Raw genomic sequence first — 279,528 nt, 5'->3', positions numbered from 1 at the left:
TGTCCTCGATTGGCAGCATTTATCAAAGTTGTGTATAAAGAGCCGAGTCGAAGTGTGTATGCGTGCAAAAACGACGTCCTCGGTTGGTCGATAAAACCACACGTTCAGCGGGGGTCCTCGTTTGCACTTAAAAACCGCCTACTCGGATACACCCTCCCCGATCTTTTTCGTATTTAACGAATAAGCATGAAACAAATAAAGGAAATGCTTAAAACATATTTACATACGATGTTAACTGATTTCATTTCATTTTTATCAGTTAAATGTATATGAAAGTTCATCAGTTAATGTATAGGAATAAATAATTGTTCCTATTAGAAATATTATCACATCCATATTTTAGTAACTTTTTTGATATGTAAGAAATGCATCGAAACGTTTTCACGCAATATTAGGAGAAATTTATGATTTTCTTTACTTTTATTTCACTGAAAGTGTTTGCATGTTTATAACGAAGAACATGTTAATGAAAAATAATACCGTTATCTAGTCATTATTAATTAAAATGTAGTCATTTTAAGTTAAATTGCTATCTTAAAAAGCTCTCCTTTTTTAAATTATTTTTTTCTGTAAAATTAAAATGATTTTAACGTGAATTACCTTTTAAAATAACAGCTTTTTAAAAATTCGCCTTACACGTATTTTAATGTTTACACGCGTTTTGAAGAAAACCATTTCCTTACTTTTCTTGTATGATAAGATTTCTTTTAATAAATTGTAATAAAATTATTTTTATTTTGTTGATAAAATAATCTAGTGATTACATTAGAAGCTTTTAAAAATTTATATCTGACATTTTCTTAGGACTAAAATATTATTTAAGTCTCTATTATTAATTAGAACTTATTAATACTATACGTTCGAAAAAAAAATAAAATTAAATATATTTTGTAATTAAATTTAATATTCGAAATAAACTGTTTTAAATAAAAAAACGATTAAACTTTTTGCTTTTTAAATGGATTCTAATTGAGATTAAGCTGGAAATCAGTTTTAGATATTTTCTTCAAACTAGAACTTTATTATAATAAAGAACTTAGCGAAAAACTTTCGTACACACAGCCTACAATTCATGCAGCCAGGCGCGGACCTACAATACACACAGCCAATCGTGGACCTACAATACACACAGTTAATCGAGGACCTACAATACACACAGCTAATCGAGGACCTACAATACACACAGCTAATCGAGGACCTACAATACACACAGCTAATCGAGGACCTACAATACACACAGCTAACCGAGGACCTACAATACACACAGCCAATCGCGGACCTTAATTACACGCGGCTAATTGAGCTTTTTTAAGGGATAATGAGGAGCTAATTTTATTAAAATTAGTGACTAATCATCCATATGATATTGACTTATATTTTAAGGCTTTGTTAGTGCAATTTTTTTCATCAGACTTTAATTTAAATTAATTTTAAAATTGCAAACTAACTGAAAATGCTCTAATATTTACTAATGTTCGGCATGAAAATTTTTATCTTTAGGTCATTCAGAGTGTTTTGTAAATACCACCCTTAACAGTGGCGTACGGAAGGGAGGGGTTTAGGGGTTTAAACACCCCCCTTGAGCTCAGATAAAATGGCAAAAATAAAAAATTCAGTAGAAATTATGCGTGCTATTATTTTTTAAGACTATATATTTTTATTTGCTATATGCCTACTTTTTTTTTCTCACGGTATTTCTCAGAATACTGAAAAAAACATTTACTATAATAGAGTTGTACTTTTGAAACCAAATTCACGTGATACTGTTACGGACTGGTTCCTTTCTGTCCTGCCAGTATAGTTTTCGAAACTAGCTGTCATTCGCGAGGTCTTTACGCGATGATTCTGGAATCCTAGACGTTCTGTCGTCTTAGAGACAATTCGAGAATTTTGGAGATGCGGTGAAAAATTATATAAAAAGGGGAACGGAGTACAGTGGAGTTAGTTAATCAGACTAAGAGTTATCTCTGCCGCTTGTCTTTCGGAGCTTGTCGCTAAATCTGTTTTGTTTCAGATCGAACAGATTTTATATATATATATATATATATCTGTTGGTTGGACGGTATTTCTATGAAGGTTACATAACTTAAATTAGGAATAATATTCTTAATTTTTTTTTTCTTTTTATTTTAACCATCGATGAACAGCCGACCCAATATAGGGTATACGACTACCATCTCCATATCCTTCCAATTTTTGACCCAACCCAGAAGACTAAGGAACTCATGGATCAAGTACTGGGAGAAATTTTACTTCGTGGAGGGTTTTTTGATGTAACTAGCCCGCTTTTGCGTTAGATCTTGAGGAAAACCACGAAAACCTCTCGCAGTTAGACTAACTGCAAGGGGCCTTTAACCCATGATCCGTCTACTACTGAGGATATTAACTCAGCTCTGAGATCGGTGCGAGCCGGGTGCAAAATTCGTATCTACCAGGCATTGCCGGCATTCGAACCTGATTCACCTCATTGGGTGGCAATCGTTCTATCCCCTGACCACAACTGCTCTCCTAATTTTATTATCCTTTTGCTACCACTCAGTAAAGTCTTTCTCAATTATCATTTTTAAAGAGGCATGAATGCATCTGCTATGCTAATCTGGCCTACGTCCTTAGAAATCTGAAAATTGGTTCTAAAATTTTTAAAATTTATGCATGAAATTAAGTATTCTTAATAATCAAATAGAGCAAAATTAAATAGAACAAAAATACTTAGCAAAGGTTCTCTAATTATTTTTTGTAAATAATTAGAAAGGTAAAGATGTGAGTTCTCGAATGATCGTTTAAAAAGATTGCTACCGGTTTTTAATTTTCTGAAGACCCTGGTCACCTTACGTAACGCCGCAGTGCAGTGATTCACATATCTCTGCAAAAAATGCGGTTTGTGTGGATAATATATAAATAATTTCTTTCCTGAGATATAATTTAAGTTTTAAAATTACCATAATCTCTTGAATTTCATAATTTCATAGAATGAGGCAAAGATATATATATTTATATTATTATGTCACAGATGATAAGACTTTACTTATTCTTTACAAAATATATTTGTACAATTATACTGCAAATAACATAATATAAAATTACAAGGAGCTAGAGAAAAAAATTTTCAGTCTTTATGTCCTATTTTACTTTCATAATTTAACATTAACCAAAAATAACTTTGCAGTGTAAGACAATTGAAATCAGCGATGGTCACAGTATAATATGAATGGCTTCCCATTTTTTCATCAGAAACTTTCCATCTCGAATTTACTGAACATAAAATAAAATAAAAATTTAATTCAAATTCCATAAGTCCAATTCTATAATTCCATAATAACTGAATGATCTTTTATATCCCTGAATGATCTATTAAACATTTAGTTTTATCTAATACATAACAAGCGAGAGCATGAGACCAATATATTTTAGTTGTAAATATTTTACGTTTCTAAAAAATATTGCTCGTTAACAAAAAATTACTACACATGAGATTTTCTACCTACGCATGATATACTTATCTTTTTCTTTCAATTTTATCGATCGTTTTAAGATTTTTAGTTGATGAGCTTATCTCTTCATTAAAAACTATCAATTTTATAAAAGAATATTCTTATGCTAGATATCAAACGCGTTTTTCTAAGAACTACGTTTTTAAAGTTTACAAGCACACTTTATTCTTTTGGATTATTTTACTGCTTATGTACATTGTTTGCATTATTAAAAATATTGGGTTTTAATTTTACAATCGAATAGTACACTTATCTGCCATGCGCTACAATGGTAATTATTTAAATAATATATTTGATCGTTTTATTCGATTTTGACGATTTCAGGAGTTGAATAAAAGTGCTTAAATTCTGCCTTACAACGTTATATAGCAGTTAAAAATGTTAAAATATTTCTTAAATAATAATTTAAGAAACATTCAATAAAATATCTATGATGAAAATATGGTTCCTAATTGCCTGTGTTTAAATCTAGATAACTTTGTTTTCATACTTGAGATAGTATGTTTTCATTAATTATCACAGAAATAATAATATATATAAATTGTTTATATTAGTTGAACATTTTTCTGAGGAAAAATGTTTACAATCCTCCTTGAAGGGGGGCGGGAAGCAACGGGGGTAGTGATTGTTTGCAAAGAGAAACGTAACCATTCTATGCCTCGAAGCTAAAAGGGGAGAAGAGTGATAAAAACTGGTTCTTCACTGTCCATATACTCCGTCTGCACAAATGACACTTTAAAAAGCTTTTTTTTTTTTTTTTTTTTAAATCCAAGCCTTTCAAAATTAACATAAGAATTGGTATTACACACAAAGTGAATAAAATATTTCTCATGTTGCAATCATAATCAGTATTTTTCTTTTTTTAATTTTTAATGCTTTGATGATGTATAACTGAGTTATTCTCTAATTTCGGCGATAAGTTTTTGACGTGGGAAGTATATTTATAAAAATTAATCGCAAATAATTCATTTTTTTCCCCTTCAAATTTCCTAAAAATTAGGAACTATGACAATTCAATTTTTAGTAACTTTCTTAAATACCCGTATTTGTCAATAAATACGATTTTCTAGCATTTAAGCACTAATGGAAAATAAAATATCAAAGGCAACTGTTCTTCATAAATTTAATTGAAATTTCAAATACGATAAATTAATTACTTTAGATATTTACTAAAAACATTAAAAGAAATGAAAATAAATTTGTATAAAATGTATTAAAAATGAACTTTGGAAATTAAAGAAGATATTTATCTAAATCACATATTTGTTGTGCTAAGAGATTTTTATCTAAAAATCCAATTGACTCGTATCTAATTCTTAGACACATGCATTCCGGAGACCATTGCGTGAAGGCAGCTCTCACGAGTCATGTCAATAACGTTAACTGTTATATCCTTCCATCCTTTTATTTCTATTAAATTGTTATGTTGTTAAATTATCGTCATTATTTACTCCTATGCTGCACTATCTCCCACAAATACAGATTAACCGATTTTAAAATCCCCTCTTTCTGAAATGTATAGGATTTACAAATATATTTTCATTATTTTATACAAAGTCTAAAATCAATATTTTATATAATTACAAAAATACTGTATTTCGTAAACCTCGAATAACTCTCTATTATTAGATAACTGGCATCATCAGAAACACTAAGAAACTAGCAATGAAGTTTCTGAAAAAACATTCAAAAATTTACCTTTTTAAAAAAATTATTGTTAGAAAATCTCAGAGAGGGAAAACGTGGGTCATGACAGTGGATTGCAATGTTATTCCGAGTTATCCTGGTGTACCTCAACCTTCCAAAAAATTAATTACTACTGTTTTTAATCATTATACTTAAAAAGTGAGAAATGAAAGTTAGATATGGACTGGGCTACAAATAGATTTTGAATAGAAACACACTAATTTACTAAGAATATTACTTTCCTCTTAGGATATCTTGAAATTACGAAGCAAAGACAGATTTATTTCGTCAATTGATAACATTTTTCAACATTATTATAGGATCACTTAATACATTTGCGTCTTTTTGCTAAAGTTGAAAATTCATTTTAAATCAGAGTTAGCAAAAGAAGAACTAAGGAACTCATGGATCAAGTATTGGGAGAAATTTGACTTCGTGGGGGACTTTTTGATGAAACTATATTTGCGTTACATGAAGAAGAATATCAAGAAAAACTCCCACTGTAAGCCTGATTGAAGAGGGACATTAACCAATGATTTGTCTATCACCGAGGATATTTTACCTCAACACTGTGGTCAGCGCGAGCCGGGTGCAAAATTCGAATCAACCAGCCATTGCCGGAATTTGAAACTGGTTCGCCTCATTGGGAGGCAAGTGCTCTATCCCCTGTCCCACAACTGATCTCCTAATTTTATTATCCTTTTGCTACCACTCAGCAAAGTCTTTCTCTACGATCGTTTTTAAGTAGGCATGAATGCATCTGCTATGCTAAGCTGGCCTGCACTCTCAGAAAACTAAAAACTGGTTCTTAAATTTCAAAATTAATACATAAAATTAAATATGCGGAGAATAGAAGTACTTCGCAGAGATTCTCTAATATTTTTTTTAAATAATTAAAAAGCTAATGAGGTGAGTTCTCGAATGCTCTTTTAAAAATGTTGCTACCAGTTTTTAGTTTTCTGAGGACCCTGGTTACCTCACGCAACGCGGCAGTGCAGTGGTCCACATGTCTCAGCAAAAAATGTGGTTTATGTAGATACTGTATGAATAATTTCCTTTCTACGATGTAGCTTGAGTTTTAAAATTGCCACAAGCGCTTGAATTCCGTAGAATGAGGCAAGAAAAAAGTTATATTATTATTATGTCACAGATGATAAGGCTTTACTTCTCCGTTACAAAATATATCTGTACAATTATACTAAAAATAACATAATATAAAATTACAAAGGACTGCGGAAAAAAATTTCAGTCTTTATGTTCCATTCTACTTTAATAATTTAACATAACCGAGAATAACTTTGCACAGTCAGAAAATTGAAATCAACGATAATCATCATATAATATGATTGGACTCCCATTTTTTATCAGAAACTTTCCATCTAGAATTTAATGAACATAAAATAAAAACAATTTGACTCAAATTCCATAATTCCAATTCTATGAATCAATAATTACTGAGTGATCCTTTATATCCTTGAATGACCTATTGAATACTTAGTTTTATCTAATACATAAAAAGTGAAAGCATGAAACCAATATATTTTAGTGGTAAATATTTTATGTTTCAAAAAAATATTGACAAAAAATTAATCACAATCTTCAATTAACACTAGATTGCCTAAGGAAGTCATTTTGACTGCTTTTAATTTCAATTCGAAAAACAATGACGTATAAAATGACACAATTTCTAAGAATTTTGTGACTTTTTGAACAACATATAAATTTTTTTATTGTTAATATTTACTAATAACTCGTTTCATAATTGTAAATAATATAAAAAATGTTAAAAATTAATTTTAAACAAATTTATTGACGCATTCACAATTTAGTCATTTTGACTGCTTTTCGGCAATATAGGTACATACTAATTTTCCGTCTTTCTAGTGTTAATAACAATCTTTAACAAAAAATTACTACACATGAAATTTTCGACCTACGAATGATATGCTCTTTTTTTTTTAAACTTTTTTAATAGTTTTAAGATGTTTAGTTGGTGAGCTTATCTCTTCATTAAAAACTATCAATTTGATGAGAGATGTTCTATGTTACTCTTATGTTAGATGCTATAATATTCTAATTCAAACGCGTTTTTCTAAGAGCTATCTTTTTAAAGTTTTCAAGCATGTTTTTAAATAAGTCATGAACTAGCTACATTGTCCATAATAAATTCGCACATTACGTATCTTTTTTTAAAAAAATAATAAAGTAAATAATTCTTTTTATTACTTTTTTATAACGCATTGCTTCGTTTCATTAGGAAAAAGCCGAACATTTATGTACTAAAGCGAGTACACTATTTCGATATTTAACCTTAAAACAGAAAATTAAAAATTCTCTTTTAATATAATTTTTTTAATTTTATTTTTATTACAAAAATTTAAACGCATCATATAATTCGCGACATAGAAGAAGTAAGAACCACTGATACTATCTCTTATATAGTTTTCAAATAAAACAAAATTCTTTGTACAAGTTAAAGAATTTTTCATTACTTATTTTGCGACCATTTAAAAACCATTTTTATTCAATCATTCCATGTCAACAACTACGTGTTTACTTAATTAAGCAACTATCGTAGTTATTTAATTAATTTATTCACTCTTTTTGTTTGATTCTTTTAATTTTCAAAACAACTCTGAAGAGTTGGGTTAAAAAGTGTTTAATTTAAATACTTCATAAAGCAGAAGAATGAGTAAAACAACTTATAAAAATTAAAATATATCATAAAAACTAGATGAGAAACATTCAAGTAATTTTCTCTAAAGAAATCATGTTTTATTAATACCCAAGTACAGATCTCGACAGTTTTCAGTTTATCTCTTTTTATTAGATATAATATTATCATTTTGATAATAATGCATTTCAAACAAACTCTACGTATTCCATGCATATTTTACCAAATAAAAATGTTTAGCGGGTAGTAAAAGGGTATCCTCTTTTCTCTATTATTTTATTCTCAGATTATTTACAATGACGCGGAAGTAACACTCCCTCCTCTTCCTAGTTGAGGGGAGAGTAAAACTGGTTCTTGACTCCCGACCCCCTAAGAATTGTTTCCAAACAAATGCCAAGAAGGCTTTTGGAGACCAGTTTTTTAATGCTTTTATAATTTATAATATTATTTTTATATTATTAGTTTATTTTATTATTAATATTTCATTATTTTCAGTTTATTTGACATTATTATTTTTTTATATTATTATTTTTATTTTCGTCTCAATGCTTTAACATGAAAAGCATACTTATTAAAGTTAATTTTTAATATTTTTTTTTTCAAATTTTGTGAAAAACTTTAAAATTAAAATCTAATTTAATTTACTTTTTAATTCAAATATATGACACAAAATAAGATTCATCGAACATTTAGGTACTCATAATTACTTGAAATTATCTTCGAATGAAGATTTTTATGAATGTGTGTAAAAACTTTTCGAATAGCTTAAAAACTTCTCGAGATATAACAAGACACGTAAAAAAAAAATTAACGTTAAAGATTGCATTCCTACTTAAACTATGAGGGCCATATTTTCCATAGTGGCTACAAGGTGACCAGTGTCCTCAAAAAAACTAAACTGGTAGAAAATTTTTTTAAAAGAACATTCTAAAATTTATCCTTTTACCTTTTCAATTGTTTCAAAAATATATACATCTTTTTCAGACACTCTCGACGAGGGGCTTCTGTTCTCAGATTATTTAATTGCAAAGGTTAATCATTGGGTTTTCAAATGCACATTTTTTAAAATTTTAGCAAAAGTTTTATTTAGTTTTCTGAGGACGCTGGTCAGCTAAGAATACCCTCCATATCTTCAGAAATTCATCAGAAATCCAAATCCGATTTAAGAAAGGGTATACTTATTCAGAGAAAGTAAGTTTTTGTATCTAATTTCAAAACTTAAAATATAGTCTATGCTTAACTAGCTCTCAATACTGAATAATCCTAGCACATAAAATTGTAACCACTAGCCCGAAGTTATTCATTGAATTCGCAATTTCATTTTGCGCAATGTGCGCTTGAAGTTATCACAGGATTGCAAGAGTCTGGAAAATTTCACAAAGTGAAAGAAAATATTAAACGAAACAAAATTTTTCATTTTAATAAAATAAAAAAAATAGTCGTAAATCAAATATGTATGTTAAAATTGTTAAAATCTTATTTTGAAAGTGGAATTGAAATTGGTGAAATTTTAAACAACAGCATTTTTTAAATATTTCTGGACCATAGTCATCCTGCCGTAACAACACGGTTTACGAAGGTTAATAAAAAATTGCTACTAAGGAGAAATTTAAATTCAACAATATTACAGAGCCAGTTTTCTGATTTTTTTTATCCTTGTGGAATACTTCATTATTTATTAACTTTATTTACATTATTAAAAATCTTGGATTTTAGATTTACATTAAATTAGGGTGATGTAATGTTGCGATGTTAGTGTGATGCGTTAAAAAATAATTTTGTAAGAAAATTTCTTCGTTAATTAGTCGACTGTTTTATATTTGTCTGAACATTTTATACACAATAAAATTTTAAAAGCTAAGCTCGTTTGAAAAGAAAGTCTGCTTCAGAGATGTCTGCTCCGAATTTCTTCATTTTAAAGACCTTAAAATTAAAACCTGACACTAAACAGACACTTGAGATAAAAAATTGGGTAATTTTCCTAAAATACGCCTATTTAAAAATTATAAATAAATAAATTTGAAAAATTACTAACCCGATCTTACTTTACTTATGGATTGATCCATTACGACCTTATGGATTGATACATTATTTCATCGACATCCTCTTATCTTAAATGAAAAATAAGCAATATAAAATTCATTTGTAATTTTCTTTTCCTTACACATTATTGGAACATTTTATATTTTTTATCGACAATATAGTACATCCATTCTTCATACAATTTAATGTACTTTAATAGAGTGATAAATCACGTTTTGAAAGAGTTACGGTCAGAAGACTTCATAAAAATAAAAACAATAACTCATTTTGAAATTATACAAAGTAATTCAAAACTAGAAGAAATAATAACCTGGTTGGTTAACTCTAATTGGAAATACAATCCTAACTAGATACTTCTTAGAGTCTGACGCAGGTACTGCGTCAACAGTCACGCGCAAGGGCTGTTCGAAATGAAATTAAACTATGATTCTATCATTGGAAGAGAAAATATGGACTCATTTTGGATGAAGTTTGAAAATGCTAAGCTTAAATTAAATTATCATTTTCCTGTTTAAGATTTTATCCGAAGTTTCATATTTAAGGGGCCATTCTTACTGCATGCGAATATCCTATTGTAACAAGTAAGAAGTTTTTCTTGAAGCAGTTTCTAATAATTTTCACATGCACGATGAGAAACCAAATGCTAAGGAAATGGGCATTAAGTCGTGCTCAGAATCTGATGATGAGACAAGCAATGGCATGTCTTTCTGCATATGCGTTGGCATGTCTTCTAGGTTCTAAGCAGTGCTCACGTTACGAAACTTACGGTAATTCCATCACTACTCAGAAAAATCATTGCTTGTTTAAAGCAAGATCTTTGGTTTGGTTTGAATTTCTGTTGGATTCCTACTTTATTATCAATATTATTATACCTCTGACAATCGTTGCCGCTTGGGTCGCGATGTAGCATCTGCGTCAGCCCCTAGAAACCTTCTAGCAATGGATTTGTGTTTTCGACACCGCGTATTTGATTTCAAACTGTTAAATGTACAGTGTCACGTACTATTATGCATTCACAATATTTCATGAGGCTAAAAACCAGTATGATAGTTAGATTACGTATGGTCACATTAGTTTATGTAGAGAGCGAACGAAAATTTAAGTCCTATGATGTTAATTTCCTTTTCTGCATAGTATGCCATATCTCATGAACTATTTAATATCTTTGCACACTATTACTGACGGTCAAATATTGCTTAAATCATGAGGTATACAAATTTGTACATCATTTTCAAGGTACGTTGTTGTTATTCGTAAAATACGAAATTTTGAGTGAAATCGGCTGAATCGTTTTTGAGTGATAAAAAATTGCTTTCCTAAATTTCCTTTCTCTGCTAAAACTAAAAGATGCCAAAATTTCTATCATACAAGTAAGACTCAGGAGGATTTTCACAAAAAACGCAAATTTCGAAAAATTTCTTCAAAAAATTTTAATAAGATAAATGGGGTGAACAAATTTAATGTTTAGTACACGAATTCTTCGCATAGTTTTATATAAAAAAAAGTGCAGTTAGTTATGATTTTTGCAAATTGAATCAAGGAATTCAATAATTTGAGTTCAAAAGTTTATAAAAATTATATTTTAAATACTATTTCCCCGACTGTAAATCTTGTTATGTACAGTTAGAAATGATTTTATTTAATATAGCTAAATTAACACAGTTAAATTATTCCGATTTATTTACTAATGTAGCAAGACTTATTTTAAGAGACATATTTAAAGAATAAAAAAAACTCAATTAGTTAAAAAAAAATTTTAAAAAATTCTTAAAAACCTAACAAATACCTGAAGTTACCCCACAAAATCTTAGTAAATGGGTTTTTTCTGGAATACAAATCCATTTTTTTTTCAAACTATGTTTGAAAGCCAAGTGACTTTTTAAATAACATTTTTTTTATTTTTTTTTTTTACTTTTCTTATTTCCGTTTTAGACAGTATAACTTTGCATATCAGCCATAGTCCATAGTAGCCCAGTAAAAGCTGTTTTTTCTCTTTTCTTCTTCTTCTTTTTTTTTTTTTTTTTTTAAATTTTTTTTTTTACAAAAAAGTGTTACATTGTTGTTGCTCTGCTACACACATTTGTAGCAATAAAACATGTACAAGCCATATTTTTGCTGATTTTTGAAAACGTAGAATAGCTATAAGCATCAAAGCTACTTGATAGCTATAAGCATCAAAGAAGTTTAACTTTAAAGTAAGACTTCTACTAATATTTTAATATGCGTGAAGTATAGTATTTGTTAACAATTAAGGAATGCAAGAATTATTTTCTGAAATATTGAATTTAAGAAACACCGCAAAAATATTATGAGAATGTTGCTCTAATATTATTATTATTTTTTGATTTAACGTTCTAACTTGCCTTTTTTTAATCTAAAAATTATTTTCAACTTATGAATAACGAAACAATAAACTATGCGTACTTCTTATAAGAAAAAAAATAAAAAATAAAGTGTTTTTCTATCAACTTAATGTCAAAGTATTTACGCATATTTACAATTCTTAATAATTTATCGCATAATTGGTTTTTCTGTTATTTCCAGCCTGTGTTAATACAATATAATAATAGTTTCTAATTTTATCGTAATCATTTTCCCCCAATCTTTTTAACATACAAAAAATTTTAGTCTGGAGATTTCCTAAAATATATGTTGAAGCATTACAACTTATACTAAATACTGTAAAATAATTTTTTAATCGTAATATTTATTCTTGAAACTACTATTTTTATTCATTCCAGTTAAACTGTTAAGAATTAAAACTTCCTAAATCATGAACATGATTATATAAAAACGACTAGTTTTTAAACAAGGAAACTTTCATGTGAAACGCGAAAATTTTTTAGAAACAACGTGTAAACTTCCACAATAGTTTGAAACTTATTTGAATTGTAACTCACTGAAATTTTAATCGCTCCCACGAGGATAGCATTTGTACCCTGAAGGACTTCCGTAAATAAAGTTCAAAATATTTCTATGGTCTTTCCTTTTATTTTACTTAATATGATTTTTTATTAGACGTTCGGTGCAGCGTAACCCCTTTCAGCTTTTTCTCATCAAGCTTTAAATTCAGCCAGCTAAAATGTGATCCACAATACTTAAAGTTATGTTTCTTTAATTCTTAAAAAGAATTTATTTATTCTGCTACAATGCAGTTCAAGAATGGCAAGCCTATTGGGGAAAAGTGTCACAATCTGTAGGGGAAAAGATTATGCGTGACACAATTTTCAGAATTATTAAAATGTGAAAAATAATTATATACTCAGATCAGTCGCGTCTAAATACTTTCAAATCAAATAATTTACATTTAATTTGACTAAACATTTCAATTCGAAGAAAAGTATGCAAATCTAAATGAGCTTCGTTATTTATACTCCGTACTTTTAAAATTATATCTTGTAGAATTATCTATGATTTCTTTTTCAAAGCTTAAGAATCTGCTAAAATTATTATTGTTATTTTTTTAAAAATTATTACTTCAATTTTCAAATTAATTATAAGTTCAAAGATCCAATTTTTTTTTAATTAAATCTACTGTTACTGATATTTTCAGAGGCATTGGTCAATATTTAACCACTCAAATATATTTCTTGAAAAATACAAATTTATGCCCCCTGAAAATGCACATGCTGCCCCTGCATTTTTTTTTCTTTTTGTAGTTCCTTCAACTTCAATGCGAGCATATGTAAAATGAATACATAAGTAAATCAATAAAAAAATTTATTATAAATAAAAAAATTTTAAATAAATAAATAATAAAAAGAATTGCAAGGAGCATGTTAGCACCTATTATTTCTTGCGTTGTGAAAAACTTGTGCTTAACCAATTCAATGAGAGCAGTATTCTGCCTTACATTAATATCCTATCTAGATTGATTTAATAAGTTTACAAATTTTTAGTATAGAATGAAGTAAAAATGACAACTTTTTGCTTAATTATGTTGACTGAGTTTGAGCGTTCCTAATTGTAGTTTCAACAATTCAATTTTAAGTCATTTCAATAATTAAATTTATTTTTGAAGAAGTTAAATTGGCATTTTATTAATGTATTTTTGAAGTTGGAATTTAAATGTCTACTTGTTACATGAGCTGGAATTTGTTGTTTCTTTTCTTATTTTTGTTCTCATTGCTGTGTTAAAGTAATGCATTCGAGTAAACAAATATAAGTGTAAAGAGTGATTTTCCTAATTTTCCATCAAATAAGAAAATACATGTTTATTCACACGGTTTTAAGTAATATGAAAGTCTCTCGAAAAGGAATTTCCAAAGGGTACAGTACATGTGTTCTATTTCTACAAAAAGAGCTGGAATGCAGAAAGCGCGGGAATTTCTCCGAATCATCTTTTCAGGAATTAGGTAGGGTCCATCCATGTCCATCCGGCACCAACCTTTCTTTGCCCCAAAGCATGGGGGAGGGGAGACTTCCCTCTCTTTTCAAAATGAACCGTCAAAGAGAAGGGTCAAGCTGATAAATAATATAAGGACAGTGACCTTTCTGTCATAAATGCAAACAGTAAACACTTTCCCTTACACTGAATATTCTAATTGTTAATGAATAATGCTTCGACACCTTTAAAATTATAAATAAAAATGCCAGTATTTATCAATGTTTCGATTTTTTATTATAATTTATTTTATTATTATTAAAATTCTAGAAGCGCCAAACTTCCCAACTATTTCTACAATTTTTTAAATATCCGAGACCCTTTCAAAGATAATTTTTAAGCGAAACTATTATGTTTTTCTAGTTATCATTATTAGTTATTTTTTATCTAGTTACTTTTTCTATACTGCGCACTAGAATAATTTTAAAAAATACTAGTTAAAAATGAAAAACGTCCTCATCTATATTTTGTAGACTTATATAAGACAGTGAGAGAAATGGCTAACTATAAAGCATAAGAAATAAAAAAAAAACAATTAAAAATTGCAATTATAGGGAGACAACAGGAGGCTAGGCAAGGAAAGGAAAAGGAAACGTTGCTTTAGTTATCTTATTTCCTAAAATATCTTTTTTTTCTTTTACTTATATCTTATCTTATCTTATATATAGTGTTTTATTTATAAGGATATCAAATTTTTTTCACAGTGAAATAAAATATAGACCCTTACGAAGTAATTAAAAAAAAATTTCCACTATATGCAAGGCAATGCACAAAATGAAATTTAGTATTTTTTTTTCTCTAAATTTGAATTCTCGAATGAAAAGTCTTAAAACTTTCATTTTATTTTGAATAAAAATCATTTTTAATTAAAATAATTCAACATTTCTAAAAAAAAAAGTTGCAAATAATCCCACAGAAATTTATCCCTACAACCAAACTTTAGAGCATGTATAAAGGCATGAATTTCGTGTTCTTAGGAAGCAAAACTTCAAATAATAATGTTTTTACATTCCAATAATCAGGAACTATTTAGCAGCTACTGTTAAAAAAGTAGAAACGTTTATATAATGTAAAGCATGTGAAGAAAATTTGAAAATCCTAATACATCAATTAAAATGCTAAAACTTTTCCCCCAACGAAATTATCACATTTTAAGCTACAATAAGATAACCAGGTCTTTCTTTTGAGCCGGACTTATTTATTTCATACTTTTTTCATTATTTTGTATTAATTTAGGACAAAATAAATTATTATAATATCGTGCCTTTTAATAATTTTTGGAAATAAAAAAACAACATGAAACACCAGTTGTATTGAATTAAAGTCATTAGATCTAAGCTAAACAGTTAGCCATCGTAGAACTTTTTTTTACTTTACAGAATTAATAATCCATACATTTTTGAACATGAATAAAAAAAAAATGTCAGGCCACATTTTTTGGATTTTATATTTTTAACCAAATATAAATCCGATAAACTGACTTTTTTTTAGTAACTATTAAACTGTTTTTTACACTTAAAAAATACCAAAATATATTTTTGATCGTAATTAAAGCGTTAAAAATATATATACATAAGAGACACCGATGATCCATCTGGATCAAAGGGTTAAGAAATAATTATTTCTTAACCCTTTGATGCAGTTGGAAACAATTATATTAAGGAACAATTATATTGAAAAACAATTATTTCAAAGGGTTAAAACATCTTCCTTACATCGGAAAGGTTCTGGGTTCGAATACCGGACAAGGCAAGGATGTTTTTTTCATTTTCTGTGCTATCTGTCCTTACTATGGGAGCAACATTGGCTCACCTAATATGGTGCATTGGAGGAAAAAAATAATAAATATCTCAATCAACGCTTCTGTTTTGGATGTTCAACATTTTGTTACTCTACGTTTTGCTCTCAAAAACTATACGACTTAGAAGCGTGAAAGTTTAGCGATTTTTGTAGTGAACGGTAAGGTGTTTTTAGAATGACGCTTAGAATTTAGATCTATGGGTATTTAGAATGACGTAAATTTTGTGTTTCATAATTTTTGACTTATAATTGTGTATAAGAAAGGGGTAGGTTGTCTTGCTAACTGCGACAATATTATTCCAAGAAAAAAAAATTAGATAACAAAAGAAGCTAATAAACAAATCAACTCCATTATACCAAATGATGCAGAATAGTCCAGCACAACAATCAGTTTTTGCGGCTAGTTAATATATTCCCACTTTGATTTTTGGATATTATTAAACTCCTTTTTTACATTAGTCAGACTCAGATTTTAATATCTCAGAATGCTCTCAGCAGAAGAAAAGAAAATGTAATGTTTTTTATTAGTCTTTAACATTGTTAAGATTTTATTCTTTAGCATGCTTTTGTTTCACGAGTATGAGTATGAGTATCTTCCTTTTAATATTCTTTTGTTATGCTGGCATTCCTAAATGAAATTCTTGAATGAATTTAGTATTAACAAAATTTATTGTTTTATTTCATATTTTTATTTTAATTTATTTAATATTAATCCTTCAATCTTTTTCATTTAATATTTGTTCGCATACTATTGCTAAAAAAACCTGGAAACCTGAAGTGGTAAGATCTTGCTGCAATGTAATAAATAGCTAAAATTTTAAATTTTCGTGTTCGTCGGGAGTTTTTTGCTATCTATATATTACACTGACTAATAAGATGAAAATAATTATAGTTACATGATGATTATTAAAATAATTTTTAAATTTTGGATAATTTAATAATACAATTTCAGAAATGTTTACAAAAAATTGGTATGTGATTCTCTAAAGTTGAAAAACAACAAACTATTGAACTATCAAATTAGTTATATCTTCTATTATATTGTTTTTAATCCCTTAAGGATGTAAATCGCGTGATTCTTTCTTCACTACCCACGGTATCAAAATTTTCTCTCTCTAGTAGCCCAAAATCACAAAGGATGGGTTTTTTATACGTTAGACTCTTATTACATATTGTATTCATATGTATACATACTCTTTAGTGCGTATACTCTTGGAGTATTTCGGGCTGCAAAAGTTCTTTCTCATTCTGAATTCGGTTAATAATCAATATTTAGATTAAAAATTATATTGTCTCATGTGAAAAAATCTCAAAAGTTCCTAGGTATGTGTACGATGTATATTAACAATATTGATTTCTAATGATCCTTGATTCCCTAATACAACACCATTTAATATCTTTCAGTCGAAAGTTATTCAACAAGAGGCATTTTGTATTAGTAAGTGAGTGATCAATAAGAACAAATAAACTAATTACTATAATTTAGGAATATAGGAAATGAATTAATGAATGATTAGAAGGACCGGTAAATTTGCAATACGGCTATAAATCTGTGACGAAATCAATGTATTTCTGAATTGGAGAGGGGTCAGTGGCTCGTACTGGGCAAGGGAGTGAATCTGTGATTGAACTAATCAAAGAATATGCAATCAGTTTAAATTTGAATCAATTTTAAAATAAATAAATAGAAAGACTTAATGTAAATCTTCGAACGAATTTGGGAGGCCGCAAATTTTCTCGAACCTATTTTTATAACTAATTCCGCTAAATGAATTCACTAAGTTTAGTCGCAATGAACTTAGATAATAGTTAAAAACTAACTAGAATGTTCTAATCACATTGCTAGAAAGTTGTAATTTAATCGCTGAGTCAACCGTTAATGAATGTAGTTTTTAAAATAAATTGAAATAACTGGATCATCTATGAAAAATTTCAATTTTTGGTTTAAATTCATTATGGATGAATACATCATAAATATTAATTAAATGCTGATTTCGACTTAAATTTCTAAATCAGAATCTAAATTGTTCTAACTCAAGCATGATAAAAAGAAGTAAATTTAGTGTTTCCCGTAAAGTATATTTAGCTAATTATGAGATCTACTGAAATTTTCTTAATAGTGTCCCTCCGAAATACCTTGTTAGCCAACTCAATGCACGTTGCTGAAATATCTGATTTTAGAATTGTTATATATTAGTCTGAATTTACTTCAAATTTTTTTAAACAATTCTTAGAAAATTCGAAAATATGCCTGAAAATATCATTTATTTATATTTAGTTTTTTAACTTCTGGTTCATTCGTTCAACATTGATTTTCATTGCTTTTAAAACGTACATTTATTTTTTAAAAGGGATCTATACAATAGGTTTTCGAAGCGGATTCTGTGCGAGAGTATTTAAAAGAAACCCCTCTTGACTAGCCAGATGGTATAATCTATTTGTCCACCTGTTGTTGGAAATATGTTGTATTCGTTTCGGGATTCAGAGCAGAAAAATAACACAGTTAATGACTAATCACAGAGAAAGGAATTTTTAAAAAAAATCATTTTTTTATTTAATCTGAGAATTTTTGGCTCTCATACAGCATTTGTTCGGTTAGAATAGCACTGTGATTGATCGCATTAAATTTGTTCCTGTATTTTTAAAACATGCATTTTTAAAGTCCTCAGTTACCGGCGTGTATTGCAGGAGTCCGCGGTTGCCGGGGTGTATAGTAGAAGTCCGCGGTTGCCGGGGTGTATAGTAGAAATACACAGTTGAATGAATGTATAAGTAGTTTTTGTTCATTGCTCTTCTTATTAGAAATAATTTCGCTGTTCTATATGTTTGCAGTAACACCTTGGTTGCTGATTTACAAAAATCTTAGATTTTAAGAGGTTTACATTCACATATTTAGCTTTCGGAAAAGAAACTAATAGAATATTTAAGAGTTTCCTTGATTTTGATACTTTAAGCATTCCCCTTTCTTCATTCGCTACTTTGCAGTTGAAAAAAACTTTAGTTATGGACATGTTATAAGTTTCATCAATAAAAAATTTAACACACTTCTTAACTAAATATTTAAAAAAATGACAAGCATAAACAAATTTTAAAAAAATTAACAAATTAAATAAACAAATTTTAAAAAAACTATAAATCATGAGAACAAAATATCCGTGATGCGCAAGGAACTCCAGTTTTATAGGAATGGTACTGTCATTGTAGTCTGCATTGCGCACACCGACCGCCTTTACTTCCCAAATAAGTTTATTTTTATTGATCTGAATCTGGATGAGCTTTAATGTGCGACCGAGTTTAGTGCCCTAACATAAGGAAAATAATGAAAAAGTATGGTATTTGAGAATTGAAGGGATGTATCTTAAATTTTAAGAAAATTTAATTTTTAAAAGCTATAAAATAGAGTCTATTTTGCCATATAGTTATTAATTTTCATTCGAGTTGTCATATTTCTAGGACCAAAAAGTTTTTAAAAAAATTCAGCATCTAAACACGAAATATATATATTTTTTTGCAATAACATTCAAATAAAATGTAAAACACAAAGTATAAGCATCTCCTAACTAAATGATTTAAAATTTAAATGACTTGGAACAGAGTAATTCTGTGAAAATGCATGCTATGCGACTTTTTCTACTGAAGGTCCTCGATTAGCTGTGTAAAGTGTGTATGTTGTGTATGGAAGTCCTCGCTTACCTTGCAAAATTGCCTACTTCGAAAAAATAAAAATATTTCAAATTTGAGCATAAAACTATTATCAACCATGTATTAGAATATATATACCCAAATTTTATCAAAATACACCCATTATTAACGGAGGTCCTCGGTCGCGGGTACCGGCACACACGTCCCCGGTTGCAGGCTCTTGCGTACCTGTGTGTGTGTGTGTGTGTGTGTGTGTGTGTGTGTGTGTGTGTGTGTGTGTGTGTGTGTGTGTGTGTGTGTGTGTGTGTGTGTGTGTGTGTGTGTGTGTGTGTGTGTGTGTGTGTGTGTGTGTGTGTGTGTGTGTGTGTGTGTGTGTGTGTGTGTGTGTGTGTGTGTGTGTGTGTGTGTGTGTGTGTGTGTGTGTGTGTGTGTGTGTGTGTGTGTGTGTGTGTGTGTGTGTGTGTGTGTGTGTGTGTGTGTGTGTGTGTGTGTGTGTGTGTGTGTGTGTGTGTGTGTGTGTGTGTGTGTGTGTGTGTGTGTGTGTGTGTGTGTGTGTGTGTGTGTGTGTGTGTGTGTGTGTGTGTGTGTGTGTGTGTGTGTGTGTGTGTGTGTGTGTGTGTGTGTGTGTGTGTGTGTGTGTGTGTGTGTGTGTGTGTGTGTGTGTGTGTGTGTGTGTGTGTGTGTGTGTGTGTGTGTGTGTGTGTGTGTGTGTGTGTGTGTGTGTGTGTGTGTGTGTGTGTGTGTGTGTGTGTGTGTGTGTGTGTGTGTGTGTGTGTGTGTGTGTGTGTGTGTGTGTGTGTGTGTGTGTGTGTGTGTGTGTGTGTGTGTGTGTGTGTGTGTGTGTGTGTGTGTGTGTGTGTGTGTGTGTGTGTGTGTGTGTGTGTGTGTGTTGGCCCTATAAAACGGGCTGACGTGTGTGTGGATTCGTGGCCATAGGATGGCGCCACTGAAAAACAAGAAACGCACACTCTGCCTTAAATTTGCTCGGTTTCACCAAGCAGGCTTTCCCGTGCGGCAAGTTGCATTAGAAACAACAACAACACAGTCAGTTATTGTGGCTTGTGTAAGCATGTTAATCGATCGTTCCACAGGGGATTGTGAGGAAGACATTTCCACTGTCCACTTCCCTCATCTTGCTATTTAGTTACTGGTAATGAATCAAGGTTTCTAGTTTTAAGAAGGACAGTGAATTCTGTAGTAAAACGACCTTATAATACAAAAAAAAATCTGATACTATGCCAAACTTTATAATTCCTTTAAGAATTTTTCTTACTATTCCTGTAACCATTACTACTGCAGAGCGTTCAATTTCAAAATCAAAACTGATAAAAACATGTGTGAGATCAATGATGACTAACGTCCGCCTATCATCTTTGGCACTCATTTTTATTGAGAATTATTTATCAACTTCTTTACTATCTATCTACTTTTATTATAATTATCTATCTACTTTTTTTCTGTTTTAATAGACAATTCTGCTACTCAGAAAGCTAGAAAAACTGTATTAAAACTAACTTATCCATATTTATAAGCAATATTAAAAAAAAAATTTCTTTCAATTTTTTTTCTTCTTTAAATGTTTTATTCTCAAAATGAGGAATTAGTTAATAAATTAGGAAACGAAATAAGATCGTTAAACGAGAAGATAATTTTTGAAAAAAAATCTGATTGAAATAAAAAATTTTATGATTAATATTCATGCATATATTTAAATAAAACCTGATTTTGATAAACTCCGATAAAATGCCTCAATGTAATATTTCGCCCACAGCCGCTAAAACACTAAGCAGGCCCCTGATGGAGATTTTTATGAGATATTACAAAACAGAGTGACATCAAAATCACATTATTACCAAATTGAGACAATTCAAAACGGCCACACCTGCGACTATGTGACCATTTTTGACTTTTTTTATGATGTCACTGTGACAATCTGAATTATCTGGGAAACTTTCGACCACTCTTCTGATCAAATAATTAAGACCACATTTCCCAGATTGCGGCTTTATTTTAAGGGTGCAAAATTTTCAAATCCCTCAACAACAACAAAAGTATGCTTATTCAGACATTGTACTGGTTTGCGTCTGATTTCATAATTTAAAATATCATCTGCACTAACTAATTAGTATATTTGAAACCATCTCAATGAACCATTAAGATTGAAGCCTAGTGCATGAAAATTCAATCATTAGGGGATCAAAAGTTATTTAGAGTGTTTCGTTTATTTTTTGTTTGCACTGTTCATTAATGGTAATCATTACTAAACCCCTTGTATTCATTAGTTGAGGCTTTTCCTTCATTTTCTAAAAAAGATTTCTTTTTTCAAGTTTTAAAGATTAATTTCTTTTCCAGAAAATAATAAATTCCAGAATTACACATTGATTTTAGAGAAAAATATAACGGATTGTTGAGCTTTTAAAAAATTAGAAAGGAAAGTATATAAAGTACTAAATGTGCTGATTCCATAACAATTTAATTTTTGTATGAAGTTGAAATATTTTACATTTCACTTTATTGATATTGTTTCGAAACTTCTTTCACAATAAACCATATCAACAAAACACAGAAATAACTTAAACTACTGATTCGATTTAATTTGCATAGAATACTAGATTTATTGAAAATGTAATTTATTGAGAAAAAAAAGTTTAGTTTTTTTTTTTTTTTTTTTTTTTTTTTTTGCAATTTTATTATTATGTTAATTTAATAAGCAACAAAATGAAAAAAAATTCTACAATGCAAAGATGCTTTAACATAACAAGAGATAAAAATCCCTTGAACTAACTGCTTCATTTTATTTATTTACTTATTCATTCATTTATTCATTTTTTCCTCCTTTATTAGATACAGTCTTGTTTTGGACCCATGAGACAAAATAAAATTATACTATAAACTGATTATTGAAATTTTATTAGAATTTAATATTAGATCAATGCTATATTTTTTTATTCATTTAATAACCCCGGTGAACTTTGCTGCAACAGATCTACCGGGTGTTCCGCTATCACCTCCCTTACTATGATTTTTTTAATCCATATGAAAGATGAAGTAAAAAATATATAAACATTAGAAGTCGCTATTTAATGCTCGAAAAATGTATACAGAGAACGATGATAACGATGCACCTTGTATATTAATTTTGAACAGAATAAAATTCCTACGTCTGTATTTTTTGTCTTCCTTATTTCCTAATGTACTAATACAAGAGAAATTAAATTAACGATTTTAAGCGTGACTGTATAGCTCAAAAATTTTTGCTAATTGTTTAATTATACCTAAAAGAAAAAATGTTGCTAGAAAGTAAAATAGCTGATTTATTCACTTTCCTTGTTTATTTATTTATTTTTTTCCAATGAAACTGAAAGAGCGATAAATGTTTGAAAGTCTTATTTGGCAGCAAGGACTGAAAAGAAATCCAAAAAACTATGTACAGTTCATAAAATAAGAGAGTCAACACCCTGAATAACTTTTTATCTAATGATCGGATTTTCACGGACTATAACTCTATAGGTCGCAGACCTTACATTTAATAATAAATATGCTAATTAATGCATACTTTAATTTTTTGGAATCATTTTTGATGGATTTGGAGTCTTGAACCTCAAAGTAAAGGAGGGGATAGGTATTCGAGTACTATTTCATTTCTACTTTGTATTTTCTCGTTTAAAATTACTTATTTTAAAGTTATGTAAATTTGTATACTCACAATTTAAAAGTATTTCGGCCATTATTAAATATAATAATGAATGCACTGAATAATTATTAGAACTTACTTTTAGCATGGAATTATTATAGAATAAACGAATTTTATAATTGTTTGCAAACATTTTTGGTTGGCTTAAAATGTTCCCGAGGTATAGTTTAGTACGCAAAATGTGAAATTAACATTAAAGGTACAAACTTTTCACTGCTCTCCTGCTTCAAATATCGGGGCCATCTTTTCAGATTACGGCTACCCCCTCTATTGTGATTAGTCGAAAAAAAGGTATGTTTATATAAGAAAAATGCGTTTTCCTGCCTGATGTCATAAACTCAAAATATCATCTAAACTAATTAATTTGCATATTTAAGATTAGGCCCTCGAACCACTAGACTTATGTCCCCTCGTACACAGAAATCCGATCATTAGATCAAAAGTTATTCAGAGTGTTCACTTTTTTTTATTTTATGCTCAATACATATTAAAAACCATTACATTCGAAATAAAATTGATTTTTTTTGTACTCTTTTTCTTGTAATATTTTTTTAATTACTTATTTATATTTCTCCCTCCCTTTAAATTTCTATTTAAAAAGCGGAAACGAGGTCAATGGAATTAATGTTTTATCTGTTTTCCTTTCTAAGAAATATCTCTAAAAATAATACAACTCTCCCATTAGAAATGTTTACTTCGATAATCTTTCTCCAGAATAACAGGGGATTTTGGGAAAGTGAACAATCCGTGATTAAGCTTCTTATATACATTGTATCAACCACTCCTATACTTACAAATATTGATTATTTTTTCTTTCGTACATACGTTTTGAAGTAAAAGGATGTAGAACATTCTCAGAAAGGGAAAAATAGATAAAATAAGACATGACAGTTGCCATTTCATTTTATTCATCTTATCACTAAGGTCTAATGCAATGTAAAAGCTGCCTTTGAATTTGTCTTTAATGATATGATTAAGAAAAAAGAAGAATCGTTTTAAAATTAACGGGAAATATTCTCAGGAATGAAAAAAAAAGTTGCATTTTTATAAGTATTGTCTTATAAGTAGATGTTAAATCAAAAATAAAGGCTGGTTCGAAGCATATTGCGGCAAAGCAAAAATGGGGGGGGGGGTATACTTTCCCTGAAAGTTTTAATATTCTGAAATTGCTTCTTCTTATTTGGTAAAATTATTGTTCTGAAATAATCTTATTGAAATAATTACATCGTAATTTATTTTTCATATAAATGTCTAGAAGTGAGGGGATATAAAACATTCTAAGAAAAAAAAATAGATAAAAGAAATCATTCTAATTGTTGTTGCATCTAATTCATCTTGTAATTAAGAACAAATCCAATGCAAATATTGCCGTCGTATTTAAACTAGGTGATAAAATGAATACAAAAAGTAAATATCTTTTCAAAATACATGAAAAATGTGTTCAAGAATGAACAAATTATTATTATTATTAGTAGTAGTAGTAGTAATAGTATAAAATATAATTTTATTAGTTGAAGCTAAATGGAGAAATCATGAATGAATGATCAATTGCTGTAAGTGCTGAAAAATGGAAGTTTTCCACGATAATGGAAATTTAAATATTTGTAAATTGTTGCTTCAGTTTTGTTAAAAATATTTTTTGAATTAAAATTGATATTTATTATGTCAGTATCTTCCATAAATTTCAAAAGAATTTAAAGAGAGAAAGAAGGGGAAAAAATTCAAATGAATTTGAACATTTTTTTTAATAACGTACACAAATTGCTTCCGTTAGGTTTTTTTTTCCTTCTTAATTTTATTTATTTATTTATTTTTGAGAATAGCTATCTCGATATTATGGTCATACTTATTCAAATAAAGTACTTTAATGAATTAAAAAAATTATTTTAATAACTATTGCAAAACTTTTCTTAAAAGTTCAGTACTTTTGCTTCATTTCTCATATTGCTTTTGTGAAGATAGTTTCTACATTTATTCTGTTTATAATTAAAAATATTTGAATTCAGTGAACCATAATAAACTAAATTCAACTTGAATTGTCAGTTTTGCCAACCGCGCACTTGTATATTTATAGCAAAACTGGCGCTATTTACATTTAGGTTGAGCCTTGGTCTAAAATGGTTAGGTTGAGAAATAAGCCAAATCATGTGAATTAATTTAAATTCATAACGTAATATATAACTAGGAATGTGAGAATTACGTTACTCTCTCAGAATAAATTATTTAATGGTTAAGTGCAAATTTTATTTTATAAAAGATACCAACATCAAAAATTGCGTAACTCTTTCTCATAAATTAATTGTAGAATCAGAATAATAATTTTATTCATAGATTTATTTACTGAAAAAGCTTTATTAACTTGCATTTTAATTTTTTTTTAAATTTCCTTCTTTTTCAATTTTAATTTTTTTTTACAAAAAAAGTATATTATCTATGGTTTTAGTAAGAAAGTACTAAAAATTATTTGTCATGCTGGTGTAATGATAAAATCTTCCTATAATTTATTTTTCACAGCTTAACTATAGTATTTTCTCCGCCTTTCATTTTCGTGATGATTCTCTTTATGAAGTGCATTTTTTTAAAGGAATGTTTAAAGCTTATACAGCTACTTTTTTTTAAATTTAGATAAGCTATTGGTGCCCTTTTACCGTTTCTTTTTTTAATTAGCCACCCAAGTTCGTATCAATCAAACATTTGCGATAGGAACAGAAGTAAAAATCATCAGAATCTCCTACTTCCAACAAAACCAACCACAACGTCTACATGTTTGGCTCCTGCGTCAGTGTCTGAAGTTTGGTTACAATGAGAAATTAGATTTCTATGCAATTCATTATTGTTTACTTCTAGATTAAGAATAATCTGACTGAAGCGGCAATTACATCAATGAATTAGCTCTCTAAATTTTTCCTAGCTTTTCCTTTCATTCGACGATTGATAACATTCTCAAGAATGTTGTTGCGGATGTTTTTCCCATATGGAGAGCAATGAACTTGCTTCCGGAGGTTTTTATTAGAGATATCAGTTTATATTAGGGACTGCTTATTATAAAAATACAAATTTCTTTAAATTCCTGTTTGAAAATTTTTCATTTGAAATAGGTTTCTTTTAGATGGCATCACCGGAATATTCTAGAAATTTTATTTTTTTCATTTGAATTTTTTCTGCACGTCCGCCAAAACACGCCACGCATGCGCTTTTTCGCCGTTTCTGGTTTTAGCAGAGACGTTGCAGTATTTCTGTGGTTATAATACCAAAAAAATTTTTTAGTTTTTCTATCTATTTTATTGGTGTTATTTACAAATCCAGACATAATAATGGCTCTTCCAAGGTGCTACTTTGACATGACTGCCGACGGTGAACCTGTTGGAAGAATAGTTTTTGAAGTAAGATTTTTGTAATGTTTAATCAATTTTGCATTTAAGCTTACTAATTAATTATTTATTATTAATTCAATCGAATTCTTTTTCTTTAAATTCGACTTTTTAAAAAAAAATTTAGCTGAAGAGCTAACCTTTGTCAAATTTTGGTTGAGTATTAACAAATATTTTCTTTAATAATTGCTACCGGTGTACAACATGAAATTTAGGGCGAGGCTTAGATTCTTCTAAGTGATTATAATCCATGTATCACAAAATTATTTTAATGATAAAATATGATTTCTGCGAGTGTATGTGTGTGATTTTGTTAATTAATATGAGAATTAACTTGAGTAGTGTTTAATATTTCATATCTAATCACAAATAAACCTATTTATTATGGATTTCACTTAATCCCAGTTCATAATTTGCATAGTTATTGCAATGTACATAAATTCTTATACGAAGTTATACATTCATGTGCATATCTGCCAACTCTATTTAATTTTCCAAGTAGAATACTGGGTTTATCCAAGTTTTCCTGGTTTAATTATAAATTCTCCCGATTTCTGTAAATTTTTGAAAATCACTTAAAATTCCCAAAATTGGAAAAAAAATCCATACCTTAAAAGGTTTCTTCTCCGTTTATAGCTATTTTTAAATAATTATTAATACTAAATAATGAAATAAGCTTTATATATAGTTGCCAGTTTGAAAGAATTTCTTTTTAAATATTCTTCAATTTTCATTTTTTTATTAATATTTTATTCAAAACTTTTGTTTTTTAAATGAGTTTAAAAATATGTTGTAACTATCTAAAATGATTGGATGAAAAGCTATTACTCATCAAAATTGTAAATAAACACAGTAAAAAAAGATTATATTGAAGGTATTTTCATGCTGTTCATTTATGAAAAATATTGTTGTCATTTTAAATTTATAGTTTTAAATGTAATGTACATTGCATATTTCACTGGTTATATAAATCTCTGAAGTATCTTAGATTCTATTAAGAATAGTTAGTTTAAAATTTATATTTCGTAAAATCTATTTGATTTTTCTTACTTACATACAGTTATGCATTTATACATATATTTATATAGATATTTACATAAATATATATATACGTACAAAGCAGGGTTGGCAGGTTTTTGACATGTGACAGTTTTTGACAGTTTAAACCATGGTTTAAACCGTCACGTCAAAAACCTCACTGTCGAAAATGTCAAAAACCTATATTCATATGTGAAATTTAATTAATACATAAAATTTATATATTTTTTATAAAGGATAGTGTTTCTAAATATGTTCTAGAAAAAATAAATTTTAAATTTTGAAGAAACACTTATATTTTGAATAGTAACCAAAATCTTGTACTTTTGAAAGCTCACATCTTTTGTAATATTATGTATTCATTTTCATGTGTTATTGAAAATCTGCAGTGATATTATTAAGAAATTTATTTATAACCAAATTTAGTGTATAGTATAGATTATACTAAAAATTAGACATTTTTAAAGATAAACATTAGCAGTTTTGTACATTAGACATCTTTTAAAGAAAAATCTTTTTAATATTCTTTTAAATCTTCTTAATAATCTTTTTAACATAAGACAATACAAATTTAAGTGCTTTCTGTTAAATACACAGAGTAGTTAGTGTCGATTTACAGTATATTCAGCCTATTCATTTACTATGCTGAAAATTTAGTTTATCCAAATACTTGTGAATTTCATTTTGCTGAATACTATATACATAGTTTTGTTGAATATCTAAATATTCAGCTGTTGAATAATTACTTCTTACTTTCAAGATATGCATTATTTGTATTCTTAATACAAGTGGGGGAAAAAATTGTTTTAAAATGATAAGTGTAATAATTATATATAAATATAATAAACAATATGAATTATATTTATCATTATTCACAAATATAACTACTTTTAAATTCAAATTAACATACTGGATAATAAAGATATTCGGTATAACATTAAAAAAATTTTTCATACACTTGTATCAAGTTTGTATTTATACAACATAACTTGTAAGTTCCTTATAAATATTAGTTATATGTTCCTTATATGTCAAAAATGCATAGTAATAAACTTTTAATTTTCTTAAGTATCAAGAAAAAAATTTTTTTTTTCAAAATATAAATATTTAAAAAAATTTTGTGCAAAATTTTTCTGCACATGCATTTGAATAGAAATTTCTGAGATTCTAAATCTGTTATTTTACCTTAATTTTAATTAAAAAATATTTTAAAACCTGCTGATTACCTATAGTATAATTAAATTTCAATATAATGCATGGCAACTGTTGGTAGTTTTGAAGTTTATATATTTTTTTGGCAAACTTTAGTTTTTGACATTTTTGACGGTTTAAACCAGTATTATACCCTTGTCGTGTCAAAAACCACTTTTTGACGTCAAAAACCCAACCCTGGTACAAAGTGGTAAATAATATTTTTCCTATTCATGAAATTGAATTAACAAACTTTTTTCTACGAATATCTAAAACAAATAGACGTGGCATTAATTCTAAATTATCACCAGGTAGTGTTTCTAAATCAGGATCATCTATCATGTGCAATCTCCAAGATTCTAAACTCACAAACTTTTCTGTAAAAAAAAAAATAATAATAATTTTTAAAAACTTAAAATTGTTGGTTTTGGAGTGGTTATGAGTTGGTCTTCTTTTGACTTGGTCTTCTGCATTTTTTTTTTTTTTTTTCAGTCCACTCTTTTGAAATTGCCTAGATTTAGCGATTAATTTTATTCAGATTATGATACGGAAGTATTCCCAATCATTATTTATAACCTATTTAGATAAATAATGGTCTTTTTTCTTGTCCAAATTTTCAATGTGAACTTTTGTATTAAATATTACTGAATAGTTAGCATGAAATTTCTGTTTCATAAAATCTACAGCATTTTTTTCTCTTTTATATTCACAGTTGTGCATGTATATTTGTGCAAAAAATATCATGAATAACATTTCTTCTATTTATGGATATTTACTTAGCAATCTTTGTCTTGCAAATATCAAAGAAGAGGACAAGACTTTCGGCATTGATTCTGATGGATCACCAGTCGCAACTCATTCAGTTAAACAATGATCTTATTTTATTTCTTGTTCGAATATTTCAGTTTGAAGATGTGAATTGTCAAGGCTATGAAATTTTTTTTGTGTGTTTTTCAGGTAAAATTTTAATTTTGGTGTCAACTCTAGGTAGAGAAGGCAAAGTAAAATCCAGTCGTAATTTTTATTTGTAATGACAATTTTTGAAAATATTTTCTTATTTTCCATATTTTTGTGTTGATTTGTTAACATAATTTTAAATTTTTCACAAATTATGTCTAAATTTTCACAAAATAGGTACCTACAGACCTTTGATATAGTCTTGTATAAAATAAATGTTGTTTTTGTAAAACTATATTTTTTATTCGAGTAAAGTCTTAGTTTTTGATGAATAATTTTCATAAACTTTTATATTTCTTTTTCATCCTATTTTTTATCCAAATTTCAATTTATTATGTTAAGAACAGTGCCTTTGCAAGAAATCCTAAAAAAATGTGCATTGTACAAATGTCTTAGCATTGAGCCAATGGAGGCAATGCATGTTTAAGAACACTAAAATTTTAAGTCTATTGCTATTATTTTTTTTTTTTTTTTTTGTAAAATGAATTATATTTTAACCCAACTCAAAGAAATAATTATCATTGAACTAACAATGCTAGTTCAATTATGCTAGTCTAGCATAACATTTGGCTCAAAGAAAACATTTTATTATAAAGAATTATGTAAGATTTTCACTCAAATTTATTAATGAAGTAAGGTATTGAAATGTTAAAAAGATCACATATTAAATCTTCTAGATACCTGTTCTTTATATTTAAGAAAAATTAAAGATTTTGTTAATTTTTTTTTTTTTTTAGTAAAATCGTGATTTCATTTTAAGTGTTCACTTTTCAGAGCATCTTATTCTTGTATAAGAGGCTGCTGCTGCAAATAAGTAAACCTCCAAAAAAAAAATAGTATACAAGTACTGTATGAAAATCCTCTAAAATTGGAATAATGTACTTTGATAAATTTACTTAGAGTTAACACTAAATTGCGAGAATTAATAAGATTTGACTGTGTAAATTAAAATAAAATGTGTGTTTTAGTATTTAATAATTTTGTATTTATTGACAATTTAGGTTCAATTGGAACTTTTTGGTTTTATTTCAAATGTACAGCTGATGGGACAAATTTTTCTATTGCAGCTTCTAATTGTTTTGCAACCTCAGCATTTTGTTTCCTGCTCAACACCCAACAAGAGATGTAATCATTTTGTCCACACTTTGTTTTTGTTTGTTTTTTTATATTTCAGTAGAAATAACTTTTTTGAGCATCATATTTAATAAGTATCCATTTTGAAATTTTTGATAAAATCAAAAGTTTTGATTTGTTTTGCTTTATGTAATTGGTGGGATGGTAGTGTTGAGAATTTCGTTCTTTTTTCTAATGAAGACTTAACTGTAATTTTCTTGCATAAAAATTTAGGAAATCTAAATATTTTTCATATAAATGCATTTGCTGCACTTGTTGAGTAAACTTTTCTTGCTTAAACTATTTTCATCTTGCCAATAAATTCAATTTAATCTCAATGCTTTTTATTTTTAAAATTTTTTTTTAATGTTTTGTTTTTCCAAAAGATTTTCAAAAGTCTAGGAAAACCAGTCTGAACGCCACCATCCTTTCTTTGTACAATCTTTTTGCAATGAAGTATTGTCTGTATTTGAAGAGAACTCTGTTATTAATTTTCAGTTATAACAGGAAAACTACACTCTAGAATTTAATAATTCTTTTCATTTATTCCGCTAGCAAAATAGCTGTAGATGCCACTGAACTTTTGTAAGATTCATCTAATTTACCTCCTTATAAAATTTTTATCTTAGAAAAAAAATTATTTTTGTATAGCTTAGAAAGAAAAAAAACCTTTATTTATCATAACTAGAAAGAATTAAATCGATTTGCAACTGCGACAATTACTTGCTCAGTTCTTGACAATAACAGACAGTAGGTATCGATTCATTTTACATTGCATGTTATTTTATAAACTTGTTCTGTATACTACTTTAGGAAACAGGTATGGTGCATGTCTACCGCCGATGTTAATTGCTTCAGTGCCTGCTAGTGTTTTAAGAAATCAGTTAGAAATCTCAAATTTTTTATTAAAAAATTAAAAAAAAAAAAACATTGTAAATATGGCATAATATTTTTCTGTGTGCCTAAAAAAATAAGCCAAAACTAATGTTCAACAGGTTATGAAGAGTTGGCAATTCTTTATTGTGCTTACTATAGCAACCCATACTGTAGATATCTACCAAATCTAAACCTATATTAGTTATTTAAACATGTATCATGAGTATGGAACACAATCTGTTTGCTCAATAAATACTTAAATAATGTACCATTAATTTGCATTTTTTCTCTTTGATTTAATATTGTTACCTTTTGCTTACTTACAGCTACGATCAGATGTAGTTCCCAAAACAGCAGGTATGTGAAAATTTGTTTCTAATTTTTGTGTTAACTTTTTATCTCTTAACTCTGTTTGTATTTTATTTAACATTGCAACTAAACTAATCTGTTTCATTAATATGTTTAAATTTAATAATCACATTGTTACCAATTTTAAGTTGTCACCTGATTTTTTTTTAAAAAGAATTCTGAATTTAATAATCAACGTAGTGTACTATTTGCAGACAAAAATGTAAATTAAGACCTGTCTTAACATCAGTGATCAAGTGTACTTTCAAAGTTCTTCTCCATTTGTAAATTCTGGGTATCTTTAAAAAAAAGAAGAAAAAATTAGCACATCATTTTTCTTTCTAAGTATAATTTCTAACCCTTGAAAATTGAAGAAGTTTTAAAGTCCTAAAATTGTATGAATCATCAGTTTTTTTTTGTTTTTTTTTGTCATTGCAAACCAGGATAATTTTTATTTATTACATAACTGCACAAAAATAGAAAAGTTCATTGTAGCTATATAATTTTAAAGTCATAAGTGCTGCCAATTTGTGAAACAGTAAAAAATGCAACGAAATGTATTTTTTGTAATGACTTGTTGATATTGAAAAAAAATATGAATGAGGAGAGGTAGTGAGAGTTACTATGTTAATAATTAATCTAATAGCAAAATTTAATGTTTTCTGAATCGAAGTTTTAATTAATTTTTTTATAATTGTGTTATGTTATCTTTCAGTTATGTATGTTTCAATTTATTTAGATTCAATATTTTTTTCATTTATCATTTTAATTTTTTTATTTCATTTTATTATATATCAGAGGTGGCCAACCTGCGGATCGCGAGCCACATGCGGCTCTTTGAAGGATTATTTGTGGCTCTCGATAGATGTACCCGAGCTCCCTTTTAATTTTTGTGCTATTATATTTTTAAAAATTATTATCGTTCTGTATGTGTTTCAAAATGTCTTTTAAATTACTGCGCACAAATATGAAAGACTAAGTGCAACATTGCTCTATTCAAGGTGAGTTTTCCATTTCCAATATAATTATGACACAAAAAGCATCTGGAGAATTAGAATTAATAGAGATGCAAGAAGATCAAGCTCTACAATTAAAATATAAGTCGACGTCGATTACTGAATTTTAGAAATTTGTACCAGAATCGAAGTATCCTGAATTAAAAAAAGCTGATTGTAGAATTACTTCAATGTTCGAAACAACGTACTTATGTTAATCATTTTATTTCACTTTAAAATTCATGAAATCTAAAAACCGATCAGTATTAACTAACCAGCATCTCAAAGAATTACTGAGAAGTGCTGACACCAATTATTCATCAAATTTTAAAGAATTATCAAGAGAAGTAAAATAAATGTGTTTAATTTTTAATATTTAAATTCAATACACATATTTTGTACTTTTACTTATATGTTCTCAATAAATATAATTCATGTAAAAAAAAAAAATTCATACCTTTTAAATATGTATTTAATTGAGACTCGCGAAAAATTTCAAATTTTGAAAAATGCCTAGACTATCAAAGAGCTTGGCCACCCCTATTATATATATTCATTTCATTTTATTATTTATATATATATATATATATTTTCATTTTCATTTTTACTAACTGTACCAGAGAAGATTTAAAAAGATTAGTTTTGTATATCATTTAAATTAGTAAAAAATATCTAAATACAACCTACATGTTTAAAATTACAGCTTTCTGTTAATGCTGGCCTCTAACATTTCATTTTTTAATTAATTAAGTATACTCTCAAAATATACTTTCAATATTTGAATTGCCTCAGAAAGGTTTCATCATAAACATCAACTATAATGCAAGGCTGGAATGTTGATGACCCAAAAATACTTTTAAAAAATTAATAGATAATGTTTAAATTGTATTGATCATTACTTTTACCCATCACATAGTAGTTTCATCTTTTTAAAAAGTTATGCCGATTCATAATCTTTTGTTTCAATTGTCAATGTTTCTTTTATAATACATTTATTTCTGAAATGTTTAATAAAAAGAAGGTAATTATTCTTGTGATTTCTTTTTTCATTAAACAAAATTCATCGATTTTGAAATTTTACTAATTGCTTAGCTATTTCTATTTTATATGCAATTTATTCATTAAATTAATATTGTCTTGCAAAATTCCCGTTAATGAGTTTAGTGTGAGTGTGAAAAGGGAGATATGTTAATTGTTTACTTTTATATATATTGATAAGTCTAAAAAAAATTTAGCTTTTAAAACAGACCTGTAAATAATTATTTTAAACTTAATCAATTCTACCTGTTAAATTTTACGATCCTTTACTTTAAACTTGTGATGTATATTCTTAGTATTTTATTCTCTTTTATAGAAAACTTCAGAGCTTTATGTACTGGAGAGAAGGGTTTTGGATATAAGGGAAGCATTTTCCACAGGGTTATTCCTAATTTTATGTGCCAAGCTGGTGATTTCACTAATCATAACGGCACTGGAGGACGTTCCATTTATGGTGATAGGTTTGAAGATGAAAACTTCACACTGAAGCATACAGGCCCTGGTAATATACAGTTTTTGAGATACTATGTTTAACAATAAAAATAAAGCACAAATTTTTGCTTTATTCATATTATTTACCTTTTTGTATCAGGATTCCCATGGTACTTGAAAGTCTTTGAATTTTGTTGGAAAAATCAGAGCTATGATATAGCCAAGTTTTGATTATTTTGCAATAATAAATAAATAATATTTATGTTTTTTTTTTAACAAATTAATATTGCTATTCGGATGCCGAATATTCGGTAAATGGTCGATTTTTTGGGCCCAATAATTGGTGTTCAGCTGATATGCAGTTTCTTCGAATTTTAAATATAGTCAGTGTGTTACTTCATTATTATGGTGAATTAAAGTTGTTATCCTTAATACTTAACTATTTGTTCTTTTAATTTTTTACTAAGGATCTATAATTTTTTTTATCGTTTATGCTCATAATTTTACATTTAATATTTATCTCTAATTTATCTCTTCCGTGAATTATGAAATCAAACATCTTGATTCCTATGAAAGTGATTGGGGAATCATGTGTCAAAGATCTCATTATAGTCATTTGTAAAAAACTCGTTAAGGTATGCATCGAAATAACATTAAGAAGTTATTTCTGAATCACGCAAAATGATACATATTTAAGTGTGTTGTACATCATGCTTTGCAATTCTCATTCAAGTGATTTACAAAATACGCATCCAAACTAGTATAAGTAATTAAGAATTATCTATCTTGATTCCTATCAAAATAATTAATAGAATTATCCCTAATTGCAATTTTCTTCAAAAAAAAAAATGCTTTGAAAAAAATTTTAAGTGCTTAAAAGGTACTTATTTTTGTTGAAGAATTTGGCTACTCACCCTGTATATGTATCTCAGATTAAATTCTATCTCATTTAAGTACTATCATGGTGGTAAGGAGTACTTAATAAACTTATGTTTTTGTTATGTTAATGTTTTGTACTAAACAGAGTAGTGCCCTTTTTAATTAAAAAAATTATGTTTGTGTACAATTTCTAAATCAGTCTGATATGTGAAGGCAAAAAAAAAAAAAAAATATTATTGATAAAGACATTTTTATTTAAGCATTTATTGAATGCTACTTTAAATTGTTCAAATGAGCTCTTCTGAAAATAGAAAAAGACTTAAAACTATCATATTTGGGGGGAAATATTGTTCTGAAATTCATGTGTGTCTTACATAGTTAAAAACTTCATTGTATTTTAGTGTTTTAAATTTTTGCTAAATTATTAAATAGAATTGAATGTTAAATGTTTAAGATTATCATGTTTAGAATTTATTTCTGTAGAAAAAAAAAGTTAGAAAAATATGTTAGTCATTTTAAATGTACAGAAGAACCCCACACATTTGAACCATTATTAGTTTTTAAAAAAATTATGTAAAGGATCCTTATTAAACTTTTCAAAAAATAACTATGAGAAAAACAGCCACTCAGTTAATAATACAATAGAAAGACTGAATCTGTATTTTAATTGTGGTGATAACCCTCTAAAATCTAACGATAAAATAAATTCATATTATACAATAGAAAGACTAAATCTGTATTTTAATTGTGGTGATAACCCTCTAAAACCTAACTGTAAAATAAATTCATATTATACAATAGAAAGACTAAATCTGTATTTTAATTGCCGTGATAACCCTATAAAATAAATTCATATTATCTTTTTGAATACTAAAAGATGCAATTCAGATATCATGTAAAGCATTACATAGTTTAACACATATTGGCACTGTAATATAATAATAAAAAATATCACAAAAAACCTAATGTATGGCAGTATAACAGAATAAAAAGACAAAACTTTGATTTGCCTGCAAAAATTGCATGATACATTAATTACAATCAAAAATTATAGATACTCTGAATTTTCAGTAATTTGAAAAAACAATTTTAATTGTACAGATTAACGAGATTATGCTATATTTCTTAAATTGTTAGAAGTATAAATTCTCAGGTTTTTACTTTAAATTACTAAACATTCTCAAAAATAAAATAAATTTAGAAATGTTGATATCATATTTGCGAAAGAAAACAATTCCACCGTGTAATACAGTAGGGAACCGATTATCCGGAACGATCGGGACCATCGCTATTCCGGATGACTGATTTTCCCGGTTTTCTGAATCGCTACAAAAAGCCGTTTTTTTTTTTATTGTTAAACCCAACTAAAAAAATAAATAAATAAATTTTGGAAATAATCTTAAAAAGAAGAAAAAACGAATTAATACACTAATGATTATTTCTAAAATGATGGTAATTACCTTACCATCATTTACATCTTTCAAAAAAGAAAGAAAAATCCTAAAATCTTATGAGGAAAAAAAAAAAATTTTTTTTAAATGTTGGGAAAATTTATTGAATTTCGATCCGGTTTTTTTTGTTTTCCGGTTTTCTGATTTCCGGATAACAGGTTCTGTACTGTATTACATTTTTTATATTTTATTCTTGTATATTGTATTATTTCATTTTGTTCATGTAATTATTTTAATTAAATAAAAACAATTTTAGGAATCTTATCCATGGCAAATGCTGGTCCAAACACTAATGGGTCCCAGTTTTTCATCACAACAGTAAAAACTGCCTGGTAAGAAAATCTATCTTGTATGAATAAATTTTGTTTTTCTTGCTACTAAGCAAAAATTCTTATTTAATATTAAAAAAGATTACCTCTAAGTTTTTTATTGCTTTTTATTAAGTTTCTTAAATGTTTTAATAAACTGTTCAAATAGTTTTTGTATTATATGTTTAATTAAGCAAGTTCACATTCTTATAAAAATATAAACTTAGAAGGAAATATTGTTTTACAGATTTTTGTTAATACAGTAGGGAACCGATTATTGGGACCATCGCTATTCCGGATAACTGATTTTTCCGGTTTTCTGAATCGCTACAAAAAGCCGTTTTTTTATTGTTAAACCCAACTAAAAAAAATATATTTGGAAATAATCTTAAAAAGAAGAAAAAACAATGAAGTAATACACTAATGATTATTTCCAAAATGATGGTAAGGTAAACATCTTTCAAAAAAGAAAGAAGAATTCTAAAATCTTATGAGGAAAAAAACATTTCTTTTTAAAAAATGGAGGGAAAATTTATCGAATTTTGTTCCGGTTCTTTGGTTTTCTGATTTCCGGATAACGGGTTCTGTACTGTACTTTCTTATGTTAAGCACAATATAATCCAGCTGTATATTGCATTACCATTTTCAGTAATATTTGTAACATCACTCTATTTATAATAAGTATGTATGAAAATGTTAAGGATTTCAATTTATTACTTATATATTTTTTCCGAAGGCTTTTTTTGATTTGTATGGCAGAAGTAATGTAGTTCTGAATATAAGCCTGTCCATTTATAAGCTGAGAGTAACCCATGTATGAACTGACATTTAAAATAATTGATTAACAGTTTGGTTTAACTTTCAACTTCCCTTTTGAACTTACTAGCTATTTTAGTATATTTGTTTACCTTTATATTGTAGTATTATATAGTATATTTGTTTGCCAAAATAAAAACCTTTTGAATGTCCCACTGATATATTGTTGCCAACATCTGCGTTCCCCTACCATCTTCTCCTACCTGTCTGGATTGATGTCATCCATGTAGCGGAAAGAAGCATAAAAATGAGTGAAAATGTTATGTGCATTTTATCTCTGAATAAGCTTACATTACTGCTCTAAACATTTTACTTAAAAATGAGATATAAGGCAGGTTGTGCACACCTACTTTATATTTATTATTGTATAAACCAGCATATATTTTTTTTTAATTTAGAAGCTATTTGATGATATAAAACTAGTTGAATTTGTTTTCCCTCATACTTTGCTTACAATCTGAGATTTTTAGATACTTTTCAATGCAAACATATAATATATACTTTTATCAAAATCTCCTCTGTCCGTTCGATTTTCGATGTCTGGAAGTCTAATACAATTTTAAATGTTTGTTTAAATTATGAGTAATACTGTAAAATTTTCTGCGAAAAGTGTTCGCCTGTTTGTGTATATTATGCATATCTGCTTGCAATCGTGCTTAAGAAATTAGAGTGCTCTCTATCTTCCCATCATTTAGTATTATTGCTTTCAAACTGTTAAAAAATTTTCAATGATTAGTGTAGAACTTTGAAATTTTTGGTGCATATTCTAAAGAACATGAATTACTTAATACCTTGAACCTAAATTTATCTAATCGTCTAAATATGTCACTTTTTTTTTTAATAATTAACTTAAAGATTTGAAATTGTTTCTGGACTATATATATTCATGTAAAATATTATGGATAGTTTAAGTAATATTTTTTTCTATTGCAAAATTTAATTTGAATTTTTTTGGCTTTTTTGAAATTTTTCTTTGAGTGTTTTTAAATATTTGATAAATAAAAAACTATATGTAATAAGCTATGCGATTTATCGTATTAATTTTACAGAATTATTATTTTTTTTTACATATTTTAAGTATTAAAAGAGAAAAAATAAACTAAACAATTTTTAGATTAGATATTCTATGCAAGTTTTAATGTTAAAAAGCTTAATGGGCATACTGAAAATAAAATTAATATTTAAAAAGGGCTTTTTTTGTAAAAATGCTTATCAGTGTTTATTTTCTTTCATAAGTTTTAATTAACCCTTTCGCACCTAACGGGACACATACGTCCCAAGCAAATTTCAAAAAAATCTTTTGGGACAAAAATGCTTTTCTGTCTAATGGGAGTCTTTCCCACCAGTCCTGCCAATTTTTTTGAAGGTATTTTCATTCACAGAACATACTACTACTGTACATAATGCTACTGTACATAATGCTGCCCTACTCATAGTTTATGCTACCAAAATTGTACTGTTGTAAAAAAAAACTTTGCGAAAGGTTTAAAAGAAGAAAAAAAGTAAGTTCAGGCTAACCGAGAGTAAGTCGTGAAGTTTCAATTGCTGAAAAGAATACTTCAAAATATTAGAATGCAAACAAATTATTAGAAGAGAACTCAGTTATCTTCTCCTATGTTATCTCATAATTCATTTTCATTTGTATATTTTAAAATTTCCTTTTCAGTATTTGAAACTTCGTGTCTTACTCTAGGTTTGTCTGAACTCATTTTTTCTACACTTTAAATTTTAAATTAGTAATGAAGTAAAAAGAGAATTTGCGAAGTAAATTTTTTTGCTGTTTGGCGTCCTCTTAAATTTTTTCCAAACTTATTTTTATTTTTTTAATTTTAAATGTGTTCTCTCTTTTGTTATTTTTTATTTCTCATACTCATGGTGGTTTCTTTTTTTTGTAGGTTAGATGGAAAACATGTTGTCTTTGGACAAGTAGTAGAAGGTATGGATGTTGTAAAAAAAATTGAAGGCTATGGAAGCCAAAGCGGCAAAACCACCAAGACAATCGCTATTGCTGATTCAAATCAACTGTAGGCCCTTTCTGGCCTTTAAACTGACGGCAACTTTCATTCCATGTTTTCTCTTGCAACATGATTTAATTAAGTACGGATTTAAAAATTGTATAATTTTTTGCTACTTATTTCTTTTTTAATTTATATAAGTACAATGTGGATTTTTTTTACTTAGAAAAGTTCATGTTAGTCATACCTTATGAGGAACTAACATACTGGATATTCTAGTATATTTCCTTAACTTGTTTGTATGATCTGATCTTCTAATATGTATTCTCTGCATTTTTAGCTGGTCTGTAACTTTTGCCTTTTAATTTTCCCCCATCTCTAGAGTAGCATTCTTGTGACCTTAAATAAAGACATTTAATGTTCCGTGTAGTGTCATTACCTAACATTAACAATAAATTTACTAACTGTTGAGTTAGTTCATAATTGCATAAGTTAAGGTAGAATTATATAATTAATAACATTTTATAATTATAGTTCCTTTTTTTATGAATATACAATGATGCCATATATTCCAATATACCTGTGTTTATCACGATATTTAAAGATTCAAGAAATATATGAAAATCTCGCGTCAAATAAATTTATTGAAAGAAAAATTTCCAAGATGCTATATATTTTTTTAACATGAAAAACAAATTCTGCTAGTGGGGCTTATACAGTTCATTAAACCTCCTACAATTGTTTGTTCTATTTCTTTTATTAAAACCTTGATAGTTTTAGAAGAAAATATAAAAAAAGGAATAATGATCTAGCAATTGAAGCTAACATTATATCTCATCAGAAAGAAGTTTAAAATGTAAACATTTTTCGCAGTTGTATGAAAATTTATTTAAGTATTAAGTATATTGCATGAAAATTCACTTTTGATGACCCTTTAATAATGCATGTAACTCTGACTGATGTTGCATTCTGGAAGAAGGGTTTTATTCAATAGAATTTCAAATATGCAGTCTGATACATTCATAAATGCATCAGGAATGAAATTCGTAATTTAAACAATTTGATAATTTTGATTTAAAAACCATAGTGCTGGTGTAATGCGGAACAAAATATCTCAACTATCTGGTACATGGTGGGCGGGGTGCACAACCAGAACTAATTTCTGTTATGCAACATTTTTTCAACTAGATGAAGGGGTGGGGGAACCTATTTCTGAAAACTGAATCTTTATTTAGGGTACCCACAGTGCTAAAAAGTTCTAAAAAAACAACTTAATTTTTATTTTGGAAAATAGGCAGCATTAATTAATTTTGTTTCAAGTTCTTTTAAAGGTCCTTAATGTCAAGTATCACTAGTTTGAACAATTTTTGTAGTCTTACAAAAATATTTAAAACAAATTTTGAAAGACAAAAAAAGGGTATTTGTGAGGGGGACTCGGGGATGAGATTTTTTAGTGGATTTCCGCTTTTTCTCTTTTGTCTTTCGAATTTCAGCCTTTTTATCAAAAGCTGTGATTCTCTAAAAGTTTCAGGCTTTATATAAATATTCCTCCATTTCTGGAAATTCAGTCGGTGAAATGAAATTCTATTTATTTCAGATTTTCAAAGATATACAGAAAATTCAAACTATGTCGTAGCTGCCAGCCCTTCCACAGTTTTATTTATTTTAGCTATTTTACGCGCAGAAAATAAGATTTTCCGTGTTTTTACCCTCCCGTAAGATAGCTCATGTTTTCTTTACTCAGGCATCGCTGCTTCCTGTTGGCTAGCTCGAAGGCAAACGAAATTATTAAAAAGTAGCGGTAGATTTGCGGTGAAAATATTTATTCATTCAATTAATCTTGTAAATTTTTATTTATTGTGTCTGAACAAAAACAATACAAACAAGCCTTTTAGAAATCCCAAGTCCAGAATCTGCTAATATCTCAATTCTTATTCGCGTGATTTAAATATCGTACATTGCGATTCTTTTTTATGAGATTTAAAAATCCAATATCGTGATTTGTATTACGCTTTTTTAAAACCCTATGTAACGATTCGTATTCACACAAGTTTAAAATCCAATGTCGTGGTTCGCTTATGCGACTGTAATATCAAACATAGATTTTCGAAGTATAAAGATTTCAATAATATATATAGCTTTTTTTTTTGTTTGGTACCTAAAGTTTAGTTTACTAACCAAAGTGTTACTTTTTTATTTAACTGTAAAATTCATGCATGATATTTATTATGTACCTATGTTGAATTAAATACCGAATTTGAATTGTGTAGATGATAACAGTATATTTCTCAGGGATGATATTTTTTCGCTTTTGTCTCTTAAATTTCGACCTTTTTATCAAAAACTCAGATTCTCTAAAAGTTTCGGGCTTTTTTATATAAATATTACGCTATTTCTGGAAATTCAGTTATTGAAATAAAATAATTATATTTATTTCCGATTTTCAAAGATGAACTGAAAATTCTATCTACGTAGCTGCCAACTCTTTCGCATTTTTACTTATTTAAGATATTTTCTCCGCTTATACATGCAGAAAATAAGATTTTCCATTTCAACTTAAAAATTATGCATCGTGATTCGTATTTACGCTATCTAAATATTATGCATCGTGATTTGTATTTCCGCATTTTTGAAATCCAATATTGAGTTTCCTAACGTGATTTAAAAGCTACATATCGGGATTCATATTCTCTCAATTTAAAATCAAATATTGCAATACTTATTCACACGATTTTAAAATCATGCTTGTGATTCATATTCATACAATTTTAAAATTAATCACCGGGATTTATAATTACATGGTTTAGAAAAAGTAATATGCACGGTTTGACAATTATATCTCAAAACTTGTCTCTGACAAACTGCTTGTTTACTGCATAGTTCTTCACCATCTTTCGTTTTTATATCTATCTATAATAGATTATAAAATTTTGTTATTGCAGAATAAAAAATATTACGAATTATTTTGTACAAAATAGACTTTCAATTTGAGGAGAAAATTGAGATCTTTGTAACACCGAAATTGTGATTTTTAAATTTCTTAGTTTGAACCAAGTGTGTTTCAATATGCGGAGTTAAATCAAAAATCATAACAGAAAATTAATAAAGAAGTGGAAAATTTGGCTCTTGTATAATAATAAACCTGTATTTTCAGGTTAAATTTTTTCTGTTATCCCGTCTTATCTGCAGTCTAGTCTATTTGTTTTAAAACTCTGGCATGAATCTAATTTTATTGCTGTTGTCGTCAGCCATTAAAGCAGAGGAGGTGTGATTGTTCTTGTTTTCCAGTGGTGCCATCTATATTCAAGAATTCGACTTCTGTCTCCCCCATTTATAGGACGGACCCATTCATTCATCCACAGATCAGGGCTCGAAAAACCGCCCGTCCTCGGCAGTCAAAAATTCCCCGCGGACAACGAATTTCTCGAATCCGACGTCCGCGCGGACGGCCATTTTCCCGTTAATGTTCGTGATACATTTTCAGTTTTTGTTATCTTACAAGAGTCTAGTAGCTCCTCACTTCTAAAATGACCCACAATACAGCAACATACTGCGCATGGTGGAATTGATGTTTTCTCTGTCTGGTCTCAGCGGTTGAAAGGGGCTTTTCAGCAATGAACTTCCAAAAAAACACATTACGTACTGGTCTTAAACAAAAAGCGTTAAACGTAATTATGAACATCTACCTAAATGGAAAACCCATTTCATATTTCTGTGCAGAAGCCTGTAAATCATTGACTGATTGGGGAACTGGCAAACGTCATATTTGATTCATTTGAAAAACGCAGTACCCTGGGATAAATCGACATTCTAGATAACTTGACCTTTAAATTATTTCATAAAAGAAATACTAGGTTCCTATTAGTAACCTAGTATTTATTTTATTGCTGTATAATGTAATCCTAGTAACTACTAATTCAGTGTGCAATTTATATAAATGTTTGCAATAAATAAGAGAAAATTAAATTTTTATTTATTTAGAGGCTACGGGTTAGTTGTTGAACAAGCCGTCCTTGGGGACGGATAAAATTTTTGAGTTTCTTCGAGCCCTGCCACAGATCATAATTTTAACCTGAACCAGAGAACGATCAATCTCCAATTCAGTACCCCCAAAAGGTATTGATTTCGTAATGGGAACATAGAGGACTCTGTGACCCGACAGATTTAACATGCACCAGTCACCATTTACTACACGTCTTTGGCCAGCTGGATTCGAACTGCCGTTCTCACAAATGTTAGTCCAGTACCCTGCCAACCAGGCTATCACAGCCAATTTTAATTTATTAATCAGAATATGTTGCTTTTATACAAATTAAAATATGTTTGAAATACTTCTCTTAATAACTTAAATGAAACTATATTTTTGAGTCGAATCATTTTAATAATTTTTTTTTTTTTTTTGCTTAAATTAAAAGAGCACACAAACTTTCTTCGCAACAACAGTGCTTCAAAAATGTTGAGTTTTTCTTTCTTTCAATATATCCTGATTAATATAAAATATTTAATCATACTTATGTTCCCTGCCAATCAGTTTTAACAATTTTTATTAGAAATATTTCTTTGACCTTATAAATAAAACGATTTTTAACTCCTGTCTAAAGTAAAAGAAAACGATATGTATAAGCTGTGTAAGTATAGAACAAAAACAAGTTTAAAAAATTTGATCCTCATTTTACAATATTTTAAAAATAAAGAATGTTGCCTGGGCAGAATCATAGAGACATCTCCTAAAGTGATGTTAAGTTTCTGGTTCATATTTTCGAACAAAATGCATAGCCACATTATTTTAATGATATTTACTTTCTGCAGTGGCCAGGTAAGTAATTTTTTTTTTTTTTTTTAATTTAACCTGTTAACCGGGAATAAACTTTTGTTCAACTCGTTTCACAATCGAAACTTTTCATAAGTAATATCACGTTGATGAAAAATTTCGCCATACACATTTAACAGGTTAATGTTATATTTTGCTTCCCCAAACCTTTCTAATTAATCATAATTGTTCTTAAAGATAAACTTTTATAAAAAGAGTTAATTATATCTACTGTAAAACAAATCATTAACCCTGCCATACGACCCTCCAGGGTTAATAATGAAGTTTATAAACTTTTGTTTGTGATAGTTCGATACTATGTTTAAAAAATAATGATTTCTAATTACAATGCCGAGTAAAGTAACATCTTTACTACATATCAAAATTGCTCCTCCAAATAACCGAATTTTGATATCGTCAAAGGCAATACCGCAGATTAAATCCCAGATTATTTTAATTGATAATTTTACATTCCACTTAAACCATACTCCTTTTTATTTAATTAGTGTGATTTGTAAATAAACGAATCATTTTTCGGCTATGTTAGATAAATATGCATAATGGCTTTTAGTGTGCAAAAGAAAAATCAGTTTTTTTTTGGGGGGGGGGGGATTAAAATCACTCATTAATTCGTTGAAAGCTGCATATCACATACTAACTGAACACAGTATTAAAATATGACTAATTCATAAATATGGTAAGCAACTAAAAACCGACTATCGGATATGTGAGATCTAAAACTAGGTGCTTTCCATTAGGGGGACCTGAAAGTAATGTCGTTTCGACGCATTAAATATTCGTTAGTCTTAAAAACCAATTCATTTTCGATCCGACATTGAAAAGTTATTGCAAACAAGGGTGAATACATTATTGATTAAAAATAAAATCTTAATATCAAATGGCATTACTTTCCGGTCCCCCTAATATTAAGGGTAATTTTCAAAGCTCTTGCCTAGGGATGTAAAAAGCCTCAGTTTAAGTGCCTTAAACTCAAAGTAAAGTAATTATTTTAAACTGTGTAGACTATTTTGCCGTAAAGAATGCTCTGGCTGAATTTGGACAAAAGATCGCAGCAGTTAAAAAAATATATTCAATAAAAAGCATTATTTCATTTAAAAGATACTGGGTCTTTAAAAATATAGGCTTAAATCAAAATTTATGGTATTATAGTTGCATGACTTATGTTTCATAGAACACTGCGCTATTTATAAACTTCCTGTTATTGCTCTCAAAGAGTTCGTTACTATTTTAGCGCTGGAGAAATTAGCTACTCCTGTTATCTTATTTTCTCTGTTACCCAACTCGCAAGTAATGAAAAAGACATTCGAAGTTAATCAAAACTTTTTTTTTTTCTTAATGTACGCATTAAAGTTAAATACGCAAGAATTTAGTTAATTATTTAAGTTTCAATTTTAGTAAAATGTTCTGAAATGTGCATGTTGTTAATAATTTCGAGTAACATTGCGCTCATTTGATATGTTTATCGAACTCTCTAGCAAGGGCGCCGGCGGAATAATATATAAGGGGGTGCAACCTCTAACAAACTACCCTTCCCCCGAAAAAAAATTAAAATATTCTGCTATTACATTTTGTTTTGTTATTACATATACTTTCATCTGTTCATTTTTTCAAGATACATTTCTTTATTGTTAGCAAGATATTTAAAAAAAAGTACGAATTTCTTGTACTTGCAAATTTTGCCCAGAGGCGCTGGCATAGCTACTGACTTTGAAAAGCAAATAACTACAAACAGTAGTTTCGTATACTAACGTGTTTGTGCAAGCTTAACATTGGTAATTATTGTGCTCAGGGCCGGCTTATGCATGTCGCGGCCCCTAGGCAATGCTCGTCTCGGCCCCCCCCCCCCACCGTCTTCTAACTTCCTAATATATTTTTTCGCTAACACAACACTTTATTCATAATTACGCTGTTTTTTACTACATAGGTATATTATCACATTATTCAATAAAAATATTGAATCAAACGAAAAGAATATAAGTAATTAATATATGCATTTAAAAAAAATCATACAATAAGCTTAAATATTAACTCTTCTAACTTTTTTTGTTACAAAATCGTTCAAGACATCCTGAAAGTTAACCTTTCCCAATATATCATTTTCAATTGCCATTATGGCCAATGAATTTAAAAGGTTTTGAGACATAGTTGAACGAAGACAGTTTTTAATTAATTTCAATTTGGAAAATTTTCGCTCACCAGTGGCGTTTGTAATCATTAGACTTCTATATATTTGCAAAGCTGTCATTACATTCGGGAAAGTTGATTGTGCCATGTTACCAATAGTCAGTTTGTAAGACTCTACGGCAGGCACATTTTTTTTTCCGGCGTCTTCTAATTGTAAGATGAAGTATTTATACTGCACCATTTCGTCTATAAACTCAGGCTCAATGTCCTCGAAATAATGTTCCTTAAACTTTGTGCAAGCCTGTCTAATTTCAGCGTCGGATTTTGACACAATACAACGTATGTATTTAGCGGATCGGGGAATTCCCCAGTCTTGCGACGAAAGAACCAGTACTGCCAACCTTATTTTTACATACTCTTTGGTAGCTTGGCCATAGAATATACGTACCTATGGTAGGTACCAGAACAGTAAGTGTGCATTCACAACGAAGAATCTTGCGCGTTTTTCAAGCGTGTTGTGTTAAAAAAGCTGCTCTTGCTGTATAGTCATCTGATTGGGTCGGCGTTAAAATTGCCGCGATAAAATTGCTTGCGATTATATTACTGCGTTATATATGAACTAACTACCATAATAATAATATCTAATTTGGAATGCGTTCAGAAATGTACTAAAATAGCGTCGATGTAATGTACAGAGCAAGACAATCGTCATTGAAATTTCGAATTAATTTTTACTGCTTAAGAAACATTGTCAATATTTTTCTCTGTAGCACAGGGCCCCTGAACGTGGCGGGGCCCCTAGGTAGTTGCCTACAGTGCCTAATGGATAAAACGGCCCTGATTGTGCTGATGAAGTTTTACAGTTGCGAGAAGTCAGTTTGTGTTATACACCTTTGTTAAACTGAATAAATAATAGAAAATAAAATATTATTTACATTTTATTAAATGAAATTTAAAAATGTAGCTAGGATATCTGCCAAGTTTGTGAATGCTCAGTGTGCATAAAAAAAGAATCAAAGATGACTCAGAATTCATTGAAAAAGTTATAAACAGATTTGGACAGCAAACAGGACGATTCCAATTCTTGTTTGATTAAAGAATTTTTTAATTGTTATGTATCAATAATTACTTAATTATTTGTTTTTCCATAAAAATATGTTTAATAAAAAAATTTTATAACAAAATTTTTCTGTATCGCTTTAATTGTTTAAAAAAAAAACCGGGGGGGGGGTGCAAGTGCACCCCCTTGCTCTCTAGTAAGAAATATGTGAGTCATCGAAGTTTATTTTATCATGTGCACATCGATGTAAACAGCGTAGTATCATTCTCATTTATATGAATTTCTCCACTTATTTTAATGAAATATGCACTAATTTGCATACAGTTAATTATTTCGATTAACAGTACTTATTGTTATGAAACATTAAGTTTAGTACAAATTATCAAATATTATTCATTTCTTAATCTAATAATTTTAAAAATAATATTTGATGAAAAGTTTTTATTATTATGAAATGCATTCAGAGTTAGAATTGAAAAAAAAAAAAAAAAAAGCTAGTTAAAAGATATAATAGCGAAAATTCTCTTACACTTTGCATTGTTCTGGACAAGTAGGTTTTAAATTGAGAATTAAAAAACTATAGCTCTTCATATTTTTCTCAGTTAGAATTACAATTTTTTGCAAATTGGACACGCTATTTAAAATCTAAGCTTATGCGTTACATTTAATTCAAAATAAAATAGTATATTTACTATTTTTAAACTAATTTTCGAAAAAAAAATTATGTCCTTTAACAAAAATATTTTTTTCAAATAATGACATTTCTTTAGTAAATTTGTTTTTTCTCAAAACACTTGTATTTAAATTTTTCCACTACATCAATTCACTAAGTTGCAGGTAGCATAAACTACATTTTCTTGTTCTCAAAAATATCGTAATTGTTTTTATTCGTTGTTAAACTTACTATAAATACAATCGAAGCATGCATTTCAAATGAAAGGAAATTAGATTTTTAAAAAAATTGAAGGTTTAAAACAACATGCTCTGAAAAACTATTATTTAAAATAAACTTACTTAAGCGGAAATCGTTATTTTCAATTCAATAAAAAAGAACAAATTATGCCAATAAAATAATCAAATCGTGTATTTCAGCTGACAGGAAATCGGGTTTAAAAAATCTTATTTGTAATTTTAAAACTAATTGTTCTCAAAAACAATTGCTTATATTTTTCTCGCTTGATCAATTTTGGTGAAAAAGTGAATGATGAATATGTAAAATTTCAACTATTTGTTCCTTATAATGTTTTTAAAATGGCATTATTTCGAAAGACATCCATCATCAAGCTGGAAAAAAATACATTTTTGACCTTGATGTTTTTTCTTAGGAATCATTATAATTTTCTGCTCATTTTTCTTATTGTGTACTAATGAAGAGCTTATTACAGGGTAATAATAACACCCCGCCCTTTCTAGAATTTCAAAGAGTAAAATAAAGGATTGTCGAAATTTTCTCCCATTTAATTAAAACTGCCCCACTTATTTTTACCATATCGTAAACAACGAAAATTGATACAATTTTTATCTTTAAAACTAGGCGCACTTTAATCGCCCACTTTAAAATTTAAAAAATAAAACATATCGCTTAGTTTTGGAGGTCACATTTCTTATGTCTCTTCTTAAATAAATTCTAATTGGTTCGATATTTTCTGCTGTGCAAAAAGTTAAGCAGCTTCTAGGAACAGCATGGGTATAAGAAATATTGGTAATTACTGTAAAATGTTTTTAGGATCAATTATTTATCATTCGGATTCGAAATCTCCCTGATATAAATACTTAAAATTATGGGAACACTTTAACTATTAACTGCATTTAAATATCGTTTTAAAATATAAGATAAATCTTATTTATTTATTCCGTTTTTAGTTACTTGTTTTGCGAGTAACACACTGTACTTGGTAGCTTCGAAAAGCAAAAGTTTGTTTTCCATTAAGTTCGAAAAAAAAGTGGGTTTTGTTTAACATTTTTACAAGGACGATTAACATTTTATGTCAATCAAATTTTATACGAACTATTAATGTAAAATAATTTATATTCGAGGAGGAATTTTAAAATCTCTTTTGTTATTAAAAATCATGAAAAAATTTATGAAAGGAAGAATAAAAGTTTTGGGGCAAACGATTTTATAAATGACGTGCCGTTTTAAAAATCGTTTGATCTTTTAAAAAAAAAAATCTGTTCAAAATATAACACACGCGAACTAATTAAACTTTCATTGATAAATTTGTATCATTTTTATTTCCCAGACTGGAAAGTTGAGATTGTTTAGTCAATATTTTCTAAGAGTTGTGATTGTTCTATTTTTTCTCATCGTAGGCCATCTGTAGTTTCACTAACTGATAACTCAATTGTTCCAGTATTTACTTGAATACCTAAACATACGGTAAAATTTAATATCAACAAACATCACTTTCAGAAATGAAATATTTCATCTGAAAGTGTACAATTTAATAATAAAAAGTACTGAATTATCGTGATAATACATTATCTTATTCAGATATTTCGATCTAATGGTTAATTTATAATTTTGTTTCCCCACTAATATCTTTTAAATGGTTTTCAGTCATAACTTTCCATATATTTTTATTTTTTTAACAACTTTTTAAAGACATTTGTAACTGATGAATTAATTTTAGATAAAATATGCATTTGCTTGTAATGTTATCGTTTTTTTTTTTTTTTTTTTTTACTTTAAACCGAGTCCCGCAGTGTACTGATCGTTAAGACACGGTTCCCAGTAGAACACCGAAGTCAAGCATCACTGTCTGCGGTCAGTGTGTCGGTGGGTGACCACTTGGATCAGTCTACGTAGGGACTGAGGGTGTGCGGTATTGGTCCTCGTTAAACTGTTCTACCGTAAAGTGCTCGACTTCGCGTGCAGGTCTTTGGGCTACCGAAGCGGGGGTGCCATCCCCTCTGCAGAGGATCAAAATTGTGATGGCATGTCTTCGGATCATCCTCAGGGATTTTTCCCAGACCGTCACCAATAGCCCATTGTGCAGCTCTAGTGCGACGTAAACGAACTATAACAACTTTAAACCGAATTCATAAGTTATAGTTGCATTTTGCCGATTATATCTACTTTCATTATTACTAAAGAAACACTTCCGTGCAAAAAAAATGTGTTAGCTTATATTAGTCATATTAGCTTTATTATAATAAATTTTGCAGTGCTACGCTTTAGTATTATTATAATAATGGACTGTGGTAGCCCAAAATCGGACTCCTGTCCGGAGGGGCCTGGGTTCAATCCTAGACTCCGCTAAGACCCACCGAATACATGCGATACGTTCTCGTAAAATCTGTGGAATAGAAGAATCCGGAGAAAGTTTCCTTCCCCTTCAGATGTATGTCTGAATTGAGCATTCAGTTTTTTTACGAAAGTTGAAATTATTCACTTAAAATGCATGCACTGTAAAGAATTCTGTCTGTGCTCCCACTTTCTGCGTCCACCATTTATTTGAGTCAATTTTGATTGGTAAATGGTATGAAAGATCTCGTATAATTCTATTAAGATCTGTTACTGGACATTAATGATTTTTTTTTAGTTATCATTTTTTCAAATAATATTTAAAATTGCAGGTATATTGTTATAACAAATGTTGTGAGTTCACTCACCAATTAACATTTTTCATTTACCAAACAAGCTGAATATTAAATACAATTTGTGCGTGAACCTGATCGTTAAGTTGCTTTTGATTTTGATTGTTTTATAAATTCTGAATTTATAAAACGATCAAAATTAAAAACGTAATAATAGCAGAGTAAAGTAAGAAAAATAAATATGACAGGTTTTGGATAGTTTAACCTTTAAATGTACAAACCTTTAAATTTGGGATACAAAATTATTTTACAGGAAAACAATACCTTTTTGACTTTTATTAGTCTTTTGCTGATGGCAGCTAAAAAAATATGGAAATTAATGTGAAAAAACTGGATCCTACCATGTGGTTCTCCGGCTAATAAAAATATACTTATGTACCAACAACAATGATAAACTGCAATACCATCATTAGATTCGTATAAATATATAAGTTATTTTATATCTGAAATAACAGTTTGTTGTTAAACTTAGGAAAATAATTTTAATTCAAAAAGTGTTCTTAGCAAATAATAGTGAAACGCAGTTAGGAGAAAAATTATGCAATTTTGAACAAACCATTCTATTACAGGGTGCGTAGCGTTTTTTTAAAAAGTGCTTAAAGGTGCTTTTGTCATTGGGTGTTTTTAAAAAGTGCTTAATTTTCCCTTTTTCAAAATGAGATTTTTCCTTTTCTATGTTGAGTTTCGCTTCGAATTATGCAAAAAGACACAGTTCACATTGTTCTATTCAACGTTTTCACAATTAATTCAACCCCAATCTATTTCGACGTTTTGTCAGTCCGTAGCATATGAAAACGCCATTCGTTTTACGTGATACAAAATTTCATGTTTTTTGACAATTTTCAAAAACAATGCCAAAAGATTTTTTTTTTTGACATGACGGGTAAAACAAGATAAAACCGTTAATTGTCAAAAACTTTCCAACCCTGCCTAATCATGATATTTTTTTAAAGTGCTTAAAATATTTTTTGAGTGCTTGAAAAGTGCTTATTTTTTGTTGAATAATTTGGTTACGCACATAAATGACGATAATATGGCATACTGAATACTAATGGGTAATTTTAAGGCTTTACCTATTTGACAAAATGGACCATATATTCAACAAAAATGAAACATTTTATTAAATTTGATTCCATCTAAGCTAAGCGTGATTTACAAATATTCAAAAAATCCAACAAAAAAAAAAAAAAAAAGAAATGCAATTGTTTCCTTAATCGTGAAGGGGGAAGGACTTAAGCACCCGGTTTTGTCCTAAAATATTTGTACCCAAACTATCGAAAACGCGACGCGTTCCTGAAAACAATATTTAGAATAATTTGTCCAAATAACAAAAAGCATAAAAAAACTGCAATAATCAGAATAAAATACTTTGGATTTTTATCATGGATCGTAGAACGTTCTTTTAAGAATTCTGCGATTGGAACCCTGATTCACCAAAATTCGCAAAAGAGTTATTCTTAGATAAGATGGCAATTTTTCTTTCATCACGACTAATTGCCCGAACATGTTAACTGGGATAAGAGTTTTCCCAAAAGATTAAGAATTCGATAATACATATAACATTATTAACAGATATAAAAATAAATTGAAATCGTGTGATAGCTACTAAGGGACATTAGCTTCAACGGTAGCACTTGGCAATTTTTCGAAGTTAATTAATTTTTCATTCTTCGGAATATAATTTATTGTGTATCAAAAGAAATTACATTCCTATTGGATACCTGCAAGTGACGTCGTCATGGCATTTGTCAAATCAGAAGCCAATGATGTTTGATGCAAACGCGTGACGTCGCTTGCAGGCTTCTGATTTAAATCACATGGCTAGACATAATCACTTTATTTCTCGAGTTCCAAGTACCGAAATGTGTTTTTCTTTTAATTGATTTTCACTTTTGCTTAAAAGATATCAAATAACATGCATAAACAGAAAATGTAATAGCTTCAGGAATGCGGATTAAAAAAGCACTATAGGAGAGAGGCAGAACAATATTTCATCAATATACTCGAACGAGATATCTCTGTCTGATAATTGGAATCATTTTTTTTTTCTATTCAGAGAATTAAAGATAATATTTGCTTAATGGTCAATAGTAATTTTTTAGGGAAACCGACTTAGTTGACTCCTTCGTGTTAACGAGAAAAATCGATTTTAAAAATTTGGAAAATTATACTTTTCTTAGGAAAGGAGAGTCGTTTGGTGCCTTGAATTATTCGAATGCTTAATTTAGGTTGTTTTAAATCAAAATTATCTATAATTTCTATTTATTTTCTTCTTTTTATGGCCATACAGCCAGCTGTGTGCCTTCTTTTGCTAAACAATATTATTCCAAACCTTTCTGTTTCTGTTCAAGAATTTTTTTGAGCTACCTGTGACAAAACTCCTCTAGCACTAATTTTCTTTCTGCAATAATATATTTCAATAAAACAAACATATACACCGAAGAGCCATTACATTATGACCACCCTGCTAATAACATGTAGGACCACCTTTAGCCCTCAAAACTGCTAGCACCCGCCGTGGCATTGATACCACAAGGTGCTGATAGGTAGTCTGAGGTATCTGGTACCAAGCGCTCACCAACTAGTCCTGCAATTCCCTCACATTGCGAGGGGGTAGCGTGGCAGCACGAATTTGGTTTTCCAAGTAAGACCACAAATGCTCTATTGGATTAAGGTCAGGTGAATTTGGGGGCCAAGACATGACTTGAAATTCACTGGAATGTTCCTCGAACCAATCCATGACGATTCGACCCTTATGACATGGTGCATTAATCCTGTTGGTAAACACCATCCCCCGCAGGAAAAACTGTTGCCATGAATGGGTGAACCTGGTCTGCAACTATGTTCAAATAGCTTACAGACGTCAGGGATTGTTCTATGAGGATTATGGGTCCTAATGTGTCCCATGAAAACATTGTTCCTGAGCGAGAAACCATGAAAACCTGGGCGAGCCCATTGTTATAGATGGAGGGTGGTCATAATGTAATGGCTCTTCGGTGTATGTTACTAATTTAAAATAACAAATACGATGCGTTTACGAAAAAAAGAAGAAAAAAAACTGTATATTATTTTTAATTGAACATGTAATAATGTATTATTCTAATATTATGGGTGATATTCTCGCATTGAGAGGGGGGGTGCACAAATTATTTACTTCTTCGCATTTTGTAAATAATCATCACAGTAAAAAAAAAAAAAAAAAATTAAAAATCATAAAATCCGCGCAGTCGCAATTGCCGAAAAAAAAAGATCGACGACGACTCATGTAAATCGGACTCCTCAAACAAGTTTTTCGTTTCGAGATTATTTTGTTGTAATAGATAATATCGTATAATAAAATATGGGATTTAAAAAATATGGAAAAATCAATAGCATTAACTGCCAAAAATTCGATGGAATTATTGCTTTAAAAAAATAGTGCATGGAGTCCCTCCGCGCGGAAGAAGTTAAACTTCGCAACGTTAATTGTAGAAGAATCAGCAGTCGTAGAAGGATCACTAGTTCTATTCAACGACTCTTTTTCCTGCTCCGCTCGCTTCCGCGCTCTGTAATCACGGTAATATTGTGCATTTTTCCCTCGTGGATCTCTTGAACCAGTGCTTGTGGTTGCCTCATCGTCTCGCCCTGGAAAATGTATTTGTATTAATAATGTATGTGAATGCGTCATAATGTAATTGCAGAAGAGAAAACCTAACAATCAATTGATATTCACATGAGACGTACCTTGACATAACCTTAAACAGGGTTGCCACTCAAATCTGAAAAAAAAATTCCCTGTGTTTTCCCTGTCCATATTATGCACAATATATTAAGAGAAAACAACAATTACTGGGCTCTTGTGTGACCTATTGTTGGGCTAACTATATTTACTAATTTTAATTGCTGGAAAAACAGCTGAACATACTTAAATAATGCTATAATAAATGAAATAGTTTAGTATAGCTGAAATATCACGGTTAAATTACCATAGATTACGCTTTGAGTGATTACCATTTTTTAAAAGACAAAAATAAGAAACTAAATTCCCTTTTTTTTCCCAGTCTGTAAAGAAAAAATCAAAATTCCCTGCATTTTCCCTGTTCTCCCTGTGGAGTGGCAACCCTGCCTTAAATCCGTCGCATTGTCCGTGGGATTGTTTTCACTCATTTTTTACAATTGTTATCCACTAAATTTGAAAATAAAAAATACTGCCCTAGTAAATTATATGCGTATCAAAACAAACTAAAAAAATATTTATAGAAAAAAAATACTTTTATTTTATGCTAGTGAGAACCAAAACAATATGGAAATGAATGAGGGAAAACTGGATTCTACCACGTGATTTCCCGGCCAATAAAAATGTACCGTTAAACGTTTAACACAACCTTGTTGGAAATCGCATAAGAAGTATAACTTCAAAAAATAAATACTCAAATGCATGATTCGAATTTTCTATATTGTTCGAAATATATCGGGATGTTTAAAAATCACGTGAAAATCAATAACTGCCGAAAATACAATCGAAACATTGCATCGATTTATGATACTTTCGGCGTAAATTGAGCGCGTCAGAAAGTGATTATCTAAATACATGATCCAAATATTACGTGTAAAATTCTGTAAAAAAGAAAAGTAAAATTTTTTACTTTAAAAAAAAAATTTTTTTTCTGCAAGAACTCTGGAAAGTTCTGCGACAATGTCACTGTGATTCTGCCTTGGGGCTATCGTTATCTAGTAAGTTTTTAATCACCCTATATTTTCTGAAAAATTTGCTTTATCTCGCTTTCCTCTGTGGTTTTATTCAATATAACCAGTTACTATGATAACGTGACATTGTAATCTCAATTTTCAAGGCAGTCTTAGGCGAAAATCTACCATGCTAACACTACAAATGATGATTTTGAAAAATTTATTAATATTTCCGGAAAATATTTCTTTTTTCTCAAATTCAACTCCGTTCTAATCTATTAATGCGTCACATCCGTTAGAATTTTATTTAAGAACCATAACGATAACTATTCTCTGATTTTAAAACAGCTTTGACATATTCGATAAGGTCCGTAATTATCGCTGAGTTTAACAAATGATAAGGCCACCCTCGAAATTTGAGTGTGACCTTTACTTTCGACGCAGCTTTTCTCTATGAAGAAAATTTCAACTTTTGATGTAGAGATAGATGAACATAAGAGCTTTGATATTGACCTCTCTCGACTGCTACTCTCGACTTTTGATCTGGCATTCAATTTTTATGTAGCGTTTAAATTTTGATGACGCAAAAACTAATAACTTTCTTGTTATTTTTTTTTTTTTTTTTGTTAATTTACGTCGCACTAGAGCTGCACAATGGGCTATTGGCGACGGTCTGGGAAACACCCCTGAGGATAATCCGAAGACATGCCATCACAATTTTGATCCTCTGCGGAGGGGATGGCACCCCCGCTTCGGTAGCCCGACGACCTGCACGCGAGGTCGAGCACTTTACGGTAGAACAGTTTAACGAGGACCAATACCGCACACCCTCGGTCCCTACGCAGACTGATCAAAGTGGTCACCCACCCGCACACTGACCGCAGTCAGTGATGCTTGACTTCGGTGATCTGCTGGGAACCGTGTCTTAACGATCAGTCCACTACGGGACTCGTTATTTTTGAAAAATTATCTTAACTTTAGTACATCTTAAATCTTAACATTTGCATAACAGGCTATTTACATACGTTCGCCAGTTTTGTTAAGTCCAAATTAACATTTCTTCTAAGATTGTTAACGTTATGTTTTTAACAATCATAAATATATAATCACAAAAATTAGCGTGTTTTTTAATTCGTAGTCTAGGATTCGATAAATTAGTTGCAGATAACACTGATTTACGTTTAACTTACTATGGTTAAAATAAGAAGTAAAAGTTTGTGCGTCGAAGAATTATTTCAAAATGTTCTTGAGCTGAATATCGTGAGTTCGATACCCACTGGCCGGAGGATCCCCGCGTACAAAATGGTAACTGGCGCATGCTAAATCTGTCGGGGTCACAAAGTCCCCCAAGCTCCCATAACAAGTTAATATCTTTGGGTGTACTTTATCGGAGATTGATCGTGCTCTGGTTCAAGTCTTAATTACGATCTGCTACGGATAGCTTGGCAGGAAGGGCATTGAGTCCACGTCCGAGTGGTCGTGAGTTCGATACCCGCTGGTCGAAGAATCCCGTGCACAAAATGGTAACTACTGCACGCTAAATCTGTCGAGGTCACAAAGGCCTTCCAATTTATTTTATGTTATTTATTTTTCAATATCGAAAATATCAAGTCAGTAAATACAATCAACAAATTAGTTGGTAGAATGAGACAAAATAAATTTTGAACTTAAACTTCACGGAAACCTTTTATGCACACATTCTATATGCAATCAGTAGAAAACACTTGATTCCTCACTTTACCGGATTACCCTAATCTGGCAATCTGTTATGCAGTTAATCTGCAGTTTAACTAGGTTATGAGCCTAAATGGCTTTAGCGATTTGAAATGCGCCATTTCTTGTTTCCGTAGCAGTAGTCGACCTCGGGCAAAAGTAGTTATTTCTATAGACAAACTATAAGGCTCCTATAAGAAGTATAAGCTCCAGGTGTAAATAAACAAATTAACCAGCCATAGCCGTGATTATCTGAGCTATGTCTATGGTACTGACGTCAAATTTCTTAAGATTTTTTATTTAAATTAAAGATATTTTGTATTAAAAAAATATCTCCTTTACTCGAGACTTAAAGTAGGACATATTGATAAATCATACATTATCAGTTTTTCTGATAAGTACTATTTTGCATGTTTTGTTTCATTTCCCACACGAAGATAAAAATCAGAGTAGTATTCATAAAAGTTAAAGTACACCCGTTTTTTTTCTCAGACTCGTAACCATGGGTTGGCAGGAGTTGGCACGTTCTTTGCTAACCTGCGCTATTCTGCTGGGAACTCCAAGTCTCGGCCTTCGTGTGACCAGCGTAAATTGCCAGGAACCAGAAGACAAGAATCTTAGTGTGCACAATTTCACCCTTCCTGATGTTCTAGGAACAAGAAATGTGAGTTTGTCCGACTTCAAGGGCAAGACACTTTTGATTGCCAATGTGGCGACCTACTGAGCCCTAACTTGGCACTACCATCAACTGAATGCACTTAAAACATCCTACAGCAAGTTCTGGCTTCCCTTCGAAGTTCTGGGGTTCCCTTGCAATAATTTTGGTCAGGTAATTACTTTCACAATTCTTTGTGTTCTATTCAGACGATTATAACAACTCGTTACGTTTTGAGATAAACAAAATCTTAGCAGTGACTTCATGTGTGTGTGTGTAAGATAAAATATGTAAGATAAATATGCTATGTATACGATAAAATATGGGGATTGATTAGTTCAGCAGATGGTATGTTTTGGCCGATATTAATATTACGTCCTGAAAATATATCTTAGCTTCTAGCAATGTTTTGATAACTTAGATTTGAATTCTGTCTGGTTGTGTGATTCGTATATACCGTCCCTGCCAAATTATTAGACGCACTATAAGATTCTCTGTAAAATATTCATTCTCAGGTGATACTATACAGCTTTATTGCTTTTACGCGACTGAAACCAGTTTGCACTTGTTTACATTCGTGTATCAATGGGTAACATTATAATGCAATACGTTAAAAATAAATACAAAATAGGAAGTATATAAAAAATTTCCTGAATAAAAACCCATTACATGTATGTTTAAATATAAAAGTATTGTGCTTGCAAAATATGTAATTATTAAAAAAACTGCAGTGCGTCTAATAATTTCGTCTAACTATTATAATATACTAATATAATACCTGTTATAACAAATATTCTATATTCATATAATATGTCATCTAATTTATCTAATCGTCGAATTTATATTATATATCGTCTAATTTAACCCATTGATGCACGAACGTAAACAAGTGCAAACCGGTTTCAGCTGTGTAAAAACAATAAAGCTGTATAGTATGACCTGATGATTAAGATTTTACATTAAATTTTATAGTGCGTCTGATAATTTTGAAATACTTCCAGAATGAATCAACTACAATCTTGATATAAAATTTACCCCTAAGGTAGAACTAAGCATGGGAAGTTTTAGGGAATTTTGTTGCAAATTTGACCTTGGTTTCTCCAATTGGGTCAAAAACTGCGAGAATATGCAGTGTAGCGTTATTTCGTCGATTCCACTACTTGTATAGGCTGGTCATCGATGTTAATAAAATAAAAAAATATTTATGAAGTTATTGCATTCAGAAGAGGTAAGCATTCAAACTCTGAAATCTGTTTTTCTAGAAATCTCATCAATATCCCCGACAATTACTTTTGTTCCAATGATCAAATTTTCATGCACTAAGTGCCAATTTTTAATAATTCAAGAGGTTGACTTCAAAGATGCTAATTAATTAATTTATTAACTATTAATTAAGTTATGGAATCAGACACAACATATTTTCTCTGAAAAAGTTTACTTTTTTTGACAGATTTATATTTTAGACTGTTAAGACTTAGAACAGAATTTTGAGAATATGGTCCCAGTGAGCCGCGATGCCTCAGGGGATAGAGCGTTCGCCTCCCAATGAGGTGAACCGGGTTCGAATCCCACCGATGGCTGGTTAATACGAATTCCGCATCCGACTTGCACGGACCACAATGATGACGCAAAATATCCTCAGTGGTAAACGGATCGTGGGTTGGAGTCCCTTTGCCGTCAAGCTAACCTAGGGAGGTTCTCGTGGTCTTCCTCTCTATGTAACGCAAATGTGGGTGAATTCCCTGAAAAAGTCCTCCATGAAGGGAAATTTCTCCCAATACTTGATCCAGGAGTTCCCTTGTCTTCTGGATTTGGCATTTTTAAGCAATTCGAAATTTTTTTTCCACGGAATTATAAAATACGTTTATTTAAAGATAATTCCATTTTAAAAAAAATAATTTTTAATGATTATTTTTTATTTTACTTAATAATGGTAGATTTGGTTTAAAAAAAAAAAGAAGAGGTTTGATATGTAAGGTATAGAAACTTTCACACAATTTAAGAGGAGACAGTCAGAAAGTTCTTGAGTTATAAAATTTTAAGAAAAAAGCATATTTTTAAATTTGCATTTCTCAAAAATTATTTTACTGATTTCCTGCAAATTTTGGAATTGGCCATTGAAACTTTATGCTGCTCAAAACATGGGTAGAAGTTTTCAAAATTTTTTCGAACATTTATTAATAAAATTATGAAAAATAATAAATAGATAAGTATTAAAGATTATTTTTACGATAAATTATCTTTGAATAAACGAGTTTTATAATTATGTGCAAACATTTTACGATCCGCGTAAAAAGTTCTCGAGATATGGCAGTACGCAAAAAAAAAGAAAGAAATCAAATAAACATTAAAGAGTCCCGAATTTCTAACTCATTTCTAGATAAAATATTTTAATGGTCAAAAATCAAATTCCTGTCAGCAGAGAAAAAAATATTATTCAAAGACACAAAGTTTCTGGGTCTAATTCCGTAACTTATAGTTTGTCTATGGTAAGAACTCCCCCAGCCACAAAGTCTGAGGCTGAACAAGAATGGCGCATTTTAGGGGATCCTGTCTTAAACCACTACCTCTCATCCCTGCTTGAAATAGTTATACCTCGTTACCATAGTCACCGCCACGGATCCAGACGAATGTCTAGGGGAGTTCTTACTCTAGGCAAACCATGATTAAGAATTAACATTCATTTAGCGTATTTGATGTCAAATCTTTGACCCATTCAAAGTAACGCTTAGTCCCTAAAAATCCGATTATTAGAATATAAGTTATTCAGGGAGATTTTTATTTCTTGCTCACTGTACAAAATAGATCTGTGACAAATAAAGCAATCACAGAGATAGTGGATATTATGGTAAGTGGATGTTTATTCCAATATCATTTTGTTTCGATATTGTGGGCAATAAATGGACCTTATTGCCTTTCCATTGCTTTGATAGATTCTTCATCGATAGTAAAAAATAAAGAGTATTTCAGAAATTATTGGAACCACGACTATCGTCTGCTGCTGTTGGCACCTCTCAAACATTTTATTGAGTTTCATACATTCATTAAAAACGTAATACTCTTAAATAATAAATTCATTAACAATAATTCATTAGGAAATCATTTTATCAAAATGTTCCCTTAACCCTTATGTGTTTATACATCTGTTTCAATTTTTCAATGATGTAACATTCTGGAAAGCTGATTTCATGAGCTATTTTTCTTATTTATTATTTTATCTGATTTCAAATTGCATTGGCATGATAAGAATTTCTTATAAGATCTAAAAGCAAATTTAAACAGCGTATAAATTTAGCTATCTTTATATTTCTATCTGTTTGCAAACAGATCAGTAGTAGAAAAACTAGTCGTATCTCTTTTTTTGCACTAAATCTAAAAGAACCAGTAAAAAATAAAAATTCAACCAAAAATATCTAACTTAACATGATCTGAATGTTATTATTAATTTTAGTTTATTTCTTATCTTTTATTTTATTATTAGCCTTAGAAAAGCATAGGTAAATGTTGACAATTCGTAAGAACCTATAGAACATGCTTATAATGTGACGCATATTTCTCAGTGCACAATAAAAAGAAAATAAATGAGAAAAAAAATCGATTAATTTAAAAAAATAAATAGAAAAAACTAAAAAGTTTTCGGAATAATTTGTGCGGTATGATAAACAAATCACGACGAGTTCAATTATTTATTTATTTAATTTTTTTACTGATGAAATTTGTGGTCGCACACACAAATTGCGACTGTGTTACTTAAAAATAGCCAAAAGACTCTATTTAAAGCCATTGATTAATAAACAATTTCTTTAAAGTATAGAAATTTAAAAAAAAAAAGGAATTTTAATTGATTAAAAAATATTTTTTTTATTTTATTAACTTCATTCGAAGAAAATACTAAATTGCATGAAACCCCTTCGGTATAATTAAAATTAGTTCTTAGCTTTCGAAAGTAGTTTTATATTACTTAACATATTACTAATTATTACTTATTATCATTAACTAATGCAGCAATTCTAACCCTCTTATTACAACTGGTAATTGTTAAAAAAAAACTAAGAATTAATAAATTAATTTCCATGCAAGCATCAGCAAGCCTTACCGGACATCCCAGCAACTCATTACATAACAATACCTGATTTAAGGTTTCACAATAAAAAAATTAAAAAAACCACTTTCATTTATTATTGCAAACCACTTTCGCCAATAAAGATGGGGAAAAAAACACCGCCTAAGGCAACCCTGCTTTTATCACGTGCTCAAAACACTTCTTTTTTTCGTGCTTTGTTTGGGTTTCTTTCTACCAGTTCCTTAACTTCAGACTTCTCATATAGCATTCAGCACTGCTGTTGCTCGGATACTCCGCTGCCATGGCGTGGCACGAGTTGGCGTGTTCTCTATTGACTTGTGCCGTTCTGTTGATGTCTCCAGTACAGTCGATTCGTGTACCTAATCGTACATGTAAACCACCGACAAATAATACTGTCAATATCTATAACTATACGCTTCCTGATATTCTGCAAACTAGAAATATCAGTTTGTCGGAGTTCAGGGGCAAGCATGTGTTAATTGTCAATGTAGCAACCTACTGAGGGTTCACATGGCACTATCACCAATTGAATGCACTAAAACCTCGCTTTAACAACCACTCAAACTTTGATGTTCTGGGATTTCCTTGTAATCAATTTGCGCAGGTATGTTTATTTTATTTCCACCAGAAAACTTAACTAAACTTTTTTTTTCACAATTCATACACTATCGGAAATAAAAACAGCTTCATTTCGTTGGTAATTATTAAACTTTAAAAAAAAAATGTAAAAATCTATCTACAATTTTATGGGGAAAAAATTCGAGTTTTTAAAATTTAATCGAAATAAAGTGAAAAACTAAATCTACCTCAGGGATAAAAAGCATTTGTAGTTTGATTTTATGTTATCAAAGTATTTAAATTTGAAAGACAGGATTTTACAGCTTTTTTATGCTTAAATTAACTTTGTTTCTGGTATAGTAAAATTTTCGTGGTTTCTCATTTCTACTAACGAGAATTCGTTTTAGTAGAATATTTCTAAGATTTTGGTGAGATTCGATCCACGAAGGTGAGGTGTTTCTTAAGAGGGTTTATCTGCTAAATGCTCATGATTGAGAGGTTTCTTGGAGAACTCTTCTCATTTTATTTGCATATTCGTTTTTATTTTTATTCATTCTCTTAAATTTGCGTCAGGTATAGTTTCTATAAGCATGTTTAATTGGATGTTTTTTTCATTCACTGTTCAGGTCCCGCAGTGGACTGATCGTTAAGACACGGCTCCCAGCAGATCACCGAAGTCAAGCATCACTCGCTACGGTCAGTGTGCGAGTGGGTGACCACTTGGATCAGTTTGCGTAGGGACCGAGGGTGTGCGGTATTGATCCTCGTTAAACTGTTCTACCGTAAAGTGCTCGATCTCGCGTGCAGGTCGTCGGGCTACCGAAGCGGGGGTGCCATCTCCACTGCAGAGGATCAAAATTGTGATGGCATGTCTTCGGATCATCCTCAGGGGTGTTTCCCAGACCGTCGCCAATCGCCCATTGTGCAGCTCTAGTGCGACGTAAATTAACTACAACAACAACATTCATTGTTCAGTCTAATAAAAATAGTTATTTTGTTTGTAGACATCTATAAAAGGTAGTTATTTCTTTGTAATTCACCCTAAATGTGTAAGATTTAACAAATTTTATGAAATATATTAATTGAAGTAAAAGTAGAATAATTTGAAACTTATTTATTACTTCATGAAACAAAATTCCTTCCCCCCCCCCCCCAAAGCCTTTTTTAAGACCGTTACTTTTTAAGTGTTCTATTAAAAGAGATTTTTTCTTCATGACGTAACCTCTCATTCCGTTGGATAAATTTTCGCAATAACGTCCCGGTAAATGTCATTAGGCAATAATTGGAATATTGCAATTCCAATAAACTAGTATTTCCTTCTGGGAACAAATGTAGTTTTTTTTAAAATTAAATATTATGTTTGGTTTTATATCGGTCTATTTATATAGATCTTTCGAATCTGAAATCGAACGAATATTTCTGAAAAATATTTTATCAAGATATCTTTTATAACTTAATTCCCATTATATTTTGATCTTTCATTTTAGCTATAAAGTTTTATTGCTTCGATGTTTTTATTTATTGTTGCTATTAAACTTCCAAAATACCATGTTTCTTTGGGGCTTTTTAATGGGTTGTTACAAAATAAATATGTAAGCTATTACAAATGAGTCATAAAAAATATTGAATCAAATGTTCGAAAGTACTTATCATTAATTTGTAATTATAAGTAAAGTTTAATGGAAAAGGTTTTGGCTTAAGACATTGATATAACAAGATTTTTTCCCAAATTTACTATAAAACTAATTGCTTGCAGATAATTGTTGGATTCAGCGATGAAATTCCTTTTAAAAATACCAGTTCTGCTTGAAATAGAAAATTTTAATACTTGTGTTCTAGGAGGAAGGGTACAAAACTCAGCTCTCTCACCAGCAAACTAAGTTTTAAAAAAAAATTTTTTAATGTGTAACATATTTTTTTCCTTATCCATTCACACACGACCATTAAATCTTAACTGACAAATTCGAATATTACTTAGGCACCAATAACTTAATTTAATTAAATGCAGTACGTAACACTTAATGCTTTTGCTTTGTTTGACACTAAAAGAGGTAATAAGTAATAATTAATAACTAAGTAATGAGAGGTGATAAGTAAATAAGAGGTAATAACTAAGTAATTATATGAAAATGTAGTATTTTTACATTGTAACAATACTATCGCAACTGAGTTGGAAAATATTTTGTATAAAATAAAAAAGTTAGTTTTCGAAACATTTTCAACTTTTTATCACTAACACAAAATCGTTTGTTGATGACGAAAAGCGAAAGATGTTATTTCTCCGTATTTCTCTAAGATTTAAAACCAATTCAATTTTTTTTATCTAATTGCGAACGGAACTCAGAACATCTTGCAGCGAGCTCCAAAAACTCCGAGTCAGACCCGTTTTGTTTCCGTTCTTACGAATCTAGAAAGATACTAGAAGAATAAGGTTGACTTCAAGATTTTCATTAAATCAATTGTAAAGGTTTGAAGCAATTTTTCAGTATGTGAATTTAATTTTTGGAAAATTAGAAAGAGATTTGTACAAAAATAACAAAAATACCAATTGGTTAAATAAAGTATGGTTAACTAACTTAGTACCGCATATAAATAACATGAAAATTTTTATCTTAATTATGCAAAAATAACAAAAATACCAATTGGTTAAATAAAGTATGGTTAACTTAGTACCGCATGTAAATAACATGAAAATTTTTATCTTATTTATGCTTATTAACCCTTAGTTGTTATGAACAACCACACCAAGTATAATTGGATACCTGCAAGTGACGTCATTGTATGCAAATCGTGATATTTGTTGATTCAGACGCCCAAAAGGTTCGACACACACGCGTGACGTTGCTTACAGCAGGTATCCAATTAAATCTGATTTGAATCGCATGGTTTGGCATAATCACAGTTGCAATTACTCAATTATGATAAGTTATAATATCAATCATAATTATATAATTAGTTACAATGAAACCGATTGAAAGTATGACAGCAATGATCGTGATAAAAACAATAAAATGATTACATGGTTTAAATGCATGTTTTGTGTCTTTTTTATTTACTGTAATGATTCCCAAAATGTTGGCCCTTTGCAATTTCATATCAAAGAGAAATTTTTCAGCAGTCGTTAAATATCGTCTGAAAATGTGTCATGGAAGAAATACGATTAAGCTGCATTCAGATATTCGAATTCTATCCGTTGTATTTAACTCGCATTCAATTTCAAGAACATTTCTTTGCATTTTTCATCCACCTACGTTTTAATTACATTCGAATTCTTTGAAGAAGGTTTATGATTTGAATAAATATGAGAACCCCCGACTAGCGAAATAGTCTGGTCTGATAAATTGCTTCTAAACGAAATTTTAATATGCGTTTTTCTGGAGGGCACCGAGATCTCGGCAATAATAGAGGAAATTCTCATTTCATCAAAAGCATTAAAAAAAAATTCGTAACTAATTAAGTTATTGTACGTATAGTTATAATACAAATTACTGCAATACAGAAAATAAATTGTTCACCAGATGTATTTTGTAAGATACTTATAACTTGGAAAGTTTTTTAAGAACGTGATTTTTGCTTAGACTTGCTTTGACACTTTTTGAAGTTCTGTTAAGTTTATTTAAAAGCTAATTAGTGGATACTTAAAGTAGTTGAAAAATAGTTATAAACTTGGTTTTCAAATTAATGTCAATTTGACATGATTTTTCACCATGTTTCAATAATTAATTTTTTTCTTCATGAAACCTTATTAAAATTTAGATTTGCTCTGTATAATCATATACATATCAACCCTCTGCTAAATTTTATTTCAATACATTAAATGAGGAAAAAGTGTACTGAAAGTGTCTTTTGTCTGGATAATACAAGTGAAAAAAAAATGACTATATTTGCGTTGAAACTATTATTTTTTTAACAATTAAATTCAAGTAATCTATCAATTAAATAAATTGTTCTTCATCAAATTATTTATAATTTATTTTTGCAGTTTTATAATTTATTTATACGTTTGTTTTGGTACCATTTAAATTTACTTGCGAGAAATGTAGTGTTTTCCCCTAACTGGAAACTTAATTATATCAGTGGTTCCCAAAATGTGCTCCGTGGAAAGTTCACATATATTCCGGTAGCTAGAACTTTTTTATAACCAGAAATATTATCAATAAACTTTAATTGTTTCGGTTGTTAAAATGGAATTATATAAAATGGTAATTAAATTAGGAGCAAAATTTAGGAAAAGAGTTTTTTCTCTAACTAGTATAAACTGTGAAAAGCATATGCATTTGTAAAAAGAAAATGTCCATAAGTATTTCTAATCAAGCTTTTCACTTTAAAATAAAAAAATCCAAATTCAAAAATTAAAAATCTTTTTCTCTGATCTTTTTTTAATCTTTTTTAAAATTCTATTCTCAACCTTTATATCAATGAAAAACCATAATTCAGCTTATTTTATTCCTTTGCATACACCAAGAACAAACTCATAATTAAAATATTTTATTTCTTACTTTAAATATTTACAAACTAATTAGCAATAGTAGTTTTTTTTCTTTGTTAGTATATTCTCAACTGCTAATAAACACTTTTTTTTCTTTTAAAAAGAAAAGAAGAAAGAAAAAGGAAAAAGTTAAAGTTTTGTGAGCTCGAGCACTCAGATTTCCATGGCCGATAAACTTTCTCTCTCTTCCATAGCCGATAAAATTAATCTCTGATAACTATTCTCAACCTTTTTATCAATGGAAAGCTATGATTCAGCTTATTTTATTCATTTATAGCTTATTTTATTAATTTATAGCTTTTTTTATTCCATTGCGCACACCAAGAACAAACTCATAATTAAAATATTTTATTTCTTTAAATATTTACAAAATAATTTATAGTAGTTTTTTCTTAGTATATTCTCAACTGCTAATGAGTAATTTTTTTTTTTTTGGAAGTTAAGGTTCTGCGAAAAGGAGCTGGAGCATATATGGTTCCATGGCCGATAAAATTTGAGAAACACTAGTTGAAGATAACATTGTTAATAATGTTTACAACGTAGGAGTTTCCTGATCCGTAAAAGTACATCCCAAGCGGAAGGAAATAGTCTCCATCAGCATCCTTTGTAATTTAGGATGTTTGTATTGAAATACGCCCAATAATAAAAGAAACACTATGAATAAAAGTCCGTTCTCGATAGTTGAACAGAAAGATACAAAAAAAGAAATTTAAAGCTATTGGCACCATAAATTCAAACAATGTGATCGAATTTCTGAAAAGAAAATTTAACTGAAATTTTATTAGTGATGTAGGACTAAAATATGCTGTTTTTTAACATTCAAAATTACTTAAAATTGACTCAAATTGACTTAAAAGAAACAATGAAAATTGTGCAGGTTAATTGAGGCTATTGTAGTGACTTGAGACTTGTAGTGAAATATATATATACAGTCAGACCCCGATTTAACGATCCCCTATTTAACGAATTTCGCGATTGAACGAAATTTTTTTCAACCCCAGCAAAAACAGAGTCAAAAAACCCTAATTAACGAATAATTAACCCCGAATTAACGAATTATTTCAGCATCCGGAAAAAATATTTTTCATTAATTTTGATCAGAAAAATACTGCATTTTTTTGTAATTGGCAGATTCTAAAGGGAAAAAATCTTTCCTGGGAGGAATAAAATAGAAAAAGTGCAGGTGGGCAGAGTCAATAAGACATTAACTTGCAAGGTCATTTTCCGGGGGTTTGTCACGTGGACTATGAGTCAAACAGGAAATTCCTTTTTTATCTTAGATAGTCGTTTATAACTAGTAATTTTTAATAATACATATGTACAAAAAACCATTTTTTTAACCCCGATTTTACGAAAAACCCCGATTTAACGAATAAAATTTCCGGTCCCGATGAATTCGTTAAATCGGGGTCCGACTGTATATATAAAAAACTGAAATGCGTAAGTTTTTCGCAAACAAGATAATTTTGTTTAACAACGAATACAGATGAAAAGAAAGAGAAGAACCATGCTAAAACTGAGATTAAAACGCAGTAATAGTCTTAAAATAACTTCAGCAAAAATTAAACAAATTTTAATTTAACGGAATGTGATATTTCAAAACTACTTAGTAATGTGAAATCAAGTTTGATGAATATGGTTCTGCAGCTGATATTATCAATTTTTAAAAAATTCTTTGTCGCCCATATAAATTAATATTTTCCATAAATGCATGGTGTCCTCAAATCGTAATATTTTTCGAGGATGTTCAGCTGATTTGTCCTCAAATCATGGTTTATATACCTGGTCACTTTATTGAGTAGTGTAGAAAAAGTTTTAAAAATACTTACCCCCATAAAACTAGGTTCAATTAAACACATTTCAATGAATAAAATGAAGCAAAAAAATACTGTACAAAAATATTAATTAGTTAATAAATAAAGAAATCCCATACATATTGTTCTCCGTAGGTTAACATGGTGGAAATGGAACCTCTTTTCTGTTTGAAAAGGTTCTATTTAAATTTTGATACTTGTTTTTTACTGAGATTCATAACATTTGTTTTCTTTGAAATTTTTCAGCAAGAGCCTGGTGGTAACGGGGAGGAAATTATGAATGGTATCACTTATGTGAGACCTGGCAAAGGATTCAAACCAAACTTTCCAATATTCCAAAAAATCGACGTAAATGGCGAGAATGAACACCCACTTTTCACATTCCTTAAGGTAATATAATATATTATGAAATATTATTATTCATTACTACTAAATATTATTTTTCCCACAGATTTATTGATGAAATTATTTGTTCAAATATTTTTTTAGGCTATATGTATAGTTTTTCAAAATAAACGTTACACTCAGAGAAACTTTTGATGCAAAGATCGAAGTTTTAAGTCTGCAACCTTTTTGATTTGAATGGCAAGGACCGATCAAGACGAATTGCTGCCCAATGCCCACCAAATTTTCTGGGCCCCTTACAAATTATTTTGAAATTAAATTACTGAAGAGTAGTCCTAACAATGAAAAAGAATCTATTGAACTGCATGATTCAAGAGAAACATTCTACGAAATTTTGGAAGCAGACAATTGAAGCTTATTTTTCTAAGATAAAATTTACGCATCTATGATGACCGCAAACAATTGAAATCAGTGATTTTTGCTTTAAGTCACTGATTAGCTGAATTATTTTTTATTCGAACTTGATTAGTGCATTACTTTCGAATACGATTAGTGTAATGTTCACGTGAGTTTAGTTGCATCACGATATAAAGAAAATTTGAAATTAAAAAATGCTCATTTTGAGAAAAAACTTTCTTCCAGTATTATTGAGGACTTTGAACTAATTTTTGAGACCCCTCAGAATTTGTGGGCCCTAGGCCCATGCCTAGGCGATAATCAGGCCCTGTTGAATGGCCTAATGAAGTGCTAAGTAATTGGTGCTGACGATAATTTAAATTAAGGAATCTAACGCAGAAAGATTAGGGGTGATTTAGTCTATAGAAATAGGCTATTTTCAGGTAGTGACAACAAGAAAAAAACACTTGTCAGAATTTTTTTATTTTTTTGTTAAAAGTTACGGGAGACGGTACTAGACAAGGAAAACATAGCAGTCACGCTCAATAGTAAAAAATACAAAAATTATAAGTTTTTTTTAAAAATTTTTATTATTAAAGTGAGGGAATGATTACATGGTGACGGAGTGATTTTAGTTATAAAACATGTTTAAAATATTAGTTTTAATAAAAAAAAATATATATATATAGCAGGTGTTAATTTCTAAGGATGAAAGTTGAGCAAGGAAAGTATTGGTATTTCAGTGAGAAATGTTTTTGTATTCGAAGGTGGTACGAATTACAATAGAAGGATTGAGATTTCATAGGTTTAAAAAAATTAATAAAAAATATTTATAAATAATACTTCAAACTCATGAGATATTGAAATAAAGACATCTTCAAACTTTATACTAAGCAAGCAACTTATTAATTCTTTTACAGAAAAAAATTTAAATCATTTACATCATTTTAGCCTATTTGCAGAGAATTTCCAATAGATCTAAGATTGCTTCAGTTTAGTCAGGAGACTGATGGTCGTTTTTTTTTCTTTTAAATTTATTAAAGTTTATTTCACTATCTCTGTAAGCAATTTCCTGAACTAATACCTTAATCAGTCATGCGTAGAGCAAAATTAGCACATATGAAGAAGACAAATATTATTCCCAAAAATAATATTAAAAACACATTATTTTAATTAAAATTTCTATACGCTTTAAATAAATGGAATAGAGGACGCCTTGGGATAAAATTATGTGAAAGGCTGGGGCCCACCTGGAGCTATAGCACCAATGAGAAAGGAAAGAAACACACACACATACATGCCACTCTAGATCATTTTCTCCCTAATGCTATATTTGTCTTTTGACGAAACAAAATTAACAACAAACTTCAATTAATTAAATTTTTACTTGAGGTGGTTGTCTTCCCTGCTTTTGATTAAATCCTATCAATATCCCTAAAATTAAAAATAATAATGTATCGAAAATGAAAGTTGGTATGTTTAATTTAATGCGAAATAAACAAACGGAATATGATTTTTTAGCAGGGGAGAGTGGGGTCAATTGTAACAGGGTACGATTGTAACAGAGCTAAAAATTTCGAGTGTCTGGTTCTAGATTTGGTTCCCAAGTGGCGCATAAGGTGTATTTAATAAATCTACATGTACACCCCTGCTGGCAACCATTTTTATGTACTTTTGAAAGAGTTACATCACAAAAGATATTTTCACGCTACGTAAGTACTTTTTTTTTTTGGTTTAGAATATATTGTAACAAAGTGATTTTGTTAAAACAAATAAAAATTATTAGCCGAATATGTTAGTGGACACCTTAATTAACATTTCTATAAAAAAAATATTAGTTTTGTTAATTAACTAGCATTGTTTTTAACAAATGAAGCTGGAATGGCGTCTGGGGGACGATTGTAACAACAAGTAAAGGGACGATTGTAACAGCTGAAAATAAATAATCTTATGTTTACAAACCATTACTTAACTCTTTAAGAACTACCAATAGTTTCCTATATCATTTATATTATGTTGCATGTGCATTATTTTATTTGTCACCTTTCACAGCATAAATTAAAATTTTCAACCCCTTAAAGTTTAAAGTTTAACCATTTTGGTCTCTGCCCATTATTATTTTTACTCCTAAAATATCACTACTATTTTGATCAATAAAAAATATATCACAACTATGATAATACGTATAATTAACTATGTTTTAGTTGAATTTATGAACTGTTACAATTGACCCCGTTAGTGGGGACAATTGTAACAAGTGCATGACTGTCAAAAATTGTTAATAACTAATATAATAACATTTAAAATAAGGTATTCATTTATTTTTCCAGTAGAGGATAGTCTACTTTACTCGTCTGTCAATTAATACTAATAATATATTGGATTTTTTGTAAGTTAAAAATAGTTAAGTTAAAAATGGTACAATTGACCCCATTCTCCCCTACTTAAAAATCAACTAACAAAAAGGATAGGTGACCTAGCAATATCTTTTTTAAGACACTGGGTATGAAATATTTTATGCTTTTATCGAAAGTTTTTTTTTTAAAACGTTGGAAGGCGGATTACAGAGATAAAAATTTTTTAAAACTCTTTCCTTTTTATTTCAGTGGATGAAGGCAATATTTGATTTCGATCTCAATCCTACCTCGTGATTTGTTTTCTTAATAACACAACATAAAAGTTGTCTTTTGTTCCCCATATAATAAGGTCCTGATTGAATTGTTCTGTGGTTTATTCTCTTGCAACAACAAAAGCTTTTTTGTGTAACCGTTCTGGCTTGATTAGTAGCTTCCCTTAACCCTGAACTAATTTTGAATCGGAAAAAGGAAACTATATGTGCACTTTCATCAGAATTTTAACATAAATTCCTTATTTACTACGTATATTGAAATCTAAGCGCTTAATTTAATCAAATCTTGCGATATTTTTCACCCAGCAGATCAGGTGCTATTTAGCCAGTTCACAGTATTAGTTTAAAATCAGTTGAATTATATTAAATAGTTATTTTAATTTATTAGGATTAAGCCCCTCTAGTATATGCAAAATGTATTTTTTTTGTTAAAAAATTATATTTAGAAGTTCATAAAATAAGGGCTCACAAGGAGGTACAAAAGGGCAAATCACTATATGGCCGTTTTGGCGGCTCTATTTTAAATATTTTTGATGATTTTTATAATTTTTTGGAATTGTAAAAGTTTAAAATAGTTTTTATTCCTTCAGGGTGATGATACTGTAATCGTAAAATTAAAATTATGTAAATTGTGTACGATATTTTGAAAAACAGTACTAATGTCGCCTAACTAGACACCCGCTCCTTTTAAGTTTGGTGTCATTTGTTGGGTTTCTCAAAATATCAAATACGACTGTTTTTATTTTAATTATTATCGACATTTTTTAGCTCAATTTTAAACAACTTGATCCTCATTCTTATGTAACAATTACAGCGCCACCTGTAAACCAAAAAGCAAAATCCTGCCAGATTGAGATTATATTTTTCCACCAAAATATCCGGAATTGTTAACAATATATGAAATGATTATATTTTATACTTTTAATTAGTATCATTGGGGATTTGTTAGTATTAGTTAAAAGTAATTTCTTGATGTAACAAGTAGATTAATATCTTGTTTTCTTTAATAAGAATGGTATAATTTTTATTAATTCCCATGGACTTATTAATATTAATCTGATTCATCGCGATAATAAACCAGCATGGATGTGTTGGGCACTGTCAGATTATCATATGAACTGGTATTCCCTTACTAATGCGTTTTTTTAATTGGATGATAATAAATAAAAGTAAAATTTGGATTTCATAAGTGAATTATTTATTCAATCAAATAATTCATTTATTCAATTTAGAAAAAGTTATTTTTCTTTAATTGTCAACTCTGTAATATTTCTTAATATTTCACTAAAAAAGGTAATTTATCGTAACTTTATTTCTTAAGGACAAAATAAAAAGCTTATTGTGAAACAATGACACAAATGTCTCTTTTCAATATAAAATTTTAACAGCTATGTAAAACAACTCAACTTTACATAGCGTCATAAATCTCTTTTCAAAGTATGTTTCAAATTTTTGATTTGTCTCACTTCCAAAGTTTTTAAAGCATAATTTATGAATTGGTGACTTGTCTTTGTTCGCATTTGCAGCTTGCCATCGTTTTACAAAAAATCTTTTCAATTGTTTTTTTATGGTGACTGTTATGTTATGAAACTTTCATGGTATTATTGATTGTTTCTGTGAAAGAATATTAATTTTAAAAATACGAGTACAATACTGAAATATTTACGACAATGTTTCATATGATGCAATTCTCCATTGTTAATATTTAAGACATACATTGGGGATAGAAGATCATTCTAATTTTTCATTTAAATTACTGTGAAACCTTATTATTTTATCCTGAATAAATAGTTTCACCTTGTGTTATCAGTTATTAAAAATGTTTTTGCGTTGCGTATTTAGTGGTTTGGCGAGTTCGTAACAAAGAACGTTTGGGGGAAAGGACGTGACAAGCATGTTAAGAAACATGCTCGTCAATGTTTTTTTTTTTGCCTAATTTTTCTTTGGGTGTTCTTGTGTTGCGAAACCATGAGCATTCTTCTAAATTTGTCTTAAATTACCTTGAAGATAATTTTCACACAGCTATCGGCTATTAAAAGAAAGCAAAACAGAGTTTTTTATGCATTTTTTTTTTAAATTTTTCTTTTTTTTCGTGATTGCTTTTTTATCAATCTATTTCCAAAAACATGTTATAGATTTTAACTACATCTATTAACATTAAAAATATTTGTTGCGTTACGTGTATTATATTCTTTTTCTTATTTTTATTTTATATTATATTTGATTTTAATATTATTTTAGAGTATTTTATATTAATCAGTCATTCAAGAATTCTCTATGAAAATCTTTTTTGAGAATACGCTACTTTAAAAATGAATTTCAGTCTTAATTTCCGAAGCTTGTGTATCTGCCGCGTTCTCTAAACAATAAAACAAACACCTTAAAATACAAGAATGCTTTATGCAATTCCATATAACTATAATTTTCAGCTTTTGTTCTTTTTTTCCCCGTCGAAACGAAACTTCCATGTGTAGTGTGCAACAAACGTTTCAAGTAAAAATGTACAAATCCTGCTTTTTTTTTATATTTGGCATTATAAAATACATTGTAAGAAATAATCCAATTTTAAAAATGGTTAAATTTTATTTTTCGAAAAACAAAACTCTTTGACTACTTGCGCAAATGCCCCATTATGGCTCTTTGGAGAGTCTTTCCATCTCTATCATCCTCCTTCTCTGAAATTAAAATACACCCTCCCGGGTAAAATAAGTAACTATTTTACCTATTAAGAATAAAAGTTTTTATTTAGATGTCTTTAGTTTTTCAATACATTTTTTTAAAGTTCGAAACAAACTCTGTATAAATCTTGTATTTTCATTTCAGTCCCTCTGTCCACCAACAAGAGATGATTTCTCTGATCAGAAGAAGTTGTTCTACACACCTATAAAAGTACGTGACATTAGATGGAATTTTGAGAAGTTTTTGGTTAACGAACACGGTTTTCCAGTGAAACGATATGATCCATCAACGCCACCAGATGACATAGCCACAGACATCGAAGCTTTGCTAGCAAGTCGTCGTCAATAGCAACTTTAGCTTCAGACGGCTTTAAACTAAAAAAGCCAGTCCATTGTTTTAATTTTTTTTTTTAAAAAAAACTTTTATTCAGTATTAATCTCTTATACAGTACCTTCTACAAAATGTTTCACGACAAGGAATTTTATTTCAGCATATTAGCTTTGAGAAAAAAAGCTTTTTTAGACTGAATTTGTGTAGTACTCATTTGCCGAAGCTGAATCAGCCATAACTATGAAGGCAAACCTTAAACCTTAGGTGGTTTGTTCGGATGTGTGTTCAAAATCTTTCATGGTCTTAAAGTGCATTCAGCCATGTAAAGACTGCGGGCATTTTGGTTCAATTCAGTTAGAGAAATGAGTAGCACGATCAAGTTTTAAAATTGTATGTTAACCTTGAAATAAAAATATTTTTCACCGAAAATTGTTTCTCATTGCATTAAATTAACTGTGAAATCAGTAAAATAAGAGTTTCATTCTAATTTGTAGTTTATGTAGTAGATTTTTGTTAAATTTTTCTAAGTTTGTAAAAATATTTTTTCTTATTCTACATAATCGGCAACAGTGACACTTAAATTTATATTTCCAAACTTTTGGTGGCATCACTTTTACTGTTGAATCAATATAGCATATTCTGTACTTCTTATTGCAGAGGTTTATAAGAGCTTTACGTTTTTAGAATACTACAGAAGCACTTCTTAACTTTTAAATCTGTTTACATAAAATGCTAAGTTCTAACCTGACTCATCATTACTAATTCTCCCACTTCCCAAGAAGTTAGAAAGCTAATAATTATTTAATAGATAAATAAAAACTTGATTTTCATTTCTGTATTTTGTAATTATCGCGATAATTAGAGTGATTGGCAATAATAACGCTTTTATCAAGATAAAAGTTAAAAGTTCGGACATTGCATTCTTTATAAAATAAAAAGATCTTAAGTTTCATTTCGTAGTTATCTAAGTAATTATTCAAATTTAAAATTATGCCAAATAAAACTTTACCACAAAAATAGGAATTCTAAATTTCAACCCAGATAGAGGGAGGAACTAAAGTTTAATTTCGATATTTTGTAACTTTTGAGGTAATTAGTCTTATGGATATTAATGCTAAATAAGTTTTTACTAAGATAAATCTTAAATTTGGTTCATTTGCTCTTTATAATATAAATGGAAAAAAGTTTCATCTTGATATTTTGTAATTATCGGGTAACTAGCTGAAATCCCCCTAATTGGATGCCTGCAAGTGACGTCATCGTGGATAACTCGGGGGCATTTGTCGATTCAAAAGACAATGAAGTTCGACACACACCCGTGCCGTCGCTTAAAGGTATCCATTTAAATCGCATGGAGGGGCATAGTTACTTCTCGAGTTGCAATTACTCGATTGACAGTGATGTGAAGTAACAATTTCACTCAAACTTTAATCATATGTTGTCTCAAACTTTAATCATGTGTTCCATTTCAAATTACTAGAATTTTTTTAAAAAACCAGTTTGATATTTGGAAGTAAATACTCCGGCTGAGAGTAAAGCTAAATAACCCGTTCCCTTCAATTACTACCAAGTAATGGGTGCAGCATACCAGATTCAATCTCTTAAGGGATTACCGTTATCGGTAAATATTTAAAATTAATCTTTGAAAACACAGTGTTAGGGATTCCATTCTGTTTTTTGTTGAAGGGCACGTTGTGAAACAATGGCAAGATCTTTTTATGTATTCAGATTCTTAAAATTTTAAAACAGCAGAGAAAACTGTTTTTATTGAAATTACATTTCATTCCGATTTTCATGAGAATTGTTTATTGAAAAGAAGTGCAAAATAATACAACGTGATTATCGCAAAATATATTTTTAATAAATATGTAAAACTGTCCGTAAAGGGAAGTCTAAAGTCTCGGTCAATGATACGAAACTTGAACCTTATGGGTGGGGTAAGGACAACTTCAAAATCTCAAATAGGAACCTCTATTTTCTATTGCAGATTCGGATTTTCCAGAAAGAAATATCCAAATTTGATTTAAAGATCTGTTTATCTCGATCCTCACTCCCTAAGTCGTCTCCATCTCCCAGGATTCACTAAAGCCTCGGGGAATGTGAGGGCAAGTTTGGGGGAATAAGATAGGTTTTCAAAATATCTATCACGTGTTGTTTTTAATTTTTTTGATCCGACATGTACTTCTCGAGATAAATCTATTTTACATAATCTATATTCCATTTTCATTCTGCGATCAAAGTGCGCTGTGAATCAAAATGCAAGAACCTGTCATTCAAATAGGAGGTACTTTTTTACGGAAAATACGTATCTGCAATATAAAATAGTGTTTTCTGTTTAAGATATTGAAGTAGCTTTTAAAGGTTACTATCTCCAAGGTCTGCAGTCGAGCTTCGAGTTTGGTATGGGACAGTTCGAATACTAAGGAAGCATATTTTTTTAAATTTTGGACTCCCCCTGCCCTCTTATCTGCAAATTAAGGAAGTGGCAAACGCCCTTTCAAGCTTACGAAAGAAAATCGCTATCCCCTCCAGTTTTTGTCTCAATTATGATTTTTACTGTGGTAATATAATTTAAATTTAGTACTTAATTCAAATAAAATATGTAACTTAGCATTAAGCAAAGTTTGCGTTTTAATTCATTTTATAAAATTGTGTGTGGAGTTTTCAAAACTTTGCAATCTGAACGTGTTCAAAACTTTTGCAATCTGAAACTCTCCAAAGAATTTTTTTTCTCCCGAAGTTCAACTTCTATTCCATTATTTAAAAATTTTTCCATGTGTAATTTTTTGCTACATTTTAATTAGCTTTTTAAGGAAACATTGAAAAAAGGTTTTTTAAGCCTTACTTAAGTATTTTATTTTATTTTATAACCGGTGTTGAACAGCCGACTCAATTCTTAGTTTACGACTTTCAATGTTGAACTCCAATGTTTTGATGGAACTAACCCGTATTTCTGTTAAATGGAAAGGAAAATCACTAAAATCACCCATGGTTAGCCCGACGGCAAGAGCATTCAAACCCATTATCTGTCTACCACTGAGGATATTTTACGTCAGCACTGTGGTTGGTGTGAGCCGGGTGCAAAATTCGTATCAACCAGCCACCGCTGGGATTCGAACCTTCACACATTCTTGAATCCGAGAAATTGGACAGATTTCTCTGTCCAAGAAATTGGATGATTCGTTGACACTATCCAAGTTCTTGAATGTCGCTGATTCGTTGAAAGAAAAACTTGCGCATGCGCATTGTTCATATTCAACATTTTAAAATAATACTTACATAAGTTTAAAATTACTAAATAAATTCAAATAAAATCATAAAAACACAAATAAACCGCAACAGATCAATTTATTTGAACTAAAATATATGAAAACAGACAAGAAGATGACATAATTTGCTGCCTGACTGTTGACGTCACAAAACCTATGACGCTGATTGGTTAAGGGGGAAAAACTTGGATGGTAAGTAGAACATGCTCTACTATCGTCCGAGATGTTGGACCAAGTTCTTGGATGTTTGTTTACACGATCAAAGCTGAAAGCAAAACAAATTTCCATCAATATCAATCTCTGTCCAAGAAATTGGATCGTCTAAACAGGCCTTAAGTATTGCTCATACCCCTCCTCTTTGTCATTCAAAATCACCCCCCCCCCCAGTTGAGTGCTCGTGTAATATTTAGATGGCAGCTAAAATTCGATGCACCATTTAAAATATTTACTCGGATTTAGATTTTTGGTCTATTGTATATTTCTCGAGATATTTGAGCATTTTTATGTTTTTCGAAGACCTATAAAATTAATTTAACCTAGGCTTAAAATTTGTGACATGATCGCCTTGCTATTGAGCGCAGAAAACAAAGAAGAAAAGAAAATAATCCCAAATTTATTACATTTTTATCTGGGATTTTAAGAAGAAACACATTCTTTATAATGAATATTTGTAATTCGAAAGACTGTTCAGACACAATTTAAAACGAATAAAATTTTTGAAATTTGTATTTGGCAATCGAAATGGGCTTCAGGCGTAGTGCGACTTGTGGCGTAGAGCAAAACTCTCTACCTATGCAACACTTTACATGCTTTCCCCATTAGCCTGTGGAGAGTCATAGAGAAAGGAAGTAAGTTAGTTTCTCTCTTAATTTTCATATAAATTAAAATCTTTTAAGTTGGAAAACTGTATGGAACTGAAAACTACATTAAACACAGTTCTAAAGAAGAGCATCACAGAAATTTTAAAAAATATTTTCATTAAATTAAAAGGAAAAATATTAAGAAAAGAAACCGATCTCTCCCCAGATGGCGTATTCGAGCGTTGCGATCGCCAATAACATATATCAACCATTTTTTAATTCTTTAATCTCTTCCACTTGTGCCAAAATTTCAAAAGTTGTTTGATAATCTAATAAATATTCTAGAACTCATTCTTTTCAAATATGTCAAATAACGGTTGAAACTAATTTGCAATAAAAAAGAAGCATTTTCGTTACAAATGAAATTAATTTCAATAAGTACATAAAAATTATAAGAATATTAAACTTAACTAGCCGATTCGAAAACTAGCCGATTCCTCTGAAGTAATTGTTTTACACCAATTAGAAAATTAATTTCGAGTTAAAATATGATGTAAGTTTCATATTCACATTTTGAATACTGTGAAACAAAAACATTATATCATAAAGTTTTTGACAGAAAGAAAAAGTGATTATGAAAGTTCTTGCAACAAGTGGGAAAAAATATGTTAAAAAAAATTTATGCAAGTCTTATAAGTACTTTTAAATCATTAAATGATTAAGATATTCCCTAAAAGTGATAATTATGAGATTATTTTGTTAAATAATTAATTAACCATAAAATTTTGTTATTTTTTTAAAATAAAAGCTTTTTTTACGCTTTCGATAAAGGACATTTACATTAAAATTTAATTTCTTATCCTTTTTTTTCCAATTAAGAAAAATCTTGTTTGCAAAATTTAATTATTGTTATTTTTTGATATTTAAGGAAAAAAAATGATAATAAGTTTGCCGTAATTTTTATTACCACAGAACAACTCTCGTAAACATTTACATATTTTGTGGATTTACATCGTTTTACTATCCCCCCCCCCCGGTTTTTTTCTCCTCCACTGATTACATTATTACACTATGCTTCGAGTAATATATACTATATGCTTCAAGTAACTATAAATAGTGTGTCTAATTGAAGAACTGCTCCTTCAAAATGAGTTTGGGGGCGTCTGATGCTATTGAAACAAGAAGTGGCTCATTTTAGAGAGAGGAGCTCCTAATACTTCACTCGTCGTTCCCCTCAAAACTAGTCCTAACTGTTTATCCCACTTCCCTTGTTAAAGTAGACTATGAGTGCCTATGGCGAGAGTAGTTCTTTAAATAGGCTATTCTTCTGTACGTCATTGGTTTGGGGTCAGTATAAAAATGGCCCACCTATTTCCCTTCGATTATTAACGAGAACTCTGAAAGGGCACTTTCACCATGGAAACTTTTATGAAGAAGTAGCCATTGGCTTTGATAAATGTGTAAGATGTGTATTTGACATTTCGGTTTTTATCTTTAAAATTTTAAGCATTCACACTTATTTTAAGGATTGCTGATGTTATCTGAGCTCTGTTATGTTTAAGTTAAAAGTTACAAGAAAAAACTTATTTATAATGCATTAGTAGATCGAGCACACCAAGAGTTAACTCTTTTGGCATCTTTCTAAAAAGTAGGGCTCTTCAAAATGGCCATTTTTCGCCAAATTCGCCCCTTTTTTTTAAACAAAAAATGTAAAATTTTTTCTAGGATGAATTTCTTTTTCCTAAAATTTTTGGGTGAGAAAAAATCAAAAAATGGAGTCGACAGATAAATAGTTCAATTTTGGAAATATTTTTTCTTTTATCAGAACTACAGCCATTTGCCAGCACGGACAGTTTTCCACATTTTTTCCCACGATATTTTCGCATATTTTTCGGTAAAGGCCACTCATTGTATTCTAAAACTCAGCTAATACAAATCTGGCCATGCGAATACAAACCTGATTGGTGAAATACTTTATACTTCTCTAAATTCACCCCCGCGACTTTTTTGTTACAGTGAGAATAACTCTTAAAGTTCACGAACTCCATGGCACTGTTACACTGTTAGCGACATAAGTGATGAAATCTATGACAAAAGACTTCAACTTCTATTTAGATTTTGAAGTCATTAATTTTATGTGGGCAGAAACGTACAGCTAAAAGCTGGCAGAAATGCATTTATTTTGCTGCAAACGTTTTATTTATTTTTAATATTAGATAAAAACGTAAAGATGTAATAGAGTTAAAATATTATTTTTTTGAGAGCAGTTATTTCTTTTTATCCTAAAGCGCGTGAAATAAAATATAGATTTGGTGGATATTAAGAACAATTCAAGATGGTTTATGTTATGAAAGGCATTTTAGTGGAATGGTGAGTTATTCGATGTGTGTTGCTAGTAATAAATTAATTGGGACATATTTTTACCTAATTGTGATATTTATTAGGCCCTAATATTTTGTACATCAAACTAAAATGCTGCATTTTCCCTCATTTACCATTACCGTAACATAAATTCTATCAAGCGATTTTGTTTGAAATTTTTTCACAATCTGTCGCTGTTTTTTAAAATTTGACTGTATAGATTTTTGCTTTAAACAATTCCGTTTTGTAACTCTTTTTAATAAATGATAAAGAGTCTTAATTTTGTTGTAGGTTATAAATCATACAGATTTAATTTTAATTATCTTTTTTATGTAGTACATTGCAGGAAAAACTTAAAAAATGACTCTTGAAGTTATTCCAAACTTCTGAACTACATTTTGTTAAAAATTTGAATTTACAAGCCATTGAATTTTTTGTTAAGTTCTGAAACATTTACATAGTTACATTCTTTTTAATTTTTCCTGGTGTAAAAATTTGGAAAGAGTAGAAACTAGCCCATACACATTTTCACTAATGTGTTCACACAATTATATTAGATTTAAAAACATATTTTAAAATTTACATATTTAAAATTTTATTAAGTGCAATATTTCATTAAGTCAAAAAGTTCATTAAGTTTGATTTTAATATTGAAGATTTTATTTAGAGTATTGCCAAAAGTATTATTCAATGTTTAAATTGACTAATAAATAATCATAATGAAAAGAGATGAAAATCATAAAAGTGATTGCATTTTATATTTATTTTATTATTTATTAAGTTAAATGGGAAAAGTGAAAGGAAATCTGTTATTGCAGGGGTCTGCCCAGGCCGAATTTACTACCGTTTAGCGGTACCTTCACAAATTCAATTTTAGATAAAACGGCAGTTTCACAAATTCAACTTTAGGAAAAACGGGAGTTTCACAAAATGCTTTTTCTTAAAATTTTACTTTTGTATCCCTTAAGAAACAATAAATCTATATTTTTACCATGTTTTTCAATTGATTTTTTAATATAATTTTTAATTTTTCACAAATTATGTCTAAATTTTCACAAAATAGGTACCTTTCAGAAAAACCTAGACAGACCCCTGTATTGGTTTGTTGAGATGAGGTTTGTTTAAAGCACTTAATTGTTAAAGAATGAAGTGTAAAAATGCATTCTTTTAATTATTTTTTCTTAATCTTTTTTTTTTTTTAACTTAGTGAATGTAATCCATTCATTGAATTGTGTAACTTGATTGTTTTTTATATTTTCTATTATTTATGATTAACGAACAGGTAAGGAATAAAAAGACTGAAATTGTTTTAAAAACATTGAGGCATGTGGTAGTTTATTCAGAAAGTTCATTGTGGTTGGTGATATGAGTTTAAAGTTTGAATAATGAGATACAGTTTGTACTCGATGATTTAAAGACTTTATTTGCTTCAAAATTAAAAGTCTATATGTTTTGAACTCTAATAAATAGACATTTTTTTGGAGACTCTGTTGGCATGATTTTGAGAATGGATACCTATTATCTTTATATTTTCCAAATAAATGCAGCTTTTAAATCATCAGCATATAAGACATCATTCTGCTTTAAAGTTCAACTTATACTGAATGAGATTTGTTCACGATAGAATAGAAATCTAGCATTTATTACTGTGGAAATCTAGTTAAGCTTAGTTCTGTACTGGTGAGAAATTTTCATTTTAAAAATACTAGCCTGACTAAAGTTTTTGTTTGCCACTAATTTGAATTTAACAAATATATGAACATTTTTTAAAATGTAAACAAGTGTATCGTGAAGTTTTTTGGTGACTGAAACTGAGTACTGACTGAATGTACGTCTTAAAAATTTAAACACATTTATTATATTATTAAATCAGAATGAGGTGGTCATAAACGTAAATGTTTCCAAAAAGAGTGGTTTCATAGAGGACTGGACTCAGCATTTTTTGTTAAGAATAAAATATTGTTGATTTCAAAATGCATCCATGTTTTTGGATTTAAAGCACCAAATGTTTAATTTAAAACATAACATTTTAAAAGATTGAACTTACTCTCCAGCTTTTGATTGTCAACGGAAAGTGAAAATTTCGTATCTTTTGATGAAGGAGATTTATTCAAAGAGATAGATTAAAAATATAAATTCTAATTTCTTTTACTAAGCACTACATATTTTTTTAACCTATATATTGCATTGAGAGAATTTAATTTATTTATTTAATATTTAAAATCAATTTGGAAAAAAAAATTGATCTTGATTGGTCTACTTTGTTTGTAAAATAGTTTCCATCTGAAACTGTTTTTATTAAATATCAGAATATATTTAATTTTAAACAATCTTAAAACTGACTTTTTTTTTTTTGTAGTGATTCAGCAATGAAACAATTTCTGTTGCACTTGGATGAAACTAATGCTTTTAAAAAGAAATTTATCATAGAAGATCTCGACGAAACACATCTTTTTATTGCTGCCGAGATGTTAGAGGTTCTTCAAACACGCATTGATGACTTAATGGATCAGATATCCTTCCCATTAGCTGAAAAATAAATTTGCTTTATTTATCTGAATCGACTTTCCCATTGGCTAAAACTGTACCAATTTTGCTAAGTTTATTTACTGTATTCTCGTAAATCACTTTAATAATTTCATCATGGCTGATAAGCGTGAATCGAGCAGGGTGAAGGAGTCGAACCAAAGAAAAGTCATGGATGAAGCTTCCCGCAGAAGGCGGATCAAAAAAGCTCTAGAAGTCTTGGAGCAGGACAATTTTCATGATGATCCACATGCTAATTTGGTTATGCATAAGAATGCACCAAAATTTGAAGAAACTATTGAGAGTAAGAAAAGGAGGAAACTAAAAACTGAACCTTTTAAACAAAGATTCAGAAAAAATTTCACTGCTCTCTTAGAAGATGAAGTTCAGTTCTTTACGAAAGACAAGACTAATTATTTGACTGCTAAAGTTCCTTCCTCCAAATATCCAGAGAGACATTTTTGTGCTGTTTGTGGATTTGAATCTGCTTATACTTGTGTTCAATGTGGTACTAAATTTTGTAGCGTCAGATGTCATGGTGTTCATCAAGATACTAGATGTTTGAAGTGGACAACATAATTTCTTGTAGTGTATTTCTATGTATTTTTTCTTTCATTAAATTGTTCTTTAATATCTGTTTTTGCAATTTACATTTTAAGCTTCAAATTACACTAAACTCTAAAACATAATTGCTTGGAACTGAGGGAAAATTCTATATTATTTTAATATTAATATAATTTTTTTATTGCTAAATGAAATTTTTAACTAGACTTAATTCTACACAAAATACATCTTTTGGTTGGTTATCAGTATTTAATTTAAGAGAAGTCTTAATGTAGCACACTTTTTGTTTTCTATTTGCATATCTAGACATACCGTAATAGACAATACTTCATTTGCTTTATAATTAAAAGAAAGTGTTAAGTTTTTATCAAATAATATCCTTAAAAGCATCTAACTTTTTTATGCTGTTATTATCCCCATCTTCTAGGTCTGAATTTTCATTGTTACTGTCCTCTTCATTACATTTATATTACTCATATATCAAATTCACTATAGTATTCAGTTGAATAGCAGATATTTTATCAATGCTCTAACTTTTTTTTTTAAATACAATAATTAGAAAAAAAACATCACCTCTTACACATTTTCTATCCTTAATAACTAGCCATTTTTGAGTAAGGCAGGTTACAGCTCATATAAGTCAGTTTTATATACTACAGGATTTCCAGGTCTTACAAAATTTTCCTTTTTCTATTAAAAAAAGTCCAAGATACTGAATTATAAAAGAACGTAAATTTTTTATTGATGTCAAAACTTCTGCAATCTGGTAAATTTTTTTCTTCTTCTTGAAATCAATATTTGTGTATAGTTTACATGATGAAAAGAAACATTAGATTTTCAGTATAAAATACTTGGGTGTCAAGTACTATTTTTTTAGAAAAAGGTTCAGCTTCTAGTAGTCGTTCTTTCAAAGCTCTACTTTTTTAAGACTTGTGAGTACAATGTAAATTTTGTCAGATGTCTTGAATCTTGTTCTCTGAATGATAGCCTTTTTTATTTGAATGTCAATAATTATTTTACTTTTGAAGTAAAATCTGTTCATCTAGTACAGTAAATGTTGAAAACACACGTCCTGTTTTTTTGTAGAGGGGGAGAGTACAATAATTTAAAAAATAAAAGTTTAAAATAGTGCCTTTTAAAAATTTTATTATTCAGAAACTATTTCACCAATTTCATTCAAGTTTTGCATTTCCCTGTTTAAAATTACACTGTTCAAAATGGTGTAAGAATTTGTATACCTTTCAATTTCGACCATTACTAAAATTTTTTTTACCTGGTTTAATTATATTTAAATAAAAGAATTTTTTAGCTGTGTGATCCAAAGATATGGCCTTGCAAAATGTGAAACTAATATTAAGGGGACCAGACTTTAAACTGTTCTCCTGACTTAACTACTGATGTCAGTTTTCGAATTGCAGCTAATTGCCAAAAAGCAGTATGCTTATTCAGTGAAAGTATGTTTTTGTGTCTGATTCTGTAACTCAATTTATAATTAATAGATGGCGCTAAGTAATTAATATAGTTGAAGTCATCCCTATGAACCATCTAGATTGGCACTTAATTCATGAAAATCCAATTATTAGAAGAAAAGTTATTTAGCGTGTTATTTTTTCTGTTCCCACCATAATGGGTATGAAACATTCAGTTGAATGTGCATAACAAAGATATTTTGATTATCTTAAATGTCAAAAGAGTGAAGAGATGAAAGAAAGATCAACTAATAGTAGAAAACTATTAATTGAGGAAGTTTATTTCCTCCAAGCTAAAAGAAGCTATATTTTAAAGAGGTAAAAAATGTGTTTAGGAAAATGAAAACTTTTGAGTAATTATGAAATGAATTTTAAGAAGTATCTTTTTTTAAAATGCCTAATAGTTCTTACATCTTAAAAACTAAACAGCAGATATAGCGAAATCGTATGCTTTCTTATACGGGTTGGAATAATTTTTAATAGAATAATGAAATAAAACATTCACTGAAATAAATTTGTATTGTAATGACTAAGTATGCATCGTTTTAGACGAACATTCTTTTTTTGACCCAATATGTGAGTAGCTTCCTTAAAAAAAAAAATGTTTCCTTTTAAAAAGCGAGTTCCATAATTAGGATTTATTTTAAAGCTACAACTCTGTCTATCATAAGATATAAATATTTATATTTGGCTACACAAAAATACCAGCTTGGTATGAATAAAAGAAAAAAAGATATACTTCCACTTTTTTTAACAAAGGTATTTTTCATATAAAAATTACAATGTGGCTAGACTTGAATGGTTTAAAGTGATTGACTAAATAATTTTCATTTATACACCATACATACATGTGAAAGTGCAAAATAATGAATAAAAATATATTTAGATTATCATGATCGGAAAGATATTTTAGTTTTCCGATTTTTCTCAGTCTTTGTTCTCATTTAAAGCGCCCAAGAATATAATGAAAAATAAAAATACACGATTTTGTATGTTAAATACACAGTATTTTTAAGAATACTGCAAGTTAAAATTGTTCCTGGGTCCCACGGACAACTTGCGATCTCAATGAAAGAAATAATTATTTAACAAAAATAAAGGTAACTGAAAAGAACACTTATAAAATAGCTTATTTTGTTGCTGCTTTCAAAATAATTTGGAAACACTAATTGATCCACACAATTAATGCAAGAATATTTCTTTATTTACTTGGGTCTTTTGACTTTGCTGTCTACAGTCCCATATGATATATATATATATCTTTATATATATTATATACAGAAATGCACATAGTTGTGACAACTAGGCCTATACATGTCTACAATATTCAAAGGCCTATTTAATTGCAACAACAATGGAAAAACACGATTACAGGAATTAGTAATATATAAATTCATTCATATAATTTTCTATAAATCAAAATTGATATTTGTTTTGATTAATTACATACTCTACAAAAGGCAATGTTCCTTTACAAATAATTAGTTAATTTTAGCTATTCTGAAGGAATGCGACGTTCTCTTTATGTTGCTGCTCTCACGGATGAAAGACTGCGTGTATTGTGAATCATCATCACTCACTACATCTTCAAAACTCATGTTTGCAAAGGCATTGGTGCTGCTCAATCGTTCCTTAGCTTCCTTCTTTTTGGTATGTTTTGACTTTTTAATAGGCTTCAGCTGGGTGTAGTGTTTGGAAGATACTACATTCACGTTTTCATCATGATTAAATGTGAATGCACTATCATTATCATCATCAATCAACTCTTTGTATTTTGTCTTGTCCACAGACGATGTAAATTTGGATTCTTCACAGGATTCAGTGCTGTAGGATCTCAAATTACCATTGTCAATGATGCTTTTACTAGAAGATGAACTCGGAAGGGGTTCAGAGGGAAGGCTAGCAACTCTAGCAGAAAGTTTAGGTTTAGGAGCAATAATAGGAGGAGGTTTTTTGTGTGAAGCTAAAGCTGGAGCAACAGCACTAAAAGGAACAGCTCCAAATAAATCTTGATTTGATTTGCGACGGATAATACTGCTATTGGAGGAAGGAGGAGGTATAGGAGCTGGGGAACTTTGGGGTTGAGTCGTAGCAGCTACTTGTTTTTGGTAAGTTATGACTATATTACTGACTTGACCAGGTGCAGCTACAGGCTGGCATGTCATAGGCGTGGGTAATTTTGGGGTAGTTTTAAAATCTTGAGAAAGTTCTGAAAATGGGGCAGAACCAAATAAATCAGTAGACAAAGTAGGGGAGATGGAAGTCATTACTGGAGAGCCTCTATCACTTACTGTGTATTTAATACTAGGTAAACTTTTTCTAGTGGAAGTATCCACACTTGGTACAATATCTGGTAAAAATATAGCTTGAGCACTTCCAAAGCTATCAGAGCTACGAGGAATGCTAGAGCTTTCTGGTTTGTCTTTCTTCTTTTTTAATGAATTTTTAAAGCTTTCTTTTTGTCCCTTGAATGGTATTTTAAAAGGAGCTTGGGCGAAAACATCTATCTCTTTGTCTTCAGACAGAAGAGGAGTTTTAGCAGGGTTAGAATATCCAGCTAGTCGTTTGAAAGGGGCTGCACCAAATACATCAAGGCTTCGTGTTACTTCTACAGGTGATTCTGGTGGAGTGACTATAGTCGTAGGAGAAACAACTAGGGAAGATGTGTTACTACTTTTTCTGTTTTCATTTAAGAGACATTCATTTTGATTATCATCTTCCGATGATTCATCATCCAACAAAGGCCGTCCACTTTCAGTATGGTCGGTAAAAACACCTGGTATACTTTCTTTAATAACTGGGGACTTCTTAGATCTTTCAACGGAAAATTCCACCGGTAGATCAGGAGGAAGACTATTCCTGACATTGTCCGATGGTTTCTCATCAGATAATACAGAAGAGGAACCTTCATCTTCACCACTAGAATCTACTCGTTCTCTTAAGTCACTAGCTGAGCCTATGGAATCGCTATCTTCCTGCACTGGAGGAAATTCCAGAGAACTATTACCACTGCACATTTCTGGGCCAGGAACTTTTTCACAGGAGCTATTTACATTACTGTTCTCAAGAGGAGATTTCATTTCAAAGTCATCATTTAGAAGCTTTTCATATTTAGAGCGATCTTCAGCTGGAGTTCGTGTAAAGGATGAAGAAAAGATATCCATTCCAGAACGACCGCTGTGAACACTCTGACTGCCTTCATGAGAGGCACTGGAATTCTCACTACTATGTCTGTGCCTCACTTGTAATGCCATTTCAGATTCTTCAGAATAAAGTGGAGCGTAACTTGTTATATCACGATTTGGCATACCTGAAAGGAGCAAGTTTTCAGTTTATTTAAAAAACACCGGGCAACAAATTTCTTCGTCAATTTGTAACCACAAAGAATTAAAAATATTACCATACCTGTCATTTCTAGAATAATTAAAAAAATTACAAATAAAATTTTTTACCTTATTACATTGATTTTCAATTTTATTTATTTAAAAATAATTCAGAAAAAGAACATATTAACATATTTTCATTAACTATACAATAAAAATTTTGAAAAATGTTGTTTTAAAAAAATAATTATTCAAATTAAAATTATTTCCTTTTTCTTTAAAACTCAAGAAATGTTTTCTAAATTAGTTTATACAAAATAAGAGTAGAATGTTCAATCTAGTGTGATCAAAATATTAATTTTGAAAATTACCAGAAAGCAAACTATAGTAATTTGGATAAAAAAAATTTAGATTCTAAAAAATAGTAATGTTTTAAAAATAATTATCAATAAAATTGAAAAGCTCAGAGTAAATAGAAATTCACTCAAAATAAATATTTTAACTGAGTTTTCAAAGTTTGTACGCAGTTGCCAAAGAGTTAAGAATTTTAAACATAATTTATTTGATAAAAATATTGAAATTTTAACAATTAAGGAAGTATTTCAATTCATTTTATTTCAAAGTAGGAAAAAAAAATATTACTGTGACGCTTATCGTCACTCAAAATTAAAATCAAGAGAAAGGGCTAAGATTAGATTTCTAGAACATTTCAGAGTCTTCGATCAAATAAAACTACTGTGGGAAATCTCCATCTGCAAATAGTAAGTTAAATACGGATAAAGTAATTCAAATAAACGATTAGGTTTAAATCTTACAATGTCACCCCCATCATGTGATTGACCCATCATGGGACAAACTCGAAAACAACAATGACTTTTGAACTTGACCTTTCCTCAGATTTGTAACTTTTTATCACCCAAAAAATACGATATAAAAGCAGCCGAAGGAAAGGGTTGAAAAACTATCACGAAATGCAATCAAAAGCAATCAGCCTAAGTGACAAAAGGCCGAACCATGACTAAACTTGGTAAGTCTCTCTCCATCTATTCTAAAAAAGCACGTAAGAATTAATGTATAAATAAGTTGAATTAATTGTATATCCTTATATTAATGTTATTTCTTAAATTGTTTAAATAATAAAATGTTACTAGTTAAAAGTAAGACTTCTATTTATCCTTTATTTAAAATTATTCAAAAACGCCACAAGATTTAAAAGTATTCAAAAACGCCACATTACATAAAAATATAGAGACAAAATTCATTACTTTTAAAATCTACATTGCATTAAAAGAGCCTTCCTTTTTAAGCTTATAAAACATTATTAATAACTAAATGTATGAACCCTAAATCCAGAATTTTTTATAAATATACAGGGTGTTCCAAAAGTACGTAAACATTCAAATATCTCAAGAACACATGAAATAAATAGCTAATAATAATAACAAAAAAGTTTCTAAAAGATGCAACAACAAATAGAGGTTTTTTGACCTCAAGAGAGGCACATATTGAAAAATTTAGTTTGTATTCATTAAATGCATGTCTTGAAAATATTTTACATGCGTGTCTTTCGATCCTTGATTCAAAACATGTTTCTGAAGATATTTGACTGTTTTTCATGCTGTAGACTTATACATATTGTTATGCAGTTTAGTCCTACTGAAGTGCTATATAATTAAATAAATAGCACTTAACAAGGAACATGCATTTTTGAGTACAATCAATTTTGACTGCTATGTTTTATGACAAATTACTTGGAGTGTTAAATTTTAATGTTTGACGTTTGCCACAGACATCTAGCATTATATAAAAAAACTCTTAAAGTGAGATAAAAAGTGAAAATTTTTAAATAACTGATTATATATTTGACATATTTAGGATCATTTTCTTGTGTTCAAACATAAACTGATGTTCTTGCATTAAATAAGACATTTTAGATGCTTTTGTGGTGATATACCACAACAATTTGAGAGCTAATATTTTTTTTAGTACATGAAAATGTTTAATTTTTGTACATTTTAGAGCATTAAAGACTCAACTTATATGATGAATAGATCAATTGTAACAATAACATTGTGATAAGTCACACTTTTTCAAAGGTGACACTTTTCTATCAAACTGTATATTAGTACAGTTTACAAATAGGTACTTTCACAAGTTTCTGGAATTTCCACAAGAACACAACACACTCATAATGTTGCATTAACCATAAACACTCTATTGAACATTTTAAAATTGTGGCTTAATCTTACATTGCTTTCAGACCTACAATTAATTATCAAGTTAAGCAGAAATGACAGATATGGAAATGTATTGAATTGAACAAAATAAAGTGATCTTAGAATAAAATGTTTCACAGTTATTCTTTTGATATTACACTTCTTTACTTCAGAATAATTTCCTTCTGGAAACTTCTGTATTTTACACCCTATTCAACACCTAATTTGTTAAACAAAATAAAAATCAACAGTAATACATAAAAACAGTATACTTAGATCTAAAATGTTATGGCAAACCATTAACTAATAGTAATAGAAATAAATTAAAAATAAACTAGTAAGTGCTACAGATATAAATAATAACAAGAAGAGTATACAAAATCTAAGAGAAACAACTTCATAAATCAATACATGCTGTATAAAACATAGAAGTAAAACAACTCTAAAGAGAAAGATATAACATTGCCTACACAATATTCACAATCACGACTTCTTTTTGGCCTTTGTTTGCAATTAGTTAGGGTTAGGGTGAGTGTTAATTGAAGGAAAAAAATAATGCAACATTTGAAGTTTGGATAGAAAGAGGAAATGAGGTTAAAATGAGTAGAGTTAATTCCATGAAGTGGACACACCTAGGGAAGGTGCAGTGTCAGCAACACAGTAAGAGAGATGCCTTATGAATACCGTGTGGCAGAAGAGTCGTTTTTAGCATTCTTACCGGAGGATGCGAGGGGCAGTTGATTGGGTCGGGTTGGGCATGTTCCTTTATTCGATTTTAGAGGACCTGCAAGATATAAATTAAAAAGAAATACAGTTTTAAATTATAATTTAGTGTGTGGTAAAATTAGAATCCTTATTTTATACAATGAAAAAAAACTAGAATTCGTAAAAAATATTTAGGAAATTGAGAATAGAAGATTAGAGCCCTATCACATTTTTAAAGAACTAAATGTAATAAATTTTTATAAAATTTAAAGAATAAAGTGGGCTGGTCATGTAATATGATTGATTGAATGTAGAAGTTTTATGCTGCACCAAACAGTTTGTTGAGTCAGATCTAATGGTAAATTGTTCACAACAATTTTGACATAAAATAAATGTAACTAATAAAATTGTTTATCACAAGACACATATTTTTAAAAGTTAATAAAAATTGATAAAAATCGTAACTCTATAAAATACACAGAAAAAGTAGAACGGTACACAGGTAAGAAATAAGAGTGAATAAAATAAGATAAAATAGTTACACACAATGTAAAATACCAATAGCTCGCAGAAATGCGAAAATGTTAGGATGATGAATTTCACCTAATAAATCTTTCCTACATAAAATAGTGCTATTAAAAAAAGGTAAGACGATGTTAGTTAAAACAAGGACAAATGGTTAAAATGTGATGAACTCTAAGTAAAACATTACAAGTGTTGCATTTGGGAGGAGTTTCTCCAAACAACAGATGAAGATGTGTGAGTCGAGTGGGTCATGTAATATGTATGACAGAAGATAGTATTATATATAGATATATATTAAAAAAAAATATAGAAAAACTTATGGGTACTTGGCCCAAGAAGCAGACCTATGCATAGATGAACAGTCTCTCTTGAAAATGACAAGGCTATTTTAAAGACCAAAATTGAAAGACTCTTCCTGACAAAAGAATATCCTCCCCGGAAACTAAATGAGAAAGCCGGTGAAGCAGGAACAAAAAAGGCTCAAGATGCAACTTGCAAAAACTTAAACAAATTGGCATTTTTATTAATAAATAAATGGCTATACAATGAATTTTCATACCTGCCAACTTTTACGCATTTGGCGTAAAGTTTTATTTCGATATTTAAAGTGGTAGTAAAATGTATGCTTTCTATAAATTCCTACCATTTAAAAACTTAATTTAAAACCTTTTTGACCACCACTATTTTTAAAACATTTAAGCATATGTATTGATATAAAATACTGTCGTGATTGTCCACGTAAGCTTTATCCAAAAACAGCATATGTTTCGGCCCAGAATTGTAATTTAAATTCGAATTTACTACCACTGGGGAAAACCTTCCTCGAAAGGATTAAAAGTTGGCAGGTATGCATTTTTAATATTCCTAAGAAAGAAAAACAAAAATATATTTATAATGTTTATAAAAAATTATGAATAGTTACCACTTAAATTGAAAGGGGCAGCACCAAATGGATCAGAATCAGTTAAATCTGTAGCACTCATGACTAGACTCTCTCGACTTTTAACATTGGAAATACCTGAAAAAAAGAAAGAATAAAATACTAGTTTAAGTTCTCATTCAAAGAAAGATCTCAATTTTCATTAAATCAGGCTCTCCGATTTAAAACAAAAACAGATCATATTTCATAAGACAGTTTCATCCTTTCCTGAGTGTAACAATAGCCATTTGAAAGATAATTAATTACAGTAAATAAAACCAAACCAATAAACTGAAAGATAATAAGTTAATTTATTTAATGAAAAACGAGATCTCCAACTTTTTTACCTAAAGGATTACTTTGACTCTCTCACTAAGGGCTACAATATAGTGAGGTAAAAATGTTGATTACAAATGAAGGGTCTTCCCCACAAGCTTTAGAAATGTAAGAAAAACTGCCCACTTTTTATTGTTCTGGCTCTAATTAGAATATTTTCCAAAGAATCTTGACAATCTCCAATTAAATAAACTACAGATATTGGGTTAATTTTATCAAAGGGGAGGGAATAAACTTTTGGACTTAAACATCAATTTTTAATCCACTGACGGTTCTGCACATAAAAAGTCGTATTTTAACAGTTTTCTACGCATAGCAAAATCGAGTTTTTCCATGTTAATAGGAAGGGGAATAGTGTATAGGGGAGAAACATTTTCCCAATTTTGCCCATTTTCTAAACCGCCAGTGGGTTAAAAGATTTCCATTTTTTCTAACTATTTTCACAGTGAGCTATTTTTTGAAACTACTAGTACTTTACTAGTACTATTTTCTATTAGTACTATTTTCTTACTAGTACTTTTTTCAGTAACACGGCCAAAAATTTATAAGTATTTTAATTTAAACTATAAAAATTTGCCTATCTCTGCATATTTTAGCATTTAGTAACATGACTAAAATCTGGTACACATTTCACGCTAAATAAAGTTAAGTTATCTATGATTAAGGAGTTAAATTTTTACTGCAGGTTTAAGTAACTCAACTGAGTAAATTTGTCCTCTACACTAACTAAATATTTCTTATTATAAGAAAAGATACAATATATGAATGTTAAGGCAAATATAGTAAAACTGGATAAATGTATATTATGGTAGACCATTTATTTGCAAGTAATTGTAGTTTTGGGTTTGAATTACCGAAGCAACGATTATATACATTTTCTACACTTACTACTTTGAGATCCCCTACGAATTTTATCAAACTCTTGACCAAAAGCCTGATCTTCTGCTAAATTGCCACCAGGAGCATTATTAATGAATGGATTCCATTGTGATAGGTCACTAAGATTCTTTTGATGAGCTGCAGCTGAAGTTGGGACTTCATTATTAGGAAGTACAGCATGGTTTTGAGATGTTTCATAAGGTGTTAAAAATTGAGTTATTTCTTTTGCAACATTCCTATAAAAAGAGGGAAAAAATATGTCATGTACAATATAAGGATTGTAGTTATTAAGAGCAATATTCATGGGTATATATTTAAAATTTTTAACTTGATCTAAGACATGCAATATTTTAGAGTTTAAAAACATGGAATAAAACTTCTATGATATTACTTCACTATCTCTAATAATTGAAATTTTAAATGGAATGTATGAAAATATACAATTGCATAAAAATCAAATCATTATTTTTGTTCAGATGAGAAAGAAGTAAATCTTTTACTTGTTAGTGTCAAAACAAATTGCTCATACACATAAAAGACCAGGTTTCATACATCATTTAATTGAGTTATACAAAAAGGTGTGATTAAAAATTCAACATGAACTACTAAAAAAAGCAATGCTTTATTCCTTTTAACTGAATGACCATTCATGACACATAAACACACCTTTTCATCAGTTGTTTTTTCCAGCAGAAAACCAGCGTTATTTTTTGTTATTCGATGAGAAAGTTGTTATTGAAGAGTTTTCATTTGAATTCCCATAATGCATAATGCTCAATAGCTTAAAAAGGATAAGAGAGAAGAAAAAAAATGTTAAAACTTTCAGATTGCTTGTTTTTTAATAAAACTATGCGTTTTTTGAATAAATTGTTGAAACTATATTGTCAAATATGGCTAACCTAATATCAAGATGATATATAAAGTGTAATTAGTGTAAAGTCTGAGTATATACATCAAGATAATTCCCTGGTACTCTTTTGAGTAACAGCCAAAGTAACTATTTCATAACAGACAATGATATATATAGTGAGGCTTTCAGGAGAACTTCTCCAGACACCCGTCTCGCGTCGTGGCTGGTACTATGGTTACGAGGAAAGGTCACTTCAAATAAGGGTGGGAGATGAATAGTTTTGTCTTAATCTTAGCGTTGGTCGTCGTGAGTAAGCCAATCGACACATTCTTTCTTCCATTTCACCCCCATTATATTGTGCTCTCGCTTGTTACCATAGCAGCAGACAGCCCCAGACTTTCAGTCTGGAGGAGTTCTCCCCAAAGCCGCACTACACCTACTAGTTGAAATAGACATTAATGTTTGATAAATAAAATTTGGAGCTCTAAAGATCTAATGCTAATACAATAGCACACGGAATACTGCAAAGTTTCAAGACATCTAACCTTCACTTTAGGTGAAAAAATTTTCTTGTTCATGTAATGTTCTGCATAAGATGGAAAATTTGTAATTATTTAGGAATTCAAGAAATAGCAAAAAATAAATGACTGAATAAATAAAAGAAAATAACAAGTACACAATTTCATTTAAAAGCTAAGTAGCAAATAAATGTCTTGAAAAACTGTGCTATATAATTACTTGTCAAAGGCTGAGGTATCACTTGCATTTCTCCTATGATGACTATGTTGACTGGGCGTTGGGGATGAAGGCGGGGTAACAGACACCAAGCTGTGGGGAGCAATGTCAGTCATCGAGGTGGCTGTCAGAAAATTCTTGGGCTCTTCTGATGTCAAAACTTGGATTGGAGGTTGGGAAGGAGTTGGTGCTATAACAGCTACTTCTACTGGTGTAACATCTGTAGCAGAGGACTTTCGATGAGTGACTAGATGTGAGGAAGTAGCACTCTCAGGAGAGGATACTGCTGATGCTGTAGTAGAGATAGAAGATGGTGAGGGGAGGAGATAATTTGTTTGGGTAAAGGGGCTGATGAGAGATGGAGCAGATAAAGTGGTTTGAGGGGTTGTTGGAGTAAGACATTGATTCAGAGAGAGAAAGGTTTGGGATGCCGAACCAATAGGAGTAACCGGAGTAGATATGTTAGACTTAGAAGCAGTAGGGGGAAGAAGCAATGCTGGAGAGTTAGCCAAATCTGAAAAAAGGGTGTTAAAAAATCAGATCCCAGGCAGAGTAAAGGACAGAAAAAGAGATTGAAATATTAAATTAATTTAGTAGCAAACATTCAGTCATCAAAACAGCACAAAGGAAAGGGAAGGAAGAATGAGAAAAAACTATTAGTCAATAAATATACATGCAGTTTTAAAATCTGCCAATTATAAAACATTATTAGTAAATATTTCTAACTAATGATTTCTTCTAATCTAAAATAATTAAAGTTTCAAATGAAGGAACTGAGAGCAATGTGAGATACAAGACAATCTACATAAATAGATTGATTTTTTTTAAATTAATGAAAATTATTTTCATGCACAGTTTTAAAATGTGTTTTAGTAGACTTTATTTCAAATAAATGCTCCCTTAATAGATTTAATTATCATTTTTTTTAAATTACGTTTTCTTTTTCAACATTAGAAAATTTGAGAAATTCGACAATTTTTAAAATGTTTTATTTTTATATTTTTAGGAACTTAAATAGCATAAGCTAAATGTGAAACCAATTAAGTGCTTGTATGTTGCTATTTTGATAAGATATAAGACTATGAAAAGCAGTAATCATTATAAGATAGTGTGTTTTTATAAGCTAAAAATAACAGAAAAAAACAGTTAAAAATGGATATTTATAATTAATTAATTAAATGTTTATCAATAAATAGAGTGGGGGAAATGTGCAAGCTAGTTTGGGTTACAACAGTAGAAATTAGAACAATTATGATGAGCAAAATTGAGATGCATGACCATATAATTTAAAACAATTACATAACACAAATCAGAGCAAAAAACAAAAACTGAGTGAGCAAATCATTTAAAAGATCAGATGAAAGTAAAGATGTCAAAACTCATTTTAATGATAAGAGAAGGTAAAGGAAAAACAAATCATGCCAAATATAAGAAAAAAAAAGAAGCCTTCACATAATTTCAAAATTTACTTAGGCTGTTAACTAACAAAAACTGAGTGAGCATATCATTTAAAAGATCAGATGAAAGTAAAGATGTCAAAAGTCATTTTAAATATTTTAATGATAAAAGGTAAAGGAAAAACAAATCATGCCACATATGAGAAAAAGAAGAAGCCTTCACATAATATCAAAATTTACTTAAGTTGTTAACTGCTACAGAATCACTAAAAACATCCACTAAAACATGAGTTAAAAATAATTATCATTTGAAAAAAAGTAATAAATTTGAATACATAATTTTAATAAGCAATTCTGTTTTGTCCAATAGAGAGAAGAAAAAAAAAAGAGTAGAAAATTAATAGATCAATTTAATTTGAAAGTTACATTTTAAAAAAACAACTAATCATTTCATAGAACTATTTTTTATATAAACCTTTAAGAAAATTTTTATTGAACGAATTTTTATCAAAACGAATTTTTATTAAAAAATATGAAAATGCAAGAAATATATTTTTCCAAGAAAACTTCCAGTATCAAATTTTAAATTAAACTTTGCTTATATAATTTTGCAAAGAAATTCATATTTGAAGTGTTCAATTCAGTACAATTTTATGTATGAGTATTTAAGTTGGAAATATCTGGCCAAAACTTTAACTTCAATAAAGTTTTTAAAAATTTTTTAAATCACCAACAGAAAAAAAAATTTGGAACTTCATAAATTTATGAAATCAATACACCATAAAACAATCAATTTATACAAACTTATTTTGGAAATCTTTATTATTTAATTATATGTTTTGAATTAAAACACTAAAAAAATGGACTTTTATATTAAAAAAAGGAGAACACTAAAAATTTGTTAGCAAAACTAAAACATGGTTTTTGTAGGAGAAAAATATTTTTTTTTCCTACACAAATTTGATAATAAAAAGAAAATTGAAAGTATAAAATTTTCAAATTGATTTTTTTTAAAAATTCTTCCATTTAAAAAAGTGCAAAAGTAAAATTATTCAAACAAAATTAAATTCTTTAATTTAATAAACTCTACACTTCATAAAATGTAGCTTTTATTTTATCAAATTGGATTGCACATATTTATTAAATAAAAACAATTTTAACATAAATGGGGCAAAATAAGTTTAAAAAGAATTTTTTCTGCATAAAAATACAAGGAAAAAACAAACAAAATTTTTTTAAATAATATATATTTTTTTATAAAAACTGAGCCAGAATCCGGCTCATAAATAAAATATCTTTCAAAAAAAATTTTTTTTTGGAAGAAAACATTGGATTTTAAGGTATCTAACACTCAAATTCATTTACTTATGTGATTACTTAGGTATTTTAGTTAAACTCCCTGATTTTTGTGGCTAGTTTTTCTCACTGATTTACCTATTCTGTGTTATTTAATGATATTGGGTCAGCTTAGGTTTTATGCAGCAATATTTTAATAATCCTCAGTTATTTTCTGTTTTATTATTTTTTTTAAATGTTTTATTTATTTATCTTTTCTGTTTTGCAGATTCTTTCCAGAATTTACATAAAAAATGTCAATTTACCATGGGGAGTAGTAGGAGTAACTCTTTTAGAAGTATTAGGGGTTGCTTGAGGAAGTAATGTTAAACTTCCAACACCAGGAGGAGCTTGAGAGCCTTTTGGTCTTTGGCGAGGTGCCACTGATGTACCCTCAACCACCGGAGTAGAAGCTGGTCTAAATCATAAAAATAAAGATTTATAATATATTGTTTAATTTATCGATAAATTTATTTGGAAAAACTGCTAAAGTATTATTAGAAGGATTAATCAAAATTCTGCACAAGCAAACATAATAAAATGCAAGATTTACCTTTGCTGTTTAGCTATTGCCTTTTTAGCTTCAGTCTCAGTCTGTGGTAATGGCAGTTTATCAATTTCAGGAATGGATGAATTCTAATAAAATAAAAGTTTATTTTAATTACAAGAATCATTTTTACAATTGAACCATAAACTCAATAATTTATATAAAAAAAATCACTTTTAAATTTGGAACCGGACATTCTTTGCCAGCAATTTTAAATGCGATGTAAGAAACTTGATAAATATCTGGCCTGTTATCAGGTTCAACTTCTAACATAAATCCTAGAATAAAAAAAAGGTATTAAATATGCATATTTCACATACTTTCTAGGGTGAATTTCAAAAAATTTGTCACATTGATGTCCCTGCACTAAAATAATCAGTATCATAACAAATTCTAGTTTTAGAATAATCTTATTTCAATAAATTAATAGAGTTTTTATTCTAGTTTACAAACATATATAACATTTGATGATTTTATTATGTTTTTAATTATTTATTATGCTATTTTGTTATAGAGACAGGAAATTTTTCATGTCCCTGGTCCGAAATGTCAGATTCCATTTGGATTTTTTTTAATTCAAGAAGTCAGACAGCAATAAAATATTAGTTACAAGATATTCTGCAATAATTTAAATTTACAAAATAAAAATAAAAATATTTTTTTATTTTGAATTTATGCATTAAAACTTCAGTTTATTATGTGTCCCCCACTGTGCTTCAAGAGTGTTACCTCAAGAGTGTTACTCAAATATATTTATAAAAAATTTGTTTTAAAGATTGGCAACAGTTCTAGAATAAGCCCTGTTTGTTCTTTATTTACTCCCTGTTCTTAGAATTTCATCTGTGATTCTACATTCAAAAGATTCATCTTCACTATGGTGAGTATTTTTATTTTGTCTCATGAGTGTTACTAGGATTAATATGTATTTTAAGTTAAACAGAAAAATAATTCAATTAAGTAATAATGCATGTTTAGTATACTAGTTTACTGCACTAAACCTACTTTTACATGTGCAAGCTATTTCTTTCAGAACAAAACTTGTATTTGAAATCTCATGAGTGTTACTTCTCAAGAGTGTTACTCTATAAAAGTAACACTCATGAGTGTTACTCTATAAAAGTAACACTCATGAGGAGGATCACTCATGAGTTTCAGAAAGTTATTAACAAACTGCTGTTTGATTTAGAAACTTCAGAACAAAAAGTAAAGCTTTTTTTTTTCTGAAATATATATTTATTGTACTTTGTTTATTTAATTTATCAATAAAAAGTACATTTTAAGTTTAATTATCAAATGTTTTTAGAAGAATGATTTCAAAGATATTTTAACTGTTGCATCTTGATTTTTTTTTCATTTGGATTCCATGCTGTTTTTATTTCCAATTCTGAATGTTATTTCATTATTTCTGCATTATGCTTTAAATTTTGCACAAATCCCTAAAATTACTGTTATTTTTAGGCAAAGCCTTCAGCTGCTGAAAAACAGCGTCGCTATCGAGAAAAAAGAAAACTTGATCGTGATAGAGAAGCAGCTTACAAGGAGAAGCACAAAGTAAGAAATGCAAAAAGGAAAAAAGTTGAAGACTTGACACCACGAGAGAAGCGCACACAGAGACGAAAGTGGAGACTGTCCGATAGAAAGAGGAGACAGAAGGTAATGACAGAAAATATGAATCTTTCTCCCATTTCACCAATGGATCTTAAAGAATGTTCAGGGAACAAAATTCGTGGAAGAAAAGTTGTGCTCAAGAATCGTTCCAAGTGTGTTCGACAAAATAATAAATTGAAAGAGGAAATTAAACAACTAAACAATCGGCTCCAACAAGAAAAAAGAAATTCTGCAAAGTATAAAAAACGATTACAGAGAATGAAGTTAAATGAAACTAATAGTGTTATGAGTACTCCTGATGATCAACTAACACCAAAATCAAAGGCCACAAAGATGTTTCATGAAGTTCATAAAACAAAAGGAAGAGAAAAGAGCAGGTTGATCCGTCGACTTCTTTTTAATAACACTCTTGCTTCATCTTTTAAACAAAGTTATCAACAGGCCCAAAAGAGAAAAATATTTTAAGCCAAATAATGCTATCACAGACTGTTGTTAAGCGTTACAGACTTCAAGCAATGACTAGCAGATCAGTTGGTCTGGCTGGCAGAAAAAGAATGGTGAAGAAACGACTAGAGAAAGAGAAAAAATTCCAGAAAGACATAGAATCATTTTTTGTAAGAGATGATGTAAGTCAAAATACAGCAGGGGTGAAAGAAACAGTAACCAAGAATAAGGCGAAAAGACAAAAGCGATTTTTAAATGCTCCTATGAAAACACTGTACAAGAAATTCTTACGTGAAGGGTATAAGAAGGTTTCATACACCACTTTTACAAGGTATAGACCATTTCATGTTAAGAAGCCTACTGATGTAGGACGAGATACTTGTCTGTGTAAAACTCACACAAATATTGAGATGAAAGCAAAGAAGCTCAAACAACTTGGTCTTTTGAGTGACGACAGCCCCCCACACATTGTGTGAATTTATAACATGCAATAAGAACTCTGTTAAGTGCATGTATAATAATTGTGCCTCTTGCAAGAACAAAAGCATACCTCTTTTAGATGCCATGATTAATGCAGAAGAAGAAATTTCATATGAGAAATGGAGTGATGTTAAAAAAAAAGTTGAAAAAACAGATGCTGCAGGAAAAAAAATTGTGAAAGAAATTAAAAAATCAAAGAAAATAACTATGATTGAAACTATCAAAAGACTTAAAGAAGGTTTCCAGAGGGATATGAAGGATTTTAAGAGCCATTTGTTTAACATAAAGAACCAGAATCGAGAATTCAAAACGTGCAAAGAAAATTTAGCAGACAATGAAGCAGCTATTCTCATTGACTTTTCTGAAAATTATTCTTGCAAATTGGCCAAGGAAATCCAGTCCTACCATTTTGGTTCATCCCGCAATCAAGCAACTTTACACACAGGAGTTTTCTATGTACACAAAAAAGTTGTTTCATTTGCAACTATATCGGATTCACCTGACCACAGCCCAGCAGCAATATGGGCTCATTTAGATCCCATATTTAAACTTCTCAAAGAGCAGTTCCCTCAAGTGGACACTATTCACTTATTCTCTGATGGACCCTCCACTCAGTACCGCCAGAAAAAGAACTTTTTCTTGTTTTCTACTCGACTGTTCGATCTTCAATTTGTTGCTGGTACCTGGTCTTTCTTCGAGTCTGCTCATGGGAAAGGAGCGGCCGATGGTGTTGGTGCCGCCCTGAAAAGAAAAGCTAATGATGAAGTGGCATACGGTAAAGATATTCCGGATGCCACGACTTTATTTGAAACTTTAAAAGATACCTCAGAGGTGAAGCTCTTTTTCGTGACTGAAGAAGAAATAAGGAATATTTCTAAATTGATTCCTCAGGACCTGAAAACAGTGGTTGGAACTCAAAAAATCCACCAAATTTCCGTCAATGTGAGAGGTCGTATTCTTCATCGTCCTCTTTCTTGTTTCTGTGATAAAAATGAATGGGGTACAGGTAAGTTGTGCAAGTGCCAGCTTGGCTGGACGGTGAGAAACATGACGGAACAGAAAATAAGGAAATTCACCCGTCACCGCATATACACATCAAGTGAAAATGATTCCGATAGTTCCACTTCCTCTGATATAGATGATGACCTGATAACATCAATTCCATCTAAGGGTCACGATAAACCATCTACTAGTTTGACTGTATCAGTTGGGGATTGGGTTGAGGTGGACTATGATGGGGACTTATTTCGAGGAGAAATAAAAGATATCGAAAATGAAGAGTATCTCGTAAGCGTCATGGTTAGAGCTGGAAAATATTGGAAGTGGCCCTCACAAGTCGATGAAGTGTATTACCCGAAGGAAAAAATAATACAAAAACTCAATACACCAGACGTTGTTAATGCTCGTGGACATTTTACTTTTTGAATCACGCCATTTTTTTGAATTTCCTTAAAAATTACATATAGAATAAATAAAAATACAATTATAACACTTATTTTGTATATTTAATGTATAATTTTCAAATTTTTTTCCTCTTATTTACCATATTTTTTGTGAACACTCATGAGTGTTACCTTGTCTCAAGAGTGTTACCAAGTCTCATGAGTGTTACTGTGAACAAAATTCAAATTTTAGAACATAAAAATAAAATTTCAATGTTTTCTAACTTATTGTGTGATATGGTAATAAATAACATTACATTTAATAATATTTTTTTTCTATACTAATATGAAGTTGTAATTTTTAACTGAAAAATTCAGCTCTACTTTTGTAAAAATGTAACACTCATGAGTCTTGTTTCTGAAAAAAATAAAGAAAATCATTATATAAATATGATGAAACAATAGCTTTAAATAATATACTAACTTTGAAAAGTAATATATGATTGATGATTTATAATAAATAATATATTAACATTTTAATAATTAAATTAAAATGGTAACACTCCTGAGATTTATTGGTACATAGAGTACAAAAACCACTTAATTTGAGCACATTAAAACGAAAATCTCACAAACATTAGCTTTTTTACAATACTTTATATTATAACAAAGCTCATACCCTATAAAGAATTACTGAAAATCATTTGTAATTTTTTGATTAAACTGAAAGTTAAAAAATGGATTGTGACAAAATTTTTGAAAATCACCCTCTATCGCTCTTCATAAACTTATATAGGTAAAAAAATACTTACTTATTAAGGAATGAACTTGTTTAGAATAACGAGAATTATCTGGAATGCTAAAATTTCCATTTTGTATTGCTAAAGCACTTTCTCCAAATGGTAATGTAAAAAAACAAAGTTTATACAACAAACATCCTAAAGCCTAGGGGAAAAAAGTGAAAAATTTGCTAAGAATTTTAAGCATTTTATATTTTAAGATCAACAGTTGAAGCTTTTATCGCATTCACTCAATAATAATATTTTGTGTTGGGGAAGTATTAGTGATTTGAAAGTTAATTATAGTACTCAAACACAAATAAAAAATTCAAAATAATATAGCTTTAGTTTCATTCAAATAGTTTATTTAAAATAGTTATTAAAATAGTCCTATTATTTATTTTATTTGTTATTAAATACTCACAGAAAGCCTTGAAAAGCATCAAGTGTTTAGTTACAGTTTTAAGTCATGATTTATGACTTCGCATTCATACTTTTTTTTTTAAGTGAGTACAAATACTTCTATCTGTATTCAAATCTGATTCTTGCCAGTCATTTCCACAAGAAAATGCTTTTAAAGCATTCAAATAAATCATTTAACATAATAAAGAAATTATAGTTTTTAGAAAATTACCCATATATCCACTTTTGTAGTTATAGATTTTCCACAATACAAATCTACCATCTCAGGGGCTCTATAAGACAGTGTTGTGTACCTAAAAAATATTATTCACATTAAATTATTATATACAGGGAATCTGCTACATTTTAGATTTTCAAGTTCATGACATTCCAAGAAGTTTTCATGACTTAACGAAGTTACTATTTTCTCCGACAAAAACAGAATAATAAAATTAAAAAGCATTATAATAACATTAATTAAAATGATAGGTATAAGCAAAACTGTTATACTCTGCATCTTCATATTTATTGATTTTAAATTTAAAAAACAGAGTAAAGAAAGAGTTGAAGCAATAAAATAGCTGAAAAAAATAATAACTAAGCAAATAATTTTTTTTCCTGCAGAATTATATTCTAAAGATACTTTTCTTGTTCATCAGAGAGGAAAGAAATACTCCTGATTTTTTAGTTCTCATTTCGAAATAAAAAAAAATTTGCCAATGACTAGCTTGCTTCAGATAGAATTTTAAATTAATAAAATAAATAATTAATAATAATTCTGAAAACACAGAAGTTTAGAAGATACTTCGCTCTAGAAAGGATGTTTTGTCTTTCATTTTTTGAAAGAACACCATAATTTTTAAAGAACATGATAAAAACTTTTTATATTTTAATAAAATATGACTCTGAGTGGGGATTTTGTTACTAATTCAGATATTCGGAATGCCATGAAATTAGGAGGGGGGGGGGATTCCATTTTAAAAATAAAATTTTTCGGCAACCCAAATCCATGATTTTTTTAAAAACAATAGTTAAAATCATGACATTTTATGACAAATTTTGTTCAATACCGAAATTCATGACTTTCCAGGTGCGCGGATACCCTGTATATATCATCATCAAATTGATTATTATTATATCATCATCAAATTGAAATTTATAGTTTGTTTAGTTTGAACAAAAGCCAATTGCATATATGAATAAAAATAAATTACAGTAACTGGAACTCAGAAAATGCATAAGATTTAAATTAGCTAAAATTTGAAAGAAAAAAAAATTCTTGGTAGGAAAACTGCACATGTAAGCAACTTAAACAAAACCATGGATGTGATGAATGGAACAGTGTAAAATCTTCATTTCTTTTAAGGTTAAACTGACTTATGTTTTGTTATCTGGCAAAAAAAGAGAAAAATTTTATGATTGCTAAACTTATCCAAGCCTATTCATTGCTGTAAATAATAGTAATAACAAATAGCTCAACTGAATCGAGAAAAAAAAAGTAGAAGGTGAAAACGTATCACATGTAAAAATATATGTTGTTGTTTATCGTATTAATATTTAAATATTACTTAGTTTTTATTATTCTTAGCTCTTAATATTCTTAGTTCTCTTAAAAAAAATTTTTTTTTGAAATTTCTAAAATTTTCTAATTTTTAACATTTTAAGATTACTAATTATCCCAAGTTTATTATTAATTTCATTTAAAAAATAATATTTTAAATTTAATGGCAGTAGAAAATTCTAATATAATCATTGTAGTACATAATGTTTTGAAGTATACAGGTTAGGAATAAAAATATTCCTGGAATATCAAGGGATCCTGGTTCAACCTATCCATTCAAGTTCAACCTGGAATATCAAGGGATGAAAATGTTAAACCATGGGAAGCTACAAATTAGCAAGTTCGTGCATGATTATATATTCGTCTAAATTGCACTTTGTCTGTTATAATAAGTCATGTAGAAACCAAAAGTGGTGATTTTAAGCCATAAGAACAGCAAATAGCACATTTATGAATGCAGAGTAACTGCTGCATATGCCTAGTAAGCTATAAAACAAACAGGTTGACATGAAAAATATTAACAATGCATACTATTTCTGAAATATTTAAATTTCTTATGCACAGATTACCAGGTAACAAACTTATATTTTAAAACTTATTTAACAGTCTCATTATGTATTTACGATATTGTTATTGAAGCATCTGCAACAAATTGCAGTAATTCATTAAATTAATAAGTTTATTATATTTCAAAGACAAATATGAAATAAGTACTATTAATAAGAAGAATTAGAAGATTACTAATGCATACTTTTTTATTTCTTCTTCAGCTTGACTAACTCCATAAGTTTGAGGACTAATAACTTTTGCAGTTGCACTGCCAAAATCACAAAGTACAAAGTTTCCACTATCATTCAGAAGTATATTTTCAACCTGAAAATGTTTTTCATATCTTTTAAGTATAAAAGCTGAGAAATGAATAAAATATTTTAAAAGTTTGCATTAAAATAAAAAATACAAATAATGCTAATGTTACTTATAAATTAGGTTACTTGTAACATATTCCTAGTTTTAACTCATCCATAACATATTCCTAGTTTAACTATTCCAGTTTAAAATACTCATCAATCTATAATGACTTAAGTTAAGATTAGAACTAGAACATTAAATAGTAGCAAACATACTTCAATAGTTATTTTAAGCATGAATTAATAAGCCTAAATTACTTAATTTAATCTACTTTCTGTTAAAATAATTGTGCAGCTTTATATGTAACTTTTTTGAACTTGCATAAAACACTAAATTGGTTTTGCTAAAAATCTTTTGTGCAGTAAAATCTAACTTATCAATTACTCCTATTTGTTAAGATATCACCAAGTAACTATTTCATTTTAACGTTATACTCTTACCTTTATTTGTAAACATCGAGATACAAGAATTATTTTTCGGTGTTACATTGGCTCAGTTAACATTATGAATGTCACAAATTGGTCCCCTTTGATTAGAAAAATTATTTTTTAAAGGTATTTATAGAAATATTTTGAAATAATTAATTTGAATTTTTTTCAAGATAGAATTATAAATATCCTCTAAAATTTTTACAGTGTATTAAATTTAAACTTAAATGTAGCCAGAGCTTAAAGTTTAGATTTGTTTTATTATTCTCACCTTTTGAGAACAGCCTATGTATTACTTTATATCGAACAGAATGATCACAAATAATATTAAGTCTTAAATAATATTAAGCTTAATATTACAAATAATAACAATATTAAGCAAAATAGGCCAATGATTATTAAACACTGTGCTATTTACACATGTACATATCCAAAAACCCTCTTTCACAAAATTTCACTAAAAAAAAATTTTTTTTAATAAAAAAACAACAATGATCTGTTATTTTATGATTTTTGTGCATGGTAATATTTGTAATTGATTTGTAAGTGTGCATGGTAATATTTGTAATAGTGATTTTGTAAATGGTAATACATGTGATTTTTTTGTAATTGTAATTTTTTATTCTTTTTTTAAAATCAGATTTGATAACATTGAAGTCATACCAATAACCTTTAATTAAAATCCTTAAGGAAAAAATGATTAAAAAGAAAACTATTTATGCAACATAAAGCTTACTTTAAGATCACGATGTATAATTGGGGTTTGGCAATGATGAAGTCTAGAGACGGCTTCACACACATCACTAAATATTTGAAGCACCTCAGTTTCAGAAAATCCTGATTGTAATCTTTCATTCATAAGTTGAAGAACATGACCTATAAATTAAAAAACAAACAAACTTATATCTTCTATTGAATAAAAAAGAAAAAAAAAAAATTCAGTTTTAGTCAGTTTAGAACAGTTTAAGACAGTAAAACCCACACGTCCTATCCAAAATTTGCTTAGGACATCCAAACCCTGGTTTCTTCCAATCCAAGTGGAAGAAACTCTTTCAATAAGAAATATTAAATATTTAAAGAGTTGTTTTAAACAGTTTATAATTGCAATCTAGTTTAAATAATAGTATAAATTTTAAGCTATTTAATATATCATTTTCAAATAAGTAAAAACTAAAATAAAAAACAATTCAGGGAATTTTTTAAAGAAATCTCTTAAAAAATTAAAAATAACTAGTTTTTCAATATTTTATTTTAAAGAGTACGGTAAAACTTAATTTAATGATCATATAATGAACTATTAAAGTATAATAATCGAATTTTATTGATATCACTAAATTAACAAATTACATCTACTAAACATAGAAATACTAAAAACACATATATTGAATTCTCAATCACAAATAGTTAATTTTTATTATTAAATAATGTTAAGCATGAATACTCAAATTGTCTCTAAAAGAAAATAAAATATAAATTTTAAAATTTTACAAAAAACTAACAAATAAATAAAGTAAAATTGATGAACTTTTAACTATTTATTACTATATTAAATTTAATTTGTTTAATTTATTCTTATCGTTAAAACAACTGTATTGGCCATTCCTTCCATTTTGCCCAGTTTCTTTAACTGTCCTGGAAGAAATAGGTTTCTTCCGAATAAAAAGCAAACGCTGTTTAACATAGATATTTTAAAAATTGCAGATTTCTGTTCATTTGAAATAATACAGATTCTCATTAGCAATAAAACTCAAAATTGTAGGAAAACTTCATCTTTTTTCATTCTCTTACCATCAAACTAAAAGTATTTACAATTATTTTAAATTATTTTTTTCATTAAAAAGAAAAAAACTTTGTTTATGTAAAAGAAAAAAAAAACTTATTTTGTTTAAATTAGCCAACCCAGATTCTGATTATGATCCTGATAAACAATCTTCCATTGCTCTACATAGTTGGATTTCTAAACATAGGTTTGAGTTTTATTCTGCTAAAATCATTCAACATTCATCTACAGACCTCTACTTCCTGGAATCATTCCATACATTCAAATTTTTTAACAATTTAGTTATTGAGTTTTCTAATATCCTATTACTTTTGTAAGAAATCTATTCTAATTTAATTTCTAAATCTAGCCCCTTGGGTTTCCATACAGCTCTTCTCACATCTGTTTCTTACCTTCTTTTTATATTATCTTGCTCAACCTAATCTGTTTTCCCAAATTGGTTAAGTCATACTTTTTTTTTATTGCAATGAGTTTATCTCACTATTGTCTCCAGTCATTTTGTGCTTCCTCATGGGGGAAAGCTCTTGTTTATAGAATTGAAACTATATTATATTTTACGTATATTCAAAATGACTTAAAGATGAGATATGTGTAACAAAATTTGAATGAAAGCTTATACAAGACACTGAAGTACTTATTTAGCATTTATTTAAATAAAAAAAATTATAAAGAAAATTTTAAAGCATTTATAATTTCTATTATACTGACAGATATATAAAATGCATTCAAATTGGTATTTAAATTACAAATAAGAAGATAATAAAGTTTATTACCTCGATAATAATGCATGAGCATTAGTACTTCATAAACACCACTACCAACTGGATTAATACTGCTGTCTAAAAATCCAATTATGTTTTTATGTCCTTTTAAGTTGCTCTGAAAGTAAATAAATTAAGGCTGAATAAGAAGTTGTATGAGTATATTGTATTATATTAAATTATTCAGAAACCATAAAGTTGACCACTTGCAAAACTTCATAAGTGCTATTTAAACTTCTTTATTTATTATTTCAAGTTAAAATAATTACTTTGGTAAACTTTGTTAGATCTAACATAAGTTGAATTATTAAGCTGCAATAGAACAAGTAATGTTTCAAAGACTTAGATAAAATGAAAAACTTTCTAAACACAAAATCTCAATTAAAAAAAACTTTCCACAAGCAATTTATGGACTCTGTTAACTAGTTTCAACCCTTTCGCCACTTCCTAATTTTGACGAAATTTGTTCCAAAAATCACTAACTTTTCTTAGAAAGTGTTTTAATTTTTCATAAAGTTCTATATTGAATACTATACATTGCATATATACACTATGTACAATCAAAACACATTCATATTGTTTACTTTTTGAGCCCTCTGGACAATTCATTATGTTGTAACAGTTAAAACTGACAATGTATAATGAGTAATGCTATTAAAAAATTTTCTGTGACAGTGAAAAATTTCCATGAAGGGGGTTTGCATGTTCAAAGCCTAATGTGTAACAACCAAATCAAAAAGACATGAATTAAGAGAGAAACTAAAAACTTCACAATATCAAGAATTATTATACTTGAATCATTTCAATCATAATAATCGTGTAAGCATTTTAAAAGCTATAGTTTCACATGAATAGTTTGTATTTACTTAATACGAAGTTCTACTGTATTTATCATTAATTTATTTTATTTAAAATAGCAGTAATTCAAAATAGTTTTTCAACAAGTTCTCTTTTTTTTCATAGTCAATTTTACTAGAAATTTAACATAGCTTTAAATATTTTATGCCAGACCTAGATTCAATAATTTTTCTTACACTAATCATTACTTTTGTTTCATAAATTGAATTTACAACTCACTGAAATACCTTTTCTGATATATTTACTCATGTAAGTTTCAATATTTATTATTCTTCCCAATTATCAATTGCTCTATCTAAGTATATGGGTGAATCTTTCAGATTAATACACAAATCATACAAGTCTACTTCCATAGGAATGAATGATACAGGCTACTTTGTTTCAAATATAGCAATCATATTTTTATAATGGCCTTAAGAAATGGTTTATAAAATTCTTTATAAAAAGTGTTGGGAATTAAGGTTTAAGAAAAAAATTTGATAATCAGAAATAAGAGATTTTTCAGAGCTCAAAAATATTCCTGAAATTAAGACTATAGTAGAAATGCATTGGGCTTAGTTTCTTTTTTCTACTACTAGAATAGTAAATGTGTATAGATTTAACATTTCTTATAACATCAACGCTTGATTGTATTGAAAAAATTTATCTACTTTAAAGATGGCATAAGAATTAGCTGACATTGCTTAATATTTTAGTTTAGTGAATTGTTATAATTAAGCTTTAATATGTCTAAAAGTAACAATTTTTTTAAAATCTCAAATGCTTTAGGTGAGAATATTTTAAAGACCTAAATATATTTAAAATGTATTTAAGTCTAAAAAGCATCTTAAAAGCTCACAATTTTAAAAACAGAAAGTTTGAACATTCAGAATATTTGATCAGTTTGATTTAACAGAAATAAAAACATCCATTGGCTTAAGATTTTAGACATTTGTGTATAATTCTTTTAAATCTATTTCTTTTTTTAATGACAAGAACATACTTAACACTGACTACACTTATTACAATTATATTATGTTTTAGAGAAATATAGAAGAGTAATAAAAAAAAAGTAATTTTCAGTTTATCAAGAAATCATAAAAATATATTAATTTTGCATACTCTCAAACAACCTGATAATCAATAAAATATGAGGAAAAAAAATCTAAAAAAAGGTGATTTATTACATAATACTAGATGGATAAAGTGATTTATTAAATTGTAAAATATTGGTACTTACAGCTATTGTAATTTCTCTTTTACAAACATTCAAGTCATGATCATTATTCACAAACATGCGCTTTAAAGCATATCTAACATTGTTTGTGCCTTTCACCAAGAAAACTATGGCAAAACCCCCTGAAAAAATAAGCAATGATTTTGAAATTAAGTCTTACATAAATCATTAGATTATATTATCTTCTCAATAAATAAAGCTTGATTTATGATCAGAAAATATTCCTCAGAAAAGTATTTAAATTTGAAAAGGATATGGGGTCAATATGGGATATGGGAAACCTATTCAAGCAATGTATCAAAAGATATTATTGATCATATCATATATAGATGATTAAACTATAAAAAACTTCTCAATCTGTTAAAAACTCTTTAAATTAACTAGCAAATTTTTTCCCTTGATAACTTAAGGTTAACACTAGATTGCCTAAGGAAGTCATTTTGACTGTTTTCTAATTTCAATTAGAAAAACAATAATGACACAATTTCTTATAATTTTGTAACTTTTTGTACAATTACATAATTTTTTTTACTGTTAATATTTACTAATAACTTGTTATATAACTGTAAATAATATAAAAAATATTAAAAATTAATTTTAAACAAATTTCTTTACGCATTCACAATCCAGTCATTTTGACTGCTTTTGGGCAATATTGGTATATACAAATTTTCAGTCTTTTTAGTGTTAAGCATATCAGTAGGACACAGATTTTGCTTATTACTTTTAGAGTAAAATTCAGAACAAAAAATTTACATAACTTAGAAATATCAAACTTTAGAATGAATGTTTCATTCCCTTTAAAAAGCCGTAAAATAAAATCTAAATTTATTTTGCAGTTATAGTGCATCAGCTCATATTTTTGACTCAGGTCATATTTTGATTAGGTTTTAACCTAAATTATTGGTGGGGCTCGAGCACCTGCCAACAAACATGAAAGTCAACACCTATTATAAGGAGGTGAATGAGTTTTCAGGTAAAATTATACCAATTTTTAGGTAAAAAAAAAGGTTAGAAAATTTTGAAATTTTAACTATTAACAGATGTCATCAGGTATTAAAAAATATTTATAAAATTATAGAAATTAAACAACTGAAATATTAAATTCACTTTTTAAAAAGATTATTATTATTCATAGCATTAATCAAAATAATAAAACTGTAAAAAAGGAGGAAAAATTAAAATTATAAGATGGATTTCATGACAGCTTATGTAATACATTACCTTCTGCAATAATATCTTCAACGGTAACTGTATATTTCCCAACAGCAAAAATTTTACCAATAAAGGTATTTGGTTCCTTACTAGATTGGTCTCGACCATCAAATCTTGAAAACAACTTCTTCATGTTGATTCACAAAGTTAATGGTCACTTAAGATGTCAAACCTGAAAGCAACAAATTCAGAAATACAAAAATGCCTAAAAATTATCAATATTAAAGTTGCTGAATTAAAAAGGATCACTGAGAATACAATAATAAAATTAATTTAATATTGTAATGAATACAGATTAACAATTTAATTGCAACTAAAATATGACATAAGATAGTTGCTAGTTTAAAGAGAATTAGAAGAGATAACGAGCCAGAATAAGTAAATTAAAAAAGAACTACTTTATAAATAAAAATGATACAAAATAAACAATTAGTTAAATAAACTTACTGTGATTACATTACGCTGGCAAATTGAATGATTTCATCTTTTAAATCCTTGATTGCAGATACAAGGTAAAAATGAAACCAATTCATAACAGATTTTTAACGTAAATATTAAATTGATAATAAATTACTAGAAAGCAAGTAGAAAGGCGTGATGTACTGGCCTTATGAAAGATTAATGATTTGTAATTTTAATCATTTCCGTACTTCAGTTGTTCAACCCCCGCAAATCAGATCTTCCAGTCATGAAGCCTATTTATTGCTTACGTTTAGACAGCAGCAGACAGAAAAAATATTGCGTGCTATTATACAGAAAATGAGCAGTTTTGTTGTGTAATAGTTAAAACGAATAATGTTAATAAGAAATCTCAAGGCTAAGCAGTTTTATAGAAGAAAAGCATTCATCAATAAACGGTATTTTGATTTAACAGTACTTTTAATTTTGTTAAGTGAAACAAAAACTAAAATGTATATTTACAGTTATCGTTCAAGTTTTAACTGTTACTGTAACTATATAAAATGTAAACATGGCTGACAGGGAAGCCGAAACTATGGATGATGGTAAAAGGTAAAAATTTAAATTTTCCCGCAATTATGAATTTGCTATCTTATTAAGAAATTAGTAAAAATTATAGCTTTTATAATATTCGTTTTAACCATATGTTAATTGCGTAAGATTTGTCGGCATGGAATAAATTATTGAAGGAAAATGCATTTAATGAAAAAGTTAATTCCATTGATCTAAAGTGATTTTTGTTCTCTAACTCTTTTTTTTTTTCAAGTGTGTTTTATTTTAAGGTTTATCTATGAAAATTATGATTTACAATTAATAGTGTTAACATTCCGAAAATTTTAGAACTATTTTATTTTCACTTTGTTTAATTAAATACTTCGTACCAAGATTACGCGAAAAGCTTTTAATTTATCGATTCTTTGACGCCATGAAATTACTGTATGACATCAGAAACGAAAAAATGAAAACCAATCATAAAAATTGGCAAATTTGAGCGGTATAACTATAATAGGTGATATATTTTTATTAACATGGGAAAATTTTTTTTCATCAAATATTTCATAGCACCCCCTAAAATGGGTGCCATTTAAAAAACTAATATGTGGAAAGATTCATCTTGACTTAATAATATTTTGACCACTCCTCCAAGTGTTAAAATTAGAAAAAAACAGAAGTTTTTCAAAAATTTTCAAATTTTTTGCTGTGAGATTCGAAGGTATAGGTGAATAATTGCAAATCTGGACTCATTTTGCATAATGTATTTAGCTTTATCTTTTATAATTGAAATCTGTCTGAAAAATTAATTGATCAAAATAACTGATCAAATTAATTGATCAAATAGTATTTTTGACAATTCTCCAAGTAATAAAATTTTTTTTAAGTATTGTTAAAGAAAATGTGTAAATTGTGTTAACTACTGTAAAACGTACTAATGTTTTTGTTGCTATTTGGGTAAAAATATCAGAGATTAGCAAAAAGAGAGTGAAAAAAATCAGGTTAATTTTCTCAGTATGTTTTTCTTCTAAATGACACTTCTTAGACACTTAGCGCTTGGACATTTATTGAGACACTTAGTGCTTAGATTCTGTGTGATGAAGAAAGTCAAAATGTCATTAATATAACTGAAGTAAATTAATGGAATTTATTAAGAACTTCTTTTTCATTTTAAAAATAATCTTGGCTTGTTGTTTCCATATGAGGATAAAGTGCAGCAGTAACAATTTCTGAAAATGTAACTTTTGTGAAAAAATTACATTAATGTTGAGATCTTCTTGTCTAACCTAACTAGCATATATCTGCTTTTTTGTGTAACATTTTGAAGAATAATTAGAAGATAATGTATAATTTTAAATTTTCCGAGAAACGACCAGCTAAAAGCATAAAAATGGAATTTTAAAGTTTAACCTTGACTGTTTAAAGCTGCCGGAATATTAAAAAAATTGAAAATAAAAAAAAATGAAGGGTCATCATTTCACATTACATTTATTCAGTTTCAACTACTGAAAGAAGTTGAGAATTTTAACTTCTGTGAGCAAATACTGTAGGAAATATTGAAATATTACTATAATATCTCAAATTCAGTTACTTTATAATTTTATTCTACTACATTAAACATAATGACAACAGTAATGCTCAGACAATGCAATTTTTTGTATAAAAATTGTATTAACTTTTTTGAGATTGGTAAATTCTTTGCTTTATGCAAAAAATGTCTCTTTTTAAATTAAATATAAATGGATCATTATATATTTAAAAAGACTTAAAGACAGAAAGATAATGTTTGCCAGATTGTGTATATGACCTATCAAATTTCTGAGAGCAATTAGCCATCTGAAGGACAAGTTTTGTATAGTGTATTTTATTCTAAATCAAATAAAAAGAAAATTGCGCAGTTCAAGAATTTTTTTCTGCAATAACAAAGATATCAACAATGTATTTAAAAATTAAATTGATCTTTATAATCTTTCAATATACATTCAATTCCATATATACCTTGAAAACATAGTTAGTCTAAATTCTATTAAATTTTCATACGTGAGAGGTAACTAGGAGCTTCTCAATCAATACTTGTTTTTGCCTGAGATAATACAAAACTGATGTTTTTAGAATTACAAAATAAGGAGCAAAAGATAAAAATCGAAGCAACGCAAACATTAACTTTTTCAATTCTCACAGTTGAAGAACTTTCGTTTCATTAAGCAATTATTAGAAAAAATTCCTTATACCTTTCGTGTCCTCACGACATTTTAATTTTGAGATCAATTTTTGATTTTAAAATAATTACATGTATGTGGCTTAACTTGAAATTTTCCAAGATTTAAGACATAGCATTACCTAAAATTAACAAAAATAAGTAAAAAACAAATTGAGGTTGATGGTGAGTTGGTCAAATAAAAAATTAATCATATGAAAGATAATGCTATGCCACTCTTTTTTAGTCAATTGTATAGCGAAAAATATAACTTCCTAGAAGAGTTGATGAAGAATATTTGTAATTGTGTTTGATATTTTTTATTTTATTTTATGACTGTCGTTGAACAGCCGACCCAATTTTTGTGTTTACAACTACTAATGTTCAATTATGTAGCCTTGTAATTTTGAGCCCATTCGATTGGACAAGGGAACTCCTAGATCAAGTATTGAGAGAAATTTGCCTTTGGAGGACTTTTTGATAGAACTAATCCACATTTGCATTTGACGAGAAAGGGACTCTAACCCACAATCCATCTACCACTGGGGACATTTCAGGTCAGCACTGTGGTCAGTTCAAGCCGGATGCGGAATTCGCATCACCATTACTGGGATTCGAACCCGATTTTCCTCATTGGCAGGCAAACGCTCTATCCTCTGAGCCATTGTGGTTCTGTGTTTGATTTTTCTAAAATTTGTCACACTAAACAAAATGTTCTTCTGTGATCAAAACAAGTATATTTCAGGTGTCATACAACATGCTATGTGGATAGTAAAAGTCCTCTATATGGCATTTGATTTTTTATTCTGTAAATATTTCGATACATTCAAATATTTATTTATTTATCTACTATTTACCTGTTTTTCCTTGCTAAGTATAAGTAGAAAACTGTAGAAGTTTACCCCAAGAAGGCCCTTAATGTGTATTTAGTTATTCACCATTATGTTGTTATTCACCATTAAGCATATTTAGTTATGCACCACCTGTGTGTTATTTACCATTTATTTTCTTTAATTAATGTTTTGTTAAGCTGTATAGTTTGCTAAGTTAAAAGCTGTATATAAAAAATTTGCATTGGAAACTATTTAGATGTTATTAACATGTGTCCTGCATTTCTCATAATAAATTCCTTGAAATTAATTTTTGTTGTGTATTTTGCCGTTTTATTGTTTAAGTAATTTTTAAAAAAAATTTTCTGTAGTTATGTTAGAAAGCTGTTCACCAAACTGATTTTCCCATTAAAAGCTCCCTTATTTTATAATCTGACAAAAAATTAATATCAATAAAAATAGTAAGTTTAATATACAGAACTGACAATAGCATGTTTTTAAACTTAAAATTTCTTGTTTTTCTAGAATGTCACCTAAGATCATCTTTTTCTTCATATATATTATATATAGAATAGTAATTGTAAGTGAAATAATGGAAATGCTATTTACTTACAATTACTATTCATGTTAAATTGTATTTGTTGTTTTATACCTGTTATTCAATGCAAATCTTCAGAATTGATCTGATCACAAATTTTTAATAAATATTTTTTAACTTTGTAGAATTGAGATCAATGACAGTTCTGGAGATTCAAAAGTCGACAGCACCATGACTGATCCAAGTGCTGAAGTGGTTGAAAAAATGGATGTTGATGAAAATGTTGAAGGGGAAATCAATAAGGAGAATATAATCAATAATCAACCTACTGTTGAGGTCCCAACACCTGTCGAAATTTCAGAAACCTTACCAAGACAGGAAGAAAGTGATAAAAATATAACTATTTCTAATGAAGTACGCCCAGAAGATTTTCAAGTAATGCAAAATAATCCAACTAAAGAGAATAATGTTGAAATTGAAAGAAATGGTAAAAAGGAATTTTCTCACACAAATGGTAATGAAGAAAGCCAGTGTTCAATCGATGAACGTTCACAAGAATCTCATAATTGCTATTGGTATTTATTTTTATTAATTCATGTATTTGTGTAATATCTTTTAATTTTACACTATCTGCATTCATTTTTTCATAAATATTAATTCATGTTAAGTAATGAAGTATAAGCTTAAAACATGCCTTTCTAGAGTACATTGAAATCAAACCAAGACACATATAATTATTTAACAAATTTTAAATAAAAATTGAAAGATTAAAATAACAGAATTTAAAAAAATTGTATTTATTATTAAAATATAAATAATCTAAATTCACCTTCATCATTTAACAAAAAATAATTTTTTTAAGACCTAATACTTTAGAAAACGTTTTTTTTTTTTAATAGTTTGGTTTGGTTTTTAACATTATACACAAGAAAGAATAAACATAAAAGTTTGTTGTGTTGGTGAAATTCACAATCAGATTTGTTCTTGTAAGCATTAATTTCTTCAAAGGTTTTACCTGCTTTAAGTAAGCCAAGTCCCTAGCAGACTTAGATAAAATAGGAAAATTTCTGTGAACACGGAATCTCAATTAAAAAAATTTCTGCAAGCAATTTTTAACTTGTAACTAGTTTTAACCCTTTCATTACTACCTCATTTTGGCAAAATGTGTTGCAAAATCATGGATTTTTTTAAAAATATTTTAATTTTTATGAGACTCTATATTGTTTCATACTGCAGGTATGAGATTGGCAAAAAACCAATTGAAACGGAAATCTAAAATTGCTAGGGGCAAAAACATTTTTCATTGAAAAATTACCTGAATTTTTTTTTTTTTTTTTTTTTGAGAGAGAGAAAGAGCAAAAAAAAAAGTTTATCCACAGAATGTTATCAAATTTTAATAAAAATATTGATGCAAGATGTTATTTATTTAATTTAATTGTGTGAATAGGAATCTTAATGTTTGATTATTGAATCACATGAATATGAATCTTGATATTTAATTTTAAAGTGGAGTCGATATGAATATCGATGTTTGATTTTGAAATCGCATGAATACAAATCTTAATGTTTAATTTTAAAATTGTTTATTTAATTTTAATATTGATGCAAGATTTTATTTATTTAATTAAATTGTGTGAATAGGAATCTTAATGTGTGATTATTGAATCTCATGAATACGAATCTTGATATTTAATTTTAAAATTGCGTCGATATGAATATCGATGTTTGATTTTGAAATCCTGTGAATACAAATCTTTATGTTTATTTTTAAAATTGTGTGAATATGAAACACAATATATAATTTTCAAGTAACTTGAACACAATTTATAATACTGGCTTTTAAATCACATGAATACAAAATATGATATTTGATGTAAAATCGTGAAAATGTGAAAGTTGATATGCAATTATAAATCGCTTAAATGCATGTGTGATTTTAAATCACGTGAACTTGAGTTACGATCGGTAATTTCAAATCATGTGAATGTAATATTTACCCGTGTTTGCATAGGTAGGAAAGAGTCTAAAAATGAATATTATTTTTCTCAGAAATTCGGACAAGATATACTATTTTTGACAAAGCCTATTTTTTTATTGAATTTAAAAAAAGCATGCCTTAAAGTTAAATGCAATAAAATAATTGCGGAAAAATGCGACTGCGAGGTGCAAAGAAAAAAGTACTTGTATCTATCTCTGCTAGATTGATTTGCATCCTTTTTAATAATAATAAAAATTTTACGTGATAGTTATACATTTTCAGTGAAGGGCATTCGTTTGTACATTATACATATCTGGTCCAAAGTTTGGATATCTCTAAGTAAACTCGTGACCTTTCCTCCTTTTTTCTGCCCGGTTCCATACTTTATACATAAAGTTAAGTGATTTTATTGTTAAAAAATGTAATATTGTTTATGTTTTACACTGTATAGCTAATTTTTTTGGTATCTATTCAATCTTACAGTAATTTTATTTTCAAATTTAAGATTATGCTCAATAAACTTATTGGTTATTTTTAAATTTTTTCTATTTAAAAAATCACATAATTTTTCTGGGATATAACTTTTCGTTTAGCTCTAACTAATGAAAATGATTTATTTCATCTTTTTGTTATTTTATTTTCATTTTATGAAAAAGCATTTTTTTTCTTATGCTATAGTGGTCGGGAGAGAAATTTGGGTATTGTGGAATTACAGTGTGGTGGATGTTCCAAATGGTTCCATGAAAATTGTGTTTCAGTTCCTATAGGGTTAGTATATTAAATCTATGATTTTATTGTCACCTACTGTATGTTGTTAAATGAAATAACTATTGTAAAATTTTCATTTCCTATTGTTAAAATTGATAAATTTTTGTTACTCTTTTCTCCCTTAATGTTGCTTTTTCTTCTTCTAAAATTTTATACATTGATGACTGAATTTTGTAAATGATTTTTATAAATATTTTTATAGTGAAATTAATGTTTTCTGATGGTAATGTGGTGGTAAAAATTGAAATGTTTTTCTTTTCAGAATGTTCTTTTTTTCTTTCCCCCTTCTAGTTTACGTTTCTTCATGAAAAACAATTTTTTCTATAATAGACACTTTGCCGACCAGGTGGTCGAATGGTTAGCGTGCCTGACTGCGGGTTCGAATCCCGCTCAGTGCATGGATGTTTCTCTGTGTGTTCTCTATTGTGTGATGTGTGAATGTGGCCCACCCTATAAACGGGTATCTGTGGCAGTGTGGCGTGGGTAATGTTGCTTGCCTCCATGACTTAGGTTCACAGGTGCCCACTGGGGAACGCTAAATGAGTAACACTTCCGGCATCTTCCTAGACGAAGAATGTAAAAGTTCAGTGCCTGCCATTAGAAAAAAATAAATAAATAATCAACACTTTTGTGATTAAATATTTTTATTAAGTAAAAAATAGCCTTTCAATGTATTATGAGTTTTTTAAAGTAGAACCGTGTCAAACATTTATTTAAAAACGTATTCTTTTTATTAAAAAAAAGAGTTAATAATGTGTACTGCTGAGTTTAAAAATATATATTTAAAGTACAGTTATAGATTGCTTTTCATTTTATATAAGCAAGTATAAAATATGTCTATTGTAACATTAATTTGTAACTGATACATTAAATTATTTTTTTGCCTGCATAAAGCTGTGAACGTAATTTATATAATTAACTACTTTATATAAAACTACTTATATAACTAAATATTTAAAAACATGCTAGTCAAAGAGGTAAAATTATTTATAAATAAAAAAAAGCATTTATAAATAATAAAAAAAGCATTTATAAATACAGAAGAGCTTGTTTGATTGTGTTTCTTGTGCCTTTCATTTTAAAATAAGCACAACCATTTACTTGTTTAAAATAAACAAAAATTTGGTCTCTCAATCTTTTTTTTAATATAAATAGTTTTTATTTCTATGCTAATACAGTAGAGAACCGATTATCCGGAACGATCGGGACTATCGCTATTCCGGATAACTGATTTTTCCGGTTTTCTGAATCGCTACAAAAAGCCGTTTTTTTAGTGTTAAACCCAACTAAAAAAAATATTTGGAAATAATCTTAAAAATAAGAAAAAACGATGAGGTAATACACTAATGATTATTTCTGAAATGATGGTAAGGTAAACATCTTTCAAAAAAGAAAGAAAAATCCTAAAATCTTATGAGGAAAAAAAAATTTTTTTTTTTAAATTGCGGGAAAATTTATCGAATTTTGTTCCGGTTTTTTGGTTTTCCGGTTTTCTGAATTCCGGATAACGGGTTCTGTACTGTACAAAAAAATTTTAGATATGAGTAATTGGAAACAGTATAAAAGACTGGTGACTTATATATATTTCAGGAAATGTGTTCCTTTTATGTCAAATTATTCTTTCCTTTGTAAACTGTGCAACTCATCTGGGATTGAAAGCTTTTCAAAGAAACAAACCAGTAAGTTTTTAATTTATTGTTTTGACATTTTTGTAACCATGTATAACGTAAATACTTTGGTTAATTTTATGTTTTGCCATATGCGATCATTAGCATGTTTATTACCAATCTCGCAATAGCATGTGATAGTGACTAGTTTAGTAACTTAGGCTGTGTAGAAACTGGTAGCGAACGTGTTAAAAAAATCATCTTAAATGCTTGGATCAGGTCAATCTTCAAAGTAACTTCGGCTCGGAGCTAGTTGCTTAATAGGACCCAATCATTTTGTTTCAATAAAATTACATTGAGCTTTGTATATTTAGCAAATATACTATTATCATATTTGTTATTTAAACAAAATAATTGTAATAGAACTAAACTGATTGGAAAGCAGTATAATTTTGTGATAAATAAATGTATTTAAAAAAATTAATTTTGTATGGAGAATTCAGTTGCAAAAGGGTTGCATTTTAATTTAAATGTCATAATGGGTCTGGTTCATTTCATCGACAATCACTTCATCGACACCACTTCATCGACAGGCCATTTCATCGACTAGGTCATTTCGTCGACAGGCCGTTTCCTCGACAGGGTTGTTTCGTCGACAGGCCATTTCGTCGACAGGGTCATTTTGTCGACAAGTCATTTCGTCGACAGGGTCATTTCGTCGACAGAGTCATTTCGTCGACAGAGTCATTTCGTCGACAGGGTCATTTCATCGACAGGGTCATTTCGTCTACAGAGTCATTTCGTCAACAAGTCAATTCATCGACAAGGTCATTTCATCGACAGGGTGATTTCGTCGACAAGTGATTTCGTCGACAGGATCATTTCAACGACAGGGTCATATCGTCGACAGGGTCATTTCGTCGACAAGTCATCTCATCGACAAGGTCATTTCATCGACAGGGTCATTTCGTTGACAAGTGATTTCGACGACAGGATCATTTCATCAACAGGGTCATTTCGTCGACAGGGTCATTTCGTCGACAAGTAATTTCGTCGACAGGGTCATTTCGCCCACAAGTGATTCATTTCGTTGATAGTGTCATGCGTAATTCTGAAACTATTTTAGAGATTTAATCTAAATATTTCTATTATTAATAAGAAAAATGCACTTATTTAATCTTATACTAAAGTAAAATTCTTTATGGCTGTTTATTGTTCCAATTGCACTAAAAGAAGTTCGCTTTTTAAATTAATTAATAGGTAGTTGAGAAGCGTTTGAACGGTTGATGTATCGAAATCTACATTTCTATATCTAAATCGTAATAGCTCGACACTTATTTTCAGGATAGGTAAGGAATGTCTTCAGAACATTACCAAACATGATATCCGGACCGTGGTCACTAGTTAATATAGTGTGACGTTAACAATCAAACTGTTTTTAATATCAAATCAAATTAATAAAATATATTTTTAGAATTAAAAGTAATAAAAATATATTACAATGAAAATTTAGACACTATTTCAAGCAGGGGAAAGCTAAATTTATTGCTGTAAAAATTTTGAACATTTTTACATAAATTTTAACAAAAACATAGACTTCAGTCGAATTCTCACAGAAATGAAAATAATCATAGACCTAATTATTATATTTGCATAAGTAGAAAAAAAAATTCGTCCCACAGTGGACTGATCGTTAAGACACGGTTCCCAGCAGATCACCGAAGTCAAGCATCACTGGCTGCGGTCAGTGTGTGGGTGGGTGACCACTTGGATCAGTCTGCTTAGGGACCGAGGGTGTGTGATATCGGTCCTCGTTAAACTGTTCTACCGTAAAGTGCTCGACTTCGCGTGCAGGTCGTCGGGCTACTGAAGCGGGGGTGCCATCCCCTCTGCAGAGGATTAAAATCGTGATGGCATGTCTTCGGATCATCCTGAGGGATGTTTCCCAGACCGTCGCCAATAGCCCATTGTAGGCCGGGATAGCCTGGTCGGTAGGGCGCTGGGCCCATATCCAAGAGGTCGTGGGTTCGATCCTCGCCGGCCGAAGACTCCCCGTGTAGTAAATGGTGACTGATGCACGTTAAATCTGTCGAGTCTCAAAGTCCTCCATGTTCCCACAACAAATCAATACCTCTGGGGGTACTGATCCAGGAGTTTCCTTGTCTTCTGGATTAGTTCAAAATTACAAGGCTACGGAGTTGAACGCTAGTAGTCGTAAACCCATGAAGTTGGGTCGGCTGTTCAACGACGGTTATAAAATAAAATAAAAAAAATAGCCCATTGTGCAGCTCTAGTGCGACGTAAATGAACAACAACAACAGAAATTTTTTTTTTTAGGTTTTTTATGATGGAAAAGTAATTTCTTAATGTTCACTTTAATTGCAATTTTAAACTTTTTGTTCAGCATCGTTAACATTAGGACAGGAATATGCTTATTCGAACAATCGAACTGAGTCTTAGTTTCGTTACTACTATTAAAGATTTCGAAGAACAATAGGAACACGAACTTGATGTTTAGGAATTTACCGAGGCTGTTGTAGATTCCCACAATATTTAAAGTGCTACTCACCTTACCAAAAATGTTTAGAAGCACGGGCGTAATGTTGCAAGCGTGTTAGTGTTTGCTCTTCACAAAATGTGTTTTTTCTATTAATAGTGGATTTAATAATAGTATTAATTATTCAATTCTAATCTAATATTATCAAATTATACTATTTTTGAAATATACTATTATTATAATTAAATAATAATAGTATAATTTAATAGGAATAATAATAGTAGTAAGTAAATGATGAATTAATTCATTTTTTATTTGTAGGATTTAAATTAGACACATTTTGTTTAAAAGAAAATTAACAAAAAGTCAAGCCTGGAATTTAAACGTAAGAATAAATAACTCTTACTTTACGAAAAAGAAAAAAAAATCTTGCAATTAAAGTTTGACCAATTTTTAAATAGTATAAATTTTTAACTGATTTTCTGCACAGGATGAGAACACAATTTTCAAACGCTTACTGACAACTATTAGCACGACTTATCGCCAATCAAAATTTTGAATTTTTTCTGCCTGAACAAGCCAATCTCGCAGTGGACTGATCGTTAAGACACGGTTCCCAGCAGATCACCGAAGTCAAGCATCACTGACTGCGGTCAGTGTGCGGGTGGGTGACCACTTGGATCAGTCTGCGTAGGGACCGAGGGTGTGCGGTATGGGTCCTCGTTAAACTGTGCTACCGTAAAGTGCTCGACTTCACGCGTAGGTCGTCGGGCTACCGAAGCGGGGGTGCCATCCCCTCCGCAGAGGATCAAAATTGTGATGGCATGTCTTCGGATCATCCTCCGGGATGTTTCCCAGACCGTCCCCTATAGCCCATTGTGCAGCTCTAGTGCGACGTAAATTAACAGCAACAACAACTGAACAAGCCAGGAGGTTCAAAACTAAAATGCAGAAAAAATGAAAATAAAAAATGCATATATATTTAAAATATAAAATTTGTTCAGTAGACTACAAATGAGAAAAAATAATTATGAAAATTTTCACACATAGCGAAAACCACAAGGGCAAAATTTCACAAAATGTTCTATCAACATTCAAAATTCCATTTTTTTCGTTTTGGTAACAAAAATTCACATTTCTCTTTCAGAACACATATCAAACATGATATTTAAAAACATTTCTATTTCCGATTACACTTTCTAAAGGACTTATTGCTCGCCTTTAAAATATATACTCTCCCCGCAAATTTTATTAATTTAAATAAATTTTTATTCTCTGGCAAGTCGAAAAGAAAAACATTTTAATATTTGAGTAAAAAAACAAGTTTGCTGAACTTATTTTAATAAAACATTAAATGAGAATAAAATCAGATGCATATGGATAACTCTCCTCAATTATAAACTCAAAAGTCAATTTATTTGTTATATCGTAATAAATTGCGTTTTTCCCCAAATGTTTTAGATCATAAAAACCAATTAGACAGGTTTCCTCCCCTCATCTGATTTAGAACCATTTTTTATATCATTTCGATTGCATCGCATACCGAGGAGTCATTGTAAGTTTTTTTTTTTTTTTTTACATTAACGAAGTTTATTTTGTAAGGTAAAAGAAGGTAAATGTTTAGGGAACATATAGGATAAAATACATATTAAACTATTAAACACCAAAACGTTATAAATAATTAATTAAATAAGAAATAAAATAAACTGGAAATGCGACAACAAGATTTTTGTTTCAAATAATATTTCATTTAAATTTTATAAGAATTGTCAGAAACTTCCCTCCTCAGCAGCATAGTTGACAAAGACATGAGGAAGAGGATTAGAACAAAAAATTTCATCCACATTATTTCCCAATATGTTTTCCAAGTTGGATTTTCATTTTATTTTTCCCCACATGCATTTTTTTCCTAGATTTTTATAATACTAGGAAGTTCAGCCCCTTGCTCACTTCGCTCGCCAACCTTCGTAATAGCCACTCATACAACTTAGTTTGTTTTTTTACTATATCGATCTTTTTTTTAAAGAGAAAATATGTTGACGAAACAACCATGTCGAGGAAACGGCATGTCGACGAAATGACCTAGTCGATGAAATGGCCTGTCGATGAAGTGATTGTCGATGAAATGAATGCGACTCAAAGAATCATAAGACTAGTTTCAAAATTACGCACGACTTTGCCTGCAAAATAATCTTTTCTTAATATTATCGACGAAATGACCCTGTCGACAAAGCTACCCTGCCGACGAAATGATTTTTCAATGAAATGACGCTGTCGAGGAAACGATCATGTCGTCTAAATGACTTGTCAACGAAATGACCCTGTCGACGAAATGATTTGTCGATGAAATAATTTTTGGACGAAATGACCCTGTCGACGAAATGATCCTGTCAATGAAAAGACCCTGTCGACGAAATGACTTGTCGACGAAATGACCCTGCCGACTATATGACTTGTCGACGAAATGACCCTGTCAATTAAAAGACCTTGTCGACGAAATCACTTGTCGACGAAATCAATTGCCGAAGAAATGTCCCTGTCGACGAAATCACTTGTTGGCGAAATGACCCTGTTGACGAAATGACTTGTCGACGAAATGACCCTGTCGACGAAATGACTTGTCTACGAAATGATTCTGTCGACGAAATGACCCTGTCGACGAAATGACCCTGTCGACGAAATGACCCTGTCGACGAAATGACCCTGTCGACGAAATGACCTAGTCGATGAAACGGCCTGTCGAGGAAGTGGTGTCGATGAAATGGCCTGTCGATGAAGTGATTGTCGATGAAATGAATGCGACCCGTCATAATCCTATTATATGAAAAATAAAAACATTTCAGCTCTAAAAATAAAGTTATTTTATTTAATATTATAGTTCTTAACATCACGAGCAACTTTCTATGTTCGCAGATATCTACATAGCTATTTTGTCTCAAAGTTGGCTTGGGCCAAAGTCGCCTTGAAAACATTACATTATTTATTATTTTTATTATTTATTATTCCACGTTCCAGATAGAAATTTTTTTTTTTAAAAATTAGCTTAACCATTGAGTCTCTACTTTTTTGGAATGCCACCCGATTTGCAAGTCAACTCTTTTAACAAAAAAAAAAAAAAAAAAAAGGAATAAGAAATAATTAATAAAATTTTTTGGTCCATTTTAAGACTTTTAATATCTTTGTTATGGTACACTTCTATAACTATATCTTTAAGTTATTAGAAATATAACTAATGGCCAATACATTTATGTTGGAAACTTTTTTTACATTAATTTTAATGTAAATAATTCATAAATAATGTTTTAAGTGTCTGCAATAACATAAACAAATTAATAAAAATAAATTTAATGTATTATTTTGCAGTTTACATTCAATTGGTTATTAAATATTTTTCTTATAACTTTTTAAATATCACATAAATGAATAGCCTGCAATTCATTCTTCCTGTTTTTATTGCATCTAATACTGAGTAAAACACATTTCAAATTCTAATCAAATAGTTATATGTTATAAGTTAATATTAAGAGTTATTTTGTTTATATAATTTCCTCTTGAATTATTAGATAAGGGAGATAACACAAAAACATAAGAAATAATTTTATGATCCATTCTTATAAAAGAAATTGAAAATAAGAGAGAATTAAACAAAAATCTATATACTTTTAAGTTCTCATATTGTGAATTTCTGACGCTTTATTTGAAAGAAAATGCATGCTTAGTGAAATTATAAAATTCATCAGACATTTAGACGAAATTTAGTGAAACCAAAAGTTTTTAATTCATAAGAAGATCATAGCACCGTTTAACATTAAAATGGTAAAGCGGGCATTACAATATTTTCTACTCATATTTATAAAACATTTTTTGAAGACAATTTTAATAGTATAACTGTTTTACTAACAAATATTATATTAAGAGTTAAAAACATAAATATATCTATGTCACCAAACCAAAGTATTTAATAATTTTTCTGAGTACTCAATTCCACTTTCAGCTGTATGACCCTCTAGAAATCCCTAAAATACCCATAATTTTGTTAGCACAACTCTTTAATTTTCACCGCAAACATTTTTGGGTTAAAATTTTTTTTATTTTTGGTCAATTATTATTATGATTATATGGTATAATTTGTTTATAATTTTTTTGCAAATGATTTTTAATTGCATGTGGGGGGATTTGACCCTAACAGAGGGGATGTTATTTTTATTTATTTTATATATATCTTTAATTGAAAAAATAAATTTTTCACTGTGTATTTTTGATTGAAATGGAGGGTTAAAGTATTATTTGACTACTAATTATTTATTGTGCAAGCAACAAACTAATTATTTCTTGTGCAAGCAACAATAATAAAAATAAAATTGTACTGTTTATTTTAAAATTTTATTATATTTTTTTTTTTTAGTTTCAATATTTTTTGTCATATTATGATGTGTCTAATAAATTTTTTATTGCACACACATTTTTTTATTATACATAAACTTTTTTATTACGCACATAAATTTTTTGATTGTGTCATATTGAGTACTAAACTATATATTTTTTTAAACATATTTTCTTTTAAATTATTTTTATCTAATTTTGATCTTTAGTTGAATATGAAATCCGTAGCTTAAAGCTTAAGTCTATGTAGAATGTTATATATTGGTAGTAGTCATATTCTATAGATTAGTTTTGAAGACTTGCTTTTTAGCTAAATAATTGTACCAAGTAGTCTTAATGAAATTTATATCAAACTCATTAGTCTTGTTTTACAAACCTGTTGGATTTTGTTTAGTTTTTTTTTCTTGTTTTGCATCTTTTCCTTTAACTCTTTCAAAATTTTTTTTATCATGTTTTGAGTATTAAGTGTAATTTGTGAAATTTTATTTGTTATTTGTAAGCATTAACTTTATTTATTTATTTTTATGTATTTTGAATTTTTTTTCTTCAGAAACCTAAATTTTTAGTGTTTAAAATTAACTAATGTTATTTTACTCTCAATTTAGCTTTCAGTCAAATGTGTGGAACTGCTCTTGCTAATTTAATGCAGCAGAGTAAAGCTGATGGCAAAGAACGTTCGATGTTTTCTAAAGATAGGGTAAATATGTTTGCTGTAAAAATTTATCTTGCATCTGCAAACTTTTATCATTTTACAGTTTAATATCCTTTACATTGTTTTAATTAAAGATGAATGGATGTTGACAATTTTTTTTAAGTACTTTTAAAGTTTAATTAAAATCAAGGAAATGTTTTGGTAATTTATTTTTTTTAGAAAAAATTATGGATAGAAATCATACAATGTTTGAATTAAAAAGTAAATATAAAAAGGCAACTATTTATATTAATGAAAGTTCTATACAAATCATATTTGAGGGTTTATGTTTTTATATTTTAGTTTGTCCCTTAAGTATAGTTTTTTTCCCCTTCATAATTAGCTGTAAATTTTTGCGACTAATTTTATGATGTGTTTGAATTAAAAAATGATTAAATAATTCTTACTTACATATGCAATTCATTGATTCTAACTAATATTTGCAATTCAATGATTCTAACTAATATATGCTATTCAATTATAAAATGTAATTAGATTTTGGTTGTATTTTTTTTTTTAATGTTACATTTTGAATTGTGGTGTACTGTATGTGTATAACTTCCCATTTGTACTGCAAAGATTTTATACTACATCCACTTTACTATATTTTTTAGGTAGATTCTTAATTTATTTTTAATTTAAGTTTTGACTCAATTAAAATAATTATTTTTAATTAATTTTTGACTCAAATTAATCAAAGATAGGAATGAATGGCATTATATAGAAAGAAAAACTTTCTATTATTATTGTATGTAATCATTTGAAATTAAAAAAATTGATATGTATTCATACTTTTTTAGGAAGTTATCCCCTACATTGTTTCTAACTGGGAATCTCTCACTCCTATGGCAAGAAGAATAAAACAAACTTGGCATAATACTTTGCATAAAGCAGTGGTTTGTATACTTTATTGTAAATTTTATTACACTTGCAATTTCACACAAAAGTTGCTAATTATTTAAGTCAGATATGGAAAAACTTTGGACAAATATATGCAATTCAATGATTCTAACTTATATATGTAATTTACATATGTAATTTACATATTCTAAATAATGTATGCAATGCAATGATAAAATGCAATTATATTATGGTTGTTCATTTTTTTAATGTTGCATTTTGGTTCTGCTGCCTGCTTGCCGAGAAATCATTTACAATTTATAAAGGATCTATTAAGTATTTGAATGCTATATTTTTTTACTTTTCTGTTTATTTGCACTCTATAAAAATAAATACTAAGCTAACTAATACAATCTTCTGCTATAATTTATTTACAGTTGAAAGACTCTGAAATATTTCTTTGTGATGAGCGGGGGCATGATGGTTCCATGTATGGTTTAGTTCATCAGGTAACAGTCATTTTCCATTAAAAATAACTTTAGAATTTTATTAAATATGAAATTTTCTGAAATAAAAAGATGTAAAAAATTTTTTTTAGAGCAACTGAAAATAAAAGAAAATTGAACAAAATTTCTTTATAAAAAATAGCAAATCTATAAACATTTTAATGCATTAGATTTTACTCTTATATAGAATTTTTATTAAAGAAATGTTTTTCTTATTTTTTCTTTACTAATCATTAATTTGATTTAATATATTTTATTTTAAATTGAATGTGGTATGTTCTAAGAAAGTACAGTGCCAAATTCAATTAATTTGAAAACCAAATTTATTGGACGTTCTGAGACCGTGAAAACGTATTTCTATGAAATTTATTTTTTTTAAAAATTGTTTTAATGTATATAAGCATGATCCTGTTGATTTTTAAATGATTTTGTATTAAATTGTTTTGCATGTAAAAAATATTTAGTTTTTTCTTTTTGAAATTATAAGAGATTTTATAATAGAATTTTTTTTAATGATTTTTAATCAATGCATTTTATATTTGGTGTAATTTGATTTTATAATTTTTTAGCTTTAAGCTCTTGACATTAGATTAGAATTTATAGTATTTTATTTATAGGATTTGGGCAAAATTGGACCCAGTTATGATGCTGTCTCTAGAGGTCCACAGAAACTAAATATTGATTCATCATCATCTCAAGGCAGTAAGTAAAAAAAAAATTTTTTTTTTTGATTTTAAATCAATTTATTATTATTATTTTAATTAAGTTAACATTCTGATCGTATTTTAAAGTCTGCAGTGTTAAAGTAGTATTCAAATAGTTCTCTGAATAGACGTACAAATTCAGAGAAATAATTATGTTATCAAAACTTAAAAATAAATAAATAAATCTAACCCAATTTATAATTAAAATAATTTTTTTAAAATTTATTTAATAGATTTATTCATATTTATAACTCCATAAATATTTTATTTATAGAATCGCTAAACAAATTAAGATATCACTAATGGATGCAAAACCTAGTATCTTCATAAACAAAACTAAGTTTACGGTCTCAAAGTATTAGTTTGTTTCATTTTATTTTCATTCCATTTTTGAACAAGTATTAACTATTAAACATTTTACACTTGAAAAAGGATGATATTCAAATATGCGAAAAGCTTTTGCTTTACAGAAAATCTAGAAATAATTGGAAGAAGGGATACTTACACTCTGGCTTTTTTACATTTTCTTAAAATACTTGAGAAAAATTGTTGCACATTTTCATGAAAAATAATTCCAAGTTCACTTTTAATTGCACAAGATTTCATGTTCGTAAGATAATAATTCACGTCAATTTTCACATAGATTCAAGATAATTTTTACAGACATCAAGACAATTTTCGCATCACTTTTTTGTTTTGATCTTATCATGCATAAATAGTTTCAATACAACTATAATTGAGTATTATAATTTAATTGCTGAATGTCTTATTTACTATATTTATTTCTATGTATTTTAAGCTTTTGGTGTTCCGAAAGGACGCAGTAGTAAAAGAAAATTTTTTGATGGTCAGATGACTGGAGCTGGGAAAAAAGTTAAAAGGTAACTTTAATTGCGTAATTTCTTTTTAATTGACTTTTTAAATCTATTTATATTTTTCATATTAAACAGTGCACAAAAATCTACATCTTGTTTATTACTACACCTATTTTTTAAAAAACTGTAGTGATAACAAATTACATTTGACGTATAGTCAATACTTTACTAGTTTTAGGGGATGCTGGAGAATTTCATTTACATTGGTATTCAAAATTAAAAGAAGTTGAAGATTGAAAAGAAAAATTTCTGAGAAGGGTTTAGAATAATTATTGGCTGGCAATTTATTGTACCTGGAAAATTTATACCAGATAAATTGATACGAAATAGTTAATTTGTGTTTATTTAAGCCACTTTATTGCTTTAAATTATTTTATACAAAAATTTTTTCTTTCAACATTTGTCTTTTTATGCCTAAATCTGTTTTTCTGACAAAGAATATTTTAGGCCAGAAATGCTAGAAAATTATCAAATGTTTGTGATTTTAAGTGTCTAAAACTCTATAACTTCCTTCAAGAGGTAGTGTCTATTTTGGAGTTATAGAGCAAAATATGTTTCAACCACGAACTTTCGTGAGATTTTTGTCAGATTTAAAGAATTAGTTGCATTTGAAGCTTCTTTCTTTGCTAATGTTAAAACTAGTTATCAGGAATCTTTACAAACTAGTGTTTTTTTTTGTTTGTTTTCTCTACTTTCTGCATTACTTTTTTTTAAAAAAAATTAGCATATTGCAAAAAAAGTTGACAACTGCCAAACTACAACTGTAAAAAAGTAGTGACTACAGTATTTTGTTACTTGTGGTGCATTTGTTCCAACTTCTGATTTTAACCGAGTTAATACTTTGTTTCATTTACAGTGATTTAGTTATGCCCAAATTGCCTCCCAATGGGTATCCTCTTGAACATCCATTTAATAAGGATGGTTACCGGTACATCCTAGCAGAGCCAGACCCTCATGCTCCATTTAGACAAGAGTTTGATGAAGGTCAAGACTGGGCTGGCAAGCCTATTCCTGGTTGGCTGTACAGAAAACTGACTCCTAGTAATGTGCTGATTGCTCTTCATGACAGAGGTAATATTTTATAGTCAAACAACTTGTTTTAAATAATGGATAATAAATCATTTGTTATACAAACTATGAAGGGTTCATAGTTTTCCTGGTATTCTTGATTTTTAGCTTTTTGGCCAATGTTCCTGATTGAAAGTGTTCAAAGTATACTATTTTCTACAAATGCAGATTTTAAAATAGGAGATATGTGAAAAGAAAGATTTTGATTTTTGATTAAACATCTTTTTATTTCAACGAATAATGCTAATAAAAATTGCAAAATTAGAGTTCAAATTAAGGGACTGTCCACTAATATGCCTGGTTCAAGCTTATAGCCTTACTTGTAGGGTTCATTGCTTCAAACTTTTCGGGAATTCAGTCATTATACAAAAAAGAAACTCAATTAACAAATTCTACTTTATCAATTTTTTATGGAGACATTTTCCCAGTTCATGTACTTATTTAGTTTCAGTGCTTCACCCCTCGGCCCAACCGTTAATCAACTTTACGAAAATCTTCTTTGGGTTAGAATAATGCATCTCTTCATCTTAATAAGAGAGCATCCTTTTATTGTGTGATATTGTTGTGGCCGTAATCTATCTAATAATAATATTTCTAAGAAGATAAAGCAGCAGTTCTTTTTTTGAAATAATTTTGTTGAATTCTCTGGAATAAATCCTTATGTTGTAAGAATTTCAAATGTACCAAAAAGCATTACTACTATGGCCAAAAGCTGCATTGAATTTACATTCACCTTAAAAACTGGAACAACTTCCTTTACACAGCCTACATGGAAGACTAGAAAAATAAGAAAGTAATGGGAGAAAAGAAAGAAAAAATAGGCAGAAAAAGGTCCTGGAAGAGAAATAAAAAATATAAAGAAGCTAAAATACCTTATAGAGACAAAGAGTATTGAATTGAAAGAAACGGAATATATACATAATGAAATCAACGAAGCAGTCGAAAATTTGCTAGAAGCCTCCAACTGATTTGGAAAAAAAAAAAGGATTTTAAAAGCAGTGAAACTAGCTAACGGGTGTCAAGAAAAACTCAATAATAGAAAAACAAAAATCAGCAGTCATTACATAATTTTTTTTCATAAAAAAACAAAAGACTGAGTAATAAAAAAATTTATGACTGCTTTTTGTTATTACGTTCAGTTTTTATTATTTTACAGCGATTTATTTTTCATTTAGTAAAATTAATTGTTACCCTTTCATATCACGGGTTTTGAGTTTGATTCTCGATCCAAGCAAGTTTTTTTCTTCTTCTATAACCAACATTGAACAGCCGGCCAAATTTTGGATTTACGACTACTAATGTTCAACTCTGTAGCCTTGTAATTTTGAACCAATCCAGAAGGCAAGGAAACTCCTAGATCAATACCCCCAGAGGTATGATTTGTTATGGGAACCTGAAGGACTTTGTGACTCTACAGAATTAGCGTGCATCAGTCACCATTTACTACATGGGGAGGCTAAGCAAGGCTGACTCAGACTTTCATTCCTTCAGTAGGTTGATAAAATGAGTACCAGTTAATACCAGAAGCATGGAGTTAGGCCTTGGTTCTCTATAGGCTGTCGTGCCACTGAGTTTACTTTAGTTTAAAAGTAGTTGACATTGTGAAATATGACAAATATTGTAAAATTTGTAACAAAAAGTATTATAAAAGCCATACCCCATCCAGGACCTTAATTGGTTTTAACGGGCTTATTTTGGTCAAGGATTTCTAATGAACAATTTTTCATTTTCTTCCTCAATAAGTTTCTAAATTTATAATTTAATAATTTTATTAGTTGGAAGTGTGAAAAAGTGAATATAAAATTATTCTTTTGCAATTTTCAATAGGCATTTGTACTAGTACTTGGAAATACAGTCAAATCACAATAATGCATTCATTGACTATAGGAGAAAGCTACCTATAGTGACCTTTTTTGATAAATTAATCACCTTTCTCACCTGTTTTGAATTTTTTAGCTGCTCTCTACCCTGTTAAATTTTATTATTTATTAATTGATACTGGATGTTTTTTTAATGCAACAGTGCTTTAAAAATTTCCATATCAATACTTTTTTCAAGAGTTGTCCTTAAAAATGAGTTCTTACTTTTAAAGGTTGAATTTCAACCTCTTGTGAAAATGAATGTCGAAATCTTATACTTAGGAGATGTAGCTAGATTTTAATGAATAAAAGGACACTTTAGTAATTAATTGCACAATTTGTACCTACCACGAAACCTGCATTTTTTTAGCATCAATATTTTCTACAAAAATCTTTGTTTAAAATGGAGTTATACATTTTGGAGCACAATTTCAACTTTTTCCGAAATAGCAAAAACATTTTTGCATTTTAGGAAAAAATATGACTGAATTTACGAGTTTTAAAGGACACTTAAGAAGTTAGTTTCACACATTTGACTTTGTAATTTTTGTTTTAGTCATTAATATTTGTTGCTATAGTTCTTCTTTAAAATAGTGAGAGCTATTTTTTTTAAATCTGCCCTATAGTTTGAAGTTAAACTGTAACCTAGTCTACAAATGGTATTTGAAATTTTAATTTGTGGATGCAATTGTGACTGAATTTTTAACATAGCAAGAAAAAGTTATGATATTCATTTCTAAGCTTTCAACCTCGGTTATTTTGCTATCAGTATTTTCTATGAAAGACAAATTTTGATCCCATTAAAATCACCTCTATTTCTTTAATCTAAGCTTTAAAAAGTATGAATTGTAAAAAATTTGAGAATTGTAAATTTCATATGTTCATAGAGGAATGAAAAAGAAAACAAGGTTTAAATCTTTTTGTTATTTATTTAAAATTACCTTTTTGTTGTTTATATAAAAAAAGATGTATTTAAAAGTAAAAGCTAGAATGAATACCTCTTATAATAAATAATATGATCTTATACTAACTATATTTGTATAAATGTGCTTGCTCACGAGTTTAAGAAAAGTAAATTGAGTTTTTCAATAACAATGTATAATTAAATGTTCATATAGTTTTAATGAATCTCCAGTTACTTTAAGAATGTTAATTTTAGCTCCTCAGTTGAAAGTCTCAGAAGATAGGCTATCAGTTACTGGTGAAAAAGGCTACTGCATGGCTCGAGCAACTCATGGTAAGTTTATATGCCTTGTTTTGTACATATATGATGGAATGGATTGTTTCTATAGTATAAATTAGTTTAATAAACAGTTATATATGTTTATGAAATATAATATATATTCCAGGTGTTAATAGAGGCACTTGGTATTTTGAATGTACCATTGAGGATATGCCCGAAGGATCAGCTACACGTCTTGGTTGGTCTCAAGCATTGGGTAAGTTGCATGTAATTCACATTTTGTATTTTCATATATTATTTTTTATAACGTTTTTGTATCAGTTATTATGTAAACATTTGGAAGTTTAAAGCGGACGGTTTCCGATAATTTTTTGGTGATGGTGGAACCTTAAATGATTAACCTACTTTTGGCGACACCCCAACTGTTTAAACACAGTCTGTAAAGACAATTGTGGATGCATTAACCAATAAACAACTACTTTATTATAAAAATATTAACTTAATAAGTTGAATGAAATTTTTTCATCATTTTATGATTAAATTAGATTTTATGTCTGATAGTTAAATTTCAAAAATCCAGGAGCCCGAATCTAGTCCGGTAATTAATTTGTTTTTAGTGTATACATATAAACTGAAAATAACAAAAATATTTCTCCTTCCTGTGTTTTCCATCATTGAGGTATTTTTGATACAAGTTAATTTAGTTTTTCATAATTTATTTTTCTATACATTAAATAATAAAAATTCTAAATTGGGGATGCATTAAATTTTAACTTTATTTTAATAATGATGCAAATTAATGTTTGTAAAAATAACTGACCTTGCAGACCATTAGTAGTTCATGAACCATGAGTAAAACGATGGCACCACTGCCTTTGTGTGCCTAAACTTAAAACATTTTTGATTATAGGGAAAAATATTTGATTATACTGAAAGAATTTTGATTGTACTTTGTCTCTATTAGTTGAAACTAATTTTTAGTGTTCTATACTTTTCATACTTTTAACTCTTACCCATTTCATTAAAAATTACCCAAAATAATTATATATTACTTTTACTATATTAATATAATATTTTTTTTAAAAATTCTGTGTTCATTTATGATTATTAATTGAATTCTTTATTTTTAAAGCTAATCTACAAGGACCTTTGGGGTATGATAAATTCAGTTACTCCTGGCGATCACGGAAAGGCACAAAATTTCATGAAAGTAAAGGATATCATTATGCAGATGTTGGCTATGGACAAGGGGATACTCTAGGCTTTCTAATACATCTTCCAAAAACTAGTGAAACTATACCTCTTCCTCAAATCTATAAAGATAAGGTATGGTTTATTTTAAATAAATGTTCCTTAATGTTCAGAAAATCACTGAAAGCTAACTTTAAAAAAAATTTTTTTTAGCCTTTAGTGAAATTCAAAAGTTACTTGTATTATGAAGAAAAAGATGAAATGCAGTTAGAATTAAAAAATATGAAGCCTTTGCCAAAAAGTAAGGTATGTTAGCATTTTTTAAAAATCTCTTTGTCGTATATATAGGATGAATTTATAAAAAGAAAATGTGTATAAAAATATTGATGCAGCAGAGTTAGGAAGGAAGACAATTTAGTCATTAGAAGACAAGAAACTAAAAGCTGTTACTAATCCATACATAATTCATTGGTTTTTTACTTGTTCAATATTTTTAATGAAAAATTATTAATAAAATTAATTTAAAGAAAAAACTGCAACACAAAATGAGTAATGTTTAAAATTATGATGAAATATGCTATCTTAGGTAAAATTGCAGAACAAAACACAAAACTCTTTTATGTGAAAAAAAGCACAAGTGTCTCTTTACATTGATTGCTCATCCGGGAGATCACTGAGAACTATGTTATGGTTGTCTAAGTCAAGTTTTAGTGGTTCTGGACTAACCTACAACCAATAATTTAGAGTCCTTTATAAAGTGTATCTAATTCAGAAAAGATGTCTAAATTAGATACATCGATTAAAAACACTGTTTTTTTATTAAAAATGTTTTTTTTTTTTGATTCACAAAATGCATATTGTAACTGACCAGTATAGTTATTTGTTCCAACCAGTAATAATTTTTTAAAAATTAGTTATCTAGTTGATATCTTTTAACGAGTACTGTTTGCGGTGCTGATGAACATTTCATGTTTTCCCACCATATGCTAAGGAATGATGTTTTGATAGCTGATTAAATATTTTTCATTTAATTCGATTGGAGAAAAAAAAACCTTATTGTATTTACATTTTATTATTAGCTTACATCAGGTAGTGAAATTTCGGCCTATTGGTGACTGAATATTTAGGGCTGGCGAGTAAGTTTTGTCTTATAAAATGCCTTGTTTCAAACAAAACTATCATCCATATTTTCCCCATAATTAGCATTTAAGTGTAAAATCTGAAGAAAACAAAATTTATGAGGATTCAACTTGTAGACCGAGGGACTTGGAATACCTTAGAATGATTTACCCAGAATTTATCAAAAGGTAGCAATATACTAACGTGAAGCATGGAAATATTTTTAGCATTTTTCTTATTTTAATGATTATTAATATGTGGTTCATATTAAAATCATTAAAAAAATATTTTAATTAAATTATTATTTTTTGCAATAAATTTGTTTAATTTTTCTACACTCTCTTTGTTCATTAAAAAGTTCTTGTAAAAAAAAAAAATTTAAAAAGTTCTCATTAAAAAGTTGTTAAAAAGCTACACTTGTTTTAACATTTTAAAAAATGTTCATATTTTTCATAAAAATAGTGGTAAACAAAATTTTTCTCTGGCTATTACCTAGTAGTGGTAGAACTGAAACTTCATGCCCTGGCTTGCAGTGTTTATAAATGTATTATTAGCATACTTTTGTTAATGGGTGTGAATAGAGAGCATAGAATTTTGTTACGTGTGCTTGGAGTATTGAATTTTGTTTGTGAAGTAAACAAAAATTTAATTACAAAGCAATAATTAAGTGGTTAGCAAGCAACAGTAAACAAAGTTATCTCATTTTAAGTATAAAAGTTATTTGCATAAAATTTATTACACCTTAAATATATCAGTTACAGTACTTATGGATAATATGTTGTAAAGTGTATTTACTGCTAGCCTATGGAACAAGAACAAAATTTTGGTTGAAGCATGTTTGGAGTTTTATACTTAGATTATTAAAATGCAAACAAAAATTATGAGCAAATAACACTTTTCACAGTTTTAAATCAGCAAAGGAAATCTTACTCATACTGTGTAATATTTAGAAACATAATTTGAAAAAAAAATAATAATTTGATCTTAAAATTTTTTATAGAAACTAAATTTTGAAAGGTTTTTGCATTTTGTTAAAAGTTATGTGTCTGATTTAAGGTATTTCTTTTTCTCATTTTTTAAAGATTGTCTTCTATAAAAATGGCAAGAGCTTTGGAACTGCTTTTGAAAACATAAATGCAGGGACTTATTATCCAGCTATATCTTTGTATAAAAGTTGTACAGTAAGTTATATTATTTTACTACTTCGATACATCATGTTTGGATGAACCAAAAAACCTCAAGATGTAATTGATTCTTTTTAAAGCTAAGATTAGAGAAAGAACTATAGCATTAAAATTTATAATGCTGTGTATATTACAGTGTACATTTTTATGGTCCTTCTTTTAAAGGGATAACAGGAGGTATGTTTCATAATGAGAAAAACCACCCAGGAAAAAAAAAAGATTTCTTAAAACTCAAGTGAAAGAAACTCTTTTAAGAAAAAATAAGTTTTTAAAACAAATAACTGCAATGTAGTTAATAGTAATTTCTGAGATACTTAGTACACCATTTTAAACCAAAAAAGCAACAATTTAAAAGAAAATAAACATTAAAAATTTTATAAGCGACGAAATTTAGTTAAAACAATTGTAGTTTCTTCGATGTAAAGAAGCATTGTAAAGCCTAATTTTGTGATTACGTAAAGAACAAAAAATCAATGTTTTAGATACAATTTAATTAATAAGTCCCAATCTAATCATTACATCAGATCGTATTTGTAATCAAATACTAATTTTCAAAATCAAATACTCTGAATATTTACTACAACTTAAAGATAATATGCTAAATGTATTTCTAGATGAATTTTTTTAAAACACATTTTATTTTTACATTCATTGAATTAGTAGTTAATTACAATTTATGAACTAAACCCAAACTAATTTCATAATACTTACCGACTAGCAGTTAATATTTGGTCATTTTTAGTTACTTTAATTTCGTCTAGTGTTTTGTATAATGTTTTTTTTTTTTTCCTGGGAGAAATCCAATCATGGTTTTCATATTCTGTCACTAGTGTCAAAATTGTACCAATTAAATTTTTGCTGGTATCAAAAAATTAGAACTACTGCCATAAGATATTTCATATGAGTATTGTAGAATGATAGTTCTTTTGTTTGCACAATTTGGGCATATAGAAGCTGTCTTTCTTGTATTTTGACAATATCACATTACTTCAATCTGGTGAAGATTTGTTTAAAAATCAAGTAGGTTTTAAATTATCAAAACTTAAACTAGCATTTAATTATTATTTAAAAAATATTTCAGTTCAATAGGAATATTATAGCTCATTTTTATTTTACTATTGTTATTCTTTGAAAAGCTATTTCGCAACATTTATATTTAGTTATGTTTAAAATAAACTAGATTACAAATGAAACCATTCTTGTTTTGTTACAATAGTTGAACTAAGAATCAAATTTACACTTTAATTTATGAATTAAAATTGTATCTGTAAATTTTTTTAAGTGTTCTAGAATTTTATTGAATTGTAATTTTTAGGCAATAATTTTTTAATAATGTCCTATAGGTATCACTTAATTTTGGTCCATCATTTAAGCACTCACCTGAAGAAAACTTTAAGCCTGTAAGTAGCTTCAAATTTTTTTGTAAATTTATTGTGTTTTATGGTTATTTTTTCTTTGTTTAAAACATTGTAGATGAGAGGTGACCTCTCATCTACTAATGCAGATCATATTTACTATTGCTTATAAGCATCTTCCACAAAATCTTACTTGTAAAATACTTTTTTTCCAACTATATATTTATATATAAGCACTATAAAGACAAAAAGAAAATAAGTTTTATATAAATAAACTAATTACTTGGAATTCTAATGTTTATAAAAACATCTATTTAAATACCACTTTTAATGAAATGAATAGACTTAGAAGAATATGTAGTAACAGTTATTTATCCAAAAAAATAGACAAACCCTTTCAAAATTTGATTTAAAAAAATGGATACCCTACTAAAGTAATTAAGTTTTATATGAGATCATTGAGTTAATTGTATTACTGTATTGTTAATTGTATTGTATTGTTACCAAATTTACAAAAAACTTCTTAGTTAATTAATATTCTTACCATGTGCAAGTCTAATTTGAGCAAATTCGCAGTTAAAAATCTGTGCAAAACTCTTTTTTTAAAAAATAAATGTTCATTTTCTAAAATCCTTAAAATTGTACAATTAAATATCAACTTCATTAATTATAAATGTTGCATTATAATCTTATTACCTTGCACACATCCATTTTCGGGCCAATCCTATCTAACTAACAAATCAAACACACTTCAGTAATGCAGTAAGAATATGCCATAAAAAATCCCTCTATTCTCCATTTGAGCTTCTGTTTTCATATTTTGTAATCTGGCAATCTTATTAAGAAAATATTTTAAATCATTCTTGAAAGATTCAGGTGCGTGTAAGTTCAGTTCATTTGAATTCACTACTTGCTTTATAGATTTCTTTTTGTTCTTTATTTTTCTTCACATTTTTTTACTTGATATATTCTATTTTCGTTTCAATGTTTTTGAGTGCTCCTCACGCTATTGTGTTGATATATTTTGCTTTGGCTATATTGATACAATGTTAGAAAGCACTATATATTATATCTTTTCATTTTTTGTTTTTTAATATATATATATAAACTTTTTTTAATTAATATTTTATATTAATAATTTTTCTTCTCTTTTCATTAATCTTTATATCTCCCCCCCCCCATGTTTTCTCTATATTTTTAACTTATAATAAATAATTTGAAATCTACTGTTAGTTTTTATATAGTGTTAGTTTTTATAATTATTTACTTATTAATATAAATACCGAAATTTCTGATAATCTGCAGTATTTCGTGGCAGAAAAACTGACATATATTATCATAACTGACATTAATATAAATAATATTTCTTTACAGTTAAAGTTAAGAACTTTTTGTTCATAAATAATGTTCATCACATGAACAAATTTCATATTTCTTTTAAAATTTATTGCTTGACAGAGTTGGTTAGATAATTTTTATTCTTTTATTTGTTACTTAAAATATTTTGTATTAAAATAAATTGGATTGTTTCGCACATTCGTTGTTAAAAATAAAGTTTAAACAAGGATTGTAGCTAAAATATTAAAAACCATCCCCATTAATTTAATTATCTGACTAAACAAAAATGAACCTTTTTTTTCCAGTTCATAAACTATTAAAGAAAAATTAATATTTTCAAGGTTGTGATTTCTAAATACCTGAATTCTGATCAGTCTCTCTTTATTTTTTTAAAACTTATTATGAATTTATATATTATGAAACTTTAATTTTAATGCTGTTTATTTGTAAAAATATGATTTTTATGTTTTTAAATTTTACTTACAGATATGCAATTTAGCTCATGATGCAACCATAGAACAAGCTATGACAGACTTACTGTTTTTCACAGAAAACAAAGGAAAACTACGGTTGGATAATTTGTGATTTTAATTAAGAAATGAAGACTCATTCTATAAAAGCATAAAATAATCTTTATTTTCATCATACAAGATTTTAAAAACATTTTTAATAAATATCTATTTTTAACCAGGCTCATTCACTAATGTGTCCTCACTTTCCTCAATCTCTGTTGAACTGCTATCTTCAACATCTTCTATTAACTTAACCAGAGCAAGTTGCTCACTGTTACTAATTTCAGAACTTTGACTAGAATCTTTAAACATTATCGAATCTTCAGTGTATTCTTCTGATAGCACTGTTGATATAAATTCAGTTAATGTGGGTTTTATTTTGTATGATATAGGTTGAACTTTAGCAGTGTTGCTGTAGTTCATAATTAATTTCCACATATCTCCTGGAAGGAAAAATAAGAAACATTACTTTTTATATTGGGTGCTTTTTAATAATTAAGTAAAAAATTTTGAGCCTATGCATAACTAAGTATATTTTGTCTGATTTTATTTAGTTCATTTGTGTAAAAACATGCATTACATAAATGTCAAATGGCTCAGTACATAATTATAGCTTTTAACCTTGCTTCATAAAATATTTTTTTATTAAAAAATCATTTAGGATACAAATTTTTGTTTTAAAATTTAAATACCCTTAGCACATTTTCATATAAATGAGAAAACCAGTTTTTTTTACAAATACATTTAAATAAAAAGAAAATATGAATTGTTTAAAATTATAAGTTCTAATAAAATTTCTCCAGAAATCTCAAAATTCCTGGACTAAAGACTATGATTTATTGGTATTGAACGAAAACCTAATTATTAATAAGCTTTTTATTAAAGTTCAGATGTTATAGATGAATTTTAAACGCTAATAAACTTTTGCAAGTTATCAAGTACCATTATAATTAATACATTAAATACTTTATTTATTTATTAAATGTATGGGTATTTAGTTAAAGAATAAATTCTATTTAAATACTAACAAAAGTGTTAGCAACATATTAAGCTATTTAGATTAATCATTGAATACCATCACTAAAATTTTTATCTCTATTTAAGCAGTAAACGATATTAGATATTTTGAAAGCAATGGGCATGTTCTAGTTTTTGTTAGGAGAATTTATAAAATAGTAGGTAAAGATTTAGGGTTATTTGTTTATTAATTCTAATCTTTTTTTTAATATTATTTTAAGTAATATTTCTACCTACCAACATTTATATTCTTCTCTGTAACAAGGTCGTAAATATCCTGAAGCTCTCTCTTCAATGTCCGATTGCCAAAAGTGAAGTATACCATATCACGACCAGCCTCAGAAGCTGCTATCAGTTGAATTAAGAACTTTAAAAGAGGATTACCATTGAAGGCACCACATCCCCAATTTCCTGTAGCAACAGCTGATAAATTCTCTGGGTTGGCATCCTCATAAAATCCACTAAATGCCTAGGGAAGCAGTATTTTTAAAGCATAACAAAAACCAATAAATGGTTGTAAATATACAGAAAATTAAATATATTTTAAAATTTTTGAAAAATGAGTAATTCTAAATTAGACAAGAAATAATATCTTTTGGAAACATCTCATTATTTATTTTAATACAGATTTTAGAAAGAAAAAATGGTAGCTGCAAACAGTTTTTTGATTATTATTATTAATTTCCTTACAGAATATGGGTAAGATGATGAGTTAAAGTTTAAACCGAGGGATGCTAAAACTTAGCTCAATTTCTTTAATGTGGAAGTGCTCTTAGTCCTTTGTGATCTTTCTTCCTTTAACAAGGTAGATCTACATTAAGTGCCTGGGCATATGGATATTCCTGGTAATGAGCTAGGTGATGAACTAGCAAGGGCCAGATCCGGTGCTATTTTCTGTGGCCCCAAACCAGTTTTGGAAATCTCTCCCGCATCCTTCAGGGTCTCTATTTTCAAGATTGTCTATGAGCAGTGGCGCAATTCGGGCGGTCAGAGACAGACTGTGGAGTTAAATCGTGACTGTCCCAGTGTGTGTCAAAAATTAGGAATGGCTTGAGAAAGATCACTGTACTCTCGGGAGACTACTTTACATTATCGTATCCGATCCTCTTTGTCGTGGTTGTCATCTTGATGAAGAGACTGCATGACAAAGTCATTTCTGCTCTAAGACTTGAGCATCTGGGACGACATTGCATTAAGACCTGGGAACTACAGGACACCCCTGTCAGGTGTTTGCTGAACTTTGTTTTAGCTACAAAATTTTTCTGTAAGTTATGATCTAGGGTTTAGGTACAATAGACCTCTGGTCGATGTGTCTTGCTTTTTGGAACTGCCCAACCTCTAAGTCTAGCAAAATTGCATTGGTCATGTTATCCTAAGGTCAGTAAAGAAGAAATTTCTGTATGGGGTTAGAAAGTTCCCCACATAAGCCCTTTTGCTCACTGAAAATGAAGGTATCTTATGGTATTCGTTGCTTCGGTACTATTATAGAGATTCTTCTGGTTATCCACTCCTACATTTAGACCAGGGGCCGCAGTTAAAAACACCATTAAAATGGCGTGCCGCAACTTTATCAAAATTTTATATAGGACTCTTTTATGTTTGAAGGAACATTAGACATTACTGTCAGATTTTTATCATGTTGTACAATACAAAAGTATTGAATTACAAATCAAAATGCAAAGTAGATTTTTACCTGAGAAATTTTATTTTTTTTCACCGTTGGTATGTTAAATTTCACAGAAACGAAGAAATTAGCCTTTTTTTAATGAAAGAAAAGTATTTTAACCCCATAAGGATTTTTTACGAAAATTGTCCACAAAAAATTAACCAATATATTTTAATCACATGCCGGACGTGGCCAGCGGGCCGCCAGTTGGTAACCACTGATTTACACTATTAACGGATTAGGATCCAATGACTTCTGCATGGTTGGATACAATATACAATGCTAATACATATTGAATATCTATCTCTTTTGTATCAGTTTTTGATAAATAATATTGAAGTTCAAATATTGTAGCTAAAATTTTTGAAACTTAGAAAAAAAATAATAGGATCAGGTTTCTAACTTTTCTTTGAAACAATGAATTAATTATAAAGTTTTAGGACACAATAATTTGAAAAACACCAATATAATGACCTATTCAAAGTCATTAAATTAGTGTACCAATCAAACGAATGCTACTCAATTTCACCAAATGTTAATAAATTGAATGATGTCAATTGTATTACATGTTCATCAATTGAATGCTAATCAATGGTACCAAAAGATTAGCAAATATATTAAAAATCGAATTTATGACAGCGATTTGCTTAATAAGTATAAAGAATAGACAAAAATCTTAATACCTTGTTCAATTCTCTCTCGATGCGGAATGACTTGTACTGCTCATTGGTGCTTCTAAAGTGAGTAGCATCCATGGCAACAATCTCAGTACACTTTCGTCCCCATGAATCTCTGTAAGAATTAAAATACTACCTACTGAAAATCTCATTGCAAGTATGAAAATATTAAAGAACAGCATAATAATTATTTAAATTTCTAACAAAAGTAATGTCTCTTTTCTACTGAATCATAAGAACAATAAGAGTAAGATACAACTATTTTTGTTTTAAATGTTGAACTATAAAACATTAAATAAGTGTAAAAATGTAATTTACTTAAGCTATTTAAGTTACATTTTAAATACAACCTGAAAATTGCAGAAATCATCAAATAATGAAACAGCTTTTAAAAATTCTTTAACATTCTATTTAATAACTGAAGTACTAATTTTATCACACACAAGCCGAATTGTAGGTTTATTCTATCTAGATAGAAATATTTAACTGCTTTTTTTTTGTAAAATAAAAACATTAGTTTACCTAAAATAAAAAACTTTAAATAAAATATAAAAATAAACTATAAAAAGCTTTAAGTTAATGAGCAAGATTTTAAACTATTTACAACTAAGTGTTTTGTAATTAATAATTAAAAGAAGGGACATTATGTAAAATATATAAATTTCCCTTTAACTTTAAATTAATAATAAATAGCTAAACAAATTTTATCCAATCAAAGGAAATATTTATGCAAAATATAAAAGTATGCAAATGTTACATTCTCTCAAACCTTTATTTGGTAAAAAAGATAAAAACATTTTATTTTAAAAATAGTTTTTCTTACGTTGTAAAAAAAAATGGGATTTATAGTAGTTCTATTTTAATAAAATCAAACATTTCTTAATAATAAATAATTACTTATTGTGAAGAATATAAAGAAATAAAATTTACCGAAGAGTTGGATCATCAAAGTTTCCTTCCCATGTAAAGTCATCACTGTAACCGCTATATTTACTATATTGTTCTACACCTGCAAAGATATTTTGTTTTGATTATGAAATCTATTACTTTTATCAGTAAAGAGTTTTCTGACTGTTTACTCTGTCTTATGACACTCAATATGTAAACCTTAAGTATGAAAGAAAAAACTAATTATCTAAATAATTTATCACAGTTAAATTATGAAATTTAAAAATTTTTCATGATTTTATTTCCAAACATGGCTGCAACATTCAAAATAAATTTTTTAAAAATAAAAATATTTCCATTAGAGAAGTAGGACAAATGTTTAGAAAACTTTATCAATGAATATCAATCAATAAAAAGACGCAAATCATATCTCATATCAGTCAGATTAAATAAATAAAAAATTTATTAAAATAAAACTTGACAAAACAACAATTTATAATTACAACTTTAGAAATTTTTAAATCAAATATATATGCCCAATAAACAGGGTTTCATTGATATACATAGAAATAAAACTGTATTTTGCCTTCATGGATAAAAAGCCCGTTTACAGAGTGGATCTGAGTAATTACATATTCACTTTCATATTATTGTAATTTAAAATTAAATTAAGAAAATGAGAGATCCGCTCTAGGTATTACAGTGGCGCAGTGGGTTAAGGCGTCACTCACACTGTTGGTTGGAGAGCTGAGGGTAGTGAATTTGTGAAACAACAAAACAAAATAACATGTATACGCAGCAAGGTGTATGTTAAATTTGTCATGGCTGAAAGTTATCTCCATGATTGTGGTGTGAAAGTTTGGGAAGAGTGATAACGGCTCAGGCGCTGTTAATGTCGTGAGAGTAGGGTTAAAACTAATGTGGCACTTATAAAATGGCCATTAAAAGATAGAGTCCTCATGGTGCCTAGCCATGGTTAGGGAATGATGATGAAAGAACTGCCTAATACGGGCAGCTTTTAGAATGAAACCAATTTGCATGGAGATAGAAATCTTCAACAATTAGACACAGCAACTGGATATAGACTGTCAACCACTTGAAATATTTTATGCAAACACAAGCCAAGAATAATGTATAAATGTTGTTGTTTTTGACGCATGGCTGTTAAGGCAGAGGGGTGCGATTGTTCTTGTTTTTCAGTGGTGCCATCTATGGCCAAGAATTTGACTTGTGCCCCACCCGTTTATAGGGTGGACCCATTCATACATCCATTCATTCATCAGCAGATCGTAATTTTGACCTGAATCAGAGAACGATCAATCTCCAATTCAGTACCCCCAGAGGTATTGATTTGTTATGGGAACATGGAGGACTTTGCGACTCGACAGATTTAATGTGCATCAGTTACCATTTACTACATGGGGAGTCTTCGGCCAGCGGGGTTCAAACCCACGAACTCGGGCCCAGCGCCCTACCGACCAGGCTATCCCGGCCCAATAATTATAAATCTATGAACTATTGTGGATATAGATGAAAATTTAGAAAACATTTTGATAAATCTAGCCAAAGTAAAGTAATTGCAGTGTTCATTATTTGAAGGAAAAAAAATTGTATTGAAATCCCCAATGAACTACAGTGAAGCTGGCAGCATTTATTTTGTTTAGCTTATAAAATGTGAAAACTATTAAAATGACCAATATTTACCCTGCCCCATCACGAGTAATGGAACTAATTGAGCATGTCAGAATTTTTAGAAAATAGTACATAGAATGTTCTTTTAATTATTTTTGTTATGTTTCCTTTTATGGATATCAATATTCCATACCTGTAATTATAAGCCATACCTGTAATTATAAGGGCTTCTGTTGGACCCAGGCATTCTACAAGAAGACGACTCACAATCAACTCTGGACAAATGATAAATCGTATCTCCTCTTGTACGCATCCATGGCCTAATACACCACCACCAACAAATTTGTTGGCAAAATCAACCTGTTAAAACAATAAAATAATTTTCAGATTTTACATACAATACATATTATATACAATACATATTATATACAATACATATTATATTACATAATGTTACCTTACTTATAAAGATTTTGGGAAAGGTGGTGTAATATCGGGTAGCTAAGATTCAAAGGCCTGTTCGAGCTAAACAGTTTGAAATAGAAACTGTCTGATGTAACCAAGATATTCATTGTTCAGTTACATAAAATATATCATTTTAGATATACTACTTATTTTATAAATAATTTATTTCTACGAAAATTCAAGCCGCTCACAAACATTCTAGAAAATGCCAACCTGGTACACATGTTAACTCTATGGGAAATTTAGAAATACTAGAATTTTAGTGAAAAAATGAGTCATTTCTATTGTATACAATTAAAAAAATTGTAATATTCATGTGAGGATGTAGTGCTGTACTCAAGGAGGTGGTGAGGAAAGAGAAACAACTGACCTGGGGTCAAGGATGGCTTAGAACCACACCAATATTCTTTACAAAAAATATGGTATTTATTGTTTTCACAAAAGAAAATGCCAGATAATTTCCTGATATGAATTATTTTTTCTTATTATGAATTATTTATTCTTATTATTTACTTTAAAGTAAAATATTAATGGATAACTGGTAAAAAGAAAAATGTTAATGGATTAAAAATTAATTCAGTAGTTAAACTTGATAAAAAAAATGTAGGTTAAAAATAAAACTTAAATAGTTAGTAATACAATATGTTGATACTTCAACAAAATTATATCCCAAATTAATAAAAATAATAGATGATATTAAAAAAAAAAGGAATTATGATGAGTAGATTAATGGAACAAATGTATCCAATTAGTTGGTTTTTATTGGTAATAGTAAAAAGTAAAACATTTACTAATTGAAAAGTAGACTTTACACTATTTTATTAAAATAATTTAGGAATTAAAATTATTATAGAAATCCACAAAAAAATACGTTTGTCACGAATATGAACCAGAAACAGGTAAAATAAATAATATTCAGAAAAGACAATTTTTGATTGGTTATAAAAATTTATCCTATTTTTCTAAAAAAAAGAATCATAAAATTGAATAAATACCTGAAACATGCCATGACCTTCAGTTTCTATTAGACCACTAGACTTTACAATTGCAGTTTTTAAACCCTTTTTTGAATATTTCCATTCAGGCAAGTTTTTGAGAGATTGCCTATGAAATGTTACAGTTCCACTGGGCACTGTAATATAAATTTTCCAATAGGACTAAAATTTAATTTTTGATAACATTTGACAAATGTCTTAAAAATAATAGAAATCAAAGTATATTGAGATAGTAATAATTTATAATTATAGCTTGTTTTATAATTATAGTTGAAACACATTTTTTTTTATTTATAATAAAACTTTTATACCAATTTAATTCCATTAGACCAAAAATTTACCAAGGGCTGCCTAAATTTTCCTTATGCCTCGTTCACCCTATAACATTCTGCTTTATAATTTATTTTGCAAATAAAAAAATTATTAAATAAGGAAATTTTTTTTGTAATTATAATAAATTTGATTTCATTTAAAAATTGACAATAAATAACCCAAATTTTTCTCAATTATAGCAATTGCAGTTTTACATTAAACATATAAAAGAAATTTGAAGCAAATAAGTATAAATTATTTATTTTGATACAGATAAAAGTTTATATAAGACTAGAAGTTTTACAAAAAATAAATAAATAAAATAAATAAATAAAAATTGTTTCTTAGAAAATAATTAAAATTTTAAACATTTACCTTGACTCGTGATGCGTCTGAAATAACTTAAAAGGCACTTTAACTTCTCTGCATTTCGAGGGACTATTTTATTCTTAACACCAAAGTAGAGCCTAAAAGAAATTATTGGGACACAGATGAAATTTATTCAAATATTACCTGGAAAATGGGAATGTTAGGAATATGTTTTATATATAATTTTTTTCAATATCCTGAAAATATAAAAATAAGAATATTAACAAGATTTAATAAGTTATTTAAGTCCTCCCCCTTCATTAGCAGTAAGGCAAAGGGGAAACTAGTATATAGATTTAGATTTTAGAGCATTTGAGTTTTACTATACAGGTTACAAATTTCAACTGACTTTCATTGTTAAAACAGTTTAATTATAGTGAGTAAATTATTGGAGACCTTATATCCTCAAAACTAGAATATCAAAATTTGTTTTTGATATACAGTAGAACCCCAATTATTCAACACCCGAGTTTAATCTATATCACTTGACTATTATAAAACACTCAAATAGAAAGTATACCTTTTAGAAGTTAATTTTGAGTTAAAAATGTATTTAAACAAATTTTATGTGACACAAAAGTATTTTACAAAAAGTTCCAATGAACTCAAGAGACATTGGCAACATTACAGCTGTTATGATAAAAAACCAAATCTCTTACAAAAGTATATTTGAAGAAAAAATTATACAAGTCTTACCAAGTTTGTTGAAATTATAGAATACTGTTGATTTAGTAAGAAAAGAAATATTCTGTTCTAAACAAAACTTTTAATTTTTAAAGAAGAATTCTCACATAATACAGTTCACTTATTTATATTTTAAATATAAAGTTTGATACTTAAATAAAAAAGTAACTTCCCTTTTTTTTTATTTGGTGACATTTATACAATGGAATAAATTATTCTTACAAAGTAAAATGTTTCAGATTTCTTTAAAAAACAACCATATTAATATTTTTCAACATAGTAACTATATAACGCTAAGTTAAAAATGACATCAGGAAAAATTATAGGTATGCATAATTTAAAATATTGATGATACAATGCTGAGAATAAATTACTATAGAATATATAAAAAATAACAGAAACTAATAAAATAAATGAATATTTAGTTAAAGTAATTGGTTTACAATAATAAAAACTCACCGATTAAAATTGATATCAGGATAACTTGAATATTCAAATTTTTCTTTTCGGGGATAATGGTTTCTTCTAGGAAATGTGCAGAAAAAAGCATTCAGTAAAAGACAGCCAATTTGTTTCTGTGACATAGTGACATACCTATCTTTATTCTTTTTCATTAGAGGAGGAGGCTGAAAAAATTTTTTATATGTAATCAAGTATTCCAAGCTGAAAATTAAAAATTGCAAATGGGAAAGTGAAACTTATTAAAAAAAATTTATATAACCTTATTAAAAATATTTATACCATAAAGTTGAAATCATTATTTTAACATTATAGTATAATGAGAAAATAGTTAAATCTTAAAAAAAATTTCTTTGTAAAAAATTTATCCGACAAGCCATACATTTTTTACCTCATCTTCAAAGTAAGAAGTCTTAGTTCAAAATTTTAACCAACAAATGAAGCAGTAGTCCTATCTACCATTTTTTCTGTCGAATTAGAAAATTTGTTCCCTGATTGATTGTGACTGATGGCAGATATTTCAAAATATTGTTATGCAATATTTATTTCATTGAAAGGATTTTAAAAGCTTTTGATGTGCTTTTCAATGTTTTTCTTTTTCATTTATTGGTTTGCAATTTTCAGCACTATCTGTAAAAACTTTTAAATTAAAAACAGACATTCTAAGAAAAAAATTAATGTCTAGTCACATAAATTTGTGGCAAGAATTGACTTTTAACTATAACCACTTTTCTGTTATACTAAGCTCTTTTTTTAAATCATCAATCATATTTAAAACACCTAGCATGTGTGTGTGTATAGATATATATATATAATGAATTAAAATTTTGAAAAAATTAAAAAAAACTTTACGGAACCAATATATTTCAATAAACACAAGCAAAAGCTGCCGATGAAAATTGGAGCAGAATTAATAAATGTTTTACATTATAACAACAAGACATAAATAGCAAAAATATAATAAAAATTGTTATAACTCTTCAGCAGCCAACACCAATAATACATACCCTTTAATGAAACAAGAACCGAGTTTTGTTATAGCAACGTGGCAAACAGCAAAACCTGTGGGCAATGTTGATGTTATTGATATTTGTAGGGGTTCCAGCCAATAGCAACATGGCTTGCAGCTTTTGCTGTTTGTCACATTGTTATATAAGTATTATTGTTGTTGGGTGCTGGGGAGTGATAATTTTTATTATATTTTTGTTATTATGTCTTATTGTTATAATAATCTATTGTCATATATATATATATATATATATATATATATATATATATATATATATATATATATATATATATAGGACATACTACATATAGCAATTGACTACTGACCTGTGTGCAGATATTAGGTAAATCTAGAGCTATTTCTATCATCACTGGAAGAATTGTCTCAAAAAAATGTACACGTTCATGGTCTTCAAGACACTAAAAAAATATCTCATTAAAAATAAAAAATATTATATTGGTACATGTAAAATAAAATAGGCAAATATATATATATATATATATTTCACTAAAAATAAAAAAATACTATATTGGTACATGAAAAATAAAATACAATAATCCGCAAATAAAAAAAAAACAAGCATTGATATTCTATGACCAATTGAGCACAAGATATTTTCATTTACAGATTTTTTAAAAAAGTTTTTTCTACAGTTACTCCATGAAAAAGTTATGTATTGAGGAAAAACTTCTGAACTGAAATTCCCAAATATGAAATGCTTGGTCCATTTAAAACTTTTAATGTAATGATCTATTATCCCATTTTAAAAAAATCAACCAGATTTTTTGAAAGGATCAATAGTCACGCTCAATTAAGATGTTATTCACACCGGTGGATGGAAAGGTGGTGAAAGAGTTCGATCTTGGCCGTCGGCAAAACCACAGTCGTGTACACGCAGCAAGGTGCACATTAAATCTGTCGAGGCTGAAACTTTTCTTGTGTGTGGAACTTTGGAGAGAGGAGTATCAGCTCAGGCACTGCCCATGTTGTTTGACCAAGCTTGAAATTATTCCTACCATGGTCATTAAAGGATACCTACCAGCCCCGAAAATGAGGCTTGGCATTTGATCATAGGTAGGTGTTGATGATGAAGGGGCCAATTATCGTCAGGTTGTATATAATATTATATATATTCATACTTTAAAAATACTTTTACAAAAAATTAATCAAAAATAAAAACTATAAATTTTTTAATACAGTGAAAAGTAAAGATGACGGCAAAAATGTAATACAAATGATCTCACTTTATTTAAGAATATTACCTTTCATTCTTGGATAATAGTGATAAGTTAGCTTTTTCTCATAATGTAAATTAAATAAAACCTAATTTGAGCTTTTCTTAATCTAATATATTTTTACTTAATTTTTTTAAAATTATGGTAATAATACCTTTTGCTGCAACTGGATAACTCAAAAATTGCATTTGTATCAGCACTAATTTAATTTTATAGTATATGAAATATTATTAGACACTTATAATGATAGGTGATAATGTATATAGTTAATGCAGCATTAAACACTTGTAATTTAACAAAATAAAAGATTTCTCAAAAAATATTTAGTATAAATAGAATAGATAATACAGAAAATTGGTAATAAAATCATCTAAAGAACATAAATATTACCTGGTTAAAAAATGCGTGCAATGCATTAAAGTTCCAAAGATTTCTGTACTGAGAATTGTATTCCATGATTGCTTCCTAGAAAAAAAAAAATCTAGAATCATGATCCTGAATTAAATCATCAATATTAAGTTAGGTCAATATTAGAATTTATCAATGAAAAAAATGAAGATCTAGATACTTAAGATTAATATTTATAAATCTTTTCAGTTGTTATTACCTAAAGCATATAATTTTTAATCATGTTAAATATCATTTATAATCGTACTAGCTGTAATAGTTTTGTCAAAAGAATAGTTTACTTTTTATAATTAAACTTACTCATTTGTTACTCATAAAAATTATATATTCACAAAAATTATAATTTGCTAAGTATTTTTTACAATTGTGTACCCCATTAAACATGTAAATATTTAATCTGAAATACACAAAAATGATGTAAATGAGTAAGTACCCCATCAAATTTTGACAAAAGTCGTCAAGCTTTTGGATTATTTGGATAAACTGTACAAAAAAGGGAAAGAAAATAAATTACTTTTGATAAAACTTAAATGCTACTGAATTTAATTTCATCATAAGAGTCTATCAAATAATGTTAACTTATTCTTTTTAGTTCCCTGCTCATGCTTTTTTCTATTAAAAAAAGTTGACCCCAACCATTGAGTATGAAAGAAAAAATTGCAATTGCAATATGAATGCAAACATAAAAGCGATATTATTTTTAAAGCTTATACTAAGCATTTGCATCAAATCTTTAATGAAATTATCAGTGTTATGGAGTTTTAATAAGCAAAGTTTGTCTAAAATCCCTGTCTAATTCAGATTTATATACATTTTTAAAATTTTCCTTCGACCTAAAAATACTAAAAAAAAAAAAAAAAAAAAAAAATTTGTTTTTTTCCTTTTTTTGCTTAAAAAAATTTATATTATGAATGTTTTTAAAATATCTCATCTGGATTTTTATTTTTTTTTACTGAACACTATTAAAAGATAAAAAAAAGTTAAATAAATTGTGGTCTTAATTTTTTGAAAATGGACATTGTAGGGGAAGTCCTGATTTATTTGTATTTCTACCAATTCACATAAATAATGAAAGACTAGAAATTTATCTAACTCTAAATATTTATTGAAAAGGACAAAACACATAAAAATAAAACAAGGATAAAAAAATACAAGAATTTGGAAGAGGGGGGTTTTGGGCTCGAATTAAACATCCGTACTTAACGGCGGTTCCTGGCAGACTGTCTTAGTTCACCGCCAGAGGCGCTGTAGTGGGGGGGAAGAGGAGCTTGTTACACTCCCCCTCTGGTTCCGATTTAACGTCTCGTTGAGGGACCAGCACTTTTTCGTTTTTGGCTTCTTCTGAGGGTCATCAAGGTTTTTGGGTCAGAATCAAGAGTTTTTGGTCTGCCTCGTTTACGTAAAGGTGCCACCGGCACTGCTTTTTCATCAGAACACTTTTTCAATGCAGATACATGATACTGTCCTAACGGTTCATTTGGCTTATCAACGTGGGCCACTTCATACGATGTTGGGGACCTTTGGGTGAGGATGATGTACGGTCCATCTCTCTTTGGCATGAACTTGGCCGACTTTGATTTTGCAGCATTGCTCTTAGGATGCAAAGTAACCCATACTTTATCACCAGGTGCGTACTGTGGTGATTTTTGACGCTTTTGATCTGCATAGGTCTTTCTCTGATCTTGTTTGGATTCAACTCTATCTCGGATGTCATTAGAGATATTGGCTAATCTTTTTAGGTAGGGAGTGATCTCGGGCACGAAATTATCGTTGTTGACGATGGCGCGAAAATCACTCGTAACGTCATCTATGGTTCTCATTTCTCGTCCAAACATGAGAAATGATGCTGTTTCGCCAGTTGTTTCACACTTTGCACTGTTCATGGCGAATCTAATCATAGGAAGTTTTTCAGCCCAGGAAGTGTGATCTTGTCCTACAAGGATTGCAAGACGTGGCTTCAGGTCACGATTTTTGCGCTCTACAGGATTCGCCTGTGGGTGATATACTGGTGTAAGGTTCTGATCTATTTTCAAAAGGAAACACAATTGCTGCATGACAGCAGAGACGAACTGAGTTCCTTTATCACTTATTATTCTTCGAGGAATCCCATAGCGAAGAAAGATCTCTTCCACAAGAACAGTGGCGCATTCTTTAGCAGTGGCTGTAGTGAGAGAAAATAATTCTACCCACTTAGTTGAACAATCTTCCACTATAAAAATCCAGGATTTACCCTCTTTAGTTGTCGGTAATGGTCCAAAGAGATCTATTGCCAAGGTTTCAAATCATTGACTGTATATTGGTGTCTGCAGAAGTCCACAAGGTTTTTGATTACTGGCTTTGTATCTGGCGCATTCAACACAGCTCTTAACATAGTCAGCTATGAAGGATCTCATACCAGTCCAATAATATCGTTGATTTATTCTATTTAATGTTCCCTCTACTCCGTAATGTCCAGCACTTGGAGCGTCATGGTGTAATTTTAAAATTTGCGCTCTTTCATGCAAGGGTACTACCAACTGTGCTTCTTCAGCATCTGAAGCAGGAGAATATCGGAATAATACGCCTTGATTCATTATATATCCTCTTTGTGTCCAATTGGAATAGTCTACTCCTTTTTCTGGATCTTCAAAACATGTAATTATTTTCTTAAGCTCTTCATCTTTCATTTGCTCCTCTCTTATTTCTTTAGGTGTTTTCTTAGGGAAGTCTACGGAAATAGTGGAAGCTTCGCAGAATACTTCATCAGTTTGACATATGGGTCTTGAAAGCATGTCTGCCACATAGTTCGATTTCCCGGGGAGGTATTCTATCTTAAGATTGAACTCTTGCAGCTGCAGGGCCCATCTCGCCAGTCTTCCAGACGGAGATTTTAAACTCATGAGCCATCTGAGAGGTTGATGATCGGACGAAATGATGACTTCGGTGCCTTCCACGTATCCTCGGAATTTCTGAAGTGCCCAAATGACAGCAAGGGCCTCACGCTCTGTTGTCGAGTAATTCCGTTCCGCAGAACTCAGCAATCTGCTTGCGTATTCTACAGGATGTTCTTGAGTTTCGTGTTTTTGCAAAAGGACAGCACCCAAAGCGTAGTTACTAGCGTCTGTCCGTATGAGGAATGGTTTAGTTTCATCCGCTTGCTTTAGAATTGGAGGAGAAATCAAGCTTTGTTTCAGTTCTTCAAATGCTTTTTGCTGTTCAACACCCCATTCCCAAGAGGCATTTTTCTTTGTCAAATTGGTAAGTGGTCTGGCAATTTCGGAAAAACCAGGAATAAATTTTCGATACCATGAACATGTTTGTATAAACGACTGAACTTGTTTCACGTTTCTTGGAGAAGGCATGGAGGTGATGGCATTTACTTTATCTGGGTCTGTTTCAATTCCCTCAGATGTTATCCAAAGTCCAAGATACTTTACTTTAGAACATGCAAATTTACATTTCTTTCTGTTTGCACTAAGTCGAAATTTGTCAAGACGGTCAAAGACATCTTTCAGATCTTGGATATGTTGTTCAAAGGTAGGTGACAACACAAACAGATCATCTAGGTAAACCAGCAGTTTTACTGAAGGAAGTCCATTGCGGAAACGATCCATCAGGCGTTGGAACGTTGCTACAGCGTTTCGTAAACCAAAAGGCATTCTTTTGAATCGGAAAGTGCCAGAAGAACAGATGAATGCTGTTTTATCTCTGTCAGCTGGGTTAACTTCTACCTGATGATAGCTAGCTGTTAAGTCAATGGTTGACATATATTTACATGTTTTTGCATCATGCCATAAATCATCCATTCTGGGTAATGGATATGTATCGGGTAAAGTTTTCTCATTTAGTTTTCGATAGTCCACGCAGAGTCTATAACCGTTCGGTTTAGGAACTAAAACCACGGGTGCGGCGTAAGGCGACTCGCACTCTTCAATTACATCTTTCTCTAGCAAATCATCAATTTGTCTCTTCAACTCTTCTTTCTTAGAAGGAGGTAATCTGTACGGGGGAACAGATACAGGAGGATGATCACCAGTATTGATGTAATGTTTTGCGTATGGAGTAGCATCTCCCCCTGGTTCGAAGATTCTTTCATACTGTTTCAACAGGGTGTTGAGTTTGTTTTTTTCTTCACTTGACAGTTGTTGACCTTCTTCCTCTCTCAGTTGACAAGTATTGGATTCAGCACATAGCGTATTCTTGATATCACACAAATTGGCTTCCTCAGCAAAATTAAATTTTCGTCGCGGAAAATCGTTGAAGAACCATCTGCGACTTTTCAGATCAAGAACGATAGCAGCATCTTGAAGGAAATCTGTACCAAGAAGAGTACGATTTTCTATAGCATGGGGTAACGCAATTAAGTTTGTTTTAAAGACTCTTCCTTCAAGTCCTATATCTACCAAAGTAGTGAAGGCTTCCACTTGTCGTTTTTCTCCGTCAGCAAGTGTCATAGTGAGTCGGGTCTCTTGAAAGTCTGCACCTTCTTGTTTGAGAATTTGATACAACCGTTCTCCTGCAATACAATGGCTTGCTCCACTGTCAGCACATGCAGTACCCAAGAGTCCATTTACTGTTATACTCAATATAGCTAGTTGCGATGATTCGTCTACACATGACTGGAAGAGGACGTTTCCAACACTGGGAGAAGAGTTTGTGCTAGATGGATTGCATTTAGGACAGCGAGATTTGATAATGCCAGGTTCACCACATCCATAGCACCTTCTACCAGTTCTGCTCTCTTCAAATCTGTCATTGTTTACTTTATGATGTTGATCATCATACATAAAATCATTTCTTCTGGGAATTCTTTCATTATTATAAAAGTCCTGCTTGTTATGACTTTGAACTCCAGTATCTCGCCTATTTTCTTGTCTGAAAGAATGCATGTTATATTTCTGGTCATATTGTACCCTGGGACTACGCGAATACTTGTTTTGGTTATAAAGTCTTTGTGATTCTGTTTGTTTCAAATTAAGCTTCTTTTCTGTATTTGTTTTCTGCAAATCTTTTTTGTTCATTCGAAGATTTTCATACGCATCCATTTTCTCAATTAAATCTTCAGGCGTTTTCCATTCACACCAGACATCTAAGAAGTGCTCTTTAGCTTCTGGAGGAATTCTTTTCTTCATTTGATCGACGATCATCAAGTTTTTTAATTCACCAAAATTTTTAATGTCTAATTCCATTAACCAATTTTCAAAAAAAGTTTGGAGTTCAAAATGAAAATCTTTCCAAGTTTTCTCAGGTGTTTTTCTGTGAGTGGCATACAACTGTCGAAGCTTTTCTGCACTTAGCTTAAATCTTTTCAGAAGCATTTCTTTGATATAGTCAAAATCTTGGGCTTTATCTTCTGCTTCTCTTGCGATGAGTTGCGCAATATCGTTTGGCAGGACACCAAGTAAATAAGCTACCCAATTCTCTTTGTCTACTTTTAAAAATTTCAATTGGCGTTGAAATAAGTTGAGATATAAAACCATATCGTCCTCTTTGGGATTGAATTCAGGTAGTAATTTCTTTAATTGTAAGTTGACAGGACAACTACTATTTAAACCAGATGATGGTTGTATGGATTTTTGGGCTTCAATTTGCAAACGTAATTTTTCTAGCTCAAAATTCTGTTCTTGTTCCTTTTCTTTCATTATTCGATTTTGCTCTTCTTCTTTTTCTCTATTTAATTTTTCGCTTCTTTCTTTTTCGACTCTGTCATCAATAATATTTTGTAACACGTTGAGGCAAAATTCTTCATCGTATGCTTCATTTTCTGTGATCAGTTTCTTAATTTGAATGACTTTAGCATGGGGGGGAACCTTGAGACCCATTTCTTCAGCTAATACACATAAATCGACCTTTTTTCCCTTTCCTAAAAATGTCATTGTAGCAGATTGTGAAAGCACCACTTAATAGATATTGTTTAATACCCCCAATAGTCTTAAAATGTCACTGATAATGAAATGTCACTTATTATTTAATATAAAATGTTTCTAATTATAGATACCCTATCACACAATATTATTTGAGATAATTTGAACCAGTTAATATAATCAATGGGAAATGAAAATATACGATGTATTAGTTATAAAGCAAGTAGTGGTAATGTAAATTATAACTATCAGTACATAAACAAAATTCCCATATAAAACACCAATATTGTAAATAAATCAATATTTTGAACAATAAATATTATACTGTATAAACACTATACAGACATTTTACTTATATTTTTCTGGATAAAATTCTATTAAACCAAGATAAAATTTTTTTTTTTACCAAAATACACTACTCTTCATTTATCAAAATTATCCACCTTTGTTACTTAAGTGTATTCAATATAGAAACATACATAAAAAACACATAGCAATAGAAAAAAAAATCTTCCCTTTTCTTTTTTAAAAAAAAGTAGTAACAAATAGAAATTGTAATAATAAAACTATACTACAAGTTACATAAATAAATTAAAAAGAAGCAACATATTCTTAAATTTCTTTTCCTCTTTCTTAGTTTTGAATATTTTTTCTTTTAAATAACAAGTTTTATTACAACCTTAGCTAAATTCAATTTATATCTGTAATTGAGACCAATGAAAATAAAACAAAATACAATATAACAACAACTAAGACATAAGTTCTTGATAATCATTAGCATAAGTTTCAGTTTCGGTTTACAAACACTCTCATTTTACCATGAAAGAAATTCGTCTGTGGTTTTGGCGCCACAGAAAGCAATAAAGAAAGAATCTTGTCTGATTCACAGACGCGCAAGTATTAATCGAAAGTGATATTCATAACATAATAATCAAATAGATGAATAATTTTAAACACACTTCTTAAATGAGAAAAAAATCAATGCTTAAATATTTTAGAATGCACCTTTTTTAACTTTTGCACAATATATATTCATTTTGAAACATAAAAAGATAGCTAACTCTCATAATATATTTCTCTATCTACCAGATTCTTAGTTTATAAAAATTATTTTTAGAATGAATGATTCAAAATATTTATAATATATTTGAACTTAACACACAGAATTACTATACAGCATAATCTTTTCACTAAGTTTCAAATCAATCGATAGTAAATATTAGTATTTTATTTTAGTAAGCCTTACTACTATAAAAATTATACTTATCGATGTTGAGCGGGAAAGGGTTTTCCCGGTTTTCCTCGTCTAGCTGGGGTAAGCTGGGAAAACGGAAATACTGAATCAAAATTCAGGCAATCGAGGTACGGGATGACCTCATTATATTCCACAATTTGAACAGGACGTTCATTCACTTTCTGAAAAAAAAATTTGAGCCAGCAAGGAACCGTTAGTTCGGCCACGAGTTGGGCGTCATTTTTGTAGGGGAAGTCCTGATTTATTTGTATTTCTACCAATTCACATAAATAATGAAAGACTAGAAATTTATCTAACTCTAAATATTTATTGAAAAGGACAAAACACATAAAAATAAAACAAGGATAAAAAAATACAAGAATTTGGAAGAGGGGGGTTTTGGGCTCGAATTAAACATCCGTACTTAACGGCGGTTCCTGGCAGACTGTCTTAGTTCACCGCCAGAGGCGCTGTAGTGGGGGGGAAGAGGAGCTTGTTACAACATATTAAAAAATTTTCTGAATGTAAAAGTTTTATTCAGGCATGTATCTTGGTAGATTAGCATACCCAGAACGCATGTAAAAATTTTGGAACTTTCAAGCCATGATGCATATATATCAATATTTAAAGTTGTTTCATAATCATAATGATAAAACACTAGATATGCAAACAATATTATACAACGCTTAATTAGAACAATTATTATGAAAAACAAAATCAGCTTTCAGAAAATTAAAATGAAACACAATTAGAAATATTTACTTCAAGTTGTTCAGATGTTTCAATGGTTCTACAAAGACTGCGGCAAATTAATTCCCATCTGCTTACTATTTGCCTTTCACCTCTCTGAAATCAAACAAAATTAAGCAAATGTTTCAATGTGTTTTATTATTGTAATATTTCTAATTTTTTTTAAAAAAATGTTTCACAAGTTATAGCGAGCTTTGTTTATAAAATTTTTATTATTAAAAATTGAATAATGAAGAAAGTTCAGTATTTGAAAAGTTATTATCAAAGCTTTTACTTTCTTTGTAGTTTCAAAACAATGAAGCATGAAAAATTCTCTACTTAATTTTGATTCAAAATATATTGAGTTTAAACTAAAATGTTTTAAGAGAATAATGAGAAATATTTATTCTAATACATTAAGAAGAGGTTGACACATCATTACAACGAACTTAAAAGTTGCAAATAAAGTGAAAAACAGACATTTTGTCTAGGATAATAGGAATACATTTTTAAAAAGACCTATTTTTAATTTATGTACTTGGAATGCTTTAAAATATCAATATTTTACATGCTATCAAACTAAGTCTCAACTTATTTTTAGCTCTGTCATAATTTTCCCACTAAATAGGCATTTAATAAGTTACTTGCTTTGTCTTCTTCATAGTGACTTTACGTTACTAGATTTATCAAAATACATTTTAAGAGGGTAATTATTACTTATAAGCGCATGTTTTTGCATAGTTTTTACTAAAATAAATCATAAATGAAGATTTATTACAATTATAATGCTAAATCTTTATAGTCATAGCACTAATATTGTTACAATCATCTTCATAGCATCATAGTACTACTTACAAATTTCTTATTTTTGCCCTGCTATAAGCTGTCCAGTGCAATGACACTTTATATACAATTTTCTGTTACATAACATTATTTATAATGCTTCGTTATGACAGCATTTTTAAACTCAACAGAATAGAGACTCAACTCCTCTTATGTTTGTTGACTTCAGATTGTTTATGCTTTAGATCAGTGATTCTCAACCACTGTGCCGCAGCACTTTTGTGTGCCGCTAAATTCTTAAAATGTGACGCCAAATATTAGAAATGATACAATAAAAATTATAAAGCTTTTTTTTAATTATGAGTAAAGTTTAAATTAAAGAAAAGTATATATATATATATATCTGTACTTTTTATAATTTTTCCACGCTTTAACCGCATGAACATCTTTGTTGGCGATTGTATTGTTTCTGACAATCTTAAAATGAGATAGAAGTGTTTAAATTGTATATGACACACAATTTTAAAAAATGTTGTAAGAGTTAATCAAAGTAAGCTTTGCAATGAATAAACAAATTAACAAAGGATAACTAACAAAATTAAGCTAACAATTAATAATTAGCAAAAAAACTAGTTAACAAGAAATCACAAAAAAATAACACTTAATAATTATAGAAAACAAGCTAACAATTAATAACTAGCAAAAAAATAAATAACTGTTACTAACTTACAAAAAATTGGCTGAAAGAAATAATTAATCTCTTAATAAATGTGCTTTTGTAGTACATATTATTTTATTTCACATTCAAAATTATTATCACAAACTATTTAATACAGTGCAAAATAGGTAATTAAACAACTTTTTAATCTAATTTTTTTCATTGTGTGCCGTCAAATTTCGAAATCGTTAAAAGTGTGCCGCAACAGAAAAAAAGGTTGAGAATCACTGCTTTAGATCTTTCTTAAGATATTTTAAAAGCTTAACTATAAACAACAAAATTTAAAATACTAATTCGAAAATGTTATTCCCATCTGTAAGAAAAACTCTCCATATAATTTTGCTTGAGTTCACCAGATATAAAGAAACTAAAGAATAAAAACTCGCAATCCAAGTCTGTTGTAAACCACATCGGATTTGGTCCTTACTGGTCATCTGAATGGTCATCTGGTCATAGGTGATCATCTGAATGTATGTTGTTGAATTTTATAGTCAATCATTTAATTTATTTAAACATTCAAACCATTACTCAAAAGAAAGTTTTTTTATGTAAGAATTATTTTGTAGTAAAATAAATAGTTCCAAGCTATACACATTTAAGGATTTTGGGTGTGTCATCTTTTCTGGGACACAACTGAATAATAAAGAATTCCCTGTGTTTCATGAAAATTCTGTGTGAGAATTCACTGTTTTATGAAAATTCTGTGCATCATCTACAACTTAATATTGAATAAAAGATAAAAAAAAAACATCCTGTAATATAAAATAATAGCAAAAAGTTCATAAATATAGCAAATTAAAAAAAAAATAGTAACATACTTATGTTTTTTAAAGCAAAACTGAACCTTTAAATTAAACACAATGACTAAATTTACATCAAAAACTGTACAAAAAAAGCAATTTACATTAGAGTGAAAGAAAAAATTTAATTATAAGTACATTTAATTATTTTTTTCTTTAGTTATATGCTAAATGTTTAAAATCTGTAGAGGTTGCAATAAAATGTTATAATAGTCATTCTGAATGAAAAATGAAATAAAAGAAATTTGAATTCATGGATTAAAAATTAAAATAAATATCTATGTAAATCTAAATAATACAAGTTTATCTAAACATAAGAGTCTGTTACATACCATATCTGAAACAGGATATTTACTTAGGGGAGAACATGGCATTCGAACATGATCATATCCCCAAAAGTCACGATAAGTATTTGGATAAGGACGAGGTGCATCTCCAGGACGAATATGAGGCTACAGTACAAACAAGAAAAGTCAGATACTTCCTTAAATACTAAATTAAATACATTTATATAAATCTCTAAAATGCAAAATATTTAAATTTGAAAAATTTATTTTTAAATCAAATATGTTAAAACTTTTAAAAGAATTAAAAAAAAAAAAAGGTTAACATAATTGTCAAAAGAAAAATTAAAAGAAAAGTTATCTTTCAACTAAAAAAAGTTTTTTTAGAACAATTCATATAACAGAAACATTAAGATATTCCTTGATATTCAGATTATTAAGGCTCTACTGTACTAGAGACCAAGCTTAGATGGAAGTCCAAATAGGAAGAAGAAATTTTTTAGCCAGTTAAAAGAGAAGTAAATACTTTTTATTGCCTTTAAATGATTTTTTAATGGATTAGGGAAACTAAGTTTTTTAAATGAGCATTAAATCATATCTATAAATGCATTTTAGTTTAAATAAAAACAACAATCCTAAAAATTTTAATTCAGTTATGCAAGGCTAACACCTCTTTGCTGAGATTTATCAGAAGTTCTCTTCATTTTTCTATTGCTATAAAAGTTTTCAAAAGTAATAAAAAATAACTAAAAGAATGTTTTTTTCCCTTCAATAGTTTATACATTTATAACATTTCCCTTTTCAATTTGTTTACCTTTTCTAACCTGTTCAACCCTGAATGGTAAAATGAAGTTAAGTGTGTTAGATAATTTTTTTTCAAGGTGATACTTGTAAGGAACTTATTTTATGTGCAATGAGTAACCATCTGCCACCAGTAATTTTAACTGTTCTGAATTACAGGAGGAAAAAAGCGTCTTAGTATTACTATTATTATTTATTTATTTTTTGTATTTGTAGACAAACTTTTAAAAATTTTTTATTACGCTTTCAGCAAGAAGAAAATACTTTTGGCAGAACTGAAATATATCCATTTGTTTTGATTAATGATTTATAATTATTTTACAAAAACTTTATCCTAAAACTGTTTTTGATTAACAGAGGTCATTCTATACATTTAGTCATAAACTAATCAAATCAATTCTGCACAAAGTATTAATAACAGGTTTATTAATTTATTTCGAAGACCACTAACATTTATTCATATAAATATAACATAATAAACATGTATATAAACAGTGAGCTTTATTTTACCGAAAACATAATAGAGTGATTTTCTGAAGGTTCCATCTTAGGTAAAGGAAGTCTGCAATCAGGTATTCGATTGAAAAAAGACAGCTCATTAAACTAGAAGAAAGAAAAAAATTTACGAATGAAAATATTATTTTGAACACATTCTAAACTTATTTATTTTGTAGAAAATATTAAAATTTTAAAAAAAAAGAGGAAAATTACTTGCTCCTCCTCTGTGTCGTTTTCTAATGGAGGCTGCATCTTAGAACTACTCCTGAAATAAATAAATAAATTAAAATCTATAGGAAAATAAAAATTTACACAATGAAACAACACAAAGAAGAATCAAAGCTGTAAATAAAGTCAGGATAATATATTTATATTTAATATATTTAATGTTTATTAAATGGGATAATTAAGGAGCATAGTCAGAAATTTTAATTTGCTATGCAGCTTTATGTATAGAAACTAGAAAACTATTTTTAAACAATTAAAATATATATTTTTGGCTTAGATATTCTCAAAATCTTTTGACTAAAATATTATTAAATTTACATGTGCGGGACCTAAGATAGATTTCAAAACAATTTAAATATATATTTAACACAGATTTAATAATAATAATAAAAAAACAAGGAAAACTTCTCACTTTACTATTAAGGTATTATTTTGTACAAAAGAAATAAATAAATTATATACTCTGTAAACATGTTTTGGGAGCATATTCAGAAATTATAAGTTGTAATACAGCTTTAAGTTTCTGTAATGAATGAAACTATATTTATACTTCACATTTAGTAAAAAGGAATAATTCAGGCATAAATATATCCTACCAATAAGTTTTTTTTAACTAAAATATTATTTAATTTACATATGTCACATGCAGGATACATGATGAAGTTGCTCAATAACATAAGTATATTTCTATACACGCTATCAATGAAAATAAAAGAATGAGTTAGTATATGAGTTAGTGAGTGTCTCTCTAGTAACTCAAGAACTATTTAACTAGTAATTCTAAAAACCACTGAAGAATTTTTATTTGCTCGTTTGGGAGAGACAAATGGATGGTAAACTTTTCTCATAGATGGATATTATTTGTTTTTGGAAATTTAACTGCAGATGCCCACACTTTTTATTTTCAATTATTTAAAAGATAACATTAATGAAAAAAACTTCTATCTAATAAAAAAAAATAGTTCCACTGAGAGTTTATTTCACATTCATTAATAACTATTTATACTTCATTTATTATGTTTAATGAGCATAAATAAAATCAATGTGGATCTCATATGGAGGCGATACATATTTATTTTATTTATAGTTATGCTTTCAAACTATTTTAAAAGTAAGCTTAAGTAATGTAAAGTCAATGGAAATAAAAATAATTTTTTTTTAATACTAAGTACCAATTCATAAAAAAACTTGAGTATTATATAGGCCTTGATAAAGCATCACTTTTGGAGTAGAATAATATTATCTCTTGAGTTAATCTTTGGCATTAGCAGAGTAGGTCAAAGTTATATAGTTTAATTGGTGAGTTGAACTTTTATAAACATTATTGTATTAATCCAATAACGTTAAGTGAATGAGAAAGGCAACAAATGACAATAATAAAAAAACTGAAACTGTTTAAATTGTTGGGCTTATGCTTTTCAGTTTTGTGATTGATTTCATGCAGTAAATTGTAAGTAATATCGATTCCTTCCTCATTTACGACTGTTTTTACTTGGTGTGGGGAGATGGTACTCAGCTGGTTAAATAATAATAATAATAAAAATAAGTAAAACTTGTTACTCTACTATTAACACACAATTTTGTATAAAAAAAAATCAATGAACATTATTTACTCCGTAAATATATCAGCAGATCTACAAAAATCTGAGGAGTCCAAAGTTTCTTCAGGAGTTGGGGGTATTTCATCAACTGATGTGGTTGGAAATAACTCATCAGAATCACTAAAGAGTTCTTGAGAGTCGGCCACAAATATCTGTTCTGAATCTTCACATATTTCTGTTTTATCTTGAGCTGCAAACAGAGGTAATGAAAAATAATTGCTTAAAGCTCTTCTAATATTTAAATAGTATATGTCCTATCGAATGCTTTATTTTCACGCTAGTGCACCAGGGTGCATTGCATTGAATTTTTTTGTCTCAAATTTTCAAGTTCATAAGAAGTTATCACATATTTAGTAATTTTTTTTATTGAATGAAAAAATATTTAGGATTTCTAAAATGAGCCTAAAGTTTAAATTTTTTTTGGGGTTAAAATCTATATTTTAATTTTATTCTAAAATCTTAAATATAAAACAAAATTTAGTTTTCAAATTCAAAATATAAAAAATAAAAGAAAGATAAAAAAGTATGCATAGAGCATAATATTTAAGTCACCCAAAGTTGTCATGAAAAACTTAATTTTCCCTAAGAATTATGCGTATTTCCAATTTAATTTTCAGATTAGAATACAGATTTATATTGTTATTTCAAATCTAATTGTGACACATTAAAATGTAAAAGTTTAATTACATATCTCGTTTAAAAAAGAATAAAATTTTTGACCAAAAAAAAAAAAAAACTTTAAGATCTTTCAGAGAGACCTAAATAATTTTAAATTTATCAACAAAAAAAATTTTTTTTTCAGGGTGCTTAGCAATATCTTTGAATAAAAAATAAGCACTTTTTAAAAACTTTTCAAGCACTTTACAAAAATTTTCAAGCACTCAAAAAATTCATATTCAATCAGTGATATCATTGAAAAACAAAAACTTTTTATAAACAGTTTTAGCGTTAAAAAAAACAAAAAAGAAACAGACATAAATCGAAACAATCAGTACTTTTCCACATCATCGAGTGAATTCAACTTGACCCTGAACTCAGAATAAAAGTACCCGTACCCCCTACGTCAAAAAAGTGTTGGAAGTAAAATAAAATAAATAATAATAAAATTAAAATAAATTAAAAAGAAAAACATTTCATAAGGATTTGATATTCTCCACCCGAATTGGAGCACTCGGGTTTCGGTTTCAAGTGTGCGTGCATGCGCAAGTCATAACGTGGGTACGACATGAAGTCCGTGTGAATGATTACGTAGCAAATACCCCATTTTTCGTGAAATGCATGGGATCCACCAGATATCACTGAAGGGAAAAAATTATTCAGGAAAAAAAAGCACTTTTTAAAAACACCAGCTGAAAAATGCACCTTTAAAAGCTTTTAAAAATGAAATCCCCAAAAAAGCACCTTTAAGTACTTTTTACAAGCGCTACGCACCCTGTTTTTTTGTTAATAGGTGGCAAAAATGACAAATTTTTATTGAATTGAAATCTTAAATTGAAAAAAAAAGTTTTAGGATTTACACTAATGTATAATTTCACTAACAATACAACCCCTCATTAGAAAATAAATAAATAAAGAAAACATAATATTTAAAAACTAGTTTATTACTCCATAAATATCAATAAAGTTTTAACAACACATTGATATACTTAATAAGTTTAACTAAAACACATTAATAATAATAAAAAACAAATTCAAAATACCTTTTTACTTTACAGAAACAACACAAGAATGGACAATTTATTTTATTACTTCTCTAAAAGTGGTAATTATGAAATTATTTTTCATTAAAAAGGCTTACTTTCGTTTTCAGTTGAAATGGGAGTCATGTGATTATTTACAAACTTGTGTCCATCTATCCTATGTTTACCATTATTGTGCATTGAAAGCCATTATGTTTTAGCTTTCATTTAAATTTCGCAATTAAATCCAACAATATTTTAGATTATAAATTTACAAACATTTTAGTTATACATAAGAGAAACAGATATTAAATTTTATAAATACACATAAAAGTATTTTTTTTTTACCATTACAATATTCACATTTACAAAATGAATAAAAATGTTGAGAAAAGATATCAACTATACTATCTAATAAATAATTATAAAAAATGTGCATTAGAAAAAAACTTATAGAGAACACTGTATATAAGGATCGATCAAAAGATATAAGTGTCATTAAAACTAAAAGAGCACTGAAATAGCTTTAGCATATGAAGGAGTATTCCCATTCAGCACATGTAACGTAATAACCGATCAGGGATTGTTCATGATTGTATCACTTATGGAGGCTTTTTAAGGAAATTTAAATGTTTAATAATTAAACATATAACCATTTGAGGCAAATGAAAACAATCCGATTTTCCGATTCTAGAGAGAATTTTCACTAAAGTTAGGATTGCGCCGTGGTGGCTCAGGGAATAGAGCGTTCGCTTTGCAATGAGGTGAACTGGGTTCGAATCCCAGGGATAACTCAATTAGGATTTCGCACCCGGCTTGCAATGACCACAGTGCTGACGTAAAATATCCTCAGTGGTAGAACGGATTATGAGTTAGAGTCCCCTTGTCCTCAGGCTAACTGTGGGAGGTTTTCCTCTCCATGTATTGCAAATGCAGGATACATGGAGAAATTACCCATCTACAGAAAATATGAAGAGATGTTTTCAGAGAAAGAAGGGGGAAAACTGCATGCTCTATTCTCATTCATTTGACAATATTATGATGCCGAATAAGGTATAGGAAAAATTAATTAAGTGAGCTAATAAATTACGAAATTTATATATATATTTTTATTAAACTACTTACTTGAAGTTCGTGAATTATGATGTATTTTGTCGTCAACAATTTTGTCAGCTTTGGTAATCCTATAGAAAAGCTTTAAATTAGAAACAGATACACTAATACTGCTTAGAAAAATAATATTATTCATTTAACTTAAGTAAACAAAACAAGCAAAAAAATATTGTGGAGCTAATATTAAAAAAACAGTAAAATAACAATCAATTAATTAGATCACTATTTCTTTTACCATCACATCTTTTACAATTAAAAGCTAAATTAATAATTTTTGTTTCCTTTATTTATTTAATCAACATTTATTTTAAAATCATGAGTTAAATCATTGACACTCAGTTATATACCTAAAGAATATTTTTTTAGCATGTGCAACTAATAAATAGGCATATTAATACAAAGTAACAAGCAATAATAATAAACAGGGGGTAATGAATAGTGTTATGGCTGAATAGTCAAATACCAATTATTCAACCAAAATATCGGCCAAATACCAAATATTCAGTGACGGAATAGCAACACTGCTTTTTTCAATTAACATTAATAAATATTAGTTTAAAGTAGTTTAGAAAAAAGTTTAGTCATTATTGAGAAATAATGAATACTTAAAATTTTTAATTCTCATTACAATAATAAACTTTTCCACACTAAAATATTCCAAAAGTTTAATGAAATTAGTTAAAAAATGAAGCTATAAAAAGAAATTAGTTGAAAAAAGTTATAAAATGTTTTACAATAGTTATGTAGCATTGTTTAAATAGTTTTGCATTGCAAGGAGGAGGCAGTATATTGAACATTAAAGGACTGAGATTGACATTCCTATTACAGAATGTATAATTATTGTGAGAAAGTAAAAGGTTGCAAAAATATCTATGAAATTCATTTATTAATTTTTCAAAAATAAAGAAGTCATAATTCCAATATTTTTCTTATTTCAATATCGTAGAAAAGAAAAAAAAATCACACGAAAAGAAAGATTTGATAGTAACTTATTTAAAAGAATAAATATATAGTATAGAAACCTCTTCTCAGCTGCTGCAGCAAGTAAATCTCGAAGGTTCTGCTCCATAGTCGAAGTTTGAGCTAGAAATTAAAAAGTGCAAAATTTGTAAAATATGAAAATTTTTTTCTACAATTTTAAAAATAACCTAAATACATATTAATTTGTACATAAATTATATGATATATAAAATATATGGACATAAATATAAAAATATATGATCTAAAACTAAATTTTGAAAAAATATTTAAATTTAATTTAAAAGAAAAAAATACTTAGAATTTCAGTGTGTAATTGTTGAACAATTTTATCTACATTAGTTATAATTAAAGACATATCTTACAACTTTAGGTTTTTTTTTTATCTTACAACTTTAGTTTTTTTTTTTATCTTACAACTTTAGGTTTATTTTTTAGGTTTTCCCTCCAGGAAAACATAGTTTGGAATTCTAATGACTGCACTTTATTAAAGATAATTCCAAAATTTATTTTAATGTTATTAAATTAGTACTTATGCATTACAGAAATAGGACTTGCTGAACAATTTGACAAAGTCTATATTTTGACCAAAAGGTTTTGTATTCATAGAAATTTATTTTTATTGTTGTTGGTTGTTTCATTAGCCGCTATATGTAAAAAGGCAGCACAATGGCTAACACTCAGAGAGTTAATAAGAAATATGAACAAAAATGATTTATTTACTGTTACATTAATTTTAGTTTCATAAAAAGGAAAATTAAAATGTTTTCACTTTTGCACTTTTTAACTAATAGAATCTTAGAAGGTTCATATTGACCTGGAAATTTAATTTAATATATGTCACATGATTTAACTTAAATATATGTCACAAGTAGGACTGGGCTATAAATCGATATATCGCGACATATCGATTTAACGCCTATATCGGCAAACCGATACAGCAACTTTCATTCCAAGCGATACATCAGAAATGTGATTTAAGCCGTCGAGTGAAGAAGACGATATAACGATATAGCGATATAGCGATACACGCAAGGACTTTCTCTTACGTTCCGATGCCAACTCGCGCTGTGGAAGACGATATTGTTTCGTTATGTTGAGACGGCCTTGACTGATGAGCGGTAGAATCAGAATCACTTTTGAGACCTTATATCGTTATATCACATGTTCGTTTTCGCACCTTCGCTATTTGAAATCGTTTCTTGTAGATTATTTTCAATGGGATTAACTTCGTGATCGCCGTCGTAACCTTGTTCTGAACGCAATCTATTATTGAAAAGAATTTATAAAGAAAAGTTTCTTCATTAATTAGGTAAGTTTTTTATTTATTTTCTGACAAAACTTTTTTTATATTTTTAAATGTGAAAATTATCGGAAATCTAATTTAAGGCACCCATAAGGAATTAAATTACAAAGTAAATAAATTTGTTAGGTTATTTTTTTACTTTTTTTTAAATTTATTAAAAACTTTTCGGATAAAACTTCTAATTATTTAATGGGCTTCTATTATGTACTGATTTTAAATTTATAAATCTTGCGTTGTTTTTATTTTTAGAAATAAAGTTAAAACAAAACTTATTTTTTGGACATAAGTCAATAAACTTTATTTGTTCAAAAGAATTTTAAAAGTTTGCGAATTTTATTCATTTCTTTTTTTTTTTTTATCAATTACTACTTCGTTTTATTAGAGAGTAAAATCATTATTTTTTTTTAATTTTCGTTTTATATTATTAGTTAATTAGCTAAATATATTACCGAATATCACAATTCTTTTGTTTTTATTTTTAAGAATTTAATTAAGAAACTTTGCCTTACTTTGTTTTTCGTTTATAATTCGGTCATTATTTAATTTAATTTAATTATTTCTATGAAATAATAATAAAAATAGTGTTTAAGAAGCATTTTTTTTCTAAAATTTATTTAGCTCTTTGTTTTAAGCATACAAATAATTTTTTAACGAACTTATTTTTTAAATTTTGTTCCTATGCTGTTAGGTAAATATATTGATAAATTTCACTTTTATTTATTTTTTTATTTTTAAACTAAGAAATCTTTTGTTATTTGCGTGATCATCTTTAGAAAATATAGCAAAACTTGTGTTTACTTCTTCATTAAGAATTTGAACATTACGATCGAACTTAATAATTCTGTAATTATTTACGCATAATAGTACAAGCAAATATTGATTTGTTAAAAAAAGTTTCTTTTTTTAAAAAAAAAAAAAAAAATATTTTTAACACTTTGTTTTAAGTGTATAATGAATTTCTTAACAAACTTTTTTTTTAATTTTTTAAATTTTCTTTCAATAATTTCAGCTAGATATCTTTATAAAATTCCCTTTTTACTTTTAAACTGAGAAATCTTTCAGAGAACGAAAATTTTAAGAAATTATTACAAATCTTATGTTTACTTTTTAGTTTAAAATTCGAACATTTTTAATTTTAAACTTCGGCTTTTAGTCAATCTAACTTTTATTTTAATTAAAATATATTTTGAAATTTTGAAATCAGCTTTTGTTTAATAACAATTTTTTTTTTTTTCATTAAGGGTGTTTTAGGGGTGAACTTAAATTAAGACTGCTTATACCTTATAAACGATAAAGAAGTGCAAATATTTCATTCTGTATCTACACACATTTTTTCAATAAATATTTTAAGTAAGATTTGTACATCTTAGTCAATTTATTTAATATCTTTCTTTAGCAAAACATATATATTTTCAAATTTATAAATTGATTTAAATCAATATGCGTATGAAGTCTTGATAGAAATCTGACTTTCTGTGCCTTAAAGTAAATGAAATTCAAAAATACTATATCGCGATACATCGCTATATCGCGATGCAAAACTAACGATATATCACGATATATAATTTCTAATATCGCCCAGTCCTAGTCACAAGTAAAATATTTGCACAACTAAGCATGAAATCTAACAGACATTTTTAAATGCATGTACAGTAGACTCCCGATCATCTGAGTTAAGGCATACATAAACATATTTAGGCCATTAATTAGAGAAAAAATGAGTGCATACATCAATATTTAAAATTAGTATTTACAAAATATATTTTTTAAAAAAAAGAAGTATTAACATGAAGAATTGTGAGAAAATCCCCCCTGAAATACCACTTTGACTTTTTAAAAAATAATTAACACGAAAAACCTTAGGAAAATCAGTTATTTAAAAAATTATCTTATTACATTAAAATTTGCAACTTTGACAAACACATTTGACAGAAACACCTTCGACAGAACTTACTCTCTGAAATAAATAGAAGTAACATAGTTACATAAAATGTTGCAAGAATTACTAATCATTATAGATATCGAGATGTTATGTAAGTATAGTGGGATAATAATAGTTCAGATAATTTAGTTGACACTGTTTAGATAATTCTTTTTTAAAATTAAAAATGTGCTACTTTTAAATTAAAATATATGTCATACAGTATTATTTTGAAAAAGAAAAGTTAATTTCATAAGCATGAAATGTCTTATTTAAGAAAGAGGCTCACAGTGACTATTTCTAGATTTCTTAGAATAGGAAAAACTTTCTGCTAAGCTGATTTGGCGAAATCGTTTGTTGTCTTTACTCATAATGAAGCAAAATAATAATTTCACTCATTTCTACTAATTTAACTAAAACTATTTAATTGTCTTAGATAAAAATGTTTAAAATCGATCATTATACAGGTATATCACGTCGAGATGTTGATAATTGTCTCTATTTTCTTTCGAAAACAAACAGAAGGAATGTTTGCAATGCCTTGTTGCCAAATCAGTGTAATTATTTTTCAAAACTCTATTATTTAATTATGAAAATAAATTGAAAAGCTTTTAAATAAATTCTCAACTCAATCTTACAAATCATTTTTTTATAATCCATTTGAATATTGAAATATTATAATTCCATTACTACTGCATTTTAAGATTTTACATTTTGGAAGTTACTACGATTTAACAAACTGGAAGAGGTAAGCTGTGTTTACATTCTGCACGTGTTGTTTTGTTTTGTAAACTGGGATTTCTGCATGGATTTCTGACAAAAAGTCCTATCTTGCTCTCATGTATACTTATAAGGCATAAAAAATACTAATTCATTCTTGTTTGTTTTTTCTATAACTACTATAAAGGCTAATGTGTCCAACAATCATGGAAGTGGAGGAAAAAAAACCTAAAACTCTGGATAAAAGTGTTTTAGATTTATTTTATAAACTAGCAAACGAAAATTCTCAAAATAGAATTGATGCTTGCTTGGGTATTCTTCGTTCTTTGTCAAATAAACAAGCACAGGTAATAATTTTCATAATATCCTTGAAATTTAAATTATCATAAAGTGATTTTAAAATAATCACCAAGTGATTTTGAAGAATTAACTTAATCAGTTTCAATTCTATTGTTTTGTTTTTTAGGAGAATGATAAAGATGATTTGCACAAAGATTTAAAGTATTGCATTGAAAGACTTATAAAAGGGCTTGCTTCTCCCAGAGGTGCTGCAAGATTAGGATTTGCTTTGCTCCTAACTGAAGTATTATTGAGCATGATTTTTAAACTTTTGAAATTGAATTCTGAATTCTGATCATGATATTTAAACTTTTTATCTACTTGTCGAATACAATCATTGTGCACTATATTTGAAATTTTTTTTTTTACTGCGCTTCATTATTTGGGGATATCTCTGTATCCTGATCTGTTGCACCAACTACAATCGCTAAGATGCCAAATAGATTTTAAACTTGCAAATTTAAAAAAAAAAAATACTTGTAGATGTTTGCTCGGGGGTGGCTATGAGTTATCAGGGGTCTGTCCTTTCCGAATTTACTACCGTTTAGCGGTACCTTCACAAATTCAATTTTAGGAAAAACGGTAGTTTCACAAAATACTTTTTCTTAAAATTTTATTTTTGTATCCCTTAAGAAACGATAAATCCATATTTCTGTGTTGATTTTTTAATATAATTTTTAATTTTCACAAATTATGTCTAAATGACATATGTCAAAAAATGTACTATGTAAAAATTATGTACCTCTCAGAAAAACCTAAACAGACCCCTGGTTATACACTTTGAGTCGGTCCCTTTCTGTGATGTTTTTTTAGTTTCTCGCCGGCTGCTGCCCGGAAGTTGCCACGACTTGGCGATAATTCTGCCAATGATCAGGGCACGGAAATCTCCCCCAGATTTTAAACGTGCTAATTAAAAAAAACAAAAACATGTAGATGTTTTCCCGAAGGTGGTTACGAGTTATAACTTTCGAGTTGGTTCCTTCTATGACGCTTTTTTTAGTTTGTCGCAGACCGCTGCCTGGAAGTTTCAAAGACTTGGCGGTAACTCTACCATTATTATTCTATCAGTACTAATTTACAGGGGATATTTCCGTATCAGGATCTGTTGCGCAGACTACAGCGGTCAAGGTGTCAAATGAAATATGTAGAGGTGATTGCTTTCCTGGTGTGCCCTGGAATTCCATTGTTTTTTAATCATCCTACTCGGTCTAACAATTAGAAGCCAAGCAAATAATTTTTCTGGAAATATTTTGTAAATTTATGTTTCTCAAGACCATTAGTTTTCAGACATTTGCTAATCAAAAGTGTTATCCCAAGAAATTTTTTACGTGATTCTGCGATCTAAAATTAAAATTTTAAAACTTTTGGTAAATCTCGTTAACAGGACCTTTTCATATATGTGATTTTAGCTCTTTCACGTATTTTCGTCATTCTGAATATTTGGAGCTGTGCCAGAAACCTCTGTTATCGTCATTCTTATTTACATGATTTTAAGTATCAAGCATTGATTTCCATATTTCCCTGATTTAAAAGTTTGATTCGTGTTGACGTGATTGAAAAATTTTTCATCACGTTTCATATTCACATGAATTAAAAGTTTTATTGTGATTATTAACTATTGCGATTCTTATTCACTCCTTTTTTAAAATATCGCGATACATATTTACACAAGATTAAAATCCAAATTCACAATTTATATTTATGCATTTTTAAAATTCAATATTTTAATTTGTATTGTATGTGTTCATGTAATCGTACGGATATTGATTTTTATATTTATACGGTTAAAAGGTATGCATTGCGATTCACAATTACGCATTCTAAAATTCATGCAGCTTGATTCATAGTAACCCCCTTTAAAAAGTTTCTACCAAGGTACTAAAGGGATTTTAAGCTTGTAAAACTTGTAAAAGATAATATGATAGTGGGTTGCTTGGGGGTAGGCTATGCATTATATATGTCGAATTAAATACCTTTTGAAACCTTTAAATTTTTTTCTCTCTTGTTTCTAGACGGCCACTACTCTGAAACATCCTAAGTTTTGCAATTATTTTGTTTTGCTATGTTTTTTTTTTTTTTTTTTTTTTTTTTTTTTTTTTGTATATACTGGGTTGCAATTCTTAAATATTATGTGTTAAGTATAAATTATTATTTATTAATATTAAGTAACTGTGTGTGAAAGAGTGTTTAAGAAATCATTTATTAACAATAATAAACTGTATAAAATTTATACAAATTTTAATCTTATTTTTTATTTTTTTTTGTCTTTAGATTTTAAAGAAATTCACTATCATAGAAATTGAAGATGTCTTAGAGTTAGTGAAACAACATTTATCTTTTACTCCAAAACAGGTTATAAAATTTATTTAGCACATTTTTATAACTTGTATTATTTATTCTGGTGTTTAAGACTCTGTATAAATTGACCCTCTATTTTTGAGTACAAGTTAGCAAATTTCTGGTATGTTGTGCATGTAAGTAAACTGCTAAAATAATCAATTATGAAGATTTCTAAAACTAAATTGAAAAAAAATTATTAAGTCTATGAAAGTTCACAAATTGAAATTATTTCATATTGTTTTCTCTAGATGTGATAGATTTGCTCCCAATTTAAGATACACTATTAACAAATGCTATGAGGTGACCAGTCACTTGTTATTAAAAGCATGGCAAAATCTGCATTCAAATGTTATTGCAAAATTTTTTAAAAAAAGTGTGGAATTTTAAATTCTTTGAGTGGGTGTGAAGGTGTTTTTTTTTTTTTTTTGTATGACTCAGCAGACGAGAATCCATTGCTTAATCCCTTCTTTCTCGCTCCCGTGAAGATGATAGGGTGAGGTTTCGGCCTCTATTTCTAGCTCCCGTAATATTTCCGGCCTGGAGTGTTCAGTAGTAACGCGCCAATAAGAATAAAACTAATTCATTTCTTTTGCCTGAAAAACATTTTATTTCTTATTTTGCATACCAGATGGCAGTACCAAGATATATTAAGGTAATTGCAGATAGTTCATTTTTAACTAGATCTCAGCACTAATCAAATATGTGTATTTGTGATATGTGATAAAAAAAAATAGATCCTCTAATGTCCGTTTTCTTGAAAATTAACCGATCGTTATAAGGGGTTAATGAGATTCGTATTACTGCCCTGTTAATGCTGACACCGATGATCTTCTGGAATTTTTTAATTTGTATGTTTAAAAGTTATCGTTATCATACATTTTTTAAATACTTTTGAATTAATTATCATAGCTTTTCCTATTATTTTTTTGTAAATGCAATTTAAAACTTTGTTTCTGCAAAAAAAAAAAAAAGAAATTATGTAAAGAAAATAAGACATAACGTATGCAAAATTAATTGTATATAACGTACTAAAAGTAGTTTTTGAAGGGTTTGAGATTCTTATAATTAGATTATTTGTCAGATTTATTACCAGTGTATAAGTCAACCTTATGATTTTCATAAGTTTGGGAATTTAAAAGTCGACTTATACACAAAGATATACTGTATGTACTGGTTTCTGTCAAAATTTATATGTTTCTTCATACCAGGCACCGGCAAGCCACAACTATAAAAACTTATTTTGAAATACAGTAATTGCAAAGCACTCTTACAATGTGAAATAAAAGTTTAAATAAAAGAAAAGAGAAGAAGAAAAAAACAATTTGTGTATAATGCCTTTTGTTTTTTAAACCAGAGCTCATTCTAGGCAGTGTAAACAGGGCGCAGCAACCTGCTGCCCTTTTAGTCAAAAGAATCCACCCTGTTGCCCCTGAAGTAAATTAGTGCCCTGATGTAATAGACTCCATACCCTTTTTTCCCTTTCTTTCCTCAACCCTTCTTTATTTTTTCCCCAAACTCTACAATAGATTTCTTAAACTTTTGTTATTTTCAACTCTTTATTTAGTTTGTCATTGCTGTCAATACATAGATTGATATGGGAAAGGAAAAATAGCCATCACACCCCCTTGTTGCACTTGTCTTTGAAAGTTTGCAGTTATTTCCACTATCATTAAATCATAATTATTATTAATCATTTTAATTATTAAATCATAACTACAGACACTTAAAAACATAAATTTTTTATTTTAATATATGCATGCATTTTAAATTAATTACTAAGCAAATTAACTTGATTGCAATAATATGATTGCTTTGCTACTTTTAGTAGAGTAAAAAAAAAATAATGTTATTTTACTAATTGACGTTTTTTTAATAGAACGTGTAAAACCCATAGAAAGAAATAATTGCCTTTTTAGAATAATAATGCCCTTTTTTAAACTTTTGCACCTTTGCCCTTTTTTCTGCCTAGAATGAGCTCTGCTTAAACATTCAGTTAACTCCCTGCTTAAATCTAACAAAACTTATAACTATACTGTTTGAGTTTCAATTGGGCTGTAAAGAGTGTGTGGGATGCTCTTCTCTTTTTATACCTGTGCAACAATGATTAATAAAATGTAATGATTGTTGCTAACAAGGGAAACTAGGGAAGTGTGACTCGCCAATTTTGAAATAAACTAGTGGGATGTATGCCTTATGAAGAATAATTTTAGGGGGCAACATTCGTTTCGGCCCATAGAGGGTCCTAAGTATGTAGAAAAATCGGTATTTCATTACTTCAATGCAAACTGGTTATTGTAATTATCTCATACTCCAATTAATTTTGTGTTACTTTCACGTATTATATAATGCATATTTATTTTCAAAATTGATTTCGAAAATTTTATATATCTGTAGTTTATCAAGAAAAAAAAAATTGGCATTCAAAAAAAAAATTGGCATCAAATTTTTTAAATTTTTTTTTTCAAAAAATTTTCCAATATTAAAACTAGTAAACAGTAATAAATTTCATTTATATGAGAGTCGAAATATAATACGCATTTTCCAAAACTGATGGAATTTTTTATGAGTATAGCTTATGTAACATCCAAAAATGTGATTTATAAAAAAAAAGAAAAAAAAAGTTTTCATATTGCTAGATCTTGCAAAAAAATCTGAAATAATTTGTGTGATTGCATAAAATTAAATTGCATTTATAAAAATGTTTTCAAATTTGTTTGGCGGGAAATTTGAACTTATAAAATGTTTAATATTTCAATTCGATTTTTTTCATAAAAGATCAACTGTATTTTTCAGACATTGTTATACTACACGATTATGACGTTAATTTGCATTTAAGGAATAACGTTCTCAAGCTTCAATCTTTGACTCACAATCAGTTTTCCTCTCCCAGATATATAAACTTATTTAAATATACATGGTCTTACAGAAGAATCTTACAGAAGAACCACCAAAATTTGTAATGCCTGTTGACTTTTGCTTTAAAAACATTGACTTTAACTGTAGCTCTTGCGTGAAATTGGCAATAATTAAATGTTCGTGGTGCAAAATTGTCCTCTGTATGGACCACTTTTTTGACCCACAAAACAAAAGAACACCACACTATTGCAAAAACTTTGAAGAATAATGTATTCTACATTATAAATTTTATAAAGTACGCTATCTATTATAAATTATATAATGTGTTTTTTTGTTATTTTAGAGATTTACGCTACTATTTATCTTTAATCAGATGGAAAATGAATTAGTTGCAAAATATTTAAATTTTGAATTATATGACGTATATAAGAATATCTTTATGATAACTCATTAATATAGCTGAAATTATTGTTGCAATTTAAATATTCTTTGAAAATCAGAAATTGTTATTTATTTATTTATAGTATGTTTAGAGTCACGTTCTTTAAATAAATTTATTATTATATGGCCAAAATTGTTAATTTTTTTATTGAAACTCTGAAGATTGTATATTTATTTATTCAACGAAAAAAAATTTCTTTAATACACTTATTTTATAAACGAAGATCTACCTTAAAAATATTTATATAATAACTTTTGTGTCATAAGCTAGGGAACAAAACGTATTTTTTAAGTATTGCCAAAATACTGCTTGAAAAGGAGCATCTTGTATATTAAACATTGATTTCTGGAAATTACACTTTTTTTAAGACTTTGATTTTTTCAAAAATGTTTTCTTATATTTCGACTCTCATATAAATGAAATGTATTACTGTTCACTTGTTTTTATATAGGAAATTTTTGTTGAAAAAAAAAATTTTTTTTTAAAAATTTGATGCCAATTTTTTTTTTTTTTTTTTTTTAAATGCCAATTTTTTTTTCTGATAAACTACAGATATATAAAATTTTCGAAATAAATTTTGAAAATAAATATGCATTATATAATACGTGAAAGTACCGCAAAATTAATTGGAGTATGAAATAATTACAATAACTAATAGTCTACATTGAAGAAATGAAATACCGATTTTTCTACATACTTAATTACTTTTTATCTCACATAGGACCCTCTATGGGCCGAAACGAATGTTGCCTCCTAAAATTATTCCTCATAAGGCATACATCCCACTAGTTTATTTCAAAATTGGCGAGTCACACTTCCCTAGTTTCCCTTGTAAGTGGAATCATTAGGAATTTCTAGACAATAATGTAGATTATCTAATTAATAAGAATTATCTTTAAGATTTCAATCTTTTTTTGTGTTATAACAGTTTTCTATTTACAGGAAAAACGTGACATTGTGTTTGGACTAGTTTTTGCCTATTCCTCTCTTGTGAGATCAGGTAGATTGGCAAATCACAGTCATTTATCCTTTATATTCTTGAATATATTTGATTTGTGGCAAGGGAGAAACTACATTGTAAATACTTGTTATGAAATTATAAAAGAACTATTTGATCAAGTAAGTTTTTTAATTTTAAATGATATAAAAACTTTTGGTTCTCTGACTTGCAGCTGTTTTGTGATTGTGCAGAATTCCACTTTTTTCTTCTTCTTTTGTAAGACTTAACTATTTTAAAAATCATTTATGTTGAACTGGGACACTATCAACAAAATGATTTAAGTCATCAAAGTATCTTATTTTAACCAATTTCTAGTTCCAGAATTTTTAGGTCTCTTGAATTATACTATTGAGAGAAAAAACATGATTAAATTAAATATCCTCTTATGAAATTTTATGAAGGAGAATTTGAAATCTTATTCTATTTTTAAGAGATTAATTTAAATATTGTGTGCATGAAGTTAAGTCATTAGTAGAATTGATATCTTTTTAAAATTTCTACTATTAATTATTACTAATAATTTTATGAAAAATGTTAAATCTTCAGATTTTGTATGTAAGAAATAACTCTAATTGAAAATTTAAAAATTAACTAAATTTTGAAGCAACTAACTGAAGAATCATTTAACCTATAGTTAGTTAAATAAAGCTACTAAATATATTTATTTAGAATTTTTTTTTAAAATTTAAATTATATACTTTTTTTTAAAATTTAACTTATATTCTTTTTTTTTTTATAATTTTTTTTTAATAATTTGTATTTTGTGAAGCTTGTTTTTTAAGTAATGTGTTAGCACTGTTCACCACTTTTTTTCTGAGACTGTAACATGTCTGTATTCTTAATTTGTGCTGTTGCAATTTTAAAAAATTATTTGATGGATATAAATTGGGATGCTAAAAATTTATTATTTGATGTTAAAAATTAATTATACTAAATATATTTAATTATATAATTTTAAATAATTACCATATTGATATATTCCTCACAAAATTTTTAATTATCAGATGTTTGTAATTGTAAAAGTAAAGTTAATTTTGAAAAATACTGATTCACTTTTTACTAATATTTTAAATGTTTGAATTTTAAAAATCTGAAATTTAGCATAAAAATATAGTGGTTTATCATATACTGTAAGTGTACTTTATGAATGTTTTATTTAAAATTTAATATAAAATTCGAAGATATATGGAGTCACGCATAGAAATAAAATAAGTATATCTTTGTTGCAAAATCTAATTTCTTGGAATGAAATTATAATTGATGTATATATATATATATATATATATATATATATATATATATAATTGTTATAATATCTTGAAATCAAATTATTACCAGACACTTCCAAGTACTAAGGATTTAAACTGTAGATTAATTTGAAAGAAAGTTCTATATTTTTTCAAGTATTCAAAAATTCAATTTTTTAATCTGCTGACATTGATGAAAATTTTTAATCTTAAATTTCTAATGGCATTACTATTTCTTTTACCTTTACCATTTTACTACTATTTTTTCATTATTATTTCATTACTTTTTCTTCAGTAAGAAATTTAATGGACTTAATAGAATGTTAAGTAGAGAACTGTTTTAACTTGCAATGCATAAGTTAAAACAATTCTCTCTTAAAAGCAGTTTTCCAAGTTATTTTTATGCCTATTATAGCAACACCAACTAAATATTTTTGTCATTGTTGACTATTATTTGTCTTCCACTATATGATTACTATATAAGAAATTATTTACTGCTTTACTTTAACAATATTCATATAAGGACTAGTATACAGAAATAAGATCTATTTTTGTTAAAAAATATAATTTCAAGAAATCAAATTGAAATTACCGAACGCTATCATAAATTCCAAACTACTAAGGATTCAAACTGTGGTATAACTTAAGAAAAAAGTTTTATGTTTTTTAAATCCCCTTTTTTTTCAAGTATTCAAAAATTCAATTTTTAAATTTGCTTAGATTCATGAAAATATATTCCATTTCTAATGTCTTTGCTATTTTTTTTTTCATCAGCAAAAATTTTAAATAACTTAAAATCCATATAAAGTTAAAAACTGCTTTTACTTGCAATGTATATTGCATATGTCTGGTATATTTCATATGTAAATTAATTGTTGTTGTCGACTTATTATGTATGTCGACTACTATAAAAAGAAATTATTTAATCTCCATAAATAATTTCTCACAGGCATTGTAACCTTTGTATTTCTTTTCTATATGAATTAATATTAATAATCAACAATTAACAAACTAAGCCTGTTGCATTATTTTAATTCTTGTATGAAAAAGGAGTTTATATAATGTATAATTTAAACTCAGTATTTTTTAAAAAAAGGAAAAAATTTTGTTTTCCTGGAAGAAATAATCTGATTGAGCATACTCTTACTACCTTAATAAACTCTTTTTTGCTGAAATTGTCTGTTATATAATTGTCAGTCTTAAGTATTTTATGTATGGTGATTTATAGTAACATACTATTTCAACCAACCTATTTTTCATTCAAATTGGATCATATGTTTAATGTGTAACATCATTAATAAAATCTGATGGTTGTACATATTTTTAATTATACTTGCTCATAATTTCCCACCTGTTATTTTTTGTAATTATTTAAAAGATAGTTTTCTGTAGTTTTAAATTAACTTTTTATTTCATAGGAATCTTAAGTTTTCGTATTATATTATGTGACACAGTTTTTTTAATTTTTAAATCAGGATTTAAACATTTTTTATTTTTTGTAGCTTCCATCTGACACTTTCAAAGAAAAAATATGGCCTCATTTAAAAGAAAAGTTCATTGGTGGATGGGACAAATGTACTCCTGACACCTTGTGGATTCTTTTGCTCTGCAGAAGAATGTTTCCAGTGAGTATATGTGTGTGTCTGTGACTTGCATGCTTTTATGCTGACCAGCATATCAGAACTGCTTGCTTTTCATTTTACTTGCTCCAGCATGTCAGAACTGCTTGCTTATCCTTTTCCTAGCTTCACCATGTCAGAGCTCCATAGTTTCCTCTAGCAAAACAGACACTGTGGACTGTCAGAGCGTCTGCAGATTATTTTTCATCTCAGGTTTAAAAAAATTTCCAACGCCTAAAGATTATTTTTCATTTCAAATTTAAAGATCAAGCCTATAATATTACTGAGAGGAGAAACAGAAAAATTATTTTAAATTTCTAATCTTACTCGATCGCTATTTGTTTCAGATTTCTCAATAAGTATTTGTTAAAACTCCCTATGATGTTTTTTAACTAAAATTTGGAGAAATTTTTTTTTTTTTAGAAAACATTAAAAAATAACAAAAATAAATTCCTCATTTCCAAAAACTCATAATTTCTTGTTTATAGATTATATAGGGTTACATTTTGTTTTTTAGATAATATAGGGTTATATTTGATTTTTTAAATTTCAATTATTAGTAGTTTCATTTAAAAGCGTACATAATTTTTTAATGGAAATAAAATATTCTTACAAATTTCGCCCAAAAGGAATTAATTTCAGTTTCAAGTTCTCAGATCTCTATTTTTTTTTCAAAAAAAAGGGGGGAGGGAAACAAGCTCTAAAAGACATTTTCTAAGGTTCAATTTTGGTTAAATTTATATCAATAAATAAATATTCTCTTGAAGTTTGTGTTTTTTCTTTTATTTTCAATTTGTTGATCACTTTATATATGTAAAATTCTAAGTATTTATCAATTCTAAAAATTATAAAAATATATTTTGATTTGACATTTATTAGGAAATATTGATTGTTTTTCTATCAAAATCAAAAATTTTAATTTTCAAATATAAGAAAACTGCATTTCATTCTAAATGCGAACAAATGTTAACTACAGTGGCTAAACATTACTATTATAGTTACATTATTCATATAACATAAATAACAGCAGAATATTATGAAATGAGTGTGTTATCCATTTTATTTCTTTTCTGCTATTTGCCTGAACCTTTCCACATACAGTAGGGAACCGATTATCCGGAACGATCGGGACCATCGCTATTCCGGATAACTTATTTTTCCGGTTTTCTGAATCGCTACAAAAAGCTGAACATCTTTCAAAAAAGAAAAAAAAGATCCTAATATCTTATGAGGAAAAAAAAATTCTTTTTTTTTTTTAATGGCGCGAAAATTTATCGAATTTTGTTCCGGTTTTTTGGTTTTCTGATTTCCGGATAACGGATTCTGTACTGTATTATGTTTGTTTAATTTATTCTCTTAATAATTCAAAAAAAAAACTGTTTATTTTCATCCAATTATTGTAAATTTTTATTTTCTCTGAATAAAATGTTCATATTTAAGGAAATTGCTAATGAGAAGTATTTGAAGAAGAAATTCAATACTCGTGACATACTTTCTGCAGACAACTTTGAAAATGTGAAAACATTCATTAGAGTAAGTTATCTTTTTTGGTCCCATTATTGAATAAACATTTTAATTTGCTAAGTGATTAAATTTTTTTTTTCTTATTTGTTTTAGCAAACTACTTCTTGTCTGCCAAAGCTGCATCCATTGTGTTCTGAAATTCTAATTAGTTGTCAAAATCATAAGAGCCTGAAGGAAGTTTGGGTTGCTTTAGTTGATGGTAATTGTACATGTTTTTTTAATAATATGATAATTTAAGAACGAATTAATTATTAAATTGAAGAATGTACGAAAAAATACAAAATAATAATAACATTTGGTAAAAAAGAACTTTTGGTTAAAATTATGCTTATTTTTAAAAAATTTTTTTCTTTAAAGGAACATGTGTTATTGCTAGAAGATGTCATATATTATAATTTGATGTATATATTTAATTGACTAGCATGACTTATTGTTAATATTTTCTTTAATTTTTTATTAATTATATTTTAAATAAGGAAACAGAATGTAAATTGAATTTGAAATAGTAGAAAATAGCATCCAATCAAAAATTGTTCTTAAAAAAGAGGAATCATGTGAAAGAAATGATTACTTATTTGTTTTCACAACAGATATCTCAATATGTAAGTTATCAATTTATAAGTTTAATTTTCTCACAGTTTTTTGTTAAAAGTAATAACTTTTTAAAGTATCTTTTATGAAAATTTTTTTTTTTACATATAATTGTAATCTTCTATTGAAAGTCTTTTATTATTTTATTTATTTCCTTTTCAAGTGAAAATTCTGTGCTTTTAATTTGAATATGAGATTTTCAGATTTTCTTTAACCTTTTTGTCATATTTTTTTTATTTTTAGATAACTTATTTGAAGGGGACCAAACAGAGAAATCTTTTGTTGGATTTGAGATGGTGAAATTTATTTTACAGAACATGCAAAAGAAGAAAATTGTAAGTTTTTGAAGTAAAATTAACATTGCAAGTATAGTTATATGCATACGTAAAATTTTATAACGTCAAGAGATGAAAAAGACTCTAATAAATAATATCTTTTCATTAGTGTACTATTGTCTACTATTAAGTTATCTATTACATCTTATACCAATATAGCTTTGATAAAAACCTTTAAGAATTTCAGTTGCATATTCTACCAATCAGCCATTTTGATGATTGAAATAGAAAGTAAAGATTGTGGAAGGCTATAGAAATATTTCTAGTTCGTTATGTGCAGAATCGGCTCAAAAAGGGTTTTTAATTAATATAAAGTGCTTGTTGAACTGTTCAGTTTAGATCAAAAATATTTTCATCATAAATATTTTTCATCGGTAATTGTTTAAAAGAAGGAAAAATAATTCAAAATCGCTTTTCTCTTTTTCCTACAAAATATGCACTTTGCAATTGATATTTTTATTGTTTTACGTTTTATCACCAAAGATCATTTCATTCCTAAGAGTTGAAAATAAGACTTCTATTGATATTTAATACATTATTCATAATATTATTGACATAGTCTTGTTGCAAATTATCAAAATAATTTTTTTAAATCTTTCTTTCAGGTAAAAGCTGCGCTTTCTCCAAAGTTTCGTGCAGTGTTTGCTAGAAGTTATGTAAATATGAAGTCGCCCATAAATTCTGCTTCTACTCAATTGGTTAGTAACAAAAATTCAATTATTTCTTAATAATCTTTCAACTCAACAGAGTCATCTGTGCAAGAACATCTTTCCGAAGCCTTAAAAAAATTCTGGATATCAATAAGCATTCAATACAAAACAAAAATAAGTATCTATAAAACAATTGTTGTTGTGTGTTGTGTCCAATCCTTCAGGATCTAGCGACAGCTAGATAAAATCCATGAGTCCGTGAACTCTAGCAAAGTCAAGCACCAGAAGTGGGCTATCGCGGATATCCGCAAGAGCGAGCCCCAATCAATCGAGGATATGATCGGGGGAGGCCGGCATCAGGTGGCACTTGGTGCACATTGGTAAGACTTTGCGGCCGCATTCAAAGGTCATGCATTTTAGGTGCCCACTGATAACTCTTGAAGCGGCCGTTTGAGCCTGTCTGCCAGCCTCAAGATCCAATGCGCATCCTGGTCTTTTCCTACAGAACCAGGGATGGGCAGGAGGGGAGAGCCAGACCTGCCGGTCTCTATTTTTCGTCACTGAGAAAATCTCTTAAAAAGTGAGGTCATAGTCGGTAGTTGCCATCTCGGAGCAGCCTATTTTGGCCAAGATATCCGCAACTTCGTTTCCAAGGACATTGATGTGAGAGGGGATCCACTGAAAGTGGACCTCCCTACGATTTGCAAGTATTTTGAGCATATTGATTATTTGAATGCTTACGAGGTCTTTTATTCAACTCCAGTCCTGTAGATGTTGAATCGAGCTGCGGCTATCTGTGAGAATCCGAATATCGCTAGAGTCAGTGGAGTGGAGGATGGTTTTTAAACCCTCCTCAATAGCTATTAATTCGCTCCTAAATACCAAGCAGTTATCTGGGTTTCGTCTAGAGAGTCGAACAGAAATATTCTCGATATAAATACCTCTCCCAGTGTGGTTTGACTCGTCTTTACTGCCATCTGTATATATTAAAGTGGCATCACTCATACAGTTTATAACCTCGAGAACCAGCTGTCGTAGGTATTCAGGGACATCTGAGTTTTTGTTTGTGTGGGACAGAAGTTCAGGGTGGAAGTGAACTCCGGATAGTCCCTCAATCGGGCTGACACAGGGTGTAAGAGATGAATATTCCACCGATTGGGAAATAATCTTCATTTTATCGGCCAGACCAAATGGGCTATTCCTTTTGAGTCTCTGGTTAAAACAATACAATAGTTAGAGCAATTTTATTATAAGGCTTTGAAACTGAGTGACTTAGAAAGTCACTCAGTTTCCACTTTAATATATACTGCCATCTGTATATATTAAAGTGGCATCATTCGGGATACAGTTTATAACCTCGAGAACCAGCTGTCGTAGGTATTCAGGGACATCTGAGTTTTTGTTTGTGTGGGACAGAAGTTCAGGGTGGAAGTGAACTCCGGATAGTCCCTCAATCGGGCTGACACAGGGTGTAAGAGATGAATAATACAATAGTTAGAGCAATTTTATTATAAGGCTTTGGAACTGAGTGACTTAGAAAGTTTGACATCCAATGCCTAGTTTTTTTGTTTTTTTTTTTAAATAACTGCTTCTGAAAAATTTTCAAAATCTTTTAACCTTTTAAAGTGAGAAATCATGCAATATCTGGAAACGCAAACCTAACTGCAATAGAATATGAAATAAATAAGAGAAAGTAAAAATAGAAAAGCCATGTACTAAGAATGCCGTAAGGAAAACTGGCACATGTTTCTCTGCCTTTTGAGTCCCTGATGGTAAAAGAGAAAGGAGAAAACTAAGAATGCCTTGGCAGAGACAAACGAAGGCTAAAATTGAAAGAATTAGAGGATGCCAGATCCCAATCCAAAGACCAGGAGGCATGGAGAAGTGAACTAAATGCCCTTTGCTGGTGTGAAGTGTCTTGAGTAATTAACCTCTTAACACTCAGCCAATAAGCAGGCATGGTTAAAAGAACAAGCTGAGTATTTATCCACACTCTCCTGCCATCATGTTATTTATCGAGAACTGTTTAGCAGGAAAGTTTTTGCACATCTTTTTCCATGTAGCTTAACTGTTAAAGAGTTATGCTGTTCTAAAATATAATTTATGTGTTCCTCCTTTACATGCCTACTGTATTTATATATTGTTTACCCTGTAGTTTCTAAAATTCAATATAATTCGACCCTAATTTGAAGTTCCTAAAGGTGACATTATTACTTTATCTTTCATTTTTCAGTAAATCCTTGCATGCCACCATGCATGAAATTGAAAATTTACCTGACCCTGTTTTAGACTACTCCTTATTTATATGATTTGAAAAAGTATTATGTTACGTTACTATATCCTTTTTTACTTGTTACTTTTCATTTAACCAATTAGCCTCTTTAGGACATATTTTGTTTCGAAAAAAATATCAAATTTCCTGTTTTTACCTTTTTCAAATTGTTTTTCATTCAAATAGACAGTTGATTCAGGCTTACATTCTTCTCTATATAACAAGACTGATTCTTCCAAACTTCGGAAATATTTTCCCAAAGTTGCTGAAGCATTAGTATGAACATTTGAAAAGGACTGTTTATCAACAGATAATTGTTTGTTTAAGCAAAATTGTCAACAAATATTTTTGTGTACTCTGGTATAAATTATTTTATCAAATAATTAAATATATTCTTAGATAAACTATGAATATTTTCAAACATTTTTTACAAATTCTAGGTTGAATAGTTTGGACCCCAAAATGCCTCGAAATATTAGCTATCCTATCATTTACTTTTTAAGTTTCAATTCTGAATATTTTATTTGCTTGTAATGAAATATATGTGATTGAATTTTGAAATTGATGATATTGATTTTATAAATGTTAAATATATGTTTTACTGGTATTATTAAAATAAATTTTACATTCTACATCTTCCATTACCTTCTAGGCAGTCTATTTGAGCAATTTTGCTAAAGATAGTGAAGATACTGATGTCCAAATGCTTATTCTGAAATTCTTTTTACAGCCGTGAGTTTTTTATTAAATTTTTAATGATTTTTGATCAATTTTTTATTTGAAGTGTAATAAATTAATGTTTTTGTTTAATTGATAATATGGAAGTGCATAAAACCTTGATAATTTGTTGTAATTGCTACTGAATTTCTGATCATCAAAGTATTTTTACTTTAGTTATCACCTGTCATATTATTAATGAAACATTGTCCCAAATTATTTTTGTAGTGATCCCAAGACGTTAGAATTCTATAGTTAATTATGAACGCATAATGCTAAGTTATCTCAGTACACTTTAGTTTCTTTCTACTTTTTTTTTTAACCACATTTAAATTACAATATTTTTTGATTAATTTATTTAGAGTATGTGATTAACTTGAATAATTATTTTTTGCACAATACAACTGATTCCAATTCTTAAGTTCTCCAATTCTCAACTTTTTAATGTTAATAAATTTCATTTTCAATGATATTATATATCATACATTCTGATAATATATGTCATTTTTATTTTAATAACTGTGACATTTGTTTTTCAAGAACCAAAATATTTGCTTGATTAACAATATGGACTTTAAGTTTCATCATTTTGCTTAATTTTTTCAATGGTATAATTCATAAGAGTAATTTACTAAATAAAACATCAGTGTTCAAATGCACAAAAATGAAATTTTATAATGATTGCAATAAATTAAAATTCTAGTATGTTATGCAATTTAAAATAGTGATGAGGCTAGTCACTGTGATTAATAGAGAGCTATTAATCGAAATTATGTAATTAAAATTCAACTGTATTTTTATTATACAGATGTTGTTTTTACTATTTTTAAATCTTTTGTTTTATTTGCAGACCAGGAAATATATCACTTGATCAATTACTGAAAAAGAAAGAAATATCTTTGCTCGTTCAAAACGTATGTATAATATTTCATGATCTTTATTTGAAAAAGAAATGGCGTCTCAAATGTTTCCATTTATTTTTGTTGCAATTTTTATAATTGTCTTTATAATATGCTGTATATTGCATAATGTAAACTAAATTATCCCTTGAGTATTAATTTGATTCAAATAAATATATTAAAACTAGGTTCAGTAAGTGTGTTTCTATCTTTCGCTTTTAGTAATTGATTTGATAACTGCACATTTAAAGAGAATGTTATTATTTAAGTTCTTCCCTTTTTATTATTGCTGAAATTAAATTCATATGAAGAAAAATAAATGTATTAAGCTCAAAATGTTTTGTTTTTGTGTTAGAATTACTATTAGAGATTAATTTGTATATTTCTACTTAATTAGTCGATGAATTATGTGCTATTAAAATTGCATAATTTAATTTTCTTACACACATAGTTGTGCAACTTATCATCATAAATTCTATTCTATTCTAATTCATCAGATTTAGATCTATCATTATCAGATTATTTTAGTCTTATTTCCACAAACTATATTATGGTGTATCTCACCCATTGTGGTGATCCTGCAAGAGTGGATAACACCTCTGGAGAGCACACTAGGTCTGCTCATCGGCAAAACCGATTGTGCAGCTCATTGGAAATAAAAATATTAATGGTAGAAGCTATTAATTCTAAATTATTTATTAATTATAAATTATTTATTAATTCAAAGCATTAAGATGATATTTGGGACTGTAGTAGAGTAAATTATCTTAAATCTGTTAGCTAAGTATTAAATGATTAACAAAAATTTATTCCTTATGCTAAACTAAAGCACCCACCCTATCTATGTGTCTAAGAGGTTGGAGTTATCTTAGTTATAATTAGCAAAAATATTTTATGCACTCTTTAACCATTCAATGTTGTCTAGCATACAAATACATCTATTGCTTTGAGTATTTGATTTTTAATTTTTTTGATTTGTCTAAAATTGTGTAAAGTGAAAATACTAAATATGTTTCATTTTTTCTACAGCTTTTACCAGACGCAGTAAAAATATATTGTGAATTTTTGAAAGCTATTGCATTGAAGAAAAACACTGACAAGTAAGTCTTTGTAAGCAATTTACTCAAATGATTAATCTACAATGAGATAAAAAGGTACCATAGATTTATGTAGGTATCAAAACTGAAACAGATTGTTGTCTTGATTGAAATTTGTAGAATCAGAACAAATCTTTTAGCTGCTTTAAAACGTTTATGGTTCTGTTAATACTTATGAGGTTTCCCTCAAATTTAAAAATATACATTTTATTTATTGTTTTGTAATTTTTCTTTTTCCCCCGCTACTTTTTAGGGATGATGATGATGTTAACATAACAGACAATCAAAGAGTCATTGCAGTTACTCAAGTAAGGTCTATTATTATGAAATAAATATCTTCAAAATCACACATTTATTGCACTTATGAAAACATGGTATGACTAATAAAAAAAATTTATTTAATTTTAGATTGGCAATTTGGTGTCTCACGCAAAAATCATGACTGACATTGATTGGAGGATAAATGTGATTAAGTTCTTGTTTTTGCATTCCTTTTTTGCCATTAAAGAAGTCACTACAGATATCTTACATGTAAGAATCCTTTTGTTTTTCAATTTTTGAACCATTTATTGGTTTTAGTATCTGCTGTATTCATTATCAAAACAGTTTTACACTTAAATTGATATTCTAATGTATAATTTATGATTCATTATTCTTATTTAATTACAAAGTGTGATTCAGGAATTTCTTTATCTTATCAGTGTTCTCTTTTTTTAATGTAGACTTAAATAACATTCTGCTTACAGAGCTACACTGCTGCCAATTTTTTTTCTCATTTGGGGAAGATTTTATTCTTATACTTGAAATAAAATTTCAGATTTTAAGTAACTTTAAAATGTCTTATATCATCATTATAGAGAATAAATTAACCATTATAGAAATAAGTTTTATCTACTGGCAGAATTAAAAAAATTATTATTTTTTGCATAATATCGTTCATTGAATTCTGCCGACTCATCCGGATTACCTGCAAGATTTCTGTTTTATATTTTTAAACAGTTCTTCCGTTTTCTACTCTTTAATTAATATCCTTTTTTCTACTTTACTACTTCAACTTTTATAATTCGTAGTGTGCCTGAGGAACCAATCGAATTCCCCAAATGTGCAACGAAGTGCCCAGAGGCTACCGCCGCATAAGCAGGGAAAAAATTAATTGCTCAGCAACCGCATGATATTTTAGTAAATATTCTGATGAAATGGCAACTGGGTGAAAATTTCTTTTTGTTTAGAGCTGTGCGCTGAAACGTTCGTACTTTTAATGATGTGGGAAAAGGTTATTGCAGTCAAAATTTTAAAGATAGTTATTCAAAAAAATGTGATTTTATTCGAAAATCAACAAAAATTTTGCTCTTTTTATTCCTTGGTGTTGAAATTTCCGCATTGCACATGAGGGACATATTGATATTGTTTGCTCGTGTTAGTATGTAGCTCATCTCCGCCTATAAAGTTCATAAATGTTAGAATGATAGTGCCAAATGTGTGAATTTTTTCAATCCTCATCTCTGAAGAGTTTTCAAGTAAGAAACAAAAAGTCGAGGTATATGATTTTAATAAAGGAAACTACTAGAGAAGAGAAATTTTTTTTAATTTTCTCTTTAATGATTTAATTATTGATAATTCCCATTTTATTCCTACACTAAAAAAATCCACCATAAAGAGTTAGTAGCTGTATGTATGCTGAAAGTTAAACAATAAACTTCTTGGTTTTTTAATGAAATTTTATTTAATTGCTTCAATTTGTGTATAATTTTAGTTCTATAAAAAAATGGTCTTGATTCTATAAAAAAAAATAGAGTTGCATGTTTCCTTTCTTTTCTAACATTTATGTTTTTGTTCATAACTAATTTTAAAGTTAGCTTTGTTAACGTACATTACACGGTACATTTGTAAGGTAAATCATGTAAATTATTTTTTTGTGAATCAAAATTGCTCTATAAATTTTAATCATGGTAGATTAAACTTTTTTTCCCTTTAATATTTTATGTTCTAAATTAAATAAAAAAGAAAATGTCTCATGCTGTGTATTTCATCAGTAGTAATTTAGTTTGAAGTATTAGTAAAAACTATTTCACTTATCTCCAAGTTTGTTACAAACCTAGAATTGTGTTCTTTTGAATTAGTCGAAATGTTTTTAAATAATTTGGTTGAATTATTTAATAATAATTTAACAAAACAAATGTTAGTAGCATTGATAAAAAGCAGTTTAGTTAACTTGTGTTAGTTTATTTGTAAATAATTTTGTTTTATTGATCTATTGTTATTTTTGCATACATCCTTCTTTAAACTATAATACTTATTCCTTCTAGTGTGATCAAGACATAGGAGAAATTCCAGCCAAATTGAGAGAATCTTTTGTGAATGCTTTTTTCAAAACCTTGACCTCTCTATATCAAAGAGTCGATCAGCAAACATCTCCTATTCAACATTCTCTTCATTGTCTGTTGTTGTTGGTTGACTATACTGATCAACTTCTGTCAGATAGTGTGCATCTAAATCCATTATTCCCATTGGAGCAGGTAAGAAATTAAATTTATTAATAAATTAATTTAAATGTAAAAAGAAATAGTTTTAAATTTTGTTAGTGTTATTTTGGCGAGGATGATATGGAATTTTATTTTATAAATACTTTGTTTAAAAAAAATACATGTTTTTTCTTTGTCTAATGATCTGGATATTATTCTACTATATTACAGTAAAGTTCATTCACAAAGCGAAACATTAACTAGAATTTATAATAAAAGGCAAGATGTTAAATGCAAGATCTTAGAACTGTTTATTTTTCTTTCTTATTATATAGTTATATACACTTATATATAGTTTTAAATATTCAAGAAGTATATTTAGTACAAACATTTAATTACAGTGTAAATTTTAATTTCTGTTTTAATATTTTTACATCTCGTTAAAAGACTCTTTCTTATGTTGAAATAATACTTTTATCACTAAGAACAACCAAAGTCTATCTTAATGAACAAAAATTTTTTTTTGTCATATCACTGTTTCACTACTTCTTTACTATATTTTTCATAAAAACTTAAATGTATTTTTCAATTTAAAAAAAAAATTAATAAAGAAGCTGGTTTTATGTTTTAGCACATGGATTGGCCTTATAACAAAATAGCTGAATTGGACAAAATTTAACTTCTTACCTTTTCTCTTCTATAATTAAAAACACATTACGCATTTCAAAATAACTTATACTCCATGTTCATTAATGTTGTAAAAAATTATAACTAGGAAGAGGTGAAATGTGCAGAGGACCACTTTAGCCTTCCTAATTTTTTCCCCTTTCTTTGACAAGTTTAGCTAACTGCCGGTTAAATTAATCCTCATTTTTACTAGGCTGGATAGTCTGAAGGCTAGGCGGTAGGGAGCCTACTATAAATTAAACACAAACCAGGGTTCGTGATTTTTTTGATTTTTTTTAAAAAAATCGAAAAAATCGGATTATTTTGATTTAAATCGGATTTTTTTGATTTAAATCAGATTTTTTTGATTTCTATTTAAATACACTATAAGAGCTTTAATTTATGATCAAAAAAACTTTATAAATGTTTAATCAAAATTAAATTAATATTAAAACTATATTATAACAATATTTTAGAAGCTCTAACTTACTAAAATAATTTTTCATTATAATGGAATGCATAGCGACCATTTTGATACAAAGGCATGATTGAAATTAAAAGACAAGATAAAATAGATAATTTAAAGAATACTATTTTAACTAATAACACAAAGTTTCAATTAGCACAGCATAATTTTAATTTAAAACTGTGATCTCTTTTTTTTCCTCATGATTTATAAAATGGCAAAATAAATGCAACAGATTGTGTTTATAAATGTTGTTATTCATCAAAAAATAAATATTCAATCTATATATTTTTATGTTAAAATATTCATTTTCAATCCTTTATCAAAATACATAAGTTAAGCTAAAAAACATTTTTAAAAAAATCTATGTACTTATTGGAATTTTTTTTTCACAAAAGAAAATCTGATAATTTCAAAGATACCGTAAACATATTATGAGAAGAAAAATAAAAACCAGTTAATAACACTACTGCTTCAAATAGACTTTGATAGGGAAGAATGACACTACATCAGGAAAAAAATATCTGAAGTCAGCTTTTTTTCTTCTTTCTATTTTTGGCATATTAAGGTAATTTCTTTTTAATATAACCTCAAGCTTTAAAAATATAGAAATTTCCATCAATAAACTATAATGTAGATTTGAATTTCATGCTTTTTTAATCAAAGGGTAGAATTTTAATTAACATTTGCTTTTTGAAAAAAAGCATGTTTATTTACTTTCTACAGCTATGCAAGTCTATATTAAGACAGCATTAAATATTTACTTTAATCTGTACTTTCAATGTTAAGAATCAAAAGATTTTTAAACATGTAATTTTAAATGTGTTTAACACACTCCAAGAAAAAAGTAATTTCGTTAACTAAAATTAATTAATGCAGCAATTTATTTAAAATAAATTTTAAAACTAAGAAAAGAAAATAATAAAAGTATCAATAATTTAAAGCACTGTTTTTTAACTTTTAAAATCAATATAATATATATATATAAATCAGTTGATTTAAATCAATGATTTTTTTAAAAAAATCATTTGATTTTAATCATGATTTAAATCGTGATTTAAATCAACGAACCCTGACACAAACTATTGAATATCGAACGTTAGCTATAGTTAAGTTAAAAAAAATTATATACTTTATTATTCCTTTTTTTAAAAAATTTAAATTTTTCTAATACTTTAGGTACAAGAACCCTGGCTCAAAATAAAAAGAACTATTCACAAGCTCCAGAAACAGAGTAAAAAAGATGGAAAAACCAATGAAAGTAATGCATTTCTTGCTCTGTTTTTGGAGTTGGGTTTCCATGTGTTTCAGGATTCAAGTATTGCTGATGTTTTAGAGGTATGCCTTCTATTTTTTTCTTTTATTTTGTATTTAAGGATAATTGGGAAGTAAAATAAGTATTTATTTTTACTAATTTTGTTTTCTCTTATTATACTCCCTGATTTTAATTTCATTCAGGGATGATTGTATCATTCCTCCTAGTCTAAAAACTAGAAATCAGGGCATGCGATTTTTGCTCAAATATTACAGAATTCCTTTTCCTAAAGACCATTGGTTCGCAGACTTCCACAAATCAAAACTTATAATACGCCAACAAAATTTTGAAGTTTTTGCTAAATCCTGTTAGCGAAGTGTTTACATATATTCTTACACCAATTACATGAAGAATTACGCCTTACATGGCTCTTTCACTTATTTGATATTTTTGGTTTAGCTGATTTTCACCATTTTGAATGTTTGGAACTGCACCGAAGTCTGCTAATATCACAATTCTTATTCATGCTACATTGATTTTCGTATCTACCTGATTTAAAAGCTATGCTTTGTGATTCGTTTTCACGCGATTTGAAAATTGTACGGCACAATTCTTATTCATGTGATTTAAAAATCTGATATCGCGATTTGTATAAATGTTTTTTTTAAACCCAGCATCGTGATTCCTATTTACACAAGTTTAAAATCCAATCCATTCCGTGATTTGCATTTACGGGTTTGTAAAATCTAACATTGCAATTTGTATCTATGCATTTGTAATGTAATATCAAACAACGATTTTTACATTTATACGTGATTTGAAAACTACGTATTGCAATTTGTATTCACGCAATCGAAAATTTATGCAGAGTGATTCGTGTTTACGCAAATTCAATATCGCAATTTGTATGTCCTCATTTTTGAAATACAATATCGCGATTCTTATTCGCGTGATATGAAAATCCAATATTGCCATTTATAGTCACTTAATTTTAAAATCCAATATCGCTACTCTTGTAAGAAGTAAGTTTTTTCTTAAAATCGTTACTCTAAAAGTGTGATATTTAGTTATAAATGTTAGTTCAAAAACTTATGTTAGATATAAAACTTGTATAGTATGTAAATTCATATTGATTTTTTGCTCATAAAACTTTCGGGGTTTTTCCCTTTGTGCCCCAATCACCCCTGTGCATTTTAAATTTACATTAAATGGTTTGAAATATGTTTCTATGCATCTAAAAGTAAAATCTCCTAATATATGAGTCAAGCATTTTTTAATATGTATTTGAATTTCTTAAAAATAACTACTAATTTTTTTTATCTAGGAATTGCATATCTGTTGTAAAAAGGCGTTAAGTAATCGAAAGCATTCAAGTGAACAGCCTGAGGATGAAAATGAGCCACCCTGGGTCGGAGTTGTTACTGATATAATGTTATCACTTTTGTCCAAATCATCTCATCACCTACGACGACTTGTTACATCCGTATTTCATTTATTATGCCCATTTATTACTCAAGAAGCTTTACAACAAATTCTTGTTGTAAGTAATTTTTTTTTATATATCTTTAATAGAATATTCTTTATTATGTTAGCTAAATGCTAAGTATTGTTTGAATTGTAATCCAGATTTATTTCAATGCCATGAATCTATGTCTAATCCATTTCCCCCCCCCCCTACTAATTCTTTACTGATTCTTAAATTTTCAGTTTACTCAAAATATCTTACTGTAGTCTGTCTCAACAGAAGTTAACAACATAAGAATTGTTGGGATTTTTAAAATTTCTAAAAATTAAGGAGAAAACAATCTTTTACGCTATACTCTCAATATTTGATGCATAAATGACTCATTTAGTTTATTGTTTGCTTTTGATTCGGTCTTATTTACAATAAAGGATATGATAAATAAAGGGAAGCAGCAAACTAGATAAATAAAGGAAAGGAACAAACTAGATAAATAAACAGGGTTGCCACTCCACAGGGAAAACATGGAAAATATAGGCAATTTCAAAATCACCTAAAATAACAGGGAAAATGCAGGGAATTTTGATTTTTTCTTTACAAACTGAGAAAATACAGGGAATTTTGTTTTTTTTATTTTGGTCTTTTAAAAAATGGTGACCACTCAAAGTGTAATCTGTGGGATATTTAACCATGATATTTCAGCTATACTAAACTATTTCATTTACCATAGCATTATTTAAGTATGTTCAGCTGTTTTTCCAGCAATTGAAACTAATAAATATAGTTAGCCCAATATAGCTCACACAAGAGCACAGTAATTGTTGTTTACTCTTAATATATTGCGTATAACATGTGCAGGGAAAACACGGGGAATTTATTTTCCAGATTTCAGTGGCAACCCTGATAAAGGAGAGAAACGTCAAACGTGAAAAAAAATGAAGTACGAATTTACTCATAAAAGTTAAAACTGACAAAAACAATTTAATGATAATTTCAAGAATCAATTATCAATGATATTGTTAATAGGAATGTGACATTTAAATGTTCTATCAGAGTTTTTAAAACCCAACATTTTGATTTGTATTCACATGAGTTTTAAATCCGGAATGCATTTTAACAGTGAAATTAAAATAGTTAAATTCCTAACTACTAACATCATTAATTTGATAGAATGATTACCATAATTATCAGTATCAGTAAAAGTGATCAATAAGAAGTGTTAAATATATTTTAGCAACGATTATGTCTGCTTGATTCAGAATGGCAGAAAAATGGCTTTTGTTTATTTGGTTTATCAACCAATGGCCTTAAATATTTATTCGAATTGTATCAAGCATAGTAATATTTCTGCCATTTTGGATTGAGAAGCTTGCTGTATGAGTGTAAATATAAAATTCTTATTAAATTGTTTTCATCAGTTTTAATTTTTATTATTAAATTCTTGCTTCATTTTCTTTCAAGTTTGATGCTCCTCTGCATTATTTATCTTGTTGTTTATTCTAAATAAGACCAAAGCAAAAGCAAACAATCAACTAAATGGGTCATTTATGAAACAAGTATTGAGATTATTGTGTAAAATATATCATATTTTTCGGCGGAAGCGCCACGGCGCTGCCGAAAAAAAAGTTTTTTTTCTTCCTACATGCCGCACTTCCGATTAAATATTCTTTAGTAGCAAAAAATTTTTTCAAGGAAAGTTGTTTTAAGATGAAATAATTTTCTGAGAGAAAGACTATTAAAAAAAATTAATAACGAAGTCGACGAAATATTCGCCGGTATCGCGATCTGCTGCAGAACATCGGCAATTGTAATTTGAGCAAACAGAAAGGGAAGTAATAGGACCCTAAACCCGGCACTCACAGGACTGACAAAATGCCGAACTTCGGATCTCTTTCGGAAATTCCAATATGGCCCCCAAATATTACTATAATTCAATTCCATTGTTAATTTCAGAAAAACCAATAAATTTAGTCAAGTTTCGATCGTAGATTATGATGGGGTGAATTTAAAACTGGCCCATCTTAAGAAATTTTACTAATCAAAATAATAATCTATATAATATAATCAAGAGGAAATAATCCGAATCCTATGAAGAAGAAATAATCGTATCTTCTTTGGAGCGAGATCATAGTTCTCATTTTTTCTGTTAGATAACATTTTGTTTTAACAAAAGACGATTACCTCGCAAGGAAAAAAAAAAGCTAACAAGGAACTACCAAAAAAAAAAAAATTAACAATTAATGCTAAGAAACTAACAATGAATACAGGGTTCCCACGGTCCTTGAGAGTCCTTGAAAGTCCTTGAATTTTTTATTGCTAAATTTAGGTCCTTGAAAGTGCTTGAAAACGTCTTAGGTCCTTGAAAAACTTGATAGGTCCTTGAATTTGTCCAATACTGCCGGCGGCCCTTTTTATAAAACACCCGCGGATCTTTCTCGTTCTTTCTGATTTGTTCCCGAGCTCTCTCACGTGGTTTTTAACGCCACCGTTTCTAACCGGACCTAGCGTCTTGGTGTCTGCCAAGCGCGCGGAGCACAGCAGACAATCAATGCATTTGGGGCGAGACTCCACTTCATCTTCTGTCGCATATGCTTAGATCTTCTTTTTTCTTATCGCAACTGGAATACTCTCGAATTTCGTAACAATATGTACCTTGTAGTTTTCAATAAATTTGACGTTTTACCATCCGCACTTGTCCTTACGTTTGCGCCATTTCAAAACTTTATTGTAAAGCGTATTCGCAAAGGCACGGCTTCGTATTTGTGTTATGTAGTTTAGACTAGTTATGCCTGGGAAGTGCTATTTTAATCCCCAATGGATGGATAATCAAGCTTATAAAGAATGGATTTTATCGATGCCCAAAAAGAAGTTCAGAGCCAAGTGCCGATTATGCATGAAGGAGATCGATATCGCAAAAATGGATGAATCTGCTCTGAAATCACACATGAAAGAAAGGTAAAACAAAAAAGCAGTCTCATGCCCTGAATTCTCTTTTTCCAAAGACATCAACATCTAATTCATCTGGTGTAAATACTCCTTCAACATCGTGTGCCCCATGTGAAACAGAAACTTTAGTGGCCGAGGTAACATTGTCTTCTTATCTGGTCAAAAGGAATGTGCTTGATGCTGAAATTCTCTGGAGTCTGAAGTGCATCACTAGTAATTATTCATGTAACTCCTGTGAAGGGATTAGTAAATTGTTCTCCAAAATGTTTGCTGATAGCTGTATAGCGAGACAATTTTTTTGTAGTGCCACAAAGTGAGCCTATTTGGGCTCCTTTGGATTGGCACTATACTTCAAAGGGATTCTTATAAATGAGCTACACTGTACTCTTTGATGAGACGTTAAATCAGTCTCTACAATCTAAGCAGATGGACATTATGGTAAGGAATTGATAATAAAGTTTGCACTAAGTATCTTATCTCCCAATTTATGGGTCCTGGAACTGCAGAAAATATTTTGTCCTCTTTTTACAAATGCATGGATGATGGTTAAAAGCTCTCTAAAATACTTCAATTATCCATGGATGGACCCTATGTCAATTGGAAATTCTATTAGAAGCTTCAGTATGAATTAAAAGAGAAATATTCCCACCAGGTCATATTCATTGGCAGTTGTGGATAACACATAACGAATAATGCTTTTAAACATGGTGAAAATGGGATATGTTCCTTCTAATTTTTATTTTCAGAAAGAATTGTTGCTGCATAACATTTAGAGAAGGTTGTGTAAATTATGGATGAATAATTTCAGAAACGATGTTTAATAGAGGAGAGGAGGGAGTTATGGAATAGTCATGGAATATGGAATACCTAAGATTTAGCTCTGTCTTTCATGCAGCCTTCACATGGAAATACACAGGATTAAAGGATTTCACCATTAACACCTCATTACCATTAGTTATAGATTGTGCTGAAAATGATTTTGTGAATTAATATGTAAAACCAGTAGGGTTGTTTTTAAAAAATATACATTTTAGTCCATAATACATATACTCTCTTCTCTCTATATAGGCAAAGCATTTAGGTATTATATTTGAAATTAATTATTGCCACAACAAGCATTGTTGCTTCTAGTAAAATAGAAGAGAATAATTTTTAAAATTGGTCTTAGATTAAGGTCCTTGAAAATTTTGTTGAGGTCCTTGAAAAGTCCTGGAAAGTCCTTGAATTTCAATCTCATCATAGAGTGGGAACCCTGGAATAACAACAAAAAACAAGCTAAAAACTAATAACAATAAAACACGCAAACAGCTATTAACAAGAAGAAAAAAAACAAGCTAACTAATAACAAAAAAAAACAAAACAAATTAGCTGTTAATAACTAATAAAAAGCGGCAAAATAAAAAAATTTATTAATTGAATAAAAAACCGCAAAAGGGATAGAATTCATTTTGTTGTCCACATGGTAGTTTCAATGTCAACTGGGTGTGGCCAATTTATGGTCAAACAGAGGAGGGAAATATGGGGACAAATCAGTAAAGCACAAGCCCAGCTGTCAAGATTGATTGATCAGTTTTTTCCAACTTGCATTTCTTTATTTTGTTCATTGGAAATGCAGGTGTTTTTACTTCTCAATTTATTTTAAACTGATTAAGAAACAGATGTTTCCTTTGACACAGATTTATTATTTTTTTTTCAAGGTTCTTTTAAAAGATAAAATAAAGTAAGTTACTTCAACAGAAAAAAATTCCAAATAAAAAGAATATATCTGATTTTTTTTGTCTCATCAATAGAAATTTCTTAAAGAAAAAGAAAAAAATTAGATCAGATTAAGTGCGGAATTTTGAAATGCTGGATTAGGGGTCCCATACCCTTTTCTTTTCCCCAACCCCTTTAAAATATAACTGATTGATTTCTCCTAAGCAGCTCCAGTAGAAATGACACATGGAGGAGGTGGGGTACACCCCTCTTTTAAACATTTTCTTCTCCTTCTAAGTTCAGTCACATTGGGTTATTTCCATTGAAGGAGAGGGCATTTCTACCCACTAAAATTCCACCCGCTAAGATTGTGAAAGTGAAACTTATTTCCTCTTCGCTCATTCCTTCAGAATTTTTTTGGGGCCTGTTTAGTTATTTCTTATTCTTGTTATTATTATTAGTTATTTCGTTATTGTTAGCTGTTTCGTTATTATGTATTAGTTTTTCCTCAAATTGTTAACGGTAATAATTTTAAAATCTTTCTTTTAATAAATTTATATTTTATTTTTCTTGTTACATTGTTTTACGAATTTCTGTAATCAGTTCAGCATTAATTCAGCTACTGAACAAATATTTTTTTGCTGTTCTTCTGTTTTTTGGCACGGTGCCAACTGGTAAGAACAACATTATTTTATATTGTTTTCTCTTTCTTTTTTTTTTTTGCTGAAAGAGAAAACTTTTTTTGTTGCTTTTTTTTTGCTGAAAAAGAAATTTTTTATTATAATTTAGAAATTAAAACTTTACTTTATGAAATGCATACAAAAATTGAATTTTTTATTATATAGATATTCTAAATGGTAATTTAAAGGTCTCTTCTAAAAGGATGCTGATATGCGCGGTTTAGCGCCGGAGCGACGCTTACTATAACTTTTTTTTAAAAAAAAATTTCATTTTTATCGATGTGCGGCGCTTTCTCCGAAAAATACGGCACTTTTCTCCTTAACCCTTTTTCACTGTGATGAAATGTGGAACAAGCCGTGCCTAATTCCGCGCCCGAATTTTCACGTAAAGAGCCTAAGACCAGGGAGAAGGACAGAGAATTAGAGATTAGAAGACAAGATATAAAATACCTATCCACGTAAATAAGAGCCCATTCAGACGTTTTTGTTTACCCAGAAATTAAAACCGTGCGACATGAAATTAAACAACGAGCCTGACTCGTGATATTCAAGTTTGACCTAAAATTCTCATCTCGAGTCAGACTTGTGAAAATAGTGCAAGGGGTTAATTATTAGAAATTTTAAAAATCCCAACAATTCTAATGTTAAATTTTGTTGACATAAAGTAAGGTATTTTGATTGAACATTTAAATGTCATATTCCTATTAACAATATCGTTGCAGGTGATACATCCCCTGAAATCCAATGAAGATCCTATGTTAGTAGATGAATCTGGTAAGCATTTTATTATTATTTTCCGTATAGTTTTTTTTTAATAGCTACCTTTTATAATTTTTTGAATTAATTTACTTTACAGATGAGGAAAATTTAAATTTTGAGTCTGGTAGTAGTAGTGATGAATCTGATTATAACGATCCAGAAAATTATAAAGTTGACGAAAAGTTCAAATTGAAAGTGAAGGAAGCTCTAGGTTCTGCTGCAGATGTTAGTGATGCTGTAAGTACTTAATTAATTTTATCTTCCATGAATAAATGTATTTCTTTATCATTCAAAAAACTGAAGAGAAAAAATGTTAATTCTGTATAGTTTGTAAATAATTGTGCCTTATAGATATTTGAAACGGATATAGGGACTACAAACTCGAAACGCTAAAAAATTTCAGAAATTTTACAAGTTAATTGTATTTAAAGCATTTATGCAAATGTTATTATAATGTATATATGCTGTGATAAAAGTGCCTTTTGCACCAGTTATCCATATTTTAAAATAAATCAACTTGGAAATTCGGATTGAAATGGTTATAACCATTATTATTTGTTCCCAGAATTTCCCTTGCTCAATTACCAAGCTATTGTAAAACAAAGTGGGGAGTTGCATGTAGTTTACAAAGTCTTGCTCGAGGAAAATCCAGATTAAAAATTTACCTTTTTATTCCAAATTAGATAATTTATGTTTTTTTTTTTTTTTACTACTATGTACTTTAGAAAGCTTGATTTTGCATTTTTTTCATGTATAATTGAATTTTAAAATTAAATTTTGAGTTTTAAGGGCTATTTGTAAAAATGTTTTATTATTATTTTTATCTTAATAATGCTTGAGCTATTTTAGGCTGAATTAGTTTGGACTCAGATCTGCAAAAACAATTTGACTGTTTCATAAAAAATTTATTCAAATCTGATGCATGCTTATATGAACATATGCCTTTTTTTTAAAAAGTATTTTGAAATTATTATGTGAAATTTTTTTTTTTTTTTACTTAGTTAAGTTTTAGTTTTATTCATCTAATTATATGCATGAATAAGTCTTTGACTATGACCTTAAAATAAATTTAAATTTTTCTTGATAAAATAAAAAAAGGAAGTAGAAGGAATTGTTTAAAAAAAATTTTCCTTCAAAATGACAGTTGAACTTGGGCTGACTATTAATTTTTTTTTTACATTGTAGAAAATAGATTTTGTTAAATGCAACAAATTTGTTTAAATATTAATTTTGTTTTATGATTTTGTTGTTGTCCGATATGATAAGAAAATTACTTCAATGTATCAAAGAAACTTATTCAGGCTTCTGTTTTTTGAATATCTCATCCACTTTCGTAAGTTTTTTTGCTGTAGAAAGCAGCATTTAAATCATAAAATTTTCGTATATTGCAGCATAAAAAAATATAAAATTATATCACAAATCTGGGGGGGGGGGAAACAAAATCTAACTTTAGTGTTTTTACATGCAATTGAAACATTTAAGCTTTCGCTTTATAAAATTTGTCTAATTTTTCAGGAATCTGTTGTGTTATCTGACTCAGAAATGTTCAAACTAGATGATGCTTTGTCTCTAGCTTTTCGTGAGCGTGCTAAAACTGGTCACACTAAAATGAGATCTGAAGATAAGGCTATGTTAGATTTTAGGCTGAGGTAAGAAAAACTTTTGGTTATTAGTTTTTATTTTTATCCTTCATCATTTCATAATGCAGCAGACTCCTTATTTACCAGTATCAGATTGTAAAGAAAGCCTCCCCTATATATATATATATATAAAAGGAACGGAGTTCTCCCTAGAAACTAACTATAACAAATCAGAAGAAGAAAATATATCAAATGTTATTTGATTCATCATTTACAGAAAGAAAATGATTTCTTAGAAGACATTAGCACTAAATCTGACTTTACCAGTTTGCTTAAATTGTATTAAACTATCAATTTCCCTATGTATATTTTAATTTTTATTTTTTATTTTAATGCAAAAGTCAGATCGGAAAAATATGGTTTAAGGTTAAGACCGATTATATTTCTTTAATTTTTTTAAGTGTGGCTGCAGCTTTAATCACTTTAAGGCAAGATGCAAAATTCTCATTCACCAGTTCGGCTTAGATGACCAAATATTTATGGCTGGCAGGTAAGTAGCACAGTTTGACTCAAAATAAACAGTCAAAAAGTTGAAGTTTGTCAATAGGGCTGCAATTAACTGATGGTATTTCTGTTTTAATTTTCTGATATTATTCTTATTTTAATTAGTTTTAGTGATGTGTGGATGATATTTAGAGTGACTTAACTGGAGTCTTATTTAAAGTTTATATTAATATTAATATAATGAAGCAATAGATGTTATTCCATTTTTTAGTTCCTACATTCTTTTGTAGTTTTAAAAACCAAAAAGTTACCTATACTACATCTATTATCATTTTAAAAATTATTAATATTTTTCATAAAAATACTGACCAGCAAAATTTTTTTTTCTGGATAGTTTACCTTTAAATTGAAATTTCATGCTCTGCTTTAAATAATTCACAGCAGGCTCCACTGGCTCTGAATTATAGAACTTGTTCCAACTAAATACAACATTTAAACAGGGTTCTTGCTGTCCTAAAATGTCCTAAAAAAGTGCTAAAATTTTCCCCCAACTTTTTTAGGGCCTAAAAAGTGCTAAAATTTCTTCTGAGTGCTAAAAAAGTGCTAAATATTTTTTATTTTGGCGTTTTGAAATTTTTTTGATTGATCTGATTCCTTAAATCGGTTTCCCTAAATCCTTAAATTCTGTTTCCTTCAGCTCTCCTGCTGCCTCCATCTTTTAAGAAGATTCTTGGGCTTTGGGGAAAGAAGTTCTTTCTTCTGAGATTTTATGGGCTTTAAAAGTTGTAGAAAGCTACTACTTCTACAATTCTTCCAAAGACACTGGAAAATTAATTAGTTAAATGTTTCCAGACAGTTCATTAGCACGTCATTTCACCTGCAGTGAATCTAAGTTCTCTCTGTCATTTTGGACTTGCACCTCATTTTAGCATGCTACTTCTGAAGTGCATTGATAATGCCAAGTTTTATACATTGCTTTTTGATGAGTCTTTGAACAAAGTGACACAGCAGAAGCAGTTGGATATACATATCCACTTTTGGAACCCAGATAAGAACATTGTAGAGACGCGATACTTAACATCAGCTTTTCTGGGCCATTCTACAGCAGATGACCTTTTAACCTGCTTTTATGCATCAGTCAAAAATGTAGACCTGAAGAAATTATTGCAGATTTCTATGGACGGTCCTGCTGTCAAATGGAAGTTTTATAATAATATTCAAGAAGATTTGTTAAAAGAACATGGTGTTCAATACAATGCAATAGGAAGTTGTGGGCTTCATATTTTAAATAACGCATTCTACAAAGGTGAATCTGAAACAGAATGGCTCATTGGTTCCATCCTGAGCTCAATCTTCTATCTTTTCAAAGATTCACCCACAAGAAAAGAAGATTTTATTAATCAATCAACTGAGAACAAATTACCACTAAAATTTTGTAACCACCGTTGGCTGGAAAATGCACCTGCAGCTGAAGAAGCAATATTGCTTTGGGATGATCTGAAATCTTATGTGAAAAATGTTGGCAAGTTTAGAAAAGTGAAATGTAAATCCTTTTTAACTTTACAAGAAGCAATAAAAGACAAATTAATTGTTGTTAAGCTGAACTTTTTCTTAAATGTGTCGGAGCTAGTTTCACCATTTTTGAAACTTTAACAAGCAGATCGGCCACTTGTACCATTTTTTGCTGCAGATATCCAGGATTTGGTATTACATAGTGTGCAATTATATAACATTCTGAAGCCAGAATCTATAGAAAACTTAAATTCTCTGGAGAAACTGTACCATTTTAATTTTTGTGATGAAAAGAATTACGTCTTTCTGACAAAAATCAGTGTAGGTTTTAAAGGTGACCAAATTTTAAAGCAGCTATTGGCCTCAAAAGTTATTTCTGACAGGGATCCTATGAATATAAAGAAAGATTGCAGAAAGTTTATCACCAAAATGTTAGAAACATTACTAAAGTAATGTCCAATAAACTATTCTGTTGTAAGAAATGTTGCTTGCATCAATCCAAAATTAATGTCAGAAAACAAAAGCAAGTGTGTTCTAAAAATGAGAAACATATTAAATTACTTAAGTCAAAAAAAAAAGAAAATTGAGGAAAAAGATTGTGACAAAATTAAGCTGCAATTTGCATCATGTATAGATTGATTATGTAATTTTTACTTCATGAATCATGAAACCCTTTATTTGTATATTTTTAATATCATGCATAGATTAAGTATGTTATTTTTACTTTACATCGAGTGCTAATTTTTTTTTTCTTAGTCCTAAAAAAGTCCTAATTTTTGTTGTTGAAATAATTGAGCAAGAACCCTGTTAAACTTGTGTTCATATTTATCCAATTATGGTCTTATTTTATAATAGTTTTACAAATTCATAATTTTAATACAATTTTGCATAAATTTGTTTATTATGGGTATGGAGGCATTGTTTGACAATCCTAGTTAACTTAGAGTCTACTGTCTAGTAACCATATTTCTATGTTATTCATGTAACTCTAGAGTGAATGCCATAAAATATATGCAAATCTTAATATTATTTTGTAAAGTTGTGAGTGAAGATGAAAAAAAGAACTTTTTAGTATGTTATTCAGTACAGTAAATATGCTTTGTATGGAAATTTTTACGCTAGTTTACGCTAGCTTATTAAAATTATAAATGTATTTGTCTTAAGTTATACTGATTTATTTAATAAAAATAAAGGGAAAAGTTGACATGTTTTTAATTTGTAATTCATAAGTCAAATATTTTATCATTTTATACTAACTTTTGTTAAAGTGGCAACTAATCCACTAATCTTTTGACTTGAAACTTCTAATAAACTAATCGGCTAAGTTTTTGACTATTTGTTCTGGTTGCTTTCCTTAAATAAGAAAGTTTTTTTACATGATAAAAGTTTCTATTGAAGGCAAAAATGGAAGAAAAATTTTATACAAATATTAATAGTTCATGCTTTCAGAACTGTTTTTACAACAAAGGATAATTTAAATTTCAACATTCCTCTAGTGTTTCTTTCATGATAACAGGGGTCTGTCCAGGCCAAGTTTACTACTGTTTAGGAGTACCTTCACAAATTCAACTTTAAGAAAAATACTTTTAGTTTCACAAAATACTTTTTCTTAAAATTTAATTTTTTTATCGTGTAAGAAGCGATAAATCCATATTTTTGTGTTGATTTTTTATTATAGTTTTTAATTTTCTCAAATTATATCTAAATTTTTCGCAAAATAGGTACCTCTCAGAAAAGCCTAGACAGACTCCTGGATAATCATCACTCTTATAGTTATTTATTTATTTGAGAAATATTTTGCCTAAAACAAAGGCTGTTATTTACAATATTTTTTAGGCCGTATGATACTAATTTTTTAGAACAGAAGTCAGCGTAAGTTTTAAGGAGTGTATATTCTTTTGGCATTAATTTTGCCTAAAAGTATGTAATTAAATTTAGTTTTAATGGGGTTTATAACAACAAGAAACATTTATTAAGTATTCAGAAGAAAAAAAAATCCTCTGTATTATAATTATCATTATTATGAGGGATAACCAGTAGCTGGTGATTATTAGCTTTTACCTCCAATTTTTTTTTATGTGTTATGAAATGAAAATATTTCGATTTTGAAAGTTAATTTTTGCTGGCAGACTTAGACTTTTATGTGACCTAAAATTTATTTAATGTAAAGATTATATGTTCTAATAAAATTTTTCATTTTTGATTATGTTTAAGGTGCTTAGACCTAGTTGCCACATACTTGAAATCTGAACCACCTTTACAGTTAGTTTTACAATGCATTGAGCCTCTTTTAGCTGCATATGAGTTTAGTCATCGTAGTGAGCAACAGAATCATCTACTTTTCAAAATTGTGACAACTATCGAAACAATGACAAGAGTAAAAAAGGTAAAAATAATTTTTCCTTTCCTATTGTTATGTATGCATGTTATTGCTAAAGTTTAAGATATTTAAGTCATTATGGAGAGGGTAGAGAAACTGTAGATGTGCCCACATGTAGTTTACATAATTTTAAAAAAAATATTACATATAAAAATAGTATTTTTTTCATTCTAGACCTGGGTGGCAAAATATGGTCCTGAATAAATTATATTAAACCTAAGCTCACAGTTTTTTTTGTATGTGTGTGGGGGAGGGGGTAAAAACCTGCTCTTTTTTTTAAATCAATTGTTATACCTTATTTGACTTTAAATATTTATTTACAAATCTTAGTATATAATATTTTGATAAATATAAAAGTATCACTTTAAATTTATACAATTATTTTTTGTCTTTTAGATAAAAGTAAATTGTTTTTTTTTTTCCTCACCTAATAATACTTTGAACTTTTCTAATGTTATTTTAATATTCGTTTTGCACTGAACAAATGCAAAGTGCAAGGTAGAATAAGTTCGTCTTTTTCTTTTTCTTTAAATAAGTTCTAGAAAATGAGTAAAGTATGTAATTAGTAGTACTGTTATATAAAAAATGTTTTTTTTTTTTTAAATTTTTCCAAACAAAAAGATAATGATAATGAACAATAGTTCTGTAGTAAGTTGGTCCAGAAAACCTTTACATAATTTGTTTTAACAAAGAAACAAAGCTTCATCAAAAGGTAAAAATAAATAGAAAAATATTTTATGATTCTAAAAAACAGTAAAAAACAATCTAACAAAAACAGCACCGTAAACCGGGGCGAAGTCTACCCATTTTAGTTATATTTAATTTTCACTATTTTAAATTGCAAATAAATTTTTTTTTACCGACGGAGGACTTAGTTCAGACTCTAAGGAAGATGGCGCTGTAGTAGTTTGATCCGTTTTTATTTATTTGGTGTCTTTTTAACCGACCTGTTCAAACGTCTTTTGAGAGATTTGTATTGAAAATCAGCAAACTTTTAGTTGGTGCTCCGTAAGTATATTATTATTACTATTTTCACTTTGGTTAAGTGATAAACTTATCTAAGACTAAGATTACATTAATTTTATATGAAAAAAAACAAAAAGAATGTAAGTTTTGCTGTTGTAAACAAAAAGCCAGAATTCGCGGGGCGAGTCTACCCATTCGTATTTAGTTTTAGTAAAGCATAATAATATAATTTAGAACTTTGTTTATATTAAAATTAAGTCATTTTAAATGAATTTGAGTATATTATTTTAATTCTGCATTGATAAATTTATCATTAATAAGAAAATTTATGGGTTAAATATAAATGTAAATATAAAATATGTTTATTTTACCTATTTTTTCAATTTTTATATTACAAAATTAACTTTTTTTATTTAATGCAAGTTAAATAAATTATTATTTATAAATTATTATTACCTCCCAAAAGAATGGGAAAAAGATTTTTCATGATTCCCAATGTTTGAATTTCGATTTTGTTAATAATCTTTAATTATTGTTATTTATTAATTATTTAATTGTAAATTTATGTTAATTTAAATTTATTTTTATCAACAATAATCAGATAAAAATGTTATTTTATAATGTTAATGATTATAAAAACAAAACTGTGATCAAAATGTGATAATCGATCAAATACTCAATTTGTGTTATTTTATGAATAAAAAAATGGAATATATAATAAAGTTATGAATTTTACTTCATAAATATCCTATATAGTAACTTAAATAACAATTTAATAGTAAAATTTGATTATTTACAATGTTAACATTCATTTTAGTAGAATGGGTAGACTCGCCCCATACGAGAGATTTGTCAGCAGTTCTATAAAAATATACAGTAACAGCGTAACTGTTAATATTTTCTAAAATCGATTTCACAGCTTTAAAGAGGGATAAATAGCAATTCCGAAACACCTATTAAAAGCCTTTTTTCTCTAATATTTACAAAAGTTTGACCACTTGAAAGTTGGTAGACTGAAAAAATGGGTAGACTCGCTCCGGTTTACGGCATATTTCTTTCACCTTAAGTATGCTTTTATCTCTGGTTCCCAATGAGAAATTGAGTTCCCAATGAGACCGTTTATTAATACCAAAATATGACACTACAGTACGTTTATTTTTCATTCTAATAAATTGTTATTTTGCTATGAAAGTTTCTTTTACACTAAAATTGTTCTCTTTTAAAATAAAATTTAAACCCAATTTAACCTACTAGGTCTTTTTTTTTTCTTCCAAAAAGAAGTCCAGTTTATTTTAAAACTTTTTATTTTGGTGATTCTTGTATATAATTAGTATGTTTCAGTTAGCATTTTATGTAATTTATAATTACTGCACATAGTCTTTTATGAATAATGAACCTCAATAACATTTTTTAGTTTCAACATTACGAAAATGTTGGAAAGTCTGATTTGAAAAGAATATTGGAAATGCTTATAGAAAAGTGCCATAAAGGTAAGTTTTTTTTTCTTAAACTATTTTTTTCTACTTCTATTTTTGTAAAATTGAAATTTCCTTTCCTATCTTTACTTTTTTTTAATAATATTGTTAAATTCATGTAGATACTATATAATTTTATATTTCAGAGGTCAATGCAAATGTGGCTAATAAACTTTATTCACTCTGTGTTTTTGTGGTAAGGGTTAAAATTTGTTACAACATTTTAATAAAAAATTGAAGGTTGATTTATTATGCAAAAATATAAATTATTTGATTTTTTTTAGGTTTCTTGTTTTAGGCGACTAGAATCTCAAAAGTCTCCTGAAAAGGTAGGTTAATACTAAAAACTATATCCTATACAATTGAATCGTAAATAATCTCTATGCAAAGGCTGTTTTTTAAAGTTTTATTTATAAGCATTTTAAAAATCAAACTTGTATTGGTTCATTGAATGCAACATTCTTTTAAATCAATGAGCCTATGGCTAAAATTTGAATATTAAATTTTGATTTAAAAAATGTTTCACAAAGGATTGATTTATTAGATAAGAGGTGTTTTTTCAAATAAAAGTGATTCTTTAAAGCATACTAAGAAATAGAGAGAGTTATGAAAATGATTTTATTATTCAGTTTATTTAACATTATTAATTACTCTTAAAGTATTTTAATTATTATGTATTTTGAATTTTTTTGATTTCATTACAGAAATCAAGCAAAACTCCTTCCTACCTTAAACTCTATTTATCTGCATTGGAAAACTTTGTCAAAGGAAGGTAAGAAAAAAATGTCTGATAAAAATAAAACATATTTATTTATCCTAGTGTTTAATTTTTGACCTATTCTGAACTAATATCCCTTGTTTTTTTTTCCAACAGCAGTAATTTATTTCCTCAATTCTTTGTGTCACTGATGCAATCCTATCCAGTAAGTACCATATGTTTAAATCTTTCAAAACTAAAAATAAATAAAAATTTTATTATATTAATGTATTGAAATGTTTTTGAATCAATATAATAATGCATGATTTTATTATAGTAATTATTCTATATTTGTCAGTGTCAAAAAAAAAATCAATGATTCAATGATGTCAATTCCAAAAATAAATTTATGATTTTTTTTTTTTTGAATACTTAGTTTTCAATAAATCTAATTTCCAAACACTTTCTCAAAGCTTGACATGTGATGTTATATTTGATATTTTTATCGTAGATTATAATAATAGCCATTTCTAACAAGACCTCTTACATGACTTCCTCAATTTATATTACTAGTCCTTATCTAAGTGCAAACCTTGATAAATATTTCAGAATTCTCTCACCTGTTTCCTAAACTAAATAACTTGAGTCGCTGAGAAACGTTATGCTACGTCAGAGTTAATATTTTCTGCTTAAATCATCTGGGATTTGATCTTTGCTTTTGGTTGCTCAACCAGCAAACTTTTCTGAATGATTCAGATTAAAAGTGGCTCAAGCCACCCACTATTCATTTCTTGTTTTTGGAATCTGGTCATGCTTTAACCTAGTGTCATGTCTGCTAAGCCTAGGGGTTAATGTAAATGGTATTCTTAAGCTAGGGATTTTCATGTTATTTTATAACTATCTTATTTTCAAATTATTAAGATTGTACTGGATCAATTTTTCATATTCCAGGGTAAAAGCACAGGGAAGGTCTGAAAAAAACTTGGGAAATGTCAGGGAATTTAAATAAAATAACTAAAATATTAGGGAATAAATTAATTTGAGGTACCTTAAAGTCTCATGTATTTCTAAAGCTCTGCTAATAAATATATTACATTGTGCTCATTAGAAATAGATTGAGTTAATACATATTTACATGTTCACCTAATGCTTGAGCTTCAATGTTTGGTATTTTGTTTTAACGCTGTAAAACTTGATCTTATAAATGGCTTTTAACGTCATCAATGAAATGAACTAATACCATAACATCTTATTTTATAAAAAATCTAGGATACTGCTTGGAACATTATGGAAAAATTTAAAGAGTATGCATTTTGTAGTAGTATTCGGATGTATAAGCAGACACAATGCCTTGGATTACTTTCTGAAGCTGTTAAATATGCTAAAGTAAGATCTTGATTCTAGTATTTTTTGTAAGTTTTGAATGATCTAGTTGAAAATTTTTTTTTTTAAATTTCGTCGTTAAAATAAATTATTTGTTTTAGGCACAAACTCCGATAAAAACTTTTGAATGGGTAGCATTCTGTCAAAATTTTGTGCCTGCAGTTGCTGGGGTAAGTTTTAAGTCTTTCATTATCAGATATATTAAATAATGTAAGGTTATTTTTATTAAATCATTATTTTCTGGTTGAATTTTTTCCTGCATTTTGTATTTGGTATTATTCTCCAATTCTGTTATTTAAAGGTTGATATCCGTTTTATGATACTTATGACTTAACATGATCATGTTTTAACTTTCATCAAGTTAATATCAAAACGATTCCAAGCCTATTTCTAATGAATAAAAAGAAACAGGCAGTGTTTATTAAAAATCAGCAAAATATTAAATACATAAATTAGACCTAGTTATATTGAGCATAGCTTAGGATTTGGATTGATTACTCCTACAAAAGGATGGGTAATTGATTGCTTTGTCCTTTCTTCGATTATATGTAAAAATAATATAATTCTTCGGAATTGTCTCGAATTATCTATTGTCCCCAGTTATTTTTGAGCTAGAAAAAGGCACGGTTATGTGGTACGGGAGTTTTCTGTGGATACCTGATGACTACTACCACACCTCCATTTGCCCTACAAAAATTAATTTAACTTGGTAGTATTTTTTATTGGATTATAATAAAGGATGAATCTCAAATCTTTGTGCCTAGCCCATTATGTAGATCTGCTATTTTATTTGCCAAATCAAAACACAAAAATGTATTTTAAAAAGATTCAGCATACCCTTAACACTACTTTTACTTAAATATATTTTATATAGTCTTAAATTTCATTCAACTAATACATGATGCTTAGTCTTTACATATTACAATTTAAGTTATTTATGATTATATTAAAAAAAAAATCTCAGTGTAAATTTAGTACTATTTTATATGCATTATCTAAATGTTTTAATTGTTATTTATATAGACCGGGATAAAAAATGGTATGTGATATTTAATTATCAGCTTAATGTACATATTTAGCTTTATTTTATAATTATGCTTAACAATACACGATTGTAGTTATTTGCTGTAGTATATAAAGTAATTCCTAATACTGATTCTAGCTAATTTCTTATTTCATACTAGATACTTATTTTTACATACCTATTTTTATGCAAGTCCCCAGTAGCAAAATTTACAAAGTCAATCTACTGAGCTATCTTCAAAAATTCACATTTGATTCTGATTTTAAGGTTGTTTGGCAGAGACTATTATTGTAAAAATAAATTAATCCTAATCTAACATAGATTTAGTTCAGTTTACAAATAAGAAAAAAAGTTATTCACAAAAGCTTCCTGCTATTTGAATTTTGTACAATACTTTTGCTTTGCCCAAAAAGAGAAAAAACAGATACATTTGCTGAGCCCAATAAAAAAAAAATTCAGAAAAAAAAAGGTTTAACTTGCAGATAATAACATTAAAACAATTTCTTCTCATTTAAAAGGAAGAAATTATCAGAGTTATAAATTATGGTGTTCTGATGTGTGCCTATTTAAAGATTCTTCAAATGAAATTCATTACCAATTCATCACAGAAACCTTGCAGACAAAAAAAGAAAACCAGGAAAAAAAAACAATAAGTGTTTTTTTTCTTTTTCAGTATCAAATTTTTAAAAAAAAAATCTTATTTTTCATAAATGAAGGTAGAAAAGCTAGCAATTTTTTTATTATTTCAAATATCTGTGGTGGAAAATAATCTCCAGATGCTGGTATTTTCTTCAGCATTCTCTGCCATGCCGGAGGGTTTCTGCTACAGGGTGTTAGAAAACTTCTAGTATGCCTACTCATTTCCATAAACAACACATTTCGAGTAATTATGTGATATGATATGAATGGCTTGTGTTTAACTATAATCAGTGCACATAATAATAAATAAAAAAATTAACACTGAATAATTTTTGATCTAAGTCCAATGGTTGGATTTTTACTTCAACCCTAAATGATTCAAGGATCTAATTAATGTTGATAATATTTTAAATTTAATTTATGAAAACCGACCCAATAACGTATTGTCTTTTAATAAACCTACCTTTTTTTTTAAAAAAAAAAAGATTCTTGACTTTTAATATATAAGGGGAGGGTTAGCCACAATAGTTTAGATATGAGAGGAGCCAAAAATTTAGACCTATCTATGTTATTTTGCGGTTTGGTGTATTTTGATATATCTCTTGAACTTTTTAAGCTTATCAAAATATTTTTGTATGCAATTATAATTTTTTTATACAAAGTTTTTTTCATAATTTTAAATGACAATATACAAAATTTGAATAAAACCCAATAAATAGTTTTAAGTTCTTCATTTTTCAAAATGTAGTATATTTAAAAATTTAATTTGTTAAGAATTATTCTATTGATTTTATGCAAATTTTGCTTTAAAAGATGTAAAAATTTGTGTGTCTTACAATTCAAAATTTTTAAACTCCAATAAAAAAAAGATTGTTTAATTTTAGTTGTTTTTTTTTCACATTATTTTTGAGTAGAAAAATTTTGGGTTCACTTATAAAGCCATCCAAACTTCATCCAATTTTCCAAACTTCAACTACCCTTATAATTTGAAGACTAGGAATCTGAATCCATCTTAAAAAAAGCTATTTTTATTTAAGGAAGTACATTTTTGTGTTGGGTATTGTAACTTAAAATATACATACCATCAAGATTGAGTCCTAGTATGTTAAAATCCAATCATTAGATTAAAAGTTAATCAGGGTGTACACTTTTTCTATTTTGCTCACAGTACATTAACAAAAAAATTAAAATTAAAAAAAAAATCAATAATATGGTTATATTATTGATTTTTTTTTTTTAATCTTGATAAAAGTTTTAAAAATCATTTAAGAATGGCAAAAAATCTTAACATACCAAAAAATATATGTCTAGTTTTATCTGCAATATTTCCTTGAAATAAAACTTAAGCAAAATTATCAGCTCTATTTATACAAGTTATGAGGTAAACTAATGTCATTGTTCATTAATAATATGTTCAAATAGCGAATAAATTTATTATCATTCTAACAATGTTATTCCATCTCTCCTAGTCACTGAAACTGTCTTTGACACAGTCAGCTATCAAACCTGTATACTTCACTGAGCTTCTAGAAGTGCTAAGTGCATGCCATTCCATCTCTGAAGAAACAACAAAAACGGTAAATATATCACACGCCCTGATGTTTAAATCTTATTTAGCAAATAATAACTGATAAAATCTTTTTTATATTTGTTTTAGTAGTTGTACATGCAGTAATCTATGCTGCAATAGTTCATTTTCTTCTGGGGTTTCATTTTTAATATTTAAATTTAATCCAATTTTATAAGGTATCATGGAATTATGATATCTTAATCTTTGCAATAGGAACATTTGTGAAAATTTCTGTATCCTAGAGAATAGGGGGAAAATGTGTGTTCAGTTGGGAAACCAAGTAGTAAAAGTTAGTGATTAGCAAGTTTCTAGCAACAATGGGTATCAATGTTGAAGATAATAAGTTCCAGTTTTGTAACTTTGGAAGGGAACACAAGTTTTTGTAACCTAAGTATCACTTAAGGTGTTTATTTTAACAAAAGCTTTACATAATTTTTTTCCTGCTCATCATTCAGGAAATCTCGCTTTGAGTGTGCAAATGACTGCTTTTTAGTCCTTTGTGATCTTTTCTCCTTTAACAAGATATACCTACAGTGGGTGATTGAGCTGAGCATATGGGGGTTGGTATTCCTGGAAAAAAGGGGTATTCCTTAAATTCTCTGGATGATGAATTATCAAGGACTGGCTCCGGTGTGATTTTCTGTGGCCCCAAACCAGCTTTGGGAATCTCTCCCACATCTTTCAGGACTTCTATTTTCAAGCTCTATGGCTAGATTGTCTATGAGCAGTAGTGTAACTAGTACAGTCAGAGACAAGCAAAGGAGTTAAATCTTGACTGACCTGGTGTGTGTCAATAAGAACATGATGGCAAGAGGAAGATCATTGGTCTGGTCACTGTACTCTCAGGAGACACCTCTACATTATGGGTATTGTATTCGATCCACTTTGTTGCGGTTGTTATGTTGAGGAAGAAACTGCATGACATATTCTTTGTGATTGTGAAGTCTTTTCTGCTGAAAGATTTGAGCATCTGGGGCAACATTGCGTTAAGTCCTGGGAACTACAGGACATTCCTGTATTTGCTGAATATTGTTTGAGCTATAAAGCTTTTCTGTTAGTCAAGATCTAGGATTTGAGTGCAATCAACCTCTGGTCAACATACCGTGCTCCTTGGAGCTGTAAGTCTAATCTACTCATGGGAAATTATAATCCCCTTTCATATTTTAGTGTTATTGTATTAAAAAATGTTTTTTCTATTCCTATAAACTTCCTATGTGATCACTAAAGTCACTTTTTTTTAAAAGTGGTTGTTACCCTTGAAATCTTTAATTAATGATAACTTAGGCAAAATAGGCTCACAAAAAATGAGAGAGAAAGTTTCTAAGGAATCAATGCTGGTACAAAAAGGTTATATTGCATTATTATTTATAAAAAAAGAAAGAGATGTTATCCAATTTATTATACTTTTGATAAAATATAACTTTGTTTGATAAAATGGTATCTTTTTTTCCCCTTCTCCAGTTGATTCTCAGAGATCATTCTGATTTGCTCCCACTTCTGGAACAATTATCCACGCAAAGTCAAAAGCGACTGTCTAAAAAGAGCAGACGCTTGTTGAGAACAGTGACACAGAAATTAGGAGGGTAAGTTAATGAAGTTATGTTTTATAAACTAATATGTTGCTCGTGAAATATACTTATGATTGATTGCTAGTTGTTATGTAGTAATAAAAGTACAAAGGTCTGAATAGATAGTTAGATAAACTTGCTATTGTCTATTGTAATAATTCCTTAAGACACATTTTTCAACCTAAGAATTTTTTTTTAAACATAAGAGACAATTCTGTTATTTTTTCAGTTCTTATTATTTTATATTTCTTTTTAAAGAAAAATATTTTCTGCTTTTGTTAAATTTTTAACAAGGATGCAGTTATTAGTAAATAAGCACAAAAATCACATTGAAAAAAAGTGGTTGTTTCATAATGAAAAGATTTGGCATGTTATATAAAAACTTAGTTCCCCACAAAACATAAAAGCTTTGTATACTTACTATTAATCTCTTCACTACTGAAGTAAAAAATAACACAGCAAATAATGTCTTACAGTTCCAAATTTCTATTTTACTGTTAAAAGTCATAATAAGGTAAACAAAATATGAATTACACTGCCAGGTGGCTAATAATTTTAAGTACACATACATGGACCTCAGATTTTAAACTAAGTAAAAGCATATAAATATGTAAAATTGCACCTAAAATAGAAATGAACTAATTTGAATAATGTTACATATGATCTGTTTAAATACAATGATGAATATATTTAATAATTATTTAAAAAAAAAATAGATAAAACTTAAAATTTTTTAGAATTAAAGTACAATGCAATACTGCATTAAATCTCAGTTTCTAAAATATTTTATTTATGCAAACCCTGCAAAATAAATAATTATTTAAAAGAATCTAACATAAATTTAAAGAAAAACTTAATTTTTGAGGGTGAAATTTCAAAATTATATTAATATCTCAAGAAGTTCATGTTATTAAATGCATGTATGTACTTTAATATAGAATAACCAAATTACACATAAAAATTATACTAAATTGACATAAAATTAAATACTCATAATACTATGAGATTTCACTTGACAACTAAGTTGTCATAAATTTCTCCATACATATTAAGGTACACATATGTGGGCTTGCACGTTCTAGACTGTATTATTTTTAAATATTAAGTATAATCATACAGATCACATAACTACTAAGTCAAAAGAAATTTTTGTTTTGTTTAGAATCACCAAGTTATATAATATTTAAAATTAAATTTTAGATCATGTGGATTTTATTTCATTTAGATTACTTCTGTTTATGAGGAATTCTACCTAAATGACTTACATATTCTGCATCTGCTTGAATCCCCAGAGAGCTTAAGCCTCTATAAATGTTTTAGTGAGAGAAATTCTCTTATAGCATGTTCCACATATATATACTGAGGTAATGAAGAGGCTACGAGACATTTTGAGTCGATAAAAACATGTATAAATTGTATTAAATGCCCAACAACTGAGAGGCGAAAAAGGTTTTCAAAGTATTTTTTTATAAATTGGAAGACATAGCTTTTCTGTTTTTTCCCCTTATTTTTAATAAAAACCAACCTTTTCAGATAATTACTTAAACAGGATCATGGCAAAAAGTCATTTTAGATTCAGCAAAAGTTTACAAAAGACTTCACAAACATATCTTTTTTGTGATATTTATAAAAAAAAGTCTAAAATATCCACAATATCAACTATATTTCTCTAAATTATTTATTATTCCATACAATCCTTATCTTTTCTTAAGTATATTACATGCAATGTTTAAATATAGATCTACTATAAAAATTATTTCATTGTTGTATAATGTTATCATTTCTGTATACCAGAAGTGTTAGATCATATGTACTTAATTTTCATGAATCAAGCAAGAAATGTTGGCATACTGTTGAAATTCTAAAACAAAATACTTGCTTATGTCAATACCAAGTTATCTTTAATAAATGAGGCTTAGTGCATTAATAAGGCAAGTCTAAATTTCTTTTGTATTTTTGATTGTGAATTGCTTTGATTTGATATAGAATCGCTTTGATTAGTGCAAAAACTGCACACTAATGTAAAATCAGTATTCTCCCATATGAATTTTTTAAATTAATGGCTCTGCCAACAAATTGTGAATCTTTACTTACCTTGTTATTGGACTAAGCTTCTAATTGTTTTGTCAATCACATAGTTTAAAATATCTAATTTTTTTTTTCCCCTGAAGAAAAATAGATTCCAAGAAAGATAAAAAGATGCCAATCACACCAAGTCAATCAGCACAATCTTCTACAGAAACCACAAACTCAATTGAAAAATCTGATGTATCTTCAAAGAAGCGAAAGTCTACTTCTTTAGAGAAGAAGAAAAAGAAATTTAAAACTGGGGATATTAGTGAAAATTAAATTAGTATCCAAGTTTCTAAAACTACTTGTATAGAGTATTTTTTAACGTATATTTTTTAAGTGTATACTTTTCTGCTTATGATTTATTATTAATATGTTGCGAATATAATATTTAGCTATCGTAACATTTCCCAAACTAAGTTACCACATGTTATGCAAACACCTAAAAGGAAAAAGGGGGTAAAAGCAATGCTTATGTCAGATCCTAAAAAAGAATTTTATTTAGACAAAAAATTCCTTCAAGAAGTTTCAAAATTAATGAATAAAAACGAAAATTTTGACTTATGCTAAGTTACATATTTTATTTGAATTCAATCCTAAAGTGCTGAAAGTTAGATTATTACAATAAAACAGGGAAGTATTTTTGTTGACAAGGATAGAGAGGGTGTCTAAAATTGCTAAAAATATGTGTCCCCTTGACAGGATACATTCTCCCTCAATTGCTAAGTTGTTCAACTCATTTATTTCAATGAAATAAAAATTAAGTATACCTCATTACAATAATGTATTTAAGTACTTAGTAGTTAATTAGTTTTATTTATTGCAATAATTTTTTAATTATAATGGTTATATATAAAAATAGTGTAACATTTTTTAAATAAACTTTTTCTTACTTAATATTTCTCAGTGCTTCAGAAAAAAAAATTAAATTTTACTTTCCCCAAAAGATTAGATACAAGAGTTGATGTTTAACAAATTACACTTTGCAGTTTAGACACAAATAACACTAAATTAGAAGCTAGGTGGAAGTAGTGAAGATATTAGACAGAGAATAATCAAAGCAAGAAAATGTTTTAAGGGATTACATAAATTTTGGAGAGAGTCAAATATTGAAATAAAGACAAAAATAGTTGTTTACAAAGCTATTGTTAGAGCGGTACTATTATATGGCGCAGAAACCTGGAAACAGACTAAGATCGAAATACAAAAATTAGAAACCTTTCAAAACAAATGTTTAAGATTTTTTTTTAAAATTTTCTGGCCTTACAAAGTATCAAGTCAAAATCTATTAAAGAAAGCTAAAATAAAAACAATAGAAGATGAAATTAAAAAACAAAGATGGAGCTAGTTCGGACATATACTTAGAATGCCCAAAGAAAAAATTACATATGTTGTACTTACGTGGGCCCCTGATGGTAAAAGAACAAGAGGAAGACCCAGACTTACCATCCAGCGCATGTTTTTGGGCGAATTAAAAAAAATGTAGAATATCTGGCTGGGAGGAAGCAAGATCTATTGCTAGAGACAGGAGGCATTGGAGGGATATGCTAGAGGCCTTAAGTGCCCAAAGGCACGTAGAGGATAAGTAAGTAGAAGCTTGTTACCAAAACATGTTTTAAAATACATTTTTATATGTACTATTTTATATTTTATGACAATAAGGATTGTATTAAGATAGGTTAATTTTAGAGTTGGGTGGTCTGAGACTATTTCTTTGCCAAAATAAAGAAATTCTATTTTTACCAGCAGTAATTATTAATTTCGATCATTCAAAAATGTATATACCATAAAAATTTTAGAGTCGGAATAGATATATTTATGTTTCTTTCTAGTGTTAAGGCAGTTTAAATATTAATTCCACTGGTTTTTACAACTATGCAATGTAATAGAACTAAATATCAAACTTTTTCATGTTTTTGATTTAGTCATAACAGAGCAGTTCTGATTAGTATTTTCAATTTAGTACTATGAAACACACTTTGCTTCAAATTAAGTTCAGCGTGCCCTTCCTTATGCCAGGAAAAAGTGAAAATTTTTAAATTATTTTTTTCCCCCTTCAAGTTATGTTTTCTTACAATAATTAAGAATTAGATCTATAATATAAATAAGAGTTAAATACAATTTCTTCAAAAAAGACAACTAGCCGATCTTATGGTCTCTTTCACCAACAACCAGTAAAACTATAAAACAATTCAAAGTCAACACTTCAATATGAAATCCTTTAATACTGTAAACTTTTAGATTGCTTCTTTCAATAGTTAATACTGACTCACAGAATTTTAAACAGAAAAAAAAAAAAACACCTGTACACACTAGCTAAAAATACACAAGATAATTTTTATAATATTTTTGTACTGGAATAATCTGTATAAAAGTTAATATTTTTAACTACAAAATCTAATAGATTAGTTTTAAAAATCACATTTCATTCATTTGAAAACTTTATAGCTTTTATTGGGACTATATAGTTTCCATTGGAAGATGAATCACATATGGAACGTTTTAGACTAGTGCACTTTAAAAGGGGTGCTTTAAGACTAGATTGTACAGCAAATGCTATAACCCAAGTCAAAAGATCTTGTTTGTTTAAATATTGTGTTATATAAGGTAAAATTGACAAAATAGCAAAGTTAGTTTTTCTCTGATAAGGCAGCTTATTAAGCACAAGTTTAGTCAATCGCTTCAACAAATCTGATTTGCTAATCTTAGAAACTAAAAGTTCTTCATAAATTGGATACTCATGCCTGTCACATATTTCAAAAATTCTATCAAGCATATGCGACAACACACATTTATCTTCACAGGTTTTTGTATTCAGAATATAAGAGTCAGAAACTGTCTCTTTTTCAAGCAAGGATAATTCATGTTTGCAATCCAATGTCCAGTTGCATATATATGAATCTTTGAAAAATAAATGTAAAGGACTGAACATCTGAGAATCAAAATTGTTTTTTATGGCACTAAACTTGATAAATACTTTCATTAATTTTTTTGCAATGTCCATTTGATTGATTTCATGAGGTGGTATTTCCTGAACTCTTGCAGCAAAATAAAATATAGGATTTCTGCCTAAATTATTCATCATTGTTAAATCTCCACCATAAAGCAACAACTCAATAATAATATCTTTTATGCTGTTGTTAAGTGAATGTTGCAATACCAAATGCATCGGTGTATCGCCATTAGCATTCACTATATTGACAAAGAGTCTAGATTTCAATGACTTCACAATTTCAACAGGTAGAAATTTTGCTTTCTTGGCATAATTGCAGATATTAGCTTTTGAGCCATATCTCAGTAAAATTCTCATAATAATAAGAGTATTGCTATGTATACCTTGTAAGGCTATGTGTAAGGCATTATCAAAAGATTTTTCTGTCACAGTAAAAATATCAGCTCCTAGTTTTAACAAACATTCAACAATCTCCACAGATTTACACTCTTGAATTGCATTAAGCAGCAAGGAACACTGACACCCATCAATTACATTTAAATTTGTACATTGAGCCATACCTTCAATTCCTACAAACTTGTCATTTAATGGCACACATAGCAAGTCAAAATGCTTAATTTGTTGTTTGCCATAGAAATAATTATTACGCATGCTTATATCATCCTCGGAGCACATTATGAGTCGCTTATTATCATAATTACAAGGATTACACAAGAGGTGTTGATTAAACTTATTATTTTTATTTATTTTAAACTTGGAGCTAATGCTAGTGAACTTATAATAAGTAGCTGTTAAATTAAGTAAGTCTAAATTGGTTAAATATTTAGCTAGATGAGATACAGATGCCCAGTCAAGACAAACAGTTTTTTGTTGGTTTCTGTCATTTACAAGTATCTTTTGTTTTAAAAGCATATTTAATAGCTCAGACCTTTTGAACTGTGCTCGAATGAAAGGTTTATAAATGGGAAACTTATAACCTGTTGCAATCTCAATCATTTGATTTAACAAAGCAGTAGGTAAAGAACTATTTGTACTTCTGAGGTTAGAAAGTTCAAGCAAAGATAAACCAAGTTCTTTTTCAAGTAAAGAAATTTCAGTTTGGCAGAGATTTATGTACGCTTCAATGCTATTTTCGAAGAGATCAATGTCGAGGAATTCCTCAACATTATGATTAATAACAGCATATTCTACAAGCAATTTGAAGACATCATTCATGATGGTATCATTATTTTTAGCTCCAGTTTCATTTTCCAATGGATGATACTTTTGATAACCAGAATATGTTAAAGATAGATCAAATAAATCAAATTTTTCTTTGATCTTCACAGCAAATAAAGAAATATTTTTTGTACTTGCACCATGTTGTAATAGTTCTTCTATAACATCAATACTAAGATATTTAATTTTACCAACAGCTATATATAAAGGTGAATTTAATAATTTGTCACAGACATTTACAAACTTTCCTGATCGAAATGAATTTATCAGAACTACTGGAACACAGTCCTGGAAATAATTTATATCGTAAACATTAGTACTATCAGAATACGATAGCAATAACCTAATAATGTCTGGCTCTGCACAGTGGCATAAAGCAACATGTAACGGATTGAGACCATCATTGTTAAAAGAATTTAAAATGGGTGAATGCTTGAGTACAACCCTAAGAAGGTCAACATTGCTAAAAGTACCTACAACATAGTGAAGAGGAGTGTTACCGACACTGTCTTTGCAATCAATATCAGCACCATACTTGACAAGTTTTGATATCATCGATGGAGAACAGTTTTTATTTTTCAGGGCTAAATGAATAGGGTAGTGTTTGTCAGAATCTGGTACAGTCGGATCAGCTCCTTTTTCCAGCAAATATAATATCATTTCATTATTTCCAAAAAAGCCATTCAAAGCTGTTCTCAAAGCTAAATGAAGAGTGTTATCAAGAAACATATTCATCGGTTCATGAATATTGCAGCCAGATTCAACTAAAAGTTTTACAATTGTTAAGTTATTGTTTGATATAGCGACGCTAAGGGCATTCTTTTTGCATATAACTTCCACATCTGACATGGAAGCGCCATTTTTAAGAAGTAAAGAAACTAATTCTGAATTGTTGTTTTCAACAGCAATGTGTAACGGCGTCTTCCTATATCGATTCCGTGCATTTATTTTTGCACCTTTATCGATCAATAATGACGCAATTTGTACATTATTAGTGTGATGTAATAAATTACCTGCATCGGTATTAACACGATAAGTAGCGTTAGCACCATTTTCGAGAAGATATGCAACTCTCTCAAAATTTTCATCTAACACAGCTTTTTTTAATTCTTTGTTGAGTTTCAATACATCCATTGTTGGAAGATGAATTTCGTAACCATATCATACAACTACGATTTTCTATTACTTTAAGAATAGAATTTTAATTCATATTTTAGATCCTATCTACAACAAGTAATAGAAGCATAGCATAAATTATCCTACAAAAGTAACGATAGAGAGACATTTAACATATTATAAAGAAGGAAAAATTTGTGTTTTGTTTACATTTGAATTGATGAACGACAGAGCAAAGTCATTACATTGAAAACTTACGATGTTGAATTGGATTGGTTTAAAGCTTGCATAGTTTGAGTCTTTTCAAAATGGTTTTGTAATTTTAATGGACATTCACACTGCATCCTATTGCGTTAAAAATGCGGGCGAATGTGTGGAAACTATGTAGGGAACATTCTCATTGCATGTGGTTGCCGCATCTAAAAGCCATTGAGAGAAAAATAGTACCCGAGTGGTGAGTTCTCATGTATCCTGGATCATAAAATATTTACAGCAGTTTAGTGCTGGATCACATTACAAGTTTCAATTGTTTTCTGCTCGTTAAACACAGAATTTATCGTCATATTATTGCCAATTAAAAATTACAATGATATCGTCAAATATATTTAATTGTCAATCAAAATTTCTTTTTTTTTCAGACCAATTTATAAAATGCTCAAATTGTTACTGCAACTAAATAATTGCAATGTAAAGTTCAATTATTTCCTGATAGTTGTAAGTCGTATTTATCTCGCCAAATAAGAATTATTGTCAGTAAAAACTTAAATCAGTTAAATTCATACATTCTAACTGGATGGTGCCTGTTTATAATATAAGTTTTAATTAATCCCTGATAGCTAAAAATATAATTTATCGTCATGTAAAATTTTTCGTTCAGTCAGAAGTTAGAACCATCAAACTAGTTGTCTAAACGTTGCTAGAAAAGTTTATCTCGAAATAAAATTAACTATCAATCGAAATTTTGACCACTATCCGATTAGCTTGAAATAACTAAAATTTCATCTTGTCTAAATACAAGCACCCAATTGTTTCCTAAATTGCTTAAACAAAATGTTTTGCTATTTTATCGCCAATCGAAAGCTAAACGATATTCTAAAAACAAACAGATAGATAACATGAAAATAAATAAATAAAATTTAAAAAAAAATGGAATAAAATTGAGTGAAGACTACGTTACTGAAAAGGAGAGAAAATTATATTTTTGCCACGAACAGGCCGAACGTAGGGCGCATTCCTTCGATAGTAAACTTCTATCTGATGAATGATTTGATTTAAGTTTTTTCGATCTAAGAAAACAGAATTATTTTTTATTTTCTTACATATATATATGCGTGTGTGCATAAAACGGACTCCCATGCACAAATGCAAATTTTTATTATTTTCAAACCTCGCACTATGCAAATTTTGAACGAAGTCATTTAACCGAATCAGAAAATTGGAGAGTTGTTGGCCGGCTAGAGGGGGGCCAAACGCAAGCCGATGTTGCGGAAGCCATTGGATTTCCAGGATCTGGAACCGTTTTATGGAGACTGGAAATGCAATAAGATCGTGGCAAGGGCGTAGACGTGCAAAAACGCCTAATGAAGACCGTATTTTAACGCCAATGGCTCGGAGGCACCGAAATATGAAGCCACTCTTCTTTAACAAGATCTTCGATCGATTACTGGCACCACGGTTTCGAACCTAACTGTCAGAAACTGCCTTCACTTCACGCTGTAAGTCTGTATGATCGCAGACCAATGGTGTGTGTTACGGTAACAAAGCCGCGTTGAGTGCGCAGGGAGTGGATAACAGAGTCTGTGAATTGGAGGAGAAATGAATGGCGCAATATTCTTGAATCCCATTTTTCTGTTCATCCTGATAATAGACGTATTTTTATTTGGAGGGAAAGTGGCAATAGAAAAATATCCTGTATTCGTGCATGAAAATGTAAGATTTAGCGGTGGGGGAGTGATGGTCTATGATTTCATTTCCATTGATGGCCTCACCGATCTTCATATCATTCGAAATGGATCTCTGATCGGTCGCCGATATAGGGATGAGATCCTGAGTTCTATTGCAGTCCCTTACGCTGCAGCAAATGGAGATGACTTCATGCTAATAGACGACAATTGCAGGGCACGTTAACTAACTTGGATGAATTTCACGTCGTGCTAACTTGGTGAATGATTTCCTTTTGGAGGAAGGAATCATACGAATGGCTTGGCCAGCGTGTGTTCTCCGAATCTGAACCCCATCGATCATTCTTGGGACATTCTAGACAGACAAATTTCTGGGTGCTTTACCTAGTAATGAGCCTTCTGGTTGGTCAAGTAATATGATTTGATGGACCAATCTATTACCGTATCTTCAATGCCCAAGTCTTTAACTGTAAACCAGTTTTCCAACTTTTAAAACTTAAGAAGAAGAAAGATGCATCAATCCAAAAATGATTCAGTCCAAACAAACGGCACTTAGAAATATTCCGCTTGAACTTTAGAGCACGTAACAACACGTTTCGTTAACATTTTACAGGCTTATAATATTGTTATTATACTTTTAAACAATTTAAATCCAATGCTTGATCCAGAAGTTAGTTTATTTTCTCCGTGAGGTTTAAAACTATAAGGGTATGGAGTTTAACATTGATACTTGTAAATTTAGAATCTGGTCTTCAGTTCATCGTCAATTATATAATTATGAAACAAAATCATAAATACTCAATATTTTGTGGTTGGTACAATTTATTGCGTAGGTAGTACAACTTAGGCAACCGGTTTCCTAGAAGGTACCACTTTCAGCCCTTTCGAAAACAATTTTCAGAACTTTATTATCACCTAAATGTAATTATTGTATTAACTTCACGGTCGTAGTCGCTCCTGTGTTGGATTTAGCAGTCGTGTGTTTGCAGGCTGACGTTGTGTATGATCGAGACGAGACTGGGAAGCAACAGCGTGAGGAGGTGGATAATGTCGCAGAGACAAGTAGCTAGTGAACTATTCAATGTGGACCATCCATTGAAGTAGGTGTTACTAGAGCGAAGTGGGCGTTACTATCAAGATAGGCGTGATCACATCACGTCCGGGTCACCAACGTGGGGGGATGAGTTATTGACAATGCCAACCTTCATCGATCGAAAGGTACCTCAAGATTGAATCAAGTTAGCATGTCTTATATACCAGTGAATTTATGTTTTAATTTACGTAGTGGTAGTTACGCCACAATAATATCGGTATAAATAACGAATGATGATAAAATAGAGATGATCTTTTTATGAAACATTTACAAAATTTTAACTTATTGTCAATTTTAAATTTTTGGCAATTTTAACCATTAAACACAAAGCCTTACTTGAAATTCGGGCATTTTAGATAGTTCGATTGTTATCGTTGATACAATTCCTGCTCTCAGTTGTTAGGTTTTTATTGAACGTCAAGGCTGAGATCCTAGAACATGTACCCATATTTAAGAGTTTTCAGTGATGTTTCCAGCTTATTATTATTATTAATGATAACGAACGTTCTCAAGGGGTCGAGTATTATACACTCCTCAAAAGTGAAATTGCAGCACCAAGAAATGATGTACGTAGCGTCATGCAAATTTCAGGAGCGATAGTAGTGAGATGGATATGCAAATGATTAAATTTGCGCACGCATCTGATCACGTGGTACGCATATTCGGGCTATAAAGGCCAGCAACTTTCCCTTCTCATAAACGGCATCTGAGGTTTTGCGTAGTATTTGAGACTTTCGAAAAAGCGTAGAAAATGCCTATGAGACTTTGGCGAGCTCAATACCATCAGTTAACGACCGGGGAACGTGACCGTATTATCGAACTCCATGAACTTGGTTTGTCGCTGCGCGCAACAGCAACTCGTGTTGGGCACAACGTGAGTACCATCCAACGTTGTGTCACACGATGGATTCAGGAAGGTCTACGTGCACGCCGAAGAGGAAGTGGTGCGCACAGGTGCACGTCAGAGCGCACAGACCGGCGTGTTCGCCAGTTGACTATTCGAGACCCTTTCTCCACGGCACGTGCCATACGAAGCCGGTTGCCTTCAGGAGCAGGTGGATCTGTGTCCACCCAAACCATACGCAACAGATTGCATGAAGTACAGTTACGTGCACGGGTACCAGCAACAGGGGTACCGTTGACCGCTTTACACAGGGCTAGACGCCTGACTTGGTGTCATCGTCATCGTACCTGGACCATCCAATGGCATCGGGTATTGTTCACGGATTAATCTCGTTTCTGTCTGTGGAGAAATGACGGCCGTTGACGGGTATGGCGGCGAGAACGCTACAAACCAGCCCATTACGCCGAGCGTCACAACGGTCCTACACCGGGCATCATGGTTTGGGGTGGCATAATGTTTGATAGCAGAACTCCCCTGGTACACATTCACGGCAGTTTGACAGCTGACCGCTACGTCACACAAGTGGTGTATCCCGTTGTTCTGCCCTTGTTGCAGGACGCACCCAACACGGTATTCCAGCAAGACAATGCCAGGCCGCATGTCGCACGGCGAACTCTTAACAGCCTGACTGGATTTGACATCCTTCCCTGACCGGCAGCCTCTCCAGATCTGAATCCCATAGAACCTGAACCTATAGGATCTCATTGGACGTGGCATGAACAGAGGACCAATGGCGCAAACCATCGATGATCTGCCCACAGCAGTGAAGATGGCTTGGCAAAAGTTACCTCAGGCAACCATCAATGGAGTCATGGATAGCATGCCTCGCCGGATTGAGGCCTGTATAGCTGCCCGAGGTGGCCACATTAGATATTGAATAAATTGCTTTATAATAGTTTTATTAGTCTGTTTTTTTAATCATTTGCATATCCATCTCACTACTATCGCTCTTGAAATTTGCATGACGTGCATTATTTCTTGGTGTTGCAATTTCACTTTTGAGGAGTGTATAAGGATCAAAGGGTTTGATAATGGAAAAATTTCATTTGCTTCAAAAGTTGGAAAAAGTTGAAATGTTTCGAATGATCAAAATAGGCGCCAATTTTTAGACCAACCAGCACGTGAATGAAAAAAACCCCAAAAAGACTGAATAAGAAAAAAAAAACCACGGTATCCAAGGTGAGCAACAGTGGTCTAGGGATAAAGTTCAGGCCAGGATACATTTCCAGGAGGAGTGGAAGTGTGTAGAACTGATGTCATTAACGGTGAAATAGGCATTCATATGAATGAAACATTTTTGATCTTATTTAATAGTAATCCCTTTGTTGTTAGGAGAGGGTTGAATTTTAAATTCTCTTTGAGTAAGAAATGCTTTAAAAGTCAATTAATGACTGTAAGTTGCATAATGGTATCTTCTGTTGCCAAATTCACGTTAGTGTTACCAACGTTTTCTTATAACATAAGTGGTATGTTCAATTTATTTTATTTTATTTGTTATTATATTTTTCTAAGCAGTGAGTGTGATTCAATGTTTTTCAATTAGGTTAACAATTGAGCAATAAGAATAATGGATGAATCCGGGAATAAAAATGAAAAATCAGTAAAAAAGCGAAACAGTGAGTTATAGAATTCTCATATTATTCATTCAGTTGTTGTTGTTGACGTATGCCTGTTTAGGCAGAGGGGGTGCGATTGTGCATCTTTTCCAGTGGCGCCATCTATGGTCAAGAATTCGACTTCTGCCACACAATACGTCGCACTCGTTTATAGGGCGGACCCATTCATACATCCATTCATTCATTCACAGATCGTAATTTTGATCTGAATTATAGAACAATCGATCTCCAATCCAGTACCCCCAGAGGTATTGATTTTTTTTATGGGAACATGGAGGACTTTTGCGATTCGACAGATTTAACGTGCATCAGTCACTTTGCTACATGGCCACTCTACTGTCTTCGGCCGGCGGGGTTCGAACCCACGAACTCTCGGACATGGTCCCAGCGCCCTACCGACCAGGCTATCTCGACCCTAGTCATTCAGTGGATTAGTAAATGGTTGAGACAGTTTTAAATGAAATAAAAAGTTAATAACCGATAGTTTGTGGTACAGTAGTTTACAATCACAGTTTTTCAAAAAAAAAAAAATCTATTTTGTAAAATAGAAAGTCTTGTTAAGAAATGTAGCTAAGCAAGAAGCACAGAAAGAAATAACTTAACAATAAAACAAAGTAGTTTCATTAAAAAAAACAACAACCTATTTTGGTTTTGTTTCGATTAAAGGATAATGCAATAGAAATTGTTTGATGAAATTGGTAAGTATTTGTGTAATTCAAAACTCAGTTTTTCAATGTAGGCGATAATATTTCTGTTATTGACGCAGGTAGCGTAGGTTTCAGCGTCGGTTGTCGAGTTGAGCGATTGGGCGTTAAGTAGGAGTTCTATAAGAAGACAGCGCGTTAACCTCAGAATTAGACATAATAGCCAATTTCAATCGGTTATAAAATATAATTTTATTAATAAAAAAGACAAATTTTATAGAATATGTCATATAACTATAATTAGATACGAAACAGTTATTTAGAGAGCTTTAAAACTTTGCTTTTGTTTATATAAATCAACATATCTAAATTTATTAAGTGGCCCTTCAGTACGAAGACCTCTTTTAAAGTAAATACATCCAAGAGACATCCTGATATTTATATGCTTGTCTCCCTTTTTTGTGTCAGATATAGTTAAGAACACCGTTGGACTTAGTAATATCGAGTATGGCAGAAATGTTTAAATTGGAAGCAGTGTAATCGTTTATGGTTCTTCTATTATTAAATTTGTTTCCTAATAATCGGTCGTAACTGAATCAAAAGTTTTTCAGCTTATAATATCATAAAATTCTACATTTATGTCAATGTTCCCTCTGGCACAAATGTTTAAAAATGATTAAATATAAAAAATGAGTTACCGGAAACAGTAAACAAATTACACTATAGGCAGACTTACGCTGAAAACTACTGAAATTGCATTTTGATAAATTATATAAGGAAATAAAGTTTAACAAATGCTAGGAAACAGAGTGGGAAAAGGTAACAACTGACAGTAGAACTAAATTTCCAATGTTAATATCCACTTATATTTCTCTTAATAAATCTAATATTTGATAGAAAATTCTAAATTAGAATCAATAAATAAAATTACCATTAACATGGTAACGGATTGGAAGAGTAACAGAGGGAGGGGAGTAACTGCAAGTCAATCTATTTCGATAGTATCAAATGAGAAGAGAAGTTTTTATAATCAGAGAAGCGTATTCTGATGTTATAATGATAAAATAAAAAATCAGATTAACATTTGAACAATAAATTTAGAACTATTATGTTAGCATCTACCTACATTTCTTTTAACAAATTTTATATTTAATGAAATACTAAAGTAAAATCAATAAATAAAGTTACCATTACCATGGTAACGGATTGGAAGAGTAACAGAGGGAGGGGAAACAGCTGACAATCAATCTATTTCGATAGTATCAAATGAGAAGAGAAGTTTTTATAAACTGAGAAGCGCAATTTGATCTTATAATAATAAAATAAAAAATCAGATTAACATATGAACAATAAATTTAGAACTATTATGATAGTATCTACCTGTATTTCTTTTAATAAATCTAATATTTAATAAAAAATTCTGAATTAGAATCAATAAATGAAGTTACCATTAACATGGTAACGGATTGGAAGAGTAACAGAGGGGGGGGGGAAACAGCTGACAATCAATCTATTTCGATAGTATCAAATGAGAAGAGAAGTTTTTATAAACTGAGAAGCGCAATTTGATCTTATAATAATAAAATAAAAAATCAGATTAGCATCTGAACAATAAATTTAGAACTATTATGTTATTTTCTACTTATATTTATTTTAATAAATCTTATATTTAATAAAACAATTCTAAATTAGAATCAATAAATAAAGTTACCATTAACATGGTAACGGATTGGAAGAGTAACAGAGAGGGGGGAAACAGCTGACAGTCAATTTATTTCGATAGTATCAAATGAGAAGAGAAGTTTTTATAAACTGAGAAGTGCAATTTGAACTTATAATAATAAAATAAAAAATCAGATTAACATATGAACAATAAATTTAGAACTATTATGATAGTATCTACCTGTATTTCTTTTAATAAATCTAATATTTAATAAAAAATTCTGAATTAGAATCAATAAATGAAGTTACCATTAACATGGTAACTGATTGGAAGAGTAACAGAGGGGGGGGGGAAACAGCTGACAATCAATCTATTTCGATAGTATCAAATGAGAAGAGAAGTTTTTATAAACTGAGAAGCGCAATTTGATCTTATAATAATAAAATAAAAAATCAGATTAGCATCTGAACAATAAATTTAGAACTATTATGTTATTTTCTACTTATATTTATTTTAATAAATCTTATATTTAATAAAACAATTCTAAATTAGAATCAATAAATAAAGTTACCATTAACATGGTAACGGATTGGAAGAGTAACAGAGAGGGGGGAAACAGCTGACAGTCAATTTATTTCGATAGTATCAAATGAGAAGAGAAGTTTTTATAAACTGAGAAGCGCAATTTGATCTTATAATAATAAAATAAAAAATCAGATTAACATATGAACAATAAATTTAGAACTATTATGATAGTATCTACCTGTATTTCTTTTAATAAATCTAATATTTAATAAAAAATTCTGAATTAGAATCAATAAATGAAGTTACCATTAACATGGTAACGGATTGGAAGAGTAACAGAGGGGGGAGGAGGTAACTGTAAGTCAATCTATTTCGATATTATCAAATGAGAGGAGAAGTTTTTATAAATTTAGAAGCGCAATTTGTTGTTATAACAATAAAATGAAAAATCTAATTAGCATTTGAACAATAAATTTAGAACTATTATGTTAGTAACAGAGGACAAAGGAAGTAAAACATTTCTGCATTGTTACAGCTTTATTATCTTATAATGCAGCAAATATAATGACAATTTTTAAAATGATTACCTTTTTTAAAAGAAAGAGACTCAGGGATTCATTTTTCAACACGTAGTAAATGAATTTGAATGTTTAAAAATGTTATTCGAAATTTTAATGTTCAAATTGAATAATTAAAAATGCTATTCGGAATTTATTTCAATAATTAAAATTGCTTTAAGGTACATTAAAAGAACCACATGCGGTATACATGACCTATATACGGTAGACATGATATTGTATATCCTGATGACATGCATTATTATATACATTCTAAATTAAATCAATTGTCACTTTCTAATTTATAAATAACTTATTTGTTATGTATTAAGATTAATCACGCGTTGATAATGATAAGAAGCAAGATATAATATTTTCAAATAAATTTAAAGACAAAATCTGCTCTTTCCTACTGAAGGGTTAAAATTAATGACCTTTTAGGAGCAAAAAAGTAAATGTGAAAGCAAATGTTTATATAACTAGAAGGAGGAAACTGATTTTTTCCAACGCAATGGATATTCTTCACCTTACAAAGATAGCAGCAACAGAGCTGTGGTTGAAGTACGGTGTTTTCATTGTATAGTCCCTGGTTCGATCTCTGGTGAGGCTTTACGCCAACTCAGCTTTACCTCAACTTGCAATAAGAATGGAATAAATGGAATTATGAACAATTAATCCGGATAACGATCATGGCGGTGTTCAATGCTGACCACATTGTTATAATTATGCCGCAGATAGTTTGCCTTATCTTTCTCGACCTCTCAGGCACACAATCTGGCGGTTGCGGGAGAATTTTACTTTGGCAGGGTATTTAGTAATGACCGCTCTTGATATACAAATTTTTTAGAGTAGTAGTAATACTTACGTTGGACAAGAGCTAAAAAAATGGGCATATGCCGATGATTTTAAATCATTCCTCAGAATGATTTGAAGATAGGCCATCACAATTTCGATCCTTTTAAGCTCAATGACCGGTAAAGTTGAGAACTTTACGGTAGAATAGTTTAGCGAGGACCGATACGCAGCACCCCAGTGATGCCTGACTTCGGTAATCTATTGGAACCGTGTCTTACAATCAGTCGACAGTGGGACGAATAGTTTTAGAATCTTTCCCAAAAATGAGATAAAAGAAATATATACATGGATAGTTGTAAATTAAAAAATAATAATTGTTGTAATTTAGGCAAAATAATTTTTTTTTTATCAAAACCTAACGATTCAATCACGACTAAGACAAGGTAAAAAATTATCTGATATTGGCAAAAAGGATTTTTTTTCACACGATTTTTGCTTAAACATTAATTTGAATTCCATAAAAAGAGTATTCTATAAATTTCATATCTGGCAAGAATATTAAAATTCAGTGTAATAAAGGTGAAGATTTACGAAAAAAATAAAACCTTTATTTGTAGAAAACACGATTTTCAAGTGATACACCCTCTAGTTATTCAAGTTAGAATAATAAGATACCAAAAACTTTGTTATGTACTCTATAGAGTTTCTGTCAGAGTGGATGAAACAATGTCGGGCAGTTTTTAATAACATTTGATCAAAAACTGAAAACCATGTTAAATACATTGTTTACTTATTAAAAGACAAATTAGGTGCACGAAATTAAAGTACATTAAAATTCCAACAAATAAAACTAAATTCGACTATACAGATTTATTGCGCGGTAATACATCCTGCGCAGTAGTAATTGATCATAACGAAAATAAAACAACTTTATGAATCGGCGTGCTACAGAAGATGCAACATCGTATTTAATTTTTTTTTTCGTGTGAGTGTAATTGGAGGATATGTTTCAATGAAAATATGAAGGAGAAAAAAATTAAATATTCAAAACAAAAATTTATAAAATTATAATTTATGACAATTTTATCGTACCACGCTCAAAAAATTAGAAATAACTTTAATGCTTCATTCTCAAATTAATTACTTTAATTTTAATGAAAAAAAGTGTCAGTCTAAATTAAAGTCCGTAACGCAGTATTGAATAAGTTAATTTCCTAATTTTTGTGTGAAATAAAAGCTATCTATAACTTTGAAATCCTAAATTTATCAAAAACCATAACTAATGTAATTAATGATTTGAGATAGGTTCTGGTTATTAATATTTTCCGAATTAACCCTTTGAATGTATATTTAAATTATTAAAATATTCAATGCTCAAATTTTCAAGATTGCTGTTTGATGCACCAATTTTTAATCAACAAATAACACTGGCAATTACAATCATAAATACTTATGGGAAAATAAAATGCTTAGATTCGTTAAAATCACGATCTTGACAGAACCATAATAAATCAAAACATTCTTTGATTCTCAAGTTTTAACATTTTTAGTCTTATTTCAATAATATTGAAGCAAAATATTGTGTATTTCTATTAACACAATATGTTCTTGACAGTACTATAATAAATCAAAACACTCTTTGATTTTCAGGTTTTAACATTTTTAGTCTTATTTCAATAATATTGAAGCAAAATATTGTGTATTTCTATTATGTTCTTGACAGTACCATAATAAATCAAAACACTCTTTGATTTTCAGGTTTTAACACTTTTAGTCTTATTTCAATAATATTGAAGCAAAATATTGTGTATTTCTATTATGTCCTTGACAGTACCATAATAAATCAAAACATTCTTTGATTTTCACGTTTTAACACTTTTAGTCTTATTTCAATAATATTGAAGCAAAATATTGTGTATTTCTATTAACATAATATGTCCTTGACAGTACCATAATAAATCAAAACACTCTTTGATTTTCAGGTTTTAGCATTTTTAGTCTTATTTCAATAATATTGAACCAAAATATTGTGTATTTCTATTAACATAATAAGAAAATTTAAATTAAAAAAATAAATAAATAAGTAAAACATAAAAATCTTGCAGTAAAAAATATTGCTATATATTAGTGCAAAGTATTACTTGAATTTTTCCAAGCTTTAACTAATACCAACATATATAAAAACTGATCATTTCAAAGATTTGATAATTAAAAATATAACTTACCGTTCAGGTGAAGTTAAAAAGACACTCAATTGGCCTTCTTGATAGTGATCTTGATTTCTAATCTTATTTCCAAAGAAACTTTTGTGTTGATAAACAACAAGACAGTTTCCTCGGTTTGTTTTTCACTTTGAAGAGTTCCTCGGGGCTTCCCTGGCCGAGAGATTTCGCCTTTCCGCCAAACGCTCTCTAGCATGGAGGTAAAGGGTTCGAATACTGCAGCAAGTCTGTATGTATCTTTGTACTGTCTTTTGATAAATTACATGCCTACGGATCATCCTCAGGGATGTTTCCCAGACAGTCGCCGATAGCCCGTTGTGCAGCTCTAGTGCGACGTAAGTAAAGTACCTATAAATTGTGGTCAGATCGTAAGACTACAGAAGTGAGCTGGTGGTGTTTGGACCCCTTAATGTTAATCCTACTTTTTGCATTTTTCGCCATAACTCGAAAAACTTTTAAACGAGTTGAACAATTTTTGCACACAATTATAAAATTCATTTTTCCGAAGATAATTCCATGCAAAAAATAACTTTTAGTAAATATTTACCATTTTTTATTATTTCATTATTTAATATTAGTTGGAAATTTTTGAATGTAGTGAGGTATACAAAATTTTACATCATTCTGAAGAAAATAATTTTACATGGAAAAATGCATAGTTTGATTGAAATCGGTCGTACAGTTTCTGAGAAATCGAATTTTTAAAATACGACTTTTTTGAAATTTGATTTCTCAGAAACTATTCGACTGATTTCAAGCAAAATGCTGCATCTTGCTTTAAAAAATTATTTCTACTTATTTGTCCCTTCTTCGAGCCGCTAGTTGCTAACCACAGATCTAAATTCTTTCTTGTTCCTCATGAGTAAGTCAATTTTAGACTCCCTATTTCATACTGTGCATTTAAAAAATAGGATTCACCCTTTCAAAGTGATAGTCTACTTATTTGTCCCTTTGAATAATCTCAAGTAGTGAATTTTATTTTATTTTACAACCGGCGTTGAACAGAAGACACGATTCTGAGTTTGCGACTATCAATACTCAACCAGGTGGCCTTTTAATTTTGAACACTGGCCAGATGACAAGGGAGCTGCTGGATCAAGCATCGGGACAAACTATCCTTTTGGAGATTTTCAATAGATATAAACCGCAGTTATTTAATACGGAGGGGAAAACCGAGAGAATCAATCCCAGTCAACTCGATGTCAAGGGGACTCTAATCCATGATCCCTCTATCACTGAGGATATTTTATGTCAGCACTGCTGTCGGTGCGAGCCGGAAGCAGAATTCGTATCAAGTAGCCACCGATGGGATTCGAACCTGGGTCATGTATTGAATAAAAAATGATAATTACGCATTTCAAGCGTAATAGGAGGAATTCGCCAATCAATGGGAGGGGAGAGGTAGTAGGTGAGGAGAGCACTCACTCTCAATGAGGTGGCTTGGTTCGAATCCCAGCGATGGCCTGTTGATACGAATTTCGTAGTGTTGATCTGGCTCGCATAGACCACAGTGCTGTCGTAAAATATCCTCAGTAGTAGACTGATCATAGGTTAGAGTCCTTTACCTTCAGGCTAACCGGGGGAAATTTGTGTAGTTTTTCTCTTTATGTAACGCAAATGCGGGTAAGTTCCATTAAAAAGTCTCACACGAAGGCAAACTTCTCCTAATGCATGATCCAGGAGTTCTCCTGTCTTCTGGATTGGGTTAGAAATTACATGGCTACGTTGTTGAACATTGATAGTCGAAAACTTAAAATTGGATCGGCTGTTCAACGACGGTTATAAAATGAAATAAAACCAATGAGAGGGATTCGCAAATCCTCATAATTTATGCTGTCTTCGGCTGCCTCTTTGCTTGAATGCTGAATTCCTCCTTGTGAACTCACGACTTCAAAGGAAGCCATAAATCAATACTTGACTAATCAAAAATAACATATAGACAAATATATATGGCTACCAATCTCATCAAAAATATTAAATGGATTAAAAGAAACAGCCAAAACGAGAAAAAAAAGTCCCACCCCTGAGTAGAGGGGCAGAGCATGACATGCGTTGTAATTGATAATTAAAATATGCAAGACAAAATTAAATTATTTATCTTTCTCAAATAGAAATTATATTTTCATTTTTTAATAAAGTTTGTACATATCTATTCTTGCGTATTATACAGAAATTAAAAAAACTGCTAATTTATGCACAGGCAGTTTAAAATTCATATCTGCAGAGCCATAAACAACAGAGTACCAAAACACGATTTGGCTAGTTTTTTTCTTCAAGGAAATATTTATTAACAAATGCTTTTAATCGCCAATATGCTTGCAGCATATTTATTCAAAGTAACCGCATATCTGGATCATTATACATTCATATACATTTCATAAGACAAACAAATAAGCGTCTTGCAAGAAATAGATCGTGATAAATGAGCAGAAGCAGTATTTATGTCACAATTAATCGATTAATCAACAACGAAACATTAAATCCTTTATGGAAAAAAATACTTTTTCTATCACTCTAGTAAGTTCTTACAGGTAAAGAAAGTGAATGATTTTCAGTTTCGAGATTGCATCTAAAGCACAGGTTTGTTTTTTTAAATGTATGCAAAAATGCTCGCAAACTTCCATTGAAATATTGAGGTCATGACGTGAAAATGTATAGTCCTGTCTTTAGTGATTCATAGAGCATCAACCTTCTCTCTTATCTATTACGGAAATCTAGCGCTTAAAGAACACTCAACTCTCTTTTTTTTAATAAGGCAAGTTATCAAAAGGTGGGGCTCATCTATTTAGAAAATAATTTGTATACGTGCTTGCACGTAATTATAATTCATCTGTTTAAATGCATCAATTCAAAATTAAGCATTTTGATTGGATAATAATTTCATAAGAGATGACACAGTTGAGTTTTTCTTTTCTGTTGAAAAGAAGGAATTTTGAGATCAATATTTTCATTTCAATATTTAAGAACAGTTGGAGACAACAGGGTACAAAGAGACAAAATTTACTTCTTTGATTACAGAAATGCAATTAATGGAATTTTTAAATTTCTCCAATTTAATAAATTTTTACCAGTTTCTAAATGATATCCTTACGCTTGAAAAAAATCACAAAAAGTTATTGTCTAACAGTGTTAATTGTGTCCCGAAATGCGGGGTAATAATCGATGAATGCATCTTAACAAAACTTCTTACACTTCTTGCTATAGACAATAAGCATTAAGTTGTTTCACACTAGTGATATTATATTTAACAGAAACATATTACTTTAAGGAAATGGATTCACCTGGGGTAAAATAAAACCTATTCTCATAGTATTTCATAAGCAAGTACTTCATTGCACTCTGGTAAAATAAAAATTTATTTATAAACTTTTAATATTTATATTTTTAAATTTTGTTTTTGGAGGTATAGAGATAACAACAGGAGAATTATAATGCATGCAAAAGAATCATTTTTTTTTATAAAACGAGGAAAATATACTACAAATTTACTTTTAGAAATAACCTTTATTTGCTTGTGATGTAAGAGTGAGAATGCATTTAAATTACATCAGGAAATAAAATATATATTACTATAACATATAGAGGGTCGTGGTCTGGATTGAAAGGGGGGGGGGATTGATCCTCGACTCCGACAAGACTCACCGAGTACATGCTTGTAAAATCTGTGGAATCAAAAATCCTTTGGTCGGTGGCTGAGCAGTACCATGTGTACAGAGGTTAAGACGTACTTTCACCGATGCGGTGATGCTCTCTTGTCAAACGAAAGACGTATCGTTCTGACATAATTCGCCAAGGCCAATGGCGAGCGTGGTTGACTTGTCCAAGTGTCATAAGAAACAACATGACATCCGTGGGGTATTCCGTAAAGACCGTCCTTAATGTGTGTTTTTAGAATTTTTGAAAAAAAAAATTAAACATATAGGAAGTTGCAAATTAATATTTAACTACCAAAAAAAGAAAAAAAACTCTCGATTGTAAACAAAGCACTACCATTTTCCTTAGAAAAAGGCAGATGTAATAAATAGTAAAACAAGCTTAATTGTATGGAAGTTAAAACTTGAATGGGTTTCTATTAATCGTAATTCAGCTCCTCCCCAATTTCATCTCATAATCAAACTTGCCTTGCAGCTGATTACTCTCTCGCTTTCCTGTACCGCGATTTGTCCGACAATTTTTTTTGTGAAATATTATCTTGCTACCCCTAATGTGTATGTACTTATTTGACTTCTTTTTCCATCAGGATTCTAAAAATGCATATTAAGAACGGTTTTTATGGAACACCCTTTATGTGAATTTTACCTTTCTACTGGAAATTCAAATAGTTTTAAATAAAATGTTTCAATGTGACCCATCTTCCTATATCAAGACGAATATAAAACATCAAAGTGATTGAAAAGGTAGAGAATAAAAATCGTTGAAATATGATGGATTTTAATGATTTTTGGATCAATCGAATTGATCGAGCAGTTTCCGATGAAAAATAAAGATATAGCATTATATTTCAAGAAAAAGAACATCTTTTTAAAGTATTATTTTCTTAGATTTATTTCAAACTTTGACATTTAAAATGATATAATTCAACGCAAAAATTACTCAATTTAAAATTATTAAATCATAAGGCTGCGGGATACACCCAAAACCCATAAAATTTATGAAAAAATGTTTTCTTATTTACTTGCTTCTGATACATTCTAAGAATTTTGCCATTTCAAAAACTAATGGTTGACTTATAAGATTTGCTCGAAGTTCCTTTGTCTAAATTGTACAAAACTCTTAAAGTCTTTTAATTATTATTTCATGATTATATTCTTTTTATGTTAAAAATGTTTAAGGTGAGCTAAAGTTATAGGTTCAATATTCAAACTATGCCAAATAACAATAAAACATTCACTTGTAAATACTAATTCACAGATTAAAATTTTCGGAACAGATAAACGTGGAAAGTATTAAAATTTAACAACTGTTAAATTTAAAAAAAAATAATAACTAAAAAGATTCTCAAAATATTTCAATAAACATCTTGGATTTGGGAAGGGTTTCACAGTCTAAAATATACAGATTTAAAGATCCTGTAAGATCCCTTCTTCATGATTAACGATCCATTTTCCATAATAAATCGATTATCCATTCTCCAACAACAGAACTCCTGCACATTTATGAAAACAAGAATTATTTTAACTCATAATTAAAATAATTATTCATAACATTCCGTGATTTTCTTATCTTAATAACTATGATTAACTTTTAATCTAATGAGTATAGAGCAGGGAGCAAAAGTTTTAAAAGAATATGTTTTTATCTCCTAATTTTTTATGTGAGCAAAATTTTTTAATGATCAAAATTAGCAATTTATACCTTTAGTCATCCTACATGAGAATTGATTAATAATAGACTTAAAAATGTTTAATTTAACGAACACCAAACGGGAATTAGAAAAATTGAAATCAAAAGTTTTGAGGCAAATAAGTTTTTCTAAACTCTAATTGAAATCAATCATCTCAAAGTAAGAAAACATAGAAAATGTTTAATACTTTGTTGCAAATCCCTTTGCGTTCATGCCTCGTTAGTTCCTTGACTTAATCGTTGTTGCTTAAGGATTTATGCCCATATAGATTAAAGATCGTAAAGTTCTGTCTTTGAAGAATGCTTCTACTCCACGATTTTTCTTCCTATGGATTTACAAAATATGGATGCAGGTCAAGTGTAAACCAACTATAAACCAATCTAAGCTGTAAACCAACTTTTTACAATTATGGTGTTGGGTTTAGAATCATTATCCTGCTGAAACATTCATCCTCGTGGCATGTTTCTACCAGAGTTGGCCAAAAATGTAATCGATTACATTTTTTGATTACAGTAATCAATTACTTGTAATCATGATTACAATTTTCAAAAATTTTGATTACAGCTGTAATCATGATTACAATATTGATTACAGTAATCAATTACTTGTAATCGTGATTACAAAGTTTGATTGCAGCTGTAATCATGATTACATAGTCGATTACAGTAATCAATTACTTGTAATCATGATTACAATTTTCAAAAAATTTTGATTACAGCTGTAATCATGATTACATAGTCGATTACAGTAATCAATTACTTGTAATCATGATTATAATTTTCAAAAAATTTTGATTACAGCTCTAATCATGATTACAATTTTGATTACAGTAATCAATTACTTGTAATCATGATTCCAAGTAATTGCGATTACAAGTAATCACAACAAAAACGATTACAAGTAATTATGATTACAAGTAATCAAAATATATGATTACATGTAATTTGATTACATGTAATTTGATTACATGTAATTATGATTACATGTAATTTGATTACATGTAATTATGATTACATGTAATCTAATTACACGATTACAAGACTATTGTATTCTTATAAATGATTATATTTTACAGTAGATAGTAGAATGTATTTTATAATGATACATTTTGCACGTATTAACATGTACTGCATTTTGTACGTATTTGTATACGTACAAATGAATGTAACTGAAATGTATGTACATATGATTTTATCTAGTGCATATGTTCAGACATTTTAGTATCACACACATGTACAGTCCGCAAAAAAAAAAAACGAATCACCCTGAATAACTTTCGTTCTAATGATCGGATTTTCACGAACTAAGTGTCAATCTTAATGGTTCCTGGGGGTGACCTCAAATATGTTAATTAATTAGTGCTAACTATTAATTAAGTTACGAAATCAGACACAAAAACGTACTTTCTCTGAATAAACATATAATTTTTTTTACATATTTGGAATCTAGACCCTTGAATTAGTGGGGGTAGACAAAATTTTAAAAAAATTGGGTGGTAAATTGGGCCGCAATAAATGTTTATATATTTGGCGATAGTCCAGAAAACCGCCAAAAAAAGTCGCCTGCGCAAATAAATATTTTAAGATAACCCATTGACTAATTCAAAAGAGGAGTGCTTAATTTTACTAGGTTGCTACGCAACCAAACTCTGATAGTAAAAAAATTGAAATAATGTTCAGTGATTGCTCGGAGGGGCTTAATTTATTGTTAATAGAAAATATCTCGAAGTTTCCAGGCCATAAACAATTTTTTTAGGGGATTTCTGTCCAAAAAGCAAAAAAAATATTATTTTAATCTCCTTTGAAAAGTAAATTTGAATCGATTTATAAATTATTTATGATAGTTTTTAGAATTTAAATACATGAACTTTTTATCTGATATTGTTTAGATTACACTGTTTTTACTATATTTATTCGAGGATTTTATACTAAAATAAAATGAGCATAACTTATTATAGCTATATACAAAATTTTAGGGATAATCATTTTTACAGTTTTAATCGAGTCTTCTAGGCAAGAAAATTTGAAGAAAAAAAAAGTGCTTGAAAAATAAAATGTAGATTGTATAATAATTCTAATGCACATTCACAAGGCTTTCTATAATTTACGATATTTCTTTTTTCTATAACTCAAGGAATTGCTGAATGTTTAGTGGCATTTTAAAAAGATTGAAATATGTTATGTTTAAGAATAAGATATTGAAATAATATGTTGCAAATTGTAGGATTCATTGCTTAAAAAATCGCTTCATTCTACTAGATATTTAGGTTACATCGTTTCCTTTGGATAAAGATGATTAGCAAATAGCATCCTCATGTTTCGATACATTCTGAAACTTATACGTTCGCAAATTCACCATAAAATGTCGCACAGCATATTCTTCAATTACGATAAGCTACATTTACCACCAAATACTGCTACTATGGTTATTTTTGCATACTTATATATATCTGATGATCTCTTTTTAAACAGAGCTCGTAAGATCCTTAAGATACTGAAATGGGGGCACAAAAACTTACGAGATAAAATATTTAATTTCATTAACTCAAAATATCTGGTGTCAAAATGTTAATTTTTAAGTTAAATATAACTTTTACAATATTGATGTTCTTACATTTTTAAAGACCATATGAATCCTGATAAAATATTAAAATGCATATCTTTACTTTAACTAGTGTAAAATCCTTATCAAAATAATGATCAAGACCCAAATGTAAAACAGTATAATTGACGATAAAAACTCAACTGGCTTCAAAACATATGAAGAGGGAAGTAAAAGTCGACATGTTTCGAGTTTTCAAATATAATCGCCCATTCTCAAGACTTGTCAGGCTTGGATAACTTGTGACTTTTATTATTGGACGCTCAAAACATGTCTATTTTTATTATCATCTATTATTTTTTTAAATCAATGAAGTTTTTATGTTTTCGATTCAGTTTCTTGGGATTATCCATTTAGTTACACAACATATTAAATTATTTCACTCGATATTAAAATAAGTTTTACATATGTTATAGGCACAGGTTATTAGATTGAAAAAATAATAATTCACTACTTTGTAAAAAAATTAATGCAGTAAAAAAAAAATGTTTTTTTTTTTTTGCTACAAGCCTTAACATTTTAGTTTAAGGTCATAAAAAATTTCCGTTTACAATTGAAATTTCAAAAGTCGAATGTGAAAATGGAATGTCCCCTAGTACCAGGAATCGAAATTAAATAGTAACAAGGACAACTTTTTTAAAGTTAGCGTTTCCGTCCTACTCGAAGTTGTTTGAAAAGGTATTTTTTATATATCGATTCCAAAGTTTATTCTACATATATTTCAGGGTATACTTTCGGAGTATTTCGATCGAGTTTATTTTTACACCCTTATTTGCTTAAAATTATTAAATAATTTACTTAAAATAAATTATTCAATCTACATGATTTAATGCATTTATAGTATAATAATAAACGGAGCTTCCGACGCATATCCTTAACCTTAATACCGCTATCATTAAATAAATGGAATAAGCTTAGATAAATAATAAAAGTTAATTTTTCCCTCGTGTAATTTTCAAGGAATAATATGTTTCGATCAAACAGATTTCATTCTGGAAATAGCGAAATTATTGAGTAGGTCCCTTGGAGCAATATCATTCTTATCCTCTTTTGACGAAATATAGGAAAAATTAGTTTTCACAGTTTCTGTAAAAAGTATGTTAGCCTACTTGCCGGTCACGACTTGCCACGTTTTTTTTAAAATTTTTTTTTATTAAAATAAGGTCGGAAATTGTGTATTGTGTGCACAGCTTCGGAATCCTTACAAATTTCAATTTTTAGTATTTCCTGATTAACAAAATAAGGCATTTTCCTGATAACAAATTATACTACAATAATATCTTGGAAATCATGCTAAAGTAAAAAATTAAACAAAATAGTTTAGTATATTATCAGAAAAAAAATCTACTTGGTATCATAAAGAGTAAAAGATATAATGAAATAATTAGTGAAACACACGTGGTCAGATAATTAAAAATTTAATTTCACAACTAAGATAGTAGGACGACATTTAAGATACTGAGATATTTTAAGACACTAAAAAAATTGGTTACGTATTCCACAGCTTTTTATGTTCGGTATCTTTATCCACTTTGTAGTGATTTATAAAACATCAACACTATTTTAGATAATCTAAGTTGAAGTCACAAGAAACAAAAAAAAGAAGACAATCAATAATTTATATTCTTTTTTCAAAAAAATAGTATGCTAAGTAAATAATCAGCTGTTTTGCATTAAATAATTTTAAACAGCTGAATGTTTTTAATTTCTTAGCAAGATTTTATTCTTAGCTAGCAGACAATAATTCTTTAAAAAAAACTTGACTATAATTTGAAAAGGAAACCTAAATTAAAGAAAATCTAAATTAAAGTTCTAAAAAAATTATTAGTATATTAATGAAGAAATAATAAACGTAAAATGGAAAAGAATAAGAATTTTAAAATTTTATTAAATAGTTGGTAAAATAGTTCTGCGATACACTTCCGGAAATTTCTTTTAAGATTAGGATGATATAGGGTAAACCAACAAATGAAGGAGCATTTCATAGATATTTCTTAGAAATAAGATTTTAAACGTTTTAATTTAGATTGATTGGTAAGAGTAGCTTACTACCTAACAATAGGAAGTCATCTAACAATGCATTTAGTTACCTGGTCTTTGAGTCTTCTCTGGAAAAAGTTTTGAATTTGTTTGTATCTGTTCAACGCCTTGTTTCTTTGACAAAATTATAAGGTCAGTGTTTGTTGTTATCCGCTTAAACTACAATTAATTGCATATAATAATGCTTTTTCTTTTCATTGTGAAAAAAAGAATTCAAAATATGGTCATTGAAGTTAACGTTTTATTTATTTTAAGCATCATAACATAAGCAAGTACTGAGATTAGGGGGTGTTTATTAGCTGGATTACAGAACGATGAAAAACCAATGTATAAACAAGTGTTCCTTTACTGGGATTTTTTCAAGTTAATGAAAATAAAAGAAAAATTTTAATTTTCTTGTACCTTTTGTCATATTATAAATCAAAATTATGTTAAAAATAAAAAAACAACAACTTCTAACCAGTGAAGGAACAGGCATGTTCCTTCACTGAGAATAGATTTCCCAGTGAATGAATAGTATGTATGAAATATGATTTTACTTGGATAATTAGTAGTTCAGCGACATAGAGGACTCCTAAAATTCAGTTAAATGTTGTATGAATAGTTCATATAACAATTTCATTTAAATATGCTGTAAAGTTTAAAAATATTAAAGAATTTATAAAAGCAGACGATTGTAAAGTCTAAAAATATTAAAGAAATAATGGGTTTGCAAAATCATAATTAAAATAAAGTAAACGCATAAAGAGATAAACTTAAAATAAAAGCAGACGATTAAATTAGAAGTCAATATTTAGAACGACAGAGTTGTTGATTCTTTTTAGATTAGTTTTATTGTGGAATTTGAGTTTCCTTATATCCCGTTACGGGTTTTCTAGTTGTTTATGATGTTTTCACTATCCCGTTACGGGTATTGTATATTTGTTACTGTTTGTGTTGTTTGTTAATAAAAGTTTTTTATAATAAAAAAAAACTGAACAGTTCTTGATATAGCTTATGATACGTTACAGCTATATTTAATTGGTGGCAGCGGCGGGATCGATTTACCATTTGATTTAAAGGAATTGTGTTCCAAATATTATTCCTTATGGCTTTCTTGGGACGAGCAAAAAAGTGTGATTTGGTAGAATTATGCAAGGAAGTGGGCGAAACTATTATTGAAAATGTTACAGTATGTGAGTTGATAAATCTTATAAAAAAATCTGAAAATTACGAAGTGAATCTAGTTAAAGAAATATTCGAAGCAATTAAAGAAAATCGTATCGAAAAAGAAGAAAAAGAAGAAAGAAAACGCCAAGAAGAAAAGAAAGAAAAACTACGCCAAGAACGGCAAAAACAAGAAGAACGCCAATTTGAACTCGAGAAATTAAGGCTTAGTGCCCAATTAAGTGGCCCTTCAAGTCAAAATATTGGTACTACTCTGCGGAATAAGTTGGATTATAGAAAAGAGAATTATGATAGAAGTCTGAAATATATCAATCCTAAATCCGACTATAAAAATATATCGCCAAATGTTTCCAGAAAAGTACCAAATTCTTTTATTGAAACAACAGTTACTTCGAAGGACACAGAATCTAGTTGGCTTAATATCGGTAAATTAAGTGGCACTAAGTCTGGAAATGTTGCCAAGAGTAATTCTGAAAGAAGCCAATCGACTTCCAAAAGAACAATAGTCCCACCAATAGTTGTACCTGAAGAAATGGAACCAATTACTAAAGTAAATAAGAAGTTGATTATAGATTGGGAAGAAAATATTTTTGAAAAAGTGTCAAATTGGAGTTCTCCAAGTTTTGAAGAGAATAAAAGAAAAAGAAATGAAACTTATTTTCGTAAGGAATTCGAAAAATTTGACGAAAACATTATGGAAAGTGTTAGAAATATTTTTATAGATGATCGGAAGGAACAGAGCCAAATAGTAGGAGCAGAAATAGATATGATATTGGAAATTAGTCCATGTGTACTAAACACAGAAATAAAAAGTGCAGTATCAAAAGATGAATTGTTCGATGGAGTTTCTATAGAGATAGTAAAGGTGGTAGAAGAAAAGGAATATCAAGTCATTCAAGAAAAAGTTGAGTTGAAAAATGAAGAAAAAGATGATTGCCAAGCCAATCGAGTCAGTTTTGTGGTAGAAATTGTAGAAGAAGAAATAGCACTGCCAAAGTGCCAGAAAGAAACATCATATGCAGAAACATATTCGACGAAAAATTGTGAAATAATTTTGGTTGAAAATAAAAAAGTTTGCCAGAAAGAAGAAAGAAATGCAAGAATTAAAAGGATTTCGGAAATAAAATCTACTAAAAACCATGTTAGTACTGAATCATCAGTCATGGAAGAAATGATGGAGATTGATTCTAATAAAGGCAGCAAAAGTTTGCCAGAGATTGTTGGTGACAAAATGGGAAGTAAAGCATTAGTCATAGAGAAACGGAAAAGATTTTCGAGCAAAAGAGTATCAAATAGTACAAAAGATAAAATTGAAACCAAAGTGGTTAACTTGACACGTAGGAATGAACAATTTTGTTCAAGAAAGAAAACTCCAGCAGATGCTAAACAAGTAAAAATCTTTCATAAGAACTTTGTTATGAATGGAAGTGTCCAGAAAAGGAGCCAATGGCGAAAAATCAATGCCAAAATGAAAAGAAAAAAGAACTTTGATAGAATTAGCGTCACCCAAAGAGTTAAACTAAAATGGTCGCCAAATAATTTTGATCACAAATTCATCGATGCACGATTGAAACAACAAAAGAATCGATTTCAAGGAAACTTAAAGTTTTTGCGGATAAAAGTAAAGATGAAACTTTTCAGAGACAAATGTAATTTTGATCATGGAACCAAAGCGACCAAGTATAAGTGCAAAAGATATGTGCCATATTGGAAAAATTACAGTGTTAATAAAGTAAGATTGAAAGAAAAGTTCAATCATCGGTGCAAGAAACAGAAATCTAGTGTGCTTCACAGAGTTATTAAAATTTGCCAAGAAAATAATCAGTGGAACTGGAAGTTTAGGAAAAGAATTGTGGTGAGAAAAAAAAACTGGTAAAAGAATATTGACATCTACAAAACAAAAGAAATCATGGCACTACGAAATTCGCCAATTACCCCAAATTTGGCTAACGTTTTAAGAGTAAAAGTAAAAATAATGATGAAAGTATGCTCTTTAAATCGCCAAACGATAGTAGTAAAGTAAAACGATAATTAAGATATACGTTTTTGTTATTAAACTATAAAACTAAAACAGTTAAAATAGTATTCAAGATAGGTTTTATAAATTATTTCACTTCAAGTGATTTTTATTTAATTAATAAGATATTTTTGGCTATTTCTTTAATTCTTTTGCTTTGCTTTAAATCTTGTTTATTTAACTGTAAACAGTATGTTGTGATGTTTTGTTCAGATTAGTCATATTTCTTTATTCATATGTATGACTTACTTTTTTTTAAAAAATTAACTCGTAAAGAAAACAGTTGCTATTAAAATTTGAATTAAGGCTTTAATTAAGGTGGAAATATAAAATAAAAATGTATTGAAGTTTTTGAAATTGAACCAGTTAAGTTTAATTTAAGAAAGTGTTTAAAAATGATTATATTGAAAATGAAACATAGGTGTTAAGCGAATTTGTTTGTAGAGAAAAGTGCTAGTGTTCTTAAATATGTTATTTTTTATGCATATAAATATTAACAAGATTGAGTAGAATCTAATTATGTGAAGCTTAAAAATTTTAAGTATATTGTTTGGATTTAAAAAACTAGTGATACCAAGGAAAAAAAAATAAGCACTTTGGAAAAAAAATCTGGTTAGCTTCAGTCTTTAGATATTGTTGTATATATGTAAATAGTTATGTTAATTTGTATTTATTTTGTGTGAAGTTAAATTATAATATTTATTTACATTCTAATTTTATTTCGAATATTTTACTTTGATATCAAAATTGAGTTACAAGTGAATTGTCTATTAATGTTTACTGCAAGAGTCTAAAAATAATTTAGAAATTTTAAGTTTTAAAATTAATTATTGTACATCACTTCTAATGTAAAAATTGTATCTTGCATTTAATTTGACAATTAGAAAATTTAAATTTAAAAGTGAAATGTTTTGATTATAACATAATGCATTGGTTTCAACCTAAAGTTTTAGAGGACACAAAAAAGTTCATAATAAACTTTTCCCCTGTTTTCTATGGAAAAGTTCTTCCAAGGGGAGAGGAGTTGTAAAGTTTAAAAATATTAAAGAATTTATAAAAGCAGACGATTGTAAAGTCTAAAAATATTAAAGAAATAATGGGTTTGCAAAATCATAATTAAAATAAAGTAAACGCATAAAGAGATAAACTTAAAATAAAATCAGACGATTAAATTAGAAGTCAATATTTAGAACGACAGAGTTGTTGATTCTTTTTAGATTAGTTTTATTGTGGAATTTGAGTTTCCTTATATCCCGTTACGGGTTTTCTAGTTGTTTATGATGTTTTCACTATCCCGTTACGGGTATTGTATATTTGTTACTGTTTGTGTTGTTTGTTAATAAAAGTTTTTTATAATAAAAAAAAACTGAACAGTTCTTGATATAGCTTATGATACGTTACAATGCAAATTTAATTGCTAAATTTATTTAAAGAATTATAATAATAAATAATTTATTATTTATCTTTATAAATGTAGTGATTAGTTATTACATCATACCTTAGACTCCTTAATAAACTATGTTTATTAACTAAATATAACAACTAAATATAATAATAAAAGCTTGAATGGAATCTTTGCAGGATTTTGTGCCAATAATTAGCTAAATTATTATCCTATTGCCGTCTTTAATGTCCTAACGGGAACTGGTAGGAAAAATCCATTTAAAGACAATTATCTAGGTGAAAAATGGGTGAAGTTTTTTTAAGGTGACATCCACCGATAACTCAGTGCAATGCGAAGATAATTTCAAAAGGCAAAACTTCCCTTAGAGAATAATATTCGAAATACTGGTTTTAAGAACTTCAGAGAATCTTTAGGAGGGAAGTAGCCCTAGCATCCTTTTATAAAGTGATTGCATTTACAATGCGAATAAAACAAGAGTTGAATACTGCCCTTAAACGGGAAAAATCTGCGGCCTTAAAAATTATAAGGATTTATATTCTAAAGTACCTAGGAAGGAAAAAGTACCTCCATTGGTAGTTTTTCCTTACAGAAGAATTCGTAGAGATATTACAGAATCAGTCCCTGCTACATATTTCATTGGAAAAAGCTATTCATGAAATGAAACGATGACCGCAGCAAAATTTTACAAATATATTGCAAATGTTTCTACCCATGGCTAATTAAAAATGCAATCAAATTCCTAATTTTGCTTCTTCTGGATAGGTATAAATCTCATATCAATTTGAAACTGAGCAAGTTTTGTTCCTCAAAACAAATTTTCTGGTTTAGTTTTCTACGTAATTCTTGGAAATCTCGTTAGATCCTGAAAACAAAAGAATTGTAAAACAATATGTCTAGAAAATTTTACATCCATTTTTAAATAAGATTTGAGGCATCAACTGATGAAGTTAAAATGCTTTTATGAAATGCGATATTTTTTCATTCGATGTAGAAAACGTTGACTGTAACAAATGCATGCGAAACAGACACCAAGAGTTAATGAGCAAGACAACTTATCAACAAAACACATGCTTCGAGAGTAACGATGCGCTATTTCTTCAGAAGCTTGAGAAGGAAATCTCACAAGTTATGTTGCAAATTTTTAAAGGAACATTGACAGAAAAGTTTAATCTCCCAAATATCCAATAGCCTGCGTTTTTCTCAATATTGAAGAATTTATTTCAAAGAGAACACTTGTATAATCAAATTTTGGCTCTGAAGCTGAGACAACTAACATTAATAATGAAAGTATCTTGAAAACCGATTTTGAGATAAGTCCTTTTGAGGCATTGTTAGTTGCAAAAACGATTGGTTTCATAAGTAACTACTAGATATAAGTCAATGAGAGATGGGTTTTACTCAAACTTCGAAATTCCTTTTTCTCATTTATTATCCAGTGAGGAATTCTGGAAATGGAACTGGAAAATCAAAAGAAATTTCGAAGATACATTTACATTGGCCAAAAATTTGGAAAAAAGAGGAAGGTTAAATCAAAAGAAAAAGAAATAAATTACTCATGACGAAGAGAAAAAAAATACTTAAAAAGATTTTAAAAAAAGCTTAAAAAATATGAGGAAAAGATTAAACAAAAAAATGATCGAATTATAATAATAATAAAAACATCATCAGATTACACAATGATAAACATTCATAATTTAGAACGGACTATTAAACTGTGAGAAAAAAATGAAAAACATTTTTTTGAAATTATGTATTCAAACATATTTTACTTTCCATTCCATGACTGAAAAAAAGTAAAATTTTCCACATTAACTATGGTTATATGTCGTAATTCCAAGAAAAATCTTGTTTTTAGACATTTGTGTGGCCTATGGATTCCTAACGAGCATCAAACATTATCAAAATTAAGTGTTCATTCTCTGGAAAATTTAGTGTTTATTCACTGGTAAGAACTGTTCCTTCACTTGGTCATCTTACTACTTATTATTACGCTACGCGCTCGAAGTCAAGTTCCTCCCAAGTTTATCACATTTTAATATTAATCGCCCCAATTAGTTATTTCTTTATTGTCGCCAAATTATTTTTTTAAAAATAATTAATTTTAATTTTTCTCAGCTTCTAATAAATAAAAACAGTTGAAACTTTAGATTTTTCAATTGAAAAATATGTAGATTAATATGGTATAAAAAAATTCATACCTTGTAATTCAAAAATTTTTCATCCTCACTTTAATTAAATAATAAAAAATAATAAATAATTATTAAAAGTTATTTTTTGCATGAAATTATTTTTGGGTAAATGAGTTTTATGAGTGGGTGCAATTTTTTTTGAATTGCTTCATTAGTTTTGAAAATATGACTGAAAACGCAAAAAGCGAAATTAACATTAAGGGGTACGAACTTTGAATCACTCTCCTGACCAAACTATGTGGACCACATTTCCCAGATTGCGGCTACCCCCTATATTTTGAAGATAAGAAATCCAAATATGTAAAAAAAAATGCATGTTTATTCAGAGAAAGTACGTTTTTGTGTCTGATTTCGTAACTTAATTAATAGTTAGCACTAATTAATTAGCATATTTGAGGTCACCCCCAGGAGCCATTAAGATTGACACTTAGTTCGTGAAAATCCGATCATTAGAACGAAAGTTATTCAGGGTGATTCGTTTTTTTTTTGCGGACTGTACATATAAATATGCATGTATACATGTACGCATTTTATTTACGCAACTATGTGCATATATTGTACCTTTAAATAACATTTTTACATATTGTATGCAAATACGTACAATTTTATATACAAACGTACATTGTATATACGTGCTATTATCGTAAATTTATACAATATATGCACTTAAGTACATAAAAGCATGCAAACGCATAAACATTATTTTCATATACGTTCATACATATATTGTCTATGTATACAAAGATACAAAACATTGCCTTTTTGTACAAACTAACTTACATGCGTACATGTATCATAAATGCATAATTATATGTACTAAGCATATGCGCATATATTACAATATAATTATGAATATTGTACGTACAAACAACGTTTGTGCATACATTGTATGTATAGGAATCGCAAATTGTACGTTCATGCGTGCGTACATTCTATGTACATAAAAATATGTAAACACATGAATACTTACATAAAAAATTTGACTATAGTATACAATCGTAATAACTTGTAATCGTATAGTTTGATTACAAGTAATCACAATTACATGTAATCAAATTACATGTAATCATGATTACATGTAATCATATATTTTGATTACTTGTAATCATAATTACTTGTAATAGTTTTTGTTGTGATTACTTGTAATCGCAATTACTTGTAATCATGATTACAAGTAATTGATTACTGTAATCAAAATTGTAATCATGATTACAGCTGTAATCAAAATTGTAATCATGATTACAGCTGTAATCAAAATTTTTTGAAAGTTGTAATCACGATTACAAGTAATTGATTACTTGTAATCGTGATTACAAGTAATTGATTACTGTAATCAAAATTGTAATCATGATTACAGCTGTAATCAAAGTTTTTTGAAAGTTGTAATCACGATTACAAGTAATTGATTACTTGTAATCGTGATTACAAGTAATTGATTACATAGCTGTAATTATCTGTAATCAATTACAGTTGTAATCGATTACTGTAATCAACGGCCAACTCTGGTTTCTACGACCATAAGGTTGAACTTCGAAAATTTTTTATTGATTCATTGTCCCATCAATATTTACAAGGGGGTCACACTTTTATGATAGAAAGGTTGGTTCCAGGATTCCAATTTAGGGCCTTTTTTTTGGACGAAGAATAAAACATCGGCCATCACTTCAAAACAAATTGAATTTGAATTCATCACACCAGAAGACCAATCTTTAGTTGTCCATGCTTCATGCTTCTTTGTAAATTTCATTCCGCTTACCCGATTCTCTGTCTGGCTTTTTCTTACAGTAACCCGTGCACAAATCTAGCTGCATTCAGACAACATCTTGTGGTGTGTTTACTCACTGTAAGTCCATGTTCGGTGGCCATCTCCTTGCATATTTGGTTTTATAACTGTCGTTGAACAGCCGACCCAATTTTGGGTTTACGTTTACTAATGTTCAACGGCGTAGCCTTGCAATCTTGAACCCAATCCTGGAGACAAGAGAATTCCTGGATTAAGTATTTGCGTTAGATGGAGAGGAAAACCCCGAAAACGTCCTTTGGTCAGCCAGACACCAAGAGGAATATAACCAATGATCCATCTACCACTAAGGATATTTAACATCAGCACTGTGGTCGCTGCGAGCCGGGGGTGGAATTCGTATCGACGAACCATCGCTGGAATTAGAACCCGTTCATCTCATTGGAAGGCGAACGCTCTAACCCAGTGTTTCCCAACGTGGGGCCCACGCCCCACTGGGGGGCAATTTGATTGTTAAGGGGGGCAATTCGAAAATGGACTCGCCAAGAGTTTTACCTATTTGCTCCGGGCCATTTAAACACAATGCTAGATTTCGGTGCCAACATTGTAAGAAAAAAAAGCAAATTCTTAAATAATTGCGGTCAATGAATATTATAAATTCGTTTGATGAGACCGAAATATCAACTGGATTTTTGGCGTCGTCAAATTAACTAACCTCCCTGCGGCACCCCTTGACGCTTTAAAATTTCGCTAAACAATGCCCGCATCTGGATGGCCCGTCGCAACATTCAGTGATAGATACCATAATATGTCTTTTATGCCTGCAATGCAACAGTCTTTATTTACTGCTCACACTTCAACACATAATTGTATTCTTGAGGCTAGTTATGAAATTTCTTTATTCATCGCTAAATTTGGAAGAAATCATACTATAGGAGAGAATTAAATAAAACCGTCAATATCAGCATTTCTTAAAACGGTTCTTGAAAAAGATGTAAAAGCTATGCCACTCAATAACAATACTGTTAGCAGAAAAATAGACGGAATGAGTGAAGATATTGAAAAACAACTTGTTGACAAGCTAAAAACAAGAAAATTCTCAGTGAAAATGGATGAATCAACTTTGATAGACAGTGTGGCAGTATTGATAACTTACGTAAAATATATTGATAAAGGGCATTTTGCTGAAGAAATGTTGATATGTAAAAGATTAGAAAGCATCACTACCTCCAAAGATATTATATAATAAGCTAAAAAAAACTACTTAGATGTCAATAATATACTAATGAAAAATATAACATCTTGTGCTGCAGATGGTGCTCCTAATATGATGGGCAAGAAAAATTGATGAAAGATGAGAATCCAGAAATGATTCTTGTGCATTGTGTTATTGCATAGGGAATAAAGTTGTGCATAAGGAGAAACTTGGTAGTTAAAAACATCTCGCCTGCTCTAAATGAAGTACTTACATTCAGTAATAAAGTGTATCAATGCTATTAAATCTAATGCCAAATGTGAGCTCCTCTTCAAGCTGTTTTGTAAAGAACAAAATGCAGACCATATGAGACTTTTACTTCACTCTGAAGTAAGATGGCTCTCTAAAGGGAACTGCTTGAAAAAATTCACGGAGCTGCTTGATACTCTTAGTGATTTTTTAAGCGACAAACCTGATATGAAGTATCTGTTAACAGTCGAAGGTAAAGCATTTGTAAGTTATTTAGACGATATCTCTGAAAAACTAAATATATTAAAAAGCAACTTCAAGGAACAAATAAAACTCTAGTTGATACAAAAACGAAGATATTTGGTTTCATTACCCTTATTGAATTAAATCTGAAAACAAAAACTTGGATCAGTTTAATTGTCCCCAAAAATTAAAAGTAAATGATGCCGCTTTTACTTGTTATTGTCGATCATCTGAAAATTCTATCGGCTGATTTAGAAGAAAGATTTTTTGATTTTAAACAAATAGATTTTTCAACACCGATGATGCAGCCAATGTTAATGCATTCGCCTGTTATATGAAATATGCAGTATCAAGAAGAACTCTCAGAAATGCAAAATGATAAGTCAGTTAGAACTTTATTTTATATAAAAGGAGTGATGGCATGGCTTTGTGAGGAAGCAGAAATCAAATACCCAAATTCAACCAAATATGCAAAAAAAACTATTGTTACCGTTTCCAGCTTCATATTTAACTGAATGTGGATTTAGTGCTGTAAATGATTTACTGGTAAAAAAAAAAGGAAATCGCCTGGATATAACACAGTGGGGAGACTTGAGGCTGAAGCTAACCAAATTGGAAACTAACATAAAATCTCTGTGCAGCAAGCGCAAGGATCTCTCTAAATTAAAATATTAAATTATTACAGAAAAATCTTTATGAAAATTATTTCGAATTTGAATTTTAGTTTTTCATTATAAGTCGAAATTTTACTTACTGTGTTTCGTCAACAATTTTCAAGAGATTTCGCACTGAAACCTATCATTTAAGTTTCTTATGTGAACAATTCAATTTTTTAATATTAAAAATTATGTGTATGTCACATAGGGGGGCATAAGAATTTTAGAATGGCTTAAGTGGGGCACGGCACAAAAAAGGTTGGGAAACACTGCTCTAACCCCTGAGCAACTGCGGCTTTTGCATATTAGATTAGTGCTCTTCTTTGGATCGGCAACCAATTTTCATCGGGTTAACGCGTCTTGATGCTGAGTTGTTTTTCTTTGGGTATGGAAGATCATACATACTTTTTTAATTCTTTCACTTCTTTACTATGCAGTCAGCAATTTATTTTGGAATTCCAGTGGGGACGATAGTTGAATTTGAAACTTTTCTTAGTTTCTTAGGATGACAAGTGACCAATCGCAAGTTTTCCCCCTCTCTTTGCACAGAACTTGATAAAATAAATACCAATATTTTCACTTAGGAACATGCAACGACGCTGATGTAAGTTAGTTTCCTTTACAACAGCCTAGCTGAATGATTTCCCAGCTTTATATATGAAGGATCGCATGTTCCCTAGAATATAATAAACTTATCGCTAACTACCTTTTTATTTAGAATTTGTATTACGTAATAAAAAATTTAAGAGTTTATAATATTAAAATTAATGAGCACGGCAATGCTTAACATAGACTTTTTTTAAACATTTTTTTGGTTGGAGAGGTTAGCTCCTGCGATCTATTTTTATGAATTTACATTAAACTAAGCTTAATAATCATTCTATATACATTTAGCATATTTTAAAATTAAAATTTGAGTGTTTATCTTCATTTTGAATCATAAAAAAGTAAACCATTATCGTAACAGCTCATGGTAAAAATATACTTGAGGGTGCCCCATGGCGAAATTGGCGACTTATACCTGGCGCCATTCCTGTTTGCGCGGAACACCGTGGTAACAGGAATGGCGGCCAAAATATTTTAATAAAACATTGGAAAATTTCAACAAAACATCGGCCAAAACTTTATAAAATTGCAATGAACCCAATATAAGTAAAATTAATAAACCCAGTAAAAAGCATTTTGAATCGAAACAAAAATTAATGGAGTAAGCACAGAAAGAAAAGGAAAAAAAACAACTCACTTCTTCATTAAGCTTGAATATCCTCAGATTTAGGTGCATAGAATTCTCTACTAGCTGTTACATACTGTCTAAATTTATCATGAATAGAATCTGTGTACCTCCATCGCCACATAAATTTGGCGAAATACGAATCGAAAATGGCGTCTGTGGTACTGGACTGGCAGTGACATTTTTCTCTAAAGTCCCTTTTTATGACTTCCCGCATACCTTCGATCTTATTGACCAGAAGAAAAAGTAACCTTACCAGCTAGTATCCAACGTAGAACTAACGGACCACTGAAATATTACTAACGGACCACATATACCGTTGAGCATTCAAAAATAAAGCTAAAATTTAAACCAATCAGAATCACGATTGGGTTTCAAGATCGCGCAACTTGGGCGATCAACCGCGATCACAGCTTGACAAGAATCAAGAGGCACCCTCAAATGTAGTCTACCCCAGCTCATTGTTGGACACGCAGTATAAAATTTTTTCTATATGTTAAGGCTCAAATATCGTGACCAATGCCATGGTTGTGGCAATGAAGTCAGTATTGTGCACACTTTTCTTAGGCCGCCCTTTTTTCTCAGACAAGCTGGTACTCGTAGATCGAAAACTATGCGTACTTCAAGCCAACACTGGGGTACGAATCTCAGTCTTTCACAAGGACAATTCAGTGAGGCATCGAGACTCATTGCGAATCAGACATAAACTAATTTAGATGTATGCTTTTGTAACAGTCCTTTTGTTCTCTTTTTTTTCTGAAAGGATGTTTTTGTCCACTCAAGTCTCATAACACACAGTGTAGACAAGACATGGGGCTATTGTGGACAAGTTAAAAAAAGCTATTATAAAGTTACAAACTGTAAAAATCCATTAAAAGAACTAACTTATTAAATTCTGCAATAAAAATTTAATCTATTGTTATTCATAAAGTAGCGAAAGGGAATTAGTTTTAGTTTGGAATTAGGTTTGGTCTAGTCTTTTACTATCTTGAATAAATAATCTTAAGAATTTTTAATTAAATTATGGTTAGAGCTTAAAAAATACAAAGTTAAATTCTTCCTGTTTTAACAAGAAATTTTTCTTACATTTTTAAAGATTTAGCAAGTGTAGCAGTGGTCTCAATCACTGTGACACACAAACAATTAAAACAAATATGTAAAGCGCGATAATTATATTGTGAAGTTTTGAATTGCTGATTTTGAATGATTGATCTATATTATTCCAATTATGTATAACAAAAACCGTTCTAAAGACATGTGATTGCATTAGAAGTGTATTTTTTATATTTCAATAACAGAGAAAATACTATTTTTTAAAAATTAAATTAGATTTCCTTTTTATTTAATAAACTAATTTGGCAAATTAATATTATTAAATGTCAACTTCGAGGATTCAACAGAATTTCTTGATGTATATATTTTACCTGTTACACTACTACCTGTTATAAAAGATTCCACTGGTAGTCAACATTTTGAATGAAAAAACCCATAAATGTGTATAATCATTAGTTTTTCCTGAATTTTCCACTACGTTGTTTTTTTATGACGTTTTTTATGAACGTCAGCTAATGACTTTTGCGAATTAAGTCAGGAAAGTGCGCCCTTCGCTTGACAAGAGAGCACCACAAGGGAGAAAATATGTGCCTTTGCTGAAAACTTACAGGATAGAAGGCAGCACCACTTATTCGTGAGGCCATTTTCACAAGTTTGACGGGGAAGGATATTTTCTCCAAATTCTTGTACCCATGGTACAGCTCAACGATCGACCACAGGCCTCTACAGTTTTTATAAAAACGTATAGCACGTGTACTTGGTTAGCCTCAAGAGCCGAGTCGAGGATTGAACCTTGGCCTGGGTCCGATTCTTCAACCACTGGGCTACTATGACCATTTTCCACTACGCAAAAATGTATCACATTTAATAAATAAAATGTAGAACAAGTGGAATATTTTAAAAAAGCAATCTAACTTAGTAAATAAATACTACATCAGTGAGAAATGTTAGTAAATAACCCACATTATTTTTGGAGAAAGGTTAATCAGAGAGTTATCTTAGGAAAATCAAATAGCGGTAGCAAATGAGTGACAAACTTGATCACTTAACACATTTGGTGAATTATTTTGTAAAGAAAATATATCTCGATGAAAATCTGAAGCCTACTATACATTTAAATGTTAAACTGATAACTGAAAAAAAAGACGATTAATAGTTTCTTTGACTTAGAGTTTATGACGTAGATTTACTAAAACTATTAAATATTTATAAGAACCTTGAGAGCCATTTTATAATAATGTTGATTTGTCCACAGTTCCCTCATGGAGACAATTAGTCGTTTAAAATCATTATCGAAGAAAGACAAATCAAAAAGGCTCTTACAATACATAATAAGCATATTCATTCATAATATAATATTTCCTGTTATTCAAAACGATGAATAAAAATAGTCTGAAGTCCCAATGACAAAGCACATGAAGAATTTACTTTTCCAGTTAGAGAAAAAAAAGTATGACCAAAACTACCAGAATAAAGTTTATTGTATTTCTGGATCTATGAGAACATTAAAAAGGTTAGTAATTTTACCTTCTTTTTTTGTTAATGAATTTGGTAAAATTAACAATAAAATATAGTTTCATAATATGTGATAAAATTTGGTAATTTTATCATGCTACCCAAGGACATGCCATAAAAACCATTTATTCGGTTAAATCTACTTTTCAGTTTAGTATTTTTTACTAAATGTAGAGCTAAAATTTTTAAAACCAGAATTTCCAGTAAAATATCATCATAAGAGCGAAAAAATTATCAAATGAATGGCCCAAATACCGTATATTTTGGTTTTATTAATGAGAATTATGCTTTTATTTATTTATTTATTTATTTTTTCTAGCAATGTGATTACCATACAGTACGGTAATTATACCAGATTTTTTTTCCATATGAAATTGTAACGCCGTTTTGTCAATTTGAAAAATTTACTGAGAATTTTTGAATGATAAGTAACAGAATAACAGAATTAATTTATTTATCCAAACTAGTTCTCTGTCCACATTAGTCCCGTTCACCTTATGTGACAATAAGAATATGAATAAAATAAAAATAAAATATAAATAAAGGGTTGATAGAATTTAATGAGAAAATTTTTGAGGCACCTGGGTATTTATTAGTAGTCAACTATCATATGTTTTTAACTGTGGCTTCCTAGAGATGAATGCCTTTTTTTATTTAACACACGATAACCGACTTTTCCTCGTTGCAAAAATTTTTTAAAGAAACTAACGATAATTAAAAGTTTGAAAAAGGAAGCTCGATTCTGGAATCAATGGCGTCAGCTAACTTTCCACCTGCTGCGCCACCTGCGGGGGAGGAAGCCAACTAACCCTTTGAACTTAGCCGAGAAACAAGTGAATTCGGTAATATTTTATCATTTTTACTACGGTGATTCATTCCTATTCAAGTTCATTAGCAGTTGAATGCTTTTAAATGGAAATGTCATTAACACGGAATGCTAAATGAAAAATTTGTCTTCCTGTTTTGGTTCCTGAAGTGATTTTGTTGTGATGAAACGGTAGTAGGACATCACGATTAGATGATAAATGCATACCTCAATGACACAGTAAATCACGATTCATTTTTAATTTAAATAATATGATGATCTTGAGAGAATAATGTTTTTCTGGGTAGCTAGAATTTAAGTGACCCTGAGATCAGTGTCACATTATTTAAAAGCAATTGTGCAAAATTAATTTAAATACGTGAGGGTGGCATTTTGTATTTAAGGCTGTTATCTCCTACTGTGTTTATATTATTAACAAGAATATTAAAGAATTGAAATTCTCCACATTAACAGATAATGACAGATTATAAGAATGATAAAGCACATAAATTGCTTGCATAAATATTTTCTGTAAGAACGTTAAAGTACATGAATCGCCTACATTCATATTTTCTATAAGAATGTTAAGGTAAACGAGTTGTCTGCAATAATATTTTCTGTAAGAATATTCTCTATAAGTTTTAATGATAAAACCTAAGAATACTATGTGTTTATATTTATCTAAAATTAATGTTTAAGCAGAGGAATGTATTTATACTTTCTGTAAAATAATTAACAATAGGATCAAAAATAAAGCATAAGAATGTTAAAGCTCATGAATTTTCTGTATTCATATTTGCTATTCGAATATTAAAGTATAGGAAAACTTCGTATTTATACTTTCTATAAAAATAATAAAGAATAGGAATAATAAGGAATAAGAAAAATAAAGAATAAGAATAATAAAGAATAAGAATGATAAATAAGAATAATAAATAAGAATAATAAATAAGAATAGTAAATAAGAATAATAAATAAGAATAGTAATAAAGCTTTGGAAAATGATAACCATATTAATACTCTGCAAACATTTCTTATGTAAGAATGATTTTAAAGCATAAAAATACTTTATATTAAAATGTTCTTTAAGTACAATAGAGCAGATGAATACCCTCCGATATTCTCGATTACATGAATGACAAATTTGTAAGTTTCAAATTTGGTAAAAGTTTTAAACTATTTTTGCTTGTCTTGGAGTTTTTCTATAAAAAATAGTTTACAGTTAGAAAACGATTTTAAAAATGTGCAATTGATAAATAGTCTTCTCAAAAAACTCCCCCCCCCCATTCTTTCAATAAAATAAAAAGTTCTTACCATCCTTTATCCCCTCATATTTTCTACACACCCTTGAACCTTTGTGTGCCACTTAAGTTAAATTTCCTTCATTTTTTTTCAAATTATTTTAAAATTTGGCCATGTTTTTGAAAGTTTTTCCAAATAAAAATATTCGTAATATCAATTAAGGATTCAATTTTAAGAATGCTTCCAAATTAAGAATTTGCTGTTTCGCACTCTTGACTATGCGTTGAAAAAATGTTGGATCAGAATAACATCAAATATTTAGCTTTCTCAGCAAATTTTTTTGTAGGTTCTGTCACTAAAATTTAAAATTTATAATTGAAGTAAGCAAGCAAAAAAACTTGTTACTGACTTTTTTTGTCGCTGCCCGATTCAAAAAATAGGCTTGTTAAACTGTTTAATTTCTTTATACATTTAACTGTACTATTTCTTAAAATTCCATTGTTAAAACTTGGAATTAAAAAATCAAGAATTTCCAAGTACCATCTGTGGGCTTTCCACGTGAGTTACACGTGTTGAAACATTTTTTAAATGAAGGACACAACTATTAAAACAACAAACGGATAATTAATTTCAAATTTTCATATTAATGAACTCTTAGATTCAGTTGTCCCATCAATCAACAATAATATAATTCAATTTTAATTTCCGTTCGCCATTTCCGGAGAAACCTGCTAACTCAATTATAAGATATTTTCAATTAGATAATTAGTTAATATGCCCAATTCAAGATTCCCGAGCGACTCAGTTAATTTCCATTTCGAATAACGCACACAAGATACAATCTCCATTGTTTATCAGAATTTACCTTTTCTATAGACAAGGGGCACCCTTTTAGATGACCTTCAGTTCTGTTTAAAGCAATACAGAATCACATTAATTGCGAAAGGGTACAGTAACAAAACAGTGTGTGGGACTACCTGGCCTTGAGCCACTGTCCATAAGTAAGTTCTGATTTGTGCGTGGTACCACCAAAGGTCGTCTGGACGACTTCGCCGCGGGCGCATTGAAGAGGAGGGGCTGTCAGATACAGGATGATAAAAAAAATGCCAAAAATATGTGTGTATGATTGTATGTATATAAATAATTTTTTTTGTATGTTGCAGCTGTAATTTGTTTTAGGATTAGAAGACAAAAATAGTTGTTAAATCAGTGAAGAAGCAGATGTATGTGCATATGGAACACGTACGATCCTCTTCCAAACATTATATTGATTCGAAACATGGGGAAAAAAGGTGTTGTGAATTGATTTGGTAATGTTTCTTCTAAACTCTCAAGATGTTTACCAAAAGAAAGAATTTTGAAGATCGAGGTTTTTAAAGTTAGTGTTATATTTTTATCTAACTTTAATTTGTAGGCAAAAATTTAAAAAATTCTTTAAAAAAAATTAAAGCTTTTTTGTTTTATTTTCCACTAATAGCTTCAAGGTTTGAAAAAAAATTAATTAATTAATTAATAAATCAATAAATACATTAATTAATTAATTAATTAAATATGTAAATAAACAAATAAATGAAATAAATGAATAAACAAATAAAAAAATATCTTTCTTCAATACTTCTAAATAAATAACTAAGAAAAGGAACTGAATTCTTTGACAATAGTTTTTTTGTTTGTTTCAGAATTCATAAATTGCAAAATCAAATTCTTAAACGACTGAAAAAGAAGTGTGATTGAAGGGAACTTTCGTAACAGAATTGATAAACGCAATATTTTTATTTGTAGCAGAATTCATTAACGACGGTATCAAAAATCGTAACCAAATTTATAAAGTAGAAAAGAATTTTTTTATGTTTCTTACACATTCATGGCACTTATTAAGAAAACTTATTTAGAACTGCTGAAGAATATTAAAAGATTCGATTAAGATTCATAGTCGTGTCATTTAAAAATCACACATTGAGTTGTATATTCACACAATTTAAACAAATAAATAAAATCCAGAGTCGATATTTTTATTAAAACGTTGATAACATTCAGTGGATAAATGCTTCTTACAAAAAAAAATTTCTTGCTTAAATTTCAGGTAATTTTTTAATTATTTATAAAGTGTTTTTGCGCATAACATTCTCGGATTTCTATTATCAGCTTTATTGGTTCTTTACAAAACTCATCCCTGTAGTAGGAATAAATATAGAGGTCTATAAAAATTAAACATTTTTACAAAGATGCTTAATTTTCAAACGAATTTCGCCAAAATGAGGTAGCAATGAAAGGGTTGAAACTAGTTACGAGAGTTGTGTGCAAAAAGTTATCAATTAAAGTGTTTTAGTTTTTAAAGTTTTTTAGTTGAGATTTTGTGTTCGCAGAAAGTTTTTTTAAAATTGTATCGAAGTTTGTTCCTACCTATCTGCTGTTAATGCAGTACTAATTGAAATTTTTTTCCTTCTTTTTCTTTAATACTTCTAAGTAGAGCCGTGATGGGTCAGAGGATAGAGCGTTCGCTTTCCAATGAGTTGAACCGGGTTCCAATCCCAGTGAAGGCTGGTCGATACGAACTCCGCATCCGGCTTACACAGACCACAGTGCTGACGTACAATATCATCAGTGGCTGACGGATTATGGGTTAGAGTTCCCTTGCCGTGAGGCTAACCATGGGAGGTTTTCCTGTTTTTTCTCCCCACGTAACGCAAATGCGGGTTAGTTCCATCAAAAAAGTTCTGCCGGAAGGCAAATTTCTCCCAATACTTGATCCAGGAGTTCCCATGTGTTCTGGATTGGGTTTAAAAATACAAGGCTACGGAGTTGAGCATTAGTAGTCGTAAACCCGAAAAATTGGGTCAGCTGTTCAACGACGGTTATAAAATAAAATTCTTCTAAGTAAGTACACTTATTGAAAGTACCATAAATATGTATTGGAGATGAAACTAAATTCTATTGTTACAAAATTCATTAACGCAATATTTTTTTAAACAAAATTCATAAACGACAATATCAGAAACCATAACCAATTTTGTAAATGTTAACTTCTAAATAACAAAGAAAAAGAATTAAATTCATAACGACAAAAAATTGTCGCGAATGAATTAAGTTATATATTTTTTTAAAAACTTCCATGGCACTTACCAAGAAAACTTATTTAGAAGTATAAAAGGGTTATAAAAATAGCACTTTTCGTTTCATTTATTAGTGATTTAGCTAGCATAAGAAACTTATTGAAAAATCAAAAAGTTTTACTTAAAATTTCCCTCAATATCTTCAACTTCATGCTTGGGGAAAAACATCTTATGTTCATACTCGCTTTTGAAGCAAGCTTTAATAAAAAAACTTTTTCTTTTTTTCAGTACTTCTGAATAAATTCACTTAGTAAAAGTTCCATAAATGTCTAATAGATCTGAAACCTAATTCTTTCACGTTAATTTTTTTGTGTGACAGAATTCTGAAACGACTCAATCAAAAATCATAATCAAATTTATAAATCTTAAAACAAAACACATTATCTGTCTTTATAAACAAAAACAACCGTAACAAAATTCGTAAGTGATAAAAAGTTCTGTGAATGAGGAAATGGAAAGAAGAAATTCATTCACACAATTTTTTTCCTGGAGAATTTCTAAATAATAAAATCAAAAACCGTAAGCAAATTTATGTATGACAAGAAAGAGTTTTTTGAAATTAGCACTGACGTCAGAGATAAACAGATAAATATAATAGACGTCATTTCCGCTTCCCATTATGACGTTGTCCCTGTTATACGCAAATATTTCGTATTTTTTTCATTTTTTTAAAAATTTTATTTGAGGTTTCACTGTGTTAACGAAATCCGTTGATTTTGATTTAGAGATGCGAATAATGTTTTACAATGAATTGCATATTTGGTTTAAAGTAACCACATTTTTATTGAGACAAAGCGGGACAAATGGGATGAAATGAGAATTACTATTTAGTCAAACTTTCAACACGCACAATATATATATATAAAAATACGAATAAATGTTTGCAATAATATTTTCAACATCAACTGGAAGTAAGTCAGATGCTGTTTGAATAGTATAGGTATAGAATGTGCGCTGCACAACCTACTCTAATATTTTTTTGCTTCAAATGTTCGTTAAGTTTCGTAAAAATGTTATTGATGCCTCTTCTAGCTTTTCCACCAAAATTTACGTTAGTGTTATCAGCACAATGGGCAATAATTTTATTGTTTAAATTATTCTTTTTTAAAATAGTACTTATTAAATCAAAACTTATTTGTGAAGTTTCATCAGGCAATGAAACAAAATCAAATATTCTAATCTTAATTCCTGTTTCTGGATCAAAAAATCTAACACCTGTGGGAAATAATTTTAAATCTTTGTGGTTGGAAGCATCAGAATATATGGATATAAATGCGCATTTTTCTAATTCTTTCTGCAATTGTGAAAACGAATATGGTGAAAAAACATTACAAATAATTGCTTCGGTTTTTGTCCTTGCACATGCATATTTTTTGTCGTATAATGTTTTGATCACTTGCGACGTACAATCCATTGATCTGAAACTTTGATTGTGGTTTATGGTGAGGAAAGCAAATAGCCCTTCCGCTAATACTAGCTGTTTTTTCGTGTTGCTAAAGCTAGCACTGCGAAAAAACTGTTCCATTTTAGATGAGGAAGCGGCATTATTAAAAATTCTTTTGTGCCTCTTTGTCGCTAGATGTTTAGTAATATCGTTTTTTCCTCCATGTGAGACCGAAAATTCAGCATTGCGTTTATCACATCGTACCATAATAGTCTATTTTGGTATATAAATGGAAATTCTCTGCTTAGCTCTTCATTAAATTAGCATCCTCTTTTTTTACTCATCTTTTATTTAGTGGGTAAATACTAGAAATAAATAAAACAATTATTACAAAGGCTAAAAAAGAGTATTAAATTTTACCTTATTGACCGTTACTTTGTGGCGACTATTGCTCAACCTTTGTCAATCAAATAATGAGTCAAATCGAACGTCAAATTGAAAACAACAAACCGCACTGTCTAACGGTAATCCGCACGTATCTGAATTAAGCCGAGACGTAAAGACAATGATCGCACACCACCGAGTAAATCTAGCTTGGTACATTGCCTAATTTAGTTTACTCTGCACTCATTTTATGTTTTTTATGTATTTTTTATTTCTTTATATTCACCATAATACTTGATAAATAATAGGAATATATTTTTACAGTACATTTAAAATAAGAAATGCAGATATTTTCTAAAAAGCGGGACATTTTTAAGAATCGGCGGGACGCGGGACAGTCCACCAAAAAGCGGGACTGTCCCGCCAAAATCGGGACGTGTGGTCACTTTAATTTGGTTAGTTTTTTAAAATACTATTATGATACTTAATGTATCCGCTTATTTTTAATAATGAAACTTATTTATCTTTATAACTATCACTATAAAAATTAGGCTAATTAGAAATTTCTCGGAAAAAATGGTTGAACAACAATTTATTTAATTGTTTTTTTACCATATTCATACAAAATAATCAAGTAATAAATAAAATGGTATTTAAACTGTTAATTGTGAGAAAAACCGTTTATTATCTGCTTTAATCTAATACCGTCAAACAACCAGAATTTTATTGCACCAACTAGGTTCACATAATAAAACTACATAGTTCTTTGCAGAAGTGTGCGCATTTTAGCCGGGAGGGCTAATCTGTCAATCTCATAGCCGTCAGAACGGGGGTTCGAGACCCAGCGTTGACACTACATAATTTCCTCTATTCTCTTCAACACAAAAAGAGTTACCAGTATCCTGTACTCAACAATTTGTGACCCTGATCTATTACAGAATATGATACTCTCATTCAAGCTGAGATTGCAGAACCATAACGCTACTTAGCCCAAGCATGAAAAAGTCTAGTATTTTCCATTTCTTACGATATGTGAAGCAACCAGATGAGCTAATTAAACCACATTTCCACGGTTTATTTGATAAAACACAACTCAACCACAACATAACTCCAATGCCCACTACCTAACGAAAATACTAGCTCCAATGTGCAGCTAAATTTCTTTTTTATGATTTTGAAATCAAGCTAGATGTAAATGGTTTAAAAACCGTAAACCTTCATGTTTTTTTAAACCATATTAGCTATAAACAGTTTCTAAACCGTGAAGGTTAAAAATGTCCTTTACAGCAAATCTTACGGTTGATTATATGTACAGATCGCTACCGGTTATTTTATAGTAATTTTAAAATAAAAATTCTAACAGTGCAGGTTTATAAATATATTATTAAATATAAATCTTATCGGAACTCTAATTTTATAAAGTTTATTTAAAACGGTTTATCAGTAAAAGGATAAAGTTTATTTGACCTATAACTTTGATTACTAAGACATTGATAGCAACTCATATTACATATGCTAAAACTAACCATGTTTCGGGATCTATGGGTATACCAAAAAATCGATAAATTTTACAACAGCGCTTGAGTAAAATTAACAATAATATATGGTTTATGATATGTAATAGAATTTGTAGAGACGCTAAAATTTGGTAGATGGGCTAAAAATTGGTAATTTAATCATGATATCTTAGAGCATCAAAAAAAGTAAAGAAAACCTCTGTTTAAATTTATTTTTCAGTTTTGTACTTTTTACTAAATGTGTAATAATATTGACCATAATTTCGAAAAATAGAATTTCTGGTAAAACGTTATCATTTGAACAGTAACAATTGAATGGTTTAAATACCATAAAATATGTACAAAAGTAGGTTTTTTTTAAATTAATTTTTTTAAACCAGAAATGATATTACCATACAGTTTAGTAATTTAACCAGAATTTTCTTCTCCGTGTACCTGTTTCGAGAGTAATAATAATTTGTTTTCAATTAAATTTTAGAATCACTTCTTGAGAACAATAAATTAAAAAAAATTATTGTCCCGATTTTTAAATTAAAAAAAAAAATGTCTACTAATTTTTAAACCTTTTAAATTAACTAAATATATTGGCATTCGATCAATTTTAAAATTAAACGAATTTACTGTAGAATCCTAAAATTCTATTTTCAATTTTGATGTCCGTAATTCCTTTTTGTTCGGTAAAACCTGGTCCTTTTTTTTGATTTTTGAGTTATTACAATACTGAAGTACAGAAGTAAGCTGAATTGACTTAAATCTTGCTCAAATAAGCAATGAAACATCATGATAATTTTTTATAACATTGTCAATAAGTAAATAATTAAAAGTAACTTTCAAGCACCTTGAAAAAATATAACCGCTTGATAAAATTGAAACGCTAAGCTTTTCATCAACTCACAGTAATATACAATCTGACAACAAGCTTAAAAAATAATGGGTTAAGTAGACGAAACGTCATGAAAGTTGATTCCAATGATCCGTAAATGAGTATTTTATAAATGCTTCATAAAAACGAAGGAAAGCTCCTAATAGTTTACGACTCACACTTACATAAATGAATTTCCCATATGGTTATGAATTGGTCATGCTATTATTGTAATTCTTTTTCAAAAATAAGTGAGGCAATAATTGATGAAAGGCCAAATACTGCCTAATTTTGGCAAAATTTTGAATTTTGAAGATGCTTATTTTCCAACCAAATTACTTGTTCACATTTAGCATATATACTTCACTGTAAAAGAATTCGGGATCAAATTACGATGAGAGGTACCGGCACTCAGGCTGCTGGTACTTTTTACCGTAAAATTTTACGGAACAAAAAAATTTGATAATTTTTTCGCAGTAATATTTCCGGTAAAATAACTGAGTCACTGTAAATAATTAAATATTACTGTAATAATTACTGTATAAAATTTTATGGTAAAATAGATTTTACCAATGATGCACCCAGGGTGCTAAACATCTTTTTTATCATAATTTGATCCGGAATTTCGTACAGTGTAGAAGAGAACTTGCTCTTTGTACAGCGTATAAAAAAATTAAATAATAAATACAATGATTATAATCAGTGGCACGATAGCCCATAGAGAGCCAAAACCTACTGTGCCCATCTAAGTTTTCTTGACCTTGGGCTTTGGGGTGCAGGAGCGGTTGGGAGGTCGGCCTAACTCGGAATGCCTAGTGCTTAGTCCCCAAGCATGCTTGCTACTCATTTTATAGACCCACTGAAGGGATAAAAGGCTGAGTCAATCTTTTCCAGCCTGAGGATCGAACCCACGACCTGTGACACGAGAGCGCAAAGCGTTACCACTCAGCTACCGGGTGTCGAAATAATCAATAGAACAGTATTAATCAGCATAACGTACTACGCAATAATAAGTAAAACTGAACGGTATCTTTCAACCCCATAAAGAATTAAATATTTCAATATTTTTATTATTTGTTGCCCTTCCCGGTGATTTTACATTATTAGATTAAACAAAACAACGTTTTAGGAATGCAGTTCATCAAAATAAAAATTAACTATACTTAGTATCATTCTGCACCAAAAATGATGCTACTGCTCAATGAGAGCTCCGTCGGAATTTTATTATACAACCTAGCAATTTACCCCATTAATAATGCACTTTATTACACAGTTTTAGTACACTTCAGTGCATAGTTTTAATGTATTTTCTATTTTAATAACCGTTGAGTTTTCATAATTTTGGATTATAGAAGCATGTTTCAAATGTTAACATCATATAAAATATACTTGTTGTTAAAAAATACTAATTTGGCGCTTTAACACTTTTACACTAGCGCTTTAAAACTTTTCTTGGTACATAGCAAATGATGTCCCCTCTCACATACACATTTAAAACGTTTATTTATTTTGTGAATACCTGACACAATAAACTAATAATTATTGAAGAGTGCAAAAAAAAATTAATTAAATAGAGCTGCACGTTAACTAACGACACTGATGCTATAAAAGTAACTGACAAAAAAAAAGAAAAGCAAAAAGAATCATTTGTAGTTTAATTTTCAACTGTGCAAGTCATTTTCGAAAAATTCGGTTGTCACGAACGGAATTATTATAAGTTTTTTAAGGATTTTTAGGATCCAAGTTAACCCGCGTTACATATCACCGCGTTACATATCTGCAACATACATGAAAATTCAATCCTATAATGAGGTGGATTTACCTATAAAATCGAACTAAATTCAGGTAAAGAAAATATTGCAAACTCGAGGGAACCAAGTCTTGGTGCAGCTGCCAATATTATAATGCGTTTAGCAAGAATTGTTCCACGACATAATTGCAGGATATACAATATTTTTACAACAATCCCCTTGATTGTATATTTGGTTAAGGAGGGACTGAAAAATGTGGTGTGAGACCTTGTTACCATAAAAACAACAATTTCAAATTTTTTTACATAAAGTTCTAAATATATTGGAATTCCTGTGCTATTTTTCACGATATTGGAGATGTTCAACAAATGCTTTTTATCAAGAAATTTTTAATTTTAAGGTCTTAATTTTTTCATTATTTTTTTCACGCTTAATATGATGTATTCTAACATCAGCGTAAATATTTATTAAATCAGAGTTGTTGGGTTACAAAGGGTTAAAAATTTCTTATTGCAACCGTAGTTCGAAATTCAGGACCCTAACAAACAATTTTGAATTTAAAATAAATTAGATCCACCCAAACAAGCCCTATTTCGCTTATTATTAATAATAATAATAAAATAATTAATAATTTTGTATATTTTATTTATATTTTAAATAGTGAATAAAATTGTTAGTTATGCTATTATCTGTGCATGATCGATGATGAAAGTAGGGAGCTTCATAACAAGAATGACAACAGTAAACTACAGGTAGATACTTTTTTTCCCGATTTACTAAATTTAAAAACCTGTAATAGCAATAATATAGGTTTTATTAGGATACTTTTTAAATTTAAAAAAAAATAAATAACAGTTAGTTGAGATGAAAAAGACGGTGTTTTAGTATTTATTTAATAAAAACTCATCGTGATAGTATAATTACAGTAAAAAAGAAATCCAACGTTCTAAAGTTTTACGCTATTAATA

The 279,528-nt window shown here is 29.0% G+C and overlaps 8 protein-coding genes and 1 pseudogene across 17 annotated transcripts; 7 read left to right on the top strand and 2 right to left on the bottom strand.

Annotated features, from left to right (window-relative positions):
- The first annotated feature begins 26,434 nt into the window (after nt 1–26,434).
- Nucleotides 26,435–40,605, top strand: LOC107449603 (peptidyl-prolyl cis-trans isomerase). Its single transcript, XM_016065185.3, has 5 exons — nt 26,435–26,797; nt 32,287–32,317; nt 34,658–34,843; nt 37,360–37,435; nt 40,123–40,605. Exons 1-5 carry the CDS (start codon nt 26,729–26,731, stop codon nt 40,253–40,255), a joined length of 495 nt encoding a protein of 164 aa, XP_015920671.1. The 5' UTR covers nt 26,435–26,728; the 3' UTR covers nt 40,256–40,605.
- Nucleotides 40,606–63,023: 22,418 nt separating this feature from the next.
- LOC107449605 (glutathione peroxidase-like) lies at nt 63,024–76,586 on the top strand. The gene is made up of 3 exons (XM_016065188.2): nt 63,024–63,521; nt 70,025–70,168; nt 75,972–76,586. Exons 1-3 carry the CDS (start codon nt 63,198–63,200, stop codon nt 76,173–76,175), a joined length of 672 nt encoding a protein of 223 aa, XP_015920674.1. The 5' UTR covers nt 63,024–63,197; the 3' UTR covers nt 76,176–76,586.
- Nucleotides 76,587–82,435: 5,849 nt separating this feature from the next.
- Nucleotides 82,436–85,750, top strand: Tfb5 (transcription factor B5). The gene is made up of 2 exons (XM_016065189.4): nt 82,436–82,596; nt 84,947–85,750. Exons 1-2 carry the CDS (start codon nt 82,562–82,564, stop codon nt 85,125–85,127), a joined length of 216 nt encoding a protein of 71 aa, XP_015920675.2. The 5' UTR covers nt 82,436–82,561; the 3' UTR covers nt 85,128–85,750.
- Nucleotides 85,231–85,750, top strand: LOC147810984 (zinc finger HIT domain-containing protein 1). Its single transcript, XM_087161182.1, has one exon. It carries the CDS (start codon nt 85,231–85,233, stop codon nt 85,690–85,692), a length of 462 nt encoding a protein of 153 aa, XP_087017308.1. The 3' UTR covers nt 85,693–85,750.
- Nucleotides 85,751–88,328: 2,578 nt separating this feature from the next.
- Nak (Numb-associated kinase) lies at nt 88,329–115,322 on the bottom strand. Of its 4 annotated transcripts, none has more exons than XM_016065177.3 (16): nt 115,184–115,322; nt 114,746–114,908; nt 113,525–113,643; nt 111,460–111,565; nt 109,643–109,782; nt 108,321–108,442; nt 106,241–106,322; nt 105,640–105,772; nt 101,088–101,191; nt 100,920–101,002; nt 100,633–100,784; nt 97,638–98,148; nt 96,059–96,285; nt 94,838–94,933; nt 93,404–93,469; nt 88,329–90,456 (listed from the first exon to the last, which is right to left on the bottom strand). In XM_016065177.3, exons 2-16 carry the CDS (start codon nt 114,867–114,869, stop codon nt 88,628–88,630), a joined length of 3,894 nt encoding a protein of 1,297 aa, XP_015920663.1. In that variant the 5' UTR covers nt 114,870–114,908; nt 115,184–115,322; the 3' UTR covers nt 88,329–88,627. The 4 variants fall into 4 exon arrangements, with proteins under 4 accessions (XP_015920663.1, XP_015920665.1, XP_015920664.1 ...); XM_016065179.3 differs by having other exon boundaries at nt 97,638–97,926; XM_016065178.3 differs by lacking the exon at nt 93,404–93,469.
- On the top strand, nt 102,042–104,940 carry LOC147810983 (uncharacterized; annotated as a pseudogene).
- A 131-nt stretch (nt 115,323–115,453) lies between the features above and the next one.
- Nucleotides 115,454–145,085, top strand: ash2 (Set1/Ash2 histone methyltransferase complex subunit ash2). Of its 5 annotated transcripts, none has more exons than XM_043052579.3 (17): nt 115,454–115,593; nt 119,438–119,827; nt 121,909–121,998; nt 123,589–123,677; nt 131,091–131,182; nt 131,977–132,072; nt 132,454–132,525; nt 133,140–133,224; nt 134,026–134,107; nt 134,958–135,172; nt 138,188–138,265; nt 138,378–138,467; nt 139,344–139,537; nt 139,616–139,708; nt 141,604–141,702; nt 143,049–143,105; nt 144,885–145,085. In XM_043052579.3, exons 1-17 carry the CDS (start codon nt 115,532–115,534, stop codon nt 144,981–144,983), a joined length of 1,983 nt encoding a protein of 660 aa, XP_042908513.1. In that variant the 5' UTR covers nt 115,454–115,531; the 3' UTR covers nt 144,984–145,085. The 5 variants fall into 5 exon arrangements, with proteins under 5 accessions (XP_042908513.1, XP_042908515.1, XP_015920668.1 ...); XM_016065182.4 differs by having other exon boundaries at nt 115,586–115,747; XM_043052580.3 differs by lacking the exon at nt 115,454–115,593 and adding an exon at nt 115,726–115,905.
- LOC107449598 (poly(ADP-ribose) glycohydrolase) lies at nt 145,013–177,801 on the bottom strand. Its single transcript, XM_016065180.4, has 18 exons — nt 177,532–177,801; nt 174,060–174,120; nt 173,050–173,108; nt 170,258–170,435; nt 168,630–168,681; nt 168,429–168,521; nt 167,166–167,285; nt 164,566–164,649; nt 156,709–156,783; nt 155,410–155,502; nt 154,075–154,241; nt 152,938–153,029; nt 152,251–152,387; nt 151,003–151,150; nt 149,201–149,279; nt 148,277–148,385; nt 146,165–146,396; nt 145,013–145,353 (listed from the first exon to the last, which is right to left on the bottom strand). The coding sequence occupies exons 1-18, from the start codon at nt 177,611–177,613 to the stop codon at nt 145,082–145,084; spliced, it is 2,133 nt and encodes a 710-aa protein (XP_015920666.1). The 5' UTR covers nt 177,614–177,801; the 3' UTR covers nt 145,013–145,081.
- A 181-nt stretch (nt 177,802–177,982) lies between these two features.
- Mybbp1A (MYB binding protein 1a) lies at nt 177,983–225,950 on the top strand. 3 transcript variants are annotated; one of them, XM_016065186.3, is made up of 31 exons: nt 177,983–178,309; nt 178,429–178,545; nt 180,573–180,653; nt 184,882–185,058; nt 187,689–187,811; nt 189,246–189,338; nt 189,423–189,528; nt 190,164–190,255; nt 190,861–190,953; nt 193,830–193,909; nt 194,745–194,808; nt 195,823–195,893; nt 196,144–196,198; nt 196,299–196,421; nt 198,197–198,406; nt 200,664–200,822; nt 202,064–202,279; nt 208,245–208,296; nt 208,379–208,518; nt 209,797–209,930; nt 214,092–214,263; nt 216,638–216,713; nt 216,845–216,894; nt 216,983–217,027; nt 217,403–217,470; nt 217,573–217,621; nt 218,665–218,781; nt 218,880–218,948; nt 221,911–222,018; nt 223,473–223,594; nt 225,751–225,950. In XM_016065186.3, the coding sequence occupies exons 1-31, from the start codon at nt 178,154–178,156 to the stop codon at nt 225,926–225,928; spliced, it is 3,396 nt and encodes a 1,131-aa protein (XP_015920672.1). In that variant the 5' UTR covers nt 177,983–178,153; the 3' UTR covers nt 225,929–225,950. The 3 variants fall into 3 exon arrangements, with proteins under 3 accessions (XP_015920672.1, XP_071038439.1, XP_087017306.1); XM_071182338.1 differs by having other exon boundaries at nt 177,984–178,309; nt 217,576–217,621; XM_087161180.1 differs by having other exon boundaries at nt 177,998–178,309; nt 195,823–195,894; nt 196,148–196,198.
- The last annotated feature ends 53,578 nt before the right edge of the window (nt 225,951–279,528 follow it).

Source organism: Parasteatoda tepidariorum, chromosome 4 (genome assembly GCF_982258835.1).
Source record: "Parasteatoda tepidariorum strain Cologne lab strain chromosome 4, Ptep-v5.0, whole genome shotgun sequence".
Lineage (NCBI taxonomy): Eukaryota > Metazoa > Arthropoda > Arachnida > Araneae > Theridiidae > Parasteatoda > Parasteatoda tepidariorum.
This window is presented reverse-complemented; position numbering and strand designations above follow the sequence as displayed.

What these genes read in the sequence shown, in the direction of transcription:
- LOC107449603 (XM_016065185.3), top strand. Translation starts at nt 26,729, where the DNA reads ATGGCTCTTCCAAGGTGCTACTTTGACATGACTGCCGACGGTGAACCT. An exon ending in ACTGAAGCATACAGGCCCTG is followed by an intron (nt 34,844 to 37,359) that starts GTAATATACAGT and finishes AAACAATTTTAG; the next exon opens with GAATCTTATCCATGGCAAAT. An exon ending in ACAACAGTAAAAACTGCCTG is followed by an intron (nt 37,436 to 40,122) that starts GTAAGAAAATCT and finishes TTTTTTTTGTAG; the next exon opens with GTTAGATGGAAAACATGTTG.
- Tfb5 (XM_016065189.4), top strand. Translation starts at nt 82,562, where the DNA reads ATGGTTTATGTTATGAAAGGCATTTTAGTGGAATG. An exon ending in AAAGGCATTTTAGTGGAATG is followed by an intron (nt 82,597 to 84,946) that starts GTGAGTTATTCG and finishes TTTTTTTTGTAG; the next exon opens with TGATTCAGCAATGAAACAAT.
- LOC147810984 (XM_087161182.1), top strand. Translation starts at nt 85,231, where the DNA reads ATGGCTGATAAGCGTGAATCGAGCAGGGTGAAGGAGTCGAACCAAAGA.
- Nak (XM_016065177.3), bottom strand. Translation starts at nt 114,869, where the DNA reads ATGAAGAAGTTGTTTTCAAGATTTGATGGTCGAGACCAATCTAGTAAG. An exon ending in GCTCATGCATTATTATCGAG is followed by an intron (nt 109,783 to 111,459) that starts GTAATAAACTTT and finishes TTTAATTTATAG; the next exon opens with GTCATGTTCTTCAACTTATG. An exon ending in TGCCCCTTTCAATTTAAGTG is followed by an intron (nt 93,470 to 94,837) that starts GTAACTATTCAT and finishes TATATCTTGCAG; the next exon opens with GTCCTCTAAAATCGAATAAA.
- ash2 (XM_043052579.3), top strand. Translation starts at nt 115,532, where the DNA reads ATGTTAATAAGAAATCTCAAGGCTAAGCAGTTTTATAGAAGAAAAGCA. An exon ending in AAAGCATTCATCAATAAACG is followed by an intron (nt 115,594 to 119,437) that starts GTATTTTGATTT and finishes TTAACTTTGTAG; the next exon opens with AATTGAGATCAATGACAGTT. An exon ending in CTCAAATCTATAAAGATAAG is followed by an intron (nt 139,538 to 139,615) that starts GTATGGTTTATT and finishes AATTTTTTTTAG; the next exon opens with CCTTTAGTGAAATTCAAAAG.
- LOC107449598 (XM_016065180.4), bottom strand. Translation starts at nt 177,613, where the DNA reads ATGAGTAAAGACAACAAACGATTTCGCCAAATCAGCTTAGCAGAAAGT. An exon ending in GCTGCAGCAGCTGAGAAGAG is followed by an intron (nt 173,109 to 174,059) that starts GTTTCTATACTA and finishes GCTTTTCTATAG; the next exon opens with GATTACCAAAGCTGACAAAA. An exon ending in TCTGCTGATATATTTACGGA is followed by an intron (nt 168,682 to 170,257) that starts GTAAATAATGTT and finishes TATTTATTTCAG; the next exon opens with GAGTAGTTCTAAGATGCAGC.
- Mybbp1A (XM_016065186.3), top strand. Translation starts at nt 178,154, where the DNA reads ATGTGTCCAACAATCATGGAAGTGGAGGAAAAAAAACCTAAAACTCTG. An exon ending in TATCTTTTACTCCAAAACAG is followed by an intron (nt 180,654 to 184,881) that starts GTTATAAAATTT and finishes TTCTATTTACAG; the next exon opens with GAAAAACGTGACATTGTGTT. An exon ending in AAGCTGTTAAATATGCTAAA is followed by an intron (nt 218,782 to 218,879) that starts GTAAGATCTTGA and finishes TATTTGTTTTAG; the next exon opens with GCACAAACTCCGATAAAAAC.